We start from the raw sequence: 212350 nt of genomic DNA, 5'->3' as shown, positions 1-212350 counted from the left end.
CAACTCCATCAAGGCAACGACTGCAGCGGGCAGCGGGTGAGTCTCCTCCACTGACTCTCACACATGAGTTTTTACAAGAAGAATGTGAATGAGCTGTAAACAGAAGCTTGGAACACAAATGTAATATTTCTACGAAGGATGCATGGTTGAACATCAACATTCACGCCCAATGAAATAAGTGCATGTCCAGACGCACACACTGAGAGATAGATGCAAGTGAAGGGCCAAAGGAACAGTGTGTCCTCTCTTTGTTCTCCTTTACTCTACCTACAGAAGCTTTTGATCTTTCAAAGTTCTCATTTGATCAGTTGTGATCTGAAATCCCTCTTATTAATTAACTGAATGAAATAGAATAAAAAAGATACAGACTAGATAACACAATTTCTATATATTTCGAACATTTATTGTGTTTTTATAAAATACACTCTATTTTGCAGAGAATTTTAAATAACATATAAGATATTGAAGCTGCCGAAATATGAAGTGAATGATTGAAAGTTTTCAGATGATTCGATTTTAATATTCTGGAAAATGACAAAATTTCATATGATCTTTGGTACATTTATAATATTTGAAATATTGACTGTGTTTGCAAGATAAATATGTTGGCAAGTGTAGTACTTATTACTACCACGTACAAAGCTGGGGGAAGCGGAAGATAGAGACAGACCAGAGCATCGCATGGCTGCTGCTGTAGATGACATGTTTCAATGCACATGTGGTCTCATAGCGTTGAATTGGAAATGTCTTTATACCGCTCCATAGAATCATGAGTGTTTTGCAATGTATTGGGTTTTCAACAGCTAAGTCGCATCCAAAATTGGTTCTATAATTGAATAATTTTGCAGTCTAGGTCCCCCTTTAACACTGATGGGAAAAGAGAAAACTGTGACATGTGAAAATTCTACAATTTATTCACATGTTCCACTGTTTCTATTTCTGGATAATTTTGTAACATAGCATCAACAGTCTGCAGTGACACCATAGCACCACCTGTATTCATATGCACTGTATAACTATAATGCTCTTGATGATAAACACATTCAAATTGAAGCTGTGTGTGTGTGTGTGTGTCTTCATGGCATTACGGTACATTCCTTTGTGCATGTGTATTTACTTAAGTCTGACATATGGGTAAAAGCTCCTTCTCCTCTGTCATGCAGACACCCCACATCATGCTGCAGTGTGGCAGAAATCATGTCCGTGCTTTTCTTCCACACCATGAAGTATCGCCCCGACGATCCCAGGAACTTCAACAACGACCGTTTCATCCTGTCCAAGGTGAGACTGAAGGATTCCTGCTTGTCTGAAAAGGAGGCTCTCTTTATCTTTTTGGCTTAAATCTCATGTAGAGTCTGACCTTTTCCTCGCTTCACCTCAGTGTTTATTTTTATGCAAAACCCACTTAAACTTTGTGACGTTTTTTTCCCCACAGGGTCACGCTGCTCCGGCCCTCTACTCCATGTGGGTTGAAACAGGTTTCCTGAAGGAGGCCGAGCTGCTCAGCTTGTGCCAGGTTGACTCTACCCTGGAGGGCCACCCAACCCCAGTAAGCTGTCACATACTGTAACACACCTCGGGAATCATCTCGTAGGCCATAATAACGTGCACACAGTTTTTTTTTTTTTAATGAAGCTTTACTCTGTGTGTGTTGTGCACATTTCAGAAGCAGCAGTTTGTGGATGTAGCCACTGGATCCTTGGGGCAGGGTCTGGGTGTGGCCTGTGGAATGGCTTACACCGGGAAATATTTTGACAGGTCCAGGTAATTACTCTAGTCTTACAGCTTCATTTGCATTTTTGTCTTGTTTATATGCATTTTTTGATTTCTTTTCTTCCATTTAAAAACACTTCCCTGACTTGAATCCAATTGACGCACAATGGCAAAATGGGCAAAATGTCTTTCTTTTGTTTCTTAGTTATCAGTTTAAATTTGAGCCTGCATCCTTTGAGTGCCTGATGATTTGGAATTTCCAGATTTTGTGGGTGTGTTCTGCGGCTACATGCTCTGCACTCACAATTCTTCTGCTCTAATAATCCCAGGCCCAGCAGTCATATCTCGGTTATTTTTACCATCTGAGCAATTTTAATCTCGGTGTCGAATTCAGACGCTGTGCTTTGAACCATTTTTTCAAACGATGCTTTTTTTCTAATTTAGCGCCACAAACAGAGTCAATGTCCCTTTATCACCCATAATAAAAATTCTTGTTTTTCAAATTACAGTTTTTTTTTTTAATTGTATTTTTTCTCTCCTGGAAATATTGAGAGCAATGGTGAACCATATTAATTTTTTTGTAAAACGAGATGATCTGAGTTAAACAGATCTATTGGTTCCTTTGTGAGATGCGTTTCAGAGGCAGGTGTGAAATTCAGCAGCCGCACCCTCACAGGCCTGAGGTTGGGTTTTACTATGTCAAAGCTGGTTACCATCCAAGTGTCAGATAGTGGAAAGAGAATCATGTCAATTCATGTGAACACAACACCCCAGCCTCATCCAAACAAAGCCACACATTCACACACACACACACACACACACACACCAACAGAAACTAACTCAACCTTTCTCTCCGACTCAGTTACCGTGTGTTCTGCCTGCTGGGGGATGGTGAGATGTCTGAGGGATCTGTCTGGGAGGCCATGTCATTCGCTTCTCACTACAAGCTCGACAACCTGGTGGCCATCCTTGACATCAACCGGCTGGGCCAAAGTGACGCTGCTCCCCTGCAGCATCACGTGGATAAATATCAGAAACGCTGTGAAGCTTTTGGGTAAAAATGCATAGAACCGAAAGTGTGGCAGAGGCTATGCATGTGTGTGTAGTAAATTATGGTTATACAAAATATCTGTGTACATGCCATCTGATTATGTAAAGTACACATGTGTGATTTTCATATGTGTGTGTATTTGTGTAGTTGGCATTCTATAATCGTGGATGGACACAGCGTGGAGGAGCTGTGCAAGGCTCTGAGCCAGCCGCGCCATCAACCCACTGCCATCATCGCTAAAACCATCAAGGGCAAAGGCATTCCAGGTAACTGTCCACTCCTATATTGCACTTGCAATGCTCTCACTGTACAACTTCACTGCAAAATGTGTATTGCAACAAGCTTCCAGCCAGAGCTTCCAACTCTAACCCTACAGGGTTTGAATCCACCAATGCATGAACGTTGTATTTGTGGTTTCAGCTGCAGAAGACAAGTTAGGCTGGCACGCCAAACCTCTGCCCAAAGACATGGCCGACATGGTTATGAAGGATCTGCAGAGTCGCATCATGAACAGCAGCAAGCACTTGTACCCACCTTCTCCCATGGAGGACTCCCCACCGGTCAGCCTGAGAAACATGAGGATGCCGAGCGCACCGACCTACAAGGCTGGAGAGAAGGTGTGTCCTCTATGCAGAAGCACACAAATTCTCATCCTCTGCAGAAATCCCAGATTAAAAAATAAATGAATTCGACATAAAGGCAGGTCTGTTATTGTTCTTACTGTAGATTGCAACACGGAAAGCGTATGGGATGGCTCTGACCAAGCTGGGCCGCTACAATGAGCGTTTCGTGGTCCTGGATGGAGACACCAACAACCTCACCTACTCGGAGATCTTCAAGAACGAGTATCCCAACCGCTTCGTCGAGTGCTACATCGCACAGCAGAACATGGTATGATCCAATCTTTCAGTCTATTTCACAAAGCAATTTACATTCCATCTTTATTCTTTCTATGTCAAATGATCCCTCATATTTTACAAACCTAATTAAAACCAGATTTTGTCTATTTAATGTGGGGATTTAGATAAAAAGGTAACAGCTCTACCTCTCACAGCTGAGTTATTTCATTATACATGACCGGTCTCTGTAATTTCAGGAAGGGAAAATATACAACGCTTACTTCTTTATTGACAATACGCTGGCTGCTCACACCAGCGGTTTAGCCAGTGTCTTTTTTTTTGCCATCAGTTATTCATCAAATCTTAGATTACTGGAAAGAAGCATTTAGGCGTTAACTTCTTGTGCCATTACGGCTCTGACAGGAGCCCGCTCCAATGTAGGTCAAGTGTGCATGTGACGATAAGCAGTCATGACAAGCGTATTCAGAAATGAAATATTAATCAGTGTAGAGGGTGGGACCATCTGGCTGAACGCATGAGAAAAGTCAAAAGTTGAATGACACAATGAGGGTGGCTAAATTAAAATCCACTGTATTTAAACCATGATTCTATTAAAAACATTAGTTAAAGTGCGGCCTTTAAATAAGTAGTTCATGTTATTTGAGTGTGTATGAGAGCATAGACAGTACAGTAAAGAATTTATCTAAACATTGTGCTTGAACTTTCACGGATGCTTAGTTGCTGCTTCTGTCTAAACAAGGAGATAGGTTATGGGATTTGTGAGCTGTTTGAAGAGAGGACAGAGGAAATGATTTGTAAGAGGAGGTATGCCTCTAATTCCACCCATATGGGCGGAAAAGCTCCATAGATCTGTGGAAATCTCTTTTCATTGACTCGCTCCTTGGTTCAAAGGCACTTTCATATATGGTTTGTGCCTCTGGATGTTCCTCTTGGGATAAAGCATGTGTGACCTGTATCTGTATCTAATTTGGCACATGCAGTAAGGTTATATCACCTTGTGCTGTTGTATAGGTACTAAGAGACAATGAATTATTTCCCCAGGTCAGTGTTGCCATGGGATGTGCTGCCCGCGAGAGGAACGTGGTGTTCGCCAGTACTCTTGCCTCTTTTTTTACCCGTGCCTATGACCAGCTTCGCATGGCAGCCATCTCAGAAAGCAACATCAACCTGTGTGGCTCCCACTGTGGCCTCTCCACTGGTTCGTAAACTGATCCTGATGAGCCGTGCACGCCACAACCCTTCCCACAGCCACGTCACTGCCACAGACATTCACCTGTGTTCCCTCACACTGAAGCCAGACCCCTCACAGTAACCCCAATGCTGATAGACATATGAATGCTCTCTCTGTATGTGTGTGTGTGTGTGTGTGTGTGTGTGCGTGTGTGCGTGTGTTTGTGTGTTTGTGGACGTGTGGTTGTTGCAACTGTTACTCTCCTTCCTTCTAATCCTGTGTTTTCCTTTATCATTCACATCCCTGACCTGACAGCTAGTACTCAACCCTTCCCCTTTCTCTCCCTCTACCTATCTGCCCTGGAAGCTGCCTGGAGGGAACCAGGTGTCCCTCTGTTAGCGCAGGTACACTGCATGCAAAGTCTGGCTCGTCGTCTGTTTCTACCTGCACGCATCAGCTCACCTAATACCAGTCGATAGCTTGTGGGGATTTCTAATTGTTGGATGGGAGGTTAACCCAATATGTGTGTATTCCAGGCGAGGAGGGTCCTTCTCTGATGGGTCTGGAGGACATGGCTATGTTCAGGGCCCTTCCCACAGCGACCATTTTCTACCCCTGTGACGGTGTCTCTACGGAGAAGGCTGTGGAATTGGCTGCAACCACAAAGGTACTTGAACCTCAGCTGCAGATGCTTCCCTACATTATCGTAGACACATTTCTCCAGCCATTTCTCGTAGCCCATGAGCTGCCTCGGTGGTAACGCTCGTCCCTTCTCTCCTGCACACAGGGTGTTTGCTACATCCGAACCAGCCGCCAAGACAGTGCCATCATCTATAACAGCAACGAGGAGTTCCATGTCGGACAGGCAAAGGTGAGAAAGACTATGTGCTCACAGAGCTGGTAAGACAACGAGGGAAATAAGAATTAAAAACAGCCCCCCCCCCAAAAAAAAAACACACACACATACCCATACATGGTCCACAGCTATGGCGCTCAGGAGGGAGAGCGGGTCATCCAGAAATCAGACTGTTGATGCTTCTGTCACTGGCTCTTTAAGCCTGCACACCAAAGTGTCAGTGTTCCTGGTCAAGACCCTGAACCTTAAAATCGTCCCTGATGGCTGCTTCGATGGCAGAGTGTGAGTGATGTGTGAAAGAAGTGTGTTGCTTATAAAAGTGCTTTATATGTGTGTGTGTGAATGGGTGACTTGTAGTGTAAAGTGCTTGGAGTGCTATGATTGGAAAACCACTAGACACACACACAAACACACAATCCCATTCACATACACGCATACACACAAACAGACACACACACGCACACACAGAAAGACAAAGCACTATCACTGTGTAAAACATAATGAAACCGAAGATATGTGACCATTATTCTACGTCATATATTTATTATATATATTACATATCATATATTCATATATATAATACAATTTGCAGGTGGTGCACCAGAACAAGGATGACCAGGTGACTGTGGTGGCAGCTGGAGTGACTTTGCATGAGGCGCTGGCAGCGGCTGAACATCTAAAGAAAGGTAAAGGAACTGTTTTCAGTGCAAGCAGATGAAATACATGACATGAAATTATGATTTTGTTGGTTTGTTTATGAGCAATATAACTGAATCTTGATGAATCTTAGAGCAAACCTCATCAGGGCACAGGATTTCTTTGTTTTTGAACATTTCCACTGTTTTCCCAAAGAAATAATGAATGGGTCTTGATGAAAATAATCAGGCATATTTAGGGAACTGATATATACAGTGTGAATGTAATTTGGTGCAGCTTGATTCAATGTTGTTGGGCCTTGCTGGAGCTATGTGCTCCACTGAGTGCCATTCTTTTTCCTTATTTATCATAGTTATCACTGACAATAATACGGAATATCCTTTAATTATTTGCTCCCAGGTCATGTTAATGAAAGCTTTTAATACGGTTTGATGATTCAGTGACGACAGCTCTCAACATTACTGTTTACAGATTATTCTAATCTAATCATCGCTGAGGTTTTACCCTGAGGAACTTTAATGAAGTTAACCTGCTTGTTCGACCTGCCTCAGGCTGATAAAACACCTGAACCTATAATGAATACATGTGCTGCTCATGAGCTGATGTGTTTATTTCAGGACACACTTTGATGGTACTAACCACTTAATTAATTGATTTTCCAGAGAGGATCTCAGTGAGGGTTATTGATCCCTTCACAATCAAACCGCTGGATGCCAAAACCATCATCGATCACACACGTGCCACCAGGGGACGAGTCCTCACTGTAGAGGACCACTACTATGAAGGTACGTTTCCATGACATTCGCCCATGTTACTCAGCGTCTGCATATCATATGAGTCCACCACTGCTTCTCAGCATGATGCAGCTGAGGGCCCTGTCATTGGTCCATGTCTCGGGGTGCGTGTCGCGGTGGCATGTTCTCATTGGTGCAGCGACAGAGACGCGATATGGTGGCATTTGCTTATTGGCGGAGCGGGAGGCTGGCGGTGGTGCCCTCATCGCAGGGAAGGTCCTGGTATTGTGGTGCATTTTTTTAAGTGTAAGGGCCAGAGAGGCAGAGTGCTGTCAGATTTCCTTAACTGAGCACATGCCCATGGGGCTCGATGTGACCTAGATAACCCAGACAGCCGTGGCCTGAAGAGAGTGGGGATGGGTGATGGCATGGGCTTGACTGGACAAAGGATATTTGCCAACTGTAATGAATCTGATGTTGGGCGTTTCATTCATTTTACATGTGGGCCAAAGAGGGATTGAGGTTCAGCGGTCAAATTTTTGCTGTAATCATATTTCATGTAACACCTCCTTAATGGAGGATTCATCTTTTCCTCTGCATCTCTTTTTTATATGATAAATTATTTTTCCACAGGCGGCCTCGGTGAGGCAGTGTGCTCAGCCATGGTCAATGAGTCCGGCTTCAACCTGCAACGTCTGGCTGTGTCCCATGTTCCCCGCAGTGGCAAACCACAGGAGCTCCTCAAGATCTATGGTATCGACCGTGACGCCATCGCCCAGGCCGTCCGCAAGATGCTCAGCAGCTCCACCAACGCCAAGTAACCCTATTCCCCTGGCCCCGCCCACCTACCTACCTGATCACACCCCTGCAGATGAAAGTATGATTTTGATTCACACGACACCCATCTCTAAAGAACCCCTTCACCATGAATGCCCTCCCAAGTGTGTACTAAAGTAATGTGATTTTGTGCTGTACACTTTGAAGTAGATTTCCACATGTACCTTTCTTAAATGCATCCATCACATCCAAAATACAAGCAGACATATTCACGTGTACTTGTTATACCAGCACTGTCATGCATCCAAAACGTGGCCATAATTCACTCGTCCAACAAAACAATACATGTCCCCTCATGTGTACTGATGAAATGCTCTTCATTCAGCTGGAAATGTGTTTTTTATATTGTTCTGATGTAGCTTTGATAATACTGGGTGGGGCGTAGTTTTAAAGTAGGTGTTTTTCATGACAACGGTGTGGGAAAGAATCAAACCGAGTTGCTGTTTGTAGAAGGTAGTGGAGAAAAATATTTAAAAAAGAACAAATGTAGTTAGGCCGTGAAGAGCAGTCACGTACAACATTCGACATCTTCACCCAATTTCCCAACTTTTTTTGGATTTGAAATCATTTCTCTCCAGCATTTTTTCCTTTGTTTTTTTATTTCAAAGTTACTATTTAAAACACACACACCTCATGTGTTCATTTGTGCTACAGCTGTACATCTGGACCATACCAGCAGTGTGATAGTAATAATCAGTGTGTGGTCAGTGACATCGCCTCTTACATAAAGGTGGAGGGTTGAACATCCCTCCAGTGCTGATGGAGAATATGGTCCTGGCTTTTGACTATGAAGGTAATGTTATGTCTGACTTGTGAATCAATCAAGACCAAACACTCTTTTTGTTACTTGAAATTTTGTATGTATCTTACATTCATGTAATAAAGCCATCTGCATTTGACCCTGAGTGTTCCCTTTTTTCATTTTCCCTATAAGTGCTTTTGTGTCCATGCATTCAAGCACCACGCACAGTATGTGAAGAAACCAGTACTTTATATTGAGTTTAAATAAATTATACAAAACAATCATAAATCACAGATACTGTATTAATATAAAAACAGTTTTCATATAAGTGCGGAGTGCAGGTTCGCATTGCTCGTCACAACCTTGACGTTACATCTATGATTTGTACATTCTCTTATTAACAACAAAATACCAAACTAAATAAAGGATTCTTAAACAGCCGTTCTTCAATAAAAATATATGGTTTCCTGGTAGAATTTAACATCCTTGATTCCCTAGGATTGTTTATTTAAACACAGCTCTGCTCTTTGACCTTGTAATAACCACAGAATCGCTGATTGTTTCTTCAATGTCTGTGGTAGTAAACTCCTTTTACCAGGACTGCTCTCCCTCTCTCAGCTTCCTGTCCAAAACAGACATCAGACAAAATTACCATAATGGCAACCGAGACATTAAAAGACACCAAATTCAATCCATGTTAAACGTGGAAACCTCAAATCACATTTATTACCCTGTACCTACCACAGAGAGCTGTATTTTCGTTTTGCTCCCCTGAGTGCAAACACAATGATGCCACATCCATAAGACAGTGTGTAGACTGGAACAAAGCACAACATTAAACCGGAGGAAGGGTATTTTTCTGAAGCTGTTTTTTCAAGTCATGTGGCTTTACCGTGATACGAGTTTAGGTTCAGGATGGCCATGAAAAGGGCAAAACAAAATCCCCAGCAAACATCTACAGAGAGTGAGAAAGTAAAAGTGTATTTAAAAATAAATGTTGGCACTGATTTATCATCATAATTTAAAGATGGTTAAGAAATTGATGAATATAATGTTAAATATTAGTTGTAAAACTATTCACAAATGCTTTACAGACCATTCGAGAATAAATAATAACAACAAATAATGAATAGGAATACTTTCATTACATTTGTTTGTGGTGAATATATATTTTGCTGGCAATATGAATCTGTTGCTAGTTAATTTTGGAACAATGGAAAAAATAATAACCATTTGAAAGTGTGAAAGCAAGTGTGAGCCAAGCTCAATACTTTAATATATACCTCTTTTGTCATAGGGAGGACCTTTACATCTCTTTGTCTGAGTTGGCAGGTCTGACAGGAACATAAAAAAGAAACACTGAGATTTTCATTGTCAAACAGAACAAAGATTAGTGGGTCCACTAAAATGACCTCTTCAGCATTTGATAAGGGGAAGACTTTATGAGGGGGAAAAACAACAACCACTATTAATCATTATCAATTAAACAAATTAAGATAATCTTACCAGATATTATACCCACAATCTCAAACACTATGGCGAAAAACACACCGAGAACTGATGGCATCATGAGTGCTGGAAATACAAAACAAATAATCAGAATCCATGTTATAAAACATTCCAAACAAATAAATGAAAGTAATGGAAATGCTCATAGAAATTGTGTATGACTATTTAGTAACTTGTATGTCTACTTACAACGAAATGGCCTATAGAACGCTACTCCGCAACCCAAACAAACGCAGATTGCATAAAAATGATAGTATTTGTCTGAAAATGGTCAGAAGAATAGATAGAAAAAATTAAGACATATACTCTAAAGTTTCTTTTAGGGCTCTGTGTACTGCCACCCTTCACTAACTGAGAATTTGACGTTTTACATACAGTGTCGGTAAAAGTCACCAGCGAGGTCCCTTCCATATTCCTGAAAGAGAAACATAATAATGATTTATTGGTAAGAGACACATCTGCACTAATAGTTTGATTAATAAACCGAAAGTAGAGAAGGAAAGTAGACAGAGTTAAAAGAATGAAACAGAAAGCAAGACGGAGCAACAGCATATGGAATATATATATAATCCAATAAGTTATATAGTGAGAGAGTGGATTACCATGACCACAGTTGGAAGAGTGTGGGAGCCAGAAAACACAGGTGTACTTAACTTCGGCTTCAGGCTAATTCAGCAGGCAGGTGTAGCAACAGTGAGATATTTCAACGTCAAGGAGACAATTTCCTGAAGCCGGTCGAACCACTCTGCCAGGCAGTGAGGAAGAACAAAGGTCAAGTCTCAGATAACAAAGGTTTGCTTACGTATCCAAACTCATGTATGGACACAATGTGTCTTCAGGATTAAAGTGGGTGAGGCTCAAAGACAACGGAAAATCTTAAGACATCTTTCAGCATTACAGCAGGGTTCAATCAAGTATTTGATTAAAAATATTTCGAAGCTGTAGATGAAAAGTCCAAGTTTAAAGTCTCTGGCCTCTCATCACTACTGACCTGAAAGTCCAAAGAAAAGAACACATCAATAACTTTTTAGCTAGAGTCCAAAATTAAAGTCAGGAGCATCATCTTGCTGGTGTATGCGTCCATCTACTGGTGAAGTTGGAGAACAAACAAACATCACAATCATCTCTTCTGTTCCTGAGTTACAATATTCAATATGTCCAGAAAAGTGGTTGTACAGATTGTTATGATGTCAAGTTGATGTTTGACCTTTTGCTTATAAAATTACAATATTATATATACATTTCTTTATTTCATCCTATTAGACATTGATTTACAATGTATGTTATTACATTTAAATATTTTTTGTTGAGTTACAGTGACCTTTCACCTCTGATCAGCAAATTCTAATCAGAACATTCAAGAAATGTCCCCAATCCTGAGATAGTGTGTTCATGAGAGCGGAACGGATGGCTCCAACCACGATGGTTGCCCGAGGGTGGAGGAATGAAAGCCGTCACTCAGTTTGGTAATGAGAGCAGATGTCGTGATGGAGGAGCCACGTTTAGCCTGGATTTGAATCACAAATAGAGCTGAAACAATTAGCCTATTCACTGTTTAGTCTGGAGACAGAAAATCAACCGGCTGCCATTTGGATGAACAATAATCTGTGTCAGTTGGTCACATTAAGTCAAAAGTCGGGTTTACTCCATTCTATATCATTTTTTATTAAATATATTTGAGTTTTGGGATTTTAGTCAGAAAAAGGCATCGAATTTGTCCTGGATATTTACTAATACCCATAATGATACCAAATATATTACATTTAAGAAATATTTAGTTAAATAAAAGGTAATAATGTCAATAATAATGATAATAATATTGATAATAATTTTTGATTGTTGTTGGTTCTTGCCGAAAGAAATTATTTTTATAAACAAAAAATATGAAATCTGTCTATTGTGTAATAGTCATACAAATTATTATATTATATTACATTACATTACGTTATATTCTATTCTATTCAATTTTGTTCTATTCTATCATATATTAGTTAGGGTTACTATATATTGTAGTTCCATGGGTATGGCTGTAGTTTCCCTGTAAAAGCGGTAGATGGCAGTGGTGATCGCTTCACAAAAATACAGGCTCCTCTTCCAAGCCCGCGCACTGCATCCTGGTACTTGACGTCAATTTTTCGCTGCAGTACGTTATCCTCGATGTACCGGCATCTCACCGGAAACTACACTTCCCTCTTTGCCAGCCCCAATTCGAATGCAGTGTGTGTGGACGGTGTTTTTTCCAGTCGATGATCTCAGCTGAAGTTTCCTCCGGTGTCAGCTTCACGGAGGCTGAACTAACTCCCGGAGGATGACTAAAGTCTCCCCGGGGCTGAGCTCTGTCGAAGGCTGCGGCGGGAGAACCCAGAGGGAACCAGGCGCCATTTAAGTCCCAACAATGCGGGACCAACAAAGGAGGCAGTGATTTGTGGCCTCGGTGGTTTTTCCCCCCGCGGCTCCTGCTCCAGCCAGGGCAGGGCTGGGCTGGGTCCCGTTACAGTTGCGCGTCGAGCCGCCAACGACCATGGAGGAACGGGAATATCCCGAAGGGGTGCTGGTGACGGAGGCCGGGCCGCAGTGGCTCGGGGCCGAGGTAGAGCGTCTCACCCGGGAGCTCCGCGAGACCACCCGGGATCTCCGCGAGACGACCCGCGAGAAAATCCAGGCGGCGGAGTACGGGCTGGCGGTGCTGGAGGAGAAGCAGCAGCTGAAGCAGAGGTTCGACGAGCTGGAGACGGAACACGAGACGGTCCGGCAGGAGCGGGACCAGCTGAAGGAGGTAACCCGAGGTCACAGCCACGCAACCGGACACTTGGACGTGTCTGTGGCTGCAGTGTTAATTATATCAGAATGTGATCACTGACACATCGAGTCATCTGTCTGCAGCGTGGAAGTAAAGTTCCAGCAGCGGTCAGGGTTGTGTTTATAATGCTCAGTGTGATCACAACCACCATAAGTCAAATCCATACCTTCAGTCTCTTTGCCCCCAACAACCAACTTTCTAAAAACTCTCCTGAAAAGTTAAATACATGAACCATGAGGTGATTACTGTTAAACATATGGTGACCAAATGTGTAAGTCATCTTAATGATTCCAACACACGAGCGGATTTAAAAAAAAAAACTGAACATGTCTTTACTGTTTTGGTCACTTGCCCACACTTGCTCTCGGTATGTGAGTCTGAGTGAGGCCTTCAAATGAGACATCTGCAGCAGCTTGTGTATTTCACATGTGTGTGTGTGGCCAAGCTGCTGCTGCTTTATGGGTCTAAAAGAATCTGAAAGTGCAACAGAAATGGGCTTCAGACTTTTAAATACAATTCACTCTTTGGTATTATTATAATTTTTTGTCATTTAGGTGCTTGTTTCTTTGCCAGTATGACGTAGGAATGAGTTAAACTATCTAAATTACACAAATTATATTTCCATATATACGCATGATTTCTCAGGTTTCCACGAATTACTCCTGATTGTATACACTGATATTAAATGGATAGACCAGCCCTATTGTAACTGATCCCCAATCCGGCTACTGTATCCTAGTCTGTATTAGACCAATATCCAATTCTTAATTAAACAAACTAGTAGTGCACAGACCTCCACCAAGCTCCATTTGTTATTGTGTAATCTTGCTTACAAACAAAACAACCAACCAACAAACAGTCAGGCATGGTTGAAAACATAACCTCCTTGGCTGAGGTGGCTCCATAATGCACATGGCAGTCGGTGACAGCCCCCTTTATTTCTAAAGTCTGGAGGTATCATTTGCATTTGTCCTTGACAATTATTTGAGACAAATATTACACTAATTGGAGAATGATGAGGATCCTGGACAAATCTGATGCGAGATAAGGAAAAGCAGCAACCAGCACATCTGATTGGCAGAGGCTGAGACATGAGTCGGTGGTGTCGTCAACATACAATACCATACATAGGAAAGCCATGATCCTACAGCGACAGACATGAGAAGAAACGACATAGGCACTGACATCCTACCTTGTGGGAAATTGTGACTGTATACATTTCAAAAGAAGTAGTTGGGTTTTTCCCACTCTTTCGGTTTAGTCAGTCTTCTTACAGCCAGTTCACCAACATTTAGAGGAACTGCATCCTAAGACACTTCCACACTCAGCAGCTGTGGTCGCCACTTCTTATGGACTGTATGTCTTTATCGGTCACTCTTAATAATTTAGTGTAATGGTTTTTTTTAACAGTCACTCAGCTCAGCCAATAATCTTTGCAGCTTACATAGATAGTGATATATCATCATGCAATGTATATAATGCATTCATTTGTAAACAGATAACTGATTTAGAGAAGGAACCGGAGATGCTCAGATAAGTGTTACCACTACCCATCACTACCAGTCCAATTGAAGTATTACTGCAGTTAACAATTTAATTATTAATGAATTTACTGTTTAATTTCCTTATTCATTATTTGGACTGTAAAATGACATAACATTTAGTTTTGGTTACATGCATAGTTAGTCTCTATGTGTTATAGTTATTTCTCAACAATAACTAGATCATCAAGCTCTGATAAGACTACTGTTTTATTTTGTCCTTGTTTTGTTTGGTCGTTAGATTTTGTTTTGTTGGTGTGGGTATTACTTTGAAATCTGTACCAACATGGAACTGGTAACTGATCAGAACTGGTAAATGATCTAAGAACACTCAGCTTGGCTGTGAGAAAGACTTACTTACTATTAATGCCTGAAGTTTGTGCGATAACTTGGTGTCTCAAGGGTTATTCTCTACTTCAAGTTGTCTTCAATTGAGGGGCTGTGTAAATACTTCTGGGACTCAGATCTTCTTTCATGTCTGTCGTACATTGTTAAATTTCATTCATTTTGGTCTTAAAAATGTACATTTAACTTGTTGAAACCTGTAGAGACCCTGGAGGAACTATCTTGTGTCCTCACCACCTTAGATGTTTGAATGACTTATAATTTAAATAGTGATGGGGAGTTTTTTTTGTTCCTCCACGTTGTGTTATTCTTGGCGCAAATCACAGTCCATTCACAAAGTGACTCACTGTTTTATTTGTTCTCTTGCTGTCACGATTGTGCCTGCTGCTTCTCTCTCCAGTAGAAAATGTGACAGAGGCAGATATGATGAGTGCACTGTGTGTTTAGGCTCCACCAACTCACATCACGGCCGACTTTCTGACCGATCTGTCACTTTGTTTGACTGAGTCTGTTGAGGAAGAAAAGGTGAGGCTGTGGGAGGTAGAGCTGCAGCTCGGTGGAAGCTTTCAGGACTTTGTTGGACATTGACCATTACTTCAGCCGTTTGGCTCAGGGACAGTAGATGTTGTATATCTAAGCCTTTAAGTCAGATGCTTGTAGGAGTCTGACCCTAACTTTTTCATCCTATTAACCTGTTCTTGTGGTTACCTGTGCCGACTCTTAATACTGTTAACCTAGGCTTTGACTCTTGGCTTGCTATCTAGCTATTAGTGCATTCATGAGTGGTGTGTCCTTTTTTAGGGTCTGTTGCAATAAGATCACCTCTCTTATAAAGTCAGACCTGAGAATAAAGATGAATGCATAAAGAGGCAAAACCATCGTCCTACAAGACAGACGGATGCCAGAGAAACATGCCATGATCCACGAGTTATTCTCTGAGATATCCACAATTATGTTTAAACAGCCTCTCGACTCGCAACGTTAAAGAAAGTGCTCCACATGTATTTTGACTTGCATACAATTTTATTTTACTTGATTGACATGACCGTGATGTTATTGTTGAGTGTCCATAAGGGTTTTGGTTTTGTTCATGTGTCAGGGAGTGCTCTCTCCCAGGCTTTGTACCATTCCAAACAACATCCACACATCTAACTGTGAGTTAAGGTAAAGGCTATAGGTTAATACAGATGGTCTATGAAAGTTAGGTTTGGTTTATTCGACCTCGGATTTGTAATTGTTAATTCATCCTGAAAAGGTCAGTCAGTGTCAAAACACACATAGATGTTGAGGTGATAGAGGTTTCCATCTATTAATTGTATATTAAAACACGTTTTTTTTAGTTCAGAATGAACAAGAAAAGGTGTTTTTCCTCCCTGAATGTGGATTGTGAGGCAGTTGAGTTCTGTTTGCTCCAACTTGTCACAAGAGCATGATAAATTCACATAAATTAAGTTCATGTGCAAGTAGTGGCTGCAATAATCTCTTTCCACGCTCTGTTGGTATTTAATATGAACCTCATGAAGCAGCAAAATGTCACAGGAGGGTGACACAGCTCCTGTGAACACATGGTGGACTGTGACACAAGCCATGCCAGTCAAAATAACCCGGGGAGCGACACTCCTGGTATTTCTGATCATCAACTATCTGAGGGGAATGGGTTTATTTTGTCATGTGAGAATTTTAGTTTATCTTTATAATCTTTGAACAAATGAGTGTGTTCTGATGTCCATTCTCTCCTTCTGTCCTGCAGGCCTTTGGACAAGCTTACTCGATCCAAAGGAAGGTGGCAGCAGATGGAGAAAGCAGGGAAGAGACTCTGATTCTGGAGTCTGCCAGTAAAGAGGCTGTCTACCAGCAGAAAGTCCTGGAGTTGCAGACTGAACTCCGACAGGCCAAAGCCTCCCTGACCAGTGCACAAGCTGAGAACGATCGTCTGTCCTCCATTGTCCTGGAGATGAAAGAGGTAAAACCAAACACATTCAAATTAAGATAGAGAAGGAGGATATGAATGTTCTTCCATTGTTGAATATACATTATTTTTGTTTTGTTTTAAGACCCCGTCATTATTTTTTTTAATTTTTTTTTATCCTTTTATGAATCTTTTGCAAAAATATGCATTCATGTTCATTTTATATGATAACATGAGTAGTTGTGGTCGGCTAATAAACTGAGTTCTCGGTACCTTTTGTGTTTAAAAACTGTAAAAATAATATTTTGCTTTTTAATCAGTGTTAATAAAAAAGTTCTCAAAGTTGAGGTTGTGAAGTCCACTGGGATTTCACCGGTAGTTGTCCTAGGGAGTTGTGAGAGAGTTGGTGATTGTAATGGGGGAGGGGGGGCAACTGCTAGCAAGTTTGAGCCCAGCAGGAAAGATGATGTAATGGTCGACTGCGAGTGATACAAAGGATGTCCTCCGCCACGGCTCTCTATAGAATACATTGGTAATTGGACCATGTCCTCCATCTGTCATTACATTCCCTGCCAAGGTCTTGCCCCTGTGGTATGTGAAACATGCTAATCTTCATTTCACTCTCAATTACCCCTGTCGCAAGAATGCAGTGAGTGAGGATCCACATTAATTAAAAGTTCACACTAATGCGTCCTGCCTTAACCTGACATTATCTATCTCTTCCTGCCTTCAGAGTTCAGAGCTGGTAGAGCTACAGCGCGGTCAGCAACGTGATGACATCAGAGAGTACAAGGTGCGAGAGGCTCGTCTGCTGCAGGACTACAGCGAGCTGGAAGAGGAGAACATCTCTCTTCAGAAACAAGTATCTGTGCTTAGACAGAACCAGGTGAGTCCAATAACACAAACACAATACTCACTTTGTTACTCATCTTCAACTAGCTGGTAATCGAGCTATGTTACTTCTGATTAAGAACTTTTTATGCCTCAAACTACCCTTGGTCTTGCTCTTCAGTCATGTAAGAAAGTGACAAAACATGTTTATTATATATTTGACCTACCAGGAAAACTACCGGGTGACACAGTTAAGTAGTTATCGATAGTCATTGTATTTGTATTTGTGACCATCTGTATAGGTGGAATTCGAAGGTCTGAAGCATGAGCTCCGGCGTCTGGAGGAGGACTCCCAGTGTCTGCACAGCCAGCTGGAGGAAGCCATGCGTCTTAGAGAAATTGCAGAGCGGCAGCTAACAGAGGCCTTAGAGACGATCAAAACTGAACGCGAACAGAAGGCCTCCCTGCGCAAGCAGCTCTCCCACTCGATGACCATCGGTGGCTCTGTATACAACAGCTCTTTTAGTATCTCCTACGACAACCTGAAACTCCACGACGATCCCTCCACCATCAGCGAGCCCGACAACGATGATCTAATCAGAGGCTTTGAGAATGGCTTAATGAAGGCCGCTGAGGGCGACGATGACAACAGAGCCGCTGTCAACAGGAGAGGAGAGCCCTTCAAGCCGGCTCCTAGCCTGGTGGACGACCTGCTCAGTGAGCTCAACATCTCCGAGATCCAGAAACTGAAACAGCAGCTCAGTCAGGTATGAAGTTCACTAAATCCAGTTTTACCATCAACCAACGCTTCCTCAATGCAGTGTGTTGACTGCATGTGTGGTTTCAACTACAATGAGCTGAAAACAATGGATTTTGCGATTTAAATGTTCGATACTGAACATTCCAGTATGTGCATGCAGAAAAATATAGTTGAGTTCTAAATTCATCTTGCCTTACTCTGTCCATACAGACACTTCTACAGGGATGCACATTACCTAAGCATTCTTTCATAGTGATTAAACAACATCATTAGGTTGCATATAATAAAATCATTATATAATGTAATGTATCATTATGACATTATATTATAATCAAAGACATATTGTGAGTTATTTATACAAGAAGAAACTGTTGCAGTTCGTCAGATTATCTATTTAAAAGCATTAATGGCAGTATTATTTAATTTTCTGTCCCCAGTGAGCCAGCCATCCATTTGTGGTCCAGGAAAATTAATTAAAGGCTCAACGCTTCTTGTTTACTCACTGTTGAATGGGTCTAAATAGAATACATGAGGTTCAGAAAATGTTATTTTATTCAGTGCTGTAAATTTGGTCAACTAATCTTTAAAGATCTTTCAATACCAGGTGGAGCGGGAGAAAATGGCCTTGATAAATTCTCTGCAGGAGAACCAGAAGCAGCTGGAACGGGCCTATGGGACTGTGTCCGAGCAAAAGGAAACTGTCAACAAACTGACGGAGAACCTCACCGCCATGAGGAAGCTTCAGGCCAGTAAGGAGCGCCAGTCTGCCCTCGACAGTGAAAAAGACCGGGACAGCCACGACGACGGAGATTACTACGAGCTGGACATCAACGGGCCTGAGATCCTGCAGTGCAAATACACTGTGGCTGTGTCTGAAGCTGGGGAGCTGAGGCAGGAACTGAAAACGCTCAGAGCAAAATACGAGGAGTGTCGTACTCAGTATGAAGACGAGCGAACGCAGTTGGAGAGTGACGTCCATGACTTGAGGTCAAGTTTAGCGTCCCTTGAGAAGATCAGTCAAGTAGATAAAGCAGAGGTGACTCGTCTGGAGAAGGAGCTTAATTTGGTCAGCAAGGCTGCTGGAGAGTCCCAAGGTGGCCTTAATGTGGCCCAGGATGAGCTAATAGCCTTTAGTGAGGAGCTTGCCAATCTCTACAACCACGTGTGTATGTGCAACAATGAGACCCCTAACCGTGTCATGCTCGACTACTACAAGGAAGGCAAGGTCATGGTGAGACGAGGGAACGAAGGGAAAGAGCACCAGTCTTTCGTACTCATCAGCAAGGGGCTGATCACCGAGACTGAGTTTGGAAAGACCGACTCCAGCAGCACCGCAGCTACTACATCTCCGGCCCCAGAGAATCGCCCGGAACCCATGAACATCTACAACCTTGTAGCCATCATCAGCGACCAGATCCTCCACTTGCAGCAGGCAGTGGACCGCACCACTGAGCTGTCGCGCCAGAGACTCGCCAATCTAGAGTTGAGCACGGTGGGGGACAAAGACAAAGAGGCTTGCATGGGAGAGATCCTCAAGCTGAAGTCCCTGCTCAGCACCAAAAGGGAACAGATAGCCACGCTCAGAGCCGTGCTGAAGGCCAACAAACATGTAAGGAGACCACGCTGTGTTTGTTTTCTCAGAGGAAGGATGTTCATTGTTTATCCAGCTTACACATACAAGAACATGGGGATCATTGGATTTAGTTAAAAATAACCGCTCAGTTTAGAATTCATGAAAATGTGTAATTAACTATATCACATCCTATTCTCTTTAGACGGCCGAGGGTGCTCTGGCCAATCTGAAGAGTAAGTACGACAGTGAGAAGATCATGGTGACTGACACGATGATGAAGCTGCGCAATGAACTCAAGGCTCTGAAAGAGGATGCTGCTACATTCTCCTCTCTTAGAGCCATGTTTGCTACAAGGTAGGACTGAGCACAATCACTAATTTACATTCAATTATTGAAAAGAAAAAGGGAACCAGGGTCCCCGAGGATTCTTTAAGCCTTTAAGTCTTAAAACCTCTTAAATTTGCTTTTAGATTTTCAAGGTCTAAAAATGTCTACTATACATGGAACTGAGAGGAGGCTTTACCTCTTTATCTGGGGCAGAGTGAATGAGCGTGCCTATATCTTGCTCATTTATGATTTATTTCACATCCCACATCATAACTTATTCAACGTATTTGTTTGTAGGCTGACTTAAAGTGCCAACTCTGTGTCGGTGGTGGCAATAGTTCTCCTTTCTCCTGCTTTGAAACAGGAGCATGACTAGTCACGTTGCCTAATGTCTGTGGAGCAGACTTGGGTAACTCTACATTTAATGAGTAGTTGTTGGAAGATGACAAATGCAGGGATTAATGGAAACAATCCAGTGATTCCTCTGAGGCGAGAGGCAAAAACATAAAACTTGGGAAGGTGAACTGCAAAATACTGGATTTGCAACTGAGCACAAGCGGTGTGCTGGCTCTTGAAAAAGCATTATGCCTACAGAATCATTAATGGTTTCTACTGATAGTTAAGCTAATACAGTGACTATGTCCACACAAGCAAAGCTTTCCGGGCCCACTACCATACTTCAGTGTTCTTTGCTGCAGTATTTTATTTGTATTGTTTATTTTTTATTTTTTAGGGTCTTAAAGAGGTCTTAAAAGTCATTGAATTTGAACTTTAAAAATACACAGATATACTGGTTACCTTCATGTGAAAGCGCACACCCTATAATACATGCACTATGTTCTCTGGTACAGGAAACATTACAAAAGTATAAATAACACTGATAGATCTACTAATACTACCTCTTTCAGCATCTTTTCCTAGTTATTTTAAAGAATAATTCAAAACTTTCCTGCATAACTTCTTTCTGTTAGTGTAGCGTCTGTCTGAAAAAGACACAATGCATTGTGGGAAAAGTCTGATGTAACACTTCTGTGAGTCAGCTAGCCAGACCTCTTTCTCCCATCTGGAAAATGTGTCTGGGGGATGGAGAAAACATGTGACAACGGCAGCACACTGAGGAAAACTGCTCCACCTGCTGGAAATTATGCATATCTCCTATTTCCTCCTTTCCCTCCCTCACTCTCTCTTCTCTTCTTTTCACTCTCTCTCTCTCTCTCTCAGGTGCGACGAGTATGTGATCCAGCTGGATGACATGCAACGGCAGCTGGTTGCTGCGGAGGATGAGAAGAAGACCCTGAATTCTCTGTTACGAATGGCCATCCAGCAGAAACTGGCCTTAACTCAGCGCCTGGAGGACCTGGAGTTTGACCACGAGCAGGCACGCCGTAAGAGTGCCACAGCTGTGGGAAGCAAGAGCAAGTTGAAGCTCAAGGGAGCGTCTTCCAGCCTACATGTAAGTCAGAGGAATAACGCAGCACCTGGGTTTCCTCTGCCTGCTCTCTGCATTTGAAAAAAATCTGCATTGTATATCCTAGATTTGCATTTCTCTCAGCCTTGGCATACACACTCATACTCTTTCATTGCAAACACTCCTGGACCCATTATACCTCTTAACACTCTATAGGACACATAACTAATGCTACTAGAGCCTGATAAAAAATCTGCCAATACAATCCTTTCACTGACATGTCGACATTGGCATTTATGTTTGTCAATATGCGCAGACATGCCAAGATATGCATTTATGTTAACATTAAAGATTTTTATTTTCTTAATTAAAGTTCTTTATTTATTTGGATGTATATGTGCTGTCTTTTTATTTATGTTATTTAATATAAAGTTTATGGTTAAACTATGGATACAAAAATCAATCCTCAACTACATTTCTTTGTCCTAAGGGTTTGATAAGGACATGTAAGAAATCATTTTCAATATTTATATACCGGCCAATATATTGGTACAAACACACAAGTCACAACATTAAAAATCACAAGTTTTAATTTCCATTTGATCTCATGAGTTGTGTCTGATTGACAAATGCATGCATGATACATCTCTGTTCTTGACACAATCATCTTTCCTGTGCACTAACTTTATCCAACTAACTTTAACTCATCTTACCAATGCTCTGGAAATTGACTCAATCGACCATTCCTCTCAAGTGATTTTTTTCTTCTCTTCTACTTTTCCATTTGCAGTAATTCTATCAAGCCAAGTGACCATAAGGATGTCCGTCTGTGAGAGTCCGTGCTGCAGTGTTCTTCACTCTCTAGTCATGGTCCGAATCATGTCAGTGCTAAAAATGCAACCTATCCAACAGTATTTGCCAAGTTCTTTGTTTTTGAGTGCCAAAACAAAACATTGTCCAACATTGTGACTGCTCACAGTGTGACACATCGCGTCCGCCGCCCACTGCAGTTACTGTCTTCAAACAATATGCACCACTATAATGACTGAACCTGAGGAATAATCCACATGGGTGTTTAGCTGATTACCTTTTACCTGTGTTTCCCTGACTGAGCACTTTTTGTTTGACTTGCTCTTACGCGATTCCTCTTTCTTTCTAAAGTCCTACTAATTGTTTTTAAAGTATTATACAATGTTTCACTGTATGTGCACGTTTTTTATCTGCCTGGTTCCTGATAACATTTCAGGTGAACCAGAATATTTTTTTATCCATAGTAGTTTCATAAATATAAAACCAGTGAATATGTGGTACTTTTCTTTTTTTAATCAGTCTTTTTTTTTTTACAGAGTATTTGAAGACAAATGAGTTTTTCTGCCTTAGTTTTTTTCCTTTTGGCCTTAGAATCCTGGGTGCCTTTCTGGCAACCCAAAGAAATTGGGAAGATGTGTAATAACCATACATTGTTTTCTATATGATCCTGCAGATGTGGAGCTTCAAATTCAGGGTCTGAACTTAATTTTGTATAACTGGTTCGCCTCGGTTAACATGGAAGAGCTGTTACTTTTTTCAAGAATGCTTGTTAGGACTGAGGAAGAGTATTAATGCAAAGCTTATTTAAAGATTTCTAAGTTAAGGTCAGATGTTAATAGTATTCATAAACTTATCATGAAGGAGAGTCTTTAATGTTATTGTTTTAATACAATTATTGTAAACCATTTAAAAAGAATCCATTGTCTCCAAACAAATACGCCTGCGGTGCCATATTGTACAAGTGCAATTTGCATTGGAAACAATATATATATATATTTTACACGTTGCTCACAAATTTCGTCCTAATTGATTTTTATGTTTTAATATAACTGCAATTGTATTTATTTGACTCTACACAGACTACAGGTTGTCATCATCCTTTTTGTTTCATAAGGGAGTTTGAGTGGACGTTGCTGGTCACAGTTTCAAGACTAAAACTGTGGATAAACACTCACAAAGTGCATGACTGCTGTCGACTTTCTCTGCCTCCAGTTTCAACTGGTGAAGAAATAAATCTGACCTTCAAAACTCTGACGTCTCTGTTCTTTTTCAGTTAAAGAGAACTTAGGTACTAGTTCATAGTTATTTTCACAATAAAGCTTTAGTCTTTAATTGTACCAATAACAACTTCAAATATATACACATGTAACACACACAAACTGATGATCGTTTACTTGTCCATAGTGAGTACACCTTGACTATATTTTCCTCCACTATGAAAGTTATGTTTCATTAGATTTTTTTAGCTAGTTAGCAGGATAAGGGAAAAACTACAGTGATACTTGATGGAAAGATTTGATATTGTCAACAAAGAACCCATTTAATTTTGGAGCAATTTTTTTTTGTTTTTATACTTTCTACATCATTGTGCTTTTGCAAAAATCTAGCTGATTTCTAAGAGAATACATCTTCATGAAAAAAAGTGCCATTCTAGACTGTATATTATGATTCTTAAAAAAATGATTTAATTTTATTGATCTTTTTTCTTAAACTTGTATATATTCAAGGGCAAAACAAAGTGAGTTATTTCGAATGCGACCTTTACAAATTACATAATGTAATAATATCATTGTTTAAGAAAAACATTAAAACTTTTTTCATATATTCAATGGCAAAATACAATGTGTCATATACATTGATTTAATATAAATTTACAATCTAACAGTAACAACATGCAACTAGGTCTGAAAAGAACCTATTAAAGTTTATCAGTGGATAAGTTAAAAAGGAGGCAGAGTTTTTGGACTTATATTTATGAGTGTGTATAATGTGGTGCAGATCCGAAAGAAAAGATTAAATCCTGCACAGTCCACTTCTGCTCAGGAAGTGCTCGGTCCACTTCTGCGGAGGAGGAGCGCAGTTCAAATAAATAAATAAAAAATTCAAATTTCCTCCAGAATACGTACATTTTCACAATTTTTTATTTTCTGCAAATTTTGGTAAGAATTTGAGCATGTTAAAGCCCTCAAAAAGCCAATTAATTTGCCTGAATAATAATAATCCTTTCAATTTCGAAAGGGCCTCACTGTCTGTCAGTGCCTGTCAGTACTCAGGCCCTAATAATAAGTCACAACATTGTTTTTCTACAGCTCTACATGCAAAGATCAATTTCTATTAGAAGATATTTTATTGGGGGGAAATGAATGTGAAAATGTTAAATTTGCCAAATAAAATAGAACAAAACTAAAAAACTAAAAAACTAAATGTTATTTGTAACTCAAATAACATTTAGATATATTCTGTAATATGAAATGATAAATCTTAATATATCTGTATAAAACTTGGCTGAGAGGACCAGTGTTGTGCAAGTTCACACCTCTTATGAACAAGTTCATAGTTCAGTTCATACAAGTAAACATAAATAGTTCACGTTCATAGTTCACTGTTTAAATTCTGAACTAGTTCATATTTCAGTTCATTTCATAGTTTTAAGGTGGACAGTGAGAATGAAAGACTTAACTTGTTAAAGAAAACCTTATCCATCACTACCCCTTGCCTTTACTGTCGGAATGTTTATCAGACAGTGTGTAAAAATCCCTCAGATAATAATAAGGTGCATCGGATCTCGGATGTAGTTGCTGAGTCTGCGTCTCTGCTTCTCTTGCCATCTGTAAATGAGACCGAGAGCTGTTGTGTTGCAGGTATGACCTGCCCCTTTAAGGAAAGTTTGTAGTGTGTGACGTAGTGCACCAGGGTTTTGTGGGAAAATACGCTAAAAGTGTGTTTATAAGGAGAAGTGACGGAGCACCTAGAGGTGAATATCCGAGAAATAAAGTGGCCGCATTCCAAGTAAAGAAACATCCTTATTCACGGAGCGGTCCGGACGGCTGGTTACCGGCCAGACAGCGAGCCAAGATAACCAGTGACAGGGGCGGCACATTCTGCGCAGAAGACCATTGTGCACGTCCTGCGCAGAAGCCCATTGCGCACATCCTGCGCAGAAGCCCAATGCGCAGAAATTGCGTGCGCAGCTTTTTAAAAAAAAAAATTTATTAAATTTTTCCTGTTTTTATATTTAATTAATTTAAATTAACATAGTGTAAGATATTTTAAAAGTAATAGGAGAAGTCCTGCCAATTTTAAGTGTATCAATATAGCCAGCATGAAAATGGGTTAGATTTGGATTCAAACCCGGGTTGCTCTTGTTAAAAACCGAACATTTTACCAACTAAGCCACTTCGGCTGATGATTTGCATCCGGAACTAAGCACGGTAGGAGGATGGACGTATTATCGTGTGTGTGTGTCGGTATCATTTTATGCTGCTTTTGATAAACACTTCAGAGAAAATATTTTCTACTTTACTACATATATTTGACAGCCTTACTTAAAAGTTACTTTCATATTTTTGGCTTTTAGATACTGGATGAAACCTATTGTTAGAGGATAACCCAGTGGGGGGGGGTATTTTTTGAGAGAAGATTCCAGATTCATTCACTATACGGCTCAACAGAGCCGTATAGTGAATGAACCTATACGGCTCAATAGAAGCTTCCTTCTACCAAGTTGTGTGGATACAGTGGTGGATGAGAGGAGTGTCGGCGTTATGAGCAAGAAGCGTGTCGTGTTCGCTGGACTTTAATAAAGTTACACATAAAGAGAGAAGTTTCCTGTCGTCTATACGCGAGGACGCTACAATATGAATGTGTTCACCGTTCATATTCATTATTTGTCATTGTGTTGCGTTCAGTTCATCGTTCTCATAAAAGTGAACGTGTTCAATGAACGCGTTCTTTTGCGTTCGTTCATGCACAACACTGGACTGCAGCGGGGACTGACAGCCTGTAATATGACTCCCATGCTTGGTAAGGCCGTATTACACGCCAGAGAGGGAACCACATCAAGTGCAACACCCTGTGGTTTGTTATATTTCAATCCAACTTTTTGTTCAAGGATATGCATCACGAAAAAAAATCTGAGATATTAAAGGTCATCAAATGAAATTTTGACCCAGAGCCCCTCTGTAACACACCAGTTCATTTTCTGGTGTTTCTCTTTGTTTGTATGTATCTTACCTCCCGCAGTTTGGGCCTCAGGAAAGGTGCACTTTTTTAATCATTCAGTTATGACTGTAGCATATATCAAAATGGACGACATGTCTGCTCCTCAAAAGTGAAGCCATCACTCTCATGTGGACTGCAGCAGTGCACAGTGCTCAACGGCCTGCAAAGTCTAACTTGGCTCTTTAGTGACACCAAGCTTGTTAACTTGGTATTACATGTATTATTTGTTCAACATGCTCAGTGAAACACCGTTTGGTTTGTCTTGGTTTAATTAAACCATTGTGTTCAAGGATTTGCGAAACATAAGGAAAACATAAACACAACTATCAACCACCAAGGCCCAACAGCCCCTAAACGTCTACCAATCTGCCCTTACTGTCACACACTCATAGATATCAGAGGATATATATATTATACCAAAAGTTTTTTTATGGACCCAGAGCCCCTCTGTATGATATTAATCCAGTTTCTAGTTGTGTTTTGTATAAATATCTTACATCTGCAGGTTTAGGCCTGAGTGCAGCAGCACATACTCCCTACTAAAACTAAAGTCAGAGTAAACGTTAGATAATTAAATCCCAAAGATAGTTTGTAATTGTAGTTAGTTCTTATCACACTGATGTTTTTTCAAGTGTACATGTTTCTGATACGTTTGTTTTTTATTCGTTATTTGAAACTATAAAAACAAGGTGAAACATAACTCGATACTGCAGCTCCATCCCTCAATTGGCATAGTGCAGACTGTGGCTCCAAATGCACACGATGGCAGCCTTCGTTTCCAGGACATTTGAGCTTCTTTACTGGATAGTCGGAGAAAGGGCAGACACTTTGTCCATCGTTAAAAACATTGGATGCTTTTGACCAACCCCAAAATAAATTTGATCTAGCAGAACGAAGTAAAGAACTGAACGATTTTTTTTATTTTAAAAACCTACAACAAGTCAAACTAATATTCATAAAATAATCTGAGGGTCCTAAGCAATACAGAGACTCATCCAGTCTTCTTGTTAATTCTGTATCATATTTGATCATGTTGAACAGTAGCTCTATCTTGACCCAGCTTGGACCTTTACCCAGTGGAACACATATGACCATATGGGATCATTAAATGAGAGTAATTTAATGGGATGGCCACCCACCACTTTAATGGTCACATTCATGGTGTCCCTTTGAAAACTGACCCTCCCGGGCTTGATCCCACCCACTAACTGCTTCCTATTATTCCCATGGTTTCCCCGGAGATTGTTGAGCCCGGTCCCGTCCGGACCGGGCAGCGTCGTGTTCGTTGATTCGAGGTTCAGATGGGAAAGGCAATGATTAGACAAATTCAATCTTCAAAAGTTTCACAGTAACAAGTTTATTGTATAAGAACAATACTTACAGAGAGTCTCTGGGGTTCTGCCGGACACGTCACCAGGTTCACTGGATCATGTCGAGAAGAAGCGCTCACACTCATCCTAAGTCCACAGTATATATCAAAACACAGGGTGGGCACAGAGGCGGTTCTTTTTCTTTGAGGGAATTCAGTTATTGGCCAGATGTATACTGTTTCCTCAAAGTGCAGTTCTTTGCAAGCACATCACTTTCAACTGACCAGGTGTCCCACTACTGTGGCCTTGGCAAACAGGGAGCTTGCTACAGTGGAGAGACCCAGCAGATTAGACTTAGAGGAGGATTTCATATCTTTTTCTCACCATGTTTCATGAAGCACCTCATTGTATTAGTTCTGGCACGTCCTCTCTCTTATCTGAGCATCCGTGCTTTCATTATTTCAAAACTCAAGATGAACTTCCACCACACACTTTTCTCCGAATTGTATTTTGCAGTCAGATTGACACTCAGATTGATACCTGCTTTCTGTGGTCCTGCTCTGGGCCTGACCCTGTGTCTGAGTCAAAAAAAGATATACATCATTCCAAATAAAAGAAACAGTTGTAGCATTATTGATTATATAGATTATACAGCTAAAATTATTCACAGGATATAGGTAAAATATAATCACAAGATACAGAGAAACAGAGCTATCTCAACAAGATCTCGGCAGGTTTCTTCTTCAGGGCTAATCCAATAAAATGTTTAAAGGCTCCCTCAGGTTCATCCTTGACGAAAGAAAGAATTTCAAGGTTTTCTCGACCTTATATCGCGTTACACTCTCTTCAAATGAAAAGATGAATGAGCAAGCCAAAAGACATGCCCTTGTTGCTCCACCCCTGACCTTTGCATTATTTACAGTTCTAAAAAAAGCCATTTTATTTATTTAATGCATTTACTTTGTGCATATTAAATGCACTGAGCAAATGATGCAGGAACAAAGCACAAACCATGTTTCTTTATACATTGCTGCAATGTATAACAAAGACCACTTTAAACACTTTTCTTCACTGAGTCGTGTCAGGGGAAATAATATAATGGTATCGGATTGAATATCATTTAAGTATTACAAACTATATTTTCTGTCAATTAAAGCTTTAGTGTTAACTGTACAACAAAATGACAATAACAGTGTGCATTGATGCAAAAGACCATTGAAACAGTAAAGACTGGACCCCTGATCAGACACAATCTTATAATCATTGTGGAAGAATTTCAAGTCCCCCTTCCCACGCCCAGCCTTTAACCGTGGGGTCCTTATGGCAGAACATTCACATGCCTGGGGTCCACTTTATTTTATCCATATATGTTTCCAAGAACCTTTGGTCCGCCTTGACACGCATCCTCCCACTGGGGTTTTGGCGCGTCACGGTGGGGCGGAAGGTGGTGCGGTCCACACGGCGGCGCACAGGGGAGGCTGTCGAGGGTGTCGTCCAGAAACTAGCCGACTTATTGGACAGGCCTGCGTGTTGCTGCTAGGGGCGTGGGCTGTGAAATATCCCACTTTCCTCAAACCTCAGTGTGATGATTTTTTCTTTACCAAGACATCAGCATCCGCATGAGCCGTACATGAGCAGAGAGATGCGCCGATGATGTGAGACGCCTCCTCCGACCTGAGGGAAACCGTGGCGCAGTGAGCGTAATCTGATAAGCGCCCGGGTCCATCCTGCACAGGACAGCACTCATCTGCAGGGATAAAAGAGGAACCGCTACGTGCGGATAGTTGGAGGAACAATGCAGAGATGCTGAGGTCACATTTCACGGAGGCGATTCAGGGTTTCGCCCGGAACACCTGCCTCGTTTGCACCAGCCAGAGCCCGGGTCGATGAGCGCGCACAGGGGATGACAGCTGCGCACTTGGCCGTCCCGTGATGTGTCTTTGGAGGGATTAATGCGTCCTGGCCTGTCCGCGGTGAGGCCAGGGATCTGTCTGCGGAACCGATCACATGTTTTTATAGGAGAGGGGGCATTATGCAATGTGGAGGAAACACGTCCATAGGTTAAACTGCCCACGACCACAGGCTCAACTTGGACAGCTCTGTGCAGGACTGCAGCAGTGAGGTGGCAGCGAGGAGGTGGCGCGCATCCTCCTCCGAGCTGGACAACATTTAGTCGGGATGTTTTGTGTGCAGAACAAATTCAAGACGTAAGGCCACAACACCGTGCGCCGGCGAACTGCGTCACTGCATGCGAGTGTTGCAGGAAGCCAGTAAACTCCCCCTGCGCCGCCGGGAGGCAGAGGAGCATGCCCATCACCCCCCTCCCTGTCGCCGGTAAGTGTCTCACTAGTTACCGGGCATGGATCCGCCGGATGACTCAAGTAGAGATCCGCCCCTGGGCTCCACAAACTCCTCAGCACCAAATCTAGACTCGGACATAAACGCAAATGCCTACAGGCCTGTCTATGAGAACGGGACGGACCACAATGTCAACATCCAGAGCGCAGCCCTGCGGGGAGCCAGCGACCCCAGCGCGTACCCCTCCACGGACTACCGGGGCCTCATCCGCGAGAGGTTCATCCGCAGGAGTCTGTGGGTGTCGGACTCCGAGGAGCAGCATCCCGTGGTGGACACGCCGGAGTGTGTCAACAGCAGCCCGGTGCTCAGCATCGACCTGCGGACCATCGTGGATCGGAGTAGGACCCGGGTCCTCCAAGGGACCCACCTCGGGCTCGGGGAGACGTCCAGCACGGAGAGCCAGGCGGGGCTGAAGGAGAGCACCACGGAGAGCGTGAGCGCGGACGAGGGGAAGGGGGAGGGCAGCGAACCCGAGCCCAAGGCCGAGGTGGTCGTGGTCGTGCCCCCCGACGTCACAGGTAAAGCGGGAAGTGATGAGAACGAAGAGGAGCCAGGGATGAAGGCCTTGTCCACCTCACCTGGGGGCCGCTTCCTCAAGTTTGACATTGAGCTGGGCAGAGGGTCCTTCAAGACCGTCTACAAGGGTCTGGACACCGACACCTGGGTGGAGGTGGCATGGTGTGAACTCCAGGTGGGTTCACCGACCAGTCATGGTCAATATCCCTCATATGACATCATCCTGTCATTATAGGGATCCATTCATTGTTTGATTGGCTGTATATTTTAAAGGCACATACTCCAAAAGGTCCTTAATGAATGTGCTGGTTCCATGGGGTCAGAAGAGGGGCCTTTGTGGAGGGGTAGAAGTTTCCGGCAATCCCTGAACTATTTAAAATCAACTCTATCTGAAGTTGAAACAGTGACAAAATAACAATGAAGTAAATGTCCAGTCTGAGCAGATAATGGCCTTATTTAACATCCTCTCAGGTCAGGGTCTGGATCGTTGTCGGCTTGTTCACGGCCTCTTGTCTTCCTCCTCATATATTCTGGGGAAGTTATTCTGAGATAATATACAATCTCACCTTTCTAGAAGATGACACAATTAATCGTGTACAGCCACAAGTATTTGTGTTTGTTATCCCAGAAATAGTTCAGAGTAGGACTGCACTGCAGATAGAAGAGGGACAGTCTGTTAATCTCACATCTAGCTTTTAACTTGTCAGTTTTCACAATCTCATTATTCTTATAGCCTGGATGTCGCAATCATGTAGTTTTGAGTCATCTAGATTTAGAGCTGAAAATAATACCTTCTCAAAAATAACCAGGACAGATGATGAGGCGTTCAAGTACAAAATGGACTAAATCCAGTTGTTTTCAAAGACCTGCCAAAGCCTCAATTGACCTCCTCTCGAATACATTCTGCTCCTTATCCACAAAGTCAGCCGAAGAAGATGACACAATTTATTATACAGAAAACACCTATACCGTCATGACAGTGACAGCTTGCTTTGTCACTAATCTGTGTATGTGGTAATCTAATGATCAGTTTAGATACTATAACAGATTAGCCTGCATGGAGGCGGACATGCAGACAGTGGTTGGCCTTTCACGACTCAAAATGTGCCACGCTCTTGCAGCCAGGCCAGAGCACATTACACTGTGGGGAGTTCAAACAAAATGAGGTGTTATTCTGCCGCAGAAATGGCGACCTTTTTCTAGTGTTCTCCAGCACGGTCACTTTGGACACATTCATATAGCTTCAGTTACAACAAAACCAGCCTGTCTGGTTCTGGTTCTGATACATGAGACATGACACTTTCTTCACTTAAGTGGTAACTGGTTGTAGCAGCCACTATTTGAACACATCACGCATAAATCAGCTATAACTTCATTACTCTGTTATTACAATTTTTTTACTTTCTTTTATTATGCATTTCTGACATGTTCATTATTCTGCCCTAAGTATATATAACTCAGTAAGCTACATATTTTACCCTACAGATAATTTTTTTAAACTTTCAGGCCCTGATTGTTTTTTTTGTTCGAGACAATGCACTGGATTATACCTATATATTGGTGTTTAGATGTAATTGAGCCAAACACAGCATCATTTAAACAACCTTTAATTTACCATTAATTACCACACTGAGACTAACGTTTCTGTGGCACGGCCCTGCAGTGTAATTTGTTAGATTTAAGTCAGCCCCCCAATAAAAAATAGTGCACAGAGTAATGTAGCTCTGTGTCTCGATCACTGCATGTCTCTAAAACAGTGGATGAGACAGTCCCCAACAAATGGTGATGTCCCTGGTTTAAGATGATCCTACCTACATTTGTAACCTGTATTGAATTAAATACTGTTGCTCAATATGGAATAACACATACAGGTTTTTTTTTCAGTAGGTCCTGTCATCTGTCAAGAGACAGACATTTATTTTTAAACATTGATCAGCGAAGACATGAATAACAACATGCAACAAGTGCAGTATGTGTGTGTTTATGCATCTGTGTGGCATCTGAGCAGGTTCTTAGGGGAGCTCTGCCGATGATTCAACCATTCTGTCCCCGGAGGTGAGGCCTTGCCCTTTGTGCCTGCGTTGCTTGCTCACAAAAACCTGCTGCAACTCAGATACTGTGTGTGTGTGTGTGTGTGTGTGTGTGTGTGTGTGTGTGTGTGTGTGTGTGTGTGTGTGTGTGTGTGTGTGAGTCTGTGGGGGTAAAACTAAGAATGAGACAGCAAAAACCTGGATGGTCGTAAAAAAATAGCACCAATCAGATTTTAAGAGGAGTGAGCTGGTGTCTGGTGGTGAGCAGATCAGACAGCTATAGTCTTGTTACTTGTTTATCCACTAAGTGATGATCAAACATCTGCCGGGTGAGGTGATTATCTGAAATTAACACATCATACAGCATGATTTAGTAAAATGCCCAAAAACTTTACCCCTCTGTGTCACAGCGTTACATTATTATTTGTCTTGTTTGATGACTTGATGATGAATGCTAAACGCAGAGTTATACCCCTGTGGCATTACCACGCAGATGTGTCTGGAGAGTATCTAGGAGTGAATCATGCTGATACAGCTCTCTGCGCCAAGACAGGCAGAGGGGAGAGAGGAGAGAGGAGCAGGGTGGGTTCAGCTGAGGACAGCGTTGAAGAAGTGTGGTGTTGTATACGAGGCAAAGCAAGAGTTCTTTATCGATGTGTATCGCACATTGTCTTGACCACTCCACACTCAATTAGCTACAAATATCAGTGTTAATTAGTTTTTTTTACCCAGTTGGTATTGTGTAAAATGAAGTCTCTGTCATTCAGTGCTATTAGTGCCACACCCTGCTAAGACCTCTGCAGAGCATCCTTAATAATCTGTTTGGACACGGCCCAGGAAATAGGTTGATATGATCCGAGAGATAAGACATTGTCCAAAGATTTGTTGTCACTAATAAGCAGGATTATGAAAATAGATATAAAGGTGTATCCTTCACAAAGCTTTACATAATCAAAAATGCATTAGTTTGCGCACTACTTAGTTCACCATGAGCTGTCAATAAAAACTGATTCCCCACCGTTGTGGTGTCTTGTCATTTTAGTTTGTTAATTCCAGTCTCTTCTGTGTATTTTCTGTTTCCTGTTTTATTTTGTAGTATCTGTCCCTTGTGTGTGGTTTCCATCTTCACTTCCTTTCGGTGATTGTCTTCCCAGTCCTCATGTGTTTCACCTGGGGTTAATTGTTCCTGCCTTCCCTCTGTGTCTTCTTAAGCCTCTGTGTTCCCCAATCCCCTTGTCGGTTTGTACTAGTTGTTTTCTCCCCACGTCGTGAGAAATGGTTTGTTTGCTCCTGCTGTTTCGTCCAGCTTCTCTTGCTTCCTCGTTCCTTGTTCTCAGTGCGCCTTGTCGCCAGTGTTACTTTTGTTAGTGTTCCTGTTTTGTTTTTGTCTTGTTTAAACCCTTTTATTATATTAAATACCTTTTGTTTGTAACCTCTGGGTCCATCTCCTCCCTTCAAACCGTAACAGAACAAACCGACCAAACTATGGACTCAGCAGAGGTTAGTTTTTTTAGTTTTCTTTTCTCTAACCCGTATTACGGAACCCGCCTGGCTTTTGGTGGACCCCGCAGCCTTCAGCAGAGGTCTGCAGAGGTGAGAGGACTAACCTCGCACCCGTAAAGCCAGCTCGCAGGCACCATCCCCCAGCCGTAGTCCTCTACGCTGGAAGCGACGGGGGTTTTTGGGGACCCCCCAACCTCAAGGGGTTTCCTCTGGCTGATTGCGGACGTGAGAGAGGGGGCATCCACAGCAAAAGCCTCTCCTTCAAGCAGCATGCTCCGCGCCAGAGGCCCCCAGCTGATGTCTCTCGTTCACCGACGTCAGTGGTCCTCTCAGCGGCGTCTGCTCCAGCACCTGCTCCAGTCGCTGCTCCGCGCCGGAGGCCCCCAGCTGATGTCTCTCTTTCTTCGACGTCAGTGGTCCTCTCAGCGGCGTCTGCTCCAGCACCTGTCCCAGCTGATGTCTCTCTTTCTTCGACGTCAGTGGTCCTCACAGCGGCGTCTGTTTCAGCACCTGCTCCAGTCGCTGCTCCGCGCCGGAGGCCCCCGGCTGACGTCCTCCGTGTTTCGGCGTCGGAGATCCTCGCGGTGCCAGCTCTGCACCCATCCCCGGTCCCTGCTCCCGTGCCTGCTCCGCGCCGGAGGCTCTTGGCTGACGTCCCCCGTCTTTCGGCGTCGGAGATCCTCGCGGTGCCAGCTCCGCACCAAGCTCCAGTCCCTGCTCACGTGCCTGCTCCGCGCCGGAGGCTCTCGGCTGACGTCCTCTGTGTTTCGGCGTCGGAGATCCTCGCGGTGCCAGCTCCGTACCCAGCTCCCGTGCCTGCTCCGCGCCGGAGGCTCTTGGCTGACGTCCTCTGTGTTTCGGCGTCGGAGATCCTCGCGGTGCCAGCTCCGCACCCTGCTCCCGTGCCTGCTCCGCGCCGGAGGCTCTCGGCTGACGTCCTCCGTGTTTCGGCGTCGGAGATCCTCGCGGTGCCAGCTCCGCACCCAGCTCCCGTGCCTGCTCCGCGCCGGAGGCTCTCGGCTGACGTCCTCCGTGTTTCGGCGTCGGAGATCCTCGCGGTGCCTGCTCCGCGCCGGAGGCTCTCGGCTGACGTCCTCCGTGTTTCGGCGTCGGAGATCCTCGCGGTGCCAGCTCCGCACCCAGCTCCCGTGCCTGCTCCGCGCCGGAGGCTCTCGGCTGACGTCCTCCGTGTTTCGGCGTCGGAGATCCTCGCGGTGCCAGCTCTGCACCCAGCTCCGGTCCCCTCTCCGTGCCTGCTCCGCGCCGGAGGCTCTCGGCTGACGTCCTCTGTGTTGTGGCGTCTGAGATCCTCGCGGTGCCAGCTCCAGTTCTTGCCCCACGCCCAGGGTTGAGGCCGAAGCTCTTGCCCTCAGCACCTGACTGGTCTTCGGTCCACCTGCCCGTGCAGCCCCCGTGCTGGGCTCCGGACCGCCCTTCCGAGCCTCAAAACTCTGTCCCTGAGTGGCCATGGCGCAGCCCTCCTGAGCCTCAGAACTCTGTCCCGGAGCGGCCAAGGCGCCGCCCTCCTGAGGAGCTCCCGTGCTTGGCTCCTGACCGGCCTCCAGGTTGTCCAGCAGAGCCCTTGAACTCTGTCCCTGAGCTGCCACGGCGCTGCCCCCACGAGCCTCAGAACTCTGCCCTTGTGCGGCCACGGCGCCGTCCTCCCGAGCCTCTGCGCTCAGCCCCGAAGTGGCCACGGAGCCGTCGGGTTGAGACTATGTACTTTGTCCCTGACCGGCCTCCGGGCCGTCCTCCTGAGGAGCCCCCGTGTTGCGTTCCTGTCCGGCGTCGGGGCCGTCCACCTGAGACATTATGCCAGGTTCCGAAGCGGCCACGGAGCCGTCGGTCCGAGAAACCTGGGCACGTCCCGGAGTCCCTCCTCCGGTTCCCCCCTCCTCCCTCCCGATTCGGTGCTCGTTATGGACCGTCTGGAATCCGGTCCTTGAGGGGGGGGTACTGTGGTGTCTTGTCATTTTAGTTTGTTAATTTCAGTCTCTTCTGTGTATTTTCTGTTTCCTGTTTTATTTTGTAGTATCTGTCCCTTGTGTGTGGTTTCCATCTTCACTTCCTTTCGGTGATTTTCTTCCCAGTCCTCATGTGTTTCACCTGGGGTTAATTGTTCCTGCCTTCCCTCTGTGTCTTCTTAAGCCTCTGTGTTCCCCAAGCCCCTTGTCGGTTTATACTAGTTGTTTTCTCCCCACGTCGTGAGAAATGGTTTGTTTGCTCCTGCTGTTTCGTCCAGCTTCTCCTGCTTCCTCGTTCCTTGTTCTCAGTGCGCCTTGTCGCCAGTGTTACTTTTGTTAGTGTTCCTGTTTTGTTTTTGTCTTGTTTAAACCCTTTTATTATATTAAATACCTTTTGTTTGTAACCTCTGCATCCTGGGTCCATCTCCTCCCTTCAAACCGTAACAACCGTCAGTCAATAACCTATATCCAGCGAAGTACAGTGGGTTATTCTGGTTTCAAAAAATGAAGAGCCGCCTCATTGCTCCAAGCAAAAAGTGTCTCTACGAAAGACAGGGGGAGAGAAAATCTGGAGGTCATGTAGCTTTAAAGCCGCTGGGTTGTATCTGCCATGCTGAGTGGAGAGAAACAGAAATGTAGAAGATGTTCGCCGTCAGCTGTTTTACTATTTATACAACAGTTCAGGGAAGGCAGGGGCCAAAATATTGATCCAGTATACACAGATTCACTCCAGCTTGTGCACCCAAAGATGCAAGATCTCCACTTCGAACAACTGTTCACATTGCTCCTTAAAAAGCTTGACGTATTCCTTGATGTTTCCTTGCTGGAAAACCATTTCTTTACATGTTATAATATCTTACGCTGATGTTTTGGTCCATAATTCACCAGCAGCAGATATGAAATATTTTTCCGACAATTAGTCTTCTGAAAATACCATCAGGATTCCACTGAGGTGTGAGGTATTCTAGTGCTGTGTGTTATATACACAGTGGTGATAAAATACGTAAATGGTTCAGACCCCCATGTCCGCCCACTCAAAATACCAAGGTTGTATTCACTGTAAACACGATAGAGAGGCATTTCTGAAAGGTTTCCACTACTGAAGCAACACATTGGCTATTTCAGTACGGCTGAAAAGGAATTGTATATCTTTAGTTGCCATTTAATATAACAGCTCACTGAAATAACAGTCATCCGGGCCCTCCCTCGTCCACCACCACACTGCAAATGTGGTCAGGCTCCAGAATACTGGAAAAAATTAGTGGGTGAATTTGGAATTCATGCTCTCTAATTTAAAAATATATAATCGTCTTTCTCTATTTTCTCCAGGAAAGGAAACTGTCTAAAGTTGAACGCCAGCGGTTCAAGGAGGAGGCTGAGATGTTAAAGGCTCTGCAGCATCCCAACATTGTGCGGTTTTATGACTTCTGGGAATCACCGGTGAAAGGGAAGAAGTGTATCGTTCTGGTGACAGAGCTGATGACCTCAGGCACACTAAAAACGTAAGCGTCAACACGATAATCATTAGGGCCCGAGCACCGAAATCGGTGAGAGGCCCTATTGAATCTGTAAGGATTTTTATTTTGTAAATGGATCTTTATTGATACATTTGAGGATTATCTGTCTGCTCCTCATCTTAGCTTGTCACTTTCACCTTTATACTTGACTGGTCATTAGATTCAAACATTAGTCTCTTATCGCTGCTTCTATTAGTCCGTTTAAAACCACCTTACAGTACTGACCATTAGACTGCCCACATCATGTGTATCACGTTTCATACCAGATGAATTACACTATTACAGTAGATCTAATGTTAGTTAGACAGATATGAACAGAACTGTTGTGATCTTAGTATCGTTTTATCTCACAAAAATAATTAAACATACAGTAAAGACAATACAATTATTAATATTTTATTAATGAGAGCAAAGAGGATACAGCTAATCACTGAATATTTTATCAATTGTATATAGCAGGCCACAGACCTTGATATGTCACTTTTCCAGTTAACATTATGAAAATGCTTTTACCTGGTGTCAGCTGGAACCTCTCCATCATAGTAATGGTATTTGTTAATCTCCCACAGGTACCTGAAGCGCTTCAAGGTGATGAAACCTAAAGTTCTTAGGAGCTGGTGCAGACAGATTCTCAAAGGCCTCCACTTCCTCCACACAAGGACTCCTCCAATCATCCATCGAGACCTCAAGTGCGACAACATCTTCATCACTGGCCCCACAGGCTCTGTCAAAATAGGAGACCTCGGCCTGGCAACACTAAAGAGGGCCTCCTTCGCTAAAAGTGTCATTGGTTAGTCCTCAGCAAGATGGCAAGAGACTGTTTTATTGAAGTGTGGCTAACATAATATATATTTCAGTAATTCAATAACTTTTTGGGGCCGCTTGGGTGCAGTGGAAAAAAGCAGTAAACACAACATAGGCACTATTTTGCACTATTTGTGTTCCTTTGGGGTCAGGATTTTGTTTACCTGATGAATGTAACTCCACTAGTCACATATCTGACCCCTAATTTACGCATATGAAATGTTACGCTCAAAATTTTACTTTTGTCTCATTGGAAATAAGTTTACCTTATTACAGTCAGTACCCTTTATTTTTACACAGTATTTAATCTAGTTTAAGTCAGTACAGTATTTACTTTAATCCCATACTAGGTTTTTCAAAGTTTTCTCAAATATCTTAATGCTAGAGGATCATCGAACATATTTTTTTGATGTCTTACATTACGGTGTTTAAGTCGCACAGAACATCTACTTCTAGTTAATTCTCTTGTCTGTCATTTAGAAAATGATTAGAACCATGATTTGCAAGGCGTGTTGAATTTCAGTCCTCGACACGGGTATTGATCCCAGTGAAACGGAAGGAAACTGATAACCGCATGGGAGTTCATAATTTATGGCCTTCTCTTGAATTATTTCTCCAGGCACTCCTGAGTTCATGGCCCCGGAGATGTATGAGGAGCACTATGACGAGGCTGTGGATGTCTATGCCTTTGGGATGTGCATGCTGGAGATGGCCACCTCCGAATACCCGTACTCCGAGTGTCAGAATGCTGCACAGATCTACCGCAAAGTCACCAGTGTGAGTTCACGTTTAACGCTGCTGATACAACTACCTCAAGTTGGTGCATAACATTTTTATTGACCCAGGGTTGTTAACTACTTATTTTTTGTTATTCTTATTTGGCGGGAACTTAATTGTGAGGAACCAGGAGACAAGGTTGCAATGAGTCATGATTGTTAGTTCCTGGGTTTATCATATATTTTTGGTCAAGCAGTCTTTAAAATGTTGAAACCTTTAATCAAAGTAGGAATAATTCAATAGTCTCTGTAGTTTGCGGCCAAAACACCAGTGTTGTTCAACTTATATTGATGAAATGGACAACAGAAACAAATATTCACATTTTCAGAAACCTTTAAATAAGGCTATGTAACTAAACGGTGATCACTTGACTACAAAGCTACAGCCATTGAGTGATGCAACACAATGCTAAAATACAACAGAAAAGTGTCATAAAGTCAGCGAACTAACATGCATTGCATATAGCCAACTAAGCTACTGGTCATGCTAGAGAATAAGGTTGAAACTTTTTATTTGTCAGAGGAAATATTTAATATTCCAAATGTTATAAAGTTCCACACTAGTTAAATAATCAATGTTTTTGTGGATCCAAAAATGTCTTGAACTAAATATTACAGTTCTTCTATTACCCTCCTTAATCCACAGTATTGAGATTGTTTTGGAAAAAATTTGATTTTTGGTGTTTACATTTGACACTGTCATGCAGTGCTGTGCAGTGTCCCGTGCTTAGTGGTAGTACTGCTGTAAGGAGTGTTTCAGTTGGTAGGATGAGGCATGTTGATGCTTGTTTGTTTTGCAGGGGGTGAAACCTGCTAGCTACGGTAAAGTCAGCGACCCCGAAATTAAGGAAATTATCGGGGAGTGTATCCGTCACAGATGGGAAGAAAGGTAAGGGTTTCCCAGCCTGTGACACACTTTATATGTACTGTAGATACAGGTGGATGTTTCGGTTCCTGCAGAGTGACATAAATGTCAGTGTTTGACTCTGTGTTACGCAACATAACATTTTCCTGTCATTGTGATCTTTAGTGATTGTGTATTTCCTGCAGGTACTCCATCAAGGACCTCCTGAATCATGCCTTCTTTGCAGAGGATACAGGTGTGAGGGTGGAGCTCAATGAGGAAGACGATGGGACGAAATCATCTATTGGTCTGAAGCTGTGGGTGGAGGATCCTAAAAAGCTGAAGGGAAAGTACAAGGACACTGGTGCTATTGAGTTCACCTTTGACTTGGTGAACGAGGTCCCAGAGGTCGTCGCCCAAGAAATGGTAAACAAGTAGTTCTTGTTACAGAAAGGATAATTCTATTTGGCAAGTAAAAACAGATGATAGTTGTTGAATTTGACTTTTTGATTATCGACTGTTAACTTCAACAACAAGAATTTGATCAAATATGCATTCATGTTCATTTTATATGATAACATGAGTAGTTGTGGTCGGCTAATAAACTGAGATCTCTGTACCTTTTGTGTTTAAAAACTGTAAAAATAATATTTTGCTTTTTAATCAGTGTTAATAAAAAAGTTCTCAAAGTTGAGGTTGTGAAGTCCACTGGGATTTCACCGGTAGTTGTCCTAGGGAGTTGTGAGAGAGTTGGTGATTGTAATGTGGGAGGGGGGGCAACTGCTAGCAAGTTTGAGCCCAGCAGGAAAGATGATGTAATGGTCGACTGCGAGTGATACAAAGGATGTCCTCCGCCACGGCTCTCTATAGAATACATTGGTAATTGGACCATGTCCTCCATCTGTCATTACATTCCCTGCCAAGGTCTTGCCCCTGTGGTATGTGAAACATACTAATCTTCATTTCACTCTCAATTACCCCTGTCGCAAGAATGCAGTGAGTGAGCATCCACATTAATTAAAAGTTCGCACTAATGCGTCCTGCCTTAACCTGACATTATCTATCTCTTCCTGCCTTCAGAGTTCAGAGCTGGTAGAGCTACAGCGCGGTCAGCAACGTGATGACATCAGAGAGTACAAGGTGCGAGAGGCTCGTCTGCTGCAGGACTACAGCGAGCTGGAAGAGGAGAACATCTCTCTTCAGAAACAAGTATCTGTGCTTAGACAGAACCAGGTGAGTCCAATAACACAAACACAATACTCACTTTGTTACTCATCTTCAACTAGCTGGTAATCGAGCTATGTTACTTCTGATTAAGAACTTTTTATGCCTCAAACTACCTGTGGTCTTGCTCTTCAGTCATGTAAGAAAGTGACAAAACATGTTTATTATATATTTGACCTACCAGGAAAGCTACCGGGTGACAGTTAAGTAGTTATCGATAATCATTGTATTTGTATTTGTGACCATCTGTATAGGTGGAATTCGAAGGTCTGAAGCATGAGCTCCGGCGTCTGGAGGAGGACTCCCAGTGTCTGCACAGCCAGCTGGAGGAAGCCATGCGTCTTAGAGAAATTGCAGAGCGGCAGCTAACAGAGGCCTTAGAGACGATCAAAACTGAACGCGAACAGAAGGCCTCCCTGCGCAAGCAGCTCTCCCACTCGATGACCATCGGTGGCTCTGTGTACAACAGCTCTTTTAGTATCTCCTACGACAACCTGAAACTCCATGACGATCCCTCCACCATCAGCGAGCCCGACAACGATGATCTAATCAGAGGCTTTGAGAATGGCTTAATGAAGGCCGCTGAGGGCGACGATGACAACAGAGCCGCTGTCAACAGGAGAGGAGAGCCCTTCAAGCCGGCTCCTAGCCTGGTGGACGACCTGCTCAGTGAGCTCAACATCTCCGAGATCCAGAAACTGAAACAGCAGCTCAGTCAGGTATGAAGTTCACTAAATCCAGTTTTACCATCAACCAACGCTTCCTCAATGCAGTGTGTTGACTGCATGTGTGGTTTCAACTACAATGAGCTGAAAACAATGGATTTTGAGATTTAAATGTTCGATACTGAACATTCCAGTATGTGCATGCAGAAAAATATAGTTGAGTTCTAAATTCATCTTGCCTTACTCTGTCCATACAGACACTTCTACAGGGATGCACATAACCTAAGCATTCTTTCATAGTGATTAAACAACATCATTAGGTTGCATATAATAAAATCATTATATAATGTAATGTATCATTATGACATTATATTATAATCAAAGACATATTGTGAGTTATTTATACAAGAAGAAACTGTTGCAGTTCGTCAGATTATCTATTTAAAAGCATTAATGGCAATATTATTTAATTTTCTGTCCCCAGTGAGCCAGTCATCCATTTGTGGTCCAGGAAAATTAATTAAAGGCTCAACGCTTCTTGTTTACTCACTGTTGAATGGGTCTAAATAGAATACATGAGGTTCAGAAAATGTTATTTTATTCAGTGCTGTAAATTTGGTCAACTAATCTTTAAAGATCTTTCAATACCAGGTGGAGCGGGAGAAAATGGCCTTGATAAATTCTCTGCAGGAGAACCAGAAGCAGCTGGAACGGGCCTATGGGACTGTGTCCGAGCAAAAGGAAACTATCAAAAAAATGACGGAGAACCTCACCGCCATGAGGAAGCTTCAGGCCAGTAAGGAGCGCCAGTCTGCCCTCGACAGTGAAAAAGACCGGGACAGCCACGACGACGGAGATTACTACGAGCTGGACATCAACGGGCCTGAGATCCTGCAGTGCAAATACACTGTGGCTGTGTCTGAAGCTGGGGAGCTGAGGCAGGAACTGAAAACGCTCAGAGCAAAATACGAGGAGTGTCGTACTCAGTATGAAGACGAGCGAACGCAGTTGGAAAGTGACGTCCATGACTTGAGGTCAAGTTTAGCGTCCCTTGAGAAGATCAGTCAAGTAGATAAAGCAGAGGTGACTCGTCTGGAGAAGGAGCTTAATTTGGTCAGCAAGGCTGCTGGAGAGTCCCAAGGTGGCCTTAATGTGGCCCAGGATGAGCTAATAGCCTTTAGTGAGGAGCTTGCCAATCTCTACAACCACGTGTGTATGTGCAACAATGAGACCCCTAACCGTGTCATGCTCGACTACTACAAGGAAGGCAAGGTCATGGTGAGACGAGGGAACGAAGGGAAAGAGCACCAGTCTTTCGTACTCATCAGCAAGGGGCTGATCACCGAGACTGAGTTTGGAAAGACCGACTCCAGCAGCACCGCAGCTACTACATCTCCGGCCCCAGAGAATCGCCCGGAACCCATGAACATCTACAACCTTGTAGCCATCATCAGCGACCAGATCCTCCACTTGCAGCAGGCAGTGGACCGCACCACTGAGCTGTCGCGCCAGAGACTCGCCAATCTGGAGTTGAGCACGGTGGGGGACAAAGACAAAGAGGCTTGCATGGGAGAGATCCTCAAGCTGAAGTCCCTGCTCAGCACCAAAAGGGAACAGATAGCCACGCTCAGAGCCGTGCTGAAGGCCAACAAACATGTAAGGAGACCACGCTGTGTTTGTTTTCTCAGAGGAAGGATGTTCATTGTTTATCAAGCTTACACATACAAGAACATGGGGATCATTGGATTTAGTTAAAAATAACCGCTCAGTTTAGAATTCATGAAAATGTGTGAGTAATTATATCACATCCTATTCTCTTTAGACGGCCGAGGGTGCTCTGGCCAATCTGAAGAGTAAGTACGACAGTGAGAAGATCATGGTGACTGACACGATGATGAAGCTGCGCAATGAATTCAAGGCTCTGAAAGAGGATGCTGCTACATTCTCCTCTCTTAGAGCCATGTTTGCTACAAGGTAGGACTGAGCACAATCACTAATTTACATTCAATTATTGAAAAGAAAAAGGGAACCAGGGTCCCCGAGGATTCTTTAAGCCTTTAAGTCTTAAAACCTCTTAAATTTGCTTTTAGATTTTCAAGGTCTAAAAATGTCTTAAACTATACATGGAACTGAGAGGAGGCTTTACCTCTTTATCTGGGGCAGAGTGAATGAGCGTGCCTATATCTTGCTCATTTATGATTTATTTCACATCCCACATCATAACTTATTCAACGTATTTGTTTGTAGGCTGACTTAAAGTGCAAACTCTGCGTCGGTGGTGGCAATAGTTCTCCTTTCTCCTGCTTTGAAACAGGAGCATGACTAGTCACGTTGCCTAATGTCTGTGGAGCAGACTTGGGTAACTCTACATTTAATGAGTAGTTGTTGGACGATGACAAATGCAGGGATTAATGGAAACAATCCAGTGATTCCTCTGAGGCGAGAGGCAAAAACATAAAACTTGGGAAGGTGAACTGCAAAATACTGGATTTGCACCTGAGCACAAGCGGTGTGCTGGCTAATGAAAAAACATTATGCCTACAGAATCATAAATGGTTTCTACTGATAGTTAAGCTAATACAGTGACTATGTCCACACAAGCAAAGCTTTCCGGGCCCACTACCATACTTCAGTGTTCTTTGCTGCAGTATTTTATTTGTATTGTTTATTTTTTATTTTTTAGGGTCTTAAAGAGGTCTTAAAAGTCATTGAATTTGAACTTTAAAAATACACAGATATACTGGTTACCTTCATGTGAAAGCGCACACCCTATAATACATGCACTATGTTCTCTGGTACAGGAAACATTACAAAAGTATAAATAACACTGATAGATCTACTAATACTACCTCTTTCAGCATCTTTTCCTAGTTATTTTAAAGAATAATTCAAAACTTTCCTGCATAACTTCTTTCTGTTAGTGTAGCGTCTGTCTGAAAAAGACACAATGCATTGTGGGAAAAGTCTGATGTAACACTTCTGTGAGTCAGCTAGCCAGACCTCTTTCTCCCATCTGGAAAATGCTGTCTGGGGGATGGAGAAAACATGTGACAACGGCAGCACACTGAGGAAAACTGCTCCACCTGCTGGAAATTATGCACATCTCCTATTTCCTCCTTTCCCTCCCTCACTCTCTCTTCTCTTCTTTTCACTCTCTCTCTCTCTCTCTCTCAGGTGCGACGAGTATTTGATCCAGCTGGATGACATGCAACGGCAGCTGGTTGCTGCGGAGGATGAGAAGAAGACCCTGAATTCTCTGTTTAGAATTGCCATCCAGCAGAAACTGGCCTTAACTCAGCGCCTGGAGGACCTGGAGTTTGACCACGAGCAGGCACGCCGTAAGAGTGCCACAGCTGTGGGAAGCAAGAGCAAGTTGAAGCTCAAGGGAGCGTCTTCCAGCCTACATGTAAGTCAGAGGAATAACGCAGCACCTGGGTTTCCTCTGCCTGCTCTCTGCATTTGAAAAAAATCTGCATTGTATATCCTAGATTTGCATTTCTCTCAGCCTTGGCATACACACTCGTACTCTTTCATTGCAAACACTCCTGGAGCCATTATACCTCTTAACACTCTATAGGACACAGAACTAATGCTACTAGAGCCTGATAAAAAATCAGCCAATACAATCCTTTCACTGACATGTCGACATTGGCATTTATGTTTGTCAATATGCGCAGACATGCCAAGATGTGCATTTATGTTAACATTAAAGATTTTTATTTTCTTAATTAAAGTTCTTTATTTATTTGGATGTATATGTGCTGTCTTTTAATTTATGTTATTTAATATAAAGTTTATGGTTAAACTATGGATACAAAAATCAATCCTCAACTACATTTCTTTGTCCTAAGGGTTTGATAAGGACATGATATTTATATACCGGCCAATATATTGGTACAAACACACAAGTCACAACATTAAAAATCACAAGTTTTAATTTCCATTTGATCTCATGAGTTGTGTCTGATTGACAAATGCATGCATGATACATCTCTGTTCTTGACACAATCATCTTTCCTGTGCACTAACTTTATCTAACTAACTTTAACTCATCTTACCAATGCTCTGGAAATTGACTCAATCGACCATTCCTCTCAAGTGATTTTTTTCTTCTCTTCTACTTTTCCATTTGCAGTAATTCTATCAAGCCAAGTGACCATAAGGATGTCCGTCTGTGAGAGTCCGTGCTGCGGTGTTCTTCACTCTCTAGTCATGGTCCGAATCATGTCAGTGCTAAAAATGCAACCTATCCAACAGTATTTGCCAAGTTCTTTGTTTTTGAGTGCCAAAACAAAACATTGTCCAACATTGTGACTGCTCACAGTGTGACACATCGCGTCCGCCGCCCACTGCAGTTACTGTCTTCAAACAATATGCACCACTATAATGACTGAACCTGAGGAATAATCCACATGGGTGTTTAGCTGATTACCTTTTACCTGTGTTTCCCTGACTGAGCACTTTTTGTTTGACTTGCTCTTACGCGATTCCTCTTTCTTTCTAAAGTCCTACTAATTGTTTTTAAAGTATTATACAATGTTTCACTGTATGTGCACGTTTTTTATCTGCCTGGTTCCTGATAACATTTCAGGTGAATCAGAATAGTTTTTTATCCATATTAGTTTCATAAATATAAAACCAGTGAATATGTGGTACTTTTCTTTTTTTAATCAGTCTTTTTTTTTTTTACAGAGTATTTGAAGACAAATGAGTTTTTCTGCCTTAGTTTTTTTCCTTTTGGCCTTAGAATCCTGGGTGCCTTTCTGGCAACCCAAAGAAATTGGGAAGATGTGTAATAACCATACATTGTTTTCTATATGATCCTGCAGATGTGGAGCTTCAAATTCAGGGTCTGAACTTAATTTTGTATAACTGGTTCGCCTCGGTTAACATGGAAGAGCTGTTACTTTTTTCAAGAATGCTTGTTAGGACTGAGGAAGAGTATTAATGCAAAGCTTATTTAAAGATTTCTAAGTTAAGGTCAGATGTTAATAGTATTCATAAACTTATCATGAAGGAGAGTCTTTAATGTTATTGTTTTAATACAATTATTGTAAACCATTTAAAAAGAATCCATTGTCTCCAAACAAATACGCCTGCGGTGCCATATTGTACAAGTGCAATTTGCATTGGAAACAATATATATATATATATTTTACACGTTGTTGCTCACAAATTTCGTCCTAATTGATTTTTATGTTTTAATATAACTGCAATTGTATTTATTTGACTCTACACAGACTACAGGTTGTCATCATCCTTTTTGTTTCATAAGGGAGTTTGAGTGGACGTTGCTGGTCAGAGTTTCAAGACTAAAACTGTGGATAAACACTCACAAAGTGCATGACTGCTGTCGACTTCCTCTGCCTCCAGTTTCAACTGGTGAAGAAATAAATCTGACCTTCAAAACTCTGACGTCTCTGTTCTTTTTCAGTTAAAGAGAACTTAGGTACTAGTTCATAGTTATTTTCACAATAAAGCTTTAGTCTTTAATTGTACCAATAACAACTTCAAATATATACACATGTAACACACACAAACTGATGATCGTTTACTTGTCCATAGTGAGTACACCTTGACTATATTTTCCTCCACTATGAAAGTTATGTTTCATTAGATTTTTTTAGCTAGTTAGCAGGATAAGGGAAAAACTACAGTGATACTTGATGGAAGGATTTGATATTGTCAACAAAGAACCCATTTAATTTTGGTGCAATTTTTTTTGTTTTTATACTTTCTACATCATTGTGCTTTTGCAAAAATCTAGCTGATTTCTAAGAGAATACATCTTCATGAAAAAAAGTGCCATTCTAGACTGTATATTATGATTCTTAAAAAAATGATTTAATTTTATTGATCTTTTTTCTTAAACTTGTATATATTCAAGGGCAAAACAAAGTGAGTTATTTCGAATGCGACCTTTACAAATTACATAATGTAATAATATCATTGTTTAAGAAAAACATTAAAACTTTTTTCATATATTCAATGGCAAAATACAATGTGTCATATACATTGATTTAATATAAATTTACAATCTAACAGTAACAACATGCAACTAGGTCTGAAAAGAACCTATTAAAGTTTATCAGTGGATAAGTTAAAAAGGAGGCAGAGTTTTTGGACTTATATTTATGAGTGTGTATAATGTGGTGCAGATCCAAAAGAAAAGATTAAATCCTGCACAGTCCACTTCTGCTCAGGAAGTGCTTGGTCCACTTCTGCGGAGGAGGAGCGCAGTTCAAATAAATAAATAAACAATTCAAATTTCCTCCAGAATACGTACATTTTCACAATTTTTTATTTTCTGCAAATTTTGGTAAGAATTTGAGCATGTTAAAGCCCTCAAAAAGCCAATTAATTTGCCTGAATAATAATAATCCTTTCAATTTCGAAAGGGCCTCACTGTCTGTCAGTGCCTGTCAGTACTCAGGCCCTAATAATAAGTCACAACATTGTTTTTCTACAGCTCTACATGCAAAGATCAATTTCTATTAGAAGATATTTTATTGGGGGGAAATGAATGTGAAAATGTTAAATTTGCCAAATAAAATAGAACAAAACTAAAAAACTAAATGTTATTTGTAACTCAAATAACATTTAGATATATTCTGTAATATGAAATGATAAATCTTAATATATCTGTATAAAACTTGGCTGAGAGGACCAGTGTTGTGCAAGTTCACACCTCTTATGAACAAGTTCATAGTTCAGTTCATACAAGTAAACATAAATAGTTCACGTTCACAGTTCACCGTCTAAATTCTGAACTAGTTCATATTTCAGTTCATTTCATAGTTTTAAGGTGGAAAGTGAGAATGAAAGACTTAACTTGTTAAAGAAAACCTTATCCATCACTACCCCTTGCCTTTACTGTCGGAATGTTTATCAGACAGTGTGTAAAAGTCCCTCAGATAATAATAAAGTGCATCGGATCTCGGATGTAGTTGCTGAGTCTGCGTCTCTGCTTTCTCTTGCCATCTGTATATGAGACCGAGAGCTGTTGTGTTGCAGGTATGGCCTGCCCCTTTAAGGAAAGTTTGTAGTGTGTGACGTAGTGCACCAGGGTATTGTGGGAAAATACGCTAAAAGTGTGTTTATAAGGAGAAGTGACGGAGCACCTAGAGGTGATGCGAGTGTTGCTCCTGCTGTATATCCGAGAAATAAAGTGGCCGCATTCCAAGTAAAGAAACATCCTTATTTACGGAGCGGTCCGGACGGCTGGTTACCGGCCAGACAGCGAGCCAAGATAACCAGTGACAGGGGCGGCTCCTGGTACAGACGACATAGGAGACTGATTTATCATGACGTGACACATGCAATGTAAAACAATACATTAACGTCACACCATCATCCTCTAACCCCGGGGACGCACCGGAGGTAGAAGCGCTGTGAAAAGCGCACCGTCTCCTTTCCTCGCCTCCTACTTTGGCTGTTCGCACCGGCAGCGTAGTGCCGGGAAGAACCAGGAAGCGCCGCAGCCACACACAGAAGCACATAATCTCCTGAGGGGGGGTGGCGGCTACAGGCTTTGCGTAGGTCAGTCACCTGTGAAGACCAGCATCATTTACCCCTAAACCAGCGCGGAGAAATGATGATGAAATGTAATATAAAAAATTAAAATATAAAAAAAATTAATTAAATTAAATATATATATATTTTTTAATTAAATTAAATGAGGGGGGAAGAAAAAAAAAAAAGAAACTGCGCGCGCAATTTCTGCACAGAAGCCCACTGTGCACATTCTGCGCAGAAGCCCACTGCGCACATTCTCTGCGGAAGCCCATTGCGCACATCCTGCGCAGAAGCCCAATGCGCAGAAATTGCGCAGCTTTTTAAAAAAAAAATTTTATTAAATTTTTCCTGTTTTTATATTTAATTAATTTAAATTAACATAGTGTAAGATATTTTAAAAGTAATAGGAGAAGTCCTGCCAATTTTAAGTGTATCAATATAGCCAGCATGAAAATGGGTTAGATTTGGATTCTAACCCGGGTCGCTCTTGTTAAAAACCGAACATTTTACCGACTAAGCCACTTCGGCTGATGATTTGCATCCGGAACTAAACACGCTAGGAGGATGGACGTATTATCGTGTGTGTGTGTCGGTATCATTTTATGCTGCTTTTGATAAACACTTCAGAGAAAATATTTTCTACTTTACTACATATATTTGACAGCCTTACTTAAAAGTTACTTTTATTTTTTTGGCTTTTAGATACTGGATGAAACCTATTGTTAGAGGATAACCCAGTGGGGGGGGGGGATATTTTTTGAGAGAAGATTCCAGATTCATTCACTATACGGCTCAACAGAGCCGTATAGTGAATGAACCTATACGGCTCAATAGAAGCTTCCTTCTACCAAGTTGTGTGGTACGGAGCCGAGACACTGGCCAGAGAAGAAAACACTTGGAATACGTTGCTTGTTTGGTCTGCATATGTGTGCCATGGTTGATGGGTGACGTAGTGCGAAGTCTAGTTAGTTAGTTTCGGTTAGGCTAAATCGCGGACATTTTACGGGCACTGAGCAACAACATGGTGCAAGCATTCGATTTAGACAGCGTCTCTCCTGAGGAGAAAGTATTGAAATGTCCCGAGTGTCAGTGAACAGGTAGGGGTGGGGCACGTAAAAGTTCTAGGCCAATGGCTGTAGGGTTTTGTGGGATGCCAGGCTCTCATTGGCTGATGAGTTGGCGTATCAAGGGTGAATGAGGAAGAGGATTGAAGAATACAGTGGTGGATGAGAGGAGTGTCGGCGTTATGAGCAAGAAGCGTGTCGTGTTCGCTGGACTTTAATAAAGTTACACATAAAGAGAGAAGTTTCCTGTCGTCTATACGCGAGGACGCTACAATATGAATGTGTTCACCGTTCATATTCATTATTTGTCATTGTGTTGCGTTCAGTTCATCGTTCTCATAAAAGTGAACGTGTTCAATGAACGCGTTCTTTTGCGTTCGTTCATGCACAACACTGGAGAGTACCAACAATAACAAAATGAAACATAATTTGAAGTGATCGCCTCGTTTGACTGTGAAATCATGTTTCCGGTGAAAGTTTTTTTTCCTGAAGCTGTTGACGTACCCGGCAGCGCGGTGACGTCAGAGGGCGTGTCCAAACAAAGGACAGAAGGGACTCTACAATGGGAGGTTGGTTTGTCTCTTTATTTAAACGTCTTTGAGAAGAAAGCTGCTCGTGTAAAACCTCGTATTCAGACTCTTGCTTCACTTTAAGTTCCTCCACCCGGCTGCAGTCAGTGTCTGCACCGACGAGCAGGAATGTTCGCCGCGTTCTCGTTACAAGTCCTGTTGAGCTCTGGGACAAGTTTTCCTAAACTGTGCGTTTGGCCGCAGGAGAATTCTCCTCCAGTTTACTGTCAATAACGAGTTCAGCGATCATGAAGGGTTCGGTGGACACAGCCCCAGTCCACGTCCACGTTGTGATGTCTGTATTAATATATAGGACTCCTGTTAAATGGCTGTTTGTATGATCCCCCCGGTGGTGCCTGTGCACAGACAGTTTTCACGAGCAGCTGCTGGAGGACAGATCCTTCCTGAGATCGGACCGCAGGCTGGACACCGAGCGGGTGGACAAGCTCATCCTGCAGCTCAACAGGATCTACCCCCAGATCCTCTCTGACAAGGAGGCCACCAGGGTGAGTCCGTCCTCCAGCACCCGAGGGGCACGAGAACCCTGAGGCTACACTGCAGTGGGAGATGTGACCTCCACTACTGCAGATACTGTGACATGTCCTTTGTTTGTTTGTAGTAAAAGTACCCTATTTTGTCAATGTAAGTATTGGTGCCACAACATTTGCAGAAGAAAAATGGAAATCAGTAAAAGTAATAAGTAAACATGCAATGGACATGGAAATAAATAATAAATAGTGTACAGAGTCTTATCATAATATATACAGTACAATTACTATGACTGGAGTAATAACTTGCAAACAGAATGTAACAGTTCAATTGTATATATGCTGCAGTTCAATCAGTTATTAATCATACTTACAAGTGTTTGCAGCATCCATTCCAAAGGTATCTCGACTCTCAGTAGAACACAAACCTCCACCAAGGCCCAACAGTCCCCTTATGAAAACACAATTAAATTACTTGATCTGGATTTTAGTTTGCACCAAATTCCACTCACTCACAAATATCAGTCCCCTACACAAGCACGATTTGTTTCATGAAGATCCATGAATTATTCTCTGAGAGATCGAAGGAAATGTTGAAAACTGCCCCATCTTGCACTGTTTTGGGGGCCATGTCTCAACCCTCCATGAGATTCCTTAGAAATCGGTTGAGTAGTTTTTGTGTAATCCTGCTAACAAACATATAAAGTAAATGAAGAAAATATTTGAGTTTTTATGATGCCTTTCCATTGTATTATTAAATAATGTATTTTTCTTTCCATTAAATGTATCTCCACCAAGGAGGTTATGTTCTCATCTACTTTATATGTGTGTAAAGACTAAAGTTAAAAATCCAATTCCAATGGAGATGTTTGCTCTGAATTCACCCAGAGGACCGGATACAAGCTCCTGTGCAGCCGAGCATGTTTGGATCAAAAACAGCCACTGATAATTTTCACTGTTATTTTGATCCAGTTCCGGAACTTGGACGTGCCCACCAGTGTCAGGCTGGGTGAGCTCCTGACAGACCTTCAGGGGAAAGGCGAGGAGGCCTGCAGGGAGTTTTACCGAGCCCTCCACCTGCATGTGGAGGAGTTGTACTACAGCTTGCCCACACGGCTCCGACTGAGAGGTCAGTCCCTAAAAAGCACATGTTGATATCATGTGTGATCTCACTTGAGGTACGAATCATTACTTCATTATCAATCTGTTCTGCCTCCAGATACATTGGATCCATTTGCAAATCCACGAGTCTACCAACAGAGATATGACATGAACAACAGAGGTAACATTTACAAAAAATATTTTCTCCAATAGTCAAATATAAAAAAAAAACTAGATGTGATTACAGCAGATAAAAAATAGCATTCCCATTGTTTGCTGTTTATTTCTTTCCAGGTCCCCTCTTCTTTCTGGGCTGTTTCAGTGTTACCGTGGGAATGGCTTTACTGTATTACTACAGTGGTGAGTTGCTTTTCAATTCCAATTTTGATAATCTGATATTGTCAGTATTTTTGTACATGTTTGGATCAAATACGTGGATGCATGTTGTTGAAAATCAAATTGCACGCCGTGCTCTAAATTTTAAATGTTATTAAAAAAGTTGTTGTTTTTTTCCCATAGAAGCTAAAGTGTCGGGAGGCAGTCGGGCCCTGGGGATGGCTGCGCTGGGTTTGAAAAAAAATGCTCAGGAGGTTCTTATTTGGTACACAGAAAAAAACCGCATTATTTAGGAGGTGACTCGTTCACTCCATGTGCTCCAGCAGTTCTGCTCTAATGAATTACATTCACCAAAGCCCAGTACACTTTATTTTATTTTCTTTAGTTTTACGCACAAATGTATAGATTGTTGTGTTACAGTCGTCACTTTTCTCCTCTTTCCTCTCGTGTCTATGTCTGTTTAGTTATCAGAACAAATGCAAGGAGATTAATCGTTTCACCACCACTTCAAGCTTCAAATGAGGTTTGAAGCAAATTATTTCACAGTAAATTATTGATTGTATCAGTGAAATAATAAGGCATGAAGCTAGTTTAATACTTAGCTATTATAGGCCAATTAACTACATTAACATTTGACTCATTTGTCACTACAAATAAGCCTCAGTGCATTTTGGTCTCTTGACTGAGACCAGACCTTTTGTTGAAAGTATTTTTTTGCAGCGTGGCCGCCATCTTGTGGTCAGATGAGGAACTTACAGCACCCAACCTACTTTGGCTTGCGTTGGTTCAATAAGAGCTTGTCGACATCCCGTCGTTAGTATCTATTCATAAAAAAATGTGAATGGACAGAAACAACATCGAACAGGAGGTCGATATAGATTCCACGTGAATTCCTTTGAGCATTTGCAGTCAGGTGGTCGCGCCGACCAATGATGTCCCGCTCTGTCACCGCAGTGCATTGTGGGTAGTGCGACAAGCAAAAGTAAATCACAATAAATCTATCGAATTATTGTAAAAAATGAAGTTGAATATCGATTATATCTTCAAAAAAAAGGCAGGTGAGGTGTAATTGACAGATTGAAAAAAACAAAACAGAATATAAACCATGAGTGAGATACGTTGTGTGACCCGCCTCTATATATACCGCTGTGTCGCCGTGATAGTGCTGTGTTGTATGAAAGGAGAGAAGGTTAGCACTCCCCTTGACAAGGATGGAAGAGGCCCTTGTGGTCTTCAACACATATACGGTTAAGGCAATGCCACCTACTTCGTGGCATCTTCAACCAAGTTTTTTAACTGATTCACTTCTGACCTGGACCACATGGTAAACTGAAGTCACACTAAGTTACATTTTAACTGCACCACGTCCTTTTGAAACAGGAAACCGAGCCTGAGTATTTCCCCTTGTCTCTGTTTCCGGTGAGTCAGCCCGACAGGAACCCTGGGGTTTCTCCGCTTGGCCTCTGACCGATCTCCCTTAATTCAATAACTCTGTGTGAGAGGGTTTAAAAGAAGCACATTTAAATCTTGATTATATATTGCATCCTCTGCTGTGGATGTTTTTTGTTGTTGTGCCTTTTTCTTTTTTTAAGTGAGTTAGTTTGTGATAAGCCTATTTAAAACACAAAGGGCCAAGGGCAAGCAAAGAAATTAGCACATAATTTAAGATAAATAACCATGGTTGATATTTCTCAGGCTGTTTGTAAACAATTTGATTGAAACGTTCAAGAGTGAAAACATTTTCTTGTTGTAACCTTAACTGTCACATTGGTGCTTTGATAAAACGCGTCCTCCGTCTATGTGACGCAGGTTAATCTTCAGGAGTTTAATATCAGAAACACTTTTCAATAATTTTGTTGCAGCTTATTAAAAAATAATTATAAAAGGTAATATTGGCGTGTGTCCTCATCGAGCAGTGCCTGAGAGTTGTTTGTCACATCCAGTGTGTGTTTTGTCGTGTAATAAATGCCTTAAATTTGGAAGTGCCATCATTTGTATGATTTGTGACTTTTGTCTTTGTACAATAAAAACATGCCTGGTAATAATACAAAGAACGCTTTTGTTTGTATCATTTTATTTATGAAAGCTCATGTGAAATAGTACATATTGTGATACAAGGTCAGTTAGAAAAAGCTAAGAAACAACTTTTGTCCTTGAAATAATGGTACAAAATATAAAACTTAAAATTGTACTTTGGTACAATATATACATAAACCAACAAATATTCAGTCATTAACTTGAAAATCTGTTTAAACTTAATGCACAAAAGTTTGCATAGAAAAAATAAAAAGTAAGGTCGATTTAATCAGTCTATAATGCTCCCTTTATGAAGGGTAATGCCTCAAGCTGAGGTCGAGCCAAGATGGCTCCTGTCGCACTCCCTGTTCAGGAGTTCATTTGGATCATGCTTTGGTGACAACAAATTGAAAATCGAAACAAAGCACATCGATAAGGCTCCTGACAACAATTTCTAAACCTCCAAACAACTCTAGATTTGTTTTGGTCCAGGAAGCACTCACAGTGGTTGTGACTCACACACAGTATCTTTGCTCCTGATATTTTTGTTTCATAAGTAAAGGCAATTATTTATTTGCATCAGTAACCTGAGCACATGAGGTAATGAAGGGGAGAATAACCACTTGAAATAAAAAGCACACAAATGTCTGTGGAAGTGGTTAGGGACAAAGGGAACTCCATCAACACACACACACACACACACACAAACAAACACACACACAAACACATAAATCTCACTTGATCTTTGTGGTATGTTTGATCTCTTCAAACCCGGGAGACAGAGTTGCAGAATGCACCTGCATGTCATTTATTTTGGTAAGTAAATATCCTGTCCATTTGCACGGTTAATACTGAGGTCCATTCATGCTAAGTTGACCTGAAGGCATTGAGAGTCAAGTATGATTAACTGGCGTTGGGCCGCTGGACACCGAACGCAGTGATGAAGACGTTGACGACAACTATGATGAAGACGAAGGCCGTGGCCATGTTCTCCATGATGTTCAGCTTGTAGTGCATGCTCTGATCGTTCAGGTTCCACTTCACTGGTTGGAAGAGAAATAACACGAGAGAGTGGATTAGACAGTGGGAGTGACCTCCTTTCCCCACAAGGGGGCAGCAGCAAGTTTCACATTAGCAGTAAAGAAATCATTACTGAGGACTATCATAAATTAACAGAATGTGACAGTAGTGGCCTCAGGTAAATGGTTAGCTTCCTCCATTAAGATAGTACATGCTCACTGGTCTGAGAAAGGAACCTGTTTGTCAGAGAAGAAGTCTTAACTTCTATGGGGTTTTGGTTTTTTTCTTCTCTCTATCCTTTCTTCTTTCACTCCAAGGTTGGAGGGATTTCATTTGTCACCACTAGGCAACAACGTATTCTATTGGTTGGGGAAATTTGACAAACTTGTCGCACAAAAAAACAACCAAGAGCAAATGAGAAATCCGAGAGGAGAGATATCAGGGGCTGAAGCTGGAGCTCGGGAAATCTGAGTGCCAGTGCAAAACTGAAAAAACACCAAGACTACAAATATCACAAGATGAAAGAGAGTTGTATGAATAGGAGACACCGGCGACTGTGTCAACTTGGAAACACAACAAGACTCGGGCACAGCAGCGCCGGTGTTGATGTGAACAAAAGCACATATACGCCATGTCCTCCCTCTGCCTCCTGCGCCACACCTCACCTGAACTCTCCAAAGATTTCTGTATTGTTGTAGAGTTCATGTCTGAAAATGGCTTCTAACAAAATGCGAGGGAATCAGGAAGTGCCGCTGTCATTAGGCATGTTGCGATGTTAACATGAAAGAAGTGGATTCCAAAAGCTGAAGAACTGATGGAATAATAACAATTAAAATACAATACTCATGCCGGGAAGCACAAACGAGAACTGAGGTTTCTTTGTGTGGATGGATGAACATGTTGAACTTCATTTCTAGAAAGAATGCAGTGGCTGAGAGGGAGCCCAAGCCAGTATGATGTGTTCAAATGGGTGCAGACACAGAAGTCCCTCTGTAGGTAAACATAAGTGACATGAATTTGAATCAAGCGGCCATGGTTACCAAGTGGCAATTTCCTGTGCCATCATATTTTTAACAATAGTGAATAAAGAGATGTATTAAATAGGAAACAGTTGACAGCCGAGGGGATTTAACAGGCGTGTCTCTTCCTGCTGTGGTTCTCTCAACTTAGGTCCATTTCACAAAAACATTTCTGTTATGATAAGATAATGAGTTAGGCAGGCAGTGGTGGTGGTGTTGTAGCCCGACTTGGCTCGACTCTCTGTACAACTCATGTGTGAACGAGTGGGAGTTTGCATAAATACAAAGGAGGCAGTGGCAAACAAATTTACCTATGAAGATGAGCATTACGCCCACTAAGATTTGTAGGATGAGCGAGATGCTGATGAGAGTAATGAGGGGCACATAGAAGGTGAAGTCTGATCCTTGCTCCATCACGGCCTTCAGCTGGGAGGCGTTAGCCATGAGCAGAGCCACGTCCAGCATGCTCTCTGCCGCACTCTTCTTATTGGCGTAGTGGTTCATGTTCAGGGGTCCCTGGTCCCTCCTCAGTCGGGCTCGCAGCGGCACCTGGACACACACACAAGCCCTGACATCAGTTTGACACAGGGAGACTGAATATTATCTAACCGAGGGTTTAATACTTCATTTTCATGGAGGTCAGAGGAGGATTTCAGATTTATATCCAAAATTATTTTATGTCAGATTCAATTAACATTTTAAATAATCAAATGTGAGCGGAAGATTTTGTAAATTGTCCTCAAGTTGTTAAGTATTTTATTCAAAAACTCAACAGCCTTACTCTAACAGAATACGTGTCCTGTGGGGAGGAAACTAAACTTTAAGTCTGTTATTCTGTCCTGAAACTTAGATAAACATGGTGCTTAGGAACGTAACCGTGGAGAAAATGAATGGCTTGTACTTCACTGCTGTCCACATATTGGATTTCCTGGAAATAAGGGACTGGAAAGTATGATGTCACCTACTCAAGAAATTCATGCTGCAGTTTGATTTGCTCCTTATATATATGATTAAGACAGAACTTAAGGTTAACAGAACTTAGTGTTAAAAATAACCCAAAATTATGCAATCACGGAATCTTTTTCCCTGGCAGATGATAATGGAAGTGAAAGTATCTGAAGTGGCTTAATTCAAACATGCCACTGAGTTCACAAGAAGGCTGAACTGGCATTAACCCACATTCTGTTGAAAAGTGAAGTGAAAAACACAAACTACAAAAACAAAGCTCAAAAGTACGTGATGCATCTGCAGGACACGCTTATCGCAATAATGAAACTCATTCAATCCCTGATGTTACTACATTATTATACCAAATTCAACAAACGCGCAGAATTTCATGTTCCACCTTCAGTCAGATGAACTGACTGATGTCAAAGAGTTTCCTTCCTTTCAAAATAAATTTGACTTTATATTATTATTGTCTTTAACTAAACATCTTTACCATACCATTACTACATACCTTCTGTATACTGCATTCTGTAAGTTTACTTTTTTTATTCATTAACATTTGTGCTGTACAAATATATATACAGCATGTTAAGCACAAATATATATATATTCAAATAAATGGAGCAGCCTGCAGCAGCTTTGTAGTTATACGCTCCATTGAGAAAAGTGTATTTCACACTAATCACCCTTGATTCAACCAGTGACACAAGATTACAGAGACCACTTGCCATTCCGAGGTTTATCATAGAGAGCAGTTCCCTTATTGTGCTGGTTTCGAGTGATGGTTTAGATAAATTGAATTTGAAATCAACTTGATCAACAGTTATTATTATGACTAGAAAACTTGTTAAGCATTTGCATAATTATTTTAGAACGTTTTAGTTCCGTTAACCCTGATGTTGTGTGATCCTCAATTGTTTACTATTGTTCTTCGATATTACGAATTACGATTGTTTTAGTTATGTCTGATCTCCTTTTTTTGGGTGTGAACAAGTTAACATGGGACGGTTTAAACTCACGGTGGTCACAGCGTGTCTCGGATGTGGGTCACACGCCGACACAATGATCGTACCCCCCCCCCCCCCGCTGTCATTATGTGTAAACTGAGCCTTTCTCACGGAGCCATCTCACAAACACACACACTTTGTCAATGAGTGGGCTCGTGTTGAAATGAGCCTGGATTATTGGAGCTGTAATCCCGACGCCCCGCTGCTGCTGCTAACCGGTCCCTTCGGCTTCATGAAGTATTGTTGCGGTGGCTCACACGCAACCTGGAGGAGTCTGAATGGATGGTGGGTGGGAGGGAGAATAAAGGCGAACACATTTCCCTGTGAAACCTCTGGAGCTGCTCCGATGAGGGAACCCACCCTGCTGGGCTCAGCCTCGGTTACTCGCGAAGGTTTAAAAAAACGATACAGAACAAGCAGCGCCTCCGTCTCCTTACCTCAGCCTCTCCGTTTCGATCAGCATCCCCGTTCATTTCCAAATTCTCCGAGGCCATCTTGTTATAGGAAGGGAGCCGTGTGTCCAGCCAAGGTTTCTCATGTATCGCGTGGGAAACTCGGCGGTCCAAGCTCCAGCAGAGTGTGTTTATAAATCTGTGACGACAAGAGGGAGGGTGAAGGGGGGGGGGGGGGGGTATTTGCAGACTACCGCCCCTCCAACATGGGGCCGGACTGTGTCCTCTGACAGCGGAGAACCACAGGGAAGTCATATCACCAACTCACCACTGAGGAAACTGTGGCTGCTTGTGGTTCTGTGGGGCTGAGACCGTCATGACACTCGTGCAAATGTCCAGACTTCGTTCTCCTTGGGACTGCAGCGGGGACTGACAGCCTGTAATATGACTCCCATGCTTGGTAAGGCCGTATTACACGCCAGAGAGGGAACCACATCAAGTGCAACACCCTGTGGTTTGTTATATTTCAATCCAACTTTTTGTTCAAGGATATGCATCACGAAAAAAAATCTGAGATATTAAAGGTCATCAAATGAAATTTTGACCCAGAGCCCCTCTGTAACACACCAGTTCATTTTCTGGTGTTTCTCTTTGTTTGTATGTATCTTACCTTCCGCAGTTTGGGCCTCAGGAAAGGTGCACTTTTTTAATCATTCAGTTATGACTGTAGCATATATCAAAATGGACGACATGTCTGCTCCTCAAAAGTGAAGCCATCACTCTCATGTGGACTGCAGCAGTGCACAGTGCTCAATGGCCTGCAAAGTCTAACTTGGCTCTTTAGTGACACCAAGCTTGTTAACTTGGTATTACATGTATTATTTGTTCAACATGCTCAGTGAAACACCATTTGGTTTGTCTTGGTTTAATTAAACCATTGTGTTCAAGGATTTGCGAAACATAAGGAAAACATAAACACAACTATTACAGCACCACCAAGGCCCAACAGCCCCTAAACATCTACCAATCTGCCCTTACTGTCACACTCATAGATATCAGAGGATATATATATTATACCAAAAGTTTTTTTATGGACCCAGAGCCCCTCTGTATGAGATTAATCCAGTTTCTAATTGTGTTTTGTATAAATATCTTACATCTGCAGGTTTAGGCCTGAGTGCAGCAGCACATACTCCCTATTAAAACTAAAGTCAGAGTAAACGTTAGATAATTAAATCCCAAAGATAGTTTGTAATTGTAGTTAGTTCTTATCACACTGATGTTTTTTCAAGTGTACATGTTTCTGATACGTTTGTTTTTTATTCGTTATTTGAAACTATAAAAACAAGGTGAAACATAACTCGATACTGCAGCTCCATCCCTCAATTGGCATAGTGCAGACTGTGGCTCCAAATGCACACGATGGCAGCCTTCGTTTCCAGGACATTTGAGCTTCTTTACTGGATAGTCGGAGAAAGGGCAGACACTTTGTCCATCGTTAAAAACATTGGATGCTTTTGACCAACCCCAAAATAAATTTGATCTAGCAGAACGAAGTAAAGAACTGAACGATTTTTTTTATTTTAAAAACCTACAACAAGTCAAACTAATATTCATAAAATAATCTGAGGGTCCTAAGCAATACAGAGACTCATCCAGTCTTCTTGTTAATTCTGTATCATATTTGATCATGTTGAACAGTAGCTCTATCTTGACCCAGCTTGGACCTTTACCCAGTGGAACACATATGACCATATGGGATCATTAAATGAGAGTAATTTAATGGGATGGCCACCCACCACTTTAATGGTCACATTCATGGTGTCCCTTTGAAAACTGACCCTCCCGGGCTTGATCCCACCCACTAACTGCTTCCTATTATTCCCATGGTTTCCCTGGAGATTGTTGAGCCCGGTCCCGTCCGGACCGGACAGCGTCGTGTTCGTTGATTCGAGGTTCAGATGGGAAAGGCAATGATTAGACAAATTCAATGTTCAAAAGTTTCACAGTAACAAGTTTATTGTATAAGAACAATACTTACAGAGAGTCTCTGGGGTTCTGCCGGACACGTCACCAGGTTCACTGGATCATGTCGAGAAGAAGCGCTCACACTCATCAAGTCCACAGTATATATCAAAACACAGGGTGGGCACAGAGGCGGTTCTTTTTCTTTGAGGGAATTCAGTTATTGGCCAGATGTATACTGTTTCCTCAAAGTGCAGTTTTTTGCAAGCACATCACTTTCAACTGACCAGGTGTCCCACTACTGTGGCCTTGGCAAACAGGGAGCTTGCTACAGTGGAGAGACCCAGCAGATTAGACTTAGAGGAGGATTTCATATCTTTTTCTCACCATGTTTCATGAAGCATTGTATTAGTTCTGGCACGTCCTCTCTCTTTTCTGAGCATCCGTGCTTTCATTATTTCAAAACTCAAGATGAACTTCCACCACACACTTTTCTCCGAATTGTATTTTGCAGTCAGATTGACACTCAGATTGATACCTGCTTTCTGTGGTCGTGCTCTGGGCCTGACCCTGTGTCTGAGTCAAAAAGATATACATCATTCCAAATAAAAGAAACAGTTGTAGCATTATTGATTATATAGATTATACAGCTAAAATTATTCACAGGATATAGGTAAAATATAATCACAAGATACAGAGAAACAGAGATATCTCAACAAGATCTCGGCAGGTTTCTTCTTCAGGGCTAATCCAATAAAATGTTTAACGGCCCCCTCAGGTTCATCCTTGACGAAAGAAAGAATTTCAAGGTTTTCTCGACCATATATCGCGTTACACTCTCTTCAAATGAAAAGATGAATGAGCAAGCCAAAAGACATGCCCTTGTTGCTCCACCCCTGACCTTTGCATTATTTACAGTTCTAAAAAAAGCCATTTTATTTATTTAATGCATTTACTTTGTGCATATTAAATGCACTGAGCAAATGATGCAGGAACAAAGCACAAACCATGTTTCTTTATACATTGCTGCAATGTATAACAAAGACCACTTTAAACACTTTTCTTCACTGAGTCGTGTCAGGGGAAATAATATAATGGTATCGGATTGAATATCATTTAAGTATTACAAACTATATTTTCTGTCAATTAAAGCTTTAGTGTTAACTGTACAACAAAATGACAATAACAGTGTGCATTGATGCAAAAGACCATTGAAACAGTAAAGACTGGACCCCTGATCAGACACAATCTTATAATCATTGTGGAAGAATTTCAAGTCCCCCTTCCCACGCCCAGCCTTTAACCGTGGGGTCCTTATGGCAGAACATTCACATGCCTGGGGTCCACTTTATTTTATCCATATATGTTTCCAAGAACCTTTGGTCCGCCTTGACACGCATCCTCCCACTGGGGTTTTGGCGCGTCACGGTGGGGCGGAAGGTGGTGCGGTCCACACGGCGGCGCACAGGGGAGGCTGTCGAGGGTGTCGTCCAGAAACTAGCCGACTTATTGGACAGGCCTGCGTGTTGCTGCTAGGGGCGTGGGCTGTGAAATATCCCACTTTCCTCAAACCTCAGTGTGATGATTTTTTCTTTACCAAGACATCAGCATCCGCATGAGCCGTACATGAGCAGAGAGATGCGCCGATGATGTGAGACGCCTCCTCCGACCTGAGGGAAACCGTGGCGCAGTGAGCGTAATCTGATAAGCGCCCGGGTCCATCCTACACAGGACAGCACTCATCTGCAGGGATAAAAGAGGAACCGCTACGTGCGGATAGTTGGAGGAACAATGCAGAGATGCTGAGGTCACATTTCACGGAGGCGTTTCAGGGTTTCGCCCGGAACACCTGCCTGGTTTGCACCAGCCAGAGCCCGGGTCGATGAGCGCGCACAGGGGATGACAGCTGCGCACTTGGCCGTCCCGTGATGTGTCTTTGGAGGGATTAATGCGTCCTGGCCTGTCCGCGGTGAGGCCAGGGATCTGTCTGCGGAACCGATCACATGTTTTATAGGAGAGGGGGCATTATGCAATGTGGAGGAAACACGTCCATAGGTTAAACTGCCCACGACCACAGGCTCAACTTGGACAGCTCTGTGCAGGACTGCAGCAGTGAGGTGGCAGCGAGGAGGTGGCGCGCATCCTCCTCCGAGCTGGACAACATTCAGTCGGGATGTTTTGTGTGCAGAACAAATTCAAGACGTAAGGCCACAACACCGTGCGCCGGCGAACTGCGTCACTGCATGCGAGTGTTGCAGGAAGCCAGTAAACTCCCCCTGCGCCGCCGGGAGGCAGAGGAGCATGCCCATCACCCCCCTCCCTGTCGCCGGTAAGTGTCTCACTAGTTACCGGGCATGGATCCGCCGGATGACTCAAGTAGAGATCCGCCCCTGGGCTCCACATACTCCTCAGCACCAAATCTAGACTCGGACATAAACGCAAATGCCTACAGGCCTGTCTATGAGAACGGGACGGACCACAATGTCAACATCCAGAGCGCAGCCCTGCGGGGAGCCAGCGATCCCAGCGCGTACCCCTCCACGGACTACCGGGGCCTCATCCGCCAGAGGTTCATCCGCAGGAGTCTGTGGGTGTCGGACTCCGAGGAGCAGCATCCGGTGGTGGACACGCCGGAGTGTGTCAACAGCAGCCCGGTGCTCAGCATCGACCTGCGGACCATCGTGGATCGGAGTAGGACCCGGGTCCTCCAAGGGACCCACCTCGGGCTCGGGGAGACGTCCAGCACGGAGAGCCAGGCGGGGCTGAAGGAGAGCACCACGGAGAGCGTGAGCGCGGACGAGGGGAAGGGGGAGGGCAGCGAACCCGAGCCCAAGGCCGAGGTGGTCGTGGTCGTGCCCCCCGACGTCACAGGTAAAGCGGGAAGTGATGAGAACGAAGAGGAGCCAGGGATGAAGGCCTTGTCCACCTCACCTGGGGGCCGCTTCCTCAAGTTTGACATTGAGCTGGGCAGAGGGTCCTTCAAGACCGTCTACAAGGGTCTGGACACCGACACCTGGGTGGAGGTGGCCTGGTGTGAACTCCAGGTGGGTTCACCGACCAGTCATGGTCAATATCCCTCATATGACATCATCCTGTCATTATAGGGATCCATTCATTGTTTGATTGGCTGTATATTTTAAAGGCACATACTCCAAAAATTCCTTAATGAATGTGCTGGTTCCATGGGGTCAGAAGAGGGGCCTTTGTGGAGGGGTAGAAGTTCCCGGCAATCCCTGAACTATTTAAATCAACTCTATCTGAAGTTGAAACAGTGACAAAATAACAATGAAGTAAATGTCCAGTCTGAGCAGATAATGGCCTTATTTAACATCCTCTCAGGTCAGGGTCTGGATCGTTGTCGGCTTATTCACGGCCTCTTGTCTTCCTCCTCATATATTCTGGGGAAGTTATTCTGAGATAATATACAATCTCACCTTTCTAGAAGATGACACAATTAATCGTGTACAGCCACAAGTATTTGTGCTTGTTATCCCAGAAATAGTTCAGAGTACGACTGCACTGCAGATAGAAGAGGGACAGTCTGTTAATCTCACATCTAGCTTTTAACTTGTCAGTTTTCACAATCTCATTATTCTTATAGCCTTGATGTCGCAATCATGTAGTTTTGAGTCATCTAGATTTAGAGCTGAAAATAATACCTTCTCAAAAATAACCAGGACAGATGATGAGGCGTTCAAGTACAAAATGGACTAAATCCAGTTGTTTTCAAAGACCTGCCAAAGCCTCAATTGACCTCCTCTCGAATACATTCTGCTCCTTATCCACAATGTCAGCCGAAGAAGATGACACAACTTATTATACAGAAAACACCTATACCGTCATGACAGTGACAGCTTGCTTTGTCACTAATCTGTGTATGTGGTAATCTAATGATCAGTTTAGATACTATAACAGATTAGCCTGCATGGAGGCGGACATGCAGACAGTGGTTGCCCTTTCACGACTCAAAATGTGCCACGCTCTTGCAGCCAGGCCAGAGCACATTACACTGTGGGGAGTTCAAACAAAATGAGGTGTTATTCTGCTGCAGAAATGGCGACCTTTTTCTAGTGTTCTCCAGCACGGTCACTTTGGACACATTCATATAGCTTCAGTTTCAACAAAACCAGCCTGTCTGGTTCTGGTTCTGATACATGAGACATGACACTTTCTTCACTTAAGTGGTAACTGGTTGTAGCAGCCACTATTTGAACACATCACGCATAAATCAGCTATAACTTCATTACTCTGTTATTACAATTTTTTTACTTTCTTTTATTATGCATTTCTGACATGTTCATTATTCTGCCCTAAGTATATATAACTCAGTAAGCTAAATGTTTTACCCTGCAGATCATTTTTTAAAACTTTCATGCCCTGATTGTTTTTTTGTTCGAGACAATGCACTGGATTATACCTATATATTGGTGTTTAGATGTAATTGAGCCAAACACAGCATCATTTAAACAACCTTTAATTTAACATTAATTACCACACTGAGACTAACGTTTCTGTGGCACGGCCCTGCAGTGTAATTTGTTAGATTTAAGTCAGCCCCCCAATAAAAAATAGTGCACAGAGTAATGTAGCTCTGTGTCTCGATCACTGCATGTCTCTAAAACAGTGGATGAGACAGTCCCCAACAAATGGTGATGTCCCTGGTTTAAGATGATCCTACCTACATTTGTAACCTGTATTGAATTTAATACTGTTGCTCAATATGGAATAACACATACAGGTTTTTTTTTCAGTAGGTCCTGTCATCTGTCAAGAGACAGACATTTATTTTTAAACATTGATCAGCGAAGACATGAATAACAACATGCAACAAGTGCAGTATGTGTGTGTTTATGCATCTGTGTGGCATCTGAGCAGGTTCTTAGGGGAGCTCTGCCGATGATTCAACCATTCTGTCCCCGGAGGTGAGGCCTTGCCCTTTGTGCCTGCGTTGCTTGCTCACAAAAACCTGCTGCAACTCAGATACTGTGTGTGTGTGTGTGTGTGTGTGTGTGTGTGTGTGTGTGTGTGTGTGTGTGTGTGTGTGTGTGAGTCTGTGGGGGTAAAACTAAGAATGAGACAGCAAAAACCTGGATGGTCGTAAAAAAAAAGCACCAATCAGATTTTAAGAGGAGTGAGCTGGTGTCTGGTGGTGAGCGGATCAGACAGCTATAGTCTTGTTACTTGTTTATCTACTAAGTGATGATCAAACATCTGCCGGGTGAGGTGATTATCTGAAATTAACACATCATACAGCATGATTTAGTAAAATGCCCAAAAACTTTACCCCTCTGTGTCACAGCGTTACATTATTATTTGTCTTGTTTGATGACTTGATGATGAATGCTAAACGCAGAGTTATACCCCTGTGGCATTACCACGCAGATGTGTCTGGAGAGTATCTAGGAGTGAATCATGCTGATACAGCTCTCTGCGCCAAGACAGGCAGAGGGGAGAGAGGAGAGAGGAGCAGGGTGGGTTCAGCTGAGGACAGCGTTGAAGAAGTGTGGTGTTGTATACGAGGCAAAGCAAGAGTTCTTTATCGATGTGTATCGCACATTGTCTTGACCACTCCACACTCAATTAGCTACAAATATCAGTGTTAATTAGTTATTTTTACGCAGTTGGTATTGTGTAAAATGAAGTCTCTGTCATTCAGTGCTATTAGTGCCACACCCTGCTAAGACCTCTGCAGAGCATCCTTAATAATCTGTTTGGACACGGCCCAGGAAATAGGTTGATATGATCCGAGAGATAAGACATTGTCCAAAAGATTTGTTGTCACTAATAAGCAGGATTATGAAAATAGATATAAAGGTGTATCCTTCACAAAGCTTTACATAATCAAAAATGCATTAGTTTGCGCACTACTTAGTTCACCATGAGCTGTCAATAAAAACTGATTCCCCACCGTCAGTCAATAACCTATATCCAGCGAAGTACAGTGGGTTATTCTGGTTTAAAAAAATGAAGAGCAGCCTCATTGCTCCAAGCAAAAAGTGTCTCTACGAAAGACAGGGGGAGAGAAAATCTGGAGGTCATGTAGCTTTAAAGCCGCTGGGTTGTATCTGCCATGCTGAGTGGAGAGAAACAGAAATGTAGAAGATGTTCGCCGTCAGCTGTTTTACTATTTATACAACAGTTCAGGGAAGGCAGGGGCCAAAATATTGATCCAGTATACACAGATTCACTCCAGCTTGTGCACCCAAAGATGCAAGATCTCCACTTCGAACAACTGTTCACATTACTCCTTAAAAAGCTTGACGTATTCCTTGATGTTTCCTTGCTGGAAAACCATTTCTTTACATGTTATAATATCTTACGCTGATGTTTTGGTCCATAATTCACCAGCAGCAGATATGAAATATTTTTCCGACAATTAGTCTTCTGAAAATACCATCAGGATTCCACTGTGAGGTGTGAGGTATTCTAGTGCTGTGTGTTATATACACAGTGGTGATAAAATACGTAAATGGTTCAGACCCCCATGTCCGCCCACTCAAAATACCAAGGTTGTATTCACTGTAAACACGATAGAGAGGCATTTCTGAAAGGTTTCCACTACTGAAGCAACACATTGGCTATTTCAGTACGGCTGAAAAGGAATTGTATATCTTTAGTTGCCATTTAATATAACAGCTCACTGAAAATAACAGTCATCCGGGCCCTCCCTCATCCACCACCACACTGCAAATGTGGTCAGGCTCCAGAATACTGGAAAAAATTAGTGGGTGAATTTGGAATTCATGCGCTCTAATTTAAAAATATATAATCGTCTTTCTCTATTTTCTCCAGGAAAGGAAACTGTCTAAAGTTGAACGCCAGCGGTTCAAGGAGGAGGCTGAGATGTTAAAGGCTCTGCAGCATCCCAACATTGTGCGGTTTTATGACTTCTGGGAATCACCGGTGAAAGGGAAGAAGTGTATCGTTCTGGTGACAGAGCTGATGACCTCAGGCACACTAAAAACGTAAGAGTCAACACGATAATCATTAGGGCCCGAGCACCGAAATCGGTGAGAGGCCCTATTGAATCTGTAAGGATTTTTATTTTGTAAATGGATCTTTATTGATACATTTGAGGATTATCTGTCTGCTCCTCATCTTAGCTTGTCACTTTCACCTTTATACTTGACTGGTCATTAGATTCAAACATTAGTCTCTTATCGCTGCTTCTATTAGTCCGTTTAAAACCACCTTACAGTACTGACCATTAGACTGCCCACATCATGTGTATCACGTTTCATACCAGATGAATTACACTATTACAGTAGATCTAATGTTAGTTAGACAGATATGAACAGAACTGTTGTGATCTTAGTATCGTTTTATCTCACAAAAATAATTAAACATACAGTAAAGACAATACAATTATTAATATTTTATTAATGAGAGCAAAGAGGATACAGCTAATCACTGAATATTTTATCAATTGTATATAGCAGGCCACAGACCTTGATATGTCACTTTTCCAGTTAACATTATGAAAATGCTTTTACCTGGTGTCAGCTGGAACCTCTCCATCATAGTAATGGTATTTGTTAATCTCCCACAGGTACCTGAAGCGCTTCAAGGTGATGAAACCTAAAGTTCTTAGGAGCTGGTGCAGACAGATTCTCAAAGGCCTCCACTTCCTCCACACAAGGACTCCTCCAATCATCCATCGAGACCTCAAGTGCGACAACATCTTCATCACTGGCCCCACAGGCTCTGTCAAAATAGGAGACCTCGGCCTGGCAACACTAAAGAGGGCCTCCTTCGCTAAAAGTGTCATTGGTTAGTCCTCAGCAAGATGGCAAGAGACTGTTTTATTGAAGTGTGGCTAACATAATATATATTTCAGTAATTCAATAACTTGTTGGGGCCGCTTGGGTGCAGTGGAAAAAAGCAGTAAACACAACATAGGCACTATTTTGCACTATTTGTGTTCCTTTGGGGTCATGATTTTGTTTACCTGAAGAATGTAACTCCAATAGTCACATATCTGACCCCTAATGTACGCATATGAAATGTTACGCTCAAAATTTTACTTTTGTCTCATTGGAAATAAGTTTACCTTATTACAGTCAGTACCCTTTATTTTTACACAGTATTTAATCTAGTTTAAGTCAGCACAGTATTTACTTTAATCCCATACTAGGTTTATCAAAGTTTTCTCAAATAGCTTAATGCTAGAGGATCATCGAACATATTTTTTTGATGTCTTACATTACGGTGTTTAAGTCGCACAGAACATCTACTTCTAGTTAATTCTCTTGTCTGTCATTTAGAAAATGATTAGAACCATGATTTGCAAGGCGTGTTGAATTTCAGTCCTCGACACGGGTATTGATCCCAGTGAAACGGAAGGAAACTGATAACCGCATGGGAGTTCATAATTTATGGCCTTCTCTTGAATTATTTCTCCAGGCACTCCTGAGTTCATGGCCCCGGAGATGTATGAGGAGCACTATGACGAGGCTGTGGATGTCTATGCCTTTGGGATGTGCATGCTGGAGATGGCCACCTCCGAATACCCGTACTCCGAGTGTCAGAATGCTGCACAGATCTACCGCAAAGTCACCAGTGTGAGTTCACGTTTAACGCTGCTGATACAACTACCTCAAGTTGGTGCATAACATTTGTATTGACCCAGGGTTGTTAACTACTTATTTTTTGTTATTCTTATTTGGCGGGGACTTAATTTTGAGGAACCAGGAGACAAGGTTGCAATGAGTCATGATTGTTAGTTCCTGGGTTTATCATATATTTTTGGTCAAGCAGTCTTTAAAATGTTGAAACCTTTAATCAAAGTAGGAATAATTCAATAGTCTCTTTAGTTTGCGGCCAAAACACCAGTGTTGTTCAACTTATATTGATGAAATGGACAACAGAAACAAATATTCACATTTTTCAGGAACCTTTAAATAAGGCTCTGTAACTAAACGGTGATCACTACAAAGCTACAGCCATTGAGTGATGCAACAAAATGCTAAAATACAACAGAAAAGTGTCATAAAGTCAGCGAACTAACATGCATTGCATATAGCCATCTAAGCTACTGGTCATGCTAGAGAATAAGGTTGAAGCAAAATTATCGAGTGTATTGAACTGTGATGTGTATTATTTCTAATGAATCTAAACTTTTCATTTGTCAGAGGAAATATTTAATATTCCAAATGTTATAAAGTTCCACACTAGTTAAATAATCAATGTTTTTGTGGATCCAAAAATGTCTTGAACTAAATATTACAGTTCTTCTATTACCCTTCTTAATCCACAGTATTGAGATTGTTTTGGAAAAAAATAGATTTTTGGTGTTTACTTTTGACACTGTCATGCAGTCCTGTGCAGTGTCCCGTGCTTAGTGGTAGTACTGCTGTAAGGAGTGTTTCAGTTGGTAGGATGAGGCATGTTGATGCTTGTTTGTTTTGCAGGGGGTGAAACCTGCTAGCTACGGTAAAGTCAGCGACCCCGAAATTAAGGAAATTATCGGGGAGTGTATCCGTCACAGATGGGAAGAAAGGTAAGGGTTTCCCAGCCTGTGACACACTTTATATGTACTGTAGATACAGGTGGATGTTTCAGTTCCTGCAGTGTGACATATATGCCAGTGTTTGACTCTGTGTTACGCAACATAACATTTTCCTGTCATTGTGATCTTTAGTGATTGTGTATTTCCTGCAGGTACTCCATCAAGGACCTCCTGAATCATGCCTTCTTTGCAGAGGATACAGGTGTGAGGGTGGAGCTCAATGAGGAAGACGATGGGACGAAATCATCTATTGGTCTGAAACTGTGGGTGGAGGATCCTAAAAAGTTGAAGGGAAAGTACAAGGACACTGGTGCTATTGAGTTCACCTTTGACTTGGTGAACGAGGTCCCAGAGGTCGTCGCCCAAGAAATGGTAAACAAGTAGTTCTTGTTACAGAAAGGATAATTCTATTTGGCAAGTAAAAACAGATGATAGTTGTTGAATTTGACTTTTTGATTATCGACTGTTAACTTCAACAACAAGAATTTGATCAATCAGGTGTTTTGAGGATGTGATTGATCTCATTATATTTAGTTTGGCTTAAATGTTTTTTGCTCTATTTTGACCTTGACTGCTTTTGTACTGGCCAATCTGTCTGGTTTCTTTTGTCAACTTGACCCTAAAATTCATTCAATCATTCATCACACTCATTTATGATAGATATTTAGTTTGTAAGAAATATGACCATCGCAACAGTACTTCTACTTTGTTGCTGTAATAGCAGTTATATAGTTACCGATATTTATGAGCGTGTGCAGCTTGATGTAATTCTCTATAGTTCTTGTGTGTAGTCTAGGTGTCTCAGTCTAATAACTCAAGCGTCCTTACTTTGGAACACAGTCTCAGAGCCTGTTATTAACCTAACAACGTGGTCGCTGGTCTGTCTTGTGTTGTCTGTTGATCTTTGCTCTCCCATGAAAACTTGTGTAATATATATGTTGTGTTATATCTGTGTGTTTTGTGAATTTATCACATCTCTCCTGTGTCCTCCAGGTTGACTCAGGTTTTTTTCTGGACTGCGACGTCAAGATAGTGGGGAAGTCAATCCGAGACCGTGTGGCTCTCATCAATTGGAAGAGGGCGCGCACTGTCTCGACAGGAAATGTTGAGATGCAGCAGAACCTTCTGCAGGTGCCCAGTACTGGTGTACCACTGGGAGCCACAGCAGCCACAGCAGCCACAGCAGATAATGAGGACCAAGAGGGGGAGCAGCAGACATTCATCTGCACTGTGCCAACCACCACATCTACTACATGTAAGAGACTGAGCAAACACACATGAATGTATTATATGTCACCCAACCTCTGCTAATAAATCTCAGTACTGGTCCAACCCACGCAGCCTTTAACAGTAAATGGTATTGACTGTGACTGAAAATGGTTTAATTAGTATTTATGAAAATAAGAGTGTAGCAGTAAAGAGGCTCCTACTGTTAGTCAGGAATGAGACATCATCTACCACCTTTTGAATTTTAATGAGACTACTCCACTGTCTTGTCCTCCTGTCATTATTCAGTGTTTGTACTTACTGCAAAGGGCATTTTCTTTTGCATCATGATGACATCTCCTCTCTGTCCTTGCAGCTGACAGTGGAGAGAGCTCTATCATGCAGTTAGACGACCTAAACAATCAGCAAAACAGGCCCTACCAGTCTCCTCCAGAGCCCGTCTCCACGGCTCACATGGTTTACAGTCCTCCTGCACAGGCTGACCCTCACCTGCACCAGGGGCCCTACCAGCAGCCCACAGCACAGGCCCCTCTTGACCACTACACACAAGCATCCACACAGTTACATCAGGGAGGCTACCCTCAACTGCATCCTGGGGCTTATCAGCAACCTGCAGCACAGACCTTTCAGTCTCTAACAGTGAGTAAAACATGTCTCATTTCTGTGGCAACTTTCTTAAATTAGATTTTTGTCGTTCTGGAATAACAAAATTTTTATTTTCTCTTTTTTTGTGCAATTACACCCGATCAGCGTCACAGCAGTGATCCCTTTGTATGCCATAACAGCCTGCACATCAGTGAGAGCCCAGTGTGTTTTAGGCGAGCAAGCACCTCCCTGGTTGAGATGTTGCGGTGTCGGCCGCACCCCCTCACTAAGACAAGCCCCTTCCTAAGTCCGTCACTGGATCTGGTTTCCCCAAAAAGCTCAGTGCATGCCACAGATCCCCTGTTCTCTAACTCTGCTCAGAATCCGTCGGTATTATCTCCTCTCTTGTCCGCCCATCATGACTCAGCAAGACATTTGAATTCACCTCTCCTTCCCCCGAATTTACAGCCTCCCTCAGAGCTGGGTCAGAGCGCCCCCCTTAGCCCGCAGCCCGACCGCCACTGCAAGGCTTGCATGTCTCTCCTCCTGAGAGACAGGACGAAGGGAGGCGGATCCCTGGGACACACACACACACGTTCCTTCTCCGCATCCACGCAGTTTACTCCGTTGTCTAAGCCAGGCTCCCACACATCTCCTCTGTCAAAGTCTCCTCCGGTCACTTTACGTCTGCCTTATGCATCGCCCCCTCTCCCGACTTCAAGCAGCCTTTCACCCCCGCTGACTTCACCTTCAAATCTTCCTCCGCCCTCACGGTCACGGAGTTTGTATGAAGGCGCAGATCTCACTCTTCTCAACCACTGTCTCCATCATATCGTCGGTCGCAGGACCAGCACTCCCACCCTCTCTGACCGAGTACTTAATCATCCGATGGGCCCCTCCTTCTCAGTATTTGAGCATGTAGACAAAAGTCAGAGCCTGGAGATCCCACTACACCACTGTTGCCCATATCTGGATAGGAACAAGCTGTCATTGCCACACAGCAGCAAAGGCAGAGCGGATCCACTGGTAGGTTAGAGAAGGAGACTCCATTCAGGCTTAATAACTCCCATAGAAGCAGCCTGCTGTGTCTATCATGAATCTGCCAGCTGCTTTGCTCCTATGGACTTTGCATAAGAATAGCCAAGTGCAAAAGCCAGTCTCTGCTGCTGCTTTATCCACAATAAGGTTTAATATCTGCTCTCATTTTTAGATAAGGTCAGACCTCAGCAGGAGTTCGGGGTAGAATATATAATAATGTCCCAGTAGAGTGTATGGCATTGAAAACAATGGGTGGCTGAAGATAGATTAATGGTTTTACTCCCCTTTTTCCATTTCAGCTTGCCTTATTGAATATTGCCTGCTGCAAACATGAACTCAGTGGATGGCTGAAGATAGAGTGATGGTGTCTCTCTTTTACTTTTCATCTTACGCGATTAAACCGTGGCAGCTGCAAACATCCCTCTAGATTCTTGCATATATGCCTAGCCCTGCATTGATTCCACACTGAATATTTCATACTTTGTGCTTGATGACCCTCTATCTCATAGTGGGTCGTGTCGTATTATCATGTCTAAACACACAGTCCAATAAATGTAATCTCTCGTGTGTCTCTGACAGACAGTTTCTGCTCCAGCTACGCCAGTCCCCACTCTGCTCCAGACGAGACAGACAGCCCAGAGCTTCCCGGCTGCAGCCCCCATTCTACAGACACAACCTGGACAAGAGCAGGTACTGAGTGCGTGAGAGGCTCCGGATTATCTGCGGGTTTTACCCACCTTGTCCTGTTGTATAAAGTCCATAGAAAATCAGGAGAATCGGATGTGAGAACTGGATCCATCGTGAGCGAGTGGAGGGGTTGACGACGCTTCTAACATGCAACAGACGCAGAAATGGCGGTGACACACTCGTAGAAGACGCAGAGGAAGATGTCTTGAGAGTTTGTGGCAAAAAACATTTCCTCCTCACAAAAGAGGAAACCTCCGTCGTGTCCATGTACTTCTCACTTGAGAATAGTCAACCTTTTCAATGTCCTGAAAACTGTAATGACAAATAACATAAGAAGATGCTCCATATTCCTCATTTTAAAGCAGGCGATTTGTTGATCTTCTATATTTGCCCGTAATTCTATGTTTCTCCTCTAAAATGATACGTAGCCTTAAACCTGATTATTCTTGTAAATTAACAACCTTTTCTTATAATAACATGACTTTAATCTCTTTATTCCCTTTAAGTGGCCCTAGTCATTATAACATAAGTGCTTTTCCCAGGAAAAGAGTACAAAATATTAATGAATTTACATAAATTAGTTCAACTAAAATTAGAGTGGTACATACAATAAACGTTAGGATTGCTAGTTGAAATTACACTAGCTGTATGTAACTGACTACTCGATTCACTTTGCTTATTTCACATCCTAAGTTACTAAATCTCTAGTGGGTGTTCAGCAAACATACAGTTTACATACATATTAATGTGCAATTCAATGGCAACCATAGGAATTCACAGTATTTGTGGATCATCTGTGTGTGAGGCGGGAACACAGTGCACCTGAGTGGTCTGTAACGCTTCATCATTTACTGTATATGTGTGTGTATGTGCATGGATTTTCATTTGGTCTGTGTTTTCTTCCCATTTGTCTTTCCTCCCTGTAGTGTCATCTTCAACCAGCTGCCGTCCTGCCGCAGGTAGAGCCATGCTCGTTTATAACTTACTGTCAAGCTACAGAACATACACACCAAAAAACACACAGATTAAGTGGATCATTCTATTTTTGACCAAGGGGAAAAACAAATATTTAATTTTCCCTCCTTAGCTTTTATCTGCTGACCAGTCTACATCTCAGCTGAGCCTTCCTGACATATCTGCCAATCATTCTCCAGTCGTCCCCCACTCCTGCCCCTTCAGATCAGCACAAACATATGATAAAACTAAGATTTAGACAGAATAAACATCCTATGATGATTAGGTTCCAGGGATAGTTCATAAAGGGCCTGTGTGAATGTTATTTCTATCGACTGGTGTTCATCGTATATCCATTTTCCCCTCACTCTTTCCCAGTTTCCCTCACCATATCCTGTTGTTCAGACAGGGGGCCACAAGCCCCCTCCCTTCTCCCCAGCTCCTCTGCCATCTACCTACAGCAGCAGTGGCCTGTCTATGTTGAGCACCTACTACTCACCTTCACCCCGCTATCCCTCCCTCCCTCTGACCCCTCATGCTGCCATGACCACTATTCCCCATCTAGGCACCCCTCAAACCCCTCTGTCCACACCCCAACACATGCCTGTAGTGGCACTCCAAATCCCACTCCTCACCATGGTCATGCCGCCTGCAGCACCCCAGCAACAGGGCGGCTTCCATACCACCCATCCCTTACCTCTCTCCCAGGTACGAACCACCCCATACCCCGCCCCCCACCCTGAGCAGGAACTGGGTGAGCAGCCTGTCCAGGTGAATATTTGACTCAGTTCTCACTGTAAATGGCTGGTCATTAGAAATCTGTAGTCCTAAGTGGGTGGTCTGTCTTATCCGTTCGTGTAATGCACGCAGGGCATGCGTTTGGGGATTGAGGGATGTACAATATTTGTAGTAACCGATGAACAATTCCAAAGATATTAAATTTTTCTTCCAGGTACAGACGAACTTGGGAGACGTTCAGCCTCGGGCTCCAGTCCAGCCTGTCTTGCATGGTGTTCAGACCCCTCTCTGGGGAATCGCAGCCGATACAGAAACTACTGTACATGCTGAAACTCAAACAGCACAACAACAAACAACAGTGTCAGCCCAAGCTGCAGCTATACCTCAAACTCCAGCTTCAAATGTCCAAACTTCAGCCCCAATACAGGTTTCAATAGCTCCTGCCTCGGCTCAAGCACCAGTCTATGCACCAGGTCCCACTTTTGAGCCATCTCGTGACTCATCTTCTGTCATGGGTAAACCGCATCACTCGGTCCGAGGTTTGGTCTTGGCCCCAATCCCTTTCACCCTGCCAGTCCCAGGTAAATCTGCAGCCCCAGCTTCTGCTCCAGCTTCAGCTCCTGTCGCAGCTTCAGGCTCTGCTCCAGTTCTGCAGGCTGCTGGCATCCAGACGGCAGTGTCACTGCCTGAGTGTGCCAGCCTAGCCACGACTCAGCAAAACCTCGAAACAACATTTGCATCCCGCATCCTTCAACAGGAGTCCACTGCTGAGGTATGAACGAAGCAAAAGTTTGCACATTTTTGAGTGTGTTACTAATCTGTGCAGATTTTTTAAGCTGTTTAAAATCAGTGATGTTTGATTATCACTGAGAAAGCATGGTAAACACAGTTGCCTTTGAAATTCACACATATACCTGTTTGTCTGTCCTCAGGATGTGCTTCAGGACAAACCAGTATCTTTACCCAGCTATGCGTATGACAGGTGTGTGTCCTCTTCAAATGAACTTCATGTGATGGAAATGCGTCAACAACCTGAATATGTGATTAAGTGGTTTTTAAACTTTTCTATTTTTGAAGTCTCAACTCTGATGTGGCATCTGGTAAGGAGACGAGCGACGGCTATGACAGCTTGGCCAGTGTTGGGAAGGGCGATGGAAAACCCAGGAAACACCACCGCAAGTCTGCCCGCACACGTTCTCGCCAAGAAAAGACAAGCAAACCCAAACTAAGCATGCTCAATGTGAGTCATGGGGGCACTTCTGACAGCCGAAGCTTCAGTTTATTAATATCTGAATGTTTGCTTATAGTAAAATGTAACCTCTGCCACCAAAGGTTTGCAACACTGGCGATAAAATGGTGGAATGTCAGCTAGAGACTCACAATCACAAAATGGTGACGTTCAAATTCGATCTGGATGGAGATGCACCGGAGGAGATTGCCACTTACATGGTGAGTTCGGCCTTTTGCAGTTAGCGGATTATTTGTGTTCGATTGGTTATATTTCTGATAATTTTTAAAAACTCTTTTCCTGCAGGTGGACAATGGCTTCATCCTACTGTTAGAGAAGGAGATCTTCATTGACCAGCTGAAGGACATCGTGGATAAAGCGGAGGACATGCTGAGTGAAGATGTAGAAGGTGAAAGAGCGTCGACCTTGAGTTGTAGTCCTCCACAAGGCCAGATGTCTGAGGGGTTAGTGGGAGAGGTGAGAGAAGTGCAGCTATAAATATGAATATAGTGTGAACAGATGTAGTACACATGCTTATACATTGACCTAGTTGTAGTCTAATAAATACAGAGTGGCCAGTAAAATCCATTTGTTTCTCTCTCTGCAGAGTCCGCAGCCTGGAGCACCTCAGCCTGTCTATCAGCAGAATGGTAAAATGTATTCCCAGTGAATCCTTTTGTATGCGTTATATTCACTTGTAAGTGCTTTGGGTGGTAATTGTCTGATTTCATGGATTGCAGTTCTTCACACGGGGAAAAGATGGTTCATAATCTGCCCTGTAGAGGAGACCACCACATCCAGCCAGGAGACCCCGTCTGACGGCACGGCCACGCAGTCTCCTGCGAGTTCAACCACTACCCAGCCTGCAGACTGCAGTGGCACTGCGAGGCCTTCCAGAGGTGACTTTTTTTCTACAGAGTTTTTGCAGTTTAGTGTCTGACTGCTGCATGGGAAAACAGCACTACCGTGTGGCAGCTGAAGGAAAGACATTGTTAAGCTCTCATGGGCTTTTGATGACTTCGTCATTTTGTAATAAATAATGTAATTTTCTTTTCCTCCCGCAGAAGACGGCTCATCTTCTACAATGTCCGGAGGAAGTGGAGGCTTCTCCTATGACGTGTATGGATTCTGTAGTCCCCCAATCATGTCCAACACTGACCCACTTCTCTTCGCCACTCTGTCCCCTCCTGTGTCTGCTCCCCCAACCCTCCAGTCCGTATCATCAGTGGAGCCTGCTGGCTCTGTGCCGCCCAGTGTGCATCAGGCCCAGCCAGCAAGGGCTCAGAATGTGCCCCCATCATCCCCACATGCGTCTTTCCCAGTCGATGAGTCACAAGGATCCCCTCTAGGAACTGTCTCCCCGATCCACGCCGCTCGGCAGATGCCTGACATGATGAGTCCTGTTTCTATAGCTGAGGAGGTGCCCTGCTGCCCTCTGGTCATGCCACTTTCTCTGGATGTGAGCGGTTCACAGGGTGGGTCTCCCCTGACCCCACTTCCTCTCCAGGAGCCCGATTCAGCCAAAGAGCCGCTGTCTGTCTCCTATGCCTCAGCAACACGAAGCGAGCGACCGCAGCAGCCTGTGGTGCTCCACCAGCCTTATTCCAGCATGGGAGGGACCAAAGTGTCCTCGCTACCCCAGAGCCCAGCCCCATCCCAGCACGGTGCAGGGCCCGGTGAGTCAGATGGCGAAGGACGGCTTGGCCGCGGGGGCTTTGTGGACAGCACCATAAAAACACTGGACGAGAAACTAAGGAACTTGCTATACCAGGAATATGCCCCCATGTACCCATCAGGCAGTGCTGCAGAGACACCAGGCTCCTGCACTGAGTACATCCAGTCTCCTCCTGGTCCAGACAGCGCCATGGGAGGGTCGGGAAACAGCACGCCAGGGCCGATGGGGGAGGGACGCTACAGGACAGGGGAACAGCTGGTAAGCAAGATAACATTAAAGAAAGCCAACTAGTTCTATAACAATATAAATATTGATACCATCAGAAAATTAAAAACAAAATTCCCGAATATAAAATTTTAATTCAAACTAAGGCTGCTGCATGTTGTTCATGAAAAGCAGAATGAATTGGCAAAGTCTCCATTGATACAATATATATAATAATAACTATATTTTTTGCAAAATATGGACCTCTTTATTGCCATCATTGCTAACAAACCGTAATATTATTATGAAGTATTATATTGATACTTACGAAGTATCATCCTAGGACAATTCGTTGTTTGTATTTGTATTTTCTGTCTCTGCTGTCCTCTCTCCCTGTTGCCTCGTTTAGCCTCAGATTCCAGAGAGAATGGACAGTTTGAGCACACTGAGTGACTCAGCCGTGTGTGGTATGTACAGCCTACACTCATCAATGCAACACAATATAACTGGTCTTCAACTTTAATTACTAGATTTGCACTGCATTGGTACAGTCTTCATTGATCGATTGATTGTAGAACTTTTTGCAGCTTCCATGTCAAGAAGACACGTTCCTCACTCTGTCTCCTGCTCCGGAGCCAGAGGTCGATTTAAGGTATGAACGGGAGTTTTCTCTCACATTTCAGTGGAAAGTAGATCTCACTTTCCATTTGAAACATCATGATGCTGCATGACCATTGAGTCTGCTCCTTGCTTTTGGCAGATCATTTCTGTTCCCCCTGAAGTGGCAAACAGACGAGATGTGAAACAAAGGAGCTGGAGCAGCGCTGCCTCACCAGCACACCCAGTTACATACAGACAGGACCATGTTCAGGCTGAGGCCATGGTCACCTCCACCACAATCGGCCGTTTCTCTGTGGTTAGCACTGAAGACGACCTCACACAGAGTACACGCTTCAGCCGCTACTCTGCCCCGCCTGATTTCTACCTGGACACGCCTCCTTCCATGGCAAAGCGGGGCTCCCTGCCTCGTGCCCTGACCTCACCCTCCGTCCCTGTGGACGTCACTGTCCATGCTCGCTTCCTCTCCTCAGACTCGGGGGCCGAGAGTAGCCCTGCGAAGCTGGCCCCTGCCACCCCATCTCACCGGACTCGCTCTGAGCGCAGAGGAAGTGACCTCATGAAGAGGGCGGTGGCCTTCCTCCGTCGCTCAGGGCGCAGCAGCAGTGTGCAGAGCTCAGACTCACCAAGTAGGCATGGAGGCGTGCATGGTTCAGCCTGTGGCAGCAGCGATAATGACTCAGAGATGGATGACTCAGACATGAAGAGGGAACTGCAGAGACTCAGGGAGAAGTAAGGATTGTTGTTTATCTAACAGCCATATTAAGTGTCTTTAAATGAAAATATTTGTTGTTTAGCTTGTAAGTGACCAGTATTTTCCGCCCTTTATCTCCTCAGACACCTAAGGGAGATCTCTGAGCTGCAGGCCCATCAGCGGGGAGAGGTGGAACTGCTATATAACCGGCTGGGCAAAGCGGCTCCACCTGGCCTTGGTCTGTCTCACACTGCACCGCATAACGGCCGTAGAAAGAGGTCGAGCAGGCACAAGCTGAAGCCTGGCAAACTTCTCAGCCCTCTGGTCCAACAGTTTAGAAACGTCACAACAAAAAGTAGTGACTCCAGCAGATCTGGTGAGTGTCTTTTGTGAATCTCCAGTGTGCAGAAGAAAAGACTACACCGCTCTGATGCTTGTGTGTGTTTTCAGCTGCTGCTGCTGCAGGCATAGGTGAGCCTACACTGAGTTTAAATGGCTCTCCAGCCAAAGGGTCTATCCCCTCACAAGGCCGGGCACGGTCGTGCACGAGCCACATTCCCAGCTCGACCTCAGAACCTGTGCAGACTCAACAGCCTTGCTCCCTCAAGGGCTCTTTGTCTTCAGATAATATTTACGCTGGACTACACGGAGACGGTACCAGCACACAAGTTCCACCTGCACAAGGTGACAACTAGCATCACAGTCTTTTAACTCAGTAGAGCGCACACCTCCGCCAAGGTGCAACACTCACTGCATTTAAATCTGCTAGAACCAAACTTTTATTTGGAGCTGCACCAAATTGCTCAATTATCAGTCCCCCAAATATGTATTCTACCCTGGGACAGTGGTACAAATACAGAAATAAGGACATTTCTGCATCAACGCCTTTAACCCATGCCCAAAATGAAATTGGTTCTTTCTTGGTCTATGTCCCATCATTCCAACCAGTATCATTGAAATCTTTTTAGTAATTTTTGTAAAATCCTGCTAACTAACTAACTACCAAACAAACCAGCGGGCCGGGATAAAAACATAACCTTCTTGGCGGAGGTAATAATAACCATCCTGTTAACATTCAGATCCAGCACAGAATTACTAACAAACACGTGTTTTGTTTTGATAAGGTCGGATATTTCAATGTCTGCTCATCTTACCTTAGTGTCTCTCTCCCTCTTTGATTATACTCCTCTACAGGCTGGTCTAATTACCCTCAACCATCTGAGAGAGTCACCTATAAATCCAGTAGCAAGCCACGAGCTAGATTTCTCAGTGGGCCTGTGTCTTTGTCTATCTGTTTGTATCTCCTCTCTTCCCGCATATCTTCACTCATTTATCCTCCATATTTTTGAATTCTCTTCTTTTAGCTCAGCAATACTTTTCTGTGACACTGCTGGATTTTTTTGTTGCTTCACGTCGTTGTCGTCACTAACTTTCAGGCTGTTTTTTCTTATAAAATCCCTGAAGAGTAAAGTTTGTTTTGAAGAAGTACATTTTTTTAATTTTATATTTATTTTGAAAAGTTGTTTCAAAAACCTTACTCAAATTTGAATGAATTAACACATTTTCTCCAAAACATTTGTTTTTTATTATAACTAATAATTAATACTACTAACATTTAAGTGTCTCCAACTTATGCTGATGCTTGTTTATTCATCTTTTAACACGTTTGCGACTCATTCACCCAACATTACAAGTCAGTGGAGTTTTGCATGCTACATGGACATCAATCTGCTTTAAAAATTTGAATCTCTCATCTCCCTTTAACCTCTCGATACTCATTCATCTCTCTAATAATCCAACGCTGCACATTGACATGGCTCTCATCTGGTTCACCTGCATGGTTTTCCTAATACATACATTATACCGCCTTGTTTTCGGGGACTGATTGCTTTGTTCACCCATTTGTTAGTTTGTTTTGAGTTTGTTCCTTTATTTTGCGGCAGAATCCAGCAGCTTTGTTTTGCACCTTGTTGACATTCTGTTAATGATCCTTATTACCTGCTAATGGAGATGTTACAAGGTCTTTTTTGTCTTATAGGGACAACACTGAAGAGACTATGTATTGGGAAAGACCGCGGCAGCAGTATGTGAAACGACTACAAATAATTTCATTAAATGTATAGTTACCTCGTATGAGTCTTATCAGCTAAATGTGTGTGTGTGTGTGTGTGTGTGTGTGTGTGTGTGTGTGTGTGTGTGTGTGTGTGTGTGTGTGTGTGTGTGTGTGTGTCTGTGTGTGTGTGTGTGTGCAGGGTCTGCAGCCGGAGCGGGCACCTTCAATCAATCCCAGCAGCTGCCTACCGGTGCCACACCTCCACCTCCTCCTCATCAGCCGGTGATGGGACTGGCCCAGGCCCAGGCGAATAACAGCAACAACAAGACAGGCACATACACGGGCACCTCCACGAGTGAAAAGGACCTGCCTGAAGACTTGCAGCGGCTGATGGAGGACTGGGCCCAGGAGGTTCTTATCGTCACCCACAGGCCGCGCACCAACTCTCTGAGCATCAGCGGGCAGCAGCTGTGGGATCAGGTTGTGCATCGAACACAAAGACATCTGGCTAGTGCTTCATATGTGAGTGTCATGCTGTTAATGTAACAATATGTGTTAAAGGCAGAATGGGAATTGTGTAGTGTTTGGATACTGAGGCCTGATGGGAAGAAAATTGTTTTAGCGGGAAACATTTAAAGTTTTCATTTTATTTTTTGAAACTGCCCTCCGTTAGGCAACATTTCCAATCTAGATATTATAGTTTGTGTATTTACCTACATAATAATTAGTCTGTGTAGTTAAGCGGTTTTCTAACTCTCTCAGGTATCGTCATGGACAGGACTTGGTCCAGAGGCCTGCACTCGGTCCCTGACATGGCCGGACAGCCCCAGGTCAACGCTGACGACCAGCCCCTCCACAGGGCCCCATCCCAGCTATCAGCTACACTCTCCCGCTCCTTTTAGGGCCTTGTCCTCCTTCCCTCTTCCTTCAGGAGTTTTTGTCTTTCCTGTTGCGCCCTCAGCCCAGGACGCTCCCACCCCCACTGCAGCTCCATCATATCAGCCGCCCGACCCCAAAGTCAGGACTCTTTAACCTGAGTAGCATTGTGTCTTCCAAGTCTTTACCAAAAACAAATCTGGTTATAGTTCTAGTCAATCTTAGTGCACATACTGTATATATCTAACCAGCATGTAAGTTACCTTATGTACATACCCGTCTAAAGTTTTATGTTGTTTCTATGTTTCATTTGCATCAACATACCTCATGTGCATACTGTACATCACATCTGTGTGCAGTGTGTTGGTATTAGTACATTTAAAGATGTATAGTTTGCTCAGTCAGGCTCTAAAGTGCGGATTTCATTCAGTGCTTACATACAGGACGTCTCCACCCACTGTACATAATGTACCGTCCATCCACGCTTTGTTTATATAAATACTTCATGTTTATGTTGCTCATGTCCCTCCCTACATATAAGCTGACTTGTGTATATATATGAATTCTTGTTTGTACATAGCTCCTGTGTTTGTACAGTTATCATTAGGTAAACAATAGGTCGATGCTGCAGCTACGTGTCTTAATGCAACAACCTATTAGTCACCATCATGCCGTCACTGTGAAGACTTGACTTCCTGGTCACTAGGGCCGGTTTGCTTTACTCTGTTCTCTCAGTCCAAGGACAGGTTTCATTCCTCATCGATGAAATGCTTCCAGCACAAGCGCTTGAAACTTGATTTGAATGAACTTGAACTTTATCTTCAGGTGAAAAAAAAACAACAAAAAAAACACCTGCGAGAGTGCCTTGAATTGCAGTTTCAGTTCTCTGAAGAAAAGCATTTAGATTCAAAGCAGATACTAGATATTCTATATATACGCTTTCACTTCCAAAGGTAAATTAAACGATTTGAATAACGAATGTGGATAAAAAAAAAAAACACATTTAGTTTAGCGATGGAACGTAATATAATCAGGTCGAGGTTGCAGCTCATCAAATATCACAGATTGTAAGAAAATGTTCAGAAAACAAGAAAGGTTATTTAAAGACAGTAAGTTTTTCCTTGTTCACCGGAGTTAGTTTTGGTGGGATTGCTCTGCCACCTGCACCACAGCCTGCATGAATACACTGATATTCTGAATGTGCACAGGTAGATGTGGTGAGTCACGGGAGGATTTTTCGGTATTCAAATCATACGACAAGGAGGTCTGAAGGACTCGGAGCACGAGTCAAAAATCATAATCATCCCATACCTCTACCAATGCAGTCTGTAGCTTTATACTGTATATCGTTGCCTTTGCGGTTTTTAAGAGATTACTGTTTGGCTGGTGGCTGTTTGATACATGCTGATGATATGAGGACGTTACAGGCACAGTCATGGAGAATGTGAACTAACGAGAGGCCACAACTCTTTGTAAAATGAGTAGGTTTTGTAAATTGTGTTGAATAGACGCTGGCCTCACACAATCACCCGGCTCATGCAGCTAATTGTATTTATCGTAGCTGGATTCATTTGAAAGATCTCCAACAAGTATTGCACTATCATCGCTTCAGTTATTTAAAAAGTACAGCCTCGAAAGATAACATCTTTAATTTTGAGGTTATTGTATGATTCCCTCAGAGGAGTCGTTAGTTGAATGCATCATTGATTTGATGTATTCCTTTAAAATAAGTGGCAGAAATCGATGTGGTTTAGAAGTAGGACTGGGATAATAACTTAGATAGCAAAACAGTTATTTCCATCTCTGTCATCCCCTTTAACTTTAACATATGGTTCCTACCTTGTTTAAGTTAAATGGGTCATTATGTTTCAGTACAGCCGGAGGTCTCACAAGAGAACCACAGAGGCTGAGATACTCTGACTCAAAAGCTTCGGAGAAGATCCAGAAACGCTGGTAACCGCATTTCCCATAATAAACCTCAGTAACATCCCTGGCATCATCAGGAGTAAGTTTTAATCATTAAACAGCAGTTTGTACAGGCTTAGTTATTACTCCCTGTGGCGAGTAAACAGAACTTTATGAGTTTATTTGATTGTGCCCTGATAAAATTCCTCCAAGTTTGCACAAAATGATAATATTTTAAAATTAAAATGAATTACTCTCTTAAAGGCACAATTTCTTTCGTGATGACATAGATTTTTTTTATTATCTTTGTGCTTCACTCAGTAACTCTTTAATGCTTGCCATGAAAGGTAGTTGTACGTTTGCTTTTGCCTGCCGTATCACCCGTTTTCCCAGAGAAGCTGTACATATTTGAAGACAGTGATAATAAATTCCTTTTTGCTTGACACCATACAGTATTTGTCATGTAATTGTTTTCAGTGCTCAATATGTCTCTCTGTCCTGAAGTTTTTACGTGTTTGCCCGATAAAGCATTTTGAGTTTCGGCTCCCCTCACACTTTGTTAAGGATTTCTTTATCTTTGATTCCTGGTAGTACACAGAACATTAGTGTGTATGTGGGGGTGGGTGGGTGTGTTTTTCTCAGATAGGGATGAGTTTGCCCTAAAAAAAAAAAAAAAATCTATTCCTGTTTGGGTTTAAAAGACGTTTCCAGCTTTCTGGTTAGCAATCTGGTGGGAGAGGTTATCATGGAGAACGCTGTGTTTAAAGTCTCCTCTGTGCTGCTGCTGCTGGCTTTGGTTACCACTCTGCCAACCAAGGTAAGTTTACAAAACCTATTAGATAGAGGCCGCACCACACTGCCAGGAAGAAGAATCTTTCAAATATATATACATCTATGATTGCATTTGCTTTTTTTCAGTGTAGCTCAGCATTTGACAGTTGCAACACACTGAACTCTGACTCTAGCAAACATCAGAAAGTCCAGGTTTCAGGACCTGCTGGCTCTCTTTCTTCAATGTTGTTAGGTATTGTGTATGTGTGTGTGTCTGTGTGTGCGAACTTACTTTGATCATGTTGTAGGGACATAAATATGTTGACGTAGCCACAGTTAAGGGCTCATTAGATTAGATAAGATTAGATTCAACTTTATTGTCATTGCACAGTACAAGTACTTATACAACGGAATGCAGTTTAGCATCTAACCAGAAGTGCAAAAAAAGCAGTAAATCTCTCCCTCCTGCAGACCAGAAACAGACTCCCTATACATTCAAATCTTTCAATCTTAATTTAAAGTGGCGGATCTAGGATTGTTCTAAATCGGGAGCATAAAGGGGCCACAATTTACAGAGAGATTTCCTAACCAGAACCCCAACCCTAACCCTAACCCTTTACTTTAGTCTGACAATGGTTATGTTATAAAACTAATTTTGTACTCAAAGAAAGCATAGACAGTAAAAAAAGTTATATTTATTGTACACTACAGGGGCACTTCAGGGCCCATTCAGATTCAAACTGGGGCCAGTGACCCCCCCTGGCCCCGCTCCTGGATCTACCCCTGGTATGAATAGGTCAGTGTGATGTGCTCAACTCTGAAAGCATACACACTTACACACATACACACACATAGACACATACACACATACACACATACACACATACACACATACTCACATACTCACATACTCACATACTCACATACTCACATCCACCCACACGCACACACCCACAGACACACAAAGTCATTGCGTTGTGAAATCAAAATGAAAAATAAGGAGAATGGGGAGTTTCTGCACTCAGACCAATGAGATTTAGCTGATGCCTCCCAACGTTACCTTGTTTTAACCCATCATCTGATCTTTGGTCAGTTAGTCAACACCCAGAGATCAATGCTGCCTTGTAAAGAAAACACACACTCACATTGTGCAATGTGTCCGCCACATTTGTTCAGGAGGACTGGGACATCTACAGCTTTCACATCAACTCCACAGTGACCAGTCGTTATGCCACCACTGTCATTACAAGCCGTGTGGCCAATCGCATGGACGAGTCCAAGGAAATAGAGTTCCACGTCCGGATTCCCAAGAATGCCTTCATCAGTAAATTCAGAATGTATGTTACGCAAATATGACTGGTGGATATTTGCAGGCATCTATCTGCACATGAGGAATTACACATTGAATTACATAAATAAAACATATGAAAATTTGTGTATGAAATGGAAATCTTCCCTGTTCTTCCTCAGGTTTATTGATGGGCAGCTGTACGATGGTGCTGTGAAAGCAAAGGAGCAAGCTCAGCAAGAGTACACTCAGGCTGTGTCCAGTGGCCAGAGCGCTGGGATGGTCAGGTGCACAGATCAATTCATACATATACATTCATTGAGTTTTATAGTGTTATAGAAGTGGGTTTAATGTTGTATTTTAGACCATTGTGTGACACTTAGGACTTTTCCTGAAAAAAAAAAAGAAAGTTTGTTCAAGAACTAATTTCACATCTTCAAGCCTATTAAATCCCTTTATTAATCCTTTTGAGAAGGAGAAGTCGCTCCTTAGTTCACGTTTTCAAAAGGTATACCCATGAAGAAAACATTATTTCATTTGAAAGGGTCTAAGCTCCACAGGGAGATGGGGATCACTGCTCTAACACTGTGATTATTGTCTGTGCTGCAGTTCTGTTGGGAGGACCCTAGAGGAATTTAAGACTTCTGTGAATGTGGCTCCTCACAAAAAGGTGACCTTTGAACTCACATACGAGGAGCTGCTGAAACGCCGGATCGGCAAGTACGAGCTGCAAATCCACGCTCGCCCCATGCAGCCTGTCAAAGACTTCAAGGTGTGTCTTTTCAGTGGTCATCTCGGAAAACAATACTGGGGCAATAACATCTTGTAGATCCTTTAACTGTTTTTATTTCATTTTTAATGTCAGGTGGATGTGTATATTCACGAGAAAGCCGGCATCAGTTTCATTAAAGTTCAAGGAGGACTGAGCACCAAGGACCTGGCTAATGCCATCACCAAAACACATGCAGATAAAGAGGTACAGCAGCCAGGGAAATAATGATATGTGTTTAAAGGTTCAGGGTGTAGAATTTAGTGACATCTAGTGGTGAAGTTGCATGTTGCAGCTGAATATCCCTCACCTCACCCTCCCCTTCCAAGTATGAAAGAGAACCTGTGGAAGACTTCAGTTGTCATAAAAACTCAAAAGGTGTTTAGTTTGTCCTGCTTGAACTACTTTTAAAAACACATGGCGGCTTCCTTAGAGAGAACCCGCTCCAGATCTAAATATAAAGTATTCAAATATAAAGGCCACATTCTAGAATACAGAATGAAAGGATTATTTTATATTCAATGTCTGCCTATTGATCACTTTCACCAATGTCTTACACACTGGACCTTTAACTAAATTGCAATTGTAAGGTTAAGAAATTAAGTTAATTCACCTGTTTGAGTTAATTTACCAAAAATGTGTGTTTTACATAAATCAGCGTTTTCAAGTTTATTATATATATATTCACACATTGAAATATTTACAATTGTATCCTCAACAATAATGTGTTGAATCTGCTTCTGTGTTTCCCTCACATTAACATCAGTCTCCACTAGAAGTGTTATCATGGGGACAATGACTGTGGTGAACTGTTAATACTGTTCAAAATACTGGCTTATTGCTAATCCTTGTGGTCCCCCACCTAGTATCATTCATGTATTTTTACACACTATATTTTACATTTGCATTAGTTTGCACTGTAAAAAACTGTATTTCTCACCAACATGCCGTGCAGATAACAATGAATCTATTCAAATTTAATGATCTTTCCGAGTGATGAAACCTATTATTGATTCTCCCTGTTTACAGGCGTGGGTGCATTTCTACCCCACCGAGGACCAACAGAAAACATGTGACAGCTGTGGAGAGCAGGGTATGAATGGAGATCTGGTTGTTGTGTATGATGTGAACAGAAACGCCTCGTTTGGAGACATTAAGGTACATTGATTTTGTAATGACTTTAATTAATTTATCAGAATTTAGCATTGATGGCTAAAAACAATACTTGCTTTCTAAAATATGTATTTTGTCTACTGTCTTTTTTAACCTCTCAAACTTTTTCTGACTCTCTAGCAAAGTTCGGATGGGTACTTTGTTCATCACTTCGCTCCATCTAATCTTGCCCGAATATCCAAGAACGTCGTTTTCATCATTGATCAAAGTGGTTCCATGCATGGCAGAAAAATTCAACAGGTACAGTAAGTTTGTGACAGATGAGCTGTGTCACGTATCATCGGCCACTTTCTTCGGAGGATGCGATCTACGCGACATAAGACGGAACCCAGAGAGGACAATTTAAATAAGATATCAGGCCTGATTTGCATCACCAGCTTGACCCACCTATACCACTAACAGCTAATAACATCCTGCTGTTGCATGCGAAAAAAGGCTTTAATGCACTTTGTCTTAGCAAAATGTTTTCGAGTTGTCCATCCATATGTCCCATTCTTGTGAACTAAATATCTCAAGAGCAACTTCAGGGAGTTCACGAAGGTCTAAGGCCTTGATCACTGTGACCTCACAAATCACATATTTTGCCTTGTTCACGCGATATCTCCGGACCGCCCTGATACTTTTCCTTTCTGCACAAAAATTGACTTGGTTTCCTGGATTAGCTGATTGACTTTTGTAACCAAAGGTCAAAGCTCGCTAAAGCTGACTCAGAGTCTGAGAAAAGAATCTATGCTGCGACTGCACTGGGTTGTGGAAGCATACAACCACAGTATGGTACTCTCACATGTGTACCTTACATTTTGAGTAGTTTTAAGTGTAATCATCTGAGATTTTGTTCTTCTTACTTGCCGGCGCCATTATTTCTTTGAAATTAATTTTGTCACTGATGCGCCATGACTCTGAGTTTTAAATACCATCTGTTTTTAAAAAGCAGCCTCCGAAGGATGCAGCTCCTGAATTTACACACATCTATGACACTATTTACTTAAAGGGGATATATTAAGCCGATTTTACCACAGTTGATATGGTTCCTTGGGGTCTTAATGAAATGTCTGTAAAATATTTTTGTCAAAATACCACAAGGATCATTTAAAACAGCACCTTTTTTACCCTATCTAAAACAGCCCTCCTCAGATTGACCACAACAAATCGCGGGAGTTGTTTTTTACCAGAGTTTTTGGAACGGTAGACATGCCAGATACCCAAATTAATGTGTAGAAGCACTACAAAAGTGGAATTTTCATAATATATCCCCTTTAAATCAAAGTTAAAACAAATTATGTTTTATGTTTCTCAGACGAGAACAGCATTACTCCAAATCTTGAGTGAACTGGCAGAAGACGACTACTTTGGTCTCATCACCTTTGACAGCGAAATCTTTCACTGGAAACGAGAACTTGTTCAGGCCAGCCAGGAAAACCTGGGTAGTGCCAAGGAATTTGTAAAGAGTATAAACGATAGAGGAGGTGAGGTTTTGCCAATTAATATGTTTATTTGGGGATGCAATGAATTTGACAGCAGCATGACAGGGATGAAACATTTTCCATCTCGTTTTAGCCACGGACATTAACCTGGCAGTGTTGGAAGGATCCCGTATGCTGAATGCACATCCCAGAGAAGGTTCCGCATCGATTCTGATACTTCTCACTGACGGAGACCCAACTTCAGGTTGTGATAATACACACTTGCACAAATACTTAAAGAATGATAAAATATGTAAACATTTTGACATTAACATATTTAACAATTAAGTCTATAAAATGTATTTATGTATGCACTGTAACCTCTTACTCACCCTACATAGTTGTTTGGTTGCCCTGTTTAAGGGTACTTTTAACTTGCCACACTTCATGTGTCTTTGCAGGTGTGACAAATCTGGGAAGAATAAAGTCAAATGTAAAGGAGGCCATTGCAGGCAAATTCCCACTCTACTGTCTTGGTTTTGGTTATGATGTCGACTTTGAGTTCCTGAAGACGATGTCGCTGCAGAACGATGGAGTGGCGCGGCGTATCTATGACGACTCTGATGCTGATATACAGCTGAGGGTATTCTCCACTGCTGAGGCTTCCTTCACATTTTGAATATATCTTAGTTTTTTTGTGATATCTACGGAATCGTATTGCATTCACTTGAAAAAAAAGCTCTGGGTAAAAAAAAAAAAAAAAAAATCAGTTTTTCTAACTATTTTTTTTCTTCTGTTTTTCCCGAGATAATACATTTTGTTTAACTCCCCTCCCCCCCCCCCCCCCTCCCCCGTTTTTCTAACTTTTTTGTCTATTGACGCCATACGTCACTTTCAAATTAAAAGAATGGAAAAAAAAATTTAGCGAACAACAGGATCTTTTAATTGGATTTGATTTGATTAATTTGATTCATGTTTATTTCCTTTCATTTCTATACTTGTGTATGTTCTCTTGTCTACCTCATTTTGACCATCTGCTGCTTTCTTATCTCAGCTGAAACATATTGTGACCACATTATGTTTCAACAGGGTTTCTATGTAGAGGTGGCCACTCCTCTGCTGACAGATGTGACAATGATATATTTGGGTGGAACCAATTTGACCCAGACAAACTTCAGCCAGTATTATGATGGCTCTGAGATCGTGGTGGCCGGTCAGATCACTGACAACAACGTTGAAACCTTTATTCCACAAGTTGTGGCCATCTCTGTAAGCATCGATATATTTAAATATATGCATTCTTTGGATGTCTAGAAATTAAATTAATTATTATAATTTATTAATATTCTTTTGAAAGTTGCTATTTATACTTTGACAGCGGAATAGCAAGGTGACATTTTCGGAAACAAACAGGACTGAAATAGTGCCTGACGACCACATCCAGAGGGTTTGGGCCTACCTCACAGTCAAACAGCTTCTGGAGAAAGAGTGAGTCTGATGTCAGCCATCTTTTTGTCCTTATGTTTGTAATCAGATATCGATTGAATGACTGTCGTCCTTATATTTCTATTAAACCACTTAAAGGTTGAGTCATCTTATAGTTATAAATACTGGAAAAAATTCATTATTTTTCCCCAGAGCCAACGACCTGAGAAGCAATGCAATTGTTTATCAAAATTGTTTTTGATTAATTGTCAGATGATCAAATGTCAGCTTGTTGAAAACATATGTGACACAGGCTGCAGTTGTCTGGACCGGAGAAGGACAAGGTGAAGGAGGAGGCCTTGGAGCTGTCGCTGAAGTACAGCTTTGTGACCCCACTTACATCCATGGTGGTGACCAAGCCTCAAGGAGAGAGCACAGATGTGCTCCATAAACCAAAGGAAGGAGGTACAGACAGAGTTGAGCAGAGTTCTGGAAGAGTTTCTGCAGGAAGTTTTGGAGGAGGAGGTTATGGAAGAGGTGGTTCTCATAGCTTCAGGAAGACGAGTAGTATCACAAGGGGTCAACGTCCAAGTAAGCAACTAACCTGAGCAAAATAAAAACATTGTAAAATCGTCAGGGCACTTTTTTATACCAGGCTAGAGACATGTGCTTTAATTGACATCAAATGGTGCAATTACAATACATGAATTCAGTTATCGCATTTATTAAGAGCAACAGATTCCTGGTAGTGAGTTTATGAATATATTGATAGATCAATTTTGTCAGTATTCATCAATATAAATAATTATGCCTAAAAATACTGTTAATGAATGAATTAACAATAATTAACAACTTGATTTTTATTGTGGTTTTTGTTTTAAATAAGGCTGTGAAATAATTTGGAGCTTTTAGAAACATAAACACAATTATCACTGACCAAAACGCAGTTAGCAGGAAGAAAAAAGAAACAGAAAACTAACAGCTTGCTTCAACTGATCAAATTGCCTCGTTCATGTAATGAAAAATTCATGTTTTCTTCCTGTTTTACAGTGCTCCATCTTCCTATGCGCCCTGGAGCAGGTATGTACATAGAGTAGCTCCATGCACGGCTTTGACTCGCCTATAGAAACAATTGATCAATACAAAGGATTGTTTAATTGATATACAATTTTCAAAATAAGACGTAGTCTCGATTAGAACATTTACAAACTTCTGTCCAGATCATTCCCTCCTGTAAATATTTTGCCCTTGTCGAATCTGAGCATGGACCAAAAGATCTGTTGGATGATTTTTAATCCAAGCCAAAAAGTTAAATCAAAACTCATATCGCGTTAAATTATTACCTTTCCCAGATTTCAAATCACTCTGAAAACTTTTTGTTTTTACCTTCCAAAAAGATTTAAATATTTTGTGTTTTGCTAAAAACCTTTGATTTATCAGAAGGATGAGGTGGTCTTGGGAGGAGTATATCAACGTAACCACATCTTAACATTATGTTTTCATCTTGTCCCATTTTTCTTACTGGAAATCGTGTCGTTCAAGCTGGTCATATCAACCAACATGGTATGTAAAAACTAGGGCTGTGAAATGATTAAAATTTTTAATCAAATTAATCACAGGTTTCTATGGATTAATCATGATTAATCACATTACCGATTTTCTCGGAATATTTTTGTGAAAACAAGATTTATGACATTTAACTTTTCTTTTGTGCTGCAACTCAGCAGTTCTTCAGCAGTTATCATTGCTTTTCCATATGGAACATTAATATAATCTTCATCCTAAACAATATTCGGGCTCCTTAGCCATTGTGTGGTTGAATAAAATTTTTTTTTTTAAATCAAACAGAAATTATTTGAGCTTCTTAGCCATAGGATGGTTGACATTTTTTATATTTTTTGTCACACAACCATTAACCACACCATGATACAATCTAATGCCTCTAAAGGCCCTCTTAGCTACTCGGTCTTTAGCCAGTTGGTGAGGCAAACTAACTTGTTCAAATTCTCTGACAGTAAAGCTGACCGCTTCTTTTGCACAATGTGTCCGGCGAGTGAGTCTGGTTTGGCGCATTCCACTTGAACGCCCCTCGCCGACCAACACATGCTTCGCGTTGCGGTGGTTAGGCGGGTATTGCTACGTCGAAACGATAACTTCTCGCAGAGTGTGCATATCACCTTGGTTTTACTGAATGTTCGATCTTTGTTTTTTTGGAACACGATCTTCCCGTCCAGAAGGTCCTCAGGTTCATCAGAATTATCCATGTTGTTTGTTTGTTTGAATGGCAGCTGCCGTCTGACTGCATTACGCCGGGTTCACACCGGACGCGGAAGCGACGCCGAAGCGTGGCGTAAGCGCTAATACCTGGCGCGCCGGCGCTTGGCTGGTCACACCGGACGCGGTAGCGACGCCGAAGCGCCGCGCATTACTAATAATATCACATACTTCTGCTGCTATCAGCCTGCAGCAAAAACGGCATTTAATCATTTTCTTCAAGCATATACTTACTTGTTGCTCCAACATTAACTGCAACAGCGTCCCAACATGTGTCTTTTTTGTTGTTGACTTTATACAACATATGCTGAGAATCAACAACTCAAGTTACTTCTCCACTTCAATGATTAATTTAATGTCATCCATGTTGAAGAACTTCTCCGCTGTTTGCTCCGTTAAATGTCGGGTGTCGAGGGTATTCTCCACTCAAGGCTATGTGGAGAATACGTAGCCCCCCCCCCTCTCTTTTTTATCTTTATGACTGCTTGTGTGGCTGTAGTGGATGGGCAGAGGGGGACATTAAATAATGTGGTTGGTAAAAGTGGTAAAATTAAAACTCCAAGACAACAGAACGTGAATACAAAGTATGGGATGCATATTTGATCATTTATATCATATCAAATATGTCATTTATATCGTTTAAAATCATTTTTCAGTGTGTTTCCTGTCGCGATACGCTCGCGTCAAGCGGAAAAAATAGACTCGATGCCGAAACGATCGCTTCACGGCGCTAGGCAGCCACGGCACAACGCTACGCTTCAGCCTCCGGTGTGTTCAGCGCTGCGGTTTAACATGGGAGTGGTTTGGAGCCAGAGGATTGGCGCTGCGCTTACGCCTCGCTTCGGCGTCGCTTCCGTGTCCGGTGTGAACCCGGCGTTAGAGCGGCAACTAGTGCAGAGGCGGCGGAATTGGAAGGTCCTTCTGCGCATGCGTTAAATGCGTTAAAAAAAAACAACGAATTAATCCTGTAATTTAATCATAACGCGTTAACGCGTTATTTTTCACAGCTCTAGTAAAAACAATGCATGTAGTTTGTACAATTGCACTGTTCACATGTAACCACCCTGTATGTGTCATTGCCTTATGAAATTAAAAAGGAAATAACAGATATGGGCAGTTTCTGCACCCGGACCAAAGGTATTTTTGGAAGGATATTTGATGATGGGAGATCACTATCAGAGTTGTTCAGTTACATGGACTTTGTGGAGCAACTATACATCGGTGACGTGTATGTGTGTCTTTATGCTTCGATCAGCATGGGCTGAGATGGATGTACTGCTTTAGTAACTGGTGCTCTGGCCAGTGTCATGATTCCCTTCCTTTATGAGCCAAAGCGAGAGCTGTTTCTACAGGGTAATACAATTGCTGTATAAATAGAGCACTTGATAGCTCTCTGTTTTATCAATGATGTTCTGTATTTGGCTCCATCCATCTTTCCCTCTATTCTGACCAGTTTCCCTGTACCTGCTGAAGAGAAGCATCCCCACAGCATGATGCTACCACCACCATGTTTCACTGTTGGGATGGTGTGCTCAGGGTGATGGGCAGTGTTGGGTTTTCGCCACACATAGCGTTTTGCATTGAGGCCAAAAAGTTCAATTTTGGTCTCATCTGACCAGAGCACCTTCTTCCACATGTTTGCTGTGTCTCCCACATGGCTTCTGGCAAACTCCAAACGGGATTTTTTATGGATCCCTTTCAACAATGGCTTTCTTCTTGCCACTCTTCCATAAAGGCCAGATTTGTGGAGTAGACGACTAATAGTTGTCCTGTGGACAGATTCTCCCACCTCAGCTGTGGATCTCTGCAACTCCTCCAGAGTAACCATGGGCCTCCTGGTTGCTTCTCTGATTAATTTTCTCCTTGTCCGACTCTTCAGTTTGGGTGGACGGCCTCCTCTTGGTAGGTTTGCGGTTGTGCCATATTCTTTCCATTTTCTTATGATGGATTTTATGGTGCTCAGAGAGATGTTCAAAGCTCTGGATATTTTTTTATAACCTAACCCTGCTTCATATTTCTCCACAACTTTATCCCTGACCTGTTTGGTGAGCTCCTTGGTCTTCATGATGCTGTTTGTTCAGTAATGATCTCCAACAAACTCTGAGTCCGTCACAGAACAGGTGTATTTATACTGAGATTAAATTGCAGACAGGTGGACCCTATTTACTAATTATGTGACTTGCAAATGTGACTTGTGAATGCAATTGGTCGCACCAGATCTTTGTTAGGGGTTTCACAGTAAAGGGGGTGAATACATATGCACTCAACACTTTTCAGATTTTTATTTGTAAATAATTGTGAAATCCATGTAATATTTCCCCCCACTTCCAAATGATGCACTATTTTGTGTTGGTCCATTACATAAACTCACGATGAAATAAATTTTAATCTGTGGTTATACCATGACAAAATGTAGAAAAGTCCAAAGGGGGTGAATACTTATGCAAGGCACTGTACATGGACGTTGTGGAGCAACTTCATATCTGTGACATGTATGTGTCTTTAATCAACGTGATATTCAAGGTTTAAATTTTTTATTTGGCTCTTTATTTTCCAGGTCAGCGAAGGCTTTACGATGCTTTGGTGGTGATGCAATCAGTTCCTGCCGCAGGTAAACTTCCATTTCTGGACCATTCCTCTAATATTATGGAAACACCCATGTTGAGCTAACAACTAAAAAAGACCCTTCCAAGACTCTACAATCTTTTAGACAGAACAAAATCGAATTTAGTAAGAAAAAATAAAATGATCGCAGGTTCTTGTTTCCTCAGACAAGGAGGTTGTGTTTTCATCACTGTTTGTCATTCTATTAGCAGGATTACGTTAAAACCCCTGAAGTGATTTTTAGAAACTAGTAGAGTGGGATATGTAGGAAAGGGGAACGCATACAATTTTGGAATGGTTTCAAATCAACGGGACAATCAAGGATTATTTTCCTTTTCACTTTCTGTGATAGGTGCTTTTGGGGTGAATTTTTGTGAATCTATCAAGGAATAATGCAGGGAACTTTTTGAAAAAAAATGTGTCATATAGCACAGTGATGTGTATCAATGATATTTGGCATCATATGGTGCAATTACAATACATGAATTCAGTTATTGCATTTATTAAGAGCAACAGACTCCTGGTATTGAGTTTGTGTATATATTGATAAATCAAATTTGTCAGTTTAAGATTAAGATTAAGATCCATTTATTCGTCCCAAACACATGCACAGACATGCAAAGGCACACTCATGCTGGTAGGGAAATTTAATCTCTGCTTTTTACCCATCTGGTGCAGGACACACAGAGCAGTGAGCGACCATGTATGGCGCTCGGGGAGCAGATGTTGGGGGAGTGAGGTGCCTTGCTCAGGGGCACTAGAGAGGGTAGGGAGACTCTTGGATTTTTGGACAGATCAATCCAGGTTTGTCTTTTGTTGTCTCTCCGTGGAGTCGAACCGGAGACGAACCAGAGACCTCCTCTGCCCATAGTCCAAGTTTCTGCCACTCGACCACCGCCTCTCCATTTATCAATTTATCAATATAAATACTCAAGCCTGAAAAAACATTTAATGAATTAATTAACAATAACTAACAACTTGATTGTTTAATGAGCAGGAATTGTTATTGTGTTTTTTCATTTCAAACGAGGCAGTGAAGTAATTTGGAGCTTTTAGAGACACAAAGTTACACAATTATATGGCTGAGTGAAAAAGAATGCACAGAAAAAACACTGACAAAAACACAGTTAGCAGGAAGAAAAAAGAAACAGAAAACTAACAGCTTTCTTCAACGTATCAAATTGCTTCTTTCATGTAATCATGTAATAAAAATGTGTGTTTTCTTTCTGTTTTACAGCACACCCTCCTACTGCTTTGCACCCTGGAGCAGGTATGTACACACAGTTGCTCCATGCACGGCTTTGACTCGACCTGACTAACCAATAGAAACAATAGAGGCACAATTGTTTACCTGATAGACATTTTTCAAAATAAAACTTACTTAATCTCAATTAAAACATTTACAAACTTCAGTCCAGATCATTCCCTCCTGTAAATGTGTTGCCCTCGTGGAACCTGAGCATGAACCCAACGATTCTGTTGGATGATTTTGAATACCAGCCAGAAAGTTAAATCAAAACCAATATCGCAAGATGTTATTGCCTTGCCAATGTTTCAAGTCATTTTAAATTTTTTTATTTTTTTTAATCTGCAATTGCCTTTTGAAATTAAAAAGGAAATAACAGATATGGGAAGTTTCTGCACTCGGACCAAAAGGTATTTTTGGAAGGATGTTTGATGATGGGAGATCACTATCAGAATTGTTCAGTTACATGGACTTTGTGGAGCAACTTTATATCGGTGACATGTATGTGTGTCTTTATGCTTCGATCAGCATGGGCTGAGATGGATGTACTGCTTTAGTATCTGGTGCTCTGGCCAATGTCATGATTCCCTTCCTTTATGACCCAAAGCGAGAGCTGTGTCTACAGGGTAATACAATTGCTGTACAATATAGCACTTGATAGCTCTCTGTTTTATCAATGATGTTCTGTGCTTCATCAGACAAGGAGGTTTTGTTTTCATCGTTCATTGTTTGCCATTCTATAAGCAGGAGTACGTAAAAACCCCTAAAGTGATTTTTAGAAACTGGTAGAGTGGGGTATGGGCGAAGGAGGAAGGCATAAACTTTTGGAGTGGATCACTTCAAGAGGACAAGCCAGGATTATTTTCCTTTTCACTTTCTGAGATAGGTGCTTTTTGGGGTGAATTTTCGTCAATCTGTAAAAGAATAATGCAGCGAACTTTATGAAAAAAATGTGTCATATAGTGCACTGATATGTATCAATGATATTTGGCATCAGTTGGTGCAATTTCAATACATGAATTAAGTTATTGCAATTATTAAGAGCATTGGATTCCTGGTAATCAGTTCGTGAATAATTTGATAGATCAAATTTGTCAGTTTAATAAAACGTACTTAATCTCAATTAGTACAAGACCCTTCCAAGGCTCGACAATCTTTTAGGTTGAACTAAATTGAATTTACAAAACAAATCAAAATATCTATCACATGATACAATGGGAGTAAGATTTTCCTTCACAGATTTAGATACAGGCTAAGAAACCTATGTTTAGTTGAAAGCTACATGGAAAACATATTTAATGAGACGAGTCATCTTAAATTGAATGTTTCATTTTGATTTACAGTTGTTACAATGACACCAATTTTCTTCGGTTGAGGTGTAGAATAATGTTTGTATTTAGGGATTGTCTTTAGTTTAGGTGTCAATTACTGCAGTTTCCTCTTAAATTAAAATATCTTTGAAAGTTAAGTAATATAAATGTATTTAACTGCTTTTGTGTTAATTTATTCACAGATATCGATTACGATATGGTAGAGTACTCGTCTCCAGACCTAATTCTTCCCTCATTTGTGCCATCTACTGCTACTCCTACTACTACTGCTACTGGTAGAGTATCACTTGTGTTCATTATAACGTTGTTCAATGTGCATGGTGTTGGGAAAGTAAAATGAGTTTGTACTTTGGGAACCTATAGTGAAGTCTTTTTAACCATTGTAATTATACACAAAATCAAAATTCCCACACTTCGCCTAAGATGTATTAATGATTTATAATTACTGGTGAAGTGCCTGTTCTGACAAAGCCTTTTTGGAATGGGCTGTTTTTTATTTCAAAATAAAAACTCTGCAATTAAACTCAATACCAAGCATGGCAGCAACAAAAATAATATTATGCTTTCACTTTGAAGACCAATTACCAAACAGGAAGAGATCCCATGAATGTTGCTGCATTATGGAGAATCAACATTATCTGATGCAGATTTTGACCCCCGGTCAGATCCACTTTTTGACTGCTGCAGTAGTTTATCTGAAGACAAACAATATTCAATATAACAAATTTCGACCTATAAACCACAAAAGAAAAACAATTTAGGCAGGTATGCACCACAACTACGACTCTCTAGTCAAATAAAGTCACTCTGCTTTTAAAATCTAGTTTGAGGCCATAACAGGAAATATTTTTAAACCTTTTTTCCATTGCCATCAAAGCACAGGCAAGTTTTCACCTTGTAAACGTAATTTACAAATGATCTTCACACAGAAAGCATACATGGGCACTGATCACAACCACCTGAGAGTCGAGAGGCCACAATGCATCTGTAGTTGAATCAGCTGTGTGTCTGTGTGTCTCTGTGTCTCTGTGTGTCCCCAGCTCCTCCTTCTCACAGGTTTTTGATGAAAGCTGAAAATCAGTCTATTCCACTGTGCTTTGACGTCACTGGAAATGTACGGCTTAAACTACTTCACAGTCCCAGCAGGGGTCAGTAATGTATCTAATTTTCCCTTACAGTAATATTAAATAAATGCCTTTTGCTTTTCATGTTTGTGGAGAGTTGTCACTCATTTTATGCTCAGGATCTTTTTGTCTGTTATGAAGTGTGTATCAACCATTGTGTACTCCCTACTTTTAAGTTGCATTTGCTCTCTTTTTGTACCAGAGCTGTTTGTGAACGGTGAGCTGGACTCAGTTGCAGATGGGGGCTTCACAAAGATCGTCATCCACGTCAAACCTGACCTGTACATTGACATTGACGTCAATGAAATCATTGTACGAGATGGACAGACACTGACACACCACACTGGAGAGGAGCAAATCACAGCTGGAAGGTAACCTTGTATTGCAATGGTCAGGAATTATTATCATCAGGACAACTCCACCTTGTTTTTTCGGGAACATCACGATAACATAACATATAATATTATTTATGATGCTTAACTTTCACTGAATCACTATCGTTAAAATTTGTAAATTGCTCTTCGTATGGTGACACTTATATGAAAGGCCCTGCACAGCCATGGTGAACCAGACAACTCACGTTTGAAATGTTTATTGCCGCACTAGAACATAGTTTAAAGTTTAGGCTCTGATTTAATATAATGACGAGCGATGAGCAAATATCTTTTCACTTCCCTGTCGGAGCCTGCAGGTGGATGCTGGGGTTGTGGAGGGACTGAATCTGTTAAGGTGTGAGTCAGGTTTGAACCCCAAAGCAGACACAGATAGGTAATTGTCGAAGAAAGAACAGAGTTTATTGATGAGGTGGCTGGTGCAGGTTGGAGCGGCCGGGGGCTGGCTGGCTGGGTGATCCTGGACGAGACCAAGATGAGGCGCAGAGCTGAGATTCTGCGAAGGAGGTAAACACAGGTTAGAAGGTATCCAAAAGACAATGCGGTTGAGAGCTTCAGCGACGCACATGCTACCATCAGATAAGGCTTCAGACCAGGCTTTTATGGAGTGGATGATGAGTAGAAATTGAGAGCAGGTGTGTCTCGTCTGTAGCAGCCGGAGCCAGCCACGCCCCTTGCCACAACCAACCTGCACAGGGAGAAGAAGCAGGGAAGGGGGAGCCACACAACAAAACCACAAACAGCACACACAATCCTCACATGAATCGACTCAAACAGACCACAGAATTTGTTGCACCTGCCAGGGCGGAACAAACAACATCTTTATCATTCTTATCGGGGCATTTGGTGGCCTTACATTCAGTAATACCACACTTGTGCCTCTTTATCCAAGATATTCCAACATGAAGCGATTCACATGTTGAGCAACAATACTCTTTGACATTATGTTCATATTAAGTGGACCAAAATGTGCCAAGAAAACATGTGCCACACCTACAGCCTGGATTGTTGACACAAACCCATGGATTCATGCTGTACATGCCAACGTCTGACCCCGCAATCTGTGCTCCACAGCAGAAATAAAGATTCATCAAACCAGGCCACTGTCTTTAATGTCCACTTTTGGTCCTCTGCTGCTATAGCCTATGCATTCGCCTCCAGGATCGACATGTTGTACTAAGAAATTGTCTGCTCAGCACAAATGTATCGGTGATCGGTTACTCAGTCCTCTGAAGAATGCAGCCCCTGAACTGAGACGCAGCTTTTAGTGTGCGGACCTGTGGGGATGTGCAGGGCCTTAAACAAGGAACCAAAAAAAGAAAGTAATGTTGATGCATGTTTTTCTAGTGTGACGGTGATTAAACGGAACAAGGAAGTCGATGTCGCTACTGGGGACATACGAATTGTCATCTTACTTCATGAGAGGCATGGTGAAAAATTCCTCTGGCCGGTTCTAAGGCGGCATCCATCTGACAACAAGGCTGAAGGAATTTTAGGTGGGTGAAAAGGATGTGTATCTGCTCATGGCCTGGATAGCTTCATTCCCTGTAATGATTAAATATCGGGTCATTGATGAATTGAATCAATGTTTGATTATTGTCTTTTTAAGAACCAGACTAACCATTATAGTGTCATTTCTTTATGTGTCCTCTATGTGCAGCTCTAAAACCTGCAGTTTATGAGGAGGTGCAAACTCCCCCTTTCAGGCTTCAGATCAATGGGCAGGAGGTGGATGTGGGCAGGTACATGTGTGCAGCTGTTTGAGGGTGCTATAGTTATTATTGTCTATATTACACAAAGATTTATCATGAAACTCTCTTTTGTAGATCCGATGCTGTTGACTACAGTATTGCCCGTGCCCCTAAACGGGGTTGCTGGCTTGTCTCTGCCGATGCTGCCCTCCAGAGACCCCTGCATGACTTCATTGTCTAACAGCTTTAAGTGAAAGCGACGCTGTATCTCTTGAGAAGATCATCCACCTGTGATTATCAACATAAATGAATAAATAGTGTCCCAGATCTGTTTGTCTTCAACTTCATTGATTCATATGTATTTCAAACATTTTGTCAGATGGTATCACTGTTCCATTTTGTTAAGAACAAAAGGACAGACAGCGTTGTTCGTTGGCATCAAATCTACACCTTGATTACCCCCCTAGGGAGGCTATGTTTTTCGACTGCATTTGTTGGTTTGGCAGCAGGATAATGCAAAAATGTTGCTACTTTTATACTTTAACAAGAAACCCAGTTCAACCCTGTTTATTAAGAGATTACTGTTTGGCTGGTGGCTGTTTGATACATGCTGATGATATGAGGACGTTACAGGCACAGTCATGAAGAATGTGAACTAACAAGAGGCCACAACTCTTTGTAAAATACGGAGCCCCCCAGGGGACACGGAAAAAAAAAAAAGCTGGGTGAAAGAAAAAAAAGGACGAAGTTTTGCGAGATCTCGCAAAACTTTTGCGAGATCCCGAGATAGTTTTTCGAGATCCCGAGATAGTTTGGCGAGACCGGTCACGGAGCCAAATCATGACAGTTTGGATGATTTTAAATGGTCATTTATTATACGAGCGCTGAGGCGGGGGCCCCCACTGCTCCTCCGTGGCAGCAGCAGCGGGTCCGTGACCGGAGCGGCGGGCAATTTCATACTTTGATGAAATTTTACTTAAGTACAAGTAAAAGTACCCATCTAAAATTCTACTCAAGTAAAAGTAAAAAGTAGTTCATTTAAAATGTACTTTAAGTAAAAGTTACTTAGTTACTTCCAACAACTTGATGGGGGCCGCTCCTATACAGTGCAAAAAAGGACAAGGGGTCATAAATCCAATCCAGAAACAGTTATTTTTAATAATTTTTTTAATAAATCAATTTGCACTTTTTATATTACTATATTTATTTGTTTATTTTTAATATTATATTTTTAATATTTAACACTCTTACATTTACATATATTATTGTATTGTTTGTTGTTATTATTATTATTGTTTGTTAACTAAGTTGTTTATTTGTTTTGATTCTATAGTCGGCACTTTGCACTCTTGTTCTTGCAATGAAAAAAGGTGCAGTACTTTACTGTAGATCTATTAAAAATAGGGTCAATGTTTTTCCAATTCAAAAAAATGAATTTTCCGTTTCACATTGTGGTGAATTACGTTTTATTCCGTTTCGGCTAATTTTGTTCAGGTAGATTGATGCCTTAAAATAAGTGAATAATATGTGCCACAAGTGACCCAGACCTTCTAAGATTGTTGTTTGCCAGCCATCAACAGAACAGAAGACTAAAAAACATTATTTGCAGGCGATTGGGAAGATGTAAATGTGACAGGCTGAAGCGGAGGTGTGTGTGTGCATCAACAGTAGAATAGGGGGGCGTGGCCGGAGCGGAGTTCAGCACAGACGTGACACACAGAAAACATATATTTTTATTTTGGGGGGGGGGGGGGGCAGGAGTGAAAGCTTGCCAGGAGCGCCAAATGTGCTAGGGCCGGCCCTGTGTAGCACAGTGATTCTCAAACTGTGGTGGGGATCGGAGGCAAAACAGGTGGGGCGCGCCATAGATATGTATATAAAGACTAGATGTCTTCCGGCGGAGTCTAGAACGTCATCACTGGCGGCCATCTTGCCACAGGCAGGCTTTCTGGAAGGATCTGTGGTACCTGAGGTAGGGTCAGTGATCTGCTCAAACACTTATACTCTTATCTCGCTGAAATCTTGACGGATTTACAAATGGTTTGGTTTCTTACAAACGTTATTAATGTGGTTATAATTCTGGATGCTTGAATTTGAAATGTGGATTTGTGTCTGCCTTGAGAAGTGCTGCACTGGGAGCATTCACTATTTTCAGCCTATACTATTAGTTTGCATCCCTGCTTTCTTGTGTCCTGTTTTGGCAAAATCATCATAGTAATACAATATTTGCTTTTGAAGGTTCCTCTCTGTCCTTGGCTACATCATAAACATTGACACGTTGCTGGCGATGGTTCCTGTGCTGATTGAAGGACAGCGATATGTCTTGACCTACAGATTCAGTCATGACCACTTGGAACTTCTCTTTAACTCCATCAGAGCATTGGGTAGTGTTCATAATTTTTATTTACCAACTGCAACACTTGGTGACACAAAGCTTGTATTGTTTTCAGATGGTTGGTCCATATGTTTTTTTTTTTTTTCTGAATTGTTTGATAATGTCATTCAACTTAATTTATTTGGAAAGATCATTCAGGGGTGGCTAGTTGTCTTTTTTTTTAAGCATCAAACATTTTATATTATATCATATATTGAATATCTGTGTAATATACTTGTATATCTTGTGTTTTTTTTAAGGTGGCTGGAATAACAACCCTAATGCCAGCCAGTTCAAGTACATATTTAGGAAGCTGATGGCCCGGTGTGGAGTTGTTAAACCATGCCGAGGCAATGTGACAGCGCAGGATGAGACAGAGTCCCTACTAGCGGTCATCGACACCTCTACAAGCCTATCGGCTGTAGATATGTCCTTTGCAGCAGGAGGAGAAGAAGATCTTCCATCCCCGTTTGCTGACATTCCTGCCCTAGTACATGACCACAGCTACCTTCCCGTCCGCTTCGATGGTCTTGTGGACAACGCTCTTGTGTACATTTCAGGTAAAGGCTGACTGAATGTCAATTTTGCCTATAACCGATAGAGCCAATAGTAAAATCTTTGGGAAAACAATCTGAAGATAGTCCAAAAAGATAAATGTCCCCTTTATTTCTCCACGCTTATTATTTATTATTATTATAAGTTATGATATTATTATACCAACTCAAATTTCAGGATTTGTTGTGCGACGGGCTCTGAAGAAGCTGTCCTGTGATGTCCGCCGTGCCAGCCTGGTGACAGACGCTGCATCTGCCATCAAGGACCAAAGCTACCACCTGTTGTCTCTAAGAAACAATGGAGGCCTGGTGATTCCATCAGAGGGCACAGTGAAGGTCGTCAGGGCAGCAGAGTGGGTCATTTGCCAGGCTTCATCGAGTCATCAAACTGCTGGAGGTCATGTACATTGTACGGACGAGGATCGGGTCAGAGGATGTGTTTGTGCTTGGGGAGCACATCGCCGACACGCAGTATGGCATAGACAGCCACCACCATACGCTGCTGACATTAGTTGTGTCACTGTTTTTTAAAATAAGGCTACACCAAATCGCTAAAATTACTACACTGAACTTACAGAGCAACAACATGCGACAGCAACTCAATAAAACAGTCCTTTTCAAAGGGCATTAGCCAAATGTCACCACGGTTTTACAGAACTGATCTTTGCACCATACTTTTGGTTCCCTGCGCTGTTTTACCAATCAGCGTCAAACATTGTTATTTACAGACGTACAGCTAGTTACTAAAGCAACATATCGTTAAAGATATGATTTTACTGATTTCACTGATGTAAACCATTTCAAGATCCGATCACCACAGCCGGTACAATCAACGTCTCAGTCAGACCGGAAATAGAAAAAATAACGTTCACAAAGTCGATGCGACTCACCTAAGAATCACCATTATCATATCATATCAGCGTTTTACGCGTATATCACCAGCCTCTTCAGAGGTTAGTAAATATTATAGATTTGTATTGATTTCACTATCTGGGTCGTTTTTTATGTCTGTCCTCCATGTGTATACCTCCACAGTAGTCTAGTTCTCTCTAAAGGGGGGGATTTTCAACATGCAGCATTTCTTTATGTACATTTGTAAATCTTACACCTTTTTCTTACTGCAAATAAATGTCACTTTTATAAAAAGAATGTTACTAATATAATACAATAATTTGAATTATTACTTGTTTAAACTAAACATGTGATAATTCAAATTATTTTATTATATTAGTAATATTGCTATTATAAAAGTATACATATATCTCATGTTGCCATTCTGTATGTTGAGTTTTAGTAGCCTGTATATTGATTTAACATAAAAACCTTGTGCATGTGTGTATTTATTGCCCCTATCTGTTCTGTCTAATGATATTTCCATATGAAAACCCATGGTTATAATTATTATTATTCATAAGTATACATCTCATTTGTAGAGGGAAATCTTGTACCTATTTTTAAGAACATTATTCTATTTTTTAGAACATAACATATTTTTTAATAAGTATGCAGTGTCATAACTACAGCTCCAGCGTTTATAACAAACCAATTCGTTTAAAAATCGGTTGAAAATTGAGCAAGCTATAGTTAATTAAAAAGTACATGTTCCACTACCAACACAATGTTATGGGTGAGCGAGCTGCCTGTGGCAAGATGGCCGCCATGTGCGGACGTTCGATTCCATTGGCCGGCAACGCGGACGAGACATCTAGTCTTTATATATATATCTATGGGGCGCGCGACCGGGAGGGGAAAATGCGGGGCGGGACTAATATTATAGCTGAACTAATGCTTTGACGTCCGCATGTCTTTAACGGCGTAGCAGTAAACAAATCGCTCTTTTGCCGTAGCCAGGTGTCGGCAACCCGCAGTGTTGTGCATGTCGCGCATATTTTTCGCGAACAGTTAACTTTACGATCAGTTTTCATATGTTGAACGTGCACGTGAGGGAACCTCATCCATGTTGTGTTTGCGACACTGCCGTATATTGGTTGGTCATGACGTAGTGCTGGAACGAGGCAGACGTGCATCGGAGATCCCGGAGATAAACCTGAGTTCATACAAACAGTTGTCCGCTCGTCTCATTTCAATATGATAATCTACAACATCACACTGGCGACGAGGATAAATATGGAACAATAAAGTCCGGAAAAGAAGAGGAATATAAAGCGTTTCCTAACCGCGGGAGCTTAGCTAGCTTCACAGTTAGCATAGCCAGCATTCCGAGGACTGAGTGGCCAACGCTACACGCTACACTCAACATGTCGCTCGCGCACACTCCTGCACTCCATGCATTTGACTCAGAAACGGATCCAAGCTCGGTGGGACCGCGTTGGACCAAATGGGTGCAGAGGTTTGAAAACTACACTACTGCGGTCAACATCACCGGCGATGCTAGGCTAAAGGCACTGCTGCTGCACCTAGCAGGAGAGCGCGTGCATGATATCTACGACACGCTCGCAGATGAGGGAGACAAATATGCGGACGTAAAGGCAAGGCTCGAAACGTACTTCACCCCCAAGAAGAACACTCAGTATCAAGTTTATATGTTCAGAAAGGCAGTGCAACTGCCAGGCGAAAATCTAGACACATACTGCACTAGACTACGCATGCTTGCAAAGAACTGTGAGTTTGCAGACACTGACAAAGAGATCAAAGCACAGCTGATTCAAAGCTGCACTTCAACCAGGCTGCGTCGACGCGCGCTGACAGAGCCTGACAAGGACTTAGATGACCTTCTCGACCATGGTAGGTCACTAGAACTGTCCGAGCAGCAAGCAGCGGGCATGGAACAGACAGATACTACATCAGTGAATGTGATCCAGCAGAATTGGCGGCCCAGCCAATACACTGGGAGAGGCAAGCCCAGCAATAACTGCAATAACTGCAGGAACTGTGGAGGACAATATCCACATGAAGGAGACTGCCCAGCACGGGGCAAGGACTGCAAAGCATGCGGTAGGATGAATCACTTTGCTCGACAATGCAGATCTAGGCAACAAGAACCAACCAGAGGGCGTGAGCCAAAAGACGAAGAGAGAGAGAAAGGTAAACAACACAGACGCAAAGTGTACAATGTGACCCGAGCAAAATGGTGGCTACAACTCTTCTAGCAGCGATGAGAAATATGTGTTTATAATAAACAGCAACAGTGGCAATATGCAGCCACAGACATGCATCAAGCTCAACGGTACCAAGATATCAGCACTCATTGACTCTGGAGCTGCAGTGAATATTATCAGTGAGTCCGTTTTCAACACAATGACTCCACGCCCGCAGCTCACCACAGTCAGTGTAAAGATATATCCTTATGGCTGCACCAACTCACTGCCCATAGCTGGAGCATTCAACTGTGATATAGAGGCAGGGAACAAAAAGACTAAGGGCGTGTTCTACGTGCTGGAGGGTGATGGCTGCTCCCTGTTAAGCTACCAAACAGCCGATGAGCTTGGCCTGATCAAAATAGTCAACAGCGTCTCATCCACAAGCGGCCGAACAGTGGCAGACGAGCTGGTGGACAGTTATCCAGAGCTCTTCCAGGGAATAGGCAAACTAAAAGATTTTCAAGTCAAGCTACACATCAACAAAGACGTGCAGCCTACCTGTCAGCCACACAGGCGGGTGCCGTTTCACATCCGAAAAAAAGTCGAAGACGAACTGCTGAAACTCGAGAATGATGACATCATAGAGACAGTCACAGGCCCTACGCCATGGGTCTCCCCCATTGTGACGCCTCCCAAACCAAAAGACCCGGATAAAGTGAGGATCTGCGTCGACATGAGACAGGCCAACACCGCCATACAGCGCGAACGCCACATCACACCCACCATGGACGACGTCATCCATGAGCTCAACGGAGCAACGGTCTTCTCCAAGCTGGACCTGACTGCCGGATATCATCAGTTAGAGCTCCATCCGGCCAGCAGATACATCACGACCTTCACCACACACCAAGGTCTGAGGCGATACAAACGCCTAAACTTCGGAATATCGTCTGCCGCGGAGGTGTTCCAGAATGCAATATGCCAGACATTGCAAGGGATCAGCGGTGTCAAGAATCTGAGTGACGACATCATCATCCACGGCAAGACACAGGCTGAGAACGACGACACCCTCAGAGCGATGTTCCAGAGACTGAAAGAGAGAGGTCTCACACTCAATCGTAAAAAGTGTGAGTTTGATAAATCCAGCCTCGAATTCTTCGGGTTCATCTTTTCAGCAGACGGAATCTCAGCTGACCCCAAAAAGGTCGCCGCCATCAAGCAAGCCAGCGACCCACAGGACCCGACAGAGGTCAGAAGCCTACTCGGCATGGCAAACTACTGTGCACGGTTCATACCAGACTTTGCCACCATCTCCGCTCCGCTACGCGAGCTCACCAAAAAAGACACACAATGGAGCTGGGGCCCGGAGCACGCTGCTGCGCTACAGACAATCAAAGACAGCCTCACCAGTGACACAGTCATGGCGTACTTCGATCCAGCTAAGGACACAGAGCTGATCGTGGACGCCAGTCCAGTCGTCCTAGGCGCCATTCTTTATCAATCTGACAGAAAAGGGGAGAGGCACACCATAGCATATGCCAGCCGTGCTCTGAGTGACGTGGAAAGACGCTACTCACAGACCGAACGGGAAGCACTGGCCATCGTGTGGAGTTGTGAACATTTCCACTTATACATCTACGGAAACCCCTTCACCTTGGTCACAGACCACAAAGCCCTTGAAGTGATCTGGAATAACCCCAAATCAAAACCACCGGCGAGAATCGAGAGATGGGGACTGAGACTCCAGCCCTACAACTTTCGCGTGGAGTACCGGAAAGGCGCAGAGAACTCCGCCGACTACATGTCACGTCACCCCATCAAGACACCAACAGGAGAATCTACAAGAGCAGGGAAGGTAGCAGAAGAATATGTCAACTTCATCGCCCACCATGCTACACCCAAAGCAATGACCCTCGCCGAGATCAGAGAAGAAACACTCAAGGACCCGATATTACAGGAGGTCACTTCCTACATCAGACACAACACGTGGCACAGGATCACCGACAACACACAGCATGCTGCTACTCTGAAGAAATTCATCCGAGTCAGCGAAGAGCTGAGCATGCTGCCCAGCAACGACATCGTCCTCAGAGGCACGAGGATCATCATCCCAGCATCCCTTGAACACAGAGTGTTACAGTTAGCCCATGAAGGACATCAGGGCATCGTTAAAACAAAGACACTTCTCAGGTCAAAGGTATGGTTCCCCGACATCGATCAGAAAGCAGAACAAACTGTAAAGAACTGTTTAGCATGTCAAGCAAACACACCCATAGCCCAGTCAGAGCCCCTGAGAATGTCAGATCTACCAGAAGCCCCTTGGCTTAATATCAGTGCGGATTTCTATGGCCCCCTCCCTACGGGAGAGTATCTCTTAGTTATTATAGATGAGTACTCACGCTACCCTGTAGTTGAGACAATAAGGTCTACTTCCGCTAACACAGTTATCCCAGTGTTTGACAAAGTGTTTTCCATGTTTGGTATACCCCGAGTGGTCAAAACAGATAATGGTCCACCATTTAACAGTGAACAGTTTTCCAAGTTTGCTGACTGCCTAGGTTTCCATCATCGGAAGATAACACCCCTCTGGCCTCAGGCCAACGCGACAGCAGAGCGTTTCATGCGCACACTCGGGAAAGCCATCCGAGTGTCAGAGACTGTGAACATTCCGTGGAAGCAGACACTCAACACAACGCTCAATGGTCACTGCGACCAGAGATGGACATTCCATTACTTGTAATTCATCCTCTTTCAAGAGAGTGAATCCAGAGATACAGGACATTCCATCAGATCCCGACACTGTCACTGGTGCCTCACCAAGGCCACAAAGGTACCCCTCCAGAACCAGACGACAGCGCCCTCCGTACCTAAGGGACTATGTGTGAGATGTTGGTCAAAGGCAATATGCCAACATAGCTCATATTGCTGTCAGTGAACATGACAGCTCGTTCTAATGACTGTTCGTACCGAGTACACTTGCACTTGTAATGCAGAGAATGTTATGCAAATTACTGTGAATGTTATAGCACAGGGTTGATATATTTATTTGATATTTGAAACATGTTGAATACCAGGGTATATGAGACATTTGAAACCAGAAGAATGTTTACTGTTTGGTACTGTGTGAAATGTTATTTTGTTTACTAGAAGCCATAAGTAAATGGGATCTGGCCTCATCTGTTTACAATGCATAAGTTCATGTATGCCTATTCAGAAATGTTGTGGTGTTAGGCGTCTAAAAAAAAGAAGGGAGTGATGTAGTGTTTGCGACACTGCCGTATATTGGTTGGTCATGACGTAGTGCTGGAACGAGGCAGACGTGCATCGGAGATCCCGGAGATAAACCTGAGTTCATACAAACAGTTGTCCGCTCGTCTCATTTCAATATGATAATCTACAACATCACAATCCACTCTATGCAGCATCTACCACTGCAGTGAGAATTGCCTTGCGCCTTGAACTATGTTTTTTTTTTACTCAGTAACGGATGTAATTTCTAAGTAGCGAAGTACAATACTTCAGTCAAAATCTACTTAAGTAAAAGTAAAATTACCCATTTCAAAAACTACTCAAAAAATTACAAAGTACTTAAAAAACCTACTCAATAACAGTAACGTGAGTAAATGTAATTCGTTACTTTACACCTCTGGCGGCGGGACCTGCTGCTCCTCTGGTACCGGAGCGGCTGGGACCCGATCCTCCTCCGTGACAGCAGCAGCGGGTCCGTGACCGGTCTCGCAAAACTTTCTCGGGATCTCGCAAAAACTTTCTCGGGATCTCGCAAAACTATCTCGGGATCTCGCAAAAACTCCGTCCTTTTTTTTTCTTTTCACCCAGCTTTTTTTTTTCCCGTGTCCCCTGGGGGGCTCCGTAGTAAAATGAATAGGTTTTTTTAATTGTGTTTATTAGACGCTGGCCTCACACAATCAACCGGCTCATGCAGCTAATTGTAATTATCGTAGGATTCGTTTGAAAGATCTCCAACAAATATTGCACTATCACCGCTTCAGTTATTTGAAAAGTACAGCCTCGAAAAATAACATCTTTAATTTTGAGGTTATTGTATGATTCCCTCAGAGGAATCGTTAGTTGAATGCAGCAGTGACTTGATGTATTATTTAAAATTAAGTGGCAAAAATCGATGTAGTTTAGAAGTAGGACTGGTATAATAACTTACATAGCAAATCAGTTATTTTCATCTCCTTCATCCCCTTTAACTTTAACATATGGTTCCTACCTTCATTGTTTTAGTTAAATGCTTCAGTACAGCCGGAGGTCTCACAAGAGAACCACTAAGGCTGAGATACTCTGACTCAAAAGCATGGGTGAAGATCCAGAAACGCTGGCAACCACATTTCCCATAATGAACCTCAGTAACATCACTGGCATCATCAGGAGTCAGTTTTAATCTTTGAAAACAGCAGTTCGCACAGGCTTAGTTATTACTCCCTGTGGCGAGTAAACAGAACTTTATGAGTTTATTTGATTGTGCCCTGATTCAATTCCATGAAAGGTAGTTGTATGTTCTGCTGTATCACCCGTTTTCCCAGAGAAGCTGTACATATTTGAAGACCGTGATAATAACTCCTTTTTGCTTGACACCATACAGTATAAGACATGTAATTATTTTCAGTGCTCAGCATGTCTCTCTGTCCTAAAGTTTCTGTGTGTTTGCGCGATCTTTTTTTTGCATTCGGCTAAATATTAGGTGAGTTTCTGCTCCCCTCAACCTGTGATAAGGATTTCTTTATATTTGATTCCTGGTAGGTAGTACACCGAACATTAGTGTGTATATGGGGGTGGGTGGGTGTGTTTTTCCCGGAGAGGGAAGAGTTTGCCCTAAACGTGTTTGGGTTTAAAAGACGTTTCCAGCCTTCCGGTTAGCAATCTGGTGGGAGAGGTTATCATGGAGAGAGCTGTGTTAAACGTCACCTCTTTGCTGCTGCTGCTGGCTTTGGTTACCACTCTGCCAACCCAGGTAAGTTTACAAAAGCTATTAGATAGAGACAGAACCACACTGCAAGGAAGAAGAATCTTTCAGATATATATTCATCTATAATTGCATTTGACAGACAGTTATAACATGTGAGACTCTTGCTTTTTTCAGTGTAGCTCAGCATTTGACAGTTGCAACACACTGAACTCTGATTCTGATAAACTTCAGAAAGTCCAGGTTTCAGGACCTGCTGGCTCTCTACCTTCAATGTTGTTTGATGTTGTGTATGTGTGTGTGTGTGTCTGAACTTACTTTTATAATGTTGTAGGGACGTAAATATGTTGACATAGCCACAGTTAAGGGCTCATCTCCCTCCTGCAGACCAGAGACAGACTCCCTATACATTCAAATCTTTAAATCTTAGTGTCATGGACAATGGTTACTTTTCAAAACAAATTGTGTACTCAAAAAAAGTGTAGAAAATAAAGAAGTCTGGAGAGTTATATTTATTGTACACTACAGGGGGCACTTCAGGGGCCAGTGACCCCCTCTTGCCCCGCTCCTGGATCAACCCCTGTTATGAATAGTTCAGTGTGATGTAAATGTTGTGTGCGCAACTCTGAAAGTATACACACATACACACATACACACATACACACATACTCACATACACCCACAGACATACACCCACAGACACACAAAGTCATTGCGTTGTGAAATCAAAATGAAAAATAAGGAGAATGGGGAGTTTCTGCACTCAGACCAATGAGATTTAGCTGATGCCTCCCACCGTTACCTTGTTTTAACCCATCATCTGATCTTTGGTCAGTTAGTCAACACCCAGAGATCAATGCTGCCTTGTAAAGAAAACACACACTCACATTGTGCAATTTGTCCGCCACATTTGTTCAGGAGGACTGGGACATCTACAGCTGTCACATCAACTCCACAGTGACCAGTCGTTATGCCACCACTGTCATTACAAGCCGTGTGGCCAATCGCATGGACGAGTCCAAGGAAATAGAGTTCCATGTCCGGATTCCCAAGAATGCCTTCATCAGTAAATTCAGAATGTATGTGACGCAAAAATGACTGGTGGATACTTGCAGGCATCTATCTGCACATGAGGAATTACACATTGAATAACATGAAACAAATAAAACATATGAAAAGTTTGTGTATGAAATGGAAATCTTCCCTGTTCTTCCTCAGGTTTATTGATGGGCAGCTGTACGATGGTGCTGTGAAAGCAAAGGAGCAAGCTCAGCAAGAGTACACTCAGGCTGTGTCCAGTGGCCAGAGCGCTGGGATGGTCAGGTGCACAGATCAATTCATACATATACATTTATTGAGTTTTATAGTGTTATAGAAGTGGGTTTAATGTTGTATTATAGACCATTGTGTGACATTTGGGACTTTTCTAGAAAAAAACTAAATTTGTGCAAGAACTACGTTCACATCTTCCAGCCTATTAAATCCCCTTATTAATCCATCTGAGAAGGAGAAGTCGCTCCTTAGTTCACATTTACAAAAGGTATACCCATGAAGTGTCACAAGAAAACATTATTTCATTTGAAAGGGTCTAAGCTCCACAGGGAGATGGGGATCACTGCTCTAACACTGTGATTATTGTCTGTGCTGCAGTTCTGTTGGGAGGACCCTAGAGGAATTTAAGACTTCTGTGAATGTGGCTCCTCACAAAAAGGTGACCTTTGAACTCACATACGAGGAGCTGCTGAAACGCCGGATCGGCAAGTACAAGCTGCAAATCCATGCTCGCCCCATGCAGCCTGTCAAAGACTTCAAGGTGTGTCTTTTCAGTGGTCATCTGGGAAATTAATACTGGGGCAATCACATCTCGTAGAGCCTTTAACTATTTTTATTTCATTTTTAATGTCAGGTGGATGTGCATATTCACGAGAAAGCCGGCATCAGTTTCATTAAAGTTCAAGGAGGACTGAGCACCAAGGACCTGGCTAATGCCATCACCAAAACACATGCAGATAAAGAGGTACAGCAGCCAGGGAAATGACTGGAACACAACTGATTTGTGTTTAAAGGTTCAGAGTGTAGAATTTAGTGACATCTAGTGGCGAGGTTGCATGTTGCAGCTGAATATCCCTCACCTCACCCTCCCCTTCCAAGTATGAAAGAGAACCTATGGAAGACTTCAGTTGTCATAAAAACTCAAAACGTGTTTAATTTGTCCTGTTTGAATTACTTTAAAAACATATGGCGGCTTCCTTAGAGAGAACCCGCTCCAGATCTAAATATAAAGTTTTTCAATTTAAAGGCCACATTCTAGAATACAGAAAACAACTATTTGTACAATTTGAATGAAATGATTATTTTATGTTCAATTTCTGCCTATTGATCCCTTTCAACTATGTCTTACACACTGGACCTTTAACTAAATTGTAATTGTAAGGTTTAGAAGTTAAGTTAATTCACCAAAAATGTGTGTTTTACATAATTCAGCCTTTTCACGTTTATTCTATATATATTTACACATTGAAATATTTATATTTGTAACTTTAACAATAATGTGTTGACTCTGCTTCTGTGTTTCCCTCACATTAACCTCAGTCTCCACTAGAACTGATCAAAATACTGGCTTATTGCTAATCCTTGTGGTCCTCTCTTGGCATCATTCATGTATTTTTACACACAGTATTTCTCACGTTTGCATTAGTTTTTACTGTAAAAAATGGTATTTCTCAACAGCATGCCGTGCCGATAACAATGAATCTATTCAAATTTGATGATCTTTTCGATTGATGAAACCTATTATTGATTCTCCCTGTTTACAGGCGTGGGTGCATTTCTACCCCACCGAGGACCAACAGAAAACATGTGACAGCTGTGGAGAGCAGGGTATGAATGGAGATCTGGTTGTTGTGTATGATGTGAACAGAAACGCCTCGTTTGGAGACATTAAGGTACATTGATTTTGTAATGACTTTAATTAACTTATCAGAATTTAGCATTGATGGCTAAAAACAATACTTGCTTTCTAAAATGTGTATTTTGTCTACTGTCTTTTCTAACCTCTCAAACTTTCTTCTTATTCTCCAGAAAAGTTTGGATGGGTACTTTGTTCATCACTTCGCTCCATCTAATCTTACCCGAATATCCAAGAACGTCGTCTTCATTATTGATCAAAGTGGTTCCATGCATGGCAGAAAAATTCAACAGGTACAGTAAGTTTGTGACAGATGAGCTGTGTCACGTATAATCGGCCACTTTCTTTGGATGATGCGGTCTACGCGACCTACGACTGAACCCAGAGAGAACAATTTAAATAAGATCTCAGGCCTGATTTAATGCCCTTTGTCTTGGCAAAATGTTTTCGAGTTGTCCGTCCATATGTCCCATTCTTTTGAACTAAATATCTCAAGAGCACCTTCAGGGAGTTCACGAAGGTCGAAGGCCTTGATCACAGTGACCTCACAAATTACATATTTTGCCTTGTTCACGCGATACCTCCGGACCGCCATGAGCGAATACTTTTACATTCTGCACAAACATTGACTTGATTTCCTGGATTAGCTGATTGACTTTTGTAGCCAAAGGTCAAAGGTCGCTTTGGCTGACTCAGAGTCTGAGAAAAGAATCTATGCCGACTGAGACTGCACTGGGTGGCGGAAGCATACAACCACAGCATGGTACTCTCACATGTGTACCTTACATTTTAAGTAATGTTAAGTGTAGTCATCTGAGATTTTGTTCTTGTTGCTTTCTGGCACCATTATTTCTTTGAAATTAATTTTGTCACTGAAGCGCCATGACTCTGGGGATAAGTTGGCCTCAGAAGGATCCCCCGTTGGAGCCTTCAATGCTCCGGGATGAAAGGACACATTTTCCAGCCGTAGTTAATGAACAGCCATAACACCATCTGTGTTAAAAAGCAGATGCTCCTGAATTGACACACATCTATGACACTATCTACTTAAATCAAAGTTTTGATGAACAAATTGTGTTTTATCTGTTTCTCAGACGAGAAATGCATTACTCCAAATCTTGAGTGAACTGGCTGAAGACGACTACTTTGGTCTCATCACCTTTGACAGCGAAATCTTTCACTGGAAACGAGAACTTGTTCAGGCCAGCCAGGAAAACCTGGGTAGTGCCAAGGAATTTGTAAAGCGTATAAACGATAGAGGAGGTGAGGTTTTGCCAATTAATATGTTTATTTGGGGATGCAATACATTTGACAGCAGCATGACAGGGATGAAACATTTTCCATCTCATTTTAGCCACGGACATTAACCTGGCAGTGTTGGAAGGATCCCGTATGCTGAATGCACATCCCAGAGAAGGTTCCGCATCGATTCTGATACTTCTCACTGACGGAGACCCAACTTCAGGTTGTGATAATACAAACTTGCACAAATACTTAAAGACTGATCAAATATGTCGACATTTTGACATTAACATATTTAACAATTAAGTCTATAAAATGTATTTATGTACGCACTGTAACCTCTTACTCACCCTACATAGTTATTTGGTTGCCCTGTTTAAGGGTACTTTTAACTTGCCACACTTCATGTGTCTTTGCAGGTGTGACAAATCTGGGAAGAATAAAGTCAAATGTAAAGGAGGCCATTGCAGGCAAATTCCCACTCTACTGTCTTGGTTTTGGTTATGATGTCAACTTTGAGTTCCTGAAGACGATGTCGCTGCAGAACGATGGAGTGGCGCGGCGGATCTATGACGACTCTGATGCTGATATACAGCTGAGGGTATTCTCCACTGCTGAGCCTTCCTTCACATTTTGAATACATCTTTGTTCTTTTGTGATATCTACGGAAGCTTAGTGAATGCAATTCGCTTCCGTAGATATCTGACATTTTCATTGAAGTGGATGATTGTATCAAATTCAATTAATGAACCCGTTCTGTACAACTGCACTTTGTTCAATTAGGTTTCTCTACAAATAAGTTCAGTTTCATTTTATAGTGAAAGGTGTATATTATGCTCATTTAATTTAATTTAATTTGATTTTTGTTTATTTCATTTCATTTCTATACTTGTGTATATTCTCTTGTCTACCTCATTCTGACCATCTGCTGCTTTCTTATCTCAGCTGAAACATATTGTGACCACATTATGTTTCAACAGGGTTTCTATGTAGAGGTGGCCACTCCTCTGCTGACAGATGTGACAATGATATATTTGGGTGGGACCAATTTGACCCAGACAAACTTCAGCCAGTATTATGATGGCTCTGAGATCGTGGTGGCCGGTCAGATCACTGACAACAACGTTGAAACCTTTATTCCACAAGTTGTGGCCATCTCTGTAAGCATCGATCCACACTGCACATCTGCTGGAATCTTTGTTATCTTCGTAGTAGTGACTTATGATGAAATATTATTGATCCTAATATCATTTTAATGTTTGGTTTTACTTTAATTATACGCATTCTTTAGATGTCTAGAAATTAAATTCATTATTATTGCTATTTATACTTTGACAGCGGAATAGCAAGGTGACATTTTCGGAAACAAACATGACTGAAATAGTGTCTGACGACCACATCCAGAGGGTTTGGGCCTACCTCACAGTCAAACAGCTTCTGGAGAAAGAGTGAGTCTGACGTCAGCCATCTTTTTGTCCTTATGTCAGTGTTAATTTCGTTGACGAAAACTATAACGAAAAATATTCTTTAACGCCCCTTTTCCCATGACGAAGACGAGACGAAGACGTAACGAAAACGGATCTTTGAAAATAAAAACTATGACTAAATCTATTTAAACTTTCGTTGACGAGACGAGACGAGACGAAAATGTTGGTGGTTGACTAAGTCACAATCATTTTTAAAACATCATCGTATCAGGCCTTCATGAAGTATCAGTAGCGGGCGAGTGTGTGTGTGTGTGTGTGTGCCTGTGCGCTCCCCCTAACCCTATTTCTATAAAACCACCTAAATGGTGAGTCACCTTATAGTTATAAATATTGGAAAAAACTAATTATTTTCCCCAGAGCCAACGACCACAGAAACAATGCAATTGTTTATCAAAATTGTTTTTTATTCATTGTCAGATGATCAAATGTCAGCTTGTTTAAAACATATGTGACACAGGCTGCAGTTGTCTGGACCGGAGAAGGACAAGGTGAAGGAGGAGGCCTTGGAGCTGTCGCTGAAGTACAGCTTTGTGACCCCACTTACATCCATGGTGGTGACCAAGCCTCAAGGAGAGAGCACAGATGTGCTCCATAAACCAAAGGAAGGTGGTACAGACAGAGATGAGCAGAGGAGCTCTGGAAGACCTTCTGCAGGATATTTTGGAGGAAGAAGAGGTTCTCATAGCTTCTTGAGGACGAGAAGTCACGCAATGGCTCAAATTCCAGGTAAGCAACTAACCTGAGCAAAATAAACACATTGCAAAATCGTCAGGGCACTTTGTTATACCAGGCTAGAGACATGTGCTTTAATTGACATCAGACGGTGCAATTACAATACATGAATGCAGTTATCGCATTTATTAAGAGCAACAGATTCCTGATATTGAGTTTGTGAATATATTGATAGATCAAATTTGTCAGTATTCATCAATATAAATACTAATTTATTAACAATAATTAACAACATGATTGTTTTATGAGCAGGAATTGTTGTTGTGTTTTCAGTGAAATCATTTGGAGCTGTCATGGGAATTTCTCAATAGTCAAGCACAAGTCATTACAATGTCTTTCTGGAAGTTTATTCTACATCTGCAGATGGGCATCAATGTACAAGACCATGGAATGGATTTCATACAATGAGCAATGACATACAGGAAAAGCAGCACTTTATACATCTCCAAGCCCCTCCTAGAGAGGAGACAAATGTTATTGATCAACCTCTTTCATGTTAAGCAATAGGTGACCCATATCCTGTCACCTATCTTTCCCAGACCTTTGGAATGTAGCATCTACTGTTCAAGATCCCTTGAGTAGTTTACAAACACAAATCCTCTGTTCTGTTAAGTGATTTGGTGACCTCGTCAGTGAGGATGTCACATAACAGGTTTGAGTGCACCCCTGACTTCTCAGGCAACATCTGTTATCTTTCGAAAACATCAAAGTACTTCCTCATATCAATCATTGCCCTAATAGTAAAATTTCTATCACAGAGCTTTTAGAGACACAAAGTTACACAATTATGTGGCTGAGGGAAAAAGAATGCACAAAAAAAAACAAGAAAAAAATGCAGTTGTCAGGAGGAAAAATGAAAAGAAAACTAACAGCTTGCTTCAACTGATCAAATTGCCTCTTTCATGTAATACAAATTTATGTTTTCTTTCTGTTTTACAGTGCTCCATAGGCCTATCAACACTGGATCAGGTATGTACACACAGTAGCTCAATGCACGACCTGACTCACCTATAGAAATATTGGAGGCACGTCCAATTGATCAATACACAGGATTGTTTACCTGATAGATATTTTTCAAAATAAAACTTAATTAATCTCAATTGGAACATTTACAAACTTCTGTCCAGATCATTCCCTCCTGTAAATGTCTTGCCCTTGTAGAATCTGAGCATGAACCCAAAGATCTGTTGGATGACTTTTGGAATGGTTTCAATTCAAAGAGGACAATCCAGGATTATTTTCCTTTTCACTTTCTGAGATAGGTGTTTTTTGGGTAAAATTTTTGTGAATCTGTCAAGGAATAATGCAGCGAACTTTACAAAAAAAGTGCGTCATATAGTACACTGATATGTATCAATGATATTTGGCATCAGATGGTGCAATTACAATACATGAATTAAGTTATTGCAATTATTTAGAGCAACAGATTCCTGGTATTAAGTTTGTGGATATATTGACAGATCAAATTTGTCGGTATTTATAAATATAAATACTTAAGCCTGAAAATACATTTAATGAATTAATTAACATGAAATGAGCAGAAATTGTTATTGTGTTTTTTTTTTTAAACAAGGCTGGGAAATCATTTGGAGCTTGTAGAGACACAAAGTTACACAATTATATGGTTGAGGGAAAAAGAATGCACAGAAAAAAACAGTGACAAAACAAGTTAGCAGGAAGAAAAAATAAACAGAAAACTAACAGCTTGCTTCAACTGATCAAATTGCCTCTTTCATGTGATAAAAATTTAAGTTTCTTTCTGTTTTACAGCACCCCGTCGTTCTATGCGCCCTGGAAAAGGTATGTACACACAGTAGCTCCATGCATGGCTTTGACTCACCTATAGAAACAATAGAGGCACGACACGATTGATCAATATGCAGGATGGTTTACCTGATATACATTTTTCTAAATTAAACTTAGTCTCAATTAGAACATTTACGAACTTCTGTCCAGATCATTCCCTCCTGTAAATGTCTTGCCCTTGTGGAATCTGAGCAGGAACCCAAAGATCTGTTGGATGATTTTTAATCCAAGCCAAAAAGTTAAATCAAAACCCCGTATCGCAAAATGTTATTACCTTGCCCAGATTTCAAGTCACCTTGAAAGCTTTTTGTTTTAACCTCGCAAAAAGATTTAAATATTTTTTGTTTTACTAAAAACCTTTGATTTATCAGAAGGATGAGGTGGTCTTGGGAGGAATATTTCAATGTAACCACATCTTAACATTGTGTTTTCATCTTGTCCCATTTTTCTTACTGGAAATCGTTACGTTCAAGCTGGTCAGATCAACCAACATGGTATGTAAAAACAATGCATGTAGTTTGTACAATTGCACTGTTCACATGTAACCACCCTGTATGTGTCATTGCCTCGTGAAATTAAAAAGGAAATAACAGATATGGGAAGTTTCTGCACCCGGACCAAAGGTATTTTTTGGAAGGATGTTTGATGATGGGAGATCACTATCAGAGTTGTTCAGTTACATGGACTTTGTGGAGCAACTTTATATCGGTGACATGTATGTGTGTCTTTATGCTTCGATCAGCATGGGCTGAGATGGATGTACTGCTTTAGTATCTGGTGCTCTGGCCAATGTCATGATTCCCTCCCTTGATGACGCAAAGCGAGAGCTGTTTCTACAGGGTAATACAATTGCTGTATAAATAGAGCACTTGATAGCTCTCTGTTTTATCAATGATGTTCTGTGCTTCATCAGACTCTTCTGGTTTGTTCCGTTAGCTGGTTCCCTAAGTGAAGAACGATCACAGGTTCTTGTTTCCTCAGACAAGGAGGTTGTGTTTTCATCGCTGTTTGTCAGTCTATTAGAAGGATTACGTAAAAACCCCTGAAGTGATTTTTAGAAACTTGTAGAGTGGGGTATGGATGAAGGAGGAACGCATAAACTTTTGGAGTGGATTCAATTCAAAGAGGACAATCCAGGATTATTTTCCTTTTCACTTTCTGAGATAGGTGCTTTTGGGATGAATTTTTGTGAATCTGTCAAGGAATAATGCAGGGAACTTTATGAAAAAAAATTGTGTCATATAGCGCACTGTTATGTATCAATGATATTTAGCATCAGTTGGTGAAATTACAATACATGAATTCAGTTACCACATTTATTAAGAGCATCGGATTCCTGGTAATCTCTTTGTGGATATATTGATACATCAAATTTGTCAGTTAAATTAAACGTACCTAATCTCAATTAGAACAAGACCCTTCCAAGGCTCGACAATCTTTAGGTTGAATTAAATTGAATTTACAAAACAAATCAAAATATCAATCACATGATACAATGGGGGTAAGATGTCCCTTCACAGATTTAGATACAGGCTATGAAACCTATCTTTAGTTGAAAACTACATGGACATTTTTTTTTTATGAGACGTGTCATCTTAACATAATGATTCATTTTGATTTACAGTTGTTACAATGACAACCATTTTCTTCGGTTGAGGTATAGAATAATGTTTGTATATAGGGTTTGGCTTCAGTTTAGGTGTCAATTAATGTAATTTCCTCTTAAATTAAATCGTCTTTGAAAGTTTAGTAATGTAAATGTATTTAACTGCTTTTGTGTTAATTTATTCACAGATATCGATTACCATATGGTATATTTCGACTCTCCAGGCCATTCATCTCCTACAATTGTGACAGCTACTGCTACTACTCCTACTACTGCTACTGGTAGAGTATCACTTGTGTTCATTATAATGTTGTTCACTGTGCATGGTGTGGGGAAAGTAAAATGAGTTTGTACTTTGGGACCCCTATTATCAGTGAAGTCTAATTATACACAAAATCTAAATTCCCACACTTCGCCTAAAATGTATTAATGATTTATAATTACTGGTGAAGTGCTTGTTCTGACAAAGCCTTTTTGGAATGGGCTGTTTTTTTATTTCAAACTAAAAACTCTGCAATTAAACTCAATACCAAGCATGGCAGCAACAAAAATAATATTATGCTTTCACTTTGAAGACCAATTACCAAACAGGAAGAGATCCCATGAATGGTGCTGCATTATGGAGAATCAACATTATCTGATGCAGATGTTGACCCCCGGTCAGATCCACTTTTTGACTACTGCTGTAGTTTATCTGAGGACAAACAATATTACCATTAACATATAACAAATTTCAACATATAAACCACAAAAGAAAACATTTTTAGGCAGGTGTGCACCAACACTACCACTCTCTAGTCAAATAAAGTCACTCTGCTTTTAAAATTTAGTTTGAGGCCATAACAGCAAATTTTTTTAAATATTTCCTCCATTGCCATCGAAGCACAGGCAAGTTTTCACCTTGTAAACGTAACTTACAAATGATCTTCACACAGAAAGCATACATGGGCACTGATCACAACCACCTGAGAGTCGAGAGGCCACAATGCATCTGTAGTTGAATCAGCTGTGTGTCTCCGTGTCTCTGTGTGTCTGTGTGTCTGTGTCTCTGTGTGTCTCCAGCTCCTCCTTTTCACAGGTTTTTGCTGAAAGCTGAAAATCAGTCTATTCCACTGTGCTTTGACGTCATTGGAAATGTACGGCTTAAACTACTTCACAGTCCCAGCAGGGGTCAGTAATGTATCTAATTTTCCCTTACAGTAATATTTAATGAATGCCTTTTGCTTTTCATGTTTGTAGAGAGTTGTCACTCATTTTCTGCTCAGGATCTTTTTGTCTGTTATAAAGTGTGTATCAACCAATGTGTACTCCCTACTTTTAAGTTGCGTTTGCTCTCTTTTTGTACCAGAGCTGTTTGTGAACGGTGAGCTGGACTCAGTTGCAAATGGGGGCTTCACAAAGATCGTCATCCACGTCAAACCTGACCTGTACATTGACATTGACGTCAATGAAATCATTGTACGAGATGGACAGACACTGACACACCACACTGGAGAGGAGCAAATCACAGCTGGAAGGTAACCTTGTATTGCAATGGTCAGGAATTATCATCATCAGGGCAACTCTGCTTAGTTTTTTCGGGAACATAACATCAACATAACAAATAATATTATTTATGATGCTTAACTTTCACTGAATCACTATTGGTAACATCTGTAAATTACTCTTCATATGGTGACACTTATATGAAAGGCCCTGCACAGCCATGGTGAACCAGACAACTCACGTTTGAAATGTTTATTGCAGCACTAGAACATAGTTTAACGTCTAGGCTCTGATTTAATATAATGATGAGCGGTGAGCAAATCTTCAACTCCCCTGTCGGAGCCTGCAGGTGGATGCTGGGGTGGTGGAGGGACTGAATTGTCTCAAATAGACCACAGAGTTAGGCTGGTCACAGCTTTTAGTTTGAGGGCCTGTGGGGATGTGCAGGGCCTTAAATGAGGAACAGAAAAAATAAAATAATGATAATGCATGTTTTTCTAGTGTGACGGTGATTAAACGGAACAAGGAAGTCGATGTCGCTACTGGGGACATACGAATTGTCATCTTACTTCATGAGAGGCACGGTGAAAAATTCCTCTGGCCGGTTTTAAGGCGGCGTCCATCTGACAACAAGGCTGAAGGAATTTTAGGTGGGTGAAAAGGTTGTGTATCTGCTCATGGCCTGGATAGCTTCATTCCCTGTTATGATTATATATCGGATCATTGGTATATTGAATCAATGTTTGATTATTGTCTTTTTAAGAACCAGACTAAGCATTATAGTGTCATTTCTTTATGTGTCCTCTATGTGCAGCTCTAAAACCTGCAGTTTATGAGGAGCTGCAGCAAACTCCCTCTTCCAGGCTTCAGATCAATGGGCAGGAGGTAGATGTGGGCAGGTACATGTGTGCAGCTGTTTGAGGGTGCTATAGTTATTATTGTCTGTATTACACAAAGATTTATCATGAATCTCTCTTTTGTAGATCCGATGCTGTTGACTACAGTATTGCCCGTAGCCCTAAACGGGGTTGCTGGCTTGTCTCTGCCGATGCTGCCCTCCAGAGACCCCTGCATGACTTCATTGTCTAACAGCTTTAAGTGAAAGCGACGCTGTTTCTCTTGAGAAGATCATCCACCTGTGATTATCAACATAAATGAATAAATGGTGTCCCAGATCCGTTTGTCTTCAACTTCATTGATTTATATTTATTTCAAACATTTTGTCAGATGGTATCAGTGTTCCCTTTTGTTAAGAACAAAAGGACACTCAGCGTTGTTCATTGGCATAAAATCTACACATTGATTACCCCCCTAGGGAGGCTATGTTTTTCAACTGCATTTGTTTGTTTGGCAGCTGGATTATGCAAAAATGTTGCTTCTTTTATACTTTAACAAGAAACCCAGTTCAACCCCGTTTTTTAAGAGATTACTGTTTGGCTGGTGTTGAGATATCTATGTTTCTCTGTATCTTGTGACTATATTTTACCTATATCGTAAAAATAATTTCAGCTGCATAGTTCATATTAAGCTTATGCTACAACTGTTTCTTTTCTTGGAATGATGTCTAACTTTTTGACTCAGACGCAGGGTTTGCACAACAGTCACGGGTGCTCAGGAAAGAGAGAGGACATGCCAGAGAGGGGCTTCATAAAACGTGATGAGAAAAAGATATGAAATCCTCCTCTGTGTCTAATCTGCTGTGTCCGTCCGCTGTAGCAAACTCCCTGTTTGCCAAGGCCACAGTAGTGGGACACCTGGTCGGTTGAATTTTCCCTTACAAGTGATGTGCTTGCAAAAAACTGCACTTTGAGGAAACAGTATACATCTGGCCAATAACTGAATTCCCTCAAAGAAAAAGACCCGCCTCTGTGCTGCACCCTGTATCTTGATAAATACTGTGGACTTAGGATGAGTGTGCGCTTCTTCTTGACATGATCCAGTGAACCTGGTGACGTGTCCGGCAGAACCCCAGAGACTCTCTGTAAGTATTTCATTGTTTTACAATAAATGTTCAATTTCCAGAACTTCATGTATAAGTGTCTAATTATTCCTTCTCAAATCCTGTATCAACAAACACGTTTGTCCAATCGCCGGAGGCGAGGTCAAGTTTAGTTTGATACATGCTGATGATATGAGGACGTTACAGGCACAGTCATGGAGAATGTGAACTAACGAGAGGCCACAACTCTTTGTAAAATGAGTAGGTTTTGTAAATTGTGTTGATTAGACTCTGGCCTCACACAATCACCCGGCTCATGCAGCTAATTGTATTTATCGTAGCTGGATTCATTTGAAAGATCTCCAACAAATTTGCACTATCACCGCTTCATTTATTTAAAAAGTACAGCCTCGAAAAATAGCGTCATTAATTTTGAGGTTATTGTATGATTCCCTCAGAGGAATAGTTAGTTGAATGCATCAGTGACTTGATGTATTCCTTAAAGAGGACATATTATGCCCATTTTACCACAGTTGATATGGTTCATTGGGGTCTTAATGAAATGTCTGAAACACATTTTGGTCAAAATACCACAAGGATCATTTAAAACAGCACCTTTTTACCCTGTCTGAAACAGCCCTCCTCAGATTGACCTGTTTTGAGTGCCCCCCCTCATCCCTCCTCCCTCCTTCACGAGATACAAGCGCCCCGATTTTTAGCTATCCATATCCTCTGTAGAAATATGGCTACTGGAGACGAAGATACAATCTTGCAACCATATCGTTTTGAACCAAAGTCAGTTGGGCCAAAGCCTGGCTCCGGGAAGAGACGGCCCGGCTCCTCCGGCTTGGTTAGCTCGCGAGCTAACACTATCCCGGCTTCCCGGCTAGCGTTAGCTTGCGAGCTAACTGGGCCGGCCGCTAGCTAACAGGACCGGCCGCGAGCTTACCACCGGGCCGGCAGCTAGCTAACCAGCCACGAGCTAACTGCTGTCCAGAGAGCTATAGGGGCCGGTGGAGCTGGGCCGTGTAGTGAGCCTATGACGTAAATTCTGGTCGTAATCCCATTCGACGCCATCTAGCGTATCGTTTCTGACATAGAGGAACCACAACAAATCACGGGAGTTGTTTTGTTCCAGAGTTTTTGGGACGGTAGACATGCCAGATACCCAAATGAACGTGTAGAAGCACTACAAAAGTGGAATTTTCATAATATGTCCCCTTTAAATTTAAGCGACAAAAATCGATGTAGTTTAGAAGTAGGACTGGGATAATAACTTGCAAAACAGTTATTTCCATCTCTTTCATCCCCTTTAACTTTAACATATGATTCCTACCTTATAGTTTTAGTTAAATGGGTCAGTACGTTTCAGTACAGCCGGAGGTCTCACAAGAGAACCACAGAGGCTGAGATACTCTGACTCAAAAGCATGGGTGAAGATCCAGAAACGCTGGTAACCGCATTTCCCATAATAAACCTCAGTAACATCCCTGGCATCATCAAGAGTAAGTTTTAATCATTAAACAGCAGTTTGCACAGGCTTAGTTATTACTCCCTGTGGCGAGTAAACAGAACTTTATGAGTTTATTTGATTGTGCCCTGATAAAATTCCTCCATGTTTGCACAAAATGACAATATTTTAAAATTAAAATGAATTACTCTCTTAAAGGCACAATTTCTTTCGTGATGACATAGATTTTTTTATTATCTCTGTGCTTCACACAGTAACTCTTTAATGCTTGCCATGAAAGGTAGTTGTACGTTTGCTTTTGCCTGCTGTATCACCCGTTTTCCCAGAGAAGCTGTACATATTTGAAGACAGTGATAATAAATTCCTTTTTGCTTGACACCATACAGTATTTGTCATGTAATTGTTTTCAGTGCTCAATATGTCTCTCTGTCCTGAAGTTTTTACGTGTTTGCCCGATAAAGCATTTTGAGTTTCGGCTCCCCTCACACTTTGTTAAGAGTTTCTTTATCTTTGATTCCTGGTAGTACGCAGAACATTAGTGTGTATGTGGGGGTGGGTGGGGGTGTTTTTTCTCAGATAGGGATGAGTTTGCCCTAAAAAAAAAAAAAAAATCTATTCCTGTTTCGGTTTAAAAGACGTTTCCAGCTTTCTGGTTAGCAATCTGGTGGGAGAGGTTATCATGGAGAGAGCTGTGTTTAACGTCACCTCTGTGCTGCTGCTACTGGCTTTGGTTACCACTCTGCCAACCAAGGTAAGTTTACAAAACCTAGTAGACAGAGACCGAACCACACTGCCAGGAAGAAGAATCTTTCAAATATATATACATCTATGATTGCATTTGCTTTTTTTCAGTGTGCAACACACTGAACTCTGACTCTGATAACAAACATCAGAAAGTCCAGGTTTCAGGACCTGCTGGCTCTCTTTCTTCAATGTTGTTAGATATTGTGTATGTGTGTGTGTGTGTGAACTTACTTTGATCATGTTGTAGGGACATAAATATGTTGACGTAGCCAAAGTTAAGGGCTCATTAGATTAGATAAGATTAGATTCAACTTTATTGTCGTTGCACAGTACAAGTACTTATACAACGGAATGCAGTTTAGCATCTAACCAGAAGTGCAAAAAAAGCAGTAAATCTCTCCCTCCTGCAGACCAGAAACAGACTCCCTATACATTCAAATCTTTCAATCTTAATTTAAAGTGGCGGATCTAGGATTGTTCTAAATCGGGAGCATAAAGGGGCCACAATTTACAGAGAGATTTCCTAACCATAACCCCAACCCTAACCCTAACCCTTTACTTTAGTCTGACAATGGTTATGTTATAAAACTAATTTTGTACTCAAAGAAAGCATAGACAGTAAAAAAAGTTATATTTATTGTACACTACAGGGGCACTTCAGGGCCCAATCAGATTCAAACTGGGGCCAGTGACCCCCCCTGGCCCCGCACCTGGATCTAACCCTGGTATGAATATGTCAGTGTGATGTGCTCAACTCTGAAAGCATACACACTTACACACATACACACACATAGACACATAGACACATAGACACAAACACACATACACATACACACATACACACATACACACATACACACATACACACATACACACATACTCACATCCACCCACACACATACACCCACAGACACACAAAGTCATTGCGTTGTGAAATCAAAATGAAAAATAAGGAGAATGGGGAGTTTCTGCACTCAGACCAATGAGATTTAGCTGATGCCTCTCACAGTTATCTTGTTTTAACCCATCATCTGATCTTTGGTCAGTTAGTCAACACCCAGAGATCAATGCTGCCTTGTAAAGAAAACACACACTCACATTGTGCAATTTGTCCGCCACATTTGTTCAGGAGGACTGGGACATCTACAGCTTTCACATCAACTCCACAGTGACCAGTCGTTATGCCACCACTGTCATTACAAGCCGTGTGGCCAATCGCATGGACGAGTCCAAGGAAATAGAGTTCCACGTCCGGATTCCCAAGAATGCCTTCATCAGTAAATTCAGAATGTATGTGACGCAAAAATGACTGGTGGATTTTTGCAGGCATCTATCTGCACATGAGGAATTACACATAGAATAACATGAAACAAATAAAACATATGAAAAGTTTGTGTATGAAATGGAAATCTTCCCTGTTCTTCCTCAGGTTTATTGATGGGCAGCTGTACGATGGTGCTGTGAAAGCAAAGGAGCAAGCTCAGCAAGAGTACGCTCAGGCTGTGTCCAGTGGCCAGAGCGCTGGAATGGTCAGGTGCACAGATCAATTCATACATATACATTCATTGAGTTTTATAGTATTATAGAAGTGGGTTTAATGTTGTATTATAGACCATTGTGTGACATTTGGGACTTTTCTAGAAAAAAAGTAAATTTGTGCAAGAACTACGTTCACATCTTCCAGCCTATTAAATCCCTTTATTAATCCATCTGAGAAGGAGAAGTCGCTCCTTAGTTCACATTTTCAAAAGGTATACCCATGAAGAAAACATTATTTCATTTGAAAGGGTCTATGCTCCACAGGGAGATGGGGTTCACTGCTCTAACACTGTGATTATTGTCTGTGCTGCAGTTCTGTTGGGAGGACCCTGGAGGAATTTAAGACTTCTGTGAATGTGGCTCCTCACAAAAAGGTGACCTTTGAACTCACATACGAGGAGCTGCTGAAACGCCGGATCGGCAAGTACGAGCTGCAAATCCACGCTCGCCCCATGCAGCCTGTCAAAGACTTCAAGGTGTGTCTTTTCAGTGGTCATCTGGGAAAACAATACTGGGGCAATCACATCTTGTAGATCCTTTAACTGTTTTTATTTCATTTTTAATGTCAGGTGGATGTGTATATTCACGAGAAAGCCGGCATCAGTTTCATTAAAGTTCAAGGAGGACTGAGCACCAAGGACCTGGCTAATGCCATCACCAAAACACATGCAGATAAAGAGGTACAGCAGCCAGGGAAATGACTGGAACACAACTGAACTTTAAAGGTTCAGAGTGTAGAATTTAGTGACATCTAGTGGTGAAGTTGCATGTTGCAGCTGAATATCCCTCACCTCACCCTCCCCTTCCAAGTATGAAAGAGAACCTGTGGAAGACTTCAGTTGTCATAAAAACTCAAAACGTGTTTAATTTGTCCTGTTTGAATTACTTAAAAACATACGGCGGCTTCCTTAGAGAGAACCCGCTCCAGATCTAAATATAAAGTTTTTCAATTTAAAGGCCACATTCTAGAATACAGAAAACAACTATTTGTACAATTTGAATGAAAGGATTATTTTATGTTCAATTTCTGCCTATTGATCCCTTTCAACTATGTCTTACACACTGGACCTTTAACTTTATTGCAATTGTAAGGTTTAGAAATTAAGTTAATTCACCAAAAATGTGTGTTTTACATAATTCAGCATTTTCACGTTTATTATATATTTATTTACACATTGAAATATTTATATTTGTAATTTCAACAATAATGTGTTGACTCTGCTTCTGTGTTTCCCTCACATTAACCTCAGTCTCCACTAGAACTGATCAAAGATACTGGCTTATTGCTGATCCTTGTGGTCCTCTCCTAGCATCATTCATGTATTTTTACACACAGTATTTCTCACGTTTGCATTAGTTTTTACTGTATAAAACGGTATTTCTCAACAAAATGCCGTGCCGATAACAATGAATCTATTCAAATTTAATGATCTTTCCGAGTGATGAAACCTGTTATTGATTCTCCCTGTTTACAGGCGTGGGTGCATTTCTACCCCACCGAGGACCAACAGAAAACATGTGACAGCTGTGGAGAGCAGGGTATGAATGGAGATCTGGTTGTTGTGTATGATGTGAACAGAAGTGCCGCGTTTGGAGACATTAAGGTACATTGATTTTGTAATGACTTTAATTAATTTATCAGAATTTAGCATTGATGGCTAAAAACAATACTTGCTTTCTAAAATGTGTATTTTGTCTACTGTCTTTTCTAACCTCTCAAACATTCTTCTTATTCTCCAGAAAAGTTCGGATGGGTACTTTGTTCATCACTTTGCTCCATCTAATCTTACCCGAATATCCAAGAACGTCGTCTTCATTATTGATCAAAGTGGTTCCATGCATGGCAGAAAAATTCAACAGGTACAGTGAGTTTGTGACAGATGAGCTGTGTCACGTATCATCGGCCACTTTCTTTGGATGATGCGGTCTCAGGACCTACGACTGAACCCAGAGAGAACAATTTAAATTAGATCTCAGGCCTGATTTAATGCCCTTTGTCTTGGCAAAATGTTTTCGAGTTGTCCGTCTATATGTCCCATTCTTGTGAACTAAATATCTCAAGAGCACCTTCAGGGAGTTCACGAAGGTCGAAGGCCTTGATCACTGTGACCTCACAAATCACATATTTTGCCTTGTTCACACGATACCTCCGGACCGCCCTGAGCTGACTCAGAGTCTGAGAAAATAATCTATGCCGACTGCGACTGCACCGGGTGGCGGAAGCATACAACCACAGCATGGTACTCTCACATGTGTACCTTATATTTTACGTAATTTTAAGTGTAGCCATCTGAGATTTTGTTTTTGTTGCTTTCTGGCACCATTATTTCTTTGAAATTCATTTTGTTACTGAAGCCTTAGACTCTGGGGATAAGTTGGCCTAAGAAGGATCCCCCGTTGGAGCCTTCAATGCTCTGGGATGAAAGGACACATTTTCCAGCCGTAGTTAATGAACAGCCATGTCGCAACACCATCTGTGTTAAAAAGCAGATGCTCCTGAATTGACACACATCTATGACACTATCTACTTAAATCAAAGTTTTGATGAACAAATTGTGTTTTATCTGTTTCTCAGACGAGAACAGCATTACTCCAAATCTTGAGTGAACTGGCTGAAGACGACTTCTTTGGTCTCATCACCTTTGACAGTGAAATCTTTCACTGGAAACGAGAACTTGTTCAGGCCAGCCAGGAAAACCTGGGTAGTGCCAAGGAATTTGTAAAGCGCATAAAGGATAGAGGAGGTGAGGTTTTGCCAATTAATATGTTTATTTTGGGATGCAATACATTTGACAGCAGCATGACAGGGATGAAACATTTTCCATCTCGTTTTAGCCACGGACATTAACCTGGCAGTGTTGGAAGGATCCCGTATGCTGAATGCACATCCCAGAGAAGGTTCCGCATCGATTCTGATACTTCTCACTGACGGAGACCCAACTTCAGGTTGTGATTATACAAACTTGCACAAATACTTAAAGACTGATCAAATATGTCGAAATTTTTACATTAACATATTTAACAATTAAGTCTATAAAATGTATGTATGTATGCACTGTAACCTCTTACTCACCCTACATAGTTGTTTGGTTGCCCTGTTTAAGGGTACTTTTAACTTGCCACACGTCATGTGTCTTTGCAGGTGTGACAGATCTGGGAAGAATAAAGTCAAATGTAAAGGAGGCCATTGCAGGCAAATTCCCACTCTACTGTCTTGGTTTTGGTTATGATGTCAACTTTGAGTTCCTGAAGACGATGTCGCTGCAGAACGATGGAGTGGCGCGGCGGATCTATGACGACTCTGATGCTGATATACAGCTGAGGGTATTCTCCACTGCTGAGCCTTCCTTCACAGTTTGAATATATCCTTGTTTTTTTTGTGAATTCTGACATTTGCATTGATAAGTGGATGATTGTATAAAATTTAATTAATGTACCTGTGATGTACAACTTCACTTTGATCAAGTAGGTTTCTCTACAAATGAGTTCAGTTTCATTTTGAAGTGAAAGGTGTATATTATGCATATTTAATTTAATTTAATTTTGTTTATTTCATTTCATTTCTATACTTGTGTATATTCTCTTGTCTACCTCATTTGACGATCTGCTGCTTTCTTATCTCAGCTGAAACATATTGTGACCACATTATGTTTCAACAGGGTTTCTATGTAGAGGTGGCCACTCCTCTGCTGACAGATGTGACAATGATATATTTGGGTGGGACCAATTTGACCCAGACAAACTTCAGCCAGTATTATGATGGCTCTGAGATCGTGGTGGCCGGTCAGATCACTGACAACAACGTTGAAACCTTTATTCCACAAGTTGTGGCCATCTCTGTAAGCATCGATCCACACTGCACATCTGCTGGAATCTTTGTTATCTTCGTAGTAGTGACTTATGATGAAATATTATTGATCCTAATATCATTTTAATGTTTGGTTTTACTTTAATTATACACATTCTTTAGATGTCTAGAAATTAAATTCATTATTATTGCTATTTATACTTTGACAGTGGAATAGCAAGGTGACATTTTCGGAAACAAACATGACTGAAATAGTGTCTGACGACCACATCCAGAGGGTTTGGGCCTACCTCACAGTCAAACAGCTTCTGGAGAAAGAGTGAGTCTGACGTCAGCCATCTTTTTGTCTTTATGTTTGTTATCAGTCATCGATTGAATGACTGCAATACTTATATTTCTATAAAACCACTTAAATATTGAGTCACCTTATAGTTAGAAATACTGGAAAAAACTCTTTATTTTTCCCCAGAGCCAACAACCACAGAAACAATGCAATTGTTTATCAAAATAGTTTTTGATTCATTGTCAGATGATCAAATGTCAGCTTGTTTAAAACATATGTGACACAGGCTGCAGTTGTCTGGACCGGAGAAGGACAAGGTGAAGGAGGAGGCCTTGGAGCTGTCGCTGAAGTACAGCTTTGTGACCCCACTTACATCCATGGTGGTGACCAAGCCTCAAGGAGAGAGCACAGATGTGCTCCATAAACCAAAGGAAGGTGGTACAGACAGAGATGAGCAGAGGAGCTCTGGAAGACCTTCTGCAGGATATTTTGGAGGAGGTGTTCAATTTCCAGGTAAGCAACTAACCTGAGCAAAATAAACACATTGTACAATCGTCAGGGCACTTAGTTATACCAGGCTAGAGACATGTGCTTTAATTGACATCATATGGTGCAATTACAATACATGAATGCAGTTATCGCATTTATTAAGAGCAACAGATTCCTGGTAGTGAGTTTGTGAATATATTGATAGATCAAATTTGTCAGTATTCATCAATATAAATACTTATGACTGAAAAAACTGTTAATTCATTAATTAACATTAATTAACAACTTGATTGTTTTATGAGCAGGAATTGTTATTGTGGTTTTTGTATTAAATAAGGCTGGGAAATAATTTTAAACTTTTAGAGACATAAAGTTACAAAATTAACACTGACAAAATCGCAGTTAGCAGGAAGAAAAAAGAAACAGAAAACTAACAGCTTGCTTCAACTGATCAAATTGCCTCTTTCATGAAATACAAATTCATGTTTTCTTCCTGTTTTACAGCACTCCGTCGTCCTATGCACCCTGGAGCAGGTAATCCATGCATGGCTTTGACTCACCGATAGAAACATTAGTTGCAAGACACAATTGATCAATACACACGATTGTTTACTTGATATACAATTTTCAAAATAAAACGTAGTCTCAATTAGAACATTTACAAACTTCTGTCCAGATCATTCCCTCCTGTAAAAATCTCTTGCCCTTGTGGAATCTGAGCATGAACCCAAAGATCTGTCAAAAGGTTAAATCAAAACCAATATCGCAAAATGTTATTACCTTGCCCAGATTTCTAGTCACTTTGAAAACTTTTTGTTTTAAGCGTGCAAAAATATTTAAATATTTTGTGTTTTGCTAAAAACCTTTGATTTGTCGGAAGGATGAGGTGGCCTTGGGAGGAGTATATCAACGTAACCACATCTTAACATTGTGTTTTCATCTTGTCCCATTTTTCTCACTGGAAATCGTTTCATTCAAGCTGGTCAGATCAACCAACATGGTGTGTAAAAACAGTGCCAGTAGTTTGTACAATTGCACTGTTCACATGTAACCACCCTGTATGTGTCATTGCCTCGTGAAATTAAAAAGGTAATAACAGATATGGGAAGTTTCTGCACCCGGACCAAAGGTATTTTTGGAAGGATGTTTGATGATGGGAGATCACTATCAGAGTTGTTCAGTTACATGGACGTTGTGTAGCAACTTCATATCGGTGATATGTATGTGTCTTTAGTCGATAGGTTGTAATTTTTTAATTTGGCTCTTTATTTTCCAGATCACGGAATGCTTTTCGACGATTTGGTGGGGATGCAATTAGTTCCTGCCCCAGGTAAACTTCCATTTCTGGACCATTCCTCTAGTATTATGGAAACAGCCATGCTGAACTAATAACGAACAAAGACCCTTCCAAGGCTCTACAATCTTTTAGACTTAACTAAATTGAATTTAGTAAACAAAAATGAAATTATCGCAGGTTCTTGTTTCCTCAGACAAGGAGGTTGTGTTTTCATCGCTGTTTGCCAGTCTATTAGAAGGACTACGTTAAAACCACTGAAGCGATTTTTAGAAACTTGTAGAGTGGGGTATGTGCGAAGGAGGAACGCATCAACTTTTGGAGTGGATTCAATTCAAAGAGGACAATCCAGGATTATTTTCCTTTTCACTTTCTGAGATAGGTGTTTTTTGGGATGAATTTTTGTGAATCTGTCAAGGAATAATGCAGGGAACTTTATGAAAAAAAATTGTGTCATATAGCGCACTGTTATGTATCAATGATATTTGGCATCAGATGGTGAAATTACAATACACAAATTAAGTTATTGCATTTATTAAGAGCAACAGATTCCTGGTATTCTGTTTGTGGATATAGTGATACATCAAATTTGTCAGTTAAATTAAACTTACTTAATCTCAATTAGAACAATCTATTAGGCTGAACTAAATTTAATTTACAAAACAAATCAAAATATCAATCACATGACTCAATATGAGTTGGATGTTCCTTCACAGATTTAGATAAAGGTTAAGAAACCTATCTTTAGTTGAAAACTACATGGAAAAAATATTTGATGAGACATATAATCTTAACTTTAATGTTTCATTTTGATTTACAGTTGTTACAATGACAACCATTTTCTTCGGTTGAGGTATAGAATAATGTTTGTATATAGGGTTTGGCTTCAGTTTAGGTGTCAATTAATGTAATTTCCTCTTAAATTAAATCGTCTTTAAAAGTTTAGTAATATAAATGTATTTAACTGCTTTTGTGTTAATTTATTCACAGATATCGATTACGATATGGTATATTTCGACTCTCCAGGCCATTCATCTCCTACAATTGTGACAGCTACTGCTACTACTCCTACTACTGCTACTGGTAGAGTATCACTTGTGTTCATTATAATGTTGTTCACTGTGCATGGTGTGGGGAAAATAAAATGAGTTTGTACTTTGGGACCCGTATTATCAGTGAAGTCTAATCATACACAAAATCTAAATTCCCACACTTCGCCTAAAATGTATTAATGATTTATAATTACTGGTGAAGTGCTTGTTCTGACAAAGCCTTTTTGGAATGGGCTGTTTTTCTATTTCAAAATAAAAACTCTGCAATTAAACTCAATACCAAGCATGGCAGCAACAAAAATAATATTATGCTTTCACTTTGAAGACCAATTACTAAACAGGAAGAGATCCCATGAATGGTGCTGCATTATGGAGAATCAACATTATCTGATGCAGATTTTGACCCCCGGTCAGATCCACTTTTTGACTACTGCTGTAGTTTATCTGAGGACAAACAATATTACCATTAACATATAACAAATTTCAACATATAAACCACAAAAGAAAATATTTTTAGGCAGGTGTGCACCACAACTACCACTCTGTAGTCAAATAAAGTCACTTTGCTTTTAAAATTTAGTTTGAGGCCATAACAGGAAATATTTTTAAATATTTCCTCCATTGCCATCGAAGCACAGTCATGTTTTCACTTTGTAAACGTAATTTACAAATGATCTTCACACAGAAAGCATACATGGGCACTGATCACAACCACCTGAGAGTCGAGAGGCCACAATGCATCTGTAGTTGAATCAGCTGTGTGTCTCCGTGTCTCTGTGTGTCTGTGTGTCTCCAGCTCCTCCTTTTCACAGGTTTTTGCTGAAAGCTGAAAATCAGTCTATTCCACTGTGCTTTGACGTCACTGGAAATGTACGGCTTAAACTACTTCACAGTCCCAGCAGGGGTCAGTAATGTATCTAATTTTCCCTTACAGTAATATTAAATAAATGCCTTTTGCTTTTCATGTTTGTAGAGAGTTGTCACTCATTTTATGCTCAGGATCTTTTTGTCTGTTATGAAGTGTGTATCAACCAATGTGTACTCCCCACTTTTAAGTTGCATTTGCTCTCTTTTTGTACCAGAGCTGTTTGTGAACGGTGAGCTGGACTCAGTTGCAAATGGGGGCTTCACAAAGATCGTCATCCACGTCAAACCTGACCTGTACATTGACATTGACGTCAATGAAATCATTGTACGAGATGGACAGACACTGACACACCACACTGGAGAGGAGCAAATCACAGCTGGAAGGTAACCTTGTATTGCAATGGTCAGGAATTATCATCATCAGGGCAACTCTGCTTAGTTTTTTCGGGAACATAACATCAACATAACAAATAATATTATTTATGATGCTTAACTTTCACTGAATCACTATTGGTGACATCTGTAAATTGCTCTTCATATGGTGACACTTATATGAAAGGCCCTGCACAGCCATGGTGAACCAGACAACTCACGTTTGAAATGTTTATTGCAGCACTAGAACATAGTTTAAAGTCTAGGCTCTGATTTAATATAATGACGAGCGATGAGCAAATATCTTTAACTTCCCTGTCGGAGCCTGCAGGTTGATGCTGGGGTGGTGGAGGGACTGAATCGACTCAAATAGACCATAGAGTTAGTCTGGTTACATGATTACAGCAGCGCAGCTTGACTTGACTGCCTGAACTAGTTCGCATCTGTGCAGTTTAATTGAAATCATCCTCAAACTCCAGCCGGCTTTGTTGCACCTGCCAGGGCGGAACAAACAACATCTTTGTCATTCTTATCGGGGCATTTGGTGGCCTTACATTCAGTAATACCACACTTGTGCCTCTTTATCTAAGATATTCCAATTGTGAACATGAAGGGATGCACATGGGGAGCAACAATACTCTGTGATATTATGTTCATATTAAGAGGACCAAAATGTGCTAAAAAAACATGTGCCACACCAATACACCCCCACCAACAGCCTGGGTTGTTGACACAAACCCATGGATTCATGCTGTACATGCCAAAGTCTGACCCCGCAATCTGTGCTCCACAGCAGAAATGAAGAATCATCAAACCAGGCCACTGTCTTTAATGTCCACTTTTGGTCCTCTGCTGCTGTAGCCTATGCATTCGCCTCCAGGATCGACATGTTGTACTAAGACATTGTCTGCTCAGCACAAATGTATCGGTGATCGGTTACTCAGTCCTCCGAAGAATGCAGCCCCTGAACTGAGACGCAGCTTTTAGTGTGAGGACCTGTGGGGATGTGCAGGGCCTTAAACAAGGAACCAAAAGAAAGTAATGTTGATGCATGTTTTTCTAGTGTGACGGTGATTAAACGGAACAAGGAAGTCGATGTCGCTACTGGGGACATACGAATTGTCATCTTACTTCATGAGAGGCACGGTGAAAAATTCCTCTGGCCGGTTCTAAGGCGGCGTCCATCTGACAACAAGGCTGAAGGAATTTTAGGTGGGTGAAAAGGAAGTGTATCTGCTCATGGCTTGGATAGCTTCATTACCTGTTATGATTAAATATCGGGTCATGGATGAATTGAATAAATGTTTGATTATTGTCTTTTTAAGAACCAGACTAACCATTATAGTGTAATTTCTTTATGTGTCCTCTATGTGCAGCTCTAAAACCTGCAGTTTATGAGGAGCTGCAGCAAACTCCCTCTTCCAGGCTTAAGATCAATGGGCAGGAGGTGGATGTGGGCAGGTACATCTGTGCAGCTGTTTGAGGGTGCTATAGTTATTATTGTCTGTATTACACAAAGATTTATTATGAATCTCTCTTTTGCAGATTCGGTGCTGTTGACTACAGTATTCCCAGTCCCCCTACAGGGGGTTGCTGGCTTGTCTCTGCCGATGTTGCCCTGCAGAGACCCCTGCATGACTTCATTGTCTAACATCTTTAACTGAGAGCGACGCTGTATCTCTTGAGAAGATCATCCACCTGTGATATTCAACATAAATGAATAAATAGTGTCCCAGATCCGTTTTTCTTCAACTTCATTAATTCATATTTATTTCAAACATTTTGTCAGATGGTATCACTGTTCCATTTTGTTAAGAACAAAAGGACACACAGCGTTGTTCGTTGGCATAAAACCAAGCCTTGATAACTTTCCGAAGGAGGTTATGTCGTCGTCTGCATTTATTTGTTTGGTAGCAGGATTATGCGAGAATAGTGCTAATTTTATACTTTAGCAAGAAAACCATTGCAATCCCCCCCTTAATTCCATGTGCTCCAGAAGATAAACTCTAAGAGCATTTTTTGTGAGCACAATTGCACCTTGTTGGTGATCAGTAGAAAAAATGTAATGTGGCCTGGCAGAACGACATTCTTGACGAAACCTGAATTAGATTATAATCCCTTACGTCACCTCTATAAGCAAACTTCATTTTCAAATGACATTGTTTGTGGGACTATGTCAAAGCATGCATCAGTGATTTATCTATTAAAAGAAAGCCACAATGTATAAAGCTTCACGATCAACCAAGAACAACAAGTCATGGTTGAGCATCCCTTCTACAGGGTTTGTAAGAGGCTTGTGAGCAGCAGAGTTGGCTGGAATCAAACTCTGCAGTGTTGTGTTATTGGCTGCACACTGATCTTAGTAGAGACTACAGATAATGTAAACAGTAACAGCAGGGGCGGATCCAAGGGCAGGGTGGGGTGCACTCGCCCCCAGTAATAATAAGAGTAACATAGGGTTCGGGCCAGGAGGCACTGACCCTAGCTGTAATGTGATTGGCCCCTGAAGTGCCCCTGTCCTGTCAGTAGCACACAAACAAACAAGTCACTTTCAAAATACTTTGTTCGAAGCTATAGAGCTAACGGTAAACAAGGAATGTGCACCTTACTGAATCTGGAATTGAACGTTAATGCTGTACATATAATTGGCCCCTCTGTGTAAAATGTAAAATCGTGGCCCCTGATTAAAACGTATATCTGCTGCTGAGTAACAAAGATGTTGAGTGTTTTATTATCACTCGACTGCCACTCTGCCATATCACTTTACCCAGTAGGTGTGTTGTGCTGTTTTAGTCTGGCTGGTTTCTGAGGCAGACAATTGTTTTGTATCAAGTAGAACAGGGTTTGGTCAAACCAGTCGAGCTGCTGCGTGGGAGCTGTGTGTGTTTCTTCTGGCATCTTCCTCCCTCTGTGAGCTGTATACTCAGCTTGGGGCAAAGGTATGTCATTTCCTTTTTTTTGTTTTGGAGCAGAACTTGTTTGTCTAGGTTGTCACGCAGAGGTACCAATGCTTTGCCGACGCCACACAACAAGATAAGGAACATTATTCAGTGCTGCCACCGAATCAGCCCTGAAGTTTTGTATTTATTTAAAACACAGGTATGACATTCTTTAATCCGGCGTTCAAGGTGGCGTCGGTTTAGATGAAGAAAAAGACAAACAGTTTTGAACTTTGACCGGTCGAGGCTGTGCCATCGGTTCACCGTGATTGGAATTCAGAGCAGGAACTGGAATGTTTATGTGCAGTTGAACGTGATGAGGGACTGAGCTGGGAGTGAAAACCAGAAAGAGGGAGAGACATAGGAGACAGAGTGGGTGGGACTTTGCCTGAGTCAGGACGCTGACACGCTGTATGGAGCAATTTTTACATGACTCACAGTTCTCAGCAGCTTCAGTATCATGTAAGAGCTGGAATACACTCCTCAGAGGGAATCACACAGAGTGGGTCACCAAACACAGTAAGTAACCACAGTTATATTCCCATAGTATTACTGGTATAACATGATGTAATTTCTAATCTTATGTTATATATACTACTTGCAGTGTTTGCTTAAAAAAAGCCTGAAGGTGCTTCACTTATTTTGTTGATTAAGAGATTTGTGAATTTGTCAAATTGTTTTAGTCTTCTTTGATTTCATTCGCATCAAGTTTTATTCCCAGCAAAGATAAGACTGTGACAGGAAACCTACACCTGCAATAATGTGTGTCTCTTCATCATCAGGCCACAAACAAAGTGAAACCAAAGGTGTCCTCTCTGCTCACCTGTGGCCGGTGTGCAGTTTATTCCTGGATACTGCCAAGTTAATCTCTGAACTGTAAAGTCATGAAGCAGAGGAAGACACTGGACTTGTTCATCAAGATGTTAAACTCGCTCCTGGGGAAAGAAATGCTGTAAAACTCAAATCTGTCTGAGTGTCCCGAGGCAGAATGTTTCTCCGGGGGTGGTGGATTTGGTGGGTTTTACTGACCCTCAGCCCGTCGACCTGCGGTTTGGAGATCTCTGGATATGAAAGTGATGAAGTCATTTGCTCTCAGGTATATTCACTATGCTTGTTCACACTGAAGAAGACATTTCCTGTGCTGCTGTTTTCTGTTGACAGATCACTCCTTTAATTTCCCTTCAGGACTGGCGGCTCTCACATTCAAATTTCCCCTCGTGGTGATTTATTGATTTATTTTTAAACATTTAATCAAACACAAATAGAGGGTTACAACCTTCTGTCATCTTATCAGACCAATTTGATCTTATACAACCTTCATGTCATTGTGGACTCCTGACCAGCAAATACATGCTCTCCACACTGATTCAGTGAAATGCTAAATTATCTTTACCTCCTTTTAGGGTCTCTCTGATTGCACCATGAAGGATGAGATAATCCTTCTGGCCGAGAATGATGGTGTGGACGTTCAAAACCTAACAGCAAACTTCAACCTCTGCTCAGACACCAAGGAGACATGTGCATTATGTTTGGTGATAGACACAGAGTTTCACATCCACCTGGATAAGAACATGGAGGACGAAGGCCCCTCTGGGAACAATGAGGAGGACGACAGTGAGGAGGCGAGGAAGCCAAAGGGTAAGCCTGGAGTCCATTGTCGTTTATTGTTTCCTACACCACGGAGGTTACGTTCTCATCTGTGGTTGTTTGTTGTTGTAATGAACGGATTAGCATGAAACCGGGTGGAATGATTTGGTATGCGTCAGAGATGAACTGATTACATTTCGGTCTGGATCCGGATTGAAGGGTGCAGCCAATCATTTTTCATTTTCATTGATTTCTCTGAGAATTATTCATGGTTCTGGATATACAAATATTTAGTGTTACTGTTTGACCTTGGTAGAGGTATGAACTCTAATCAGTTTGTCTACTCTTTATAATTTGCTATCTAACCAGTGTTTGTATGCCTTACATTCCTGTATGACTCAGCCTACAAAGTAAATAACAAGTTATGAAGGGATTTCCTGTCATCCCGACAACTTGGATGTGTTTAATTCCAGTAATGCATTAAAAGCTGCCCTCAAAGACACTTTAACACACAAGTGGAAACAGATTTGAACACCATCCAAAATCGGAGCTGTTGTAGCAAATCCTGAATGGAGGGGCGAACATGGAAGTTGGTGTGAAAGGGATAATGTGAATTTAACTGTAGCCTACATATGTGTGTTAATGATTGTTGTACACTTGTGGGTCCTTTTAATTGGGATTTTACATGGATTTCATACATTTTTCCAACAGTTAAATCAACCATTACCAGTGAGTTTTAACCAAGCCCCACTTCTGCCTCTCTGTTGCGACAGCTTCTCTGACAGTGTGCTATCAAACAGCGTCTACCATGCCCACATGCAAGAAGGCGGAGTTTTCTGTCAATCAAACAGCGGTTACTCAGCACAACAGGGCAAAGGTACTGTGCACTGGATTAAAAAGTATTTACTGCCAGCCTCGGTCATATCTTGTAAACTCTGCATGTGTATGTGTGTGACGTCTGTAGGTTTCCATGGTGATTACTAAACCAGCCGGGCTTTCCTTCAGCAGCAAAGTGATTGTATATCCTTCTAGTTTACTGCATCTAACTCAACGGGTTGTTGTTCCTTCTCTAGAAAAAGGTAAAGTTTGGTCCCTCAGAGGTTTAACATCAGAACGTCTGTTGAACTTGTGACACAGTGAGTGACATTTACTGTCTCACCATCTGTCCTCAGTGTGTTCCCTGGAGCTGAAGAAATGTGTAGAAGAGTGTCAAGGTGAGAAAAAGAATCCCCTACACAAAAACATTACCAGTGTTCCCTGTGTCAGTTTGCATTTTTATTTGTCTTTTGGCGGCTAAACCAGTTTTTCTTTTCCTCTTTTCAGTGCCCGAGCTCAGCATTGTAATCCCCAAGGAGAAGAATCACGTGGAGCTGCAGTTTGATGGCAAAAATAATAGCAGCCTGTCCGTGTGCATCCAACATGAGCACAATGGGATTTGTCAGGTTGGTGTCCAAACATGGAGGAGTTTTTGTATTTGGTGCAGAGGTGGAAGAAATATCGTGATTATTCATTCAAGTTGGCTCCAGCCCCCTCCCGATTCTTTAAGGGATGGATAATGGATGGATGGATGGACTTAATAATTTAAGTAAAATAAGTAAAACCACACTGCAAAAAATATTCAATAATAAGTTAAACTGAAATACAATGTTAGAACATAAATATTCAGTAAAATGTGCTGAGTACCAAAGTAAAAATTACTCCACAATGTTCCCATAATGTTGTATTATTGTTACATATGTATAAGTAGTATTCTTGGTTGTAGCTGCTGCAGGTTGAGCTAATTTAACACATTTATATACAGTTGGGTTGTGCAGTCAAACAGTTTCCACAGTTAGACAGATAGATAGATAGATGGATACTTTATTAATCCCGTGGGAAATTCAGAGTTTGTGACATGTGTTTTTTTGCAGTGAGTTAAATAGGACAAAGTCCATAATTCAGCACCTACATATCATTATGGTTACTCAACCTACATAAGCAAAGTAAAAAAAAACACTGCCAGCCTAATCATTGGCTGCTACGCAACCAGGAGAGACTCCATGTGTTTACTGCTTGGTTCGTAGTCCAGGAGTAACATCAAACAGAGCCAGTCTTACCTTCACCCTTTACACACATTTTTATAAGCTGATCTTTGGCTACTGTGAATCCAAATCCTGTGTAATAGAACTATTTTTACTCTCTGACATGTGACTGTGCAGAGCTGGGAGAGGAAGACCATCCCCCTCTACTCTGTGACCCACTGCATGTGTCTTAAGGTACAGTCACTAACACATCATGATAACATACCGCTGACATATCAACTTTGCTGCGTCCTGATGTGACTGACATGTTTGTGTTCTTTTAGACATGGTATGATCAGAACTTTGTGCGCTCTCGAAGATGCCCCTTTGCAAACATGGGTGAGAAGCCATGAGGTCACTGCTTTAATTTAAGTGTACAAGGCGCAGTGTGGGTTTATTTTGATCACTGTTATGCTGTCGTATCCTGTGTGTCCAGATTTCTCTCAGAGGAACGTGTGGCAGAACGTGTCAGTGTCTGTAGGCCAGGGTCAAACCAACCAGCATTGCGAACTGCTGCTGTGGAACCTGTCTGCCCCCTGCAGGCTGGAGGGTGAGGTGTGGCCCTGTCGCAAGGAGGGCAGCAGCTGCAGGGAGATAAGGGGCCTCAGACAACAGCTGGCAAATAAAAAGTGGAGACAAAACCGCAAAGGACTCTGGGTAAGAAAAGACTTAGTGACCCTAGTAATCCTCATTTTAACCTGTTTGTTGCACTGTGTGTGAAACAGTATCTATCTTGTTTCCACCTTTATTGGAAGCAATACAATAGGCTTTTTAATAGTGCGTGAAATATCCATGCTTGTATGGCTGCACCATTGAATTCAACCTTACTATTCACCATGTTAAAATGTTCATACATTTTGCTCAAACTTTAATTTTCAATATTCCTACATTTCAGATATTTGCTAGAATTTGAAAGTTTGAGATCTCCATTAGAATTTAGAATTGATTTCTGTGTGGCTGGGCAATGTGTGGCTTCATGGCATTTTTAAGAGTCTAATGAGATTCACAACTTTGTCCCCCTCAGGAGGAAACAGGGTATTTTGAAGACGTCGACCTTCAGCTGTCTCCATGTGTTATGGTAACGTATTCTCGGCCGTCAGCCACAGAGTATACATGATAATGCCTGAATCTGAATAACTTATCCATGTTTATCTATTTGTGCAGGTGAAAGTAAAGGGAATGGGACATGAGCTGGGTCCTTTCTGTTTTAAAAACAGTAAGTGACACTGACACACTTTATACAAACTGACACTGAAGTAGTATCTAGCTAGTATTTAGCTTGTGTACAATACACATGCAATGTACATTAAAAACGTATTTTTTGTTCTCATTTCAGCTGACAGGTGGCGCTGGGGTCTCCTGGTTGTCTTTGTCATGTTGCTGTTTTGCTTCGCTATGCTTGTGTTCTTTATACTTCACAGCTTTGTCAAGAGTGAGTTCTATATTATTCATCTTTTTTTTAGCATTAAGTGTAAATGTGGAAGAATAAGGAGGGAATCCTACAACACATGACATGAATGGAGAACAGTGTTTCATTTTTCTGCTCTGGAATTTGTAACCAACTCATAATAAGCTATAAGCGCAATCGTAGCTCGCATTGCTCCACCACATCTGATTGGCCACCGTCTTGCAAGTTCCTGTATTGAGATCAAATACATCCAGATCAAACTTTACATGTTCTTGAGGATCTCTGCATTATTTCTTGAGAAACTCCATGAAATGTGGAACACTTTATCAATATTTATTTGACTATCTGTCTTTTATAGAATGGGTGTGGAGCTGGCATCATGGTGGATTTGTGAAGAGTAAGTTTTTTTTCTACTTTTTCTATAAAATATACAATAGAGCAATCCCTGAAATTCATCCCCTCTTTGTAGTTGGCAGAGAGGGCCGCGTGCTGCTGCTGAGCCCCCCAGATGTGGATGATGGTGTTTCTGAGTCAGTTTGTGGACTTGGCTCTTTGCTCTGCAAGCAAGGGTTCAATGTGTCCGTGGACCAGTGGAGCAGGAAGGAGCAGTGCGCTCTGGGACCTCTGCCTTGGCTGCACTCTCAGCTACTGAAGCTAAACACCCAGGGGGACCGAGTTGTGGTCGTTTTGAACAAGAAAGCCCAAGAGAGAACGGAGGAATGGGTGCATAAACATAAGAGGGTTATCACGAAAAAGATGGCAGACGAGGGCCTTCCTCAGATATGGTCCCCTTACTCTGATGTGTTCACAGCCTCTCTGTGCCTCATTCAAGCGGACAAGCAGCAGGGCAGGAATGGAGAACGTTTCCTTCTGGTGAAATTTGACTCAAGTCCAAGCAGCGACAGGAACCTACCAGAGCTGCTTCAGGGGCTGCCTCTGTTCCAGCTTCCCCCTCAGACCCAGGCCCTACTAACTGAACTACGTCTGGGCAGGACAGGGAGGACATCAGGTGGAAAAATATGGACAGGATGGAAATGGGGAGGATCAGATGGATGGAGCGCAAAGACTAAAGAGGGATCAGACCAGCACAAGACCTCACTATGTAAATATATTGGAGTTGATACAAACTTGGAGACAATTCCTTTAAAGTTCCCTTGAATGTCAAGAAGGACATGTGCATCTAAGTCATGAAACAAAGATCAGACACTCTGAAAGGTGGACAATAATCTATATTGTTAACAAATTCCATTAAGACCAAAATCCACATTTAGCGTGTGATTCTATCCCTGAATACTTTGCAGACCCTCTAAGTCCATGTACAATGTTAAAGTTCCCATATGCGACACTTTCCCTTTGTTTTGTTTGACGTTTTGATATCCATCCAAAAATAAGTTTTAATCATCGAAAAAGTCTGACTTGCAAGAACAGGTGTTTTCTAAGTGACTCATGGCCAGACCAATAAAAGCAAAAATTTGAAAATTTGAAACTTAAAACAGTAAGATAAAAGTAATCCAAGTGGAAGAATCAGTGGAAGAAATGTGTTATATGCCTGCAGAGGCCAAATGACTAACAAGTCTGTATCAATGATTACAGATTTCCAGTAAATATTTAGACAAACTAAATCCTGAAAGGTTGGGCAGTGGATTCAGGTGGATACGCTGAGGACAGTGAGTTTTTTTATGTGATGTCAAAAAGTTACAGAAATCAACAACACACTGAAAAGCTATTTTTTTTTTTAAATAAGTGTTGTCCATTTCTCTGTGGGTTGAACTTGTTGATATTTTCCCATGATCTACATGGCGACTATAGACCTGCTTTATTATTCCAAAAGTAAAACGCAGAAATCAAAATTTGTACAACATGGAGCCTTTAATTTCCAATGACAGCTGAGCACAGTATTTTTAGCAAATGTTTCTCAAACTGGATGCTTAGTACAGTTTTCAGCTGAGGATTTTTTATTGCAGGACACGTTTGATTGTCTCAAAACAAACTGGAAAATGTCACCCAGTGTAACAACGTGGATCACTAGTGACTTTTAACTTGTTTCTGGACAACAGAGACATCAGGGAGGAATAAAAAACAACAGTAACTTTGTTTAGGTCTTTTTTACTAAACGTTTTTGATCATGTGTCGGATTTACAAAATATACTGAGACCTTTCCTTCAAGCTGCAAATTGATTAACTTTAACTCAACCTACAAGCCCACAGAGTAGATAAAGATTGTAAGAGCGTCCACACTTGTCTATAAATATATTGTCTATAAATAACGTTGCTTATTTCATCGTGTGCCAGAGCGCGGGCTGTGATTGGCTGTCTTTAAACTCGCATTTGATTCTGGCAGCCAAGTTGAAGAGGAGCACTTGTTATTTATTACATCACATCTTGGCAGGGCGGTGCCGAGAAACGGCTGTATGCTACGCTCGCTCGGGATGTTTGAGGCTTTGAATCAAACACATTATGTTGAAACTTTGACAGAACAGTCCCGAATGAAGTCGACGCACTTGAAGGAGGTAAATAAAACCAATGACTTTAAATACACTTCGAAGTTTTGTATCCAGCTTGTTTACAGTTAGAGTTGTTTACATTGTTAGAATGACTGTGATTAGATGTGTCAGAATGTGACTCAGTGTATACATGTTATATTTTCATAATAAAAGTTGAATGAAACGAGTCCTTATAAATAGTAAACACCATTCATGACCCTGATTTGTCATCAGGAATAAAGTTTATGTTTCAATGTGTTAAATCTCTGCATGTCTCTATTAAAGCAGCGCCACACAGTGGTGGAATAAGTCCTAACTAAAGCAAAATAAGAACTACCACAATGTGATAGATCTCTGTTACAATTCAAAGTCAATTCAAAATCTAAGTTAAAGTACAAAGGTACATTGATAAAACTACCAGAAAAAAGAGTGACACTATTTCAGAGCACCAGTTTGAACTAGTGATTTGAACGTTTTTTATTGTTGTACAGTCTATGACAGGTCCTCCTATTTCATAAGCAGATCATGTGTTTGTACGTAAAACATGTCTGAAATAGTGAAGTAGCTGGACCTGAATAGGAATATAGAGAAAATAGGGAGGCCGGAAGTCAGTCAAAGATGAAGGTGCTGTTATCATATTAAATGCAGCGCAGCAGGAAAACATTCTTGGTTTTAGTATTTTACGATTCTGACTTTTTACACAACAACAAACTACAAACCTGAACACAATAGTGATGCATCTCAAAGCAACATAGTCCTATATTCAGCTATGGACACAGAACGCAAGTTCCTACTATGAAGTTGTGCCTGAGGTAATCTATTATTATAAAAATATAATTTAGTAATAATAATATATAAGCTTAAAAAGTGTAGGCTACTTTTAAGCTATTACTTGAGGAAATTAAATGACAAACCTCTTTTTAATTTTATTTGTAAAAGAAATTGCCTTTCAGTTACACCCTTTGACAACAGGGGGTGCTGCAGCCCCCTCATAACCTTGCCTCCAACGTCCTTGAGTAAAATTATAGATATATAGGTCTACTATTGAAATTTAGTAAAATTATATAAAGTGATATGAAAATATCTAAGGTCTCATGTACCTGAATATGCTACTAGAGTAGAAGTTCTCTTATTGCCACCAACAGTCGTCTCTGTCCTAATCTCTTCTCTCAGCTTTAAATGCCAAAGTGATCAACAGCTACTCCTTCATTCATGACCACATGTACCATGAGATATAAACCCAAAGATGAAGCTTGTGTCCAGCTGTCGACAGGAGTTTGATGCCAGTTTTCATTCTCTCAACCTTCAAATATGTTTAAGTTCTGTTATATCAACGGAGGATATAAACAACCTTATTTTCTGGACCAGATGAGACTTTGGACGCCTCATGGGAAGCTGCTGCAGGCGGCTTGGCTGTGGTGTGTGTTGGCGTCTCAGGTGCACAGCTGTCCTGGTGCCTGCAGCAAGTGCTCAGGCCCAGAGAATGACCAGTGTGAGGGATGCAGAGCAGGATGGACGCTGCATAATAACACCTGTGTAGGTACTGTCTGCAGAGCACCGAGCGTGAGTCTGGGAATCATCACGTCGACATAGGATGAGGAGAATCGACATATAATATTTGTTTTGTTCTGTTTCCTAGACATTGATGAGTGTGGCACGGAGCTCGACAACTGTCCTCTCAACAGCTACTGCTTCAATACAGAGGGCTCGTTGGACTGCAGAGGTCAGTGGGTCTGATGATTTTATAAAATATCCCACAGCCTAAAGGGGTGACTTCAAATTACTTGTTTTTAACCAAAATCTACAGACACAAGCAATTACTAATATGGATTCATTACACTGGGCAATGTTGCTGGTATGTTGGATTGTACACCTCTTTTCAAACTTTACCTGGGTATTTATACTAAACTGTAATTTTTCCTCTAAACCACAGCATTTGTTGTAATGTATTTGCTTTCTCTTTAGTTAATCTTTCTTTTTTATTTAAATTGCTTTATGTTTTGATTGAAATGTGCTATAAAATAAGAATACTATAATAATAGTTTTTTTCTGTCACTTAAATGCAGCTATAAGAGCTATTGACAACACAGTGCATTGTAAGATAACATGTGACATAGTCATTGGTCACTCACACTCTTTCCTCAGACTGTGACCCAGCCTGTTTGGGCTGTATGGGCAGTGGACCAGCCCGCTGCAGAAAGTGTGCTTCCGGCTACAGGCTGACAGGGTCCAAGTGTTTGGGTAAATATAAATTAGAGATCATTTGATGGATTAATCACTGTGCATTAACTCTTCTGAGGAGCAGCAGTAAAGTTCAACTCGGTGAGACAGTGGTGCGCCTGTTCGTTATTGTGCTCAGACATAGATGAATGTAGCGACAGGGTGCTCGCCTGCCACGGCCTGGATGAGATCTGTATCAACACCGTCGGCTCATTCCGCTGTGACTGTGCCAAAGGATTCCACCACAAGGGAGGCGTCTGTGTGAGGAAGCAGCTGCCTAGTGAGTCCCATCACACGCACACAAGGATGTTCACAGCCACAATCTAACACCCTACCTCACTGCAGCCTAACCGCGCTCCCCCTGCAGGCGTTCAGCAGAAAGGCCTGTTTGAGGACATCCAGGATGATGAGGTGGAGGTGCTGCAGCAGATGTTCTTCGGGGTGGTGCTCTGTGCACTGGCCACACTGGCGGCTAAGGGAGACATGGTCTACACATCTGTATTCATAGGGGCAATGGCAGCCATGGCGGGGTACTGGCTGTCAAACAGGGGGGACCGCATGTTACACAGTTTTATGAAGGGACATTAAAACTCAAAAATAGCATTGCGTTCACCTGCCGGACATTGGACAATATAAGTTACTGAGCAGCCGAATTTAGATACAGACACTAAAAATCATTCACTTCAGAATCCGTTTTTATCTTGTTTATTTAATTGTGTCCCACTTTGAAGAGAAAAAAAAAGACATTTGGAGACTGTTCATTCCTGTGCATTAGGAGAAGCCACAAAGTAATTTTGCCCGTTGAAGCTTTGATGCAGTTTTACAGCTTTATTCAAGAATTGTTAAGTGTGTTCATAAAGCATAGCACTCAATATTTGTCTCTTATATATTAATCATGTTGTATTTATACTTCAGATGAAATACCATGTACATTTTTTTAAAATATTTTTTAACCCCTTTCCTCCACACCTTATTTTGTAGTTGGCTGCTGTTCATGTTGTTAATGCATCATTCTGCATCTGTCATCATTGGAGGATGATCCAGACTGATAATTGTTTTATTCAGTTCAAGAGCAGAAGTGTAGTAAGAACTCAAATGTTTTTCTTAAGTTGACCAAAATGTACTCAAGTAAAAGTATAAGTAGCGCATTCTCCTTTCTTCTTGAGTAAAAGTATTTAAAGTGTTAAAAGTAAAAGTACTTGTTCCTTAATACTACGGTCCACTTAATCATAACGGCTCTGGCTCAGCAGTGACCTCTTTTGAATCCATCACGGGTGTTTCTTCACCAGTGATGCTGCCTCTTTCTTTTAAATAATAAAACGTATTTCAGAGTTATTTCAGAGTACAGATATTTGCTGATATTTGGAGAAGTAAAAGTAAAAAAAGGACCTGAATCTACTTAAGTTAGAACAGATATATAAAACATTTACAGGAGTAAAGGAACTTTGTTATGCCACCACGTACAGTGTTAGTAATTCACACAAAGTGACAGAATGAATAATTGTTATTCAAATATGTTTCAAAGTTATCAAAATTTGTATTATCAAGAGTTGATCGATTTTAAGTTTGACGAGAAAATCACAAATGGAGACAGAAAGAAAGTCACTTTTATTTGATGGATATAAACAAGCTGGCCAACACTCAATAGTAATATTCTGATACAGCACATACAATAGCAAACTGGGGCACTGAGGACAGCCTCCTAGGTTTAAAAAACTGAAAACAATACAGAGTCTCCATGCTTCATTCAAAACTTTGACTCAGTCTCACTTTTTTTTTTCTCTGGGGTCTTCCTCTGATAAAGTTATTTTTTAAATAGATTTCTCTCTTGTGCATTCACCACACGCACAGACACACACCCGGAAAACAAATGCAGTTGTGCTCACACACACACACACGCACACATGTATCTCTTTTCTGAATACATTTACACCCCAAAAAACATGCTGCACTCTCACAAAACTGCACAGGCTGTCTACTAAGGGGACACAGTAAGTGAGACACACACATCACTCTCAAACACAACATCACACCGTCACGATGCAGATGCAATTAATGTATGAGGAATGATGCATCATGGGAGATTAGCTCACGTTCACACAAGTAATCATTCAACATGCTGGACACTCACATTTAACTTTGTTCCTAGGTCTTTTCTGTACAGATCAAACATTTACTTATACAAATAGTACAGGCATATTCAATAAATAAAGCTAACTGAAATACAAAAATCAATAATAAAAAAGTAAACACAATATTTGCTCTTTCAAAAAAAAAATGTTTCTGGCATTGGTCACAGTGATTTGTTTAATTCAAAGTTATCTAGCGATGTAGAACAAAAGAAAAACAACCTGTATACATTGATATAGTGAAAATGTGTGTTAGGCTTTTTCATACTTTTTTTGTGAAGGCCTTTTGAAAACTACTGGTGAATCTTCAGGCCTTTCAATGCTCACGCTCTCTACAACACGGCTGCTTCTAGGCACAGGTGCAGACTTGACTTCTCGAAATCCACCTCACGCCGAGTGCAACGTCAGTCATTCACAAACCAGGATCAGTCTAAAGTCTAAGCCCAGGAAACCAGCCCCAGCATCTAAGCCCCATTTCTCCCGAAACCTGTTTGACACAACAGCTGAGAAATCGCTCTGCATAGAGAACAGGAGATTATCCTTACATCGTCACTTTCAGTTGGCACGTTATGTAAAAATCTGCATGCATGGGAACAATTGAAATGTTTCATGTTGTCTACCATGTAAATCATATACGCTATTTCATGGTAGGAGAACCCCCTACTTCAAGTATTCAGTAGATAAGGACCTGAAAATGGAGGATTTGTACTCCGCCCCCCTGATGGTGAAGTGAGAGGATTTTCGCTCCTCTGTCTTGTTTGCATTGTCGTCCCTTCTTTTTTTGAGAAAAAATTAAATAAAATAAAAAATCCAAATCAGTACCTTTCTCTTAACATTCGTAAACACGAACACCAAAGCTTCACACCATCTGTTGATTCTTGGTCAGTGACAGGAGCCGTGAAGGTTCGCGGTGGAAGCAAGAGACGTAGAAATGATGCATGTATCCCCTCGGATTGAGGAAGTTGGGGGGACATGGAAAGACGTTTATATACAACAATCAACACTTGGCCGTTTAAGGGAGACACACAGGCACCATGAGAGGAAGGAGAGGAAGTGGAGGGGGTAGTAGTAACAGTCTAATTCAATTTTTCCACTACACTGTAACAATGTGTGTTGGTTTTTCTACGTTTATCAGCTTTTTAACCACGGTCACATGTCACCACTTCTGTTTACAAGACGACGACGACAAACACGCAAAAGAAATGTTCATCCCGACAGAGTCGCTCAAACCTCCACTTAGATAGTCCTTACTCACAAGTGCAAGTTTCCGTCGGCTGAGTGCAGCAGACGTAATCTCATTGCTACTTATGTGAGCTGCAAAAATTCTTTTTTCTTTTTTTTCTTCTGAGTTGCTACCACAGGGCAGGTGGTCTTCAACTGAGTTTTCACACGTAGAAAGGAATGTTATAATGTAATCATATCTTAACTTCTAAATAGATTTGGATATAATTCTCTTTTTCCCATAAACTACTTTAAAGCTCTTTTTTTTCCCTCTTTTGGACTGTCCTGTATTTTCAGACAGGGAATGTAACTTGCTGCTGCTGATGCTGCTGCTTAGGGGTTTTCTCACAATGTACAAATCAGAGGAAAAAAATTTAAGTCACACAACTCAACACGGAAAATAAGACATCTCCCCGACCTCCAGCCAGATAGAAAAAATAACCATGAAGAGAAAAAAACATAGTATCTCGTCAGCTTGTAACGATTTTCTCACCACGTATAGACACAATCTATAGATTTCTCTCTATATGTATAATATATGCATATCTATCATATAAGTGTACAGTTGTCATGAGGCACAGGCCACCTTGTTGAGAAGGGGTTAACAAGTCACTATGTTCCAGGAGGTCACACACACTACTGGTGGTTGTACAGGGGTGAGGGGAGCATACTGTGGGTGTCAATGGTACAAACAGACCTGCAGGGAAAACATCTATTGGACGAAGCCCCCACTTCATAGTCAATATTGACATTTATGACAGCAATATTCATAGAGGGGAATCTCCTCTGTGTGGGTCTCCGAGTGATTGTTGCTCACAAAGCCCCCATTGTCAAATCGTATATGTACAAAGACTTTTACAGCTGTGTACGAAGTCCACTGTGGCATCAAGTCCCTCGACTGCAAAAGGACTAAAAGATGCTCTTGATGAGGTCTTCTGACACCATTTAGTTTGAGCACCAGCAGAAGCACCATTAGTAGAAATTCCTGCAACACAGAGGAGGTGCATAGGTGCATTGCCTCAGAAACTCAAAATACTCTGGTGAATATTTTCTGACCTCTCTCTTGGCCATTCACATAGGGTGGTTCATAACTCTAAACTCGAGTACGGATGGGGAAATAAAAATGCATTCACTCTACGTTGACATCTGCATAGATTGATTCTTTTATTTTTTGAGTACTTCTGATTAAAATGAGGTAATATGGAGAGAAAAATCTATGGCAACCACAGCCTTAAGGCTAAAACAAGCCCAAGAGCTGGAGGGCCATGCTCATGCAGCCAAGGAAACCCCTTTATGCTGCAAGCAAAGCCAAAGGCCTACTACAGTATCAGTCGACTGAAAGCTCTTCCTTCTTTAGCCAACAAGAAACGAAACATGCCGCCTTCAGGTTTGGGGAATAAAGCAAGTGTCGGGACACTACGTCATTATTAGACATGCTGAACATGAGGCTATCTAAAGAGAGGAGGAGGATGAGGTGTGCATAAAGGTAAAAGAGAAGATGTCCTACAACCAGATGATAAAACAACAGAAGAGACTCTGCAGGATGAGGGTGATGAGAGCCAGGTAGAGAGGCAGATGTCTGATGTCACCAAGTGGGTCAGCAGGGCAGTGAGAATCGAGAAACCATGACAGAGTCAGGCCGGGGGAGCCAACCAGAGCCGGAGGAGTCAGTCAGGCAGGTGAAACACACAGCGACACAACCATGATCTTGAACCAGCGAATTGAGGAAGGATGAAGAAACAAAAAAAGATTCTGAGCTGTCAGTCCGACAGTCATGAGATCTCTGCCGGGAGGATCAAGAGGTCGAGCGCTCAGCAGGCAACAGACGGGTGAGGTGACCTTAGTGGGACCTCTGATGCAGAGCTGCCATGTTGATCACATGCCTGTCCGAATGACAACCTGACACACAGAGCACTTCAACATCTGCCCCGTTCCATCCTGTTCAGTTCCGCTGCTGTTCTCGTGGGCGGAGGAAGTGGATGACGTCGGCTCCTGTTCACACAAAAAGGTCCCAGGTCACCTGAAGCAGATGATAAAGCAAAACCGGCTTAAGCGTCAATTGGGAATAGTCTTTTAGAACGAACACTGAAAATAAAAAGCTCTTATTTTACCTGTCGAGCTGTCAATCTCTCACGTGACCTGCAGACCTGAGTGAATCATCCTCTTCCCCCAGAAAAATAAAAAATAACATAGTTGAGTGCAGATTAGGTGAAGATAATAAATGTTTGGTTGGGTAGTGTTTCAACATCATGGCATGGCTGTGCTCCTCCAGTAGTGACTGAATCATCTAAAAGGGAGAGACGAAGACATCCAGATGTCATGCAGCTGTTGTGGTGGACACTGCAGGCAGGGAACTGAGAATCACTCAGACGAGAAGTTTTGAATATATATCTCACCCCTCAAAACAACATTAGAGCTTTGGTTGTCACAGCAAGGATTACGCCCAAATGCCCTCCTCATCATCCTGTTGTTGGCAGTGGTACAGGCCAACAGGAACAACGTGCATGAAGAGAAGAAAGAGACAGAAACTGGAATATATCACCGGCACAGCAGGCAGTATGATAGAAAAATAAGTATGTGCAGAATTAATGTTTAGTGCCAAGTAGTTTCAGTGATGCTTTTTAGGATTTTATGTGTTTGCATCAGCCCATGAGAAACTAACAATTTTGAGGATGGTTTCATTTGCAGCATATTTTGGTTGATGTTTTACCATATGAAAGAATGAGCTGACATTGTAATCTGCTAGCTTTTTATTATTTGTTTTGAAATGCAAAGAGAAAACAAATTATAAAATAAATCACCATATAAGGAATCCTGATAAATAAGCATCTATTTCATGGAAAAAATTTGGCTGGTACTCCTCAATGGAGTTCTGAGACCTCCTTCTGGGTCTGAGAAATAGACTGTATATTAAGATGGATGATACCTCTCCAATATCCAGGATTAAAACAATATATTATCGATATGAATGCTGCCAATGATGCAATTTGTTGTAGGCAGTAGTGAGTGGGGGGGTGAAGCCCCAGTATTGAGGTCCCACAGATTTGTGTAATGGATCAATTGTGAGTCATTCTCATCTGACATTAAATTATTAAATATAAACAAACTTAGAAGAATTTATCTTCAAATTTGGACATATAATAAAAGACAGAAACCACCTTTGACAAAATGTACTTGATGTGAATTTTTCCTTTTTAGTTTGGTCCATGTCCCATCCATTGACATGGAGGAGGCAGGGTTTGCGGCCTATACGGCATGCAGCCATAGGAAAACTGATACAAATTCAGTGTCTGGTTTAAAAACATTTGGAAATCACTGTTTTGAAGTTTAAATCATGGCTGTGCACATTAATGTGTTTAACTACTTGGTTAATTTATTGAGACTTTTAAAATTGTGGGTAACAGGGATGACATGGCCAGGTGTCTGACCTGGTCTGGAGTGGGACGGTGACCAGCATGTGGGGGTCCGCGGGCTGGCCCTCCACGATGATGTGGCGACGGATGACGTGGATTCTGGGCGTGGTGTGGGTGCTGCGGGTGCTGCGGGTGCTGTGGGTGCTGAGGATGCTGGGCGTGCTGCGGGTGCTGAGGGTGCTGCGGATGCTGGGGGTGCGGCCCTTGCTGGGGGGGACCATGTGGGTGCTGCGGGTGAGGGTGCTGCATAGGGGGATGTCCATGTGGGTGCTGTGCTGGGTGCTGTGCTGGGTGCTGTGCTGGGTGCTGGGGGTGCTGTTGGTGAGGGTGCTGGGGCTGAGGGGGACGTGGGTGCTGTTGGTGCTGGGGAGCCGGTTGGGGATGCTGTGGGTGCTGCTGGGGGTGCTGCTGGGGGTGCTGCTGGGGGTGCTGTTGGGGGTGTTGCTGATGCGGAGGGTGAGGGTACTGTGCTTGTGGCTGCTGGGCATGAGGGTGCTGCTGGGGGGTCTGAGGATGCTGAGGATGCTGAGGATGTTGTGGATGAGTGGTGTGTGAGTATTGAGTCTGCTGAGCATGGGGAGGGTGGGGGTACTGGGGCTGGGTCTGCGGCTGAGCGTGCGGGGGCTGAGGCTGGGGGTGGTGAGGACCATGTGGGTGATATTGCTCATCTTCATAGTTGTCGGCGATCAGTTTCATCCTGCTTTGTGTCTGTAGGAAGAGTGAACTCGTTATTGCATGAATATCTGCAGACTTCATAATGGACAAAGAAATAAGAAAGTCACACAAATCAATACAATTATACACACATATGCCTTCTTGCACTGTTAGATGAGAAGGTCAATACTACTCTCATGTCTGTAAGCTGAAATGTTAACCAGTTATTACCTCCTGCATGTCTCGTTCTATAGGTACTGGCGGTGCTGCTCGTTATAAGCTCAGGTGGAATGGCCAGATGGAACCCCCACCACCCTGACTCCCCACCCTGAGTCACCAGTGCATCCTCCCACACCGGCCTCCCAGACGCATCTGCACCCCGACCCCTACACTCAGAGTTCATTAATTTCCCCACTGCAACCAGTGCGCAGTCACAACTTTAAATCACAAATTGTTGGGGCGTAGTCTTTGCTAGTGAAGATGAACTTAAAGCCTACAGCCCATTAGCTTAGCTTAACATTAAGACTATAAAAAGAGGGAAGCAACTAGCTGGATGTAAACCTTTGAAAGATTTGGGTAATATTTTTAAAAAAAAATTGAATTCAATCATCCAGGCTTGGTTTATTGTCACTGTTTCTACTAAGCAATGCAAGCTCCCTACATTATGTCAATATAATTGTATTCAAATATCAAATCCCCCCCCCCCTCGCTTCCCCTAAAAAAACTAACAGCTCAGACACATGCTGCAGGTAAATAAATGCTGCATTTGGGTCGGATGCCAAAAGGGCTCATGTTATGAACACCCTCCTGTAGATGAAATGGAAAAAGTGTCTAGTTGCCTTGTGCAGCTATATTTTTCATACTGATTAAATGTTGCCTTGGCAACCAGCTCTAGTGCGGAGCCAGGATTCCTTGACATTGTGCTGCAGTACTAACGTGCTGTTTGAGCTGGTGCATCAGTTTGTCCCGCTCCCTCTTGAGGCTCAGCACCTCATCCTGGGTCTTCTTCTTATTGGAGGAAGAAAGTTCAAGCAGTGCAATATTTGCATCTTTCTCACTGATGGCTGCCAGAAGAGCCTGTTGTCTGAGGAGAAAGAAAGAAAAAAAATTAAGGCTCAGAAATCTGATTCTATCAATGAGAGAAAACATTAACTAGATGCTGTATTGTTAAAACATTTAAAAACTCTTTTATTAAAGAAGTGAATAAAGCTATATTTATGTTCACGTGCATTAATGCCAAATTCTGTGTGAGGGCATGGAAATATTTGTTTAAATAGGACTAAGGTTTAAAGTAAATAGTCTGACGTTTTGGAAATATTCTCATTTACGTTTGTGCTGAGCTTTTGAAGCTTGATTCCTCCCTCATGTCTGTCCGTTAAATAGAAAGACTCAATAAACATGAACAGATGTGAAGCAAACAACCAGAACAAATCTCACTGTAGCAGTAAGTCTAAAGTTTAAATTGTGTCTTTTAGTGGTTGTTTCTAGAAGATGTTGCAAAATGTTTCAGGACAAAAAACAACAACAATGCTAATAGACACATTTAAGCTGCTTTCTTAGACTTTAATATATCTACTCCTGTGTTCTTCATATGTTTGTCTCATGTGGTGATGACACTTACTTCATCTCCAGGATCTCCTCCAGCTGTTTCCTGCGCTCTTGTCTCATGTTGGTGAGGTGTGTGTCCCTCTCCTGCAGAGACTGCTGTGTGGAGGACAGACGCTGCTTGGTGGCGTCCAGCTCCTGCCTCGTCCTTTCTAGCGTGGTCATCAACTCCTCCAGCTGAGAGATGACAAGCATTATGTAGAAACAGACAAAGGATACCAAGACATTCCTGGCGCACACATTAGTGGTGAAAACTTCTCATGGATAAAATCGGCACCTTTACGTGGTGGCCACTGTCCATGGAGCCGTCCTTGCGAGGGTCCTGTCCTAAGCCTTTCTTGTCTCCTTGTGGTCCCAGCTTTATGTTTGGACCCTTCTTAGTCTGGTCTTTGACTCCTTGTCTGTAAAACCACAACAATTCAAGAACAATTTTCATTCCAGTCACCTTTCCTAATCGGTAGTCATAGTACTTAACCGTGTACCACAACAAAAAAACATGTCGGGTGCATTTTGAATGAGACGTCTTTCAAAATGGCGCCTGTCATGAAATCACCAGGAACAGCAACAAGACATGAGCATCACAGATGAACTGATGGCTGCATGTTAGCATGGCATTGCTGAGATGACCCACAGGTTTAAGCACCAGAGTTAGTGTGGTGGGGTAGGTGGGGATTGGGGCACGGTCGGGGCAGGGGCATTGCTTACCTGGGAGCTAGACTGCAGATGGGGGGAGGAAAAGGTTGAAGAGAAAGGAAGGACAGGACAAGTGGAGGAGACATTGAAAGCCGGAGACACACACACACACACAAGAAAAAAAAAGTAAAGAAAGAGACATTAGAACCGGAACGTAAAGAGACAACCACAAGAAATCAATACAGAGGACCCAGAGGAAATCACAGTGTGTTCGCTGATCGCCAATGTGTTGGTGTGTGAGGGCCGCTGGTCTGCAGCCCGACACATACAGCTAATGCAGGATGCACCGTTTCTGAAAAACACGGAACCATGTGCATCTGCTGCCAAGCCTGAAGGTGGCAGACATGCAGTCAGACAGGCAAGAATCAGCCGGGCAAAAAACGAAGGGGAGAGGAGGACGGGGTTCAGTGCCGAGCAACGGGGGGTTTATTCAAGTCGGAGAGAGGGAGTGAGCAAGGGGGAGAGTCAGTATGGATGAAGGGGTTGATCAGACGAGAGGAGACCCGATTGAACCCAAACACTTCAGGGACAAAGGTTCAGTCCAGACCCTACCCACGACAGCACCTCACTCACTGAGCACGTGTCCACCTGGAGCGCAGCAGCTCTATTCATGCAGGCTGATTTCCCTTCCGTGTGTGGTAGAGCAAGCTAGGCCGGGCCAGGGTGGGGGACGATTGGGAAGGGGAGCACCGGGGAAAGACCACTTGAGAAGAGAGGGGGCTTTTAGGAGACGTAACAGGGAGGCTGTGAGGGTGCCAGAGTGAGTTAGAAATGAGGAGGGGGTACAGAGGGGTGGCTGGAATGAGCAGGGTAAGCGTGCTCATGGCAGGAGAAGGCCTCAGCTCTAAGTACAGATAAGTCTACAAGCTACAACACACAACCACACCAAACACCACAAAAACACAGAAGGGTGCATGTGTGTCTGCATGGGTGTGTATGAGATATTTCAACAAAGGTGACGATGAAGTAAAGCTTGTACATGTCAGTAAGCTACAATGTAAGACAGAAGAAGAACTGTGTGATATATACTAAGTTTTCAGACTGCTAATAATACAGTGTACAATCCACTAGTTGCAGTTTTACTTAGTTTTTAATGTTTATACACACATGGAACAATTTTAGGACTTTTCTGGTACAATTGTGATTTTTTTTATTTCTTGTGTAAATTCTGAAATTTTGTTTCAGGTTGGTTGAATCCTTATGATAAGTTTTACTTTGACTTAATTGTAATACCAAAAGCATAAAGTGATCCTTCCTGTTCTGGGAATCATGAATTCGCTGCGTAAATCAAATTCAAACGTCATGATGTTGATGTTTAGCCCTTACATATTTGCTGAGGTGCAAACCCTAAACTTTAAGGTTTCTACATCAAATAGAATTTTTATGTTGAGAAACATACAGTTTGAGTCATTCCTGAGCAACTAATCACAATTTGTATGGGGCTTTAAATCTTGGTGATTTTTCCCACAACTAAATTTTGATTGGATTATTCCTCAATCTCTCATCGGTGCCGAGATAAATAGTTGTTAATGGTTCACGTGCAATTTGAATAAACAAACATGCAACACAAACTCAACTCTCTCTCTCACACACTCACACACACATTCTCAAAGATTAAAAACCATTCATGGACCATATGCATAGAGTTAACCACTGGGCAAACATGCTAAAAAGAAACAAGAGCAAACACGAATCCAGGAATCTTTGTATTGTGTGCACAGCTGTAGAGTAATGATACCACAGACTAACAACAGAGCTTTTCACTGTGACACAAAGATCTGTGATTCCTACAGGCAGCAGGCACACCCAGGCACTCAGGTGAAAACCAGATGCAGGTGCAGCAGTAGCAGCCAGAGACTTTAACCCCCGCAGCCGAGCTGAGAGTGCCAGGGCAGAGCACTCACTTTCCCAGGAAATCCCACACCATGCCCCCTATCTGCTGGGGGGCAGCAGAAACAGAAGGGAGCGGGTCAGGGGGAGCTCTGCCACCGGGACGAGGGATGAGGCGAGGGGCAGAGGGAGGGGGGCTGGTGTCGGGTTGGGGGGGTGGGGGACACAACAGAGTTGCGAGGAAGATGGAGAAGAGATTGAAAAAAGGTAGGAGTGGATTTGAGGGAGGAAGAACGGGAGGCCAAGGTTGAAAGTGATCAGTGGCAGAGGGTTAAAAAAAGGGAGAGGTGGGCATGAAACGGAAAATTGAAAAGGGAAAACAGGACAGAAAAAAAAGTGGGCAAGAAAGAACAATTAATCAAAACAACTCTGACAAAGAAGCACAGACACTGAAACACAGTGACCCTGAGGAAAACTATAACTGGTTGGTAACAGGTGGAACTAAGTGGGCAGGGAGAGGGGCTGTGGTCGTGTATGGTCCTCATTCAGTCCATCCATTGTTTGTCCCATCAGTTAGAAATCCGTCCCAGGTGAAAGACAACATGGTGGCCTCCTCCAGAAAGACACAAGCCATGGGTGGAGACTCTGGATCATGTATGGCACGGAGAGGTGAGCCAAGTGCTGATGAGGCCAACAGCTTCATGTATGTGGTCCATTAACTGAAAGCTCTTCCATTACAGAAGGTGACTCAAGGAAACTTTGTGATCACATGTAAAAACGAGTCAGAACTTTCTCACAAAGACACAAAGACAAGACTATGACTGGATCCAGTGTGTGTGCTGATAGACCCTGATGACGACACACATGTACAGACACAGACAGCTACACACAGTGCATGACAAAGCTGAAATATTGATCATAACCTCACAACACAAACAGATGTATGTTGTTGAGAAAAACAACAGTAAAGGGTTGGTTCACCTGCGTAATTGTGTGTGTGGATGCATTACTGAAAAACAAATCTCGGAGACTAATATCCTAAATTTAAAACTAGCTCCATGACAGCAGCATATTTTGGAAAATTTTAATGAACCAAATAAGGGGAAAAACTTTCAAATTCGGTCCACTGGATTGCCTCTGCTGGAAGCTGTGAAAGGACGGTTCCATTGTATCTTATTGGGCAACTGCGATAGGCCGCAAAATATCCACTATAAGTTATTTTCTTCAACAAGAAAATGCTCTAATTTTTATTTTTGCATTGTTGCAAAGAGTCTGAAAACATCAAGTACAAGGGACGACCATCAAAGTCAAGTGCTTCATTGACATTGTCCACATTAGAACAAGAATAGCTTATCTCAGTAAATTCCAAGTTTTTTCACCGTCTTCCTACAAAAATCTCAGTCTCACACGAACTGAGAGGGACACTTATCGCTGAGTGAGACACGTGTCTAGACAGAGATAACAATTTGAACATTTTCTTGGTGAATAAAACCCTTTCAGTGGACATTTTATGGACTGTCACAGTTGCCCCATAAGATTACACTGTTGACACTAAAGCAGCATTACCATTCTGTTACACATGCACATTCAGGCAGAGTTCCCCTTCAAACGTTGAGAAATGGCCAACTATTTGAAATAAATAGTATACAGTTCAAAGCTATTTAGACTTTACTTTTACAATAAATGAGACAAAAGTCTTAAAGACTAGTTACCTTTCCAACTCTGCGATCTTCTTGTCCTTATCGTTCTTTTCGGTCTCCACCTCTCGCAGGATGTCCAGGAGTCGCTCCACCTCCGTCTGAGACTTGCCAGACTCGTCCTTGTAGTAGTTCATCTCTTTCTCCAGCAGCTTCACTCGATCTCCGAACTCTGGGTTCCCTCTGGGGCCCGACTGCAGCTCAATCTCATGGGCTTTCTGATTCCATGCAGCAGGTGGAGAAGACACACAGAGACAAGAACACGTGTAAAGACTCACTCAGAAAATGTCCAGACAACCATCCAATGTTTTACTGGCCATGACAAAGATACACAAAGCACACTGTGGTCCATCAGTATCTCATAGTAACTACTCCATGTGCTCTCTCTCCCTCTCTTTCTGAATGAGTTAGATGATGTAGACAAAGGCATCATTACTGGTGCTGCTTCATTAGCTTTAACAGATTTGACTACATTTAACAGCCCTTTGAGATTCCCAATAGCTTCACACACACGGTGAGTGTGCAAAGAACAGGGAGGTGTATGTGTGGCCAGGGCTGCAATTTATAATAATCAAATATTAACAAATCAGTGGCAGTAAAATGCTAAATCACGATTCAGTCTCACTAGTTTGTCTTTCACACACTAATCAGAGCACTGCTGTCTGGTAAATGAGGACTAATCTCGCTGCTGTTGTTGCAACAGTTTGTATTTCTCCATGATTTACATCACAGCGGCGCACATCACCCTGGAGACAATATATGCAGCCACACACGTCAACACAGGTCGCAGGAGTGCAGGAGCTAAACAGTTACAGAGCCATCCACCAGAACACTGCAGTGACCTCCAACCACGGCCGATACAGAGCCTCGGCTATAACCGCACCACACTGAGACGAGAGAGAAGCGTTGGCAACACTGACAGTGACAACATGCAACACGGTCGACCAAGTCATGCAAACCCAACAGCGCTGCACAGTGTTTGCAATTGTCAGTCAAAAGAGAGGAGGTACAGGGGCAACAGAGACTAAGATCTGTCGGCCAATAGGATGTGCCGTATTTTCAGCTCGAGGAGGGAAGTCAGGATTTTCCTTGTAGATTTTTCTGATTTGTTTTAGAGCCACAAATGATGTAAGAAGTGTATTAAAATATAGACGTAAAAGTTAGGCTCCATTGTTTTTATTGATTAATTACATTTTAAAGAATGTGTGAAAACTACTGGACGGATTATTATGAAACGTGGGGAGAGGAAGTGGTTGGGTGACGGAAGGACACATTCAAATTCGGTGTGAATCCAGATCAGGGGGTGGGACCAGGAAGTTTTCACAGTTTTCCTAGAGAATAATTAATTATTCTTGACAAAAAAATCAGTTAGGGGACTGATGATGTGTGCAATTCGGTGCAGCTTGGTTAAATATATGGGGATTGTTGCCGTTGCCGGTGTTCTGTGCTCTACTGAGTGCTGTTCTAGTATTTACTGCATTTATCCTGAAAAGCAGTTTGTGTAATATTGGTTGCATGAAAAGTACCAAAAAAAGAAGTCTGATAGATTTGTTTAAACTTTACACAGAATTTGATCAGTAATCTAAATCAATTCTTCGGTATTAAATCAAAAATAATTTAGTCTCAAAAGTTGTTTTCCACAGTTTAACAACCATGAGGCAAATTTTGTTTCTCATTCTGTGACTCTAGGTTTCAAAACATATGATAAACTGGGACGTTAACTCCAGGCCATGTCCGTTCACTTCCCTTACTCCACTGTGTGAGTTGCCTTTGTGAAGAGGCTGATGCTTGATATGTACTTAGGCCTCAGTAACTATAGTGGTGAGCTGTATTTCTGTGCTTTGTATCTGAATATGCTCTGGGATTTCCTAATGTCACACAATGTCCCTGATGTGAGTCCACCCACTGAAGGTTTATTTAAAAGTTTAAACTAATTCAAACTGCTGTACTGTTTGAAGAAACCTCGTGCTCTTATTGTGCAAGAAAAAGAAAGTCGCACTGGGTTTAAACTGATCACAGATAAACCAGCTACAGAACAACCACAGAGACAAATAACTGGATGTATTAATAAAATATGAACTTCCGACGAATCAATTAGAGTGAACTTTACAAACTGTACATGTAGCACCAGTTTCACCACGTGTCACACACACAAACAGTTGCAGAATGAGCACGTGACACAGGACTGGGAGTGCAGTATAAAGCCCATCGTACGAGCACAGTGCAATGGTCAACATGCATCTGAGCGGGGCGGTGGGTGAAAGCAGGACCTGTGCTCGGGTCTGGCACGATAAAACCATCTTGCAGGTTTCAAAGACGTTTCCACGTGTCCTCATGCTTTCACTGTGTGCCTCACAGAGCTCAGGAGAAGGACTTACAGGATTGTTCATGTGACTGAATAGCTGCTCAGCTTGCTACATTGCCAACAGGGGGGGTAGAGGGAAGGAGGAGGAGGAGGGGACCCAGGAGAGTAAGTTAGTTGTTAGAATTGATCTTGAGCGAGAGGAGAGAACAGCAGGATCACACATGTTACAGCACATGTTGGACACAACAGTAACATCGGGTAACAGCTTGCGTTGTTAAGGGGCGACACAGACATGGACCAACGTAGAGGAACAGACACAGGCACAGACAGTCTGTGGATTATGGAGCAGGTGGAGGTGGTTTCATTGACTGTCTGCTTCCTGAAGGCACCTGACAAAGTGGTGCAGTCTGTTATAGCAGAGAAACCGTGATTGAGTAATTATTCTAACACACAGGTTTTTATATAGAGCAGCTTCACATTCCTCGTTCAGTCCAGTTTTGAGCGATATCAACAGAATTTTCACTCTTTATTAAACTGAATTTAACTATTTATATGGCCCCGTTCAGAACTGCTATTAACATCCGTCCTGAGAGATCTGATCACAAGTGGACAGCATTAACCTGACCTTGGCACTGACCCCTTGTGATGAGTGCACTCAGGACGGATGTGAACTCATGTCTGCTGGATATCACACAGTCTTTTCTGATGGAGATTTATTAAAGTTTATTTGTTTTAATTCTTCAGTGTTTTCCTTTATGCACTACTGTTTTTCTTTCTTCAGCTGTATATATATATTTAGATATATATATATATTTTATTTCATATTTTAATTGGTTGATATTCTATTTTACGCTATTTTATTCAAATTTTGTTTTTGTTTTTTTTAATTCTTGAGCATTGTTAGCAGAGAGCCTGTGACTCAAGCATTTCATTGCCAGCGACTGCATAATTGTTATCTCTGTGCATTTGATAATAAAACTCTTGAATCTCTTATGAATATAACTCACAGCTTTAGGCATTTGAGTTAGAAAAAAAACGAGTCTATAGATAACTACTTAATAATCTCAAGCTAAATGGTCCCTGGACTCATAGTGAGATAATTCTCTTCTTCACAGTGGAGACGCTGCTCTGGATTTTTATCTACAGTTCAGTGGGATTAATGAGGCACATCTCTACAGTCCACAGTCACTCAGGACAGAGCAGCTCGCCGCAGCTCCGCCTCAGCTGAAGCATTCAACACAGAAAAAGGAGGTGGACTACACGGTTCACACAGTTAGTGCTCTGGAGCTTTCAGTCACATCATAGGATCTTCTTCAGTAGAGCATGCATTTGCTTGTATATTGTATCATGAAATTAAAATGAAACATGACATTTTGGGATAAAATCGAATGCACCAGAAACAGCTCCGAGATCTTAGGATGAAACTGTTTTTGTGATGGACGGTTGTGGCACCATTTTAGCTTTGGAATAACTTTTTGCATGAACTTGTCTTTTCCTTTTTTTGTCTTTTTCAACGTGAATTTGAAGACATATTCTCAAGTGGTGAGAACACAAACGATTGGAATCGTTTCTTTACCTGATTGTTACATGTAAATCTAACTAACTATGCAATTAGCTACTGGACAACAGGAGGCTATGAAAATATGCTGAATCTAAACACTAGGCAACCATGTAAAATGTAGCTCAAAGCTGCTTCTATGATGATGGGTTAGATCTGAACTGTCAAAAATGAACGTACCTTCTGCAACTGCGTCTCCAACTTACTACACTCCTCTTTTTTCTGCTCGATAGCGATCTCCAGTGATTTGAGCTTTGAATCCCTCTTGAGGCCAGAAGACGCAAGGGATGAAGCATGTTCCTTCAGATCGATGAGATTGGACTGCAGAGGGTCAGACAGCACAGACAGACAGACAGACAGGTTCAAACCAGGCAGGCCAGAAGTGCAGTTCACAGGGCCAGAGGCGTCGGCTTAAATGTCATACAAATATTTATTGAGAGGAAGAAACAGGAGATGCAGAGAAAAGCTGAGTAGTTGTTTACAATATGTGTCCCGACATGCGACCATCTCTTAATGCACTTACCTCTTTATCTGTTAGCTCTATCTGCAGGCTGTTGACTTTCTCCTTTAGGTCCTTGTTCTCCTTCTTGTACGAATCCACCTCCTCCAGACGTTCTCTATCCTCTCTCTCTCTTTGGTCCTTTAAACGTTCTATAATCCTTTCCTAACACACACACACACACACACACACACACACACCCACAATTAAAAGTGCTTTGTGTGACTGACGTGGTCACATTGACTGACCACATGTGGTTAGAGCAGCAGTAGCCAATCAGAGACAAGGATCAACCCTCTATCTGCATTTGAGTTGACCTTTTTAGGACTTAATATTAGTTTTTGAATTACTCAAATCTCTAGAAGTAAATAAGACATGAAATAATATGTATTATAATAATAACCTGTGAGAAGATGAATACATTTCATTAGATTCCATTAAATACATTCTCTGTGCTGTCATTTGTAACAGATACGAACGAAATAATGATAAAGCAACAGAAGTGGAAATCAATCAAAAATCTAATGCAATCATAGGTTAAAAATGACTCAATTCTGAATTAAAAATTCTGTTTTAGCGAACATTGTTTCCTACTCTCACAAACCAATCAGGCTGGGATTAAGCTTCTCTTGGTGGGACGTAAACAAAAGTGCACAGGACCTCTGGAGCTCTCTTTATCTAAGAATATTTTAAAGAAGAAATGTGATCGTCTATTCTGAATTCAGTGGGAAGAGTAAGAAGTAACAATGAAACTTTTAGCAGTTAAATAAAAACAGGCCCTGACAACAAACTTTCTTCATCTCAGAGGAACAGAAACCTGTCATGAAGTGACCTCTGAAGAGCGGAAAATATTTATTTTTACAGAAACGGGTACAATCTCAAACATGACTGAAATGCAGCTTTGTGTCCTGCAGTCATGTACCTTCTCTGACAGCGCCTCCTCCAGGGTGGCCAAGGCAGTGTCTGTGTTACTGGAGTCGGTCTGCAGAGACTTGACCCTGTCCTTCAGGTTGCTCAGCTGCTTGTCTTTGTCCCGCAGCTGGTCCTGCAGATTCTCAATCTGAGGCACCACAGCCAAGAAGAGAAAGATACAAAAAAGGAACAAGCATGATGTCAAAACCAGAGTAGTATTTAAAGCTGGAGATCTCAGAAAGGTCTTGGAGGATTTACATCTGGTACAGCAGAATAAGAAGGAGAATTATATAGCAAATCATTGTGGTCATTAACAGGCTCAGAACTAGGGAGTCAACTAGAATAGGCGGATTTTCTTGCTGGGTCTTATTTTACCGTCTGTCAAAAATGATTTAGTTCTTGGCCTCAGTTTATTCTGACTGATCAGCTTGTGTCCCCTCTTTTATGATCGGTCAACCACTCAGAGCGTGTGTTGGAAAAGTCACAGCCTTTACCCTGAGGCTTCCCCTACAGCTGTCCACACAGCTGTAGTCACGCTAACAATGGTGTCAGTTTGAGTCAGAGGCAGAAATTGAACGTCAGGATAAACCTGCTGATGGACCAGCACCTCTGACAACAAGTGGAGCGGGACATTTTATTTGCCCGCTCATATTTCACACGTGCTATGAAGATTGTGGAGTGTGAGTAACCTGTGTAATCTCTCTGAAGTAAATTGTATGTAATAGGCAAGTTTTTTCAATATTTTACGTTGATTTCTCAGTAAATAATATGTAGATATTGATGAATAAATCAGATATCTGTTATTTATGAGTGTCTACAATTTGGTACAAATCCAAATAAAAATCCTACTCTTGTGATTTTTTTAAATGGACAAAAACCCTCGTGACAAACTAAAAGAAAGGAAAAAATACAAAAATCTAAACAAGGGTACTTTACAGCTATTGTAAAAACTTACTGTGTGGATCTAATTCAAATGAATATCATGGGAATGAGATAAGCGAGAAACTAAACCAAATGCAGCATCAAATGAAAGACAAATGTTTTGAAATTAAGAGAGGTGACAAAGAGAGAGATAAAAGTAGAATGATAAGGGAGAGGAGGTGTGATAGAACAAGAGAGAAAATGCAAAGAGAATGGGTGAGCATGTCAGGGTGAGAGAGAGAGTAACACTCTGTGACTATTTATAGCACAAACACACACATACATATACACACACACTTACTCTCACACACACACACACACACACACACACACACACACACACTAGAGTCAGTGAGGCAGAAATATCTTCTTGCTTGTCTTTGTATGAACACTTTCCCCCAGAGAGCGACAGAGACTCTCTCACTCTTAATGGAGAGTAACCACGGTGCTGTGTGTTTCACTGACTGGTTTAGTCCAGGACACAAGAATATCTCACTCCCTTCCTCACTTATTCTAAATGACCGACTAAACCTGCAAAATGAATAACGCAGAAATAACTGTGAGGTTGTCTTCACCTCCGACTCTCACCTTCTTCTGCAGGACATTGATCTTCCGCTCTTTGACCTCCAGCATGTCCTTCATGTCCCTGATTTCTCCAGCGAGAGTTCCCTTCTCCTCCGTCAGGTCCTGCAGCTGCTTGGTCTTCTTGTTCAGGAAGGACTCTTTCTCCTCCAGGCGCAGACGGAGAGCATCCACCTGAAGCACGACACAGCCACAAACACTCGAAACAAGTCCATACAGGGAACCAAACTTCAAATTTTACTCTAATAGAGAAAACTGCCTGACAAGAATTATTATTATGAAAACCTAAAGTTGTTATGATAGACGGAGGATGGAGATTTCGAGAATAGAGTCGGAATATTTAGAGATAATCAAGTTGGACGTTTTACAAGATAGAATAGTTTCTACTTTTTACAAGAATAAAGTCGCAATATGAGAAGGGAAAAAGTTTTGAAAACGTTTTCCATAAATCTCATAATTTCTTTCTTCAATATAACCCCAATACCCTCAAAGCTAAAAAGAAATAAATGGCTGCATTCATTAGAAGTGCTTTAAAGTATTTTTTTCATTTTAACTTTAACCACTGCAGTAAGAACACAGGCACTGAGTATTAATCAGTTGTTATAAGTTTGTGATTATCAGATTCAGAATCACTGTTCATTTGTTACGTCACAGTGTCACAGTTCAGTTAGTTCGAAGTATCCACACTGAATAAGAGCAGATGTGATATGCATTAATGAGCCTCTGGTCTGCGGCAGGCCTCTCATTTGCTCCAACTGGTTTGGGAGGGTGAAACTGTTTGTGCGGTTGTGTAATGTTAGGTTGTTTATCAACAGACCTCTGTTTGCAGGATGGCAGCACGTTGCTCCTTGGCAGTGAGAGACTCCTTGAGCACCTCGATATGCTGTTTGCAGTCAGAGTTCTGGTTGTTGAGGGTCTCTAGTTTTGTCTGCAGCGCCAGCAGCTCCGACTCCTTCTTCGACAGCTCCTGCTTCAGCTGGTCAATCTGCACGCGACATGGCAAACACACCCAATACATTAGCGTTGTATTGTTTCAGGATCGTGTGTGACGTAGAGAGAGAAAAACCTCCTTTCAGGCAGCGCAGCTTTTACACTATATTCATCAACACGCTTTTTTCGCTCATCAAAAATGCATTTGGGACTGACTCCCCTGCATTCATCATATATTATACATCTCTATTCATGATTGATGAAAAGGGGTCTAAAAATAGATAACACGAGCAACAGACGCTCACGCTAAACCTTGACACAATCACAGTTTTCAGGTGGTTATGTATCCTGAAGGCTTGATGACACAGATTACCATGTGGTCATTGGGAAGGGGCTGAACCGCTGAAAACAACTCGCTTTAACATAAACTCTGACTTTACTTGCAGACGTACATTATGCACATCACCGCCGAATGTTGGCAGCAACGAATAAAGAAATAAAATAAGATTTCGTACGTAATTAAGGAAATGTATTTTATTATGGCCCAGCATGCACTTGCTGATTTTGCCTGGTTTCTCCACACTGAGGCTTTCGGAAAAAACAGCAGAGACGCGTCTCAGATTGTTGCCAGCAAGACACTTTGCTAATGACACTAAAAGCAAAAGCAGCTAATTTAAGTTGCCTTTCAGCTTCACTTAGTATCCTGCTCCCCGCACACAGCTTTCTGTAACTCCTGCATGTTTTTTCAGTCATACTTTCACAGGACCTGCACATCTAGGTGAGCATGCATGAAGCAAACGTGTGTTTACCTTGGACTTCATGAACTTTGAGTGGTTCTTGTAGACCTCCATCTGCTTGATCTCCTCCTCTCTGTCCTCTGTGTTCAGTAAGCCGTTCGCCTTCAGCATCTGGATCTCATCCTCCAGATCTCGGATGTTGCGCTCCAGAGAGGCAATTTTGGTGTCCTGCACACAAACACGCAGAGGAGACACACCTCAAAACGCTGACTGGCATGTGCACAGCTCGCATGCTGCAAATGAACCTGAACTAGAGACGAGCGTCCCCGGACAAACAGAAAGCCACAGGAGGAGATTGAGAGGATAGAGAGGGTGCAGAGTGAGATAAAGAGTAGCTGTTGTAGCTGAGAGCAAACTGCAGCATCTGTCGCTGAAATCAGAATCTTTCTACCCAGCTCCTCGCAGCAGCACAGAGGATTAATCACCATTAGGAAATACTGAGCGCACATCCAGCACGGAGAGATTAGCCGGACCGGAGAGAAACGTGTGGAGGCAAAGGAAGAAAAGTAAAAAGCTGTAGTTGCTTTCGCCGTAGTTGCTTGCCGATCAATGCAGAAACCGGTCTCTGGACTGCGACTAAGAGTGCAGCTTTAGCTTCATGGCTTTTTAAATAAATAATACAACGTCTTTAAGATTAGCCATGGTCCATCTCCCTCTCCAGCAGAGCACAGAGCAATCTTTCTTCTTCCTGTCGCTCTCTCTCTGTCTCCCTCTCTCCCTTTTTGGGTCCCTCCTTCTCTCCACATAGTGGCTCTGAACTTATGAACTTGTGGCCATTAGCTGGGTCAGTCATCGCCCCCACTGCAGAGGAGCCTGGGTAATGTGTCGTAGGGAGGAACGATGGACAACCAGAGGAGCATCTGAGGGTTTTAATCATATATGCGTGAGCGGTGTGTACATGTGCATGCGCTTCGCCCTGTCGCTGCATCTCATCTCTGTCTCCATGTAACGGGACCAACGTCTGTGAACTAACATTGTTGCGATAGACACAAGACAGCGTACCTTCAAAAAGAGGGAGGTTTTTATTCCATCCACAAGAAATCACTGGTACATCGACCTGCTCAGTAAACCTTGCTTTTTAGCTCTCGTTCCCTGTATCTGTGTCTCTCGTCCTGTCTCCCTGCATACTGGCCTTTCCCTGTCATAAACAACCACACCTGTTTCCATGGTAGCAGCAGGGCGGCTATATGCTGTGCACTGTCTCTGGTGAGTGAGGATCAGGAGAGGGCGGGAGGGATGTAGGGGAGAGACGGAGGGAGGGAGGGAGGGTGGGGATAAATTCATGCTTCCATCAGCACCAACAGAGCAGAGGGAGAGAGGAGAGGGGAGAGATGCAGGGTCTTCCTGCACAGGAGGAGGAGGAGGAGGAGGAGGAGGAGGAGGAGGAGGAGGCGGGTCTTCCCTTCCCTTGCTATGTACGCTGATGCAACAGGATCCCCGAACACAGATGTCACATGACCGCGTTGGAGGGGGGGCTGAGGCCCGCACCCAGCCAAGTGAGTGGGGCTGTGTCAGCTCAACGATGATGTCATGATTTATTTTGAGGAAGTGATGTCAGGCCTCTGCAGTGAGGCTGGGGGAGTCTACAGCGGCTTCACAGCGACATGCTGCTGAATCCAGCTGCCGCACAACAAGTGCTGATCTGAACAGGCATATTATATATATATTTACATACGCCCTGGCAGCTGCTTACAGAGTTGAATATCAATGTGTAGAAAATGAGGATAAATAAATCACGTCTGATAATGGTGGTCGGGAATTGCAACACATCATCTTAAAATGAATATGAATTTTTGTCCCAATAGTTAAATGGCTTTTAAATCTCCCTTGAAGCTTCAAAGTTACATAAAATATTACAATAAAAAGTTACATAAAAAATATTACAATCCATTCTTACACTATTTGCTTTGGAGTGAATTATTCAAATCCAAGATGCAATTTTAAGACCTGCACGATCGGATTACATCAAACAGAAAAGACAAAATATCATGTACTTCATTTTTCTGTAGTTCAGCTCTGATATATATATTTAATCATCCTCAGAATCTTTACACAAACAGATGCACAGTCTGTGATGTTTGCAGATAATCTGTAAAGTTGAACAATGTAATTATAAACACTTGATGTGTCATGAATCCAGTGTGTTGCAGTTTGGTGCGACTGACTTCTGTACCTGTTCGGTGATCAACATAAAAAACTAAATGTTCTAACAGTAAAATGTGTTCTTGTTCATGTTTACACAACTGCTTTGTGACACTGTGTGTGTGTGTGTGTGTGTGTGTATGTGTGTGTGTGTGTGTGTGTGTGTGTGTGTGTGTGTGTGTGTGTGTGTGTGTGTGTGTGTGAGAGAGAGATATGTGACAGTGTTGACTATTGACTCAGCTGCTGCCGATCACAATGACAACAACAGAGCGAGTGAAACATCAGTGAAGGCCTAAATTTAGAAACGCAGCAGTGAAGTACAAGATCACATTCACATGAAACGTCATAAATGAAATGATTGCAGATGGATAACAAACGTAATTATTATTAATTAAAGAAAACTTATTTAACGATCATCTTTTCTTTTTCTGTTGAGTGCTGTATTTGATTCGATTCTTACTTTCATCTCGATGATGGTCTGCAGGGCCTTGGTTTTGCTTGGATCTTGATGAAGCTGATTTCTTCTGTGCAGTTCCTTATAGAGAAGACACAATGTTTGCAAAAATCTTTGTGTTTTTTAGTTCATCTTAACACATAACACTTCTGAGGTGCTCTGCAGTTTCCGGTTTGCCACAGTTTAAGCAGTAGAGTGGAGCATATGGATTTTGTGACAGGCAGTGTTGCCCTCTAGTGACTACAACATATAAAACAGTTTTATCTCTAACAGTGACTTCAGTTGGCTCCGAAGGTTTGAGATGAGAAAGGTACATATAGATCAACATAACTTAGGTCACAGATTACAGTACCTCTCGTAGATGGATGTTCTCTTTCTCCTTCTGATCCAGGATGACCTCCAGGTGTCCCAGCTGGGCCTCTGCATCAGCAATTCGCCTGGCTCTCTCCTGCTCTTCCTCCTCGCACGCCCTGCCCGAGGGCAGCCCTTTGCTCTGCAGCATCTCCAGCAGCTTCTTGATGGACTCGTCTCTGGCACCCAGGGTCTGCTTCTGTGTCTCGATCCTCAGCTCCATCTCCTCCAGCGTCTTTCTCAGCAAGTAGAGCTCCTTGGCCTGCCGGTCGTGTTCCGCCTGCAGCCGACGGAAGTTCTCTTCTGTCAGCTCGATGGTGGTGAAGTGATCGGAGCGGTTGCCGCCCTCCTGCTGCAGCAGGTGGTTCAGGTCTCGCTGTGTGCGAAGCTCGTCCTGCAGAGCCTGGATGGTCATCTGGAGATGCTGATGAACACACACACACAAACATGCATGTATACACATACACACACCAAGGCGCAATAATCCTTGAAATCAATTTAAGGAATAAACACAAAAAGCTTCTCCCGATAATACTACACATGAACGCACTTCCCAAATGCTGTTTCACATGTTTCTGTGGGAAAATGCTACAGTGGGTTAAACATGGGGAAACACATGACTTACCTCAAGATAAATTTACAAGTAAAGAGACAGTTAACAACTGATATTGTCAAATGACTGAAGTGTTTCTTTGGTATCAATGTGAAATAATCAATCCTTTTTATTATCCTGGAACGAAAAAGACAATCTGAGCATTACAGTAAGAATGTAACTACTTACTGATAAAATATATTGATGATTGAAATAAACTAGAGTTGTCAAACCATACACTTTTTAGTCGGCTGCTCTGTGCTTAAAAAATTAGCAGTATTAATTGGAGTTGTTAACTTTCTAATCAAAGCAGAAGACCACCCTTCAACACAGGACAGGTCTTTGTTCTCTAATAGGCTACACCATGAATATTGTGATTATACCGATACTTGTGTCCAGAGGGGTTGGAAGCAGTCCAAATTTGAATTGATTCGGTAAAAGCTCAGAATTCAGTATCGGTACATTACGGTACTTCTTTCTGTACTTGGCTCGCTCTGTAATACCAGAAAAATGTAATTTCACCTCCTGGAGTAAAACAGATGAGTTAGCTAGCTCTGTTAGCGACGTGAAACAGTGCCATATTGTACGGACGTAATTCGATCAGTACCCTTAAAAGTGTTTAGTACACAAATACTGGCTACAAATACTGTACATATATTGTGCCGTTACCGTTGGTGGAAGTGGGCACTTCTTGGACGGTAAAACCAGAACCTACAATACACACACAGTAGAGAGGAAGTCATATCCAGATAAAGGGAGCAGGTTTGTGAATCTGTGTGTGTCCGGAAAAGAAAATAAATCACAACACACACTATTTGTTCTAACATATTAAATTGTGTGTAGTGGTGTCGGTTCAGGGTTTAGGGAAACAGAGTTAGGACCAAGGGGCCAGTTTCTGTCAAAGACTGACTTGGGCTCAGTTTTCCTGTTGAAATGTTCATCTTGCAGAACTCTCCAGAGAAAAATAACAGATCAATCCATGTCCAGAAAATGGCCCAGTAAGGATTTAAAGGAGCGGAAAGAGTTTCTTACACTGACATAACATTTACAGGCCGTCTGGGATTGATGGGTTTGGGATACAACAGGGAGAGGGAGCACCAGATGTGTCCGGTTCGAGATAGTCAAACAAATTGATCCAGTTCTACAGTGTTTGTGGGGAAACATAGGAGGGTTGACAGGACGAGGATACAGTGGCCGCGACGTCTCACATAGGTGCATTAATGGAAAGCACGAATGCAAAATCCACACAATGGAAACACAACCACAACCAACAGATGTTGACGATGAAACATGCAGAGTTACTTACTGGTCAAGTGAGCTGTCGTTTGTGAAGACCTGAACAAACCAATCTGCGCTTAAATTGAGATGCTTGTCTATTAGAGGTGTTACGGTACAGGTTCTTTTTTTTTTTTTTGCATGATCCCATCACATGTACTGTAACATATCATATAGACTAGCATCTCATTTTCAGCTTGTCACTCACTTCTGCTGTGGTTGTGAGTCCATTGTGTAGCTTTTGCATTTATGTTGAGTGTTTTGCAGTTGTGTTGTGGCGTCTGTGGTTCTGTTGTGGCTTTGGTTGTGTTGTGGATTTGCATTTGTGTTTTCCAATATTGGGCTTTTGTGAGGCATCTCGGCCACCATACGACCACACTATGATGCTGGAAATCTTTGACTTCCTCTTGGGGGGTTTCATGGGAATCATAGGAGAGGTGGCTGGTAAGGTACAAAGGGATTGCCAGGTGTCACGCCAAATACACGCCACCCTGAAAGGGACTCTATGTTGTGCACGCAGAACGTGGTGCAAACATAGGGACAAACCTTGGTTCTCCTGGCATCAAGCAGCTGCAGAGAATTGGCAGAATGAACAGAAAAAAACAAATGTCTGGTAAAAACAGGGCGTCAGAGCGTGATGCAACAGCGACGGATGATGAGAGACACTTGCAAGTCTGTGTCTGTTTTCAGGCCTTGGTCAGTACATTTCATTCACAGTGGCCCTTTGTCAAAAAAGCACACATGTTTGTTTGTTGCAGCAGGAGAAACACACGTGGAATCAATACACTCAATAATGATTGTTTCCCATATGAGATCCAGGGTCTGGCTTCTGTCCCTACTTACTGTCATGACTTCCTGGGACATAAGGTGGAACCGAGCCTCCGTCAAGAAGGTTATGTTTTCATCTGTGTTTGTCAGTTTGTTAGTTAGGGGATGAGCTATCGGTCAGGAAAGATCCCAATACATTTCACGGCAGATCTGGATCAGTGGGCAGATCCAAGAGACTTTCGTTGACATTGTGAGACCGAGGGTCAAAATGTCTGCCATGAAAAAAGTCGATACACTTACAGACAAACTATGACTTTATCAAGATGACCTTTCTGGAGAGAGATGAATAAAAGGTTTGAAAAAGCTTTAAAAGGGCTCCAATCAATCACTGCAAGACCAGAAAATTAAGCGATAACCATAAATGATAAACCATTTATGTCATTCTTCAAGCACCTCAAATGTGAATATTTTCAATTGTTCTTGTAAAAATGAATATCGTTGGGTTTGGATGGTTGGTCAAACATCTCTCTCCTATGGAGATTAGCAGTGTATCAATACTGAAACATGACAAATGCTGAAACAGAAATCTGAATCTGTTTTTCATCCCTCTAACATTTTTGTTGCACTTTCACAGTGCACAAGGCGTGATGCTGTCATGTGAAGCATGTGCTCTTCTGGCCATGAGAGGGCAGTGTTTGTGATAGCAGGGAGAGCTGATGAGTTTTCAGACTGCGAGAAGCTGCCATCTTCAACAGTTTGTGTCACACTCCCTCATGTGAGTCACAAGCATTTGGTCCAACACACAAGACGACTCATACAATTAACATTCACACTGAGTGACTCAGCGTAATCCTTTCATTTGCATGCACATGCCATCAATTACTCACACTTCCATAACTTACCAGGCCAGGATCTACACACAGTCCGAACGAAAAACGTATTGACTGTTCAACAAGGCTTTCTCCTTTATGTAAGGAATTATCTTTGTAAATTTATATATGTAGATCAAAATAATTTAATATAGCCTTCCTGACTGGTTTCCTCCTACATAATTTATTCAGAAAAACAATCATCAAGAAAAGATGAACATGTTGGAGCATAAATCCATGAAAATATCGGCGTGCTGATAGCTGAGCTCTGACACTGCACCCTCTCCCTTTTCATCAGTGCTTCATCCCTTTGCCCTGATCAATAGTCTGCTGTCTTGAATTTAAACTGCACGAGGCACTCCAATGATTTTCATTTGCATAATTGCACTGTGGGTAAAAGTGACTATATGGCCCTTCTTCCCAAATCCTCCTCTCATCCACAGCAAAACTCTAGTTCCTATGAGTCGGTCATGACTCAGCGGATACGAGCTGTGGTCCCCAATCTTCTCTCCTGCTACATATCCTCAAAATGAGCTTTCAGAGGTTTCAAGAGTCAAGGAGAGACATTGTTTGTTTGGCAGAAACAAAATAACAATAAGCTAGGTATACTAACATTTACATAAATCACAGATCCAGCAACAGACCGGTTTCATAGTCTCTTGGTATGTTTGCAGCCCTGTAAACCTTAACTTATACACAACAAAGCTCAGAAGCTACATGTTTAACATCTTCACCATCATAGTCTGAAGTGATGTCCTGTTAAAGGTTTACCTTGTGGAAGACTGAGACACAAAGCTGGTGACATTCATTTATTTTTTCAGGCACAGAGACAAGCAGTGTGCACCACCTGGTATATTGTGTGTGTTATATTGTATATGTGTGTTAGAGAGAGTGGGTGTTCCAGATGGACAGCTCCAAACCACTGAGTCAGAGGAGCCGTTCGTGATCTCTGCTGTACGTCGTGACGGCTGACAATATGCAATTACACCCACAGCCATGCCAACAAACATGGCCTTTATTCATCTGCATTCAGCTAAAAGAGTGCAAGAGAATGGTGTGAAGGCAGAAATCTGAGAGTCAGAGCAGCAGAAAGGAGTAACAAGATACAAAATGATATTTTTACAGTAGTTTTCATTGTTCATCCCGGTGTGCAGAAAGTGATTTCTGATATATTTTTTTTAACTGTTGTTTATCATCTGAAAAGTATAGGACGTGTCTTGGCAGATACTCTGAGCTGCTCTTATAGAACAGAACAGCCGACTGTAATAGTTGAACATTATTCAGCTTGATGAAGCCAAAGACCGGTCCCTATGCGTGGGCCTCCCTTCAATTAATCAATGTCACTCACACACACACACACACACACATACACACTCCACACATTTATCACTTCAGCATTTACAGCATTAATTCTGGAAAGGCCTGCATTTGTATTATTCTACTGATACTGTGATAATAAAGATGGTGATGAATCAATACCATTATTATTGCATTGATACTATAATATGACAAGTCTACAGACGCAGAAGAACGATCCTTCATTGTTTAACCATGTTTACTCACACTGGAAATTTGACCTCAGTATTTAACCCACCGACACACCTGCAGCTGTGGTCGGCTGTTCTGTCACTCTTCTCTTGCCAGTCCAGGTCCCAGCACAGTTCCTCTGACCTCAAGGTCCCCATGCATCACATTTCTTTGAACTAAATGCCAGTATCAGCATATGGTGCATATACTGGAACTGTTTGGTTCTCGCATTTGCACAAACACCAACCACATGGTTCAAAATATTATTCTTGATTCTAGAAATATTGAATGCACAGTATGTCATGTGACTTCTTCCTACAGCTGACAGCCTGCAAGTCAGAGCTTCAGACCAAGAGTAATAAACATCTTGATTGCCCTCTGGTGGCTGGCTGCAATACAGGTCTTAAACTCCTGTCTCCTCCATGTTAGCAGATTTCACTAGAGACCAACTATAGATTCAAAGTACATAATGCTAAATAATTTGTCATTTTCGGTAGGTCTTCTCACACTAATGTATGTTCAAGTGCTAATTTTTGTTCTAGTTCGATTTTGATTATTTATTTGATGCTATAAAAACAGAGTGGAACTACAGGATTGACAGCTGAGGCTGACTCATGATCGAGCTTGTATATGGCTGGGACTTCGTTAAAGGGTCAGAATCACTACTGCTCAGACACTAGCTCTAAATGATGTCATCAGTGCAAGATGGCAGCACCCGTTTCCAAGATATTTTGGCTTCACTTTCTGATTGGGAGGAAGTGGAGACACATCATCTCTATATACAGCCTATGCTCACAATGCTGAATCACTAGTGACAAGTATAGACGTTGTCTTTCACATCAAATTATTATTAATTTAGATTAGACTATGAAATCATGTCAAATAGAGTCATCTGTGTCCCTATACTGTGTTTACATACAATTCCAGAAAGTACAAGTTGCAGTGGGAATGTAGGGATTCAACGTCTTGCCCGCTTTTGTCACATAAATGAAGAATATACTCTTCACCATTGGATTCATATGGATATTTCTTCACTGTTGCCCCTGCTCTGAATTAATCTAAAACTGTGCCGTTCTGGATTAAAAGACACCAGTGGACTGGAACAAGTCTTATCCCCTTTGCTTTGTTCTTCCATTCTCCATTCCCATCTTAATCTTACCAGCCTTGCTCTCTGTAAATGACTTACTGGTCCTCATTTCATCTCAACAATATCACATTAAATGAGGAGAGGGACTCTTCATTTCTTCACCTCCCTGTCCTCTGGTTGCAGCAGCAGCCATCATATGTGCTTAGATGAGGGGGTGTTTCCAACAGACAGGATCCACGGGCACTTTGATTGTTCACATGATACTTCCTGTGTCCATACGGGCTCACTATGTTATGACATTACTGAAAACATCAATACCTCTGCCCATCACGTCCTGTATACATGACAGCTGCAGCTTTGCTTGACTCTGACAAAACAGATCTAGACATCAACATTCTCCATTAAAGGTTGAAAAAGCAATTTGAACACAATGTTCTTTTCTTCAAATTCAGAAAATATCTGCCAGCTGTCTGTTCTGTCTGTGCCCTGGATGGAACAGCTTGTGGACAGGAATAGGAGCCGTGTCCATGAATAAGACAAGGGGAAAACAAAATCAGGGAAGACGGGCAAAGGGGGCATTAAGAGTATGAGACATGTTGTTATCTATAGTAGAAGAGTTGCCAGCATCACAGTTTGCAGCTGTGCTGGCTCTGAGAAGCTGCCTCGTCCTCTCTGCAAGTGAGCTTTGAGGCAGCAACGTTGACATGAAATGTGCAGATAGTTTTACAGACACCTAAATAAACCACACAAGCACAGTAGGCTAGGTTTAATTTATTTGGATTAATGCATAATTCAAAATTCTAAGACTGCTACTGTTAGCTAGGCTACAAAAGTCCTCTCTTCTCTGACTATAGTTAAGTTTGCTAATGTTTTCTCAAGGTGTGGTGTGGATGCTGTGTCAGTTAGTTGTGCTTAAGGTAAGTCTTTTTGTACAATAGTTCACTCTACCTTTGAAGTGTTCACCTCTCCCACACACAAAACAGACTGATGATGACTAAACCTCTGCACTCGCATTTTTAACTGGCAAAACAACGAAGCGGGGAAAAACCTCTAATCACAAATGCTAACATTTCCATCAGCGCACACACACCTCAGACTGTACGGTCAACACATATCCACACAAACATGCATCCTTATGCTCCCATATGCTGTACGCCCAACCCCCAGCCCTTTGCTGAGACCCAACAGTCCCGCTGTGTTCACATGTTCTCACTTTTACTGCTCATTGACGTGGAACAATCAGAAGCTTACAGTACAGACAAAGCGGAGTGATACGGGAAGCTCAGCCTCCATTTTGGGGGTTGCGTTGATGAAGGCTGACTGGGTGGCTAAGCAGCAGTGGTCATGACTCAGTCAGACATGCTACGCTCTAGCTCACTCACTTGCCTCCAGCGGCTGCTGTCCAGCTTCAGCATGACAAGAAATTCAGCTGAAGTCAAACTGTTCTGTTTTATAACAGACGCCAGCTACACAGTCTATAAAGGTGTGCCACACAAAACAGGCCTAGTCCATTCATTACATTTAGTCATAACCTTTGACTGCAAGCAGGAGTTGGTATTTCGCTCACAGTGGAGACTGATACCTGAATGGTTTCATTCTTTTCCGGAGACGTGGTATAAAAAAAATCAGCATCAATTATTCCCAGATCCTTTTTTTTTATAAATAATGCATGGCATTTGCTCGAGCCAATAGAGGCCTGGGGCACCTGATGCCATTGTAAAGGGTGCTAGAAGACAGATGTAATGATGGGCCTGAAATGACTCCATTATTAATGAGACAATTTGCTCCTCAGTCAGCCTCTCAGCCAGCCTGATGGGTGTGACCAAACCACCCCACTGTAAGTAAACGCGCTTACGTAAAGATGCCTCATAGCGCCTGAAATCAAGAGAGAAAAGAGCATTTTCAGTTACAAGGCACAAACTCTCCTCTCTTTATAGTGAGCACAAAAGCCCACACTGCACAGCCTCAGCCTCACATCATGCCGGACACATTCAGCTCCTACAGCGTGCGAAGCCAAGCTAAAAATATTCTTTACACAAAGAATCACTCTGAGTGGTTAATCGCACTGAACATAAGGGATAAGTGAAATGATGAATGGCTCTGGTCCTGTCAGTGGCAGCGCTGCCTTGGCTCGAACGGACTCTTTCTTTTCCACAACACTGACCTCATACATTTTCATGAATCATACAGATATAAAAAACTCAAAGCACTGTTAGCCGCTCTTCGGGGAACGCCACCAGGTAAAATCATGGGATTGTGAGAGCTCGACATTGTTCCCTTTAGCGGAATGACACTACTTCAGGGACAAGCTGCGAAACTGAAGCCTCTTCAAACATAACAAGGCTAAAATCTATTCAGGGAACCTTCATACCCACAAATCCAGGCAGGCGTGCACAGGGACAGGCGGGTCTCAATTAAGGGTCACATTAATGGTATCCTGCTATGACCTTGAACAGTAGAGTGACAGCGTCTGCCGTTTTGAGTAATGAGTGGCCTACTGGCTGCTCTGTGTCAGACAACGATGCTCAACCCCGACGGACAGAAACGCAGACTGCCACAAGACCACGACCAGCTGGTCAAATTCAGCCTTTTCACGTTGCTCAAGGCCTCCTGCATTTTGCTGCATCATGCCACCACAGCCTGTCTCAAGAAACAGCTTCATCCAGCCAGTCGAGGAATACGCTGAGCCGTTCCACAATCTATACCTCGTTGTCTGTTGTGCACTTTTACTTGTAACAGAAATTTCAAACTAAAACAAGAGATTTATATACAAACCTTCGGCTTATATTTGCTGTGATATACTGTGCATTTAAAAAATAATGTATTATTATTATTAAGTGGTGCTGCCATCATTATAGAGTTTTTTTCTCTACACTGTCGCTAAGTGTTTGCTCATAGTGGGACCTGTTGGATTTCTCTATAATATAAAATGTAAGGTCTTACTATGTAAAGTGCCTTGAGATAATATTTGATGTGATTTGGTGCTATACAAATAGATCAAACTGAATTGAATTGTCAGTACCACATTTTCTGTCTGTTGATATTTTTTTGACTTTTTTGTTGGATTAAAACTCCGATGAAGACAAATGAAGATGGAGAGAAATGGTCATTGTCTGAATAAGTAAAGGAAAGACAGATGGGGAGAGAGAGAGAGAGAGAGAGAGAGAGAGAGAGAGAGAGAGAGAGAGAGAGAGAGTATGAGACAGATATTGAGTGTTTAAGTGTCCTTGGCATTTGTCTCTGGGCCTTGCGCCCACTCTTGTCAGTAACTGATTTAACTGGGCCACGACTACACCCACACAATGAGGAAAGCAAAAACCTTTCGACATCTTACTCTCTGTGAACAATCCGAAATAAAAAGTTAAAAAAATAGACGAAAAATAAAGCGTTTATGTGTTCAAGCTGCAGAAATCTTTAATTCACGTGTTGGCAGTGTCATCATCTTTTCATTCGATCACTAAACAATTGAGAGTAGGTTTGTATTGAGGAGAAAATATGAAGGTTTCATATAAGGCACAAGGCTATGCATATTGGCACGTGTTTCAAAAAGCAAGATTCGAGAAAACTACATTAAAGGGTTTTGTATTTCCTGTGGCTCAAGTGGTCTCTGACATTGATTCTGTGTCGGAGTTCTGTGCGAAGAGAGTGTGTGTTAAATATTCATGTGCACAAAGAACTCTCTCAAGAAAGGTTTCCACAATTACTTAAAAACATGACTGACTGCAGTAATTCTGTGAACTGTCGGGCCGGGGATGACAGTGGTCTACTGCACATAAAGAAACAACACTTAAAATAAAAAAAAACAGAGAGGGAGGAAACAAGCAGCAGCTGAAATTGACTGCAGTAATGGGTGGATTAGCTCAGAGTCTCACCTGGTTCTCCTCATGGGTCACTCTCATCTGCTCCTTCAGGATCGATGTGCGGGCAGCCTCCTCTTTCCTCATTATTCTCTCTTTCTTCAGCTCAGGACTCCAGAAGCTCTTGATGCTGTTGGTGGACGATCCCAACTTACTGTCCTTCAGGTCAAGCTCCCTGCGCAGCAGATCATTCTCCCTCTGCATCTCCCTGAACTGGGCCTGTATCTCCAGCAGCTCCCCACCACTGCTCCGCACCGCCTGCCTCAGCAGGGCAGAGGGCACCCCCTGGTGGTGGTGGTGGTGGTGGGCGTGCAGCATGGAGAGGGAGCCCAGGTCACTGTAAGACAGAAGGTCAGCGTGGGGCAGCCCCACGGAAGCGATGTTGGGACTGCTGCCCATGGCTGTGACGCGGCCCCCGTACATGGCCCGGCTGGTGGCGCGACCCAGAGTCATGGTGCCCTTTGGGTAAGTGGCAGTGGAGCCCACGCCCTCGTGGTCGCTAAGGTACATGGGCCCTGACGTGGCGTAGGCAGCGTTGAGGGACTGGATGTTCTCCATGGAGAGCGTCTTGCCCCCCGCACCACCCCCGCCCCCACTGTTGGCCCTCCGATGGCCCAGTCTGGGGGACCTTGGCAGGCGCGGGGACCGTGCGGGGCTGCTCTCTATATGGCCAACAGCTCTGGCACTGCCGTACATGTCCTGTGGATCGGCGGTGTAGCCACCAGAGGGTCCTTAACGGGGGCACGCTGAAATGAGAGTGCTCTCTGATCCACACATGGGAGACTTATTTCATGCCTTAAAAGTTGGAACACTCAAAGTCAGATCTGAGGAAACAGGAGAGAAGCACCTGTTAGACTCAGTAAAAAAACGACGTTCCCTTCAAAAACTGAGCTGATGTTTGTCCTGTAAAATGTAACACAGTAAATGTATATATAGTTCCGTTACTTTCAGGACTGTATTAGTCAACACTAGCAGCAAAATGTCATATTTTATGTCCCACAAGAATTTCCCAGCATCATCCTGGATTTAACACTGACCAATATTTATCCAAACACCATTAATTCTGCTGATACAGTCGGGACAGAGAGAGCAGCTTTACAACCACAGGGTGCATCAGCTAAATTATGGACTAATTAAACACATGATACGCTCACTATGCAGTATATAACACATTTAACTGTTCTGATCAATGATGCCCAGCTCCTTCGGAGAGGAGTAAATAAATACATTCATGCACTATTGAATTCATTAGATGCTAAAGAAACTGGTTCTATTGTAAATTAATCATCTGAAGAAACATACAGGTTTAATCATTCTTATGCCATTATATTGATTATTGGTTATTTAAAAGCAAAGGGTACACTGTTACAGTGAATACACAGCACTGTTAAACCAAGCAATGCAATTAAGACAATATGTGTAACTCAGATCAATAAAAATTATTTATGAAGGACAGTTCATGTAATTAGGCCCATTGCACTTGACATCAAGAAGACCTCTGCTGCATTGTATCACAACACTTACAAATTAAAACAGAGAATAGACTTTCAGTGATTTAATTTCTTCTATAGTGTTGAAATTCACAGTATAACTGTGCAGAAGTCTGGTTTGAGTACGCATTTATACTGAGGTCATTCTTTGAACAAAGGGAAAAAACATATAGAATTTTGCGTACAGATCTTAAAAGGTAGGTAAGTAAATATTATATTAAGCCGCAATTTAAATTAAAATTGTGGATCTACTTCTGTTTCAAAAAGAGAAACGGATATGAGATGCTAAATTTTTTATGTGTAATTATGCCGTTGTCATTTCTTGCCACTATGTCACTAAATATATTACAGAGTATATGATTTATTAAAGCTAGACAGTGCCATTATTAGACAATGGGCGATTTTTTTAAGAGAAAGATGATTAACAACAAACGTTGACTGTTTAAGTCACAGACTTTGTGACTGTGCAGATGAATATTGGACCATGTGAGGGAATAAAATAGATTCTTCAATCAAAGTGAGCTACAGTAGTTTCTCTCCTCTAGCTCTCAGGCCCAGTTGCCATGGTAACTATGTCTGGGCAAACACTGATAAAGCACCTCAGTAGCATAACTTTCCAAAAGGAAATATCCTATCCAAAAGACCATGTGACGCAGGAGTGACAGTGTGACGAAAAAGTCTGGAGGCTTTATACGTGCTCTCTCTCTCTCTTATTGTCCAGAAGTTTTTTACTTTGTGTAAATTATTTTAGTTTTAATTTGAGGGACAGATGAAATGAGGATTCATGCCACAGAGACGAATGTGTCCACAGGTCTGCTCTCAGTGTATGAAGACTTCTGGATCCTCATCTGTGAGGAACACTATGCCAGGGGCGAATCACTGCAGCCTGGCAGAGGAGATCACATGGGACACTGTCATCTCAGTTCGCCATATTAAGTAACAGGTGCCTAGAAATAGGATGGGGCTCTAAATATAAATATAATTTCATATTTTATGTTTGATATGAAACAGCAGAACAAATCAGGCTTGTACAGTGCGTGTCTCCAAGATTCTAAGTTCATGATGTAGCCTATAAACAATAATCCCTCTGAGAGAGGCATGGCAAATGAAATTCAAATTTTTAATATGCAGACATTTGCAACAACAAACACTGCTGCTCTTATCATCAGTGGTCAGCAGGTCTGTGAGGTCTGGCTCTGTCAGTGCTGTCTCTGCTCCAAAAGCAAAAGTCGCACTGGGCAGCACAAACAAAACAATAAAAAACATCTTATAATAAAGGATAACTTATTATTTATAGTATAATATACATCTTGAAACCTGGTTTGGTTTTGAAAGCATTCGGGAATGTTTAATTTAAATTGATTTATACTCTTTTTAATTGTTTTACTCTTGTTTTTAGTCATTTTAAGCAACTTTGGGTCAGTTTTTGTTTGATTTTGTTTGCCGTACTATATATGGATTCATCATTTTTTTAACTTCCTCCGTATCACCACTGATTCACCAGTGATCCGGCCGTGACTCTTCGGCTCCTGTGCTTCATCCTTGCGTCATCTTTTATTCTCTTGAAACTTGAAGAACGGATTCAAGCTGACACTAGCTGTGATTCACCTGTATAGATGCATTTGTTTCAAAAAAAATTATGTCAAGTGTGCAGTGCTGGTGGGCCAGTGATCTGGGACAGGTGCCATGTGACCAAAACATCCCCCGTGCAGGGAGATGTTTGCTGCATCTCCTCCCCCTCACCTCCGCATTTGTCCTGCCAATCTACACTGTCAGCTACTGTATCTATAACAATGGCTCATATGACAGAAATGTGTTTTGCTATATCAGGTCAAAACTGTAATAAATTATTTTATGATCAGTTTTTCTGTCCATCCGGAGGCTACACTCCCACACAATCACCTTTTAAAGATTGATTTCCTATTGTCTTGGAACATCAGGATGAAAACAATAAATTCATTGTGGTTTGAACAATTGCATTGAATAAAGTCAATGTCTTTCTATATTTTTTATGATTCATTAATTAAACATTAATTCCCTTCAATGCCAGAAAATACTGAAAATGCCCAAGGTGCCTTTAAATTACATGTGTTGTCTTAGTCATATAATCACTATATACGTATTTAATTAAACATCCCAGTAAAAGCTGCAAATTCTTTCATTTTTAGAGCAAAGGTCAACATAGAATAAGTTCACTGTAAATGTAGTAGAATGTCTGTTTCCTCACTAATCAGTTATTACATCTTCAGCACTATCACAGTCGTCATCAATACGTTAAAGAAGTCTCTTATACACAGTTGTGTTCTACTCCCGTTCATCTGACTTTTTAAGTAACATTAAAACATTTTATTCTTTTGATTACACTGTTCTATATCTGCATTTCTTATATGCACTGAAGGATTTCACCACTGTATCAGATCCACAAAGCCCTGCAGCACAATGCTGGCTGCTGGGCAGAAGGATGTGACCAACGTGTTGTAGGCTCTCTGCAGAAACAGTGATAATGTTGGAGAATCACAGGTTGTGCCAAATGAAGAGGTCAGTTACAGCACTTTATTCTACTCCCACTCTCTCCTGCAGTTCTTAGATAATCTGAGAGAAGGTGCAGTTAATGGTGCTAATGCATATTTTAACACAGTAACCCACCCGCTGTAGGCTGTTATGTGTAGTTTTATAGAGCGTTATCTATAGAGGTATTGGGGGGTTGTAGCCCCTCCAGTCAAAACCAAATTTTAAAACATGATAAAATGGTGGTCTTCTCAATTTTATTTAATCTGCAGTACAAACAAGGAATAGCCTTGCTAACTCAGATTTCATGTAGCTATTTGGCTACTAGCTGGTTGCTATTAGCTGTCATGTATGACATATAAATAGTGATTGTATCTACGGAATATCAAGCATAAGAAATAATCATTTAGAAACTATCCGGAGTGTTTGACCTCAACCCTCGACCAGGGTTCAAGTTATGCCCTTCATAGTTTCTCACATATTTTTTTTCCCCATGGACCTTTTTCTAAATACTGACCTAAGCTGTTGCTGTGATTGATTTCTGAATAGTCACACTGCTGATGTTACTCAGGTATTAATTACAGTAACCAGGCCCTGACAGGAAAAGCCAATACAGGCCCCAGAAGAAATGATCACTGGTAATTCAAAGAGCGGTGGTGTGGAGACAACGGATCCAGAAGAAAGAACGATTTCACCACAGGTGTGGTTGAGTCTGTCAGTGAGGTCGAGGAGACATTAGTTCTCTATGAGGCACTCGTGACATTTTGAGAGGCAGCAGCATGCCGGCATTTTCTTCTTCTGGAGTGGATAAAACCAAGGGTCTTTAGAGTGTCTGAGGTCAGAGCGCATGTCTGGAGCTGACAAAGAGGAGATCTCTATAAATAGCCTATACAATAGCTTGATAATGGAGAAATTTCATGTGAAAAGAAGGAGCCTGGTCTATATACCAGCCGGCTCAGTGCGGCACAGTGCCACCTAGGTAAGTGCAACACATGCAGCCTCCTCATCCTCATCTTGTATTCTACTACAGAGCCTCAACGCTCGCCCAAATGCCTCCCGCTGACTTCAGATGGTCGATTAGATGAGAAAAATGTAAATGTGCTGTTTTTAAAAGGCAAAATCCAAAAAGGGACACCAGGATCCTGCTGTGGTTTAGAAATGTCCTCTGAATAAACAGGCAAAACAGGTGAGATGCCCTGTACAGATCTTAATGACATGTGGGCACCTTGTTTGAATGGAAATACGTTCTTCAGTGTCTTCAGTTGGATGTCCAGCCAGGCAGAATAACATGTGCTGCTGCAGAAGAAGGCACGACCAAGCACTTGACAGCTCGCAGGGCCTACATTTTCCTAGCGTGGTGGATGCACGTGAACACACCAGTGCAATATCAGCCTCTATGGAGCTGAAACCTTTATTTTGAAACACACCGCGGTTCCATCCACTAAACAGGGATTTAAAATGCTAATGCTCCGGTATCCGGTGACTGACTGATGTGTCCGTGCCACCACGATACGAGAAAGATTTTTTTTTTTTTTTAACGCGAACAGCATTTGCTTCTTTTTTTTCACACAAACCGCTCAAAAACCAGAGGACACTCGAGGGACTTTACGCGTCAGAGTTTCTGTAATGACAAGCATGCAGAGTGGGAGAGGAATCAAAGGAGGAAACGTACCTTTATCGATGTTAATTCCTCTCCTCCGCCGCTCCAGACGGCATCTTGTCGCCTCCATTCACCCTGGCAGCCTCTCTCTGCCTCTCTCAGCATCCTGCGCTGTCATTGGGCAGCGGCCACGCTCTCTCTCCTCCTCTACACACCAGGGAGCAGCAGCATCACCACTAGTGGCAGCTGACAGGAGGAGCTTCGGCCTGCACCGGAACTCATCTTATAATGATGCTGCGAGGAAATCACCAACCATTCACTGAGGGGGTTTATATTCCAGCTCCTATATGCATCAGCTATTCATCCTATTCACTGACATTTACACGTGACTGTAGGATAGACAATGTCAGGGGAGGTGGGGCTAAACCAACACTAAATGGGTTTCAAACCTGTGCAGGTGGAGCTAATAGCAGGCCCGGATATTTTGACAATTGGTCAACTTTATTCTGTGACATCTGAATCTGCAAATCGCGTTTATTTCATTCACCAGTCAGAAATACCAGATTTCTGACAATGCTTGTTTGAATTTCCTACTGAGATGCATTCTTTTTTTGAGACTTTTATGGTACATTTGGGGACTTTTTAGTGATCATGTGCAATAGATGGAAAGAATTTGTGTGCATTAGTTCATGTTGTGATGGTACACTGGTCTTTGTCTATTATTCTGTTGTCTATGCATCACTGATGCACAATTTTCTTCAGGCACATATATACATAAACAAGTCATGTATTCAATATTGTAAATATACAAGTAAATGTATCGAAGTATATTTATAGCGCCAATACTAAAAGCACTCATGGCGTCACTCGTCACTTATTAGCCTCTTAACATTGGCCCTCAGTATGTTTTAGGGCTGATTTTAAGATTTTATTGATTACTTATAAACCTCTTCATGGCTTTTATCTCTCTCTTATATATCTGACCTTTTAGAACCCTAATCACTGGCTCATACATTGACATCCTCGGGCAGAGGCCTGCTATCTGTCCCAGACTCCCAGCTGAAAACTGAAAGTGACAGAGTCTTTGCGGTCCAGGCGCCAAGGCTCTGGAACGATCTGCCTGAGGAAATGAGTGCAGGTGACTCAGTAATTTCTTTCAAGTCTCTTCTGAAGGCTTTGCTAAAAATGTTGTTTGGACGGTCTTTTAACTTTTAAAGCCAATCTATTCCCTTTAATTATGATTATTTTGAAAGTTATTTGTTTGACCTGTTGCCTGGTGAGACATTTTTATGTTATTAAGGTTGGACTTTAGCACACTATACATTTACTACATTGTAGAGGAATCTTCCATGTTCATTAAATATCAGAAAATATTGTGATATGTCGAGCTGTGTTCTGCTAGTATTTGCAAAGACGAGTGACACTGTGGGCTTAGCCTCTTGGTCCTTATATGCTGTGTGTTCTGTTTGTTTCTCGCTCCATAACTACTCTTGCACATCTAATCCAGTTTATTCTTATTGGCTGAGAGGAAACAGAATTACCCCAACCGGCTGGCATGAAATCGCATCAAGTGAGCAGGAGTAGATGATTTAGGAGCTCGTGGCACGAAACAGTTGACTTGCATATTACACAGTTAACTGTTGTCAGTCATGATGAGTAGAATCTATTTGTATGTCAGGTTAATTTTGGATGAGTTTTGGGATTAAGGATAAATAAAAGACACATTTTGGAAAATGCACTTGTTTGCTCTTTTACTGAGAGTTCGATGAGTTGATCAGTATCACCCTGAGGACTGCAGGATGAATATGAAACTAGCTAGTTTTATGTACCACGCTGTTTCTTAGCTGGGTGAAGTTACTGTACTTCCTGGCGTGTGTCAGATGTTGCTTAGAAACCCCACAATGATGAACAGACTCAAGGAAGTAACTTCACACATGCAGCCAGGAAATATAACGGCACATTAACTCATGCGAAATTACAATGTTCCATTTTTACACTTTGGGTTTTCCATGGGTTAATCTAATAAATAGTATAATATAGTAATGGATTTAGATGGTTAGATATGTTGCCTAGTAACCTTGCAATGAGGAAAAGACTCACGGTAGTAACTTCATATACCCTACAGATGTGAGAGTGGTTTGAACAAAGCGCACAAGCCTATTTCCCAAACCTTCCTCCAACCTGTAGGACTTCAGAACAGTCTCTGGTCTTAAATAAAACAGTCTGGTGTCAGGTACTCAACCCACAAAGCAGCAACACATAGCGGAGTCTTTTATAAAAAATGACTCATCTCCAGAATTATATTCAGACTGCCAGTTCTACAAATAAGAATAGCCTGAGGGAAAGCCGGGGTCCAGAGAACAGGTCTGACAGAGGAGCTTCTGTTGCAGCATGAATCAATCCAATGTGACGACATCACAAGCTGCGACTTCACCATGAGGTGAGTGCGTCCTTCAGAGATGTTCAAACACACAGGCCCTGCCGGCTTCTCCAAAACAGAACCACGTCCCCCTGGCTCCTGTCTCCCTTCTCTCCTCTCTCTGCCTTCAGCCTTTAGAGTTACAGGGACATTCCTCAGTTTAATTTTTTTGGGGGGGCTTTGTGAAAAACTGACGCTTAGTGCATTTGACAGGGCCCAAAGGAGAGGAATCAGCATTTCTGTGCGCAGACATGCACACAGACTATCTCTGTCCCCCTCTTTCTTTCTGTCTCATCCACACATACAAGGTGAACAGGGTTGGGGGGAATGGCTACAATTAGAAGCTCTTCTGATTAATACCTATGTGTCCAGTCGATCCCGGGAACCCGTAGACTGTGATAGATTTTGACCTAAAAAATGGTTATGTGTGACCATGCACACCTGTTGTCAAAGTCGAAATGCTGCCCGTCTCTCCTGATTTGTCCAAATCAACGTCCAAATTATATTATAGGGGAGAGGAATGTCTACGCTCCCAGAGAAATAATTAATGATTTACCATTATCTCACTTATAGATAGATCATTAGACCCTCTCCCTCTTAACAGAAATCAGAATACGAATTCAAAACCATTGTTCAATAAAAATATACATCCACCACTGTATCTTCATGTTCTGCACCAAAAATTTCCATTTAGAACCACAATTTAAAAATGATTTAAAATAATAATATAAGCAATTTCAACAGGGTTTTCGCAATGATTGGTGCTCAGGCAGTAAAAAAATGTTTACAAAGTAAACATTTGATGTCATATATCTACAATGCATGCCTTGGTAAATTAACTGTATGTCTATATAAGATTTTTCCAGTTTTCAAGTAACGCGAAGGAGGTCAATTTATTATTTTATTAGCGTTGAAATGTCCATTACTCCTCTCAGCTCCTATATGTGATTGTAATCACTGTCCTGTTTTCATGGCTGCCGCAGCAAGCTGATGAATTGGCTCACCTCAGAGTGAGTTTAGATTTTTAACAAAGAAACTCTCCAGTAGCTCAATTTCCGAAACACTGACTGCTGGGTTATAATCAAAGCTCATAACTCAGCCTATAGCTGCTGTAGTTCACCAGCTACACAGGCTTCATTCAGCTCCCATAAATCAAACAAGAGGATAAGTTAGTTCCTTTGTCTGAGTGCTGTGTTTACTCACAGCAGCAGCCTCGAGTTGGCCAAAATCAAATCAATGTTGATGCTTGATTTACAGGAGCAGTGTATGAGTCCAGAGGCAGTTTAAAACCATCACTAAAATAAAAGTGTCTTTGTGAGACAGATGTAACATGAAATGTATGAAACGCCGTTTAATAAAGACGACATATGAAATGAATACAGAAATAATAACATTTTTCTTCTGCAGACCTTGCAGGGGTGAAGAAGCTTTCAATTTCCTACATGAGCATGAGAGGATAAGAAAAAATAAGAAAAAGTTAAATCCTGTTTGAAACCTTCTACTTTCCAATTTAATGAGAAAGCACAAGCTCTCCTCTGATACCAAGAGACTCAGGCTATTTTTCTTTTTCCAAGACACTACAGTCATTTCAGCTGAGTGATCTTTAGGTGAGACTGACGCGGTCCACAAACAAACCTTTCAGAAAGCGTAAAGGCCTGGAAGAAGGATGGATCATTATTAAAGGCTTGTGTATTGATCATGCAGCCTGTGTAGGACTCAGGAGTAAACAGATTAATACTGTGATTGACAGCTGAGGGAGGAGAACCTAAGCAGCCACTTTCCCCCCTCAGTCCAATCATTTGTCATTTGACTCAGCAACCTGACTGATGTCAACTGATGGAGGCTGTGGGTGTGCCTTCTGCTGACCTCTGGTGGTGAGGTTAAACACAACAGAGTCGTGTTAATCTCTCCAGCCTTTGAACTACGTTTCCACATCAGAGAAATCAGTGAGTCAGTTCACTTCTGGTCATGTGCGTGAGCAGTCTGACGGTAGAAATGACAAATTCAATAATTTAGTGGTTGAGTGCTCCTTGCTTCCGGTCATTCTCCGCTGCCTCACGTCATCCACCTCTCTCTTCCCGTCTCCTGAGGATGAGTCACAAACTGATTCTTTGAGGTCATTGCCGAGATAAAATAAACCTCAGGCCAAGGCTCCCATCATGCCTTTCAGAAAATAGATGAATAACAGAACCCCAATCACATTTGAATGACTTACCTTCATACCCTTAAAGAAGGGGTGTCCAAACTACGGCCCGGGGGCCAACTGCGGCCCGCCATCCATTTTTAATTGGCCCGTATCAGAGTCTAAAAATATCATACACTATGGCTCACTTTATGGCACTTCTCAGTTTAAACACTAGGTGGCGGCAAACTTATTCCTGACCTGCCAGCAGTCTCTCAGACCGCTGGCGACACCGCCACCACGCCCCCCCATAAGTTTTTATCTATTCATTTTATGTTTGAAGAAATGGTCCCCCTTTACTTCAATTGTATTGGATTTGGCTGCAATGCTGCTTAACTCTGAAACTTCAAAAGTGTTTTGTGGACTCAAACACTTTGATTCCACATTGATGTAGTGGTGCGTAGATAAGAGCGAATTTAAATTTTAAGATGAACTCTCCCTTTAATGTAACGAAGTAAAATGATAACAACTCATGATTACAAGCGTCTACCTGCTCAGTGGCGGATAAGAGGAGAAGCCTCTATGACAAGCAGCAAAAGGATAAAAATGTCAATTTATTACTATAGAGTTCCCATTATGAGAAGGGGGCATCAGTTTTATATGTATCATTATAATGTTAAATGTGCTCCGTCAGACGAGCCTGGAGTTAAAAAGATTGGACACCAGTACTGTGGAGTTGGCTGCTGTGTTGGCCGAGCAGTAATAAATCCTTGTTATAGTAAAGATGGAGCACTTAAGACTTCATGACCCTTTCACTGACGGGTCACATCAGTTAATGGAAACAGTTTAGTGATGTTTCAACCTTTGTGGAGTTATGATACGTTCGGCTTTATGAAGACAGTTCTGACACGAAGCAGATGTATGAATTTTTCTCTCAAGAAGGACTTAACTCTCCGTGGTACGGTTCAGAAGCTGACATCGTCACAGAAACCAGTGACCCTCCGTTCAGAAGGAGAGTCAGGAAATGGATTATTTAATCCTTTTACTTCTCCGCTTTGTTTAGACCATGTAGTTATTATTGATCATTTCAGATTCTGTGGAGAGGTTCTCACTCACATATCGGATGAATAATACGATTTGATGTTTGGCTTGTTCTCCTGACGGAGAAGCTACAGACGTCTGCACTCCTGTTTCTGTGGTAAATAAAGTTTAGCAGTTTATGTATGTGTTAGTAGTGATTAGCAGGTATCGGTGTCTCTGTACCTGGTATGTTAGTTTAGCTTCGCTAGCCTGCAGGCAAGATACCAATAGTAATGGCGATGCTAACGGGGCCGTACAGGAGTTATTACCGACACACCGACATGAACCGGTCCACACAGCAGAGAGAAGCGTTAGAGTTTATGAGGATGAATCTTTTTAACTGAGACAGGAGACTGTGTGTGTCTGGAGAATAAGCTCCACCACGTAAGATATGAAATGTTATGTAAAGTTGTTTCACTTGCCAACCCATTTGACTTGACAAAGCTACACAGATTATTATTCAACAGAAACAGATTTACTGTGATCAACGGAAACGTGAGTATTTAGAGTCCCAGCTGCATTTTAAGAGCAGCTGTTTAAAGTTGCATTAGGTTTCTTAAAGCTCTTTATTGAGAGTATAGGTGTTGATGTGTTGTAACGTGTTACAGGGAAAACCAAACTTGTCTGCTACCCTCAGTTTTTACATCGTTAATCTGAGGCAGACTTTATTGAATTATTGTGTTAAAAAAGTGGACTTGCAGATTAATTTATTTTTTGTGACATAAATAAATTATAGGAAGTGTAACTTTACTAGAATAGACAATCACTTAGAGGACCTGATGCTGATGTCCAGCACCTATTGGCTAAGCTGAAATGATTATGATCTGATGAACTTCGAAGTCATAAACTTTTTACCATGTAAAAGTCTGTTAAGGAGTTAACCTGGTACATGTATGACTTTACGTTAGGGTTAGCAGTCCACAGGCAAAGGAGATATTCTTGAATACGTTTTTTTGGGAGTGGGCTCTACCCCCACTAATGCTGGCACGCCCGCTTGGCACGCCCGCTCGATCGGTACCATTGACAAGTTTGTATGACCTTGGTAAGTGTAGGTTAGGGTTGCGATTAGGGTTAGGGTTAGTGTTGCAATTAGGGTTAGGTTTATGGGCTAGGGTTAGGGTTAGGGTTATGGATAAGAAGGTCATAGAGACTTGCGATTAGGCTCTATCCCCACTAATGTGGGCACTCCCGATCGATTGGTCCCATCCCCGAGCTTCTACGACCTTCGGAAGGGAAAAACCCAATTTGTGCAATTAGGGTAAGGAGGGGGGGGGGGGGGGGGGTAGGGTTAGGGTTTAAGGCTAGGGTTAGGGTTATGGATAAGAAGGTCGTGGAGACTTGCGAGTAAGCTCTACCCCCACTAATGCGGGCACTCCCGATCGATTGGTCCCATCCTTTAGCTTCTAAAGGGTAAACCCTAACGGTAAACCCTGCCCCTATGTCTGAGACTATTAAAAAGGATGGAGATGGATGTTTGGAGATCAGTGGGTCTGGATAATAATCTATAAAAATGGATGATTTGAGATTTAGTGAGGCCTTTAAATGTCTGTTTCAGTTGGTAACTTTTCTTGTGAAGGAGTGAGTGTGTGTCTATGGTTTTAAAGTAAACTTTTGTGAGTAATTTTGTATGAGCCGAATTAATTGTATGGTCCAAAAAAAGTTAGGGTTAGGGTTTACCCTTTAGAAGCTAAAGGATGGGACCAATCGATCGGGAGTGCCCGCATTAGTGGGGGTAGAGCTTACTCGCAAGTCTCTACGACCTTCTTATCCATAACCCTAACCCTAGACTTAAACTCCTAACCCTAACCATAATTGCAACCTTAACCCTAACAGTTCACAAATTAGGTTTTTCCCTTCCGAAGGTCGTAGAAGCTCGGGGATGGGACCAATCGATCGGGAGTGCCCGCATTAGTGCGGGAAGAGCCTACTTGCAAGTCTCTACGACCTTCTTAAACATAACCCTATCCCTTACCCTAACCCTTAACCTAACCCAAGTCCCAACCCTAACCCTAACCCTAATCCTAACCCAAGGCCCAATCCTAACCCTGACCCTTATCCTAGCCTTGTGGGCGTGGGCCACAAACAATCACCTACCCAACAACCCTGACCCCAACCCTGTATTAGTACCCTTTATATCCACCTTCTCACACAGAATAACCAATCTCCATAGCCTCATCAAAAAGAACTTCACCCACACCCAAAGACTACATCCGGCTTTTTAAAATCATAACACAATATCAGCTTATAGAAAAAACTAAAATCTTCATAGTTTACATATAAAATCTAAATACAAAAAACAATATACCCCCCACCCAAACACAATACAACACATATTACAAAATTAAAAAATTCATCTTCACCCCCCCCCCCCTTTCAGTTCTGTACCTAACCAGATGGGGGCAGTCAGGATCTTCTGCTGTGATTATTGATGCATAACTATTGTGGGAAAGGGGAGCAGCTGCTGAATGGCCCATGATTTATTTGTTACCTGACGGCCCATTCAACTTTGTTACGGTTGAGGAGTACTTCACTGTGCTCATAAAAGCACAACAACAACCCAACTGTCTGCTGGTCAGTGGATCTTTGACGGTAAGCAAAGACACAATATACTGACGCACCAAACTGACTTGAGGAAAAACCATATTAGTATACACAATAAAGCAAAAGTGCTCGGGTCAACATAGAAGCTGAGTCAAGTCCTCAGGTCCTGACTCAGCAGTCATGTGGCACACATCTTAGATCAGTCGAAGAGAATACAACAATCTCATCCTTAATTTAAACTTTTACACAGCCCACAAAGTTAAGCCAACATGACACTTCAACTAGGAGACACACTACACTGGAATACCTGACCACATCCAATGGCAAAAGTCTTCATACCTGTTCTTGAACGACAAGACGAGATAGCTGCCCGGTAAAAACAAAACTGTGTCTAAGGGGCACTTCAGTTATTTTACACATCAAAGTCTGGAGAGTACGACTGCACATGTCTATAAAGTCTTCAGAGGCTCCAGAGGGCGATGAGTCAAACAATGTCACTGGATACATCACTCACACACTGCCAGTACAGCCGTCAGGGGGAATTTGAGGATCAGTATTTTGCCCAAGAACACTTAAGCATGTGGAACGGGCGAGACTGAGATTGAACCGGCAACCAATTGGTTAGTGGACAACCCACTTTACCTCATGAGCCACAGCTGCCCCCCCAATTGCAGAAAGGACCTGTTCCGAGAGGACTGTAAACCTGTGTGGATCATTGAATCCTGGATTTTACCACCAGTTGAAGCCTACCTGGATAAAACATCTGTAAGATTCATCACTTTGTTATTTCGTATTCACTGACGTTTGGCTTTTCTCTTCTGTCAGTTGATGTTAAGCTGTATTTATAAAAATGCGGCAGCAGATAAATACTAAATAGCATTAAGAAATTTGAAAATAGAAGGATAAAGGGATCTTTATTTTCTTTCCCTGACACACACATACACACCTCACACTCACACCTCCATCTCTCCCTAAGCATTGGCAAACACTCTCCTCTCACTGTTCCTGCCTCCGTACCACCCACGCTGGGATAAGTCATCGCCGCTTCAGCGCGTAAAGCCAGGTTTCATCTGAACAGCCTTGTTGCCTTCAAGGCCTTATTCTTAATCTCTCCTTTGTCTGCAGCAAAGCAACTACACCGCAATCGTTCCGATCAGCATTGCAAAGCAAATAGGTGACACACACATTTACAAAGACAATCACTGCAATATATTCATTTTCTTTTTATTCTTTTCTCTGTTTGGAAATTGCAGGGTCAATATTTTTCATTAATCACATTACTTGACATGATGCACCAAAATTTACTCTGTTTACAGGAATACACTGAATAGAACACAAGGTTTCACAATGGATACACGACTGACATTTTGCCCATTGCACTTACAACAGTGAATGACATTCTCCAGATTTTTTTTTTTTTTTGTCTTTTTTTGCCAGCTTCTTCCCATGATCCTCATCACCTCGCAGATCACACCCATCAAATCAAAGACCCCCTTATAGTCTGACAAAGGCATTGTACTCTGCTGATGCCATGGAGGTTTTTCTTTTTTGTCTTGTTTACAATGAACAATATGTATAGAAACTCTACACAGACCGGATGTTTCGGAATACGTGTTTTTGTTCCACTGTTGTAAACAGTCAATATGAGTCAGCCACATACACTATGCTTATGCAATAATAGTAATAATCATCACCATTAGCTTTATCATCATCATCATCGTGGTAATAAATATTATTTTTATACACAAAAGTTGGCAGCAAATACGGCATGGGGATGCACATGACGGCCGTACTCAGAACTCAAAAGCTGTACAGTAAAATGAGTTTGTATTTACAGTAAGATTGTGTGTCTGTCTGCCTTTCTGACAATCCGGACGGCTGCACTAAAGGATGTTTTGTCTCGTGCACCTCATATCGACCAGCTAGCACCTTCACCTCTTGTTCTGACGCAGTTCTCACACTGTTCAGCTGGAGGCACTGTTACGCAAGCAAACCTCCATATTTATGGGTTTTTGTCGAGAAGCAAGTGCTACCAGTCAGGCTTGTGCTTTCCAAATGGCATGCCCTGATTTGTGAAAGGCTGTCTGAACATTTTAATCATCAATATTCTCTTTGTTGGCCCGTGAAAGTCAAGGTTTAAAAACCTTAGGGAAATCATGCCTTACCTTTTTTTTCTCTCTTTTTTTTTTATTCAGGTACAAATTCCAAGAATATAAGATCAAATCATGCACCGTTCCAATGGCTTGGCTGCTTCTGAGTGTTTTAATCAAGAAAGAGACATCTGATATTAGCATTCCATTGACCCCACAGGTTATACTGACACCCATTATGTACATTGACACGTATTAATGAGAAGTGCTGACCATCTGAATCACATGTTTACAGCCGCATGGACAGTCACTGCAAGCCAAACACTGAGGAGCCCAGGTCAGCCAAAACGCACAAGAACTGAAGGAGGGCTTACGAACAGCCAGACAAAGCCAAGCAAACCCATGCTTCAAAGCAACATGATGATGGACATTCAAACCAACAGTCTACACAGTTTACCCTTTGGCAACAAGTCCCCCGTGTGGGGTGTGAGGGGTGAGTATACATGCCACAAAAATAAAAACAATTCTAGTTCAATATTCAAATTCATACAGACAAGTTGCTAAGTAAAAACATTTTCATGACCTTGTTTTTTTGTTTTTTACTGTTTTAGCTCATAATTTTGTTGTTTTCTTGTGAACACAATGATGATAATAAACTGTTTTCGGCTGAATCACTTCCAGGTTCAAAATGAGTCATTGCATAGAACATTTAAATTGATAATTGCTTTCATCCTCTTCTTTATCTGTACGTATTTTTGTGACTGTGTGTGTGCATGTGTATGTTTGTGTACACGTGTCTTTGCACAAATAGAGGCAGTGGGCCCAGCTTGTTAGTGAGATCATCTTGTTGGTGAATTGGTAACCACATCGATCTGCAGGAGGTTAACAGGTTTGTTCGGTGGAATACTCGATTAACATTGGCTTTGAGGTGTAACTATAGGATGCAAAGACCGTAACCTGTACAGTGTGTGTGTGTGTGTGTGTGTGTGTGTGTGTGTGTGTGTTTGCAAGAGACACAGAGAGAGAGTCTGTGTGATCGTACCTGTCTTGCATGCTCTAATGCATCTGCACAAAACATGCATGTCTGGACATGGTACTGTGGTTGTAAACCCTCTGACAAATTGTATTACGGCTATTTATCGACACAAGTGTTTGATAAGTTCCCTTCGCAAATTGAAACAATATTTGTACCTATATTTGTGCTATATACCATTTTCTGCATGCTATTGCTTTTAAAAACAAACAAGCAAATAATTTGATGCAAGAAAACAGATTCAAACAAATCAAAAGTGAAAAATATAAAGTTTTACCAAAAAAAAAAAACACAGAACAGCAAAAAAAGAAAGAAAAGAAAGTCACTAGAAAGTGATTCCATAAATACACAAAGGACAAATTTACATCGTTAGATCTTTGAGTTGTTTTATGTACATACAATATACAGTTGTGTAAAAAGAAATGCATGGTGATATGGACAATTTAAAACATATGAGGTATACAGGTAAAAAGATGTACCGAATAAGGCTCTTCCATTCAATAAATATCAGGCAAAAATGAAAAACAAAAGATTAGACAAACAATAAAACGGATATAGTCCCAGAAGTCTCCGGGGCTGACGATAACGATGGCTTTGCGATGGCATATAAAGAGCCGTGGCCACTCTTTCATTTGGTCCTCTCGTCTGTGTGAATCTCACACATTTGTGGGCACACTGGTAGTAAATTCCTTCCCCTAAAACTAAAGCTAATGAAAAGTGGCATCTCATAGGTGAAAAAAATGGACTTCTTTTTTTTTCTTCAGTTTTTCTAATATTTGAGCGTGCATTCTGGTGTCCCCATTTACACAACGCATTCTGTAGACATCAAAAAACGAAATGAGGACAAAATAAAAACACATTCAAAGAAAGGGTAAAATTCCCTATACTGGAATGTACTGCAGAGACCAGAGAAAACCAAACATTCAAGGGTTGTAGTGAAGTCATAAGGTTGGTTGTCGTTGCCGTGATAAGCATTGTCTTCTTCAGATATGCGACATTCCTGTGGGTTGAGATTGGTATTATTGGTGCAAGCAAAACCTATGGAAAATCTTCCTTCTTTTTATATATTTTTTGTATGAAAAGGCTCTGAGGGGATGAATGTAGAATAAAACATCCTCGCCAGGACTCCTCAAACATGAGCTGTGTTCCATCGAAATCCCTGTAGAGGGCGCTGCAAGGCTTCCTATGTTGAGTTGATTTAGAGAGGGGCATGCGCGGCAGAGCAGACTTTCTCCTATGATATCCAGGTGCCTCTCTCCTCAAGCCTTTTACTGTCATATAGATCCCAGGAGACTTTGTTCTAGAAGAGGAGGGGGAAGCAAATACAAGTCCTCCTCCCCCCACTCTCCTCCGCTTCACTGCATCCTCATTATCGACCGTTGTTGTCCTCCTTTAATACAAACACTGAAGATGTGAATGTTGGCAGAATAAAATGAATTATTAAGGCATGATATCAAATTTACAAGTCCTAATGCAAATACAAGATATAATGCTGCAACATAGACTAAAGCAATATGGACAAATATATTTTTAAATGAACTGGGGCTGTACTGCAGGGATTGTTACACAGCACACTAACACAGGCCAACGCCTTCATCTGTGTGCATGTTACAGCTCTTCCAGCCGACTCCCCCTTACTCACAGCCTCTCTGCTATCGGCAGTAATCCACTAGGCTGAGCAGGATGGACTGCAGCTCAAAGAAGCATTGAGTCAGGTTTATGTCCACATTCCCCCCCAGAATCCTCAGACTGGCCAGGACATATAGAAGACTGACATGGCTACTGATATTTGTGTCAAAAAAGTGTCAAATTAGACTAAACAGTCGAATGAAATTCTTTTATTCAAATGTAGCATTACTTCATCCTGTACAAAGCACAACATGTGCGTTTTGACAGAAGCTAAACAAAGTGAAATCTGCTTTATTTTCGCTTCTGTAGTTCTGCTCCATTGAGCCGAATTAGTTGATTAGTTCATTCTTCCATGTAACGAGCGAGTCTTACCATGAGTCATGTTTCTGTGTGCCTGCATGTGCTCTTGTCCCTGTGTGTCTGTGCGTGAGCAACATTAAAGCCAAGCCTCAGTTAGCCATCTCAGGCTAATTATAGCCCAGTGTGCTTGGCCCAGATTATTACAAGTGTGTGGAGTCAAAGGGTAAAGCGTACTAGTGCTGACCTCCCATATTCTTGGCTTTGGCCTTTCACCTCTCCAACACAGAATTCAGGCTGCCTGTGACCCGGCACAGCGATCAACCAATGATAGAAAAGGATGAAGAAAAAAACAAAAACAACAAATAACTAATAAGAAACAGATGATATTATTTTCAGTTACTTACCACTGAAGCATCGAAAAGTCTCCATAGTAATCATTCTGGGACTATAGTCGTGCAAAGGCATCAAATTACTTCCAGGCCTCCTGCAGGCCTCCGCTCATGTCTTGTTACATCGTGCTGACGAAGCGATTGCCCTAGTTTAATTCAACTCAATTGTGTGCTCATGTCTGGGGATTCAGTGCTGACAAGGCATCCTTTGTTTTCCAGCTCTGTTCAGTAATTTGGGGTAAGGGAAAGGTACAGAGGATCAGTCCAAATATATCGTCACAGCATTAAAAGAGGCATCGCTTCACTTGAGTCTTCTCTTTATGCAAACATGGCCTTTGCTAATTGATGTAAATATCCAGCTGATATAACATTTAATCAATTAATCAAAGTGTGACAGCATTCTATGTCAACAGCTTGGAGTCTTGGAGTTCATGAAATAATGAGGTAACATGGTGAGTATCATCAGCTATCAACAGCTCAACAAGTCACTGCATTGTATCATAGGGAACAAGTGTTGCAGAAGGGAATAAACACATTCTTTAAATTAAATTGTATATATAAAATGAAAACAAGTTATAGAAATACTTACTGATGCACTAAGATCTCCCCTTCTTTATTTCCTGTTATGTGAAATGTTTTTAATGCAGGCATAGGTTTTTCAAGAACAATTGTACCAATCTATCTAATTTCAAATTCGGCATACCCTGAAAAAAGCAGAGATGATTCAACGATTATCAAGTGATGGGAAAAAATTCTTAACATCTGATGATAAGCAGACTGCCAAGATTGAAAATCTAAATCCGATTGATTTGCTAAAGGCTTTAACTTTCATGTAAAAGTTGAATTCCCTTACCCTCCACTAATCACTTCACCACAATGAAGTGAACTTCTTTCCAAGTCCAGACAGAGCTGTGAGTGACAAAGATAGGCAATAAGAGACATTAGAAAACAACCTGATAAAAAAAGTAAAATAATTCCAGTATCTTAATTTCATCTTCATATGCAGATTCTACTTCGAAAACTAAGACATTAAACATTTGCTATGCTAAATCATAAACTGTAAGAAAAGTTCTTTAACATTATTTATATATGAACATACCATCTCCAAGTTTTCCTGCCTGCTCTGCAGCACCTCCCTGCAGTATTTTGGTCAGAACATTGTCCCCCTCAGCAGGTGGCTGTCCTGGCGCAGCGATGCCTATACCTGCGGGTTTGCTTCCAATCCCAACAGGCGCTGCCTTGGAGCCTGCAAACAAAATAAAAAATTATCAACACATATGTCATCATTTTCCTGGGGTCATTGTGTGGTTTATGGTAGAGCTAGTACTGGCACTTACCAATGCCCGTCAGAGGAGGTGTAGCTATTTTTGTAGGCTGAGGTGCTGTTGGAACTCCTGCTGTAGGTTTCATTCCAGTAGCGGCAGTTGCAGGTGCAGGTGTAGCATCCATCTTTGCCTGCAGAAAAATCAGCACACACAAAGATTTCTTTAATCTAACATCAAATTCTATACTTTTTTGATTTCAGTGTTATTCTTTATTTACCCCGCCTACTTTTAACTGTGTGCCGTTTAGTGTATATACTGCCAACATTGACTCTAAGTAAACTAATAAGATTGTTCTTTGACTCTATAAACCAAAAATTGTGTCATCTGTTTAAGGTGGTTCAATAAGGCACAGTAATGGCATGAGATTATAAAATACCACTACACAAGAATTCCAAATATCACCTCATTGAAAATATAATGTTGTTATTGTTCTTATAGATAACTTAAACTAGGCTTAATGTCACTCACTGCTGTGGTAGCTGGCGGCCCTGTTGCAGACCCGACTCCCGGCTGGCGTCCCTGGGGTAGGGTTTGGCCGGATTTAGGCTGCTGTTGTGCTGGTCCAGCTCCTGCAGCAGTTGTGTTGGGTTGGTTGGTTGGAGCTGTCTGGTTGTGTTGCAGGGGTTGTTGTTGTTGTTGTTGTTGTTGTTGTTGTTGTGGTTGTTGTTGTGGTTGTTGATGTGGTTGTTGTTGTGGTTGTAGTGCACCCTGTTGCTGGGCTGGTTGGGTGCCATTAAGTGGTTCAGAGCCTGGATGTCTCCCAGTCTGACCCTGACTGCCTGACCGTTGCTGACCAGCATGGCCCGAAGGGGGCTGCTGCTGTGGTTTAAACCCTGCTGCAGAGGGATCCTGCCTCTTGGAGGTTGTGCGATCTCCTTGCGGTCTCTGGCTCCTTCCTCCAGTACCGTGGTGATGTCCAGCGGCTGTATCACGAGAGAAGTCACCTGAATTCCGGGGGCTTCCCTGGGCAGAACGGGAGTCTGGACCACTCCTCCTTTGTGCAGACGAAGAGCCTCTGCCGTCAGGGCGAACAGAAGGATCTTTGGGGTGTGTCCTAGAAGAGCGGGAGGACCTTGGGTCCTCCGCGGAGTGTCGAGAAGAGTTATGTCTGCCAGAGCTACTGCCGTGGTGACGGTGGTCGCGTGACGACGTGGAGGTGGAGTGGCGCTGTTGACTGTAGTCATCCTGAGGACAGTATTCCTCTGGAGGTTCATCATAATCCTGGTAGGTGTGTTTGCTACGCCTACCTGTGGATGAGTGACTTCCACCTCCGTGATGTCTTGAGCGATCAGAACGGGCCTCCCGTGGCTTCTCAAACCAGTCAGTTTCTTCTTGGCCGAGGTGATAGGCTTTTTAAAACCAAAACAAACATCATCAGTCAACTGTTTCACATGTTGCGAGGAGAAGCATGCAGAGTGAAGCCATGCAAAATAACTTGGAATACATGCTCCACATTCCAGAGCCATGCACATATTTGAGGTATCCAGCAACGAAAAAAAGAAAAAACAGGACACCACAACACTGAAAAAATATTTATGCAAAACATTAATGAAAAACAGGCATATTTGGCTCCATGTATGAAACGAAACAGTCCATAAAAAAAGAAGCACAAAAAATAATGGCGCTCTTCTCAAACTTCCACACTCAGCATGCAGGCTCTTAATGGATAGAAAAAAATAATTCAATACAAGTTATTCAGCACCAGTTACCTTCACTGTCAGAAACAGCACAGTGCATGTCATCTACAAGGTAAGGGTCATCTGGCTTATAGACATGACTCCTGGGCAGGTCCTTCTTGTGGTGGTCCTGAACGTCTGGCAATGAATGGCTGGAGCCATATTGATTCCTCACATCGTGGGCTTCCGGTGTGTCAGCGGTTCTTCCCATGCCTACAGGCTTCCCAACAGGACTGAGTGGGCTCTCCTCTTCTGAATTTTGGTTGCGCATCGGAGGCCTTCCACTGCGACTGCCTCTCTGAGACCGCTCCATGGCATCTCTTTCGTAAGATTTACTCCTGTGGCCCGTGGCATCTCTGGAGGAAATCTTGTCCATGCCATATCCAGTAGACCTGGACCTTCCAGAGCTATACATGCGGTCCTCTTCCTCAAGACCCTCACGACTGGTGCCATAATATTTCTGTTGGTCATACGTGTTTTTCTTCATCCCGTAGGTCATATCGTCCTGAAGCTTCTTGGATCTGGATACAACCGTACAACTGCCTCCTGTTGATGTTGTCATTGTGTAGGAGGCAAGGTCAGACTCAACATCCCGTGCTTCCTCAATTGGGGAGAATTTAGAGATCTTCTGCTCCATGCCCTGCTTTCTGTGCTTACTGCGTTTAGAGGAGACTACAGCTGGGGCAAGATTCTTGGGTGTAAGTTTGTGGCTACTGGGGGTGCTCCGTGATGACTGCTTATAATCATCATAGTAATATGAAGAGCCTCCACTCACTGTGGTGGTGGTACGACTGTCTACAGTGCTTTGGTAACCTGTTGATCCTGTAGGTCTACCATAAACATCCACAGGCCCATCTTCAGGCCTACTATAGGAGCTCCCACGGGCAGGGCCGTTCTCAGTGCGATACCGGCCTCCAACAGGATGACCTAAAGCATCAACGGGCTGGTTAGTGTTCTCTTTTGTCAACTCACTGATGTCGTCAATCATGACATAGTTCCTTGGAATATTCTGCTCCAGGTTTGAGGTATAGAGACCATCTGAAGCATAGGCAGAGGTGGGACTCTCTACAGAGGGAGTCAAGCCAGGCTCAGGGGGGCGGTACTGTCCATAGGCATTGTTGTAGACTGCATTGGAAAAGTTGCTGTCTGGAGCTGATGTTGCCACTGACACTGCTGGGTTGCTAATGACCTCATAGTTGGTTGGGAGTTTTTGCTCAAGGTCTGCCAAAGATGTTTGCCTTGGTCTTTGATGTACAGTAAGGATCTCTGCCTGGGGCTGGTAGGGGAGGCCAGGTTGGTAAGAGCTGTGGCTGGGGTAAGGAAGACCCTGGCCTGGCATGGGTTGACCAGGCTGATGGAAGGCCTGGTGACCATGCTGCTGCATACCAAGGTCTGCCTGGTAGGAGGACTGGGCATACATGCGGGAGGGATATGTTCCCTGGTTCTGGTAGCCAGGGCCTGGAGGGGGGTGGGGCTGGAAGGTTCCTGGCTGAGGTGCAGAGGATGAAGGGTACTGGGGAGGTTGAAAGCCTATCTGTTGGTAAGCTGCACTTGGCTGCTGTGTTGATGGTTGACTTTGTGGGTATGAGTAAGACATATAAGAGGAGGTTGAGGGATACTGAGGGGCTGCATTGAGGTCATTAGGAAACTGACTCAGTGGTGCAGTGCTGGGCCTTGTCAGCAAGCCATTAGCATCAAAGGTTGCTGTTGCAGCTGCCATCCTGAGATTATTGAGCTCACTATCTGACATGTAGTCACGAGCATCACCCATACATCTCATGTAAGCCAGGTCTCTCCTCTCTCTCTCCTTCACCATGGTCTCCTTACGTTGGGTGATGCCTAGCTCCAAGTAACGCAGCTTGGCATCAATCTCTTTCTCTTCTTCCTCCAGTTCGGCCTGTTGCTTTCGCAGCTTTGAAGACTCTTGTTCCACAGCTTTCAGTTCACTCAGCAAGCCAGCCTTGGTGACTCCCTGAGAGGGTCTGGGTAGGATCCTCTGGGGCATGCCAGGAGAGCTGTACATTTGTGCTGGAGTAACGATGGGGAGCGGAGATTCCTCTGGAGGGGGGCTGGGGAGAGTCCTCTTTATCTTCCTCATCAGAGAGTTCTGCTGCTGCTGCAGGGAGACCATCTGCTAGAAGAAACAGATAAACATCAGCAAACACTGAGCTATAAACAGAATGTGTTTATGTAAATTAGACTCATAACTGTATAGTGGGTATAGGGTTCGCAAATTTAGTTATCCTGAGACCTACGTAAACAGCTATGCAGCCTGATATGTTGTCAAATTACTTGACCTTTGTACTATTGGAGCATTAGCTCCATCACTAGTTAAATTAACACTGATTGATTTTTATATATTGTTTCAATTAAAATGTTGTTTAAATTAAACCAAATACACTAAGGGACCTTTTTTGATTTTATATCAGATTAACAATGTTTTGGGAAATGTTTGAAATGGAAGTGGCAGTCGTGGAGTCAACATAAAGAACCTCTATTATCTAATAATACTGCAAGGGAAAACACTAAGGGGTAGAATTCAATCACTTTACATGTAACAATTTATATAATGTTCATTATGTGACTGCAGTAAATTAAATATTAGTCAAATTTGTCTCTACTAGTATCAATAGGTTTATTTTACCTGGCAACATTTGTTGATGTAGGATTCATAAATATCAGAATAATTTAGAATTTAAATAAAACAAATAAAAATAAAAATGGACGTCAGAGTTTAATGAAACAATTGTGTTTTGAGTCGTTTAATTCCCTTCTAATTTATGTTCAGACATTTATTAATTTCCCCAGTGCTCCTCTGATCAAAAACCCACAGTATCTGTCTTCTTTATTAATGCTAAGAAATCTTGACATTCCATGCGGGTAAGAACAGTCAAACATTACAAACTATAACACATCTATGCTAGTCTGCTACTTACAAACGAGTTGTGTTGAGTAGATCCATTGAGATTGTCTTAAGTATCCACAAGAGAACCATGTAATAAGTGCTACCACTAAAGATTTGAGGTGCAAATGTGGAAAAATCTGAAACCCGATTTCTATGTTTCCTACTCAAGACTAATTTTGGTCTGAGTGCAGAGCAATCATAATTTATTTTGACCAGCTGCTAACAATAAGTAAGAGAGCAAAGCACCATCAGGGTTGCTCCACATTGCATCTCCCCCTGGCAACTCTTTAGGCTTGGCCAAATATAGAAGACAGTGAGAGAGAGAGAGGGACTGAAAGAATGGAAAGGTAGAAGATTAGGGAGGCGATATAGGAGAAGAGGATGATGGGAAAATCTTTTCTGGCAAGATCAGCTGCCCTCATGAGAGCATGCTGTCACTTTGTTGATGCCAGATCCTGTCCACATGAAGCATCCTGCATGTACATATATTTGTTTTATAATTTGTTCTTTCTGCCATTAAACATATTACTTCTACATTACTACATATTGTAAATTATCAGCAAATACATATATGTTGTACAAAAGGGGAAATGTCTCCATGGGAGCCCGACGACATTATCCCACATTTGAGGATTTTAAGATGCAATATGCACTGTATATATTTTTTGTAGAAACGACTATATATTTTCTCAGGTGGTTGCATTTCTAAAACATAGATATTTCTTCTGAATATATTGTTGGTAAGCATTCATACAAGAGGTTCATTTT

At 42.0% G+C, this 212350-nt stretch overlaps 13 protein-coding genes and 1 non-coding gene across 19 annotated transcripts in view; 11 read left to right on the top strand and 3 right to left on the bottom strand.

Annotated features, from left to right (window-relative positions):
- Position 1: 1 nt before the first annotated feature.
- Positions 2-7863, top strand: LOC128461478 (transketolase; the record flags this gene model as incomplete). The annotated part of the gene is made up of 14 exons (XM_053446408.1): positions 2-36; positions 1164-1281; positions 1436-1549; positions 1667-1764; positions 2576-2767; positions 2912-3030; positions 3185-3381; positions 3491-3655; positions 4666-4822; positions 5332-5462; positions 5583-5666; positions 6244-6337; positions 6971-7093; positions 7676-7863. Coding segments are annotated over 14 exons (1815 nt in total), but the record flags the coding sequence as incomplete, so codon positions are not given.
- Positions 7864-12340: 4477 nt separating this feature from the next.
- On the top strand, positions 12341-23685 carry LOC128459126 (protein bicaudal D homolog 2). The gene is made up of 8 exons (XM_053444232.1): positions 12341-12906; positions 16567-16779; positions 17459-17611; positions 17859-18323; positions 18921-19925; positions 20092-20243; positions 21438-21669; positions 22415-23685. The coding sequence occupies exons 1-8, from the start codon at positions 12652-12654 to the stop codon at positions 22415-22417; spliced, it is 2478 nt and encodes an 825-aa protein (XP_053300207.1). The 5' UTR covers positions 12341-12651; the 3' UTR covers positions 22418-23685.
- Positions 23686-30324: 6639 nt separating this feature from the next.
- LOC128461458 (protein bicaudal D homolog 2) lies at positions 30325-47578 on the top strand. Its single transcript, XM_053446385.1, has 12 exons — positions 30325-31014; positions 37666-37838; positions 38423-38643; positions 39277-39434; positions 40234-40322; positions 40484-40703; positions 41358-41510; positions 41756-42220; positions 42818-43822; positions 43989-44140; positions 45341-45572; positions 46302-47578. The coding sequence occupies exons 1-12, from the start codon at positions 30325-30327 to the stop codon at positions 46302-46304; spliced, it is 3561 nt and encodes a 1186-aa protein (XP_053302360.1). The 3' UTR covers positions 46305-47578.
- A 3312-nt stretch (positions 47579-50890) lies between these two features.
- card19 (caspase recruitment domain family, member 19) lies at positions 50891-55293 on the top strand. Its single transcript, XM_053437919.1, has 6 exons — positions 50891-51314; positions 51681-51820; positions 52775-52931; positions 53022-53084; positions 53198-53263; positions 53423-55293. Exons 1-6 carry the CDS (start codon positions 51308-51310, stop codon positions 53530-53532), a joined length of 543 nt encoding a protein of 180 aa, XP_053293894.1. The 5' UTR covers positions 50891-51307; the 3' UTR covers positions 53533-55293.
- Positions 54407-54534, top strand: LOC128425827 (U6atac minor spliceosomal RNA). Its single transcript, XR_008333187.1, has one exon. It is a non-coding gene; the product is annotated as a U6atac minor spliceosomal RNA (small nuclear RNA).
- A 3-nt stretch (positions 55294-55296) lies between the features above and the next one.
- On the bottom strand, positions 55297-59850 carry ninj1 (ninjurin 1). Its single transcript, XM_053437889.1, has 3 exons — positions 59687-59850; positions 57606-57843; positions 55297-56298 (listed from the first exon to the last, which is right to left on the bottom strand). The coding sequence occupies exons 1-3, from the start codon at positions 59741-59743 to the stop codon at positions 56159-56161; spliced, it is 435 nt and encodes a 144-aa protein (XP_053293864.1). The 5' UTR covers positions 59744-59850; the 3' UTR covers positions 55297-56158.
- Positions 59851-63914: 4064 nt separating this feature from the next.
- On the top strand, positions 63915-84643 carry wnk2 (WNK lysine deficient protein kinase 2). The gene is made up of 27 exons (XM_053437568.1): positions 63915-64650; positions 68399-68571; positions 69156-69376; positions 70010-70167; positions 71017-71105; positions 71267-71486; positions 72108-72369; positions 72697-72980; positions 74544-74654; positions 75578-75610; positions 76558-77115; positions 77276-77325; positions 77421-77583; positions 77676-77792; positions 77878-78048; positions 78179-78221; positions 78312-78470; positions 78636-79504; positions 79860-79917; positions 80038-80102; positions 80211-80800; positions 80906-81138; positions 81213-81446; positions 81957-82055; positions 82801-82845; positions 83015-83337; positions 83578-84643. The coding sequence occupies exons 1-27, from the start codon at positions 63961-63963 to the stop codon at positions 83845-83847; spliced, it is 6288 nt and encodes a 2095-aa protein (XP_053293543.1). The 5' UTR covers positions 63915-63960; the 3' UTR covers positions 83848-84643.
- Positions 84644-86253: 1610 nt separating this feature from the next.
- Positions 86254-103414, top strand: LOC128454295 (inter-alpha-trypsin inhibitor heavy chain H3). Its single transcript, XM_053437662.1, has 23 exons — positions 86254-86413; positions 87544-87704; positions 87838-87942; positions 88265-88427; positions 88521-88631; positions 89454-89582; positions 89718-89837; positions 90895-91063; positions 91155-91265; positions 91462-91643; positions 92090-92269; positions 92379-92488; positions 92739-93016; positions 93476-93505; positions 93968-93988; positions 97257-97310; positions 98541-98573; positions 100063-100155; positions 100921-101028; positions 101207-101375; positions 102744-102892; positions 103057-103138; positions 103223-103414. Exons 1-23 carry the CDS (start codon positions 86342-86344, stop codon positions 103326-103328), a joined length of 2736 nt encoding a protein of 911 aa, XP_053293637.1. The 5' UTR covers positions 86254-86341; the 3' UTR covers positions 103329-103414.
- A 1426-nt stretch (positions 103415-104840) lies between these two features.
- On the top strand, positions 104841-107539 carry LOC128454430 (uncharacterized). Of its 2 annotated transcripts, none has more exons than XM_053437847.1 (4): positions 104841-105064; positions 105326-105471; positions 105722-106021; positions 106194-107539. In XM_053437847.1, the coding sequence occupies exons 1-4, from the start codon at positions 104958-104960 to the stop codon at positions 106544-106546; spliced, it is 906 nt and encodes a 301-aa protein (XP_053293822.1). In that variant the 5' UTR covers positions 104841-104957; the 3' UTR covers positions 106547-107539. The 2 variants fall into 2 exon arrangements, with proteins under 2 accessions (XP_053293822.1, XP_053293829.1); XM_053437854.1 differs by having other exon boundaries at positions 105049-105127.
- A 6335-nt stretch (positions 107540-113874) lies between these two features.
- On the top strand, positions 113875-140847 carry LOC128454306 (inter-alpha-trypsin inhibitor heavy chain H3). Of its 5 annotated transcripts, none has more exons than XM_053437673.1 (22): positions 113875-114034; positions 114905-115065; positions 115205-115309; positions 115637-115799; positions 115893-116003; positions 116803-116931; positions 117068-117187; positions 117989-118157; positions 118249-118359; positions 118556-118737; positions 119117-119296; positions 119475-119584; positions 120081-120349; positions 121295-121324; positions 122126-122155; positions 122635-122655; positions 123956-124048; positions 124830-124937; positions 125116-125284; positions 125754-125902; positions 126067-126151; positions 126236-127276. In XM_053437673.1, the coding sequence occupies exons 1-22, from the start codon at positions 113963-113965 to the stop codon at positions 126339-126341; spliced, it is 2673 nt and encodes an 890-aa protein (XP_053293648.1). In that variant the 5' UTR covers positions 113875-113962; the 3' UTR covers positions 126342-127276. The 5 variants fall into 5 exon arrangements, with proteins under 5 accessions (XP_053293648.1, XP_053293658.1, XP_053293651.1 ...); XM_053437683.1 differs by lacking the exons at positions 114905-115065; positions 115205-115309; positions 115637-115799; ... (16 more) ...; positions 126067-126151; positions 126236-127276 and adding exons at positions 130536-130696; positions 130836-130940; positions 131259-131421; ... (16 more) ...; positions 140487-140571; positions 140656-140847 and having other exon boundaries at positions 113878-114034; XM_053437676.1 differs by lacking the exons at positions 113875-114034; positions 114905-115065; positions 115205-115309; ... (17 more) ...; positions 126067-126151; positions 126236-127276 and adding exons at positions 129254-129413; positions 130536-130696; positions 130836-130940; ... (17 more) ...; positions 140487-140571; positions 140656-140847.
- Positions 140848-141982: 1135 nt separating this feature from the next.
- Positions 141983-149775, top strand: LOC128454361 (interleukin-17 receptor C). Its single transcript, XM_053437743.1, has 15 exons — positions 141983-142568; positions 142832-143145; positions 143453-143687; positions 144410-144513; positions 144601-144715; positions 144809-144850; positions 144960-145078; positions 145835-145891; positions 145981-146035; positions 146133-146353; positions 146721-146774; positions 146861-146912; positions 147033-147128; positions 147463-147501; positions 147574-149775. Exons 2-15 carry the CDS (start codon positions 143038-143040, stop codon positions 148260-148262), a joined length of 1986 nt encoding a protein of 661 aa, XP_053293718.1. The 5' UTR covers positions 141983-142568; positions 142832-143037; the 3' UTR covers positions 148263-149775.
- Positions 149776-150955: 1180 nt separating this feature from the next.
- Positions 150956-153937, top strand: LOC128461447 (protein disulfide isomerase Creld1). Its single transcript, XM_053446376.1, has 5 exons — positions 150956-151127; positions 151227-151310; positions 151733-151828; positions 151947-152087; positions 152175-153937. Exons 1-5 carry the CDS (start codon positions 150956-150958, stop codon positions 152393-152395), a joined length of 714 nt encoding a protein of 237 aa, XP_053302351.1. The 3' UTR covers positions 152396-153937.
- Positions 153938-157594: 3657 nt separating this feature from the next.
- erc2 (ELKS/RAB6-interacting/CAST family member 2) lies at positions 157595-187171 on the bottom strand. Its single transcript, XM_053446337.1, has 15 exons — positions 186491-187171; positions 176502-176924; positions 176156-176230; positions 173566-173721; positions 172644-172811; positions 171833-172000; positions 170334-170471; positions 169436-169576; positions 169093-169233; positions 165065-165267; positions 161107-161230; positions 160846-161006; positions 160161-160308; positions 158586-159278; positions 157595-157621 (listed from the first exon to the last, which is right to left on the bottom strand). Exons 1-15 carry the CDS (start codon positions 187169-187171, stop codon positions 157595-157597), a joined length of 3447 nt encoding a protein of 1148 aa, XP_053302312.1.
- Positions 187172-201489: 14318 nt separating this feature from the next.
- Positions 201490-212350, bottom strand: part of bsnb (bassoon (presynaptic cytomatrix protein) b) — a 56953-nt gene continuing 46092 nt past the window's right edge. The window contains 8 exon segments of the mRNA XM_053446278.1: positions 201490-204748; positions 205692-205897; positions 206266-206380; positions 206530-206585; positions 206776-206922; positions 207014-207131; positions 207470-208350; positions 208711-210811. Of these exon segments, the coding sequence (XP_053302253.1) occupies positions 206545-206585; positions 206776-206922; positions 207014-207131; positions 207470-208350; positions 208711-210811 (3288 nt within the window). The 3' untranslated portion in view covers positions 201490-204748; positions 205692-205897; positions 206266-206380; positions 206530-206544.

Source organism: Pleuronectes platessa, chromosome 2 (assembly GCF_947347685.1).
Source record: "Pleuronectes platessa chromosome 2, fPlePla1.1, whole genome shotgun sequence".
NCBI lineage: Eukaryota > Metazoa > Chordata > Actinopteri > Pleuronectiformes > Pleuronectidae > Pleuronectes > Pleuronectes platessa.
Note: the sequence above shows the minus strand (reverse complement) of the source record. Positions and strands in the feature narration are given on the sequence as shown.

Bases quoted from the DNA above. Each gene is read 5' to 3' on its own strand.
- LOC128459126 (XM_053444232.1), top strand. From the start codon at position 12,652: ATGGAGGAACGGGAATATCCCGAAGGGGTGCTGGTGACGGAGGCCGGG. The intron at 12,907-16,566 runs GTAACCCGAGGT...TCTGTCCTGCAG, and splicing joins AGCGGGACCAGCTGAAGGAG to GCCTTTGGACAAGCTTACTC. The intron at 16,780-17,458 runs GTAAAACCAAAC...TCCTGCCTTCAG, and splicing joins TTGTCCTGGAGATGAAAGAG to AGTTCAGAGCTGGTAGAGCT.
- LOC128461458 (XM_053446385.1), top strand. From the start codon at position 30,325: ATGGATCCGCCGGATGACTCAAGTAGAGATCCGCCCCTGGGCTCCACA. The intron at 40,704-41,357 runs GTAAACAAGTAG...TCCTGCCTTCAG, and splicing joins AGGTCGTCGCCCAAGAAATG to AGTTCAGAGCTGGTAGAGCT. The intron at 43,823-43,988 runs GTAAGGAGACCA...TATTCTCTTTAG, and splicing joins TGCTGAAGGCCAACAAACAT to ACGGCCGAGGGTGCTCTGGC.
- card19 (XM_053437919.1), top strand. The intron at 51,821-52,774 runs GTGAGTCCGTCC...ATTTTGATCCAG, and splicing joins CTGACAAGGAGGCCACCAGG to TTCCGGAACTTGGACGTGCC. The intron at 52,932-53,021 runs GTCAGTCCCTAA...TTCTGCCTCCAG, and splicing joins CACACGGCTCCGACTGAGAG to ATACATTGGATCCATTTGCA.
- ninj1 (XM_053437889.1), bottom strand. From the start codon at position 59,743: ATGGCCTCGGAGAATTTGGAAATGAACGGGGATGCTGATCGAAACGGA. The intron at 57,844-59,686 runs GTAAGGAGACGG...GTGTGTGTCCAG, and splicing joins ATCGAAACGGAGAGGCTGAG to GTGCCGCTGCGAGCCCGACT. The intron at 56,299-57,605 runs GTAAATTTGTTT...TCTTCCAACCAG, and splicing joins CGTAATGCTCATCTTCATAG to TGAAGTGGAACCTGAACGAT.
- wnk2 (XM_053437568.1), top strand. From the start codon at position 63,961: ATGGATCCGCCGGATGACTCAAGTAGAGATCCGCCCCTGGGCTCCACA. The intron at 68,572-69,155 runs GTAAGAGTCAAC...AATCTCCCACAG, and splicing joins ACCTCAGGCACACTAAAAAC to GTACCTGAAGCGCTTCAAGG. The intron at 82,056-82,800 runs GTTTGTATCTCC...TTTGTCTTATAG, and splicing joins GCCTGTGTCTTTGTCTATCT to GGACAACACTGAAGAGACTA.
- LOC128454295 (XM_053437662.1), top strand. From the start codon at position 86,342: ATGGAGAACGCTGTGTTTAAAGTCTCCTCTGTGCTGCTGCTGCTGGCT. The intron at 92,489-92,738 runs GTGAGTCTGATG...TATGTGACACAG, and splicing joins AAACAGCTTCTGGAGAAAGA to GCTGCAGTTGTCTGGACCGG. The intron at 101,029-101,206 runs GTCAGTAATGTA...TTTTTGTACCAG, and splicing joins ACTTCACAGTCCCAGCAGGG to AGCTGTTTGTGAACGGTGAG.
- LOC128454430 (XM_053437847.1), top strand. From the start codon at position 104,958: ATGTATATAAAGACTAGATGTCTTCCGGCGGAGTCTAGAACGTCATCA. The intron at 105,065-105,325 runs GTCAGTGATCTG...TTGCTTTTGAAG, and splicing joins TCTGTGGTACCTGAGGTAGG to GTTCCTCTCTGTCCTTGGCT. The intron at 106,022-106,193 runs GTAAAGGCTGAC...CTCAAATTTCAG, and splicing joins CGCTCTTGTGTACATTTCAG to GATTTGTTGTGCGACGGGCT.
- LOC128454306 (XM_053437673.1), top strand. From the start codon at position 113,963: ATGGAGAGAGCTGTGTTAAACGTCACCTCTTTGCTGCTGCTGCTGGCT. The intron at 120,350-121,294 runs GTAAGCAACTAA...TCTGTTTTACAG, and splicing joins CGCAATGGCTCAAATTCCAG to TGCTCCATAGGCCTATCAAC. The intron at 125,285-125,753 runs GTAACCTTGTAT...ATGTTTTTCTAG, and splicing joins GAGCAAATCACAGCTGGAAG to TGTGACGGTGATTAAACGGA.
- LOC128454361 (XM_053437743.1), top strand. From the start codon at position 143,038: ATGTTTCTCCGGGGGTGGTGGATTTGGTGGGTTTTACTGACCCTCAGC. The intron at 143,688-144,409 runs GTAAGCCTGGAG...CTGTTGCGACAG, and splicing joins GGAGGCGAGGAAGCCAAAGG to CTTCTCTGACAGTGTGCTAT. The intron at 145,079-145,834 runs GTTGGTGTCCAA...GTGACTGTGCAG, and splicing joins AGCACAATGGGATTTGTCAG to AGCTGGGAGAGGAAGACCAT.
- LOC128461447 (XM_053446376.1), top strand. From the start codon at position 150,956: ATGAGACTTTGGACGCCTCATGGGAAGCTGCTGCAGGCGGCTTGGCTG. The intron at 151,128-151,226 runs GTACTGTCTGCA...TCTGTTTCCTAG, and splicing joins GCATAATAACACCTGTGTAG to ACATTGATGAGTGTGGCACG. The intron at 151,311-151,732 runs GTCAGTGGGTCT...CTCTTTCCTCAG, and splicing joins GGGCTCGTTGGACTGCAGAG to ACTGTGACCCAGCCTGTTTG.
- erc2 (XM_053446337.1), bottom strand. From the start codon at position 187,171: ATGTACGGCAGTGCCAGAGCTGTTGGCCATATAGAGAGCAGCCCCGCA. The intron at 169,234-169,435 runs GTAAGTGCATTA...GACCCTCTGCAG, and splicing joins TAGAGCTAACAGATAAAGAG to TCCAATCTCATCGATCTGAA. The intron at 161,231-165,064 runs GTAACTAGTCTT...GTGGTTTTACAG, and splicing joins AAGATCGCAGAGTTGGAAAG to ACAAGGAGTCAAAGACCAGA.